This window comes from Panthera pardus, unplaced genomic scaffold, assembly GCF_024362965.1.
Source record: "Panthera pardus isolate Hobbes unplaced genomic scaffold, ASM2436296v1 HiC_scaffold_7, whole genome shotgun sequence".
Classification (NCBI taxonomy): Eukaryota; Metazoa; Chordata; class Mammalia; order Carnivora; family Felidae; genus Panthera; species Panthera pardus.
The window spans coordinates 69498487-69741988 of record NW_026527002.1 but is presented as its reverse complement, the minus strand read 5'-3'; the positions used below and the strand labels follow the sequence as shown (position 1 = coordinate 69741988).

The 243502-nt window shown below is 52.4% G+C and overlaps 2 long non-coding RNA genes across 5 annotated transcripts; one reads left to right on the top strand and one right to left on the bottom strand.

The window, feature by feature from the left end:
* Window positions 1-15414: 15414 nt before the first annotated feature.
* LOC128775342 (uncharacterized) lies at window positions 15415-234810 on the bottom strand. 4 transcript variants are annotated; one of them, XR_008420068.1, is made up of 5 exons: window positions 234406-234810; window positions 166698-167059; window positions 86027-86158; window positions 24961-26643; window positions 24367-24797 (listed from the first exon to the last, which is right to left on the bottom strand). It is a non-coding gene; the product is annotated as an uncharacterized LOC128775342 (long non-coding RNA). The 4 variants fall into 4 exon arrangements; XR_008420070.1 differs by lacking the exons at window positions 24367-24797; window positions 24961-26643 and adding an exon at window positions 15415-16271 and having other exon boundaries at window positions 234406-234732; XR_008420067.1 differs by lacking the exon at window positions 24961-26643 and having other exon boundaries at window positions 234406-234708.
* On the top strand, window positions 21432-24288 carry LOC109273135 (uncharacterized). The gene is made up of 2 exons (XR_002082836.2): window positions 21432-21788; window positions 23851-24288. It is a non-coding gene; the product is annotated as an uncharacterized LOC109273135 (long non-coding RNA).
* Window positions 234811-243502: the final 8692 nt, after the last annotated feature.

Sequence of the window (243502 nt, the reverse complement as noted above, 5' to 3'; positions counted from 1 at the left end):
AACAGGGCCAGACCACCCTGGGGTCCACAGCCATGTCACCACAGATGTCCCCCTATCATCAAATGTGTCCAGAAGAGGCCCTGAGTGCAGAGAGGACAACGTCAGCAGCTAACAGTAAGTGGCAAATGAGAACGGCGGCCGAGAAACTCAGAAGAAATGGGTTGGACGACAGACCATCTTGTCTTCCCTGATTCCGGCCTAAATCAAGGTGCTTTTGTGCTGTAAGACACAACCACCTCATACAGTAGGAAAAGAAATGTTAGACACACACAGGGGCTTTGCTGTCTATGCACAGACCATCTCTAGCATCGCAGACGAGACCCTTTTGATATTGACTCCCTCCCAGAAGGGAAACCTGGAGGCCGGGGAGCTGGAGATTGAGGGAGGAAGAGGAGGAAGAAGAAAAGGAAGGAGGGAAAAAGAGGGAGGGACATTGAAATTAAAAAAGTAAAAATAAAGTTCAAAGATAGTTGAGTCTCTTGTTATGCAGAGTGACGTTTAAAAGTCCTCCTAGAGGATATTCTGGCCATGAAACCATGTTTTTTACCTAAAACCACACTGCTGAGCTTATGATCCTTTGTTCAGACCTCACACCCACCACACCTATGTCTGAAAATGCTCACATGGAGAAATCCGGCAAGGATGTGTCCCGGGGCGGCAGAGAGCGACCTTGTTTATTTGCTCCCAAACCAACAGACACTAGAACTAACCCAGCCTCTCAAAATCCCAGTGGCTCCTGACTCCAGTCCATTTGGCTTAGTTAGGCAAGGAAGAATCTCTTCCAGAAGATTCTAAAGCCTGGGTTTCCAGAGACTTCCCATGACTAGATGGAATTGGGGGACACAACGCTTATACTTTGGGTGAGTGTGCGTATGTGGGAACTGAGGGAAGAGACGAAACAGGCATGCATTCTGGAATGCGCAGCACTGACTATGCTCAGTTTATAAAGCACTTCCTAAATCCTTGAGGGGAAGAAATATAATAGAAACCTGATTTAACGGGGGCAGACCGAGGCCCAGTAAGGTTTCATGGTAGAACCAGGAGCTAAATGTCCTAGTCTCCCCAGCCACCTTCCAGCAATGACCCCCACATCTACCACCTGCTGGAGGCCTTACACTCTATCTTTATGGTTGGTTTCTTTTCTTTTCCTTCCTTCCTTCCTTCCTTCCTTCCTTCCTTCCTTTCCTCCCTTCCTTCCTTCCTCCCTCCCTCCCTTCCTCCCTCCCTCCCTCCTTCCTCTTTTTTTTTTTTTTTTTTGAGTCTGTTTCTTTACAAAAAATATCACTGGGTCCTCAGCTGAAAATTTATTCTACTGATAAGGAGAGTAATGGCAGTGTTCCCTCAGGCTATGGAGCCACTACTGATGATGTATAGTTGGATGGATAGAAGGCCAGCGTTGGAGTCAGAATCTCTTAGGTCAAATTGTATCTTTGCTACTCATAGCCATCTGACATTTGGGAAGCTGATCTCTCTGAGCCTCTGGTCTCTTCATTTTTAGAAACGGCAACAGCCACAGCTAATAATATTTATCAAATGGGAACTGTGTGTGTACTCTTAAGCCAGTGTTATTCTAAGTAAGCGCTTTGTATTTCTTAACTCCTTAGCATACTGTTATTATGCCCTGTGTACACATGAGAAAGCTGAGGCACAGAAAGGTGAAGTAACTTGCTCAAGGCCACACAGCTAAGTGATGGCAGCACTGGGATTCTCCAGGTGGTCTCCAGGCTGGAGCCTGGGCTTTAACCATAACAGAAATGCTCCCACAGGGCCGGCAGGCAGGCTATGTGAGATCAAAGGAATAAAATGCTTACCGGGCCATCCGACACAGAGCAAGCACTCAATAAATTATAACTATTAGGTACCATTTAGAAATTAATTTCTTTGGTTAGTCAGACACACCAGGGTTACTATAGTATGAACGTGTCTAATGAGAAGCTGCTGCCTATGGTGGCACTAGTCCCTGACAGGTGTTCTTTCGCACCTGCCTTCAGCTGGCACTCTGGGCAGGCGATTTTGGTGCTCTGCCCTGGAATCTCCATATTGGCCTCTCACAGGGGGAGCCCACAACAGGAACCCAACTTGGGGCAGCTAGGATGGGCACAGGTCTGACGTCCGCCCGGCAAGAAGGATGCTAGACTCTGGAATGAGTTGGACGGACTGAATCCCCAAGGCGATGGCCTCGTGCTGGCTGACTCACTGCTTCAGAAATTCTCTGTAGTTGGCTAATTGCACAGAGTCAGGGGGAAGAACTCCTTGCCTAGAAGAGGCAGCACGAGTCAAAAAGTGGGCAAAATTAAAGATCTGGTGTGGACGAAGAGCCAACCGGTGGCTGAATAAGCAGCCAGCCACCGCTCTCTTCCTCCTTATTCAGCTCTTCCCCGTTTTGTTCTGTTCGGGTATTTGGAAGAGGCACGCGGTGGCCACGGCAACCCTATTGTCTCTGTCAGGGACTGGTGTAGGGAGGACCCCTGGCCCCATCTGGCCAACCAGGGGAAGTCTCCTGGGGACTTCCGGGGAAATTCTGCTCCCTAATAGAAGATAAGAGAGTTGCGGAAAGGACTTCCTTTTCCGATTGGGCATTCTTCCTGCTGGAAATTCTGGTGTGCTAAGGTGAAGTCTGCGGCAGAAAAGAGCATCTCAAGAGATGCTAATCCAATGTCCTGACACGCTGGGGCGGTCAGACGCATGCTTATGGATGCATCTGACAACACCAGGTGCTGGGGAGGCCGTGGGGAGACAGAACCCCCTGAGCATTGCACCGGTGGATGTGTAAACTGGTACAGTCATTCTGGAAAACAATCTGGCAGTACTTGTGAAATTAAATATGAGTATGCCCAATGACTCATCCATCCCAGCCCTGGGTCTGTACCAAAGAAACTCTCCCACACTCCCCATGGGCACAGGTGCGAGGTGCCATTGCAGATTTGGCTGGGCTGCCCTAGTGTCCATCTGCAGGGACAAGAGAAGTGAACAGGGCAGGATCTGCAGCGACGGAAGGGCAGACGCAGCCCTCTTATGAGCTAAGTGTAAACCGTGCACCAAAACTGGATCTCAAAAAGAGAGTATTGAGTGAAAAAAGACAAGAAGGAGATCCGTAAGAGAACCCCATGCGTCTAAGTTAAAAGACACCCAATCACAGCCCTACAGTAAGTCCACATGCGCGGCACACGGCAAATACTGGAGTGGGTGCCTATGAGGAGTGAAGGGAACAGAGAGGGAAAGAACGCAACAAGGAGGAGAGGGGTCTTTCAGAGGCCGGAGGTAATGTGCCTTGAATGGAGGAAGCTTTCATAACAATTCAAAAGAAAAAAGTGCCACTGGATTTGGAGTCATTCCCATGACTGATTCCTACTGGCTGTGGGCCCCTCGGCAGGTAACTTACAGCCTCAGTTTCCCCACTGCGAAAGCAGATGTGAAGAACTGCCCTACGGAGAAGTGGGTGCAGAGCCTGAATCTGGAATGTAGCGACAGGATGGCAACTAAGGACTCAGCTTTCTTGTCTGTAAAACGGGGATTACTACATTACCCATCCAGTACTGTTATGATGGGGTTTAAATGAGATGTGACACGGGCAGGACAAAAAGCACAACGACGATACTGTTTGGCACATTTGGGAGGCAGGGAGCATGTCCTTCCGGGGGCTCGGGCTCGTACCAGGCGCTGTGCCCGGGGCTCGGCAGCACACCCCACCCTCACTGGGTGCAGCACCCAGGGGCATGAGACCTAAAAGCAGCCCCCGCCCCTCGTCACAAGGTGCCCATGATGTCCTGGGCACCATCCTGAGAGACAGGGCACTTCAGGCTGCCTTTACGTGCCCCCGTCTTGGGCACCTGGGGCCCTACAAATCCACTTGTAGATTTCTTTTTTCTTTTCTTTTGTGCCACAGATCAATTTTTAACTGGCTAAGGCAGGTTACCAGAAAGAGAAGAGACGAGAAGAAGAAACTGTCATAACTCCCCTACTCTGCCACCAGGTAGGCAAATCTTCATTTTTTCCGACAAAGTGCTACTTTCTTTCTATAACTTTCCGTCATCCAGGAAGGACGCAGTGCTGTATGTGACTGTCACACCACAGATTGCCACTGCTCTCCAACACCTCTTCTCCATCCCTCAGATGCCTAGGGAAGATTCAGTGGCGCTGAAGTACCACGTACTGGGTGGCAATGGGTGCCATCTTGTTCCCAATTTTGCTCCTACAAGTGCCCTGGCTTTGAAACACGCCTTCCTGCAAACCAGCACCCTCCCTCCTGGAGCCTGTCTTTGAAACACATTCCCCAAATAGGGACGCAGGTCAAAGCGATGCTTTGGTAGCTCCTGACAAATCGTTTTTCCAAAAGACCAATCTATGCGGCCACACGCAATGGACACATGTGCCGGGCCGCCCACAAATTCTCAGAACAAACGCCCAAACCCGTCACTCTCACGTCTGGCAACCTGCAGGGAGCGGGAGGCCACAGTCACACTCTGAGTCTCGGGGAAGGTGGACTTTTCCCCGAGGCCACTGATGCTCTAACCTTCCATCTCTGTCCACGAGCGCTCACAACTTTAGAAAGAGGTTTTCTGCACATAACGCGGTCTCCTTCACACAGGCCAGCCTGAGGAGTGGGCAAAGGGACAGTGGGAGAGTTGCGGGCGGGAGGTCGGCCTAAGGCCTCCAGGAAAGAAGGGAAAACAGAGGAATAACAAATGGGAATGTTTGCACGAAAACGTGCCATTAAAAACTCCTAGTCTGCGGTGCTGTTGGTCGCCCCTGGAAAAGTCTCCAGCGCCCCGGGCTTCATGCGGGCTGGGGCCTCCACAGAGCACCCCTCTGCTCTGGCTAATTCCTGGTGCGGTTCTTCCAGATTAGCCGAAACCCGATTTCACCCGGGAAGCACACCTCCTAAAGCGGATGGGCTCATCCTGCCCAGACCTCCTGGATTCTCTCATTCCAGAGTTGAGCCCAGCAATGGCCTGAGCAACGGACCGCTTCAGTAGCTACGTTTGGACTCAAAGTATCACGCGGACATACGCCCAGACTGCGCTAGCCATGAACGGAAAGTCCAGCCTGGGAGGGGGAGAGGCAGGCTGCAGGCCCGTAAAAGCGAGACAGAGGTCCTAAGTGACTTCGCTTGGGTTTTCCCCTTCCACTCCCTAGCCCCACACCGCCGATCCAACCGATTCTTTGATAACTTATTTCTCAAATGCCTGTTATCACCTAGTCACTAAGGTGAGGAATTGCAACACCAAGGCCATTCCTTGACGGGAGGACTGACTTAGGGAGGTGAGACTCTAACATGAGGAATGTTAGATACCATGAGGAATGAAGTCAAAGATAAGAAAACAAGACAGTCAAAGATTGATCGCGTGAGAGCACTGAGTGGTCTGCGATCGGGGGGCAGGTCGCTGTGGGCTGGGAAGGAAGTCCTCTGAGAGCCTGATGACCAGAGCCTGGTGGGGGGAGGGTGTGGGCAGGAGAGGAGGCCTGTGATCCAGGCCGGCAGCCAGGAAGGTGGGCAGCACGCTCAGGCGCCAACGAGGAGCTCCTTGAGGTTAGAACAGAAAGAAAACATCTGGAAATCCGGGGAGGCTGCGTCGGGGCCTGAACAGTGAGACGCTGGAAGTCAGGGAGAAGAGCCCGCGCTGGGAAAGAGAAAGTGAAGATGGCGTGAAGCGGGACAGCTGCTGGGAGAAGCTGATGAGGAGATGAGTCGGGGGACAGCCCTCAGGATGGCCTGGGGAAAGAGCCCGGTTAGCAGAGAGGCACGCGGTGCCAGAGCATCCAGGTCCCGCCTGCCAGCACGGCAGACATCACCCATCCATCAGAGCACACTTCCCTCAAGAGCCCAGATGGGACCTCAGAGTGTGTGGCCGCTTGGGGCTCCAGGAAGACCCCACCCATCGATGCAGGGTGGGATTCAATCTCTGCCTTGCAGGTTGTATCAATCAGGAGCAGCAATATTACGCTGCACTAACATGTACCTCACGGTTCAGTGGCTGAAAACAGCAGAAGTTGGGGCGCCTGGGGAGCTCGGTCGGCTAAGCGTCCGACTTCGGCTCAGGTCACGATCTCGCAGTTCGTGGGTTCGAGCCCCGCGTCGGGCTCTGTGCTGACGGCTCAGAGCCTGGAGCCTGCCTCGGATTCTGTGTCTCCTTTTCTCTCTGCCCCTCACACTCTGCCTGTCTCTGTCTCTTAAAAATGAATAAGCATTTTTAAAAAATGGAAAATACTTAAGAACATTTATTGAGTGCTATACATCCTAAAATATTACCATTTCTTTTGGCCCTTTGATCAGCCCTGTGGGGTAGTAGGTATCCTTATTCCCATTTTACCAATGAGCAATTTAGGGCTCAAAGGGGGTTGAGGGCTCCAGACAGGAAGGAGTGGGCCTGACTCCACTGCACATGCTGTCCTCCAACATCACGACGACATCTTTGCGACAGGAGAGGAAGGTAGCTGTTCCAGAGGCCCGAAGGCACAAAGGCTAAGCGCTAGGGTTCTAGAGGCGAGCTGCCTGGGTGTGTATTCTGGCTCCACGTTCCTGTGCCTCAGTTTCCTCATCCTTGAACCATCATGATACTAACAGTGCCCCCAACCTCACGTCAGTGCCGTGACAACTAAGGGACAAAATGCACGCATAGTCCTTGCGGTGGTTCTAGCACCGAATCCGTGGCCGATAAATGCAGTTATGATAGTAATATGGCCATCTTACCCCAAGGATGCTGGAGCCCAGACGGGCCACAGGCCCCTCAGCCCAAACACCATCTACCTCTCAATAGGACACTCGGTCTCCTGGGTTAGGTGGCCTGCTGAGTCTGTGTGTGTGCCGGGACAAAAGGCCACACAGCACCGGAGTTAAGGGCCACCCTGCCACAGTCAGACGCCCCAACCGACTGAGCCACCCAGGCGCCCCTTGAAACTAATATATAGTGCCTTTCTGGTCAAACGGGCCTATCTGAGAAGCTTGGTGAAAATGCCATTTCCCAGGCCCCACCCCAGAACCACTGGGTTAGAAAACCTGGTGGGGGAAGACCAGAGATCTGCATTTTAGCAAGTTTCCCAGGTGGTCATTTGCAAACTGAAGTTCGAAAACCACTGCCATAAAAAGAAGCCGAGAAAAGGGGCTGGGGCAGGCATCCTGGAGCCAGAAGGAGGGTTGTAAAGGTGACCAAAGAAGTGGTGGGGTGGGGGGAACAGAGGACCGCACGTGGCTCCTGTTTTGCATGAGAGCAAATCACTTCTGCCCACGTGTGCCCTGCGTGCTCCACCAGCGTAGACATAATTTGCAAAACCCTAACTCACCCTCTGCCAAACCCTTCCCCCAGTCCTGGAAAAACGATACTCGCACTCAACCTGGGACTGCCTTCTCCATCCTGATCTGCAGGAAGAGAACATTTCCAACATACTGGATACACTGCTTGAAGACTCCTATCACCACTGCCAGGAATCGCATTGCAGGAAGGAACATAAGTAGTGCGGTCACCCGGAGGTTTGCTGCAATTAGCTCTCCCTTTGGTTTGTGACAGATCCTAGCTCCTGCAGCGAGCTGTCCTCACTCATCCGCAGGGAAGGAGGTTTCGTTTAATGTCACGCCACACACACAAAAGTGTTGCTGATGTGCATGTGCACACACACAAACGCACCACGCGTTGTGTGCAGGTGTATTTAAGCTTCTGCAGTGATTCGAGAAATACAGCCCAACCATCAGGAGTCACCTGGACCATAATGCTGAGTGCTAGTTTCCAAGGTACCAGGAAGGTACCAAGCTAAAAGGGGGCTGGAAAAGGAGCGGACTGATACTTAAGGCCAAGTCCTGTGCTGGGGGTTTCTCATGTATGTTTCCCATCAATCGATCAGGGAGCATATTATCAGCTCCATTCTTCTGATGAGAAAACGAAGACACAGAAAGAACCTGCCCAAGATCCTCTACGATCGAACCCTCACGTGGCTAACCTGAAGATCACGTTCAATACTTACTCAGTGCTGCCTTTAAGTTCATAAGCTGTAAGCTTGGTGGGGAGGGAGGGGAGAGTTTCATCCAGAGAGGGGAGCCTATGGAAACTGACCTCTCCAACCAGTGAGAGAGAAGAAATAACTTCTTAACAAACAACTGAACTCACAAGCAATCAACAGTCATTGAGAAGAATGAATCACAGATAAGCAACAGAAAAAAGCAAATCACATTATAATCACATCCTTCCAAAAATAATGGCTGTTACATTTCTAGGCTTTTTCTAGCCAAATACGTATTTTTTCTAACCTACAAATAAAATGATACAATTTTTGCAATTTTATAAAAAATTTTACACTGATTTTATGTGAGTAATTAATGATGTTTGTCCGATCCTGATCTTCTGTGAATTTATGTCAATCCATAAATTTCTCTGCAGAGTCTAAGGGGAAAGATGAAACCATTTGCTTCTTTTTGTTTGTTTGTTTGTTTCCTGTTATGGTCTGTTCAACAGCCACTAGTACATTTAAGGAAGGGTTATAGAGGGTTCTATGTATACCGGCAGTGTGTTTTCGTGAATGATGCGGACTTGAAAAACATCCACCCCCACCAAAATTTCAGGTGGGTTTCCTCCTCTCCATAGATGCAAATGGAGGCTAGGTTTTGCAGCAACTGATAAAATGACCCTCCCCCCGCCCCTCCCCCACTGCAGGGACCAGCCCTCCAAGTGCCCCCCAGGACTCCCTTCCAGCCTTCCCCTAGTTAGGAGAGTGAAAAGTAACCTCCTTTCCTCCCTTTTGGTGTTAACGAGGCTCCCTATTGAGACATAGTTAATCACATCAATTAAAAGCCTTTCACATTTGGCCTTGCCTGCCAGGCACAGGCCCTCTGTCCAGGGGAAGGTGGGTAAGATAAGTCATGTCCAGAGATAACTTATATTCTTTCCTTTCTCCCTCTCCACCTAGGCTTTTTTCATTTGTATGTTTGTTTGCTTTTTAATTCAAGCTTAATTAGCACACAGTGAAATGTGTTTAATGAACACTCTGATGAATTCTGACAAATGCATACACCAAAAACACTAAACCTCCAAGACATAAAACATTTCCCTCACCCAAAAGTTTTCCTGAGCCTTTTCTTTTTTTTTTTTTTAATGTTTATTTATTTATTTGAGAGAGAGAGAGAGAGAGAGAGAGAGAGAATCCCAAGCAGACTCCACACTGCCAGTGCACAGCCCAATGCAGGGCTCGATCTCATGAACCTTAAGATCATGACCTGAGCCGAGATCAAGAGTTGGGATGCTTTACCGACTGAGCCACCCTGGCGCCCCTCTCTGTGCCTTTTCTAATTGTCTCTGCCCTCCTCCCAGAGGAAACCACTGTACTAATTTCTAGCACTATTCATTAATTTCGTGTGCTCTGAAAGTTACAGAAAGTGGAATCCTGTGATTTTTAAAGACAGGCATCTATGATGAGCAAGAATGCCCAGTTCCTAGCAGGAATGAAAACCGGCGTAGGCCCTTTGGAGAACAGTCTGGAAGTTCCTCGAAAGGTTACATACAGAGTTACCACATGACCCAGCAATTCCACTCCTGGGAATATAGACACAAGGAAACGCAAACACACATCCACTCAAAACCCTGCACATGAACCTTCAGAGAAGCAGTCATCATTCATAATGGCCCCAAACTGGAAACAACCCAATATCTATCCACTGATGACAGAACAAATGAAATGCTGTTCATGCACACAATGGAATGTCACTAAGGCACAGAAGAGAATGAAGTACAGACACATGCTGAAAGTGGATGAACCTTGAAAACATCACACTAAGTGAGAGAAGCCAGTCACAGAAGACCACATATTGTATGATTCCATTTGTGTGACACGTCCGGAATAGGCAAATCCATAGCAACAGAAATACTAGGCTGCTCAGGACTTGGGGGTGCAGGGGAAGGCAGGTAGGGAGGTGAGAGCGAAATGGGGACACGTCTTCTCTCTGAGGCGGTGAAAATGTTCCAAGATTGTATGATATCTAAATTGTATGCTATGTGAATGATATCTCAGCAAAACCGTTGCAAGAAACCAAACATTCAGAATCAACCAAAGTGGAGCCATGGGAAAGACAGCAGTTTTCCCGCGGGGGGATTTTAACAGAAGAAACGTTTGACACTGTAGCCCAAGAACCTGGTGCCACCTGGGGAGCGTAACAACGGCCCAGGAAGGTCTCCTTCCCGTGAGAATGTCCATGGCTTTCCTGATTTTCCCAGGGGTCCCTGCCCTACCTCCAGAGTCTAAACTCTGAAGAATCCAAGACCTATTGACCAGATCCATTCATTCATTCCAACATTTATGAAGTCTGTGTTTAGTAGAAAGCACTGTGAAAGTAGAAAGTGACTGCATTTTTAGGGGCATATTGAATACCTCTGTATGTTTGGTCCTGTGTTTAGCAGGTGACAGTAGGAGACTGGGAAAGGCGGGGTGGGGGGTGGTGGGTGGTGAAGAGCCCGTTATGAGAAAAAGGTCAAAACAAAACTCTGAGGTCCAACGGAAGTGGTTCCCACTCCTGACCTCCTGCCTTCACCTCTCCCTCCCCCATGTCCCTCACCTTCAAAGACCAATAACCTGCCCTATGGTGGAAACATTAAAAGCCCCAGCTCTGGGAACCAAACCCCCACTCTACCACCTACAAGCTGGGTGTGACTGCAAGCAATTTTTTTCTTAAATGTTTATTTATTTATTTTGAGAGAGAGAGAGAGAGAGAGACACGGGGAGAGGCAGAGAGAAAGAGGGAGAGAGAGAATCCTAAGCAGGCTCCGTGCAAACAGCGCAGAGCCTGACGCGGGGCTTGATCCCACGAACCGTGAGATCATGGCATGAGCCGAGATCAAAAGTCGAATGCTTAACTGACAGAGCCACTCGGGCACCCGGCTTCAGGCAGTTTCTTAACCTCACTTCCCCACGTGTGCAGTGAAGATGTTGGCAGTTAACAGCCTGCCCTATGCGGGATTAGATCGGCTCATATGAGACTCAGCAAACTAAAGGGCCACCGGATAGTGAGTACTTTGGGGGCACTGTGGGCCATGCCGTATCTCTGTGCTGGCTACTCATCTTCACCATCAGACGTCAAAGCCACCGGAGACAATACGTAAAAGGGAGAACATGCTGTGCTCCGATACGTTACTTAAGGACAATGAAATCCGATCTCATGTAATTTTCACGTGTCAGAAAATAGGATACTTCCTTTGATTATTTTTCTCAACCGTTTAGAACTGGAAGAGCCAACCTCAGCTCGTGGGCTATAGAAAAATGGATGGTGGGCCAGATGGGGCCCGTGGGCTGCAGTCTGCCACCTCCAGAGGTAAAGCACTTAGAACAGTGCCTGGCTCAGGGACACCTGGTGGCTCAGTCGGTTAAAACAGTGCCTGGCACACAGGAAGCACTCACCACCCACGAACCACACCCCAAGCAACAAGAAGCTGGGCGTTGGCCGCCTGTCACACCTGTGCTGTGCCCTCTAGGTACCGTATCTCACGGAAGTCTCACCTTGACCGTGTGAGGCAGGTAACACGAGAAGTCAGGTAAGAAAGCAAAGCCTTAAGTGAGCAAAGGGGCAAATCCAGGTGTTTCGGTCATGAGCTCTTGCTTCTGACTGTTAGAAAACACCGCGCTGGCCGCCAGGGCATGCCAGGGAGCCAGACCCACTCAGGTTCGGCTCCAAACACCACAAATCATGATTGAATTAACTGGGGACGTTTGTTACAGAAAGCGAGGGCCGGAAGGGGGACAACAACATCAGCCCGCGGTGAGGAAGGTCCTCTGATGCAGGGACACGCAGGCTGGGAACAGTAACCGCGCGTCTGGTGTTACGCCAAGTGTCAGAGAGAAGAGGCCGGAAAAGGCACATCCACCCTGCTTCCCTGCGGCGGTGGGCTCAGAGACGTGGCGGTGTCCCGGAGGGAGAAGCCGGGCCAAGCCTCCCGAAGGGCACGCAGGGGCCTAAATGGCCTCTTGCACTTTACGGGAATACATCCTCATAAAATAGGAAAATCTAGTCGCGAAGATTTAACTACGAGGGTATTCACGGAAGCACCGCTTGTCACGGGACAAGAGCGGAATTCGTAAGTGCCCCAGACACCCAAGAAGAATTGGAGGGCCCCTGCCACCGCTGTCTGAACAACGGCGAGGCTGCGTGTCCCAGCAGTCGGATGGAGCGAAGGAGCAGGAGTGTGCGTGCAGACGGGGAAGGATATTCATCACGTACTTAGTAACACCGCTACGGGCAAACACACGCGTGCGCTACGGTGCTGTTACAAGTGTGTGCATATGCATATACACCCGCCCTGCTAATTAGTCACCTCTGAATGATAACAGCAGCCTTTTTAGCTTCTTCCTTTTGCGTGTGAGGATTTGGAGATGTTTCTGGAATAGACATGCGGTGCTTTGTAAGAAGAAACAAAGTCCAGCCGGGGCCCCGGCAGGAGTTCGGTGCTCCCCGAGCGGCTCGTCGGTAACGGGGACGTGCGATGCATCCCTTCATCCAGCGCCTCCTTAGGGAGTGTCTGCCACGGGCCAGGGACTGGGATACGCGCTGAAGACTGGGGGCAGATGAGGCAGACGGTGTCGTGGGGAGGCCGGTCAGGTAAACACATCGGTGCACTCAGGGCTCAGATGTCCCGCAGTATTTGCAGAGGGACCGCCAGATCATGGGAGGGAGGAGAGGTCTTTTCCCATAACCTGAATGCGGCCTCAATTTGCTTCGCGGCCTCTCAGCTAACGAGCTACTGGACAGAGGAAGGTCCTGGTAGCCGTGAGCATGCTGGTGTTCAGGCCGATCGCACTCGAAGACTCTGGCCTTTATCTTTCTCGTCGGGGAGGCCGACATCCTGTCCAGGCAGCTGTGTGGATCAGCGGAGGTTCGGGAAGCCTTCTGTGGTGGCAAAGCCCTGCACACACAGTGGGCACCGTTTAATGCCAAGATCTGAACTCCTTTCTACAAGGGCTGGACAACCTGGAATTTAAGTCATGATGGATGCCAAAGTGCGGGGAAGAAAACATGTTTACAAACTGAAAGTCTCAACAGAGGAGGGCAGTGAGTAGCAGCGGGATTCCCCGTCACCGCACCCTGGCCGGGCTCACGTCATATGTGCCTTCCAACTCGGCCAGCTCCTGACTTTCTGGGACATGTTTGTAACCCCAAGGACAGTCGGCACATTTTAAATTGGGGGAAAAAAATTTTCTCTGCAAGATTTTGTGCACATACAAAGAGAAGTATTTAGGACCTACGGCCTTGAAAAGAAATCCTTCATATCTCACCTCCAGTATGGTGAAGAGTAAAAAAAGGCTTTCCAGTTAGGTGGACAGGGTTTAAATGCTGGTGCCTTTGGTAAATTGCTGATTATCTCTTAGCTTCAGGATAATAATATCTTCCCTGCAGGGTAATAATTAGAGCGATATATGTGCATAGCATAGATGATCAATAAATGATAGCTGGGTTTCTTCCCCCCTAGTGGGAAGGCTCAGGGAACAAAGTGGTGGGGTCACCCTGCCCAGAAGCTGTACCCTAGGGGAAATCAGCTCATTATGAAAGGAAGGGAGAGAGGCCCAGGTGGTCGGGCCACCCAGAGCTAAGCCTGACCTCAGCTCAGCCTGCAAAAGGTGAGCCAAGGATACTAAGTCTTTCTCAGTAATGTAGGCAAGTGAAATAAAACCGAAGGTCCAAATACGAAACGAGGCCTGTGCGTGGACCCCTCTGAGATCCTGACTGGGGGAGGAGAAGATGTGGGTGTTTTGGGGGGGACGAAAAAGGAAAGGGACTTCATCAGAGACTGAAGGTGGCACCAGCGAAGGCAGCTAGGAAAGCAGCCATGGACAGAAGCAGCACAGTGTGGTCCCTGTGCAGATCCCCCCACAGCAACTAGTTGAGCAGGCCTGGGACGGGGCCGAGGACTGTCCGCATTCTACCAGGACCCACTGACACTGCCACTTCTCAAGGCCCGGCCCAGGGAACTGCTCCTGCAGTGAAGGTGCCAGCTGTTGGCCTGGGGAGGGCTCACTCAGTCCCAATTCCAGCTGGGGACCAACTCCCAGGTCCAATTTTAGTATTTTCAAAAAAAAAAAAAAAAAAAAAAAAGCACGACCTGTGTCCAGAGCCAAGGCAAGCTGCAAACATACAAACAGGGAAACAGCTTTAGAAGCAGTGTCCTCAATTTCAACCACACACGTGCATGTGCATACGTTCGTATGTATACGCACATGTGTGCACACAAATACAGACATACTTGGCTGTGCACACATATACATGCACATTCACATACACACACATGCATATCTGTATACGTACACCTGCCTATACACATGTGGGCGTATCCTCACGCAAGCTCTGCCTCAGTACTAATATTATCCCCATTTTCCTGATGGGGAAACAATAAGAAACTAGCCTAAGGCCACACAGCTAGTCTGTGGCAGAGGCTGGATCTGAAACAAGACAGTCTGGCTCCAGAGTCCCTGCTGGTACTCACTAGATTAGGACAGATAACCCAAGAGGTTAAACGGTAGAGGCTGAGAGTCATAAACTCTAAAAGCAACTTAGGCCCTGGGGTTGGCTGCGTCTGGTGAGGCTTGCCAAGAATTCCTCCCGTTTCTGTACACGCATGTTGTTTTTCCCCTCCAAAGTGAGAGTCCGTTTCTCCTGCCCCTGAATCTGGGCTGACCTGTGACCGCTTGACCAGCAGAATGTGATGGAAGTTCTGAGCCTTGCCCTAGGGAGGCCGGGCAGGTTTTACACCAGGCACTTGGGGGGGGGGGTCCAGCCGCCACACTGGAAAAGAAGGTCCGGCTGGACTATGATGGACTATGATGACAAGGTCTCAGAGTAAGCGAGAGGCCTCAGCCGCTGCCCCAGTCATCCCGGCTGAGGCCCCACGTAAAGCCTTCTGGCCACGCGGCCTCGCAGGGCTCCCCCCGTGAACGCAGCCACACTGACTCCAAGTGGAACAGAAGAACCACCCTGCAGGGCTCAAGCACCCCACAAGACCGCGAAAAATAAACAGTCCTGGTGTTAAACCCCTAAGTTCTGGGGTCATTTGTCAGACAGCCAGTAGACTGATTTGTGCACCTACGTGGCTTTTGCAGACAGTATACATCTCACGATAAACAGCATTATTTGCTGAGCACTGTTTGCCGGGCCGCATGTGAAGTGATTTACAGTTACTGTCCTGTTTAGTCTTTATTGCCACCCACGTGGCAGATATTAATATTATTTCCATTTTACCCACAAAGACAGTGAGGCCCAATGAAGTCAATTAATAATTTTCTCTACGCAGTGGCAGTTCCTGGATGTGGCCCTAAATCTGGCTTGTTTTAACTGCACAGACTACTCCGATTTCTCCAGAGAAAAGAACCAGGGGCCTGTGTGTGTATGCATATTTATACGTAGACACCATGGCCTACCCAAGTCGTCACATGAAAGTTAGCCCTGCAAACCTGGACCCACATTCCTGGCCCCCAGTCATGATTTACCATCATGGGTCACGCAATTAGCAATATGAACGAGACCTGTAGCCAGAGCCTGTCACGTGAAACCGTGGGATGCCTAAAGTACGTGGTGAGAGGCTACTGGCCATGTTGAAGCCACCGAGGGATTAGCTTAGGGCAGAAGGTCAACTGGCAGGGCTGAAACAGATCAGGGCGCTTCAGGCAACAGGTGTCGGGAACAAAGATGGCGACACGGGATGCCGAAGGAAAAGGAGGGCGGAAACTGAGGTTGGTTCCAGGACCTGGTTTTACTCCCCAGCAGCTGTGTGACCTTGGATCATACGTCACCTCTCTGGGCCTCATGTCCCCAAGCAAGTTTGGTGATGTCCAAAGAACCGTCAAGTTCTTCCCATGATTCTCTGTAGCTTCATCTCCAGCAAAGATCATCACACAGCATCTCCTTTCAACTGTGGGGAAAGCCCTGTGAACTCCACTTGGCCACCATGAAGAAACTGTAGGACGGAACGCGTCACTTGCTTTCTGGTGGCGACACAGTCAGTCACTGATGGAACCTCCAAATCCCAGGAACCCTCGAACCTGGGCTCCTCTCCTACTGGTTAGTACCACACTGTTCCCACTCTGTTCTCACACACTGAATTCTAGCTCCCCTTCTGTGGGAACTCACACCCAACCAACACCTCTGAACGCATCCTGCAGCCAGCTGCAGCCCCTCCATTAACACAGAAGTCTGGCGAGAGGTTATCACTGTCAATGGGTTTTGTTTCCTCTACCTCCTTAGAGTTGGTATCAGGCAGGCCAGGAAGTTTCTTTTTCCCTGCAGTCCATTTATGTGGGAAGAGGAGAAGGACCTGTCAAGTGCAAGGGAAGAATCAGCTGGGCACGTGGAGATATGGGCTGGCCCCCGCCTGGCCTCCCCCAGCCCTCCTGGTCACTCCACCAGTCCCGTGCTGGGGGGCTATGCTGACTGACAGGGAGGACCACGGGGGACTTGCCATGATCATTAATCAGGAGCATTATCAGCATCCTGAAGAACCTCTGGTCTGCTCCAAAGCCAGTTAGGAAACTGACCTTGTCCCCTTCCTGTCTCATAAGCTTCCAGTCCATCCAGGACCAAGAGATGGAATATTTCCCCATGTCCAGCACAACAAAGCCCATCTGAGAAGCCCACGCAGACGTCAGATGGGACAACCTCTCATCTCATCTCGTGAATGGGAATGCTAAGGCTGGAAGTCATGCCAGTGGGTACAAAGTACCCGGTGCACGTGAAGCCCCACTCTAAGTGCCCAGTGTGCTGTGGTCTGCAGAGTAATGGCCACCTGCGGATGCCCACATCCCAATCCCCGAATCCTGTGACTAGTTAGGTTGCGTGGCAAAGGCAGATTTAAGTGGCAGAGGAGAAGAAAGTTAACGTGCTGACGTTAAAAGCGAAAGATTATCCTTTGTGATTTCTGTGGGTCCGATATAATCAGAAGCATCCAAAATGGGAAGAGTCAGTCAGAGGAAAAGGTAACCATGGAAGGAAGGCATGGAGAGGCATTATGTCGCTGGCTTTGCAGACAGAGGAAGGGGCTGCTAGCCGAGGAATGCAAGGGGCTTCTAGAAACTGGGGATGACAAGAAAACACTTCTCCCCTAGAGCCACCAGAAGGAACCAGCCCTGTGTTCCTTGATTTTAGCGTAGTGAGACCCACGTTGGACCTCTAACCTATGGAATTGTAAGATAATACAGCTTTCGGACACTGAGTGGGTGGCAATTTGTCACAGCAGCAATAGAAATCTAATACATGAATGGACCCACTCAGTTAAAGTTCCTACAATAAACTCTACGAGGCGATGTAGCAGTCCACTATGGCTCCAAGGACGCTGTGTAACAAAACATCCCAGCCCAAGGCAAACAACAACAAGCGTCTGTTTCTCACTCGCATGCCTGCCAGTCAGCTCGGGCTCCGGCTGGTACCGGGGGGGCTTGTCTGAGCTCAGCTCCACTCGAGGCGTGAGTTTAGGATCCGCTCCACGTCTCTCATCCTCTGTGGATTGGAGGCCATCAGAGGCCTGCTGCCACGATGAAACGTACGTGAGAAAGGAAGCCCAACCTTGTCCAATTTCCATCTTCCGCTCCAGTCATGCTGCTAACACCCCACGGGCCAAAACAAGTCGCGAGGCCAAGACGGAAGCCGTGGCGGGGAGGAGTGCGTTTGCCCACCTGGAGGCTGTGGCAAAGGTGTACTCGTGTTAATTTGATTATGGGGGAGTCAAGGACTGGAGCCCATAGTTCAGTCCACCACAGGCGGACGCTATGTCAGCGTTCCATTTTGCAGATGAGGAAACCAAGGCACAGAGTTCTTATGAAACTCATCCAGGATCACCCTCCTAGTAAATAATGGAGCGAGGATCAGAATCCAGCCTGGCTTCAGGAGGCTGGTCAAGGTACATCTACTAAGTGGAGAAGCTAGGGCCCCACGGCTCTGCATGTCACAGTTTCTGGGGCAGAAGGAGCGGCATCCAGGGGCTGCAGTGATCTCCAGAAGTAAGAGGAAGGCACTGGGAGGGGTCACCAGTGAAAACTGCAGCCAGGCCCTGCTGTCAGGTCCAGGCCTGGGGCCAGAGCACCTTCCAGAGATGAGAAGCATCCAGGCTGAGTCAGATGCCTATGGCGGGTGGTTGCAGGACCAAATGTCCTTCTCCCCCTGCTGGGGGGGGGGGGGGTTGGGGGAGGGACTCGGGGTGCAGGGCTGGATCTGATGCCAGGCGGGCAAGTCTCCAAGAAGTCAGCACGTGGGTTCCTTTGAAAGCTGTTTATCTGAAGACCAGAGTGAGGTAACGGGGCAGTGAGAGAAGCAGAGAGAAAGCGACACCCACATAATGTGGAAGGACGGGAAGCAGAGTGTAAGGCAGGGCCCTGGAGAGAGGATCAGGAAGGAGGGAGGATTAGGAGAGAGGAAAAGAACAAAACAACGCTCAGAACTAAGTATTAGGGAGAAGTTTTTTTGAAGGCACTGAGCAGGGATTTCCTGGAAAGAGTCAGAAAGTCAAACCGATGATTCTGGGCATCTGTTTAGAAAGGCCACAGGGTCGTGGTGGTGGCCCCTCACCGTCCTGTCCGGAGACTCAGGATGCTCTTGGGGGCCCTTCCGTCTTGTGGCACGGGCAGGGGGTCACCTGAAGCCCCCCCACACTTGACCCTGCAACTGGAAGTCAGCAAAATCGCCACTTTATGGCAAGGGCATGCCAAGGATGAGAGAACACGTGGGGGCCACCCTCCATATCCTACAAGAACTGTGTCTGTCCCTCGTCCTTGTCACCCAGCCCAGGCCATCCCCTGCTGGGGGGGGGGGGGGTCTTCTCCCTCCCAGCTTGAAAGCTACTTTCACCTGAAAGACAGTGCATGTGAGGCCCTGTCCCCAGAGACGAGAAGCCCGTTAAGAGGGCAAGGGCAGAGGATACTTTGTGGGTACACACTATGAGCCCTCAGCCCACCTCCCAGACTCTCCTGTGCCCCGTGCAAGCACCACTCCCCTCTGAGCTCAGAACATCATGGCTCAGTAGAGACTTTCTACAATCACCGCTTAGTGAATACAGAGGGACCCTGATTGCATTCCAGGTCCCTTCCTCTTTAACATGCTGCCAGTCCTGGATCCAGCACAGACACCACAGTGAGGACCTCCCCAAGACATGGGACAAGTGGCCCTTTGATTCATGTACCAACCATTCCCTGAACATCCCTTCTGGGGAAGCACTAGTAAGGCCCTGCCCGGAGGGGTTAAGAATATGGACCCCTGGAGCACAGTGTGGTTTTGAATTCTGGTTTGACCATCTACTAGATGGGACACTGGGTCACAGGACTTAACCTCTCCGTGCCTCAGTTTCCTCATTTGTAAAATGAAGGCAAGAAGAGCATCTACACCCAAGAGGGTCTTAGGAGGCTTATATGGTTGGGTCAGCTTCAAACTTAGAACAGTGCCTGGCACATGGTCAGTGGGGTCAAAGCACTGGCTTTTATTATTCTTACTGCAGTAGGCGAAATTGACCTCATCTTTGCCCCTTCAGGATCTCAGTCTCATGAAAGCAGACAGATGTGAAACAAACACAGATAAATGTATCAGGACAGATCATGCCAGGAAGGAAAAGCAGAGAGCAGTGGGAGGAAACAACGGGAGAAGCGGAGGACAAGAAGACACTCACTGTGCAAAAAATAGAGGGAATGAGCATTCCAAGCAGGGAAATGGCATGTGCAAAGGACCTGAGGTGGGTGAGAATGGGGTGTATCACTCAGCAGAGGTCAGTGTGGCTAAAGAATAGTGAGTGAGGAGAGACATCTGGGCCAATTCATGCAGAGCCCAGTGGGGGATTTTGGGTTTTATCCCAAGAACAGAAATGGGAAGGCCCTGATATGTTTGGCCGAACAGACACAATTTGATTCACATTTTGGAAAGATTGTGCTGGCTGTTGAGCGGAGACAGGACTGCAGGGGGACAAGGATGGATCCAGGGAGCCCAATTTGGAAGCTCTTGCCGTGAGCTACAGGGAAGATGAGGATGATTTTGGTTAAGAGTGTTGGCGGTGGAGGAAAAATAAACTCAGCTCCAGGCCCAGATGTTAGAGGCTCACAGGGAAAGAAACCACAAGGCAGCCAGGATGGTCGGCTGGCTGGCTCTCACCCGCTGCCCTGGCTGGGGACGAGCTGGCCTGGCATGAGTACTCAGGGTACCTTCATGATCAGCCAAGCTGGGACATTCTAGAACACCTCTCTTAGAGGATTTACCTAACAAGGGCTATGCAGGTCCATGATGAGAGGTGCTAATGACCTGGGAGCTGACCCTCTCGGTGGGAAGGGATGCCATGGCGGGAAGCACGTGCAGATTGGATACTCCACATTTTGACAAGTGGCATCTTGAGGGGGTTCCACAAGCTCTGATCTGAGGGGGTGTAAAGGGAGGCATCCTCTCCTCGGGCACAGAACTCCCCCCACGCCCCCAACCCCTCACGTTCTGAGCTACCTATGGGGAGGGACCATGTCCCTCCGGATCTGCAGTCCACGCCTGGAACAGACTCTGGGTAGGGCAGCGTCCTCACTGGAGGATGGCCTCCAGAAGGGCGGTCTCCGTTTTGTGCCTCCTTCTGACTCCGTGCCAAGCACAGACCTGCTACATGATGTGCACTCAATCAAACGGGGTCCAATGAAGGAATAAGTGACTGTCCTCCATTCCCCTGGAGCAAACTGCTCAATCACCAAGTCAATGGCCAAGCCGAGGACCAGGCATGGTAGCCGGTGCCCTAAAGGAATCTGCATCATGCTGGGAAGACAGACACAGGCAGGAAGAGACAAGGTCTAGCCCAGCTGTCCAGACATGAGGCGCTCAGATGGAGTCTTTCCAACGGAGGAAGATGACCGCCAGGCAGAACAGCCCAGCGGGAAAGCAAACGGTGGAAGAGAATTCGAGCATGGGCAGGGTTTGGATAATCCGAGGGTCGGTTAGAGAGAGGGGACCCCCTCACTCACTGAAGGCCTGTCATTGGCCAAGCCCCAGTAAGAGCCTTCTTCTCAGAAGAACCTCCGTGCTGGAGCTCCCAGTCCCAGTCCCAGCTGAGGACACTGGGATTCGGACCAGCAAAGTGACCTGCCCGCTGTCAAAGAGCCAGCAGCTGGCAGAGCTGGGGAAGAACCAAGCCTTGTCTGTGGTCCCCTCAAGACAAACGACAGGATCAGGTACACAAGTCAAAGAAAGACAATGGTCAGTTCCAAAGACAAGAGATGAACCCTGCACGCGAGGTGTCATCACAGAGGTGACCGGGATGGGATCACAGGGTGGGGTGACGTGGAGGTGGGCTTTAGCAGAGGCTGGGAGAGGGACAGGGTCAGAGCTGGGCTTTCAGAACTTGGCCCTGGCTGTCGGGAGGTGAGGTTGAAGGCTCAGCCCACCCCACAAGAGGGCGGGACCGAGAGACGGAAGGAAGCAGGACATGGAGGGAACGGGAAGGAAGCAGAGGCAGGACTGCTGGCTGGGAAGGGTCCAGGGGGAGGGAGAAACCACTTCTCCTTCCCTTTCTGATGCTAGCAAGATTATGACTGCAGAGCGGGGCTGCATAGGGCAGAACTTCCCCAAAAATCAGGAGGAGCACGTATCCCCAACAGAGGTTGCGGTCCCCAAATCACGCGGTCACCTCCCACCTCCTCTGCCCACACTGGAGCTTCGTCTGCAGTGAGCTCTGGCCTCGGGCCCTTGGGGACCCAGCAGTGCCCCTTCCTCCAGATATCAGGGCAAAAGAGAGGCAGAGAAACCGGAGAGATCCAAAGACAAGTGGCAAGCGACAGCAAGAGATGCGGTGTCACCCTGTGCTACGGATGAAGAAACCAAGGCGCAAGAGGTAAACAACCTAATATCACACAATGGGTACCTGCCAGGTTCAGGAATGAGACGCAGGGCAGGGCCTTCTGTGTAGACCTGTCTGTATCAACCAGGGACCCAGAAGGAGGAAGCCAACGAGTACCCTGACCTCACCCCCTTCCTGCCCGCCCACCTCACCTCCCAAACAGAAGCCAGAGGGCCCAGGAGCCCCGTGGGGCATCCGTCCTGTTGCACCTACACAGGACAGCCTCCCTGTCACAGAACAGGGCGGAGGACAGGGAGCATCTGGGGGGGGGGGCAAGGAGGTGACCCGGCACCTCGCCACTCCCCCAGCCAAGACCGTGGAGGGTACTAGAGCCTCAACAGCCTCCACTCTGCAGAACCAGGGGGCAGAGGCCCCCCGCCCGGGCTCTGCAGCGAGAGGCCACCTGGCTCTCCCCCCACACGCGCCAGCCACCCCCAAGGGATCTAGCATCTTCACATCCCCTCTTTCCTTCCTCATTCACACCCCCTGCCCGGCCCTGCCTCTATCGTCTGCAAACATCTCAAAGGCAGGCAGGCTGTTGGGAGTGGCCAGTTGTCACGTGGAAGGGATGGGGGGGGGCAACCGACGCCCAGTACAGTGCGAGATGCCCACTCGCGCCCGCCCCGGCCCGCCCCCCACCCTGCCGGCCCAGCCCTGAACATCGAGGCCTGGCTGCCGGTAAAAAGAAAGGGCTCCTATCTCTGATTCCTCAGGGCCTCTGATAAGAAATGTCATCCCTCGCTGGGTAATATTACCCGCCCGATAAGAATCTCTATCAAGCTCAAACATATGGCTGGCTACAGAACACAGAGCCCAGCAGAGCAGGATAATTTATTTGCTTGAGCTGAAAGCCCTGGGCGGCCGAGAGAAGTGCACTGAATAAAAGAGGAAGAGGCAAACTCGAACCTCTCTGACTTGCCGTGGGGATTTTCCCCGGGGAAGGCGGCGGCACCTGAGGACATCAGGGGGCCCTCCTCACTTTCCTCCCTACACGATAAGCACTCGGCCCGAGTCCTCCCTCAGAAGACACTTTCACTTAGGGCTACCACGGTCAATCCTCATGACGACCTCCAGAGAGGCCTTTTTCGCTTCCTTTTACAGCTCAGGAGACGGAGATTCGGCAAGGTTAAGTAACACGGCCAAGGTCACACAGGCGGCCACACCGGAGCTCGGACTCGGACGCCATCAGGTCTGCGTCTGGGTCGCCCGGCTCCTACCCCTACATTCATCAGTCGGGTCAGGCGTGCCCAACTTCACTGCGCACACGATCGTCTCCAAGGTCCCCCTGAAGCCTCTCCTCAACTCTTGCGTCTCGGCAGCCTGGGGGAAAACGAGGCTTGCCGAGCATAGAGACTCAAGGGAGAGAGGAAGGGAGGCCAGGCCAGTGCGCAGGAGAGGGAGAGGGGATGTCGGGGGCTTGCACCTCATGTGTCAGAAGCACGGTGGGTAGAAGGAAGTTGTGGAAAGAAAACGCACCCCCTCTGTACACCCCTTCGTGTACTCACCGATGGAAAGCTACTATGCCCGGCCCTGGGACTGGCCCAGGCAACAGAGCTGGCCCTGCCCTCATGGAGCAGACTGTCCCCTGAGACTTACAGGTCAGTATAGAAGCAGGAACAACAGGATGTGTTGAGTGTGGACGCCTGAAGTATAGGTGGCCGACAGGGAAAGGTGGCAGTTAGAACAGCTCTTTGCACGCTCTACACCGTTCTCTGCCCTCCTTTCTTACTCAACGTTAAGGCTGACATTGCTTTTTTTCTTTTTTTTTTTTTGGATGTTTATTTATTTTTGAGAGAGACAGAGACAGAATGCGAGAGGGTGGGGCAGAGAGAGAGGGAGGCACAGAATCCAAAGCAGGCTCCAGGCTCCGAGCTGCAGCGCAGAGCCCGACGCGGGGCTCTAACTCGCGAGCTGCAAGATCATGACCTGAGCTGAAGTCGGACGCTCAACCGACTGAGCCACCCAGGCGCCCCAGGCTGACATTGCTTTACGAAGGTTAATATGGCTTCAGGATTGTTCTGCATTACATAAAGCCACTATTTCTTTTTTTTAACAGCCGTGTGGTATGCCACTTCATGGATGCATTGTGATTTCAGCAGCCAATCTGGAACTGGGGAGCTCTCAGATCATGTCTCATTAAAGACACACGAATAGGTGGAACACAGAGGATTTGCTGTGTCGGGCAGTGAAATGACTGCATATGTGATCACGATGGTGGATACATGTCACACATTTGTCGGAGAAGATAGAACGTCAAGAGTGAATCCTAACATACACTATGCACTCTGGGTGATAATGACGTGTCCGTACAGATTTGTCAGCTGTAACAAGTGTCTCACTCTGGTGCGGGATGCTGACAGTGTAGACACGGGGACAGGGAGTGTATGAGAACTGTCTGTATTTCCCACTCAAGTTTTCCGTGACCCTAAAACTCTCTGAAAAATGGAAGTTTTTTGTTAATAAAAATCAATCGATCACACAAGTGTAAATTTAACCCTGGCTCCGTTCTATTCCATTTTCTGTTGACTACATTTTCTCCTGAGTTTGGGTCATACTCTCCTGTTTCTTTACAATATGCAGTAATCTGATTAAAAATTAGGCACTGCATGTCAATAAATAAACAGTGTCTCATCATTTGACAATCTCGTGGCTCCGTGTGTGCCTGCCTCCCTCAGACCTTGGTGGGGCTCTGGTAAAAGAACCTTACTATTCTTTGGTGAGCAACTCCTGCCATTTCCACAAAAGCACGTGAAGAAACAAACATATTTCACTTCTGGTCACCAAAAATCCACTCCTCCTGCCCCTTCCTCCTCTGGCCCATGGTAGCTTAGTTCTGGAAGCAAGCTGAACACTAAGCAAGACAACCACCTCTTCATTCAGGCCATTCCCAGAGCTGGTCAAATTCTTCTGGGCCCTGAGATGTTTAAGAATGCAGATAGCCCAAGGCTGGCGAGAGACAAATCTCCACAGGAGCTCGGGACTCTGCCAAAATCATAGCCTGACCTAGGAAAACACAGTAAATATCAATTATGCAATTTGGAGCCCGAGGCACCTTGAAGAAAAGCATCCATTACAAACAGAAAATCCTCTGATAGTCAGAAGATAAAGAACACATATCTCCCCGGCTGAAATGAGGTAGAACCCAAGGTAAAGGAGGTTATCCTACCTGGGAGAGGTTGGCATCCACTGGAGGGTCCTGAGAGAAAGGCTGTGACCCATGTGGTCACAGTTGGAGGGACCAAGAGCTTTGGGAACCAAGGGGAAGGCAGCACTGACTCTTGCTGCATGAGTTAGAAAAGAGGATATTTGAGCTAGGTATTAAAGAGTCAGGGGGTTACCAGGCAGAGAAAGGAGAGAGGACTTTCAGATGTCTTAACATCATGTGTGACATGGAGTGAGAAAGAGTGGCCCGCCAGTGGTCAGGCTGTAAAGACAGCCCTCCTATGCTGGGCCTATGGTGTGGCTTTCCTCTACAGAAGCCATGGGGAGTCACAGAGGCTCTTGAGCAGCAGAGTGACAGATTACCTCTAGCCCCGTCATCACCATGAAGAGACTCTTGGCCACATGGGACTGATATACCACAGTTCCCAGATCATTCTGCAAAGCAACTGACATGGTGGTTAAACAGTAGCCTCCAGAGCCAGCAATCTGCCTTGAAATCCCAGCCCTGCCCCTACCAGTTTGAGCAGGTTGCTTATCTATTTGAGTCTTCTCATCTGTGGAATGGGGGTAATATCAGCAGAGGCGTCTCAGTGCTAGTGTGTGAACTGTGGCCCGGGTAAGTTAATGTACGGAAGGTGCTCAGGCCAGCGTCTGGCACATGATAGGGGCACAGCACATGACAGCTTTGGGGGCTGTTCCCATCTCACTCGTTTCTCCATTTTCCTCTTTCGGCGCTGTCTGTTCTTCTGAGACCCCGGCTGTCCTGAATCTGAGCAAAGGTGAGCAACTTGAAGGCAAGGTTGGCTTCAGGCTTAGGAGGGCTGGAGCTATTGTCTGAAACTGCCAGCCTCTCATGAGCTTCCCAACATCCCTGAGGCAGGTGTGATCTAAGACGGTGCTTCTCGGGGTGCCTGGGTGGCTCAGTCGGTTGAGCGTCCGACTTCGGCTCAGGTCATGATCTCGCAGTCTGTGAGTTCGAGCCCCACGTCGGGCTCTGTGCTGACAGCTCGGAGCCTGGAGCCTGCTTCGGATTCTGTGTCTCCCTCTCTCTTTGCCCCTCCCCTGCTCATCCTCTCCCTCTCTCTGTGTGTCAAAAATAAACACACATTAAGACGGTGCTTCTCAACACCGTCGCACCACAGAACCACACCTGGGGAGAGGTTACAACCTCAATGCCCGGGTCCTGTGTGGTGGGGGCACTGGGGATCCCGGCAGCAAGGTTGTTAAACTCCTCGGGGTGAGTCCAACATTACACCCGGTTTGAGAACAACTGATCTAAAAGTCGAAGGGAAACACGGCAGAGGGAAAGTGCGCCACCCTCAGTTGGGTAATCTCCAAAAGGCACTTGGCTCCCTCGGTTTCTGTTTCCTCACCCACAGGGCAACGCCTGGGCGCCTTACATCTGCCCAGGGATGTCACACTGAGCTGGCAGCATTGAGATGGCCCTGGATCATTAAGACTGTGGCAGAGCCGTCAAATCTCTTCTGGAAATAGGCAAGGACATCGAACACCAACAGATGCAATCACGCAGCGACATGCGGTGGGAAGAGCTGCAGTCAGGTGCGCAGAGCTGGTAATGGGTTAGGCTCTCTCGCTCACCAGCTACCGGCAATCCCATCCCTTCTGTGCTCTGCTTGCTCAGTGGAAGACCGGGGGTAAGAACTGATTTGCTGATCAGACAAGCCGTCTGTGAAGTGCAAGCAGGAAGACACAGGTCACACTAGAAGAGTCAGGCTACTGGAAAACATTTTTATTTAACATTTTCTAGGTCCTCCTGCAACATGGAAAGTTCCGGAGAGAGAAATGCCCCCTTCTGCAACTGGTGTGACATGGTGGGGAGGGGACAAGGAGCAGTGCCGGCCACATGAAAGCTTTCTTCACGGCAGGCCGGAGTGGAACCTACCAGGGTCCAAGTGGGGATCAGCGATAGGACAGGAGGGCAGGGCGTGGCCGAGGGCGGCCCCAGGGAGACGTTAAGATAGGAAATGTTATCTGGGAACAATGGAACCACCACACCGTTGTCCTGGCCTGGATCTGACAAGCGGGGATAAGACTCCAGGAAACACGTCCCTCGACAACTGGCCAGACTGGGCCCGACACGCCAGTGGCCCATTTGTTTGGTTTTGCCTCCATTCATTCATGTCCCCTGCAACAGGCATAAATTCACCATGTACCACGAACTGTGTTAGAAGGTGGGGATGCCAAGATGAATAAGGCCTGGTCTTCACCCTCGGGAGGGACAAAGACAAGGCAAACGAAGAAGTGACATTTAGGTACAGCAGCAACAAAATCGCCACCACTCACTGATGGCCAACTGTGCATCAGGCGGCATGCTTTTTTATTTTATTTTACTTTATTTTAGTTTAAAAATTTTTATTTATTTATTTTTGAGAGACAGAGAGAGAGAGGGAGGGAGGCAGAGAGAGGGGGACACAGAGAGTCCCAAACACTCAGTGCAGAGCCTGATGTGAGGCTTGAACTCACAGACTGTGAGATCATGACCTGAGCCAAGATCCAGAGTCAGATCTTAACTGACTGAGCCACCCAGGTGCCCCGTATTTCATATTTAACCTCTCAAATCTTCCGTGTCCCCTCCAAGTATGGGCACTAGCTCCATTTTACACAGAGGGAACCTGAGGCTCAGAGAGGCTGATTACTGGGCATAGATCACACAGCAGTTGAGAGGCTGGGCTCAGACCTGGACCCAGAACAGTGCTACTCCAACACTTGGGCTCTTTCCTCACAGCTCAATGCTGCAACCAGAGAATTGAAAGGCAAGGAGACAAATATCCTCTCTCGTGTACCTCTTACAGGCACAGTCTCCGCATTTAGAGGAAGTGTTCAAAAACGTAAGGAGCAAACAAGAAACAAAATGAGGCACAGCACCCAGACTATATTTATCATTCAATAAATGCTTATGAGTCAGGATCCAAATGCTATAGCATCTGAGGAGCAGAGCAGAGATGTGAGGAGGTTGGGACCTGGCAGACCCAGGCCTGAATCTCAGCCTCAGGGCTTACACCTCCCTGAACTTCATTTTCCTCGTCTTAAAAATGGGAATAGTAAAACCTACCGAAGGCCGACTGGGCTGAGGTCCGGATAATGGGGACAATTTCCTGCCCTCAAGACCCCTGCAGCCCCGCCTGGGGCTTGTAAAAGGGCAACCAGAAGAGCAGCTGGCATGTTCCAGAAGCTTCCGCTGAGTGTGGAAATGGGCTCCACACGAGGAAGGGGCACACTCGTGTTTAATCTGGGCACTGCGACTGCACACAGGCCTAGCCACCACCCCTCCCAGGCCGGCTTTTTGTCTTGGCAAGTTAAGACTCCAAATGCTGGGCTACAACCAAACGGGGGTCCTGGGACAGGCTCGGGGAACCGCTGCCACCACAGGCAGCTTTTACTTAACCTTTACTGCGTCCGCGCTGTGCTGAAGGCACCAGTTAGTTTTGTTGTCTGTTTGTTTTACCAGCAGGGAGGCATTAATGGTTTGTTTGTTGTTGTTTTTAAATTTATTTACTTATTTTGAGAGAGAGAGAGCACGCGTGCACACCCAAGTGGGGGAGGAGTAGAGAGAGACTGAGACAGAGAGACACGGAGAGAGACAGAACCCCAGGCAGGCTGTGCACATTCGGCATGGAGCCCGATGTGGGGCTTGAACCCACAAACTGTGAGATCACGACCTGAGCCCAAATCGAGAGTCGGACGTTTCACCAACCGAGCCACCTAGGAAATGGGACTCTGGATCCAGATTCGCCCACTGCTCGTAGCTGGGTGGTCTTAAGCGAGTTACTTTACCTCTTTGTGCCTGACTCTGGGCTTGGAGGCCGTCTCTAAAATAGGCACTTATCCACGCAAGAGATACTTACTAGGTACTCACCCATGTTCCAGGGAATAAGCCATTAAACAAAAGCAACAGAAAGCTTTGCATTTGTGGGTCTCGGGGGGGGGGGGGGGGGGTCAGGTGGTGGCAGAGAGTCACCAAACAGATACACAAGTGGGTCACATGGTGCGAAGTGCTCCAGAGATCACTAAAGAGAGAACGGGACGGTAGATGGGTCATGAGGCGGGTACTATTTACACAGCACGGCCAGGAAAGGCCTCTCTGATAAGGAGACGTTTGAGCCACGTGTGCGTATGGGTGATGTTTACTGAGCACTTACTATGTGCCAGGCATGGCTCTGGGTTGGGTGAGGTGTTGTGCGTGGAGTGACAAACTCCAGCCTCTCGGGCAGCCCTAGAAGCATGGCAGTGACCCCCTCCCCCCATGTCGCCCAGGACGAAACTGCTACACGTTCTGCTCAAGGTGACTGAGGGGGATTCCTGAACCGGACTCGGGAGCCCAAGCTTCAGACCGCTGTGTGCTAATTCTTCCATTCCTAGGGCTCCATGTGCCGGCCAGTGATGCTCTGGGGGTGACCGCTGTGATGGCTGTGGAGATGCCACCAAGAAAGAAGCAGAAAGAGCAGAGGAGGAAAGGAAGAGAAAAGACACTGCTCCTGGCACGAAAGCCACCTACCACACCCATCTGGAAAATAAAGGAACGTGGACTGTGGGCGCTGCTCCCTCTCTGTATCTGTCTCTGACAGACATCCTGCCTTCTCTCTTTTTGTACTCGTCTTTACCTAATTTCCTCCAGGAGGAAGGCCTGAGGCCCTGTATCCATTTTAGACTGACTTCTGAACTGCCAACTCTGTCCCAGGTTCTGCGCTCTCCCACAGCAAAGGAAAGAGCCATCCCATCCAGGCCACGACGGCACCTCGACCCTGCCCACGGCCATCGTTCCAGAGCCAACCTTGGTGTTTTTCTGCTCAAGCCACAGCCTTGGGCAACGGTAAAACCTGGAGGGCGGACAGCTAACGACGGTCCTAGAACGTCCCAGAGAAGCAGACATGGTAACACTGATCAGCTGCTGTCAGGCTGCCTCAGCCTGCCTCAGGCTCTGGCCCAAAAGGCCAGAAAGAGCTTCTTGAAAAAGACTGCTGAAGAACGTGCTTCCGGGGACCCGCCATAATGTGCTTCCTCACTGCCTTGCCATTGAACTGGAGCTCCCGAAGGCACGGCCTCAGGAATCTGCCCCTACGCTTAGCATCTGTAGGGCCACCATGTTTGATGAAGGGATCCACAGGTGGAGGGATGCAAGAGAAGGAGAAGAGGAAGAAGGGAGCGAGGGAGGTGTGAAGTCGGGTGACTAAAAAACACGTATGTGACACGAAATCATGAGAAGTACAGATAAAAGAGGAAGACGAATAAAAGCAAAATGCCACGGAAGGGCTTTAGAAAAGAACCACGGAGTGCTACGCGGTAGTTAAGAAAGAATGAGGTGTGTGTGTGCACGCGTGTGCGCGGACACACGTGCACGGAAGAGGGGAAACACGGATGCGTTGAAAGAGTCGATTCTTTCCAGCTCCAAATGCTATCGAGTCCGTGGAGCCAGACCCAGGGCTGCTGGCTGAACCTGGCGATAAATCCCAAGGAGATCAGCTGACCCAGTCCACCGCCTCAGGCTGACGTTTCCACCCATGATGAAAGGAAGGCCGTGCCCTCTCTCCAGGGCTCTAGGCCACAGCAGTCTTGTGACCCGGCTTCCCAGTCTCTCTCTGCCCCTCCGGTTCCTTGAAGATACTTGCACTGATTTCGAGACAAAATAACTCGGACGACCTCCCCTCGCCTCGCAGCCCCCAGCCTGTGATGACCCATGAAGGGACACTCGCATTGAGCTGTAAGCTGAAGACCCGTGGGCTCCTTCTGGCTCTAGGTTTCACCCACGGGATGTTGTGAATATTTCTGAATTCACTGTCTTCATCTAACATCCAGGAGGTTTCATGACGGCACACGGTCCCAAGATTAATTCGGCAGCACTGGTCACACCCAACACAATGGCCGGCTGGGTGCTGAGGGAAGGGAGGGGGGAGACCTTTCATTGAGGGTATGAACTCCCCGCCCACTGGCTACCGTCTCGTCCCTCGGAGACCACCTAGCCCCAGCTCGTCACAGGCCAAGACACTGCCGCTCAGAGAGGTGAGGACACCCGCCCACCGTCACACGGCACGCCAGGGGCGGCCTGGAAACCGGAACTCAGGATTCCTCACACAAAGACCTGTGTCTCTTCTACCTGCCAGGCTGCACCTCTTCTCAGTCTGCACCAATCGCGGCCTCACAAAGTGAGATGGTCCATTTGAGCCTGGCCGGAACAAGGCTTTTAAGGTCACCCTGAGTCCACGTCAAAACCCAACTCAGGCAGAAGAGATGCCTTGTACGACACGGTGGCCCAAACACGTGGGACCACAATCAGCCTAGGCCCGGTCATCGGGACGACTCTTGCTCAATGTTACTCTTTGCTTCCTGCTTTCCACATCCAGAGGAACGATACTTCCCTAAAACTCTACTGTCCCCGGCAACCCACCTACACAGTTCTTGGAAAATATGGGTTAAACGTTTTGCCTCACAAAGAAAAACAAGGAACAAAGAGGGTGAGGAAAATTCATCACCGTGGTCCTGCACTTTTCATTATTCACACCAAACGTCTCTCAAGTCACCAAGTTCAAATGACCCTGACCCTTGGGGCTGCAGAACTATTTTTACCCACACTTGCCAGTAAGGACGCTCCACATGTTTTAATAAACGGAATTACTCAGTATCAGGAGACATGAAATGGCTTCAAGAGGCTGGAGGTCAGGGGAACTGAAAATGTCCTGGAGGGAAGATGCAGAAATGATCCATTTCCGACCCAGGAGAGGGAACGGCCGGAAGCCATGCTGCCTGCTGCCCAGAACACTGGAGAGGCTGAGACATGGGAATTGTAACCCATGAGTCAAACAAATAGGTGGCCCCATCAGGATCATTTCCCAAACTTATAGAAGAAACGAGGAGATAGATGGCAGCATCCAGTCCTGGGGGAGCCGACGCATCGTAAGTGCTCAGTAAATATTACTTACGCGCGCACACACACACGCACACACACACACACACACACACACACACACACACACACACACACACGGTTTCTCAATCTCCTGACCTGTGGCAGAGAGCCCAGTGGACGGCTCCTCTCTGTTCACACTTGCCTTCTTGGGGATCATACCATTCTCGAGGCTTTAATAAGATGCCTCCAGAATACGTATCCAAATACTGATCCTTTTACTCCAAGCCTTAGTCAGCGTCGTCCAGAGAAACAGAAATATATATAAGGAATTGGCTCCCACAGTTATAGAGGCTGGTAAGCCCCAAATCTGCAGGGTAGGGAAAAGAGCAAGCAAATTGGAGACCCGGGAAAGAGCACATGTTGCGGAATGAGTCTGAAGGCCGTCTGGAGGCAGAACTCCTGCTTCCTCGGAGCTTCAGTCGTTTTTCTTCAGGCCTTCAACTGATTGGGTGAGGCCCACCCACGTTAAGGAGAGCAAGGTGTTCTATTCAAAATCTAGTGACGTAAATGTTAATGTCATCCAAAAAACAATACCTTCGCAACCACATCTAAACTGCCGTTTGACCAAATGTCTGGATCCCGTGGCCTAGCCGACCTGACACACACCATTATTCTTCCCATTTCCGATTCATACACCCAGCTACTTCCTGAATCTCTCTCTTTGGATGTCTGGTGAACATCTCAAACGTGAGTGGAAGGCTACCCGCAACATAAGCAACATAAAACAAACACCTCCACTCCCCTCACTGATCCCCGTGTGTGAATAAATGGAAGCTTCACTCTCTACTTGCTCAAGGTAAAACCTCAGGATCACCCTTTACCTGAAACCCACACGAGCCATCAGCAAAAGCTACCTTCACGGTACATTCATATGTGATGGCTTCTTGTGATCTCCTCTGCTACCACCAGACACACCACTGTCATCCCTTTCCTGGATTTCTGCCAAAACCCCGGATTTCTGTCAGAGCCTCCTAACCCATCTACCTTTGCCACCTTCGGTCAATGTTCAGCAGAGCAGTGGAGAATGAACCAGTTAAAATGCACGTCACGTCTGCTCAGAAGCCAACAGTAGCCCCAACTCAACAGAGAAGGGCCAACATCCCTGCCACAACCCCCTCTGAACCATCTCTGAGGCTTTTCCGCTCTTCATGCCCAGACTGCCTGTCCCCCGGGGCGATGCCTGCCCATCACGCGATGCCCAGAAGGGGCATTTCCCGAAGCCTAGCCAGCACCACCGGACCTTATAAGCCAAGTGGTGACCAGGAAGGCATTAGGGCATTAATCTGAGGACAATGTGGGGTGGGTGGATGCCTCGTGTTCACTAGAGGGGAGGGTGGGTATCTTTGGGGATTTGTGACTTTGAAGGACGTCCAAAGGCAGCTGGTGTGGATTGTTGTCCGAACTGTACTTTAAAAGAAGAATCAGGTGGCGGCCAGGTAAGGAGAGGTGGGTGGAGGGAGCAAGGGGGGCGGGGAGGAGGAAGCGAAATGACAGCCTGTGCAGGTGCATGACAACCCCTGAGGGCTCGCTGGCATGCAACCGCCGTTTCACGGGCCCTCGGCCGGAGGGGTGCAGGCAAGCAAGACAGAGAGAAGACACTGTTTGTGGCCAGGAGGAAGAAAACCTCCCAGTGGCCAAGACAACAGGCAAACGTGTGGTGCCAAGTGGGATGGCTTGGCAAGAGAGCGGACGGTCCCTCCCCATCCTTCCGGGTCCCTTCTCCTCCCTCTGACACGATCTGAGCACAGGGTTCAAATGTTACAAGGCCCCTTCTGTGTTCTGAGGCACTGGCTGAAAACTTTCGGGGAGGGAGAGAGGAACTGACATCTTTCATCCTGCAGAGCATCGTGTCGCCTTCAGAGCACCTGCCCGGCTATTCAGCAGGACACTTTGTCCACCAGGAGAGGTTCAAGGTCTCCGCAGCCAAGTCGGACCGACCCTCACCATTTCTCGGAAACGTCTCTCTGTTAGCAGGGCACTGTCTGCTCCAGAGCATGTTCTTCTAAGCCATAAAGGCACCTGTCCCTAGAGAGGCCGCTGATGGGAACTGGGCTCTGTACGGAATGATCCTGAGGGGGATCAAGACAGGGTTAGTGAGAGCATGGCCTGATTATTTAAAGGGTCCCGCAGTTCCGGGGACGACAGCTCTCGAGCCTGGCCACGGGCTGCATCTGTGTCTAAGCCCTTAGCACTGCTGGAAGTTCACCTGTTTCTTTCTCAGCCTCCGGATCGTCATCATGTGTCCTGTTAGTGCCGTGGTCCCATGTGTTCCTCACCGCAGGACCCTCACACCTGATGGACCAGACACGTGGCCATTGCTGAATAAATATGCACAAGCTAATAATGCCGCTCAGGGGAATGGGCGGGTGGGGGTGGGGCGACAGGATGGAGACTCGTGGAGAAATGTGGAGTTCCAAGGGACCTCCCACACACATTAGATCCAAGACGTGATTTCAGACAGCGAATGGAAGTTTATACCAGTGAGTCCTCAACGGGGGTATGTGGACTACTTCTCAACTGGTCAAAAAATTCTAGAAACTGCACCTTCCTCCTCAATAAAGCCACAGATGGCCCCTAAAAACATCAAGCTTCTTTGCTTGATACTGGCCAGAATGCTACCAACTCTGTCTGGTGACAAGGATCAGAAACCCCCACAGGTGGATATTTTTAGGTAAGAAGATGGGTTGTCGGTAAGTAAGTGGGGAACCAACTACCTAACAAATGAAGTTTGTTTACTTGAAACGATGCCCTTGCAAGAAGGCAGAACTGATAAAAGGGATTTCTGGAGCTGCAAATGTTGGGCTAAAACAGTGCTTCTTCATGGGGCGCCTGGGGGGCTCAGTCGGTTAAGTGTCTAACTTCCACTCAGGTCACGATCTCGCGGTTTGTGGGTTCGAGCCCCGCGTCGGGCTCTGTGCTGACAGCTCAGAGCCTGGAACCTGCTTCAGATTCTGTGTCTCCCTCTCTCTCTGCCCCTCCCCCACTCACACTCTATCTCTCTCTCAAACATTTTAAAAAATATATTAAACATTAAAAATAACAAAATAAATCTGTGATTCTTCAGGGAGGATGTTAATACCGCCCCCCCTCCCCCCTGGAGAATATCTGAAGGAATTTTTGATGGTCATGACTGGGGACTGCTGCTCAAAATGTACAGACTGAAAAAGAAAGGTATAGTTTCTGGCAGGCTTTTTTTTTTTTTTTTTTTAATGTTTATTTACTTATTTTGAGAGAGAGAGAGAGAGAGAGAATGAACAGGGGAGGGGCAGAGAGAAAGAGGGAGACAGAGAATCCCAAGCAGGCTCCACACCGTCAGCACAGAGCCTGGTGTGGGGCTCAAACTCACAAACTGTGACTTCATGACCTGAGCCAAAACCAAGAGTCGGATGCTTAACTGACGAAGCCAGACGGGTGCCCTCTGGCAGAATTTTTGACCAACTGAAAATCCCTGGCCTTTTTCTACCCTTGTATTCCAGAACCAGACACAGGCTTGGGCTCACAGGAGGCGGCCAAAAATTATATTTTGCATGCCTAAATGAATGCATGACAAGGCTGCTGTAGAATCAGAAGGGATACTGAAGAGGAAGGGCCTCGTCCAGGTCCCATATGAAAAATACGTCATCCATGTACATACATGCCAAGCAGTGGTCCCTGGGGGAAAGTACTGGTGGTCCGGAGCAAAAGGAATCGCTTTTGCTTTGGGGTCTGTTATGGATTGAACTGTATCCCCTGAAAAGATATGTTGAAATCCCAACTCAAGCACCTATGAACGTGATCTTTTTTGAAATAAGGTCTTTGCAGATGCAATTAACTTACGATGAGGTCGTACTGGATTAGAGGGGCCCCAAACCCAATGACTGGCGCTCTTTTATGAAGAGAGAGGTGCAGAGATGGACAGACACATACACAGAAGTCCAGGACGGAGGCCACAAGCCAAGGGCCCTAAGCTATACAGGATCCTTAGCTACACCAGCAATGGGGAAAAGGCAAGGAAGGATCCTCCCTTCGAGCCTTCAGAGGGATCACGGGGTGTCACTAACACCTTGATTTTGGGCTTCTGGCCTCCAGAACTGTGAGGGAGTAAAATTTCTGTTGTATAAGCCATCTAGTTTGTGGTACTTTGTTATGGCAACCTTGGGAAACTCATACAGGCTTTGACACCTTGACGGGATCCTGGGAAGAAAGGAGAGGGGACGGTCAGCCAGGATTCCTCCACTAAAAATGGTTTTTGTAAGGTCACGATCCTGGCCATTCTCTGGCTGAAACGCCTTCATCCTCCCTCATGGCCCTAAGGACCAGATGTTCACACACTCCAGGGCCACTCAAAAACCCAGAGTCTGGGCAGGGTGGCCAGTTACCAAGGGCTAATGCACACACAGCCCAAATGTAGTGAGCGCCGTGGGATGACTGACGGACCATCAATTAGTGAAATGGACGAGCACGGAGGAAGTTCTCGGAGTTAATCAGTCGTCACCTTCCCGTTTACCGTCCGTGGGGATTTGCAGGTGGACACCTAAGAAAACCCTGACTGCGCTGTGGGCTCAGTGGACCTGCTCGCTGGCTCCCTATCGGGGCTGGGGGGACACTGGGGCAAGCCGCAGGGCTCCTCCGAGTACCAGGGGGTCGAGCGTCATGGTGGAGGGCCAGCTCAGGAACATTTTGCAGTGCGCTCTCACATCTGCGATCCACTCATCACTGCGTTTAATTACAGAAATGCAGAGGGCAGGAACCACGACCACATTTTCAAGCTGAAGGAAGTACACTCTGAGAGGTTCAGAGATGGCTCGGCGTCCCCCAGGGACTCAGGAGGGTGAGGACTTCAAAACCAAGTCTTCCCACTGAGGCTGTGTTCCTTTCCTCCTGCTCTGCCCAGAGCGAGCAGGACACGTGGTGCCGTTACAACCTCATGACCAGGACACGAGGGAAGTAACAGCAGGGAGACAAATCTCACCCCTATTTCCCACCACGCTAGCATAAAAACGCGACATTCCCGAGGCTGCCTTCTGGAAGGTGTCTGTGTGCACACGTATTTTCACGTTATGCTCACAGGAGATTATGTGCTTTCCTTGCATCCCTCAACGTGTTATTTCAAGGATCGCAAAATGCTCGTCTGGCATTTATTCAACCCATTTTATTTTACACCTATCTGCCAGCCACCTTCCTGGGAAGCCAACAGAATGGTGAGCAAGAAGGACACTGCCCCCACCAAATAAGGAGGGGAAACAGACATTAATCAAATAGTCAAAGAATTAAGTTATTAGAGACTATGCTAAGTCATATAAAAAGGCAAAGCATGGAGCTCTAAGAACGCTCCTAATAGGAACTTCAACATGATCATTTTAAGGGTCTCATAATATTGGACCAGGTGGATAATCATAGTTGATTTAACCATTCTCCATTGTATCCAGTGTTTTATGATCATAACTAAAGCTACTCTGAAATGTCTGGAAATAAAATGTCTGTAACCTGCCTGAACATATTTTAGAAACATTTGAAAGATGAAAGTAAATAAAGCAAATGTTTACAACTGTTAAAACTAGACAAGGGGTGTACATAGGTGTTCATCATACCCTTCTCTCTACTTTCCTAGCTGTTTGAAATTCTCCATAATCAAAAGTAAAAAAAAAAAAAAAAAAAAATCATGATTTAACAGACATTTGTAGAAAATAGGTTTTTTTTTTCTTTCTTTGAATTATCCCCTTAGGATACAACAGAGAAATGAGGTAACGGAGTGAAAATACAGTGAAAATACGCAGACACCATCAAGCTATTTTTGCATACTATGCTAACAAAACCCATTCCAAACATCCTACCAATTGCCACAGGCAGCACATACGTGCACCTGCTGTCCTCTGGCCTCATTACAGCAATGGATGGCAATGTTTAAATTGTTTCCTCATTTAATTAGTGTAAATAGGCAAGGTCCATTGTATTTTACATTTCTTCCATTTTCCGGTAAGCATCTGAACTGCCTTTTATAACATCAGTGAGCTGCTTACACAAGGTGGAAGAGTGCAAAAAGGAGGGGTCCGAAGAATCAGGAACACCAGCTCCTCTGCCCTTTAGTTGGGTAAATGTCCCAGCAAATATGTAAGGTTCCAGGCTTGGGGTCGCTTCACCTGAGAAACGGGTGAAAAGTCTGCCCAAGATGGGGAGGGGGCGTAGTGGGACAGCCTATGGGGAAGCCCCCGGATAGGCTCTGGACAGAGTGGATGTGACCTGAACCACCTGGTGCGTTCTCCGCCCTTGAGCAGACTCGCCCTCTTCCACCGGCCAAGAGAACTTCACTGCAACCCCAGATCTCACGCTCCGAGGTGAACACAGATACAGCCCGTCGTCACCTCTCGGGAGCATCGTGTGAGTCACGTGATGAAGGATCTGGGTTTCTCCGACAGGACCGAGAATGTGGGATGGCCAGGGGCTCCCTCTCTTCATGCGCCCTTTAACCCAGCTGATACTACGCCGAGAACATCAAGGTCTACCCTCTGGATGAACTCATCTTATGCCCTTGATGCGTCCAGGCTGCCCGCTCATTTTCCAACCCTTCCGCTGACAAGGCTTCAAGAAATGCAAACAGACTGTGACACCAACACAGTAACAAAGGCAAACGTATTTCCAGTGTTGGGGAGGGGGGATACCCTACCAGCAAATCAGAGCGAACCCTTCCTGTCTCCCCAGAACCTACTATGAAACAAGAGTGTAAATTCCAGAATCCCATCTGGGATCACGTCTTACACAGAAGAGTGCCCACAGGCAGCTCGGCCTCTCTGCTCCTCAGTGTTCCCACGTGCAAGCAGCGAGAACGACCTCTCGCCCCTGAACGTCTATGCGGGACTAAAGGAGAGAGTAGTGTCACCCAGTCACAGCCCTACAGACAGATGGGAGTATAATCTGTAACCTGGGCACAAGGGCTCCAACTTCTCAGGACTGTGGCCGCCACAGGGCCCCCGGAAGTGCTTGGTTCTGAGCAGCCTTAGCCCCTCCCCCGGAAGTGCTTGGTTCTGAGCAGCCTCAGCCCCTCCAGCTGCTGACCCCTGGTAACGGCAGGGCTGACTCAGATGTGAGAAAAGGGGTCCAGGCAGCCTGTTGTCGAGTGAGAATCCCAGTAGAGGGTCTGCCACCAACAAAGCGGAGCAGCATCCAAGCCAGATGTCCCAGGGAAGGAGCGCGAACCCAGGACGCCGGGATGGCCTACGGCGGCTCCACACACTGTGCTCTCGCCCTGTGATGACTGGCGTGTGGTCTCTGGAGGATCAGGGGCCAGTGACCAGTCGTAGAAAATACGCAACTACTACCGGTCCTAACGTCCCCTATCAAAAGGCGCAGCCCGAAGCCTCTCCGGCCGTGGCCCCGCACTTGGGCGGCCCGAGCGCCTCTCCGGCATCCGGTGTCCTGCTGACGAAGGAGGAGGCGCGGGGCAGGGACAAGAAGCTTGGAAACGCGATGTGCCGAAAGGTCCCTCAACCAATAAAAGGTGGAAACTGCCTTGAAGCAGGACATTGGGACTCTAGGGATTTTGCCCTGAACCACAGAGGCACGTGGGCTCCTTCATCACCAGAGAAGAGCAGCGTTAACCCTCATCACACAAGTCAGCAATGACCTGTTGTGTTAGTTTCCTGTTGCTGCTGTAACAAATTACGACCACTCCGTGGCTTAAAACAACACAAATTCATTCTGTTATAGTTCTGAAGGCCAGGAGATCAAAATAAGTTATAAGGTGCCAAAATCCGGATGTCAGCAAAGCTGGTTCCTTCTGGAGGCTCCGAGGGAAAGAATGTTCCTTTCTTCTTCCATTTCTAGAGGCTGCGGGCATTCCTCGGCTCCTGGATGCATCACTTCATCCTGTTTCCATGGTCACGGGGTCAAATCTCCCTCTACCTCCCTCTCCTATAAGGACACTTAAGATTACATTAGGTCCTCCTGATACAGCAGGATAATCTCATCCCAAGACGCTTAACTTAATCACATCTGCAAAGTCCCTTCTGCCATGCAAGGTGACAGCCACAGGTTCAGGTGATTAGAACGTGGAGATCTTTGGTTTTGGGGGGGGGGGCTGCCATTGATCCAACCGCGAGGGGTGACTTGTCTTTCCCTGGACCACGTCACTCTTCCTCATATCCCCAGCACACAGCATGGTGCCCACCAGACAGTGAGTGCCCAGCAAATACAAGAGAAGGGAACGCCGGGAAGAAAAGGGGAGGGGTCCAGGGTGGGATCACAATCCTAAAAGTCATACACCATCCCTGAGCCCCCCACAAGTGCGAGAGTGAGAGAAGGCTTCACTGGCAGGTATGTGTCTACTGGGAACACATAAACTGCAAGGTGTCAGCACCTTACTGGCTCGAGGATGGAATCCCCGGTGCGCGATGTGTTTGTTTTCCTGTCCCCGTGTGTTCCCACAGCTACTGCTGCCTGCACAGCCGGCCAGCAGGCAGCAGGCAGCTCCTTTCCTGCGGATTTCCTGGGAATCCAGGCAGGGCTAGAGGAGCCAGCTGGCGCACTGCTGTGTTGTGACGAAGGCACTTTTACTGCGAGGGAGTAAACAGCACCGGCGAAGCCTCCAGGTGACTGCACCCTCGCCACAAAAGCTCCGGCGGCCCCCTCGCCAAGAGACTGCAAGAATGGTTCCTTCTCAGAGAAAAGACCATCACAGTAACAGCTACTGCTCTCGCCGGGGCTTTGCAAACATCGTCTCCGATCGTCTTAGGAAATTAGGCACAAGAAACTGTTTGTGTCTGTGTGCATTTTACAGGTGGGGAAATAGAGGCATGAGGCAAAAGTCATCAGCTCGGAAAAGGCAGAGAGAGGACTGAAACCTGAGTCTGTCAAATTCTAAGGTTGGGCTCTTTCCACTTGGGCACACATTTGTCAGGCATGCAGGTCAGACTGTGTACATGGAGCCACAGGCTTTGTCTACATGATGCGACATAGGGCTTTCCAGCTTCCAGCCCACAGCTGAGGGATGCAGAGCCCCAGCCCTCTGCTGAACGGAGGGTATCCCGGTTACGGTCACGTTCGCGTAGCCACTCTGAGTGCCAAGTTTACTTCCGCACGTGCTGGGCACTGCGGCAGGCACTGGGGACGCAGAGATGAACACGGGAGCCACAGTCACTGCCTTCAGAGGGCTTGGTGGACACGCACGCACGGATAAACCCGAACAGTGCCGTAAGTGCCATCTGGACTGGAAAGAGCCCCTGGTGATGCCGTGGTCCTGACTGGAGGTCGGCCACTCCAGCTGCAGGGGTGAAGACAGTCTCATGGAAGAGCGGGCTCTGCTGCGAGGTGCAGAAGGATGAAGGGGAGTTTTCCAGGAGGAAGAACACACTAGTTCTTGCACAGAGAAGGCATCCTCTTTATAAGCCTTTAGCTCACTGGCAAAAAGAAATACCTGAGTTGAGGTTTGGCACAGACTATGTACGGAGTGGAGAGAAGGAGGGGGAGAAGGAGAAGGAGGAAGAGGAGGAGGAGCGTCTCCTGTTTCTGTCTTCCCCGCTCAAGGCTGTGCACTCGGCCTTCATGAGGCCCAAGGTCAGGGCAAAAAGAGGTGCAGATGGTAAGACTTCCCGGTGCCGGGGAGACGAGCCGGCAAAGCGGGTGGCTGCCAGCCTCGCAATCCTGCTTCCAGCAACCACCCTCAGTTGTGCCCTGTTGGTCTGCGAAAGCAGGCAAAGCATGGCGAGGGGTACAAGGCGGGGAGTGGAGAACAGTGCCCTTTAGGGAAGAGCCTCGGAGACAGAGGTCAAAGACCACATCCGGCATCTTTACCCCTCGGGGCTCTGCCGCAGGCGAAGGGGGTGCAGAGAAGGAGGAAGAGGAGCTCTGACCTTACAACAAAGGATTCGTGACCTCGAGGCCATTTTCAAAATCGGAGCTCTGACTTGGTTTCAATCCCCAAGGTTGGAAATGTAACCGGCAAGGCCTCAGCCTGGTGCTGCGGCTAATTCACAGCTGAAGGGCCTCGCTTCTCCTTGACGCTGACATTGGAGAAGGCCCAGTGAAGTCTGAAGACGCTGGGGTCACAAGAGGAATCATCCACCACAGCAGAGCCTCGGGAGTGGCCGCCCACAGGGAGGCTGGTGGGAAGCAGGAGGCTCTCTCCACCCCCCGAAGGAAGGGGTCACTGGTTTTCCATCCTATCGCTTCTTTTTCTCCCAGCTCCCAGCCTCCCAGAAACACTGTGTCTGAGAACTGGCTGTGTTTCTCCTAAATCAGACCAGGGCATGACTTTGGGCTCTTTCATACACACATACATGCACGCACACACGTGGGGAACGGGCTGAGGACATTCCAACCGTGGCTGAGCCACTTCTTGGCGGTACAACCTTGAGAAGGTGCCCCAGCTCCGAGAAGCCTCGGGAATCACAGCACTGACCCCCTTAAGTGAAGTGTTCGAGTTCAGAAGGACCTTCCCGGGCTAGTCTGCTAGGCCCGGGACATGAGAGACACACACAGAGTAGAGCTGAGACACGCGGACACCCCAGAAAAACTAGACCGGCCAAGCGCAGCTCAGCCCCGACGCAGGGAGGAGCCCAGCAGAGATCAGCAGAGCCGCCTGGCCAACCAGCCCAGACGCGCAAACAGCAAGCGCTTACCGTCGGAAGGCACGGAGATGCTGCTGTTGTTTGTTACTCGGCATCCCCGGGCCACACATCTTAAGTGCGATCTGTACAGAGACAGTGATACTACGACCTCCTAGGACCACGGTGGAGGTTACCTGAGACACACAAAGGTTTGCTCTCAACGCATGGGAGCCGTGGTCCCGGCACCTTCATGAGACTGTCTCCGATCACCACTGGATTGACCGCAGAGTCTCAGTCTACCCTCCTGAGGGAGCAGGCCAACGTCCAGGGAGGTGGCGTGGGTGGAGGTGACCTCTCCACCCTCCCCACGCTGTAGCCCCGGATCTCTGTCCCAGCCAGGCCCCGGCAGGGTGAGGCGGAGGCTCCCGTGGCTCTGTGCCCAAGCCCTGAAGTCCAGTTCGGGAGCCACCGTCCTGCCCCCATCCCTGCTCCCCAGCTCCAGGCCTTGGACAGGCCACCTGTGCTCGTCGTGGCCACTTCGTAAGGCTCGGTCTCCTCAGATCTCAGAACTCCTCCCCTTCCCGGGATGCTCTGAGGATTGCATATGCAAATGAGCTTGAAGTTCCGGCAAGAAGCGGGGTCACTACACAAAACGGCCCTCTGTCGTCATCACTGACCCCTCCACCGCCACCACAGCCACCACCATCCTGGTTGTCATCAGCATCCTAAGCCACAGGGAAACGGAATCCTCAAGAGTAGAAGGAAAAAATGTGCAGGGAGGTGGTGATACGCACGTGCTCCACAGCCAGAGGGCCTGGTTGGAATTTCAGACGGGCCTCTCAGTAGCTGTGTGACCTTAGGAAAGTTACTTAGCGTCTCGGAGCTTCAGTTTTCTCATCTTCTAAAATGGAGACGGTAGTCCTCCCTAGCTCACGGGGTCACTATGATGATTACATGAGTTAATACCCACAGAGCAATCAGAACAGCGTCCGGCACGTGGGAGAGGCTCGGTACGTGTTAGCTGCCCCTCTTGGGGCTCCCGCCGTTACTCTAATTAGACCACCACACGCAGGCCCTTTAAGTGCCCAAATTCATCTCATCCTCACGAGGGCTCTGAGTTTGGCCCCCGTGAAAGCGATTTTACGTATGAGAAAGCTGGAACTTGGATAAAAGGACCTGCCTCACACTGAGGGCAGTGCCGTGTCCACTCCCCCGGGGGACGCGTGCAACGTGCAGGCCATCACAAGGCCAGAATGCTCCCTCCGCCTTCCCAACCCAGGACCGACAAGCAGGAAGCAGGCCGATAAGCTCTCTCTGCCAGTTCCCTGGTCGTTTCCATGTTATTTGTGCTTCTGTGTGCAGCGTTGGTCTTCCACAATGTGCCCGGCTGGGCAGGCTCCCCTGACGCATCCAAGCCCTTCCTGAAGGCTGACACAGCGAGTGTCAGTGCCAGGGCCCCCCCATGCGACCCACCAGCCGCCCGCCACCCACCACCCGCCAAGCAGCCCGGGAGATTCACAGACAGGGGGTGTCTGGCCTCATAACCACTCCAGGTGTCACTTTAGCCTCAGCCAGGAGGTCTGTTCTGGAACAGCCCGGGTGTGCCAACCCCAGGTATGCCGGGCAGGGGCTGATTTCCAACTTGCTCCCAGACCAACAGCGGCAGGCAGATCGCTGGCCACCGGATGGGGCCGGGGAACTTAACCTCTGTAGGTGATGAGAGAGTTCAGAAAGGCTTTGTGGCGAGGGCGCTGCCTCGAATCCAGAGCACAGAGATGCCAGCATCTGCAATTCTGCATTCATTCACCGAGCACCTGCTCCGGGCCGGGTCTCGCGCGTGGGCCGAGGGACACACAGCTAATCCGACGCGGTCCTGGCCTGAGGGCACACAAGCTATGAGGGGCCCCCACGGGGAGACACGCCGAACTCTAGGATGGGGAATGGGATCAGAACGGAAGTGGACTTACCGTGGGTCGTTCACTCAATGACTACTGACGGGGCACCCACACGGCAGGTACCGGGGCGACCCTGGTGAGGCAGGCGGACACGCCCCCGTCCTCATGGAAGGCACCTTCTTGCTGAGTTGGCCTCGGGAACCACAAAGCCCTTCACGGGCAAGTGTCGGGGTGTCCGCTGTCCCCCAAGCACCTGGGTAATCCTGGGGGCGGGGGGCGGCAGCAGGCTCCCAATGGTGCAGGGGACCAGGCCAGGCCTCTGGAGACCGCGCTGGACTCCTGCATCGCCTCCCGCTCTCCCTGGTGCTCACAGGCTCTCAGCAAGTGCAGGAAAGACAACCCGCTCGGGCAGCGGTTTACCGAATGCGTGTCACGTGCTAACACAGAGTACCCCGTTCCCCTCACCGGCCATGTGCGACCCACGTGTTCTGTTCTCCCGTTTACAGATGGGGAAAGTGAGGCACAAAGCAGGTAAGTCCCACAGCTAGAGACGGCAGAGTGAGGCGCTCAACACGTGCCTGCAGCCAAGGCCTGTGCTTCTCCTCCTACCCTGTCCTGCCTCTCCTTGGAGAGGCTCAGGACCCCACCAGGCTGTTACTGCTGAATGCTCTCCTCTGTGGCCAAACTGAGGGCATCACTACGGGACAGGCCTGAGAAAGGACTCTGGGCCGTGAGAACAGTCCAGCCAGCAGCTCCGGATCAAGGTCCATGCCACTCAAGGCAAACATCCGGGCACTGCCGTCCCTGCGCGCGGGCCCGTGGAGCCAGCAAGGTGGGAAGTGGCTGCCAGGGCTCTGGCACCAGCCCCGGACCGTGTGTGCCCGGGCCAGCTCCCCTGGCTGACTGCCAAGCCTTCAAAGGGGTGTGCAAAGCACGCTGGGGGCGGGGGGGTGGGGGCTGGCCTGGCTCGCCTGAATCAGAGATGGGAGAACAAAAGGAGGCTGCGTGGGCTGGGCTGGCGGGAGCCCGTGGCGGGACAGAGGGCGGGAAAGGGGAGACGGCCGAGGGAGGGCCGCGGTGAGCCATGCCAGGTGAAGTCGGTGCTGCAAGGCCAGCGGGAGGTCCCAGGTGTGGCCCCTGTACCACAAGGAAGCCGGGCCTCGGCAGGGGGCGGCCGGCTTAGAGCAAGCCCCTGGTGCCTATTAGGGACCCACAGGACTCCGGCGTCTGTGCATTTCAGAGAACTGGCTTACTCATTGCTCTGCTTACCTACCGTGGACCAACACCCACGATGGGCCAGACGCTCAGGAGCGCCGGGGACCAGCCATGACCCAGAGCAACCGGGGTCCCGCCTCGGTGAGCCTGCACGCCTGCAGCTCCCACAGGCCTGAGTGGGCGGGATCCCAGGGTCTCTCGGGGATGAAGACAGGACAGCGCCTCGTTGCACGGCACAGCAGTTGGGTGCCCACGGGGGACCTACGGACAGAATGCCTGGGATCTCTTCCTAACTCCATCACTGGCTGTGACCTTGGGCATGTGATTCACCCCCTGAACCTCAGTGCCTGGCACACAGTATGCGTTCACCCAAGTGTCACTGGCACCCAAGCACAGCCGCACGCTGGCAGGTGGGGGCCAACCCGTGATGTAGTGTAGGACTCCCGTCCCCGGCGAGATGCTCCTCTAACTGCACCTTGCCGGCTCCAGGGGCGTCACCACCACGTGCAGTGAGACAGGCTGGCATATTCTAAGCGCCCAAACACCTTGGAGCCATTGTATCTGTCGCAAGGGAACACAGCGGGGCAAGGAAGTGGTGGCTTGACTGGGGGAGACAGTACACAGCTTGCCCTCAGCCGCACAGGCAGGGAGCTGGGACCCCACCCATCGGGAGCCCCGACTTCCAGCTGGTTCCAAAGACGCAGTCACAGCTGGCCACTGTTCTTCCCGGTGTTCTTCCCAGAGAGGACAGCCACACGTAAATGGAACCAAGGGTACTATGCACACATCGCAGCCTGTGACCAAGGATCACAGCAGGTGACCCGCAGGAGACCTCAGGGTGACGAGGGGAAACAGGGAGGGACCAGGAGTGGCAGGACCGGACAAGAGCCTCAGAGCACAGGCCTGGGAGGCAGGGATGCCGCCCCTGGGAAGTGGGAGGGGCTGTCGCATCCCCCTGGACTGTCTCCTCGGTTGGTAGGTGAAGGTCCTGGAGCAGGGGACCGCGAGGTCTCTCCTTCCAAACCACAGACCCCCGGTTCTGGACTGGGGGCGGCTGAGAGGCTGGAGGGAGAAGGCTGATGTTTGAGCTTCTCCCTCAAAAGGACGAGCAGAGCGTGAGCAGCTCCGGGGGCCGCTCAGCCCTCCCAGGAGGACATGCACCTGCTTCCTCATGTCCCCCCGTCCCCCCCCCAGCCAGCCCTGGCCTTCCAAGGAAGCACACTGAGAAGAAGGGCCAGCCTCTGGGGGCAGAGAAGCCTGCCTCCGCCTTCTGCCTCTACTTACTGTGCGGCTTGGGGAAAGACAATTCACCTCTGGGAGCCCCAGCTGCCTTGGGTGTGACATGGGAGCAAATAAAACCTGCCTCAGAAGATTCAAGGAGACGTCACACAGCAGAGCCTAGAGCAGAGAAGCAGCTCAGGGAAATACTGATTCCTTCCTTCCTACTCTGACCTTATTTGAGTGCAACCCCTCAGCCTCAGGTAGGAAACCCATGCCTTTTGACATTTTTTTAAAGTGTATTTATTTGAGGAAGACAGAGCACAAGTGGGGGAGGGGCAGAGAGAGAGTGGAAGAGAGGGAGAATCCCACGCAGGCTCCACACTGTCAGCACAGAACCCGATGTGGGGCTCAAACTCATGACCGGGAGATCGTGACCTGAGCAGAAACAAAGAGTCGGATGCTTGACCGATGGAGCCACCCGGGCCCCAACCCAAGTCTTTTTTAAAGTACCCAAACGCCAAAGAGTGACTCAGAAGGAAGTGTGGGTCTCTAGGGGGCAGACCTGGCTTCCAGCCACCTTCTACCTGTAAGGACTCCACGAGGCGCCCGTGCTCTCCTGGCCTCAGGCACTTCACCTGTAAAACGGGGCTGGGAGTGCTTCGTTCCCAGGGTCTGGGAGACTGGACGTGCGCGGACATACACGAGGCTCTGCAGACCATAAAGCTCCCAATGTGCTGGTAACTGCAACGTTCTGTGTAACAAATGGCCTCAGAACCAGTTTCTCACACGGTTCTGACGGGAAGGGAGCCGTCCTGAAACTCGGGGTGCATTTCAATCACTGCTCATGTCTAATCGAAGGCAGTGTGTCACCGGAGGCCCCTGCCCTGCCAGAACTCCAGCAGATACTTTCTGACGTGGCAGAAGGGCTGGGATGGCGCGAAGCAGGACTGTGGAGGCGCTGGGATGCTGCCAGAGGGGGCCTCGCTCCCTCCGGGGGCCGAAGGTGCTCGATGCAGAGCTCCTGGGCGCCTTGCCAGTGTTTGTTCCGTGCACACCAGCCAGGCCTCCTGCCTTCTCCCGGGCTCACGTTAGGTCGTGCCGGGATTATTACCTGCCTGGCAGGTAGTTGAGAGAGGGAGGTACAGAGAGGGCAAGAGACAGGTCCTCAGAGAAGCTGCCAGCTCCAGCAGCTGGCCCCCAAGGCCCGGAACGCCCAGGGCCCAACGGAAAGCATCCTGCTTCCTCTCTCCACTCACTGAGCAAACACGGGAGGATAGCAGGTGCCCGGGGCGGCTGGCCAAGCAGTGTTTCTGCCCACCGCTCCCTCCTCCTGCTGCCCAGCCAGCGCAAACCCGAGCCCGGGGCCTCTCACTCCCCAGGACGCCGGCAGGATGGTGGGCAAGTGGGGCCCGGAGCAGGGGCTCCCCTCTGCAGCCTCTCAGTGGGGCGAAAGCAGCACATGCCCAGTGGCTCTGGCCGTCTGTGCATCTTACTGTGTATTTCAAGGAGCTGATGTGGACACCTGGAAATGCTAATGCCTTCACTGGAAACCTGTTAAGGCATTTCAGTGACGCCACTGACCCGTGAGGCCCCATCCAGGCATGCCACGGGCCCTAGAAGGTGTGTCAGATAACCTGTTCACAGTGTGAAAGCTTGGGCAAACAGGTTCCTGCTCTGGCGGGATTTCCTCATGGATAGGGCAAGGGGCTCAGCCCGCGTGCCTGCTAAGATCTCTGCAGACATGTGGTTTAAAAAAGGTGGTCCCTGGGGCACCTGGGTGGCTCAGTAGTTTAAGTGTCTCACTCTGGTTCACGTGTTAATCTCCCGGCTCGTGGGTTCCAGCCACACAGAGCCTGGAGCCTGCTTCGGATCCTGTGTCTCCTTCTCTCTGCCCCTCTTCAACTTGTGCGCGCTCTCTCTCTCCCTCTCGCTGTCAAAAACAAATAAACATTAAAAAAAAAAAGGTTATCCTTGCTGTCAGGCAGCGCTGGACATTCAAGTCTGTGTCACTACCTTCTTTGCGGTGTGGCCTTGGGAATTCATTCGATGTCTCTGAGCTGTTTCTTCATCTTTCAGATGGGCAGGGCAATTCCTCCCTGAGAGTCCTACAGTGAGAATGCAGCGAGCATGGCCGAAAAGTGCCGACTGTGGGCACAGGTGCCCAAAACAGGGGGGCTGCTATCCCCCTTCTCGACCACGGAAAGTTCTTAAACTGATACCTGTGTTAAATGGATTTCCTTCTGAGGAACGGAACAGGCTCCCTTTGGGTTTGGGACCCCAAGTACTCAGCGGATCAACAGAGACTTACTTACCCCTCATCCTCTTACGTAAAACTAGGGCTTGAGCTACTCCACTCCCTAACACGCACACGCACGCTCTCTCTCTGATTCACTGTCTCCCTCTATGCAGGTCTGGCGCCTCTGCTCCATACCAACGAGGGAATGGTAGCGATCGCAGCCAATCAGAGGTTCTAAGCGGAGGGAGCCGGCAGAATGCTGATTCACGGCGGGGTTTCCGAATGGCTTCTCCCTATCAGGTCATTCAACCACTCGACACGAATGAGATGTGCCAGGGAACGCAAGCAATACCACAGGCAGCCCCTGCCCTGGCAGGATTCAAGTCACCTAATAGCTAGTATTGATATTCCCATCGTATCTACCACCAAAACAATGCCGTGTGACAACCAAAGCTCAGCGGCATAGACACCAAGTGTCTGAGTGTCCGGGTGGCCAGGTAGGTGGCTCTGATGATCTTGGCGGGGCGCACTCGGGGGTCTGGGAGTTGGCTGGCTGTCCCCTGGACCAGGCTGGTGTCAACTAGGAAGACGAGAGCATCTTGGGTATGCTCTGGGTGTCTCTCATTCTTCGGCTGGAGCCAGAAGGCCAGCCCGGAAGTGTCCTTCTCTTGGTGGCAATGGAGGTCCAACGGCATAGCAGAAACGCTGCTTCGGCGCTCTCTTTGCAGCGTTATCCGTATCTGCTCGCGCTGGGCAAAGCCAGTCACGTAATCAAGCCCAGCCTCAGAGATCCAGGGGACGGATGAAGGCCTGGGGGGCTATTTGTGTCAAAGCACCGGAGACAGGCACGCACAACTGGTGACACCCAGAGACTGGATCTGATGCCAGAGCTGGGACCTACCAGAGGACACTTCAGCGCATCTTGGGTATGGGTGGCCCCAGTGAGTGTACAGAAATACCTGCTTCGCCCAAGAATGGGCTCGCAGGCTGAGAACTAACACAGGGCTCGGGACCAAACCCTCTTCTTCACCCGACACACAACGAGGGCCCGTAGGAAGGAGTTAAACAGCTGGAATCAAACGGCAGCCCCGTTTGGGGGAAAGAGTGTGTGAATGAACACAGTTCCTCCAGAAAGAATGGGAGCTTCCCAGCTCCAGAAATCCAGGACAAAGGTCAAGCAGTCTCCCCGTGAATCGTCCTCCCCTGCTCTCCACCCCAAAATGTCCTCATTTTGCTGGGGATTAGGGACCGCCCTGCCCGGGGTCCACGGCTCTGCTGTCTCTGCGGGGTTGAGACCAGAAAGAAAAGGCCAAACAGGAATCCCAGCCGATACCCAACATCAGAGTCGGCGGTTCTGGGCTGGGGCTTGGGGGCCGATGTTGTTCAATCAACGCCCCCAGGCGACTGTGATACAGGCGCTCCCCGGACTGTACTTTGAGGGTTTTTGATTTTGCTTGGTTTTAAGATTTCTGCATCTCGGCCTCTCAATCATTTGAGCCAGGGGATGTTCTTATCGCTTATATTTCTCAGGTGAGAAAACCAAGGCAGAGGGAAGTTCAAGTGTCCAAAGTCCCAGAGCAGGTAAGCTGTGGAGTCCAGGTGTGTCGGCAGACGATGTGACCCCGGGGCCCACGTTCTCGCCCTCTGGCTGCGGAGACGCAGAAGCATCCGTCCCGCTGCCGGCCACCAGACGCTCAGCCGCCCCTGTTAAGTGTCCTTTAAAGATGGGAGGAAAGTTCTTCAACTTGCCTTGTGGCCCCAGGACCAGAGCCAAACTGTCAACATCATGAAGTCCTTTCTCCGATGCCTTTTCAACAGGAAATGGCTTACGCACGTTACCTCTCGTTTTTCCTGCCCACCTCCTCACGCCAGCTGCCACGACCCTTTCTGCCAAGTCGCCATCTAAGAGGGGGTGCCGTGAGGAAGGCGGCTACCCTGGGGGCCCGCTCTGTGCACCTCCTTTCCTTCAGTCTCCACAGCTTTGCTAGGGCTATGCGTCCTCCCCCCGACCCCAGCCTGCTTTCACAGACCAGGAACTGACGGTGCCTCAGAGAGGTTAAGCAACTCGCTCACGGCCACACAGCCAGTCCAAGGACCAGCCTCGTATTTGAACTGCAGTCTTGTCTAATCTAGAGCTTGATCTCTCGCCTTCTCTAAAGTGTGATTCATGCGCCTGTGTCAAAGCCCTTGGGGACTCAAAAGAAAACGTCAACACCCAGTCTGAAAAATGCAATGGCTGTCTTTACTGGAGGGAAAGGAACTTCCTGTGTAGTTATTAACAGTAATGGGGGGTGGGGGTGTTGGGGGGGAGCGGTATGTGTCAAACTGGGAATAGGAAATATCCTGCTTCCCAGCAGAGGGGCGTTCTGGAGCCAAAGGGATGCTATGTTCTCGAAGGCACATTCCGGGGAGGGGTCAGCTGCCTGCAGTCAATGCCCAGGGCTGCTAGGGAGGCCCCTGGGCTGCGCCCTGCCGGCTCTGGCTCCTCAGAACGTTCTCTGCGGACGTGGCTTTTGAGGATGGGGACGGGCGTCCAGCCAGGAGCGGACAGGACACACGCTTTGGCAAGCTTCCTTAGGATGGGATAAGGAAAGGGTTTTGTTTTGTTTCTTTTTTTTTTTTCCCTTCCTACTCCATGTTTCCCCAGCTTGGGGAAAAAAGAGAAGAAAGAAAAAAACGGGCCTCCCTATCCTGACAGAGGATAACAACTCACAAATGGAAAATCGACAGACCGAAAATGAGATTCTACAGAAAATATCGGCACTCACAACTGGGGCCTGCTCAGGTACCGCAAGTGGCCTAGGACTACTGTCCGCTGGTGTGGTGACAGCATGTGGAGGGAGTCCTCCTTGCGCGAGAAGGGAAACCGGACTGAGGACGGGGAGTCCTGGGGAGTCTGGGACTCTGGGGTTCCGGGAGGTTACGACCACACACACGGCCATTTCACTTGGGACTTCTCTACAAATGGGGATCATTCTTGCCACAGCCACCAGCCCCACATCCCTGTGGTTATTCAACGTGATAATGGGGAGGAAACCCTTTAAAACGGTAAAGGCTTAGGGAGGCCGGGTGGCTCAGCTGGTTGGGTGTCCGACTCTTGATTTTGGCTCAGGTCGTGATCTCTCGGTTCGTGAGTTCGAGCCCCGCATCTGGCTCCGGACTGTCAGCATGGAGCCTGCTTGGGGGTTCTCTCTCTCTGCCCCTCCCCCACTCATGCTTGGTTTTTTTCCTCTCTCTCTCTCTCTCTCAAAAATGAACACACTTGAAAAAACGGCTAAGCCCTGCTGCACATGTGAGGTGATAAAATGGTACGGTGAACTCCAGCGACAATGCCAATGACATTCACCCAGGGACAAAGGGTCGTTCTCTGATAAATGGAACAAAATGGTAGCTATAGAGACAGGTGGCACAGCCTAGGGGGGGTCACTGCTGTGGGCTCTAGAGCCAAACTGGTTGGGTGGGAAATTGGTCTCTGCTACTAACCAGCTGCGTGCCCTGGAGTAAACTGCTTTACCTCTCTGTGCCCATTTGTTCATCCACAGAACGTGACTACTACTAGTCCAACTCAGAGCAGTGTCGTAGGTAGTAAATAATCTAATTTACGGCAATCAATACACAACACGTGTTAGCTGTTACGAAACTGGTGACAGCGACACTATGTTGGAAATAGTAAAGTATGATTTACCAATGTTTGGGCCATCTTCAAACTCACTGTTAAGTAGCTCCTATAAACACAGATGCTGCCGTGGAAAGAGTGTGGTAAAAATACTTCGGAGATGTTTTAGGGTCTTAGAGGCACTGACTGTAAAATAGCGCAAAATGAGTCCACTCATGTGGGAGGTATTTTAACGAGCAGCGGCGGGCACTATGCCTAATACGGCGGGCAGGCCCTCAGGTCCTACCGGCCCCCGCCTTCATTCTGGAAACCCACGGCTGGGTGGCGAGCTCGAGTGATGGGTGTCACGTCCACAGGGGAAAGGCCCGACTACAGCATTCACCGTCCGGCAGGGACCGGCCTCGTGCATCACACGGCTCAGAGGCGGTGCCTCTGGGGATGCCATCAAGGCTGCAGGGATGTGCTGGCACACAAGCCAGGCCCTACAGGCCTGGGACAGCGGGAGCACGCACGCGGCGAGGGTCGGAGGTAGGTGCGCAGAAGGGGTCCTGAGGCAGGCTGAGAGGTGTGTGGATTCCTGGCTGGAAGGTTTGCATTTGGTTTAGTGCAAACAAGACGCCCAGCGAGGCCTGCGTCCAGGGAGCGAAGGATCCGAACAAAGCCGTGCCCCAGAAGGCGCATCGGGCAGCAGTGTGGAGGACGGGTGGGCGGAGGCAGGCCTGGAGTCGGGGAGACCCCCTAGGAGGCTCAGGAAGCAGCATCAGGGAGTCTGACATGGGGAGCTGAACTCCACGGTGTGGCGGGTGGGAAATCCACCAAGGGGCCACTCTTGGTGGTGGGAGAGACGAACGGCGTGTCAAGTGGTGGAAACGCTTCACTCAGGAGAGCCTGGCTGGGGCCTGGACAAAGACACACATCAGGGACTTGAGGGTCTCCCGGGGAGAAGCCCACATTCCGGACGTCGGAACAGAAGGCCCTGGAACCCGGGCTCCCAAGCGCTGTGACTCCGCGTGAGTTTTCTGCAGCTGCTGTAACAAACAGCCACAGACATGGTGGTTTCCAACGGCACATACGCGGTCTTGGCCTGTAGGTCAGATGTGCGGGTTGGCTCAGCGGGGTCCTCCGGCCCGCGTTTGCGGTGTCAGCTCTAACTAGGCTGGGATCTAACTGGGGCATCCATGCCCTTGGCCAAATTTGATCCCCTATGGGTTAGGAGGGAGGACCCGTCCCCTTGCTGGCAGTCAGCAGGGGTTGCCCCTCTGCCTCCGGTCAGGAGCGGCACACAAAACCGTCCTCACTCTGGGAGTCTCCCTGACTCCTCCTCGGGGGCATCTCTCTGATCCCAATCAAAGTTCTCTGCATCATCCAGAATAACCTCCACATGGGCCCACTCATCAGCCACCTGAATTCCATCTGCAAAGTCCCTTCCGCCAGGTAAAGTAACATATTCCCAGGCATCGCCCCAGAGATCAGGGCGTGGACATTTCTGGAGGGCTCTTCTGCCTAGCAGAGCGTCTCTGCTTCCCTACAGGAAATCCGTGGACATCACCCAGGAAATAATAAGGTGTGGCGACCGCCATCATAGATGGGAGCCGTCCTGGGTTCTGAGGAACCATGAAGAGGCACTTTGGCCAACCTCAGAGACCAGGTGTGGGGAAGAGAGGAGTATCAGGAAAGGCCCCCTAGAAGAAAAACAAATTACCCAATGGAACCTGAAGACGAGCGAGAGTGAAGTGTGAGCAGCAGAGGTGGTTAGTCTACAGATTATTAGAATAACATGTTTAGAAGAGGCCAGAGGCTAGAATAAACTCCAAGGAAGTGATCCGAGACTTGGAAGTATTGCAGGAGCCAAGCTCCCCGAACGCTAAGAACCACTGCCACCTTCTCCTGTCCTGGTGAGATGATTCTGCTCTTCCAAGAACCTTCAGAAGCAACAGAGTGTGCCTTCACAGAAACCCCACCATGCAAGGGAAATGAGCTAAGTGAATCTGCATGTGCTGGTCTAGGAAGAGGTAATGTGACACAGGAAATGAAAATGACACGCAGACCACGATGCGTAATGGGTTTCCAATTTCCTCCCCTCGCCCCCCAAAAAAGAAAGTGATCACTTGTGAGCATATTTGGGTTTACAAAAGCCAACTGTTAAATATTCAAGAATTGTGCTCACTGGATTCTAAACCTTTAGTAGCCTGAAATTGGCCAGGATGGGATTTCACCATAGAAATCAGCAAACCCACAATTCAGGGCGTTTTTGTTCCTTGCTGAGAGATTGAACACACCCCTGGGTTTGCATAAATGACCACAGTGATCATAGGAATTATCTCAGGAAGAGATGGGATGCGATTCACAGTGATGTCGGTCACTTTTCCTTCCTTATATTATGATTTTTTTAATTGGTGCAATCACAGCGATGTTTCATTTTTTTCATTATTCTCCAGATCTGTGAAATGAACATAAAACACACCCCAGCTTGCTGTGATCCCCGTTTTCAGGACTTTGCTGCCACAGAGGCGCCCACAGCATCCTCCCAGGCACAGCGGACTCGGACGTCCACGGGAGGATGGGAACCACCCCCCCACGAGCTGCTGGGAACCGGGAGGCCCCAGCCAGCCAGACGGCTGAGGCCCTCTGGGAGGCTGGGCGCACTTCCTTGGGAACAGGCTTCCATCAGCTGCCGTCGGAGCCACAGACCTCATGCCTCATCTGCTACAATCATTATGAATCACACTCGGATGGTCAGGGAACTAGGAGAGCTTCTCCAGGGCCCTCCAGCCCCACTTCCCCTGGCCAGCCCTTCCCCCTGCACCGTCACGGCCAGAGAATGCGCAGCGGGTGGAGGGCCGGAGGCGGGGGCCAGAGCTGCAGACTGCAACACCAGCAACTCGCCCAGCTGGTGCGAAGCATTCTCATTTGTGGTGCCCTGGGGAGCACAGGGCGCAGACGTGAGAAGGGGGGCTTCTGCCCAGGAGGGTGGATGGAGGCCTGCTCCTACACTAGCCGAGGCTCCCTGAGGCAGACGCTCCCTGGGTTAGCCTTGATTCCACGGCTGTCGCCACCTGGAGCAGAGATTTTTCTTCCCCCTGGAGCTTTCTGGCCTTTTCCCCGGGGGGTATCGCTCCAGAACTCTCTTTCTCTCTGTGTTCTCTCAGCACAGCGAACATGCAGAATATCACTCCACGCAGAGGTGAAGACGCCATCACATGCGGCAGTGAAACTGCCATCCCGTGTGGTGGACATGCCATCACGCAGGGCAGTGATATCCCAAAGAGCCAGACTGGGGCGGGAGGGAGGGGGCTTCCAGGGGCTTCCAGGAGTCTAATGGTGGAGACAGAGGCACAGGTGGTCGACTGCTCCTTTCCGTGGGAACCTCTGCCCACCCCCAGCCCAGGTACCTGTCACAGAGCAGTGCATCGTGGGCCATTTTATCTGAATCTTTTAAAACATTTTTTATTAAGTGTTTATTTTTGAGAGAGGGAGAGTATGCACGCAGGGGAGGGGCAAAGAGAGAAGGAGACAGAGGATCCAAAACAGGCAGCAGAGAGCCCGACGCAGGGCTTGAACTCCCAAGGCCGCGAGATCATGACTTGAGCCAAAGTCAGACACTTAACTCACTGAGCCACACAGGTGTCCCCTATCTGAATTTTTACAGAATTTTTGTCTCTCCTTATATCATCACACCATGTAAAAGATTTGCATCCTGCCCTTCTGTCCCATAAGGTGGCCCGTCTTAATCATCACTGTGGTGTTTAAGTGACGGGATAAGGAATTCTCTGCAGGTGCTACAGCTCCTTCAGCTGCTCCCATATTCTGTGACATTAAAGCCATTTCTGATTTTCGCTGTTATAAATACCACTACAGCCAACATCTTTGTGCCTAAGCACAACAGGGTTTGGAATAGCGACTGAAAAAAACTACCTATTTTTGATTGTTAGAAACGCCGAGAGTACCTGCAGCTTGGGTCAGATGCGGTATGGTCCCTCACTAGGGGAAATGAGAACACCAGTGACCCAGCTCCTGTCTGGCAGGTGACGGGCTGAGGATAGCCACCAGCATAAATGAGGGGGTTGGTGTCCCGAGTTATCAGCTCAAGCTAAAAAGGAGGAGGCAGCTAACACATTCTTCCTCTATCATGAACTAGACAACTGCAATTTTGAGGTCTCATGAACCCACCGACCACCTCCCCTACCATCACCAGAACCTGGAACTAAGAAGGTCCCTTTGACATAGGGGTGCCTGGGTGGCTCAGTCGGGTGAGCATCCGACTCTTGGTTTCGGCTCAGGTCGTCATCTCATGGTTCACGAGTTTGAGCCCAGCGTTGGGCTCTGCACTGACAGTGCGGAACCTGCTTGGGACTCTCTCTCTGTCTCCCCCTCTTTCTTTGCCTCTCTCTCTCTCTCTCTCTCTCTCTCTCTCTCTCTCTCCCCACCTCGTTCTTTGCCTCTCTCTCTAAATAAATAAACAAACTTAAAGAACAAAAACAAAAACAAGAGGGTCTCTTTGACATGGCCCAGGAGACATCCACGCATCAAGTTTGGAAAAACAGCACTCTGAGAGCTTGAAATAGGGTCAAGAGGCCTTAACTCAGGACAGGGACTCCTGGATTTGAGGTCAGCTACGTGTGTTTCTGACTCTCCATAATTCCTTCGACGTGAGTCTCTGTTTTTCCACCTGTAGGCAGTGAGGTGACCCCTAGAAGATCTCTGAGGTCCCCTTTCTAATGCAGTCTCAGGCTCTGGAGCCCAAGCAGAAGGGAGCTGCCAACCTAGGAAAGGCTGGAGTCTGGTCTCCTCACCTGGACCGGGAAGTCCTACCCTTTGCACTTCAAGCCCCCACAACACTGGAACTGATTCTGGAAACCAGCACAGTCCGGCCAGGATAATGCTTTGTGTCATGTCTGTGGCGTGCTGGATTATGGGCGTCCCGAGGGCAGGGTATGGGTAGGGCTCATCTTTGTCTCCCTTGCAACACCAGCTGTGTGGTGAATAGGTAGCAGAATTCATTCTGTATCCTTTGTAACAGCAAACAAACAAACAAGAAATAACATGATCTAAAAGACACCAGCAAAGGACAAGTTACTGTAAATCACGATCCAGCTATGGAAACTGATGCTGAGCCATGACGCTTCTGCTGGAGATGTGTCCTGACTGACAGAGAGAGCTGTCCAACCGCAGGGTCTCCTGGGGTAAATGAATTACAGGACCACACAAATGGAGGTTTGTAGTCATGTGTGCCTAGGAGGGATATTTCTGTGCTGTTTGTGGAAATCCCTGGGTCTTGGGATTTTAGGTAAACTTTTACAATTTCTCCTCTGTCCTTTTCTGACTTATTTATCATTTTTCATAATTAATAAGCATTCCTACCCAGGGTATCTAAGGCAGGAAACGGCAAGCTATGGCCTCTGGGCCAAATCCGATGGCCACCTGTATGTGTTTGGCCCACAAGCTACAAATGGTTTGGAGATTGTTTTTAATGGTTGGGGGGGAAAAATCAGAAGAAGAATGGCATTTTGTGACACGATAACTATCTGAAATTCAAATTTCGGTGCGCAAAAACAAAGCTTTATCGGGGCACAGCCACGACCGGTCACAATGCGTTGTCCAGCACTGCTGTTGTGCTACAATGGCACAAAGCAGCCGCCACAGAGACCACACAGCCCGAAGCATCTGCTCTCTGGCCCTTTGCACAGAAAGTCTGCAGACCCTGGTCTGACGCATCACCCACTCGGGAAGCCTCTGCAAGAACCCTGCCCAGATCGGCCCCTCACCGGGGTTCTGGTTCTAGGGCTCACACCCGATCACAACACACAGTCGATCCTCACCACTCTCTGGATCCTGGATTGTGAACTGGCCGACTCGCTAAAATTCATCTGTAATCCCCAGTACGTGGCACTTTCACAGCCTTTTTCAGATACTCCCAGGGTGGCCAAAAAAAAAATTTTTAAGTTGTCCGGCTTGTATGTTCCCCGCTGAGGTTGGACAAGGTGACATTCTGCTCTGTTCTCAGCGCTCAAGCTGCAAAGAAGTGTCTTTTCTGAGGTCTATGTGGTGCCACATTTTCCTTATTTTTGTGCTTTTTTTTTTTTCCTCTTGGTGGTGTCGCCGTTTAAGAGGGCCTATAGGCACAGTGCCTTAGTGCTGTCTAGTGTTCCTAAGCTCAGAAGCTACGGTGTGCCTTCTGGAGAAAAGACGTGTGTGAGATGAGCTTCACTCAGACCATGAGTTCCAGTGCTGTTGGCCATGGTTTAACGCTAATGAATCGACAATATATATTAAAGAAGGTGCCTTTCAACAGAAACACACATAAAACAAGGTTATGGATGGATGGATCGATGAAAATGTTGTGGCCAGAGGCCCCCAGACCCTCGCCCTGTCTTTCTCCCCGGGGCCATGATGCAGTATTCACTCATTCAGTGTCTCCCTCCACTTTATACAACGTAACCATGGCAACTAACGAGACTCAACTATATTTGCTTTCACGATCCGCACTCTCACCTTAGTTCTCCACCAAAGCGTAAGTTGCTTGGGGCCAGGGGCTGTGGCTTGCCCATATCTCTGTCTGGGACACCACAACAGAATCTGCCATGTCCCCCTTCACCTACCTCCTGGTGAGGAGTGCAGAGTAGGAAGCGCCCTTATAAACCTTCATCTCCGTGCTCCCTTCCACCAGGTGACAGCACAGGGTGGCCGCTGAACCTCACCATCCTCTTACAGAGATTGGTCATCATCCCGCACCTGCCTTGGGCTGTGGAGGGGTTTCAGCGAGCCGACGCAAGTAAGCACTCGGCTCCTGGCCACCAGCGAGCGCCGAGTGAGCTCTTATTATCTGGGAAACTTCCAAGGAAGATGCCCCTTTTCTTTCTCAGGAAACTGTCACTACGCTTGACCACACTCTACCAAAAACCCCCTTTCCATACATTGAAACCCAAACCCTCCTGTAGATTCTGCTGAGTTCTCGGTGGAAACATCTAGAAAGGACAGGCAAGTAGAGCCACACGGCCCCATAGGAGCCATCAGGAACTTGTCGATCCATCAACGGTTTTTGGCAAAATACTGTGACACACACAGAAAGAGACTGACCTCTCCCTAATCTCATCCCCACATGTCAAACGTGCCACCAACTTAGTTTACAAATTAGCCTGTGAAGAAAAATACACAGAAAAAATCCATTACCCTGTAAGGTCAAGCTACAACAGAAAAGAGGAGGGGGAAATATTGCACATGATAAAGGGCAGAGTTTGTAATACACATAACACGAGGGTGCATTCATAAACCCAAGCTTAGCCGTATGCAACACTAAAGGGAGGTATTTAAGTTTATTGATTTATTTTGAGAGAGAGAAAGTGAATGGGAGAGGGGCAGAGAGAAGGGGAGAGAGAATCCCAAGCAGGCTCCACGTTCTCATCACAGAGCCTGCGGTGGGGCTTGATCTCACAAACCAAGAGATCGTGACCTGAGCCGAAATGAAGAGTTGGAAGCTTAAACAACTGAGCCACCCAGGCGCCCCTAAAGGAAGGGATTTATAGCAGAAGTGCTCGCCAGAAGTTTAGGGTCCCCGTTCTAGAGCTCAGTTACCTCTAGGCAGTCATCACCGAGGCAGGGATTACATTTCTCAGCCCCTCGCTTCAGGGTAAGGACGATGTGCCCAGTTCTCACCGACAGAATGCAAGGGAAGGATTGTATGCCACTTTCGGGACATGTGTGTAAGAAGTGGGTGTCCTTCTCTATTGTCCCTTCCCTCTGTTAGCTGGCTAGATTTCAAGTTGTTGAAGGGATGGACAGACTTGAATCTTCCAATCATTGCAGTAGGAACACTGCACTCTGACCAGGAACATCCCCCGGGGGCTGTTCTGTAAGAAACAGGCATCTTCTGTGCTGAGCTACTAAAACATGGAGGTTTATCTGTTACAGCATCCAGAGTTACCCGCATGAACAGTCCCACTTTTTTTGGTCTTTGTCAGATGAGAAAACTGGGGCTCAAAGTGGTAGATTAAACACATTGAGACAAGGTCGCACTGCTAGTAAGGTGTTGATTTCCATCAGTTGCTTAGAAAGTTTCTGAAGTCTACGACCTTTCTGTAAGACTTGACGGCTCACATGCTAAGAGTTCTCTGAATGCCCTGAGAGTCCAGATAAAGAAGGGTGCAGGGAAAATACTTGGGAGGCACGAAGCACCTTAGAAATAACCAAGGTGCATCGTCATCAGTTTCCTTGTCCGTCCACATTCCCGTCGGTTAGCCAGGTTCAGTCCATCCAGAATTTCATTTCTGCTGGAAGCAGAGGAAGCACGTGTGGTCGCAGACGTACCTAACTATAGCCAAAGCCTTCTTATTACTTTGAAATGGGCTAAAAAAAAAAAAAAAAGCCTATCCTTTCCACCCATCGGGTCCCCCCCTCTCAGAACCCCAGTCTGTGCTCTGGGTTCTGAGCACTGCACACGGCCAGGATGCTTCACAGGGGCCAAAGAAGTTATCAGAAATGAGTACTGGATGTGACAGGGAAGCAAGTTGTGCAGACAGGGGCATTTCGAGGCCCTCACGCCCCTGCTCACAATTAGTCAACTTCTCGCAGTGATGAGAATCTGAGGATGTCACAAAATAGTGACCTTGTCTGGCAGCTCCCATGAGGAAGGGCTGTTTCAGCAGCATCATGAGACTCTACAAGTGTGCATGGATTCAAAACATTAACTAACCTCTGTTCGCAGATAAGGATTCCCGGAGAAAAGATACTGAATCTGTCCATGCATTCGAAGTGTACCTAGTGTGTGTCAGGCAGTGACCTAAACCAAAGTGGGACACAACCCCTCACCTTGAAAATCCAGGCTTGCCGAGAGAGACACATACTTCCAGCCCACACATTTTGAGGGCTGCCTACCCCGTGGGTTCCCATTTTTCAGAGCATCCGTGATGGTCCAAACCTATATGCACTTGCCCATCCGTCCTTCCCGGGAGACTGTGAGGCCTTCCATAAAGGTCTTTTCACCTGTGTGACCCTAACATTTAGCCCAGGTTCTCTGGATGTGCTGCTCGAACTGAACCAAGTGAAGGAAGGAAGGAAGGAGGGAAGGAAGGAAGGAAGGAAGGAAGGAAGGAAGGAAGGAAGGAAGGATGGACGGACGGACACTGGGAATACAAAAATCAACAAAATGTATCTCCTAAGCCCAAGGCATGATTGTAGATTAATACTGAGGGTGGACAGATAAGCAATTACAGTGAGTCCAAGGACATCACACGTGTAAAGTAAAAAAATAAAGGCGAATCAATTAGCTCTGGCAGGCGCAGTCTCCCCACAACAAGTAGGCATGAATTAGAACCATTTGTTACACATCCCATATCCTGACTTGTCTCACCACAGCATCCCCTGCACATTATTATAATCTTTGTTCATCATCTGTCCCCTTCAAAGACAAAATTCTCCAAGGAGTAGAGACTGCTTCTCTCTTGTCCATTTCCCAGCACCCGGAAGTGCTCGATAAACATTTGTGGAGCGGATATATTGGTTAGGGGAAAAAAACATATCATAACTCCATAATATATACATAATTATATAGCTATGTGGTGATATGCTTACACACAGGAAAAAGAATCTGTGTCATGAAAGAAACGGGAACATTATACACACACACATACACACACACACACACACACACAACTCGTGGCTACTACAATGATCTCACAGAGCCCAAGCTATTCACCAGTCGTCGTCCCCAGGGTGAGTCCTCACAAAAGCCTCAGGAGGAAGTTAGCATCATTATTTGACAGAGGAGGAGGAGGAGACAGGTAGAGGCACAGAGGATGTGAAGGTGGCTGGCCCAAGGTCACAAAGCTGGTACAGACAAACGCTGTGTGACTTCACGCGGGATCCCACCTCAAGTCAGGAGAGTCGGAGGGAAGGAGAAAGGAAATCACTTCCGTAAAGCAGACAGCCACCATCACGGGGCCAGGCAGACCCCGGGAACAGGGCAGACCCCAGACTCAGCAGACTAACCCGTGAAGCTGCAAACACGAATATGCAGTTTGGTGATTCTCAATCATCTGAAGAAACTTAAAAACACTGAAGCCCAGGGGCACCTGGGTGGCTCAGTTGGTTGAGTGTCCAACTCTCGGTTTCAGCTCAGGTCACGATCTCACGTTTCAGGAGTTTGAGCCCCACATCAGGCCCTAAGCTGACAGCACGGAGCCTGCTTGGGTTTCTTTCTCTCTCTCTCTCTCTCTCTCTCTCTCTCTCTCTGCCCCTCCCCCACCTGTGCTGTCTCTGTCTCTCTCAAAATAAGTAAATAAATTTAAAAAAAAATTTATAAACAAAAAACAAAAAAACCCCACCGGAGCCCAGATCCCTGCCAAGACCAATTAAATCCTAGTTTAGAAGGTATGGGGTGGGGAGCACAGGAATTGGATACTGATATTTTTTGCAAGCTCCTGGGTGACACTGGTGTGCAGACAGGGCTGAGGACTCCTGGGTGAGAGGTCTGCACACCTTCCCAGAGCTCTGGCAGGAGGAACTGGGAATCAGGCCTGAGTACAAGAAAGAATGCCTTGACTGCTTGACCGGTTTCCCTAGCTGAGCCTTCCACGCACCTGCAACTGTATCCCGAAACAGGGTCTCTGTCAACTGTGCCCGTGGCCGCGAGCTGCGTGCCCGGCAGTGCCAACGGGGCAGGCTCACAGGCACTTGGAGGGAATGACCACCACCTGCAAACCTAATCTCTCCCCAGTAAGGGCTGGAGACCTTGCAAAAGTCACTCGACACTCTGAGCGTGTTTTCTCACCTGCAAAATGAGAATCATCATGAAGCAAGGACGAAAGGGGATGTGGATGCTGAGAATTCACTAAGATGGAAAACAACAAAACCAGAAGAAGACACCACTTACAGACAGTGTTATCACTGCCAACCTGGAGCAGCTGGGTAGAGTGGTGGGTACAGCAGGGATGTGGGTTCAAGCCTGGCTTGACCTTCACTATGGAGTCAAGAAACCACTCGGCACACATGTCCTTGTTCTGCTGTCCACAGCACAGCAATGGCTCGTGTGCTCATTCCCTCATTCATCAAGCTTGTACTGGTCAACACCCACAAGGCTGTTAGATAAATCCAATGACATAATACATATGAACATGCTCTGGAATATTGCAACCTGCTCTACAAATGAGAGGCTATGCTCCTGTGTGCAATGATTAATCATGGACTCAGAGGCTCTCAGGGTCTACAGGGACCTCCCATCCCATCCCCTCTCAGTCCAGTGTGGTCTCCACATGGATCTCTCCAACGATGAGCCCCTGACTGCTGTTTGAGACCACCCAGTTCATCCATTAAGGCTCCGTTTCCTTTGCTCCGTTGATATGTCTGCCTGTTCTCCCCACTGCTCTCAATCTTCGTTCTGACCTTTGAGGCCACGTAAGACATAACTGACTTACTGTCATCCTTCCTGCATTCCTGATTGGAGATGACCATCATGAAAGTCCACCTCAACCTCCCAACTCCTGTCCAGTCTTCTCAGCATGAAGCTAAGGCAAATATTGAGTCCCCTGTCTCTGTCAGCTTGAGCTGCCACAACAAAATACTACAGACTGGGTGGCTTAACCAACAAATTCATTTTCTCATAGTTCTGGAAGCTGAACTCCAAGATCAAAGTGTTGACGGGCTTAGGTTCTTCTGAGGCCTCTCTTTTTGGGTTGCACATCACTACCATCCTGCCATGTCCTCCTATTAGGGGAGGAAATAGACATCAAGCTCTCTAACATCTCTCCTCACGCAGGGCACTAATCCTATCATGGGGCCCCAGTGCCATGACCCATCTAAACCTAATCACCACCCAGGGAGCTCATCTCCATAAACCATCACCTCGAAGGTTAGGGCTTCACCATATGAATTTGGGCGGGGGCCGCGGGGACACAATTCAGTCCATGATACTTCCCCCCATAAGGTTTTCTTGCGAAGCATTAGCAAATCTTATTCAGACACTGCGTACCCACAATGCCTACAAAGCATTTGGTATACGTGTGGAGAAAACAAATATGAATTACCTGCCCCCAAGACACTCTGGTCTAAAGAGGGTCACTACCTACATGTAAGAGATTCCCGCACCCTAAGAAAGGATGGGCCATAAGCCAGGGATAGGAAGTTCACAGGAGAGTCAAAGAGGTCACAGCAAGAGGAAAACACAGCCCTGCCCTTTGATCAGCTTTTATTACAGAGGTGGGGGGCGCCTGGGTGGCTCAGTCGGTTAAGCGGCCGACTTCGGCTCAGGTCACGATCTCACGGTCCGCGAGTTCGAGCCCCGCGTCGGGCTCTGTGCTGACCACTCAGAGCCCGGAGCCTGTTTCCGATTCTGTGTCTCCCTCTCTCTGACCCTCCCCTGTTCATGCTCTGTCTCTCCCTGTCTCAAAAATAAATTAAAAAACGTTATTACAGAGGTGGTGACTCTGGAGCTGAAATCAGGAGATTCTTGTTCATTCACTACAGTGCCTTCTCTTGCTTACAAGGCTCCGAGCTCCGAGTGGTGGATGCAGCCATGAGCACGGCAAAAAGCCAGTAGCCTCTACAGAACTGGATTTTGTTTTCTGCTACAGGAGTGCGATCCTTAGAAGTGGGAGGGGTCACGCCAGACTTCTCCGTACCCTTCATCCCCAGCATAGTACCTCACCCTGAGTAGATGCTCAACGACAGGATCTCCTAAAACAACAAGTGAACACTGAGACCTCTCCAAAGACAGCCTTTATCACCAGAGGTAGTTTGCTAAAGGGTGGCCACGTGTCTTCCTAAATGCCAGAGGCCCACCCACTGATTATTAAGGAGAGCCAAGGGCTGCAGGAGATTGCTGAGCCGTCAAAGGCACTATAACACTGTTCTTGTGCAGACAGAGGGCAACCAGGACTGGCCTGGCCTTTTTTTTTTTTTTAATTTTTTTTTACTGTTTATTTATCTTTGAGACAGAGAAAGAACACAAGCAGGGGAGGGGCAGAGAGAGACAGAGACACAGAATCTGAAACAGGCTCCAGGCTCCGAGCTGTCAGCACAGAGCCTGACGCGGGGCTCGAACCCACAGACTGCAAGATCATGACCTGAGCCAAAGTCGGATGCTCAACCAACTGAGCCACCCAAGGCGCCCCTGGACTGGCCTTTTGAAGACGACTCACCACCCAAAGTCCAGGTCTTGATGACAGGTTAAATCCTATAAAAATTGAAATTTGGTGGAAAAGCTGGGCACTCTGTTGCTGCCCACTGAGCTACAGGTCTTGGGAGAGGGCTGGCGACCGGGCCCTGGGATTTCCTGGAAGTGCCTGGAGCATTTCCCAGCTTGCTAGATGAAGGCAATGGTGTGGAGGTCACTGAAACACCTGTTGCATCCTGTGAAACTGGGCTGCCCTGAGACCTTTCAAGTGGAAAGTGAGACAGAATACAGCTTAAGGCACGGATCGGCACCGTGGATCCTTGAGGAGCAGGATGTCCAAGGAAGCGTGCACTGCAGTCCTGAAAAGCAGATGTACAGGCACCAGGCTTGAACAAAGTGTAACTTATATTTGGGTTCCTGTCAATCTCCTCCAACACTGAGTGAGAGATTCTCACTGTTCAGCCTTGGAAACACTTTTACCTTTCTTTATCAGGTGACTTTCCTGAAATCAAGCCTTACTGAGCTACGATTCTTACTCAAATGTATTTCCTATGCCAGGATCTTATTGACAAGAAACTTAAAAGGACTGCGTGCCAAAATCACCAGCACAACAGTTTATTTTCAGCATCCTTTTATACTAATATTTATGCGAACGGTAATTTAATGTTAAAATATTTTGTACTAAAATACCGCATATTTTTACTTCACATAGAACTGGGATGCTACAGCGTGGCTTCCCCTTGGTCATTTCAAACACTAAAGGGGCACCCGGATGGCTCAGTTGGTTAAGCGTCCGACTCTTGATTTTGGCTCAGGTCACAATCTCATGGTTCGTGGGTTCAAGCCCCACATCTGGCTGTGTAATGGCAGCACAGAGCTTGCTTGGGATTCTCTGTCTCCCTCACTCTCTGCCACTCTGCTGCTCTCTCGCACTCTCTCCTCTCTCTTAACAATAACTAAATACTAAAAAAAAACAAAAACAAAAACAAAAAAAAAAAACACTGAAGACAAGGCGTCTATAGCCATTTGCCTGTATATCTATCTATATGTTTATACTGCTCAGATCCACATACAATACATAAGGATTGGCATAACCACGACCAATGTCAGATTTGCCAAGCATTAGACTTTTTTAAATGTGTTTCTCAAAATCTCATACACACACACACACACACATCTATTTGCAAAACATCACAGAGTTTTGTCTTAACGTCTTTAGACAAAAAAGTCTCACAGTTCTATTCATGCTTGCCCTTTGGGTACAATGTGACAGGGAGGACCTGGAAAAAAAAACAGTGAAAGGGGACTAGTAAGAATTTCTAGGGAATTATTAAGAATTTCAGTATAATGGTACCTGTGTCTTACCCGGGACATAGAATGGGCCCTTCAATGTAGTACATGTTTTAAAAGACTGAGATACTTTGTTATGTGATGGTCTTTTTAGTTATTTTCAATGTTCATTTTTGAGAGAGAGAGCACAAGCGGGGGAGAGCAGAGAGAGAGAGGGAGACACAGTATCCAAAGCAGGCTCCAGGCTCTGAGCTGTCAGGACAGAGCCCAACATGGGCCTCGAACTCATGGACCGTGAAATCATGACCTGAGTCGAAGTCAGACACTCAACCAACTGAGAGCCACCCAGGGGCCCCTGTTACGTGATGGTTTTATTGTAGCGAAAACAATTTCTGATCACAGACTTTCTGAAAATCTTGTCATTTCTTTTACCATATTTACTGGAAGATAATCTTTTTGTTGAAATACTGAACTTTTTCGCTTCTTTTCCATAGCCTTTGATTGAAAAAAAAAATTGTTTCTACTAATGAAGTAAGCAGACATCTAATATTTTATATGCTTTTCAGCTGTGTAATTTAATTTTGGGATACTTCATTATTAGCTTATGTCATTGAAAGAGTGGTGATGTGTATGAATATTGGTTCAACCATATATTTATAATGTCTGGGAATATGTGGCTATAATGCTGTGGGAGAAAGAATTTGGCCGAGTTTACTTGCTTGCAAAAAAAAACAAAAAAAAACAAAAAAAAAACCTAGCGCAAGAGCTTAACTAAGTGAATACTGAAATGAAGAGAACATCCTAGAATGGACATAGCTTCTGGTTCCTAGACGAACCTGGCTGTGGCTTTCAGGCTGCCATCCCACACCGAGCCCCTAAACCTCACTGGGTAGCTGGAAGGATCAACAGCATAAAGCTTGGGAGAGCTCAGCATTTTGCCCAGCATAGCGACGGTTGGATAAAGACATGTATATATTCTATTTTTACTGTTATCACCATCATTATAATGAGTACCGAGAGAAGCATCCACGGAAACACCACGCCAGAACAAGGCAAAGAATCCAGAATGCAGAAGTGGGACCAGCCTGTAGGAGCTACCAGAGCTCATGGGGCAGCCCAGTGAGCAGAAGGAAGCAAACAGAAACTGTTCTGGAGAATGAATCCAAAAGGAGGCAAGAGGCAGGGACCAGTTCTTGCAGGAGCTCATCCACTGAACACACCAGAGGCTACAGGGCACTTCTTTGTATCCGTTTCCTTCACTGATAAGTTGCAACAGTGTTACCTAGTAGTGGGGACATCACAGTAGTCAACTTGGAACGGCTCTCAGCACACAATGGACCTTCAAGAGGTGTTAACTTTTGTTCGTGTTTCTCCCTTCTTAAATCAAGGAGCATTGGCTCTAAAACAAGAAAACGAACCTATCTGCAAACATAAATCCACGTAAATGAAATTTTACATAAACTACTAAAGCCTAGTGATCATTGAAAAAAAAATCCCTGGGAGGAGCCGATCACGGTTCACTCAGGAACTGGGTTTCGAGACATCAAGTACCACTTAACTAATCACTGGTCCTTAGAGGAGCAAATAGGATGACTGTCGGGTGTAATTTACACTCCCCTGGGGAGCCTAGAAGAATGTGCGCTCAGGAATAAAGTTCTCCCTAAAGTTTTCAAGGATGAACGATGGCCGGCTTCCTCGGATAAAGGGAAGATGAGTCAGCTGGTTTCACCGTTAACCTGCGTGGACTGCAGGTCCTCCTGTGCCCCTCCAACCGACAGATTTGTTAAGGATCAGACGAGGAAAGCAGACGGTGGATGCAACACCGGGCGAGTGTTCGCTGGGTAAGACTTTTTGTGCGGCACTGCCTGGGTGCAGGAGTATGCAACAGGGATGGGGCTGGATGGAGGTCATCAAGACTAAACACACAAGTGCACAAGCCACTTTTCCATGCTAATATCCAAACAGGCTCTTTGTTTAAAAAACAAGAGTCAAAGTAGCAGCTCCTACTTTCTCACACCTTCCAACTGCATTTCCCAGAAATATCTGCTCACAAGAAGTACTAACCCTTCTCAGAATTTCTCCATGTGTCGATAAAAACGCATTTGCACATTTTGCTCCATCTCGTTTTACAAAAGTGGGCTGGTTCTATACAAAAAGTACGACTCGTCTTCAATTAATTGATTATGGACACCTCTCTAAAATCGTATATATCGATTTATGTTATTTGTATTTAAATTCTTATTTTTTGTAAATTTTTCACTTCCGAGTGCCAAAAAGTGTTGGCACACTGCCAAAGAGCGTTTACAGATTCAATGAATTCCCATAGTCTTGCAATTTCTCAGTACTGACGTCCTGTGGAACCACAGCACAATTACCAAGTTGTACCAGGAAATTAAGATTAATATAATACGACTGCTTAGTCCAAAGATTTACTGAGATTTTACCAAAGGTGTCTTTTCCAATTCAGAATCCAATCCGGGGTCCCCTAATGCACTCACCTGCCCCATCCCTTAGTCTCCTTTAATCTGGAACCGTTCCTCAGTCTTGATTTGTCTTCCATTTTTGAAAAGTACTGGCCAGTTATTTTGTCGAATGTCCCTCAATTTGGTTTTCTCTCACTATTCCTCATTGTTAATTTCAGCGCTTGTGGTTCTGGCAAGAATTCCATGGAACCAGTGGCTGACTCAACGGCTGGGGTAGGGATGGCACAAGAGGGGACTAGCATATCCCGTAGTGCCAGAAAGCAAGGCAGTCCTCAAAACATGTGGAGGAAATGTCGACAGGACACAGCGCTCAACCTGAAAGGCCCCCCGTGGCCAGATCTAGAAAAATTTCAGCAAAAAGTAACTGCAGTTATCAATAATACCCATATAGTAAAAATGCATGGGCTCATACCAGTACAAATCATTACATTTCTTTGAGTGGAAAAGTAAGCTCTTCCTTACGTTAGAATCCCAACTGGGGCGCCTGGGTGGCTTGGTCGGTTAAGTGTCCGACTTCGGCTCAGGTCATGATCTCACCGTCCGTGAGTTCAAGCCCTGCGTCGGCTCTGTGCTGACTACTCAGAGCCTGGAGCCTGTTTCGGATTCTGTGTCTCCCTCTCTCTCTGCCCCTCCCCTGTTCATGTTCTGTCTCTCTCTGTCTCAAAAATAAATAAAAATGTTAAAAAAAAAAAAATTAAAAAAAAAAAAAAAAAAAGAATCCCAACTGGTAAGTACAGAAATAATGACGAAATGGACAACCACTGTTTGGCAAGTACCAACAGTTGAATAGTTAGTTTCAAGCAGATAATCAATGATGGGTGCTAAAATTAGGTAGGTACAAGCAAGATAAGAAACCCAATATTTACATAGTTTCAAAGTATCTCCTGACAAGATACTTAAAAATAGTAACTTTATAGTGGAGAAAACTGGCCAACACCGCCTTCATCCAGGGATCAAGGTCAATATAATCAGTAAAGGGACAAGCCAACAGACAAGTGCTTCCTGATCTGATGCACTGAGGAGGGCACATCTCACTCTTCTTAGTGACTGTTGAGTAGGAAATTGTCAATCATTGTCAATCAGTCTTCCAGGTTCTGCTATTTTATCAATGCTGGAAAATGAGTATCTTTTGCAACTTGTCTTACTATTTCTAGAAGACAGACTGACTCATCAGAAGCGCACACACTCTAAACCTTAAGAGGCCCCTTAAGGGCCTGCCAAAGCTTCCTTCAACAAACTCGGTCTGATTCATCACCGCCTTGGCCCCCCAGCGGTGCATGAGAGTGCCCACTTTCCCTGGCCAACATCCATCGCTACAGTCCGCTGGAATGTCCAAAGCAGGAGCAAAGGAAACCAGCTATGGCTGCGCCAGCACCAGGGCAGATGCTGTGAGCAGGAGCCACAGGAACAAGGAACGTGGGTCCATCTGTTCGTTGGAGACCTTTTCAGAAGGTCAGGGCTCCAGCCAAACAGCAGTCAACAGCATGCACGTGTGCTACAAAAGACTCCCACAAATGTGCAGGGTGCCATATTCACTTGCTATTTGGGAAGGACTCAACAATTTGCATGTGTACCAGTCATCACTGGGCCTCAGCTCCAGATGTCAAGGTAACGAATCTCAGACGATACCAATGCAGGAATGAAGTTTCCCAATCACACTTGCTAATAATGACTACTAACCTTTGTGTTGTGTTTTACAACCCGCTTCATGTCACTTTATGTAACATTTCATAACAACTTCGAGAAAACCATTACTACCTGTACAAAGAGCAGAAACTCAGTGAGGGGAAGTAACTCACTCTGGAAGCCTCGTGTAGAGTTCATCTGGAGAGCAGTGGCTCTGCTGGCCTGGGTCTCTCCCTCAGGCCTGGACCTTCCTGGTCCGAAGGGCACACACACGTTATCTCATTTCCTCTCCACTGCCACCTGACGAGGCAGGCACCATTATTAATAAGCTTCATTTTGCAAAAAGGAAAAACTGGGCTTTTGCCCAAGTCCTTGCTAGCAGTAAGGGACAGGCTAAGGGCTCCCACTGTGTTATGTGACCTCCAAGCCCATGGTCTTGTGATGACACTGCTGGGGCTCTTGTCTAGGATCATGAGACCTTGCTTCCTGTCGACTGTGTCTGAGGCAGTGGGCAGTGAGGGCAGAAGGAGAGCTTCTCATCCTGCCCCCCCTCCCCCCAGCCTCCTTTGAGATGGAGAGAGGGAGAGGAAGGGGAAGAAGCTCTGGCAGCTGGGCCAAAGCCCTCCCTTCTCCACTACCCGATAAACCCAATAAATTCTCAGTCACTGATCACCTGCTATATACAAGCTGGCTGGATGCCACGGGCCTGCTTCACGAGCTGGCCTAGAGCAAGACACTCGACGCATAAAGAAACAAAACGGCGGTTCAATACCGACAATGACATCATGAGGGGGAGACGAGACCCACGACTGGATGATACATGAAGGGGCTGAGAAAGGCAGGGTCCAGCAAGGCCTCAGAGCGGGTGGTGCCTACAGTGACCGCCAGAAGCCAGAACGAAGTATCTGCCCCTCACGACTCTCCCACCCTGCTGGGGCAGGCCCAAAGGAGCCACGGCTGCAGGGCAGCAGGGAGGGAGCGGTGGTCAGAAGGGGAAACTGTCGGCAGCTGCTAACAAGTCCCCGGGCAGGCATCATCCCCATGTCCCAGATGCGGAAAGTGAGGGTCAGAGAGGGTAATGAACTTGCCTAAGGCACCCGGCTACTGATGATAAAACGAAATGAAATAAAAAGTGATGAAAAACACCAAGATAAAAGCCAGGGGGAGCTGCAACTGAAGTCAGGGTCTATCTGCCCTACTGGGATTCGGGTTTCTTCTGTAATTCACAAGAGCCAAGGGCAGCGGATTGTGTAATAAAATCCAGAAGGTGGGCCCTGCTACGGACTGAATTGTGTCTCCCCAAAAATGCTTATGTTGAAGTGCCATTCACCAATGGGACTGTATCTGGAGAAAAGGCCTTCGCGGAGGTAATGAGGAATAAATGATGTCATAAAGGTGGAGCCTGGCTCCAAAAGGATGAATGTACTTATAAGAGACACCATACAGCCTGAGTTCTCTCTCTCCCTCTCTCTCTCTCTCTCGCTCGCTCTCTCTACGAGGACACAGCAGGAAGGTACCCATCTACCTGCCAGGAACAGATACTTCACCAGAAATTGAATCAGTCACACCTTGATGTTGGGATCCCTAGTCTCAGAACTGTGTGAAAATTAGTTCCCTGCTATTTAAGCCACCCAGTCTACATACGGTATTTTGTTACAGCAGCCCAAGTTGACTGTGACTGGGCCAGTCTATAAGTCAGACCAGTGGCCTGATGAGTGTGTGTGTGTGTGTATGTGTGTGTGTCTTTTGAGTATGTTCTCAACACTCGTGTTTGAGCACAGCCCCCAAATTCTGCATAAGTATTTTTTTTTCATTTATATACATAAATGCCTGGATACTATGGAGCTTACAAAAATGAAGACGTTTTCGGGGCACCTGGGTGGCTCAGTCGGTTAAGCATCCGACTTCAGCTCAGGTCATGATCTCACGGTTCGTGGGTTCGAGCCCCGCGTCGGGCTCCGTGCTGACAGCTCAGAGCCTGGAGTCTGCTTTGGATTCACACTCAGAGACTCATGCTCTGTCTCTGTCTCTCGGAAATGAACAAACGTTAAAAAGAAATTAAGATATTTTCTAAAAAAGGAATAAAACAAACAAAAATAGAAGCTATAACGTTTTCTTCGTATACCCTGTTTGGGGTTGAACTGTGTCCCCAGAAAGATATATTGGAGTCCTACCTCCCGGTACGTGTGAATGTGACCTCATTTGGAAATAGGGTCTTTGCAGAAGTAATCAAGTTAAGGTGAGGTCATCTGCGATTAGGATGGACCTGATCCTTTTAAGAAAAGGGAAATTTGAACACGGACACACCAGAGAGAAGCCCAAATGAGGATGGAGACAGAGACAAGGGGAGGTGCAGCTACAAACCAACGATGGCCAATGACTGGCAGACATCACCACATGCTAGGGGGAGAGGAAGGATTCTTCCCTAGAACCTTCAGAGGGAACACGGTCCTGCCACCATCTTGCCTCCTGGCTTCTGATCTGCACAACTGTCTGAGAACACATTTCTCCTGTTTTGAGCCACCTTGTCGGTGGTACTTTGTTACAGCCACCCTGGCAAACTAATACGCACCCCCGATAAATCCACACAGCCCGTTCTGGAAGGTCCTGAATGAGGAAGGTAACGTGTAAAGCAACGCCAGGAAAATGGAATGCATGTACGAAGAAGGCCGGTTTTGGACACAGGTGACCGTCATAATGATCACTATCAATCAGAAAGACCGAGGAATATCACGATTTATCATCCACCACACTGCACCCCAAGGAACATACGGGTTCGGCGGTGGAGTGACGAAAGGGTTATCGCCAAGCCCTGTAAGGAGGGCGAGTTCAGTCGATGGTGCTGGGGCAGGGGGCAAGGGGAAAATCCTGGGAGGAGGGCTGTTCTGGCACAAAGGCGACACTCTTCAGTGAGTGGCTGTGGGGGCGGGGGGTGCAGGGTCGCAGGAAGCGTGCCAGAAGCAGCCTCCTGCGGGGTATCGGCAGGGAGGAAACCCCCTGGCAAGCACCGGCCCATGTGCCCTCCCCACACTGGCCTCACTTTCCCGTCAGCACTGCCCTGGTTCATTTTGACAAGGCTGTTTCCACCCCGCAGGGGAGACACGCCTCTGCGGACACAGAGGAGCCTGGCCCACCCCGGGGACCAGGGCTCATTGCGGAAAACCCAGAGCATCGCCGCCCGCCCTGCTCAGCGGGCTGTGAACCAGGGGCTGCCGGCGGACCCTCCCCCCCACCCCGGGGAGTGCCCGTGGCTGTGGGAGGCAGCAGGAGGTGAGGACGGCCAGCAGTGAGTGGAAGCTGCAGGCCAGCAGGCCTTCCAGGAAGGGCTTGCAGGTGGGTGGTGGGGCCCCCGGGTCACAAGTTTGGTCACCCGCTTCGAGCTCAGCTGAGCGAAGGAGACAGGGGTGGGAAATACGGACAGGCGCCCTGCGTGTTAATCAGGGTCCCATCTGGGACGAGGAAGCACACCAGTCGCCTCAACAGGCACAATTTCAGACAAAGAGCCGTTTACTGAACAGGCAGGAGGAGGACCCCAAGGCAGCCCGCCCCCTCAGGGATGGGGCGCGAGAGTGGGGTTCTAAGAAGTCTGGCGGGGCCTGTGGGGGTCCTGGCTGGGGTGTCATCTCCTAGAACAGCCAGTGAGGCTGGTTCCCAGAGTGTGGGACCAAAAAAACACGCCTGCAAACTGGAAGCCACTGTTGGCACAGGACCACATGCTGCTGCCAAGGGGAGGAAGAGTTGCCGCGGTGACCATGTCAGGAACAGGGGGCAAATGGCAGGGGCGGGGCCCTCCTCCCTCCAAGGCCTGCAGTCCCCTCGGAGCCATCAGATCTGGCCACACTGGGCCAGCGGTCCTCCCGGGCTGGAACCAGAAACCGCGGGCTGGCCACCACTCCCTTTATGCTGGGCATGCACAGGGGCAAGAGCCAAAAAGTTTACAAACAACTAGTCAGGCACAGACCCAAGCTGGGCAGCCCGGCCCGTACGTCACACCAGGTATCCCAGTTCCTCATCGGCCCTGTGTGTCTCCCAGTTCCCCACCAATCCCTGCTGTGTGCCCACCAGGCCCACATCACTCCCTCACACTGCCTGCCTGGCCCTGGAGATAAATGAGTTAGAGACACCTGGCAGAAAAGGAAACCAGGTGGGGCATCCCACAGTGTATGTGAATGCCTTCATGCTCATTTGGCGAGCATCAGGTTCCAAGAAGTCAGGGGCATGTGTTTGTCCACGGCTTTATTTTCCCAACAAACTCAGGAGCTGAATGGATGAAGCCTCTCCTTCACTTCGGGGGCTGTGTGAGTCACAACTGAGATGACACAGGGCTTCCCTCAAAGGTTTGGTCTACTTGGAAGATGTGGAAAAGAAAGGAAGAAAGGAAGGAGGGAAGGAAGGAGGAAAGGAAAGAAAAAAGGGAAGGGAAGGGGAAGGGAGGGGAGGGGAGGGAAAGGGGAGGGGAGGGGAGATGAAGGGAAGGGAAGGGAAGGGAAGGGAAGGGAAGGGAAAGGAAAGGAAAGGAAAGGAAAGGAAAGGAAAGGAAAGGAAAGGAAAGGAAAGGAAAGGAAAGGAGGAGGGAAAAGGAGGGAGGGAGGGAGGGAGGGAGGAAGGAAAAAAGAAGAAAGGGAGGGAGGGAGGGAGGGAGGGAGGGAGGGAGAAAGAGAGAGGAAGGCAGGGAGAGACAGGAAGGAAGGAAGGAAGGAAGGAAGGAAGGAAGGAAGGGAGGGAGGGAGAGAGGGAGGGGGCACATTCTAATTCGGTAAGCCAGGGGGCTTAGGAGTGTGGAAAGAGAGGCCAAGCAGTAGGGGTGACATGGAAAAAAGCTTCCTGCAGGACAAGAAGGCCAAGAGACTAGGAAAGGCACACAGGCCCAGAAAGAGCTATGCAAAGGCCAGTGTGCCTGTGATAGCTTCCTGGTCTACAAGCATTCTGGGCAGTACACATTTCTGAGCCTCTGTCCCACTGTGTCTGGCTCACCTTCACTTCTGCTCATGAGACCACACTGCTCACAGGGAAAAATCCAGTGTTCTCAGCCACGGCTTTCTGCCCACGTGGACTTTTGGACCTCGCCATTCATCGCCACCCCTGCCAACCAATGTGGCTGAAAAAAAATAAGTCTGTTCAACAGTGCATGAGTTAGAGCTGGGACATCAGTATGAATTCAGTTAGCTTCATATAGATCCATAAGGATACCCATGCAAATATTTATGCACATGTGGGTATATGTGAGTTAGTACACACACACACACACACACACACACACACACACACATTTTTTTTCTAGTTTTATTTCTTTATTTTGAGAGAGAGAGCATGAGCAGAGGAGGGGCAGAGAGAGAGAGGGAAGGAGGGAAGGAGGGAGGGAGGGAGAGAGGGAGAGAGAGGGAGAGAGAGGGAGAGGGAGGGAGAGGGAGAGAGAGGGAGAGAGAGGGAGAGAGAAAATCCAAACCCGGTTCAATGCCATCAGCACAGAGCTCGACGTGGGGTTTCAACTCACGAACCATGAGATCAGGACCTGAGCCGAAATCAAGAGTGGGACACTTAATGGACTGAACCACCCAGGTGCCCCTACACACATGTATTTCATCGCTATCCCTGAGAAGGCCTAGGAGCAGTGACACCCCGGTAGCAAGGAGCACATCTAGTACCCGCGCCTTGGTTTCTAATCTCATTCTCTGACAAAAGAAACCAGGGGAAATTTCCTCGGGGAAATGGCTGATGCTACGTCTGGGGCAGGAAATACAGAAGTAGGGCCAGAAAGTAAGGAAATGCTCAAAAACAAGCAAACAAACAAAAACTGCCACGATAAGGGGAGGTGTGTGAAACTAATGGTGGAGGGGGTATGTCAAAAGGTCATGGCAGCCAACCGGAAGGGCTCCCAGGGGCCAAGGCTGGAAAAACACGAGCAACGCAATGAATGAAGTCCTACTGCAGTATAATCCAAAGTATACAATAAATATAATACACATCTGTGACGCCACACTGATGTATGTAGACACATACACACACACAGACACAGACATAGACGTGGGGGCTGGGAGACAGATCTCCTACGGAGAAGGATTCCAAGCAGTTGCTGTAGATCACCACCAAGAGGTAGCACAGTCTCCCACTCCCTAAGTGTGGGCTATATATAGTGACATCTGTCCGCGTGGGGGTGGGGGGGACGGTGGGAGAGGGAGAATATTTTACAATGGAGAAATCTGACAAATGGTGGTCAAGGTTAACATCGACAGTGATTACTCAGGTGGTAGCATACAGCCTTGAAATGATGTGATGAAAACAGCACTCTGCCCCCGGGGTCTTCCTTCCCAAAGCCATTATCCCAGTCTACTGCTGAGAAAAACATCAGGCGAATGAATCCTAGCTGAGGGACAATCTACAAAGTACCTGGCCAGTACGCTTCAAAACTGTCAAGGTCATCAAAAATAAGGGAAGTCTGAGAAACTGTCACAGCCAAGAGGAACCTAAAGAAACATAGCAACTAGATGTAGTATAGTATACTGGATGGAATCCTTAGAAGTAAAAGGGCATCAGGTAAAAACGGAGGCAATCTAAAAAGTATAAATGATAGTTAACTATAATGCATCGATATTGGTCATTAATCGTAACAAATGTGCCACAGTAACGTAAAAGGTTCCTACCAGGGAAAACTGACTGTGGGGTATATGAGACCATTCAGAAAGGCTGTCACAATTTTCTGGTAAAACGTACAACTGTTCTAAAAATAAAGTCTGTTAAAAAAATGTGTGTGAAGGATAGGCACGGGGGAGTGGACGCACAGGGGGTATAGGTAACAAATTATGACATGTGGAATATTTCCCTGCATTTCTGCTCCTGTGATGACCGTCTTACAGTGTTCCCATTCAACTCTGGAAAACGTTATCGGCCTGGAAGGGAACTGGTGTGAACGTGGCCTGTGTAACCTGGGAGGAACTCTGGCAGCCAGCCAGTGGCTGCTTTCACTTATCGCTGGAGACCATCGGGTTCCGAAGGCCCGTAGCGAATGGCCAACGAACCCTTCAGCTCAGTGGCCGGGGGCGGAGCATCTCAGGTGTCTTTGAGGAGCCAGGCAACAATGTCATTTGGTCCTCAGAACAGCTCACTCTGCAGAGGAGGAAACTGAGGCTCAGAAGCATCCAAGAGCCTTCTTCCCAGTGGTGAAGCAGAGACCAGGGCTCGCGTCTCCTTCCCGGGACCCTTCCCATACCCCTCCCCCACATGGCCAGTTATGGTCTCAATTGCCCCCCAGTCCACCAGGGAAGAAGCAAGATCAGAGAGGATGGTGCTTAAATTATCTTTTTTCCTCTTATTATTACTCTTTTTACTTTTTTTTTTTTAACATTTATTCATTTTTGAGAGAGCGGGTTGGGGAGGGACAGAGAGAGGGGCGGAACACAGAATCCAAAGCAGGCTCCAGGCTCCGAGCTGTCAGCACAGAGCCTGACATGGGGCTCGAACTCAAGGACCGTGAGATCATGACCTGAGCCGAAGTTGGCCGTTCAACTGACTGAGCCACCCAGGGACCCCTTCGTATTTTTATTTGTATGAAACTTCTCCTTAATGCATCTCATTTCCCACAGGCTTGAAGCCAGGGTGCCTCAGCTCCGCAACAGCAGAAAAATGGCCATATGAGTCCTTGAGGCTGAACGCTGTCTGAAGCTAGAGCAGATCAATTCTCTACTTTAATAAAGGTTTCATCTTTGCAGGAGGATAAAAGGAACCCCGCAGGCCAGCTTGCATCTATCCCATGGATGGGTGTTTTCTTCCCAAAGCCACCTGCTACAACCGATTCTGCAAGAGTGACACAACTGGAGGAAAAACGGCTGGACCAGAAGAATGAGAATTCCCAGTAGGCTGGTCATTACTCAGTGACAACAGGGGCCCAGAATGCAGCAGCACAGGGCTTCTGGAACCACCCGCATCTCAGAGGAGCCAGGCCACAAGACAGCTGTGTGCCATGTGGGGCTCTGTCACTTATTTCATTACAAACCGAGGAGAAAACCCACCGGAGCCAGTCCCCCGGACAAACCCGGATCCCAGAGGAACAGGGCAGGAAGGGTTTCTCACTGGAGAGAATCTGGTGCCCAAGCTGGGAAGCATCCGGGAGGGAACAGGGGCCGTCCGGGGTAAGAGGCACCGAGAGACCCACTGGGATGGACCGACCCAGGAGGTGGAGCTCTTACTTCGATTCAGCTAACGGTTCTCTCGTTAGTAAAAGCTCCTGGATATCAGCCTCAAGTTAGAAAATAAAAAGGGCTTGAAATGATGCAAAAGCACATAGTACTAATCTGTGCGTCGCACACATTCCATGGGAAGATGCCTTCATTTGCCGTCCAGGGTGTGTTACTGAACCTCCACCCCCTCACATGTTCTGAAAAATGAGATAATACATGGAAAGTGTTGGGAACGCTATGAATAATACATGTGCGTTACTACTGTATTATTGGTGTTCGTGCCCCACCCAACACCACTACTACTCCCCTGAAGGCAGCACCCTGTTAGCGGTGCCTAATCGCAACTAGTAGGACCCCCAGTGCTCAGCCACGTCGGGAGGAAGCAGACGGGCGGGCTGCGAGAAGGCACACGCGACTGACGTGAGTAGCTCCTGCGACACGGGGAGCGGATCTGAGACGCGAGGCAGCCCCGTGGGTCACAAAGAGCAAGACCGGGACTCCAGGGCTGCCTCGACTCCCAGGCGCCTGATGCCATGACCACGGGAGTGTTCGGTAAAGAGCGGATCTTGTGCGAGCAAGAAAGACACAAAGTGAGAACTGTCAGCGGGGCGGGGCTTAGGGAAACCTGTGCCAGGACAGACAGAACAGAGAATAGCTCTTATGGTCACTCCACTGGGCACCTCATTTAAATATTTTTTTATGTTTACTTATTTTTGAGAGAGAGAGAGACAGAGACAGAGCACGAGCAGGGGAGGGGCGGAGGGAGAGGGAGACACGGAATCCCAAGCGGGCTCCAGGCTCCAAGCTGTCAGCACAGAGCCCGACGCGGGGCTCGAACTCATGAACCATGAGATCATGACCTGAGCCGAAGTCGCACGCTTAACGGACTGAGCCACCCAGGCACACCAACCGGACACCTTACTTTAAAGATGGGACTGTGAAGGTTCAAAATTGTCGGCCAGGACCCGACACGTAAAGAGGAGCTTTGGGGCCAAGGCAATCAAACCTCCGTACAGCCTGTGGCCTGTGGCCCAAGACGTGCGTCCACCATGCATCTTAGACTGCTCGGGCTGCGTAACTAAACTCCAGAGGCCACGTGGCTTGCACAGCAGACATTTATTTTCTCGCAGCTCTGGAGGCAAGAAGTCTGAGGCCAAGGTTCTGGCCCCTTCGGTCTCTGGTGAGAGCTCTCTTCTCCGCGGACAGACAGCCACCTTCTTGCTACGTCCTCACGAGACACGAGGTGCGGCTCTCCCACGAGCTCTGCCACCTCTCTTCTTAGAAAGACACTAAGCCTATCAGACCAGGGCCTCACCCTCGAGTAAGCTTCCGTACTCCCTGTGCTCAAAAACAGCCACACTGGGGGTAGGGTAGAGAGCGTACAGACATTTAGTCCATAACACTACACAAATACAGTTGTTTGAATGCTATCTCCCCCAGTGTGTTTATCCACTGTTGTCTCCGCAGAGCTGGGGCACCACCCGGCTCACGGTGGGGATGCGGACCAGGGTAGGAGGATGGGGAGGAGTGGCTGTATCCTGCCAGGGCCACCACAGCAGGTGCTGGGGAGGGGGACTCGGAGAGGGAGACCTCCACCCGGGCAGCAGCCACAGAGCAGCCCCGTGATCCCCTCATCCCTTTCCCCCAAGAGGCACTGGGGAGAGAAAGACCCTCATCTTCAGAAGAAAAATCTGGGAGACGGGGAAAGGAAGACGGCAGAGAAAAATCACGGGAGAGGGGCACACGGACACACAGATGCGGAGGTGAGGGGCCGCAAAGAGACAGTCCAGACAGGCTGCAGGTCAGATTCGGATTCGGAAGATGCACGTTCGAACTTGAGATGCAGCAGGCAGCAGGGAGGCCTCACCAACACCACCTCTCTGAGTCTGCAGTCCACTCATCTGTGAAATACGGCGTCCCGGTCTCTGCTCAGCCTGCTCTCACAGGATGCCACTCAGAGCAGGTGGCTTAGATGACAGACATTCATCTCTCCCGGTCCTGGCGGCTGGACATCCAAGACGTGCTGGCAGATTTCAGGTCCTGGTGTGCAAAAGACAGTCTTCCGGTTTGTGGCCTTACACTGCAGAGAGTGGAGAGAAGCCTGTCCCTCTCTCTCTCTCTCTCTCTCTCTGGTCCTTTTATAAGAACACTAATCGCATTGTGAGGGCTCCACCCTCATGACCTCATCACCTCTCAGAGGCCCCACCTCCTGAGGCCATTGCATTCGGGATTAGGGTTTCAACATACGGATTTGGGGTGGCACCGGTAAGCGGTCCACGACCAGGGGATCCAGACGGCCAGTCTCCGTTTCCAGATTTCTTTCAGGGCAAGAAATAAAGGTGGCTCTTCCCTCCTTTACACTTGAGCACCCTGCGCACTGGGATGCTGCAGGTTCTGAGTAAATAGTCGTGGACGAAAAGACAGGAGAAAAGACGAGGGAGAACTTTACAAACTGAAAGTCCGTAAGCGCATGGCAGTGCTTATCATGTTTCCCAAAGCAGACCGGGGGGCCCTCGAAAGAGGAGTACTTTCCAGCCATCGAAAGAATGAAATCCTGCCGTTTGCAACAATGTGGGTGGAACTGGAGGGTATTATGCTAAGTGAAAAAAGTCGGAGAAAGACAAGTATCATATGACTTCACTCGTATGTGGAATTTAAGATACAAGACAGATGAACATAAGGGAAGGGAAGCAAAGATAACATAAAAGCAGGGAGGGGGACAAACCGTAAGAGACTCTTAAATACAGAGAACAAACTGAGGGTTGCTGGCAGGGTGTTGGGTGGAGGGAAGGGCTAAATGGGCAAGGGGCCCGAAGGAGGGCACTTGTTGGGATGAGCACTGGGTGTTATACGTAACTGATGAATCACGAAATTCTATTCCTGCAAACATTATTATATTATATTACATGTTAACTAACTTGGATTTAAATTTTTAAAAATAATTAAAAAAATATTTTTAAAAAGATGCTCAAATCTAAAAAAAAAAAAGCAAAAACAAAAGAAAGAAAGAGGAGTACTTTTTACGTTGTTTCCGACTCTCTGGCCCAAACTCCAAGCACCTCAAATTCAGTCAGCCTGAGAAAACACTGCCCATGCACGTCCTGCACTCCTGTCCCGATGCCAAAAGCTGGGACTAGACACAGAGGGCAAGACCCATAGCCTCCTCAGAAAATATTTCCAGTGCAGGGGAAAGAGATGATATTCAAGAAAGTTGTATGCTGCTTCTGGAGACAATGAAGCCCACGGGGGAGATAATAAGAGCCGAAGTTACAAAGCCTGGCCTTTAATAATAATCACAATAATTATCACGCATAACGATAACTGTAGTGGTTGTCCATCTGTGTGGCCAGCTGCTGGACTGGTGGGACCGAGAGAGTCCCAGAAGCACTTTCGTGTTCAGGGGATAGCCCGGACACCAGGCACTGCCTCGGCCTAAGCCCACGGTAGCATCACTGGGGAAGCTCAGCGTCTGCTGGTGTGGCAGATATTATCATAAAAAAACAAAATTAGGTGCATTTTCCCCTAGACTTACGAATCCCTCTTCTGCATTTGCCCTCACATTTTGACATTAACTGAACTCTGTCTTCACTACTAAAAATAAACTCCAGGTCAAATGCAATGAGCCAAAAACCTCAATATGAAACCACAAGAAACAGAGTAATAGTAAAATGGGCTAATAGCAGAGGTGTTCTGAAAAAACGTTTCTGTTTCAAGCCCAGAGTCCCAAGTGGGCCAAGAGTTCCTGTGGCGCTGCAGGCAGTGAACACAGGAAGCAGCCTGTGGCTAGAGAAGACCAGGGTGGGCTCGTGCCCACGGTGAGGCAGGCAGGCAGGCAGGCACGCAGGCACGAGCTCTCAGATGCCCTCTCCCCAAAAGTCAGGGTCAGGGGGCAGCTTGAGAATACCAATCAGGAAGGAGCCGGGAGGTGCTCCCAGGGGGCGCTGGTGCCAGGGGAGGAGTCCAGAAGAGCAAGGTGAGGGTCAGAGGGAAGAAGTCAAGCCTGTGTGCATGTCCAAGGAAGGGCCGGGATGAGAGGATAACCTGTCAGAAGCAGACAGGTGAGGAAGGAAGTGGAGGAGAAGCCAGTAATAAGGGCTCCCTTTTTTGCTGAGCATTTTCTCAGGCCAGCTTTGGGATCCTCAAGACCAACCCGAGGTGGGGCTGGTCCATTCTGCGGCTGAGAAACGAGAACTTGGAGAACGGAAAGGACCTGTCCATGGTCACAGGGGGCGTGGCGGGGGGGAGCAGCGAGAATGCAGGTATACTGTGGGATCTCTGTTCCACGGCAGGCTCACGGAAGGCAGGGGTGCAGGTGGGCGGGCCCCCAGTGGAACAGCAGTGCCTTCAGGATGGGCAGAACCACATGCACAAGCACGGTGCTGACGCCTTTCTCAGAGCCCCTGGCACAGAGCAGCCCTGCCCGGACCCGTTCAGGACGGTGCACCTCCGAGCCCCAGCACGGCCTCCTGCTCCCTCCACGTGCTCCCAACAGCTGAGTTCTGGGGAAATTCCTTTCCCATCATCCCAGACAGATCGGTCCAGCCTCTCCTCTGTCCACAGAATGCAGGCGACGCTGCTCACTTCTGCCGTGGCTACGGCCATAAGAGACGGCTCAATGCGTCTCCCAGCTCCCCCTACCCAGCGACTGGAGACCCGTCATCCCCTGTCCCTCGAATGGAACAGCTGGAACAGCTGGAACACCAGCCCTAATTCCAGGTGCCACGGGAAAAACAGTGACCGCAGAAGAGGCACCTGCACTAGTCCTGCTTCCAAAGTCGGCCGCCCGGATCAGGAGCGGGGGCTCCGGAAGCAAAACGCAAGGACTGGCTGAATGCACAAGGACCAAGGAGCACACGACAGCTTCCACAGGAGGCCTGTCAGCTGCACTCGGTGCAGACGAGTTCCGTCCCCAAAGTGGGAAATCGGATCCTGACGTGGAAATGCGGGATAGGAGGGCACTGGGGTGCTGAGCACAGGATGCGGGCGCTTCCCAACCGCAAAGCAGCTCGGCTCCTACTGACATGCGCCTTCCAAGAGCCTCAGGCTGCAGCACCCTCTCTGCAAAGCCTCCCCAGTGGACAAGAGCCCCTCTGTGCCCTCCATGCCCGTGGGGAGTCTGGAGAACCCAGATGTGTGTCGGTCCCCCCACACTGGGTGAAGAGCAGGGTCTCCCGCTCACCGTCATGTATGTCACGGGACTGCCGGGGACACAGGAGATCAGAGATACAAATGCACCCGGGACACAGTTAAGACACAAGAGAAAAGACACCAGGAGCATATGAACACCATCCCCTGCTATCCTGTCAGCCTGACTTCCTACCTGTCTTCTCACAAGCCCCCACTTGGATCAGGTTTCCTTTTTTCTATGTGACTTATTCTTTTCAACATCTTGCGGGTTTTTTTGTTTTGTTTTTATTTCAACTGACCTCTTTCTTTGTTGTCAGTCTTTAGAAACTTTCTTCTTTTGGTTCTCTCTCTCTTTCTCTTACTCTCTGCTTCCTCCTTTTCAATTATTCATTCCTTTTGTCCTTTCAACATCCACAAGAGTGTCAGGGGTGGTGTCGGGATGGGTAAGATGGTCTTTTTCTCTCACCAGTGACTGGGGGCACAGGCTCGGGTGGGGGAGAGAATGACGTGGTATGAGGGAAGCACGCCCTAGAGCGCCGGCGACAGTCTGGAAGAGGAAGTAATCAACTCTGCACGGGTAAGGGGTTGTCTGTGTAGCATGCACAAGCCATTGCCCAGACAGACCTGGCGGTAGGTGAAAGGCAGAGACAAGAGCAGACCACGGACTTCAAAATAGCCTGCTGCCTGGAAGGAACCGTACACAGTATAGTTAATGAATTAAAAAAACAAAACCCTAGCGCTCCTGGGGGGCTCAGTCCATTAAGCATGTGACTCTTGGTTTCTGCTCAGTTCATGATCTCACAGTTTGTGAGTTCAAGCCCCACACTGGGCTCTGCGCTGTGTGGAGCCTGCTTGGGATTCTCTCTCTCTGCGCCTCCCCTGCGTATGTGCTTGCTCTCTTTCTCTCTCTCTCTCTCTCTCAAAATAAATAAATAAACTTAAAAGAAAAAAAAAAAACACCCTCCTGTTTTGGAGCATTTCCTCCTCCATGCCAGGCAGCCGGCTGAACTATCTCCACTATCTCATTCAATACCCACGACATCCTCTTGAGGCAAGAGCTAATACGATCCCTATCTTACAAATGAGGAAACCGAGGCTGGGAGCAGCTGAGAGATTCACCCGAGACGAGGCAAGTGGCAAAATCAGGAAAACTGGGGTCTGCCCGAATCCCAGGCTTTCAGCTCTTCCTTCCCCCGAGGCAGCCTCTGGCTTGGTGTGACCGAGCATTCAATGTACGGAGGCGGGAAGCAGGCAGCCCCAAAAGGAGCTTTGCTCCCCACGCACTTCCTCACGCTCCTCCGGTGCCGTCCCCGCACGTCTCAGCAGGACAGCCAGAGCACCCGTCACCTTCTGCCAGGAGGAAAGGCTTGGGGTAGCCCCCCTAGGAGGTGGTGGGCTCCGTCCTCGGCCAGGGCCAGAGGGAGAGCTCCAAAAGCACAGCACTGAGGCCCCTGAACACCGAGAACCAGGTCCCGTGTGTCAAGGTGAGATTACGGGAAGCCAGCTTCTCAAACCAGCACAGGAAGCGAGGCCAAGAAGTCAAGAACCACACCCCAACTTGTGTTGCAGGAGATCACCGATTCCCGAGGCCTTTTTTTTTTTTTTTTGCTCCATAAAGCTCAAGAGAAGAAACCTCTTACCTTTAGTCTCCAAATCCCACAATGGTGTGGCTTTAGTTCAGGGAAGGACTGTTCTCAAGTTCCTCTAGAGTACCAGAGGGATGCGTATTTTTTTCAGATTGAAGGCACCAAAATCTCAGGTAGGACAGGATTCTGTAAACATGCAAGAAAAGGACCGAGAATTATTAGTATTAATGCTTATACAAAATGGATGAGATGTTTCAATCCTGTGAAAAACTACCAAGTGCATATTAATACATGCTAAATGAGAAACTTCAGAAGAGCAGACATTTACTGAGCAACCACTATGTGCCAAGCACCGTGTTAGACATTCCACTGCATTAAGCCATTTAATCCTATAAGACCAGTTTCGATGGCTCCATATTTCAGAAGTCACCTAAGAGGCCAGGCCAGAACTGAAAGTCAGGTCTTCCTGACTCCAAAGCCCTGGCTGATCGATCACGTTTTCCTCCCCCGCTAAAGCTTTTCCATTCACCTGAGTCCAGGAAGTCTGGGTAGAGGGAAATGAGAAACACACCCAGTAACTCCATTCTGAGAATGTCCTGTCCCCGGATGCCCAGCCCATTGCACAGATGATGGGGGTAATATGAACCCTGGAAGCTGTGTCAGATTAACTTCGATGTAAGCTTTATCTGAGCTCAACACTGTCATCTGGTAACATGTGATCGGTAGACATCATGCATTACTCAGGGAACAAAAAATGTAGCTTCACCAGGGATTCTTATCCTAACTGATAATCGGCCCAAAGGGCTGGGGGAAAGGGGCGAGGGGGCCGCTGCTGGTCTTACCAGCTCTGGAGGGCCCTCCTAAGGCACCTGAAGCAGAGCCAAATCACATTTACAACGGAGTGATTCTCCCCGTTCCAGACCTCCCTCTTGTACCCCAAAGACCCCCGGCACCCTGGCCGCCAAATCACCAAGAAGATGGAGCTAGTGAACACAGGCTCAGAATAAGACTGACAAATTGTGCATTTACCCTCAAGTGGGGGAACAGCTGGAGAAACACGCTCACCCCACAGCCACAGCAGAGGCCAGGTGGCTTGGATTCCCCACTGTCCACTCCTTCTCTCTCCTCCAGGAAAAATTTGGTCACAGGTTGCTTCTCTGAGGCCCCCTGGTTGTCACACTCCTCCCCTGGACGTGTTAGTATCGCAGACGGACCCACAGCAGTTCTGCAAGCCCAGGAGTGCCTGTCTCCTTCCACCAGGTGCTGGGCTTGCCCGTCCGTCCAGCCCCAGCACCCAGCACCCACCAAAAGGGGCTCAACCCCCAGCACTCAGGGAAGTCCCTTGACTGGCAACCCGCTCATAAGGAAGCCCTCCTGGGCACATCTACGCTCCAGCTACTGGCGCCTCCCTATTTTTAAGGCACTTTTGTGCCTTACTGTCAAAATGCATTCACCTTATTCCCTGGAGAGGGCAAGAGCCCAGCTCCCTGGTTGTTAGACCACCTGGATTGGCATCCCAGGTCTACCAGAGCCTTCTTAGGGGCTGGAGCAAGTTACTCTCTGAGCCTCAGTTTCTCATCTTAACGTTTATTCATTTTTGAGAGACAGAGAGACACCGAATGCAAGCAGGGGAGGAACAGAGAGGGAGAGGAAGCAGGCTGCAGGCTCTGAGCTGTCAGCACAGAGCCCGACGCGGGGCTCGAACTCACGGAGTGTGAAATCACGACCTGAGCTGAAGTTGGACGCTTCACCGACTGGGCCACCCAGGTGCCCCTTAAAGGTTTGTTAGTGTCAAGTGAGAGCCTCTGCAGAGCTTAGCATGGGGCCGGACCTGTTGTGAATACTCAGAAATGTCCACTATTATGAACGCCATTTAAGCAAATGCTCGGGTCTTAACTTCGTAGTCTCCTCCCAGTAACGAGGAAAAGGCCTCCCCTCCTCCTGTCTCAGCACGATGACTTGGTGTAGGGGCTCGGTCCTTGGGGCCAAGGGAACAAGCGAAGCCCTGGGAATCCGTGCAGTGGGTTAACACTCAGCCATCCTCCGGCTGTGCCTCCAGCAGTAAACGGCGGTACGCACGAGAGGTGCTCTACGGACAGGAAGGCAGGAGAGAACCGTACTGGATCAAGCTAACGGCGTCATTTACAAGCACCATCGGTACAGGGCACCTTGCCGAGGCATATCCCCACAGGACCACCCCGAGCACTCACCATGACCCCAGGACGGCAGGGCACAGCATGAGCCCCATCTCCATCTTACAGACCTGGAAACTAACGGTCGGAGGGGCTACGGAGGCTGCCCGACACCCAGTCGTGACTCCGCAGCCGAATCACCGCTTTGCAAGCTCACTGCTTCCTCCTGGAGAGAACAGCGGCGGTAATACGCATCAGCTCCTGCGGAACAAGAACCTCTTTCCAAGGCAACCAAATTGATGAATGTTTTTAATTACCGTTTTAAACCACACGCACAGAGCAATGTTCCGTGGAAAATGAGGAACCAGAACTTCCAAGTTTCTCCCAGGGGCCAGTCCAGCCAGGTGCTGGCTGCCAGAGCCGGGGGTGGGGAGTCGTGCGCCGGCCAGGGCGGTCAAGGTGGGGACGGTCACAGTCCTGCCTCAAGGCACTGAGCCTGACAGCCGGTGTGGTCACTTCCCACCCACAGAGACAAGCCAGGGATAAAGGGGACCGGTCCAGCACAGGGTGACAGAAGTCTCTTGGCTACTCCTCAGGAATCCATCAATGGCAGCAGAAGAGAGAGCTGGGTGCTTAGGGAAGTCTGACACGTCGCTTGTGCTGGGGCCTGGATGAGGCGGCTGCTACTCCCAGAACGAACGTCCTGCCTGACACTCTGTCTCAAGGACGGGACATTAACCTGCTCTGCAGGTGACAGAGATACCCTGCATCTGAACCAGGGGGCCTTGGGCTTTCTTAGGATGCTGATAACGCTTCCCTGATGTGGCCTGGGATCACTGCTGGGGCCCAATGCTGTGTCCAAATGAATAAGGAATCAGAGTGCCCACGACCCCAAGGTCCCGAGGAAGTGAGAGGCAGACTGGGGCACAGAGACGGGCCCTCTCCTATTGTGCTCAGGGCCCTCCCTGGCTCTGCCAGTGGAATTGCAAGTGTGTCCTGTGCCCAGGGGTCCTCTGCTCTACAACCCAGAGGCAGGGCCATATCATCTTCCTGTCTCCGACAGGAAGGTGAGGGCACAGGGTATAACCTACAGCACTGAATAACTAACGATCGGGAGCATATCATCGGGTCATTTGGCCTCGAATGCCACTTATATGCTGCCTGGGCAATGGAGCCAACTGGGTACGCTGACGGCAGCCAGGACCAGCCACTTGGAGGTGGGGGCCCTGGGCTGCTTGGCAGGAGAGAGAGCTGGCCGTGAAATGAAAGACTACACAGGGATCCCTGACTTGGAAATCATCAAAATGCCACCGAGGTGGACTACGGCACCTGCAGAAGTAGAGGACGGGACAGCTGTCCCCAGGAAGCCCCTGAGAGCAGGCGCCAGCCTTGGGATGTGTTTACTCCCTCTGGAAAAGGCCTGGGGAAAGGACTCTCCTGGAAAGTCAGCAAAGCCAGACAAGCCGGTGAAAGCCTCCAGCCTGGCTCCGCACGGGGCCCCAGCAGTGATCCAGAAGGACATCAGAGGTATTATCAGTGTTGCCCCCAATTCTATGAGGTCCAGCAGGGCTGAACGCAGAGGTGACATGTGCACTCAGGACACAGGCTGCTGGGGTCCGAGCTAGTCCTACCAGCTAATAGCTGTGCACCCTGGGCAGTTTACTTGACCCCTCTGATCACCACGTGTTAATCAGGACTCATAAGAGCAGTTACCTTTGCGGGCTGGGGCAAGGATGCATTCAGGAGATGAGCTAAGTAAGGCGCCTGGTTCAGAGCAAGTGCTTGACTAACACCTGGTTATTCTCAGGGTCTATGTGCCATCATTATCCGTGTTGCTGGGCACACAGACCAGACAGTCTTGGATTTGAATCCCAGCTCTGCCACTTCCCAGGAAGGTGTCCGTGGACCATTCACTTGACCTTCCTACGCCGTAGTTTGATTACAAACCAGCCCTGCAGGACCGCCAAGGATTACAGAGCATGGAGAAAAGCAAGCGGTACAGTATGGACTTTCAGGAATGAAGGCCCCAACCCACACCGAAGGACGTTCTACAGAGCGACTGGCCTGGACTCGTCCAAAACATCAAGGTCAAGAACAGCCAGGGGACTGTTCCAAGATAAAGGGAGGCTGAGGAGACATGGCCACTGAGAGAGCAGTGGTGATCCGCCATCAGGAAAGCGTGGTCCCAAAGCCCATTACCGGGACAAGTGATGAAACTGTGTGTGGCCTGTGGATTGAATGATACAAGTGTAGCCCCGCTCAATGTCCTGCATTCGATTGTTTGATTGTCACCTGGTGGTTCGTGAGAGGATGTCCTGGATCTTAGCAAACACACACTGAATATTTAGGGATAAAAGGCATGTCTACAACTTACTCTCAGGTGGTTGAGACAAAAACTGTGTGTGTGTACGTGTGTGTGTGTGTGTGTGTGTGTGTGTGTGTGTGTGTGAGAGAGAGAGAGAGAGAGAGAGAGAGAGAGAAGGGGTCCCGGTGGAGTGTGGATTAACAATTGCTGAATCGGACTGTATGGTAGGTTCTCTGTATCATCCCTGCAATTCTTTCCGCCAGTTTAAAGCCACATCAGGATGAAAGGTGACAGACAGCCCAGGAGCAGGACAGGAGACACGGACCCGCTGGGCTGGCCTCAACCATGCACGCATGGCCAAACACAAGCCTTTCCCACAAAAACCATGGCACCTCAGGTACAAATGTTACAACGGATTGTGCAGAAAACTACAAAGGCTGAAGCTGGAATTCAATTTGCACCTCCACCCCCTCCTGCCAAGGAAAAGAAAGACAAATGGATGCCTCCTCTGTTACTATGCCCCAGGGCCTGGCTTGGCGGCCTGCATGGGAGGCATCAGGCACTGAGCCTGGCAGGGGAGGGTGGGGGAGGAGACAAGAGCAGCAGTGCCCTTGGAGGGGGCAGGGCAGCCAAGGCTGGTGTTCACTATGTGCCAGGTGGTGTTAAAAGAACTTTCTGCACCTGATCCTCCCAAGACACCTTGTGGCAAATGCTATCATTATTCTCAGCTCATGCTGTAGGAAACCAAGGCTGGAGGGAAGCTCCCTCGGGGTTTCATCTGCAGCGGCTGGGGGGGCGGCTGGGATTGGAGCCCAGACCGCCTCCACCGGATTTCCACAGGCAAAAGGGAGGTGGGCCCCATGGGAAACAGAGCAGCCAGCACTAAGTCCAGCCCCTCCCCTGCAGCCGAGGCCACCTGCCTGGCCATGCAGAGGTCTCAATGCAGCAGGGAGCTACAGGGAGCCGAGACCCCAGGCTCCCCTCAGCGCTGGCCCAGCACTGCACACAGTAGGTGCTCAGCACTTGTTTGTAGAGGCACGCACATTCGTCTTCTTTTGCAAGGAGTCCAGCAATGCACGGACAAGAAGACCCAACAACCCAGGACATGGGTGCCATCAGGGAAGAGAAACAGTTTCGGGGACGTGGACAGGTAGGGGTCTTCGTGAGGAAACTTTTTATCCCTTCTGAGTTTCACCTTGTGAATAACTTGTGTAATCAAGAAGGTTTTGTTGTTGTTGTTGTTTTTAATGTTTATTTATTTTTGAGAGAGAGGGAGAAAGCAGGGGAGGGGCAGAGAGAAAGGGAGACACAGAATTTGAAGCAGGGTCAAGGCTCTGAGCTGACAGCACAGAGCCCGATGCGGGGCTTGAACTCATGAACCACGAGATCACCACCACCTGAGCTGAAGTCGGACGCTTAACCGACGGAGCTACCCAGGAGGCCCCCCGTGTTTTGTGTTTTTAATACAAAGGAGGCAAAAGAAATCGACCGGGATGCTGTGTAAGCAGGGAGCCATGGCGTGCGGCACGACAAGCTGGGGCACAGCTGTCACTCCCCGCACACCCTCCGGCTTTCAGAGGCTGAGGCACGGCAATGGCAATGACTGAAAGCCCGGGAGAAGCAGCACCACCCCTTGCACTAGGCAGGGGTAGATTCGCTCGCCAAAGAGGCCGGCCCAGGGGTCCTGAATCCCCAGAGGTGCTGTTTACGGCAACACGGGAAAGCCACCCAACATAACCCTATCACGCTTGTCCAACTGTCACACGCGCCGGGAACCGCGAGCAGTGCCGCCATCCCTACGGTGACCCGGGAGGTGGGCGGGACTCACACCGTCTCTCAAAAGACAGAGGCACGGAATGATGAGGAAAGGTGCTCCCCACCAAGGACACAGAAGTCTAGCTCCAGAAACTGGGCTCTGAGACCCTACGTGTCCGCCCCTGGAGGATGAGTGAGGACCCACCACTGTCCCGCGGAGAAAGCATTTGGGGTCAGAGATGGCCAGCTTCCAGACCAGCTATCCAAGGCGGCCCCACACCATTCGGCTGATAAGCGACACAGAAACTGTGTGCAAATCCTCCCATGGAAACCGAGGGTGCGGTGGCGGAGGACGGCGTGGAGGAGGGAGGTTTTTGCAGGGTCAGCCTTCCCAGGCGCTTTCCCCTGAAACCTGGAAGCATCTTACCTCCTGGCCTTCCACCTCAGACTCTCCTCTGTGTACCCACAGTTATATTCAACTTTCCCTTACAAACACCCTCCCACCTCCCCCCGACCCCAGAGGTGTTATTAAATCAACCCCAAAGGTAAATAGTTTTCATTTCTCCAACCCCAAAAACCTCCCTTCCTGCCAGCGCACTCAGGTCTCGTCACCCAGAACATCAAAGCCATTGCTTTCGGTAAAAGCCTCTCGGATCATCAGGTGATGTGTGCAGATAAAAACAACCTGCCACATGCCAGGCTGTGCCCCCTGTGGGGTGGCGAGCGGGCTGGGAAAAAACAGCGAACTACGGGCAGCCAACAGCTGGCCCCTTTGTCCAGGTCCAAATCTGCCCGGTGACCGTAAGGGTCCCTTCCCTCCCACTCCAGGCCTCTCACAGAGGAAGGGGGTTGGGCCGAGCGACCTTAGGGTCTCTTTCAGATCTAACATTCACTGATTCCGTCGCCTCCTCCCTGCTCAGAGTCTGTACTTCCTGAACTGTGATGACAGCTCATTTACATACAGGAAAAAAAAAAGACTACGTGGTCGCTTACACCCTGGGCTGTAGTTTTTGGTGACTCAGAGGAGAAATACATATTTCCATTCAGCTCAAAAAAGGCATCCCTCCATTCTCCAACTGCCCAAATGATGCAAGTCGCTGGGCCAATGGGACCCCTGGGGAAGTTCCAGGCTACTGGGAGCCCAAACGTCAGTGAATGTAAGTTAAACGAGGGAATTTCCCAGGGCGGACAGGTGCGCTGACAGGTGGGCTGGGTGGAGATTCCCCTCCCCGAGTAAAACACCCCTTACCCATTCATTCTCCATCGTAATATGTCTACATTCCTTAGGGGGGCCCAGAAAACACTGGGCTTAACCCTGGCCCAGGGCCCACCATCCGGGAAGTCACACCCCCAGCATGAAGATTACCTCTTCCAGGAAGGCAGTGTTGAACCACCAATGTTGAAAGTGCCTTAAACCCCCTGACTATAAGCTGCATAAGAGCAGCAATGGTGCCTGATGCGCAATAGCTCCAAACACCTTTGCCAACACGGTAAATACTCGCTGAATGAATTAATCCCACGGCTTCCATAAAGCTGAGGCAATTCTATCCCCCAAAAGAGTGGGTGCCTGTTGTGTGCTAGGTACTGGGGAAGAAATGGTGAACGCAGCAGACAATTATGCTCACAGCCATTGACCAAAGCAGCTGCTGACAGTGCTGGCAGAAGATTACCTCCAGCTGTCAGCCCTCTTTGGAGACTGCCCTGGCTGAGGACAATGACCTTGCTCAAGGTTGTGCATCCTTCCAACCGAGCACATGTGCAATGACTGGTCAACCCGTTATCTCAATTCTGGCCCATTCCAAAGGGCCATTCCAGCTCTAGAGCGCCCATGGGTTGGCTGAGGTCTTTGCTGGGAGACTGGTACAGGCTGACCTCGTCCTCTGCCCACTCTTGAATTCTTCCCCCTCGGCTGCGCAGCTGTGGATGCCAAAAGCATGCCGTAATAAACATCTGGCTGACTGATCTACAGCTCAGCATCTGCTTTCCAGGGAACCCAACCTGCATCAAGAAGATTCTTCGGATGGATGCTCAGGCCCGGCGACACCAGGATGAAGCCTCCGGGAGCAGGACAAGCAAAGAGTTCATTCCTAGATGGCAGCTGCTTCCTTGGAGCGCCCCGTTGGCCAGGATGCTGGAGGCTGGGCTCGTGGCTATAAGCAATGAGTGAGAGCTCTAAGGCAGCAAACACCTGTTCATAATGGTGGCTGGAATGTGTGCATGAATCCCAGATCCTTCACGTAGAGACTCGTTTTCTTGCTCCTTTTCCCCCCAGGCACCCAGTGCAGGAAAGGAGCTTGGTGAAATGTCTGATGAACGGTTAGATGATGACCAGATGGATAAACGGATGGATGGACAGGCTTGCCTTACTGAACAAGGAAGTCACACCCAGGGAAGCTACACAACAAATGGAAGGTAACAACGATTTGGGGTCAGTTAAAGTAGGTAATTAGCGTAAAGCGTTTGTCACGGTTCTCAAGAAGCATTAATGATGAAGATGCTGAGGAAGCCACCCATGGGGACCTTCCTGGAGAAGGTGAGCAGCTTGGAAGTGACAGAATGGAGGAAGGCACATGAAATAAGAGAAATGAGACATCAGCATTAGCGAACTGAGTCCTGACGCTGCTCATCAGACATGGAGTAAAATAAACACCCTCTTCACGGGGCCTCCGTGACAGCCCAGAGACGGAAAGTAGAGAGCATCTCCAGCTATAACATCCGTCACTATGAAAGTGGGCCAGGACGTTCCCATCACTAGCAGAGGCAGCAGCCAATGGAGGGTCCTGAAAATAGTACTGTGGTTTGGAGACTTAATCCTATAGAGACAGGAAGCCATCGAGGTTGAGGAACAGAGGCACTACGTGACAGAACGGATGCGAGATTTCTTAAATAATCCATCCCTTAGGTTGTTGGCGGTTGATTCGAACCCCTAGTCTGCTCTGCTCCTCAGGCAGATGGGCACCTGGGGGGTGCCCAGAGCCTCCATTCTGAGCAGGCAGCCTCAGGGGCAGAATCAACACCCGAGAACCCCAGACCCCGGCCTCAGTCCCCCTAAGAAATGTACAGGCCCTGGGACCATCCTCGTTCAGACACCCACCCCACCCACTGAGAGTGTCCTCATTTCTGAAGATGAAGCCAGGGAAACAGACAGGAGTGCTGAGGGAAAGGGGGGTTAGCAGGAGCCTCGTGTTTGTGCGAGCAAAAGTACGCAAGCGACGAGGACAATGGGAAGAGAGAACATTTATTTGGGAAAATTATGAAACAAGCGATGTAACAGACGGTTTGTTAAGCAGCACAGTGTATTCCAGAAAGCACAGGTGCTTTTGGCCCATTGCTACTCGTCCCTGAGCTGGGAACATCTAAGAGGCCAAATGCTGAGGCCATCTGAGGGGGCGGGCAGGGGTGACAACCCAGAGCACCAGCCAGGTGTCAGGTGAAGGGGAAAGTCACGGGGAGGCAGTAAAGCTCACAGCTGAAGCACACGGGCTTTCGCCGCCCAGCGACCTGGGCTGGAGGTGAGGCCCCGCCACTTCCTTCCTGCTCAACCTGGCCTCGGCAGAACCCACCTTCCTGAGCCTCAGGCCTTATCTGTGATCAAAAGAGCAAGGTGCCTGCAGACAGGAACCAAGCCTATGCAAAGCACTGACACACAGGGTGCTCGAAAGTGGACAGGGGATGCAGCGTTAACAGATCGCGGGTCACGGGCCTACTGAGGAGCCGTCCAGAGCTACCCCCCCCCCCCCCACACACACACACGGCTCGCCACCCATCCTGAGGGCTTCAAGAATCTCGTGTGAGTCCCCCCCAGGGGGCTTGATGGAGCTGGGGTGAGGACACCGGGGGACCATATCCCGATTTAACCCAAGCACCTAGATGTCAGTTGCCAAACGAGTTTGAGAGCTTTGAGAAAGCATCCTCTTGCTTTCCTATGGAAAGAAATGAAGCTTCGGGAAACCCAGGGGCTCGTCTAAACTCACACAGCAAGTCAGTGGCCGGGAAACAGTGCAGCTGGAGACCCTGAATCTCAAGCAGTTGGTTCAAAGACTGGAGTTGCTGCATGTGGGCTCCAAGGTCAACCGCTCAAGGGGCTCCAACGTCTTGGCACCGAAAGGTCCACAGCCCCCACTCTCAAAGCCGAGTGAAAAGAGCAAAAGGAAAAACAAGTGGAGAATGGAATTCTAGGCAGACAGAGGTGCCCCTCCACTTCCCATAACAGGGACAGCCTCCCCCAGATCCCTCCCTGGAGCTGGCCCAGCACGGGCTGAGGAACATAGGCCCTCAAGGCCGTCAAGGGGACCCAATCCATGCACATTAGGAATGACTGAGGGAAGGGGCTACAGAAGAAAAACCAGTTACTTCCATGTCGAGAAATCACAGGCTCTCTTGACGCGTCCTCTCCAGACTCTGGCACGGTCTCCGTGTGCCCACAACTCAGGCCCGTCCAAGTGGTTATGTAACTTCTCCCCGGGCAGGGAGGACAGAAGAACAAGACTTCTCATAAGTGACAACGATTTCAAGTGACTACAGGTAAAGTCTCAACCCAAGCATCAGCCCAGACAGAAGAGAACCCTGGCATCGAAGTACGGACCCATCCTGCAGAAATCGTGCACAACGGCCATTCAACTCCAGCCTCCTCAGTGCCCGGCCCTGCTGGGCTTTCCATGCGTGATCACTAACTCTGAAGGCCAGCCACACTGTCCCCAAGTCACAGGCGGGTAAAATGAGTCCCAGAGAGCTTCCCCAAGACACCGTCAGATTGGAATACGCAGCGTGTGGAGCGTCCTGTGCTAGTAGCAAAACCTATGTAGTAAAGCCCTTCCTCAAGTCCTGCTGCTTTTCCCCACACCCTTCCCCATTGGACGTCCTCGTTTTAAGGGCATTAAGTCTACACGAGATGGCTTTTATTCAACAAGAAAGATGCGGATTGCCCAGCACGGGAGGGGTGCCAGCAACGGGGAGGCTGACTTCATTTATGCCATAGAGGGGAGGCCTGCTCCAGATAGGGGGTGGAAGAGGTGACCTCTGAGGTTGCTTTCACCCTACGATTCTGCGAGGTGAAACTGAAATTTCCCTTCCCGTGCAAGTATTCCCCATCGGCTGAGCGGAAGTTTTACTCTTGCGGGGGCAGCCAGCCTCCTCGAAACCCATCCGGCTTCTCCCAACTAGCCCCGGCCTTCGTTGGGGGGGAGGGGGAAGGGTCCAGCTGGAGAGCCAAGGGATATAGCAGGGTCAGAGATAAACAGGACCGGAGGAGCCTCCTGACCTCACAGGATGTGGGGAGGTGAAGCAGTGAGAGAAAATGAGAGAAAGCTATCCAGAAACACAGACGGCACCACAAACAGAGATTCAACAGGCACACACGGGAACTTTTCTTCTTCTTTTTCTTCTTCTTGTTTTTTTTTTTTTTGTTTGTTTTAGCTAGGAAGCCCAAAAATAGTTGAAAGAGTTGTATCTCAAAGCTTTCTGAAGAAACACCACGCCTTGTCCACGACACAAATCTAGGGGGAAAGAGTGTGAAGTGTGAAGTCATGGGGACCACAGGGCCCAGTTCAGATCTCACACAGAAGAGCTTCAACCCCAGCCGCCGTTCCACGCGGGAGCCAGGGTGCTAATCAGCATTTCACACAAAGGCTCAGCTCTGAAGCTCACTCGTTTCAAGTAAAGGCTGCCTCACCACCGGCTCGGCTTGAAGGCTTCCGCGTGGAGAGTAACGCAATTGGCAGGAACAACAGCCAAAAGCAGCACTTCCAAAGAGAGTGGGTAAACAAGCAGACGAAAAAAATTTGGCCTCGTTAAGGATTAAAAAAAAAAAAGAAAAAAAAAAAGCATAAATTTAACAAGAGACCGTTTTGCGTCTACTGAGTTATAATTCTTTAAGCTAATAACAGCCGGTGTTGACGAGGTCGTGGGGCGACTGGCACACCCACCTGTTGATGGTGGCAACGTGGACAGCCTTATTTGAAGGTAATTTGGCAATACGGGTCGAGAGCCAGAAAACTGCGCCTTTTGACTCAATCATCCTTCTGCGGAGAGTGTGTCCAAAGGATTTTCCGAGAAGGGAAGAGAGATACGCACAGAGATGTTCAAAGCACTCATAAGTTCTACAGCAAACCACTAGGAACCTTAATTTGTCAACAACAGAGAACTGGCGAAGAATATAATTTATCGACTTGATGAGTGCTTTCAAAAGGATCATTCAAGGGGTGCCTGGGTGGCTCAGTCGGTGGAGTGCATGACTTCGGCTCAGGTCACGATCTCACACTTCACGAGTTCGAGCCCTACATCGGGCTCTGTGCTGACAGCTCGGAGCCAGGAGCCTGCTTTGGATTCTGTGTCTCCCTCCCTCTCTCTGCACTGCCAACCCCCGCCCCCCCCCCCCACCACACCTGCCTCACTTGTGTCCCCTCTCTCTCTCTCAAAAATAAACATTAAAAAAATTTTTTTAAACGATCATGTGTAAGGCACTTCAAAAAAATGGAAAAATGCCTATGATACAACATCAGGTAAAAAACAGACTACGAAATATTTCCCAGACCTATGCCTACGTGAAATTGTAAGTTAATGTATGGACAGACATATCACACATCTGAAAGCAATCTGATTGGGAAGGGGGGGGCAGGTTACTGATTTTGTCTTCTTGTCCATTTCCATTCTTCATGCAATAAATGACAGCAGTATTGATGCTGATGACTATTTCGTACTGGCCAAACTTCAATAATATATAGGAAAGAAATGGGTGGAACTCTGGCGCACTAGAAACAGAATTCAGGAGGTGAGAAACGATCAAACCCCAGAGGCATCTGAGGAGCAAGTGAAAGAACCATGACCTCTAATCAGAGAACGGAAAATGCAGGCGCCCATGGGGTCACATATTAGCGATGTCAGTCTCGCAGGCCCCGTGGTGCTTCTGGCAGTATCTGGTCATCTCAGCTTTATGAGATCAGTTTTCCTCCTCTCTGCCACGCCCACAGTGCTCAAACAGGAATAGAAAAGCCCGGATCTGCATACATTTAAATGCTCATCCTCCTAAAACAAAATTCTGCTGAGAGGCCTAAAAATAATTTAAATACCGAATTTCCCAAACCGAGTCTTTTTCAGAAAGGCAACTCAGACCAGTTTCTACACGTGGAGCCCAATCAAGGTCGTACGGGACTTTCATTTTCTATAGGGGAGGACCCAGGTGGGAATTCCGGTGTGAACAGCAATCTCAACAGACAGCTGTCCCCTTGGCCTGGGCAGGGGCGCTCAACTTGGGGGTCAGCACTTGGGAATCACAGGTGACCTGAGTCCAGTCCCGACACCAGCCTTACTAGCCCTGTACGGCCGCACCTGTCCTTGCACCCTGCGACCTCAGATCTGCCTCCATCCAGTGGGGATACTGCAGAACCTTCTTCGTAGGGGCTCGGGGTGGGGGGAGTAGGGAGGCCCCAAGCACTCCATACAGAACCAGGCAACACTGGGCGCTAAGTGCGGGCTCGTTCTGTCACTCTCCTTCCCTTGTCTAATTTGTCTCCGAGGACTTCATGTGCCACGTGTGGGGAGGGACGGCACACAGGCAAATGACCAAGCGCTGCTCAAGCCTGGCTGCCAGGAGGGTCCCCTGGTGGGTCCCTCCCAGCACAATTACATCAGATTCTCTGGCGGGGAGGGGCCCAGGCACAGCAGTTTCATAAAGCTGACCCTGTGGTGCCACAGGGCTGTGGCACATCTAGCTCGGGTAAGAGCAGCCAGTAATTTCTCCTCCAAAGCCCCAAGCCCACGACTGCAAGAGGAGGGAATCTTTCTCAATGTATTTAGGCCACAGTTCAACAGCTCCTCTTGGAACAGGCGCTCTCTGAGTGACTGGCAAATGGCAAGGGCTTCCCCCACTCCCTGCCTCCTGCTCAGCCCAGGATCTCCTGCAAAGCAGAAGAGCAGGCCAGCTGGAGCCATCTGGCTCACAGAGGCCACTGGAAAGCACCTGACCAACAATGGAAGCGACACTGATGAGCCCAGGGCCATCCCTGCCCGACCCTGGTCTTCCGCCCGTCCTGTGCGGACTCGTGTGTCCCTGGCACAGAGGCAGCAGATGGCAGGGGCCGGGCCTCCGCCTGGGGTGCACGGTTTCCAGAGGTTGGCAGCCCCGCACTTCTGGAGGGAACAGGTGGAGAGTGCAGGATGACCCCTCCTCTGCGGAGTGGGCAAAACCTTCTCCACGCTGCTGGGGGAGAGGCCGTACGCCCCACGCCAGGCCCAGAAAAGGCTCTCAACTGCTGTGGCAGGAGCTGTGGTTGGTGTCGCCACTGCAGCAAGACACAGGGGCAGCCGTTCTGGGGGAACATTAACCCTCAACCCCGGGGTGCAGCAAGAGCGGCTGAGAACCTGCGGGCTCGGGGGGGGCAGGTTGCCCGGCATCTCCCCAGTGAAGGGACCGGCCCGGCTACTCTTGGCCTGGGTAGAAGATGCTTATGGGGCCCTCTTCCACACTCTGCCTGGAAGACTCATTCCGCAAGACTGTTCAAAGGCCAGGCCTCTGCTCTTCCCTTCCCCATTCCCAAATGACCTGCAATAAATGCTCCCTGGACCTCAATTACCAGAGGCCACGTTTCCGGCACACTGGCGAGCGGCCAAGAACCTCCATGCACAATCACCCACGGGAACTCCGGAAACCCTCACAGTAAGCTTTTGGAGTCTCTGCTGTCCTTATCCCCATTTTACAGATGAGGAAAGTGGGGGCACAGATCTCGCACGGCAGAGTTTGGTCTTAAGAGCCTGGCAGGTTCCGGAGGCCGGGCTCTCCCATTCTGCCCTGGCTCAAGGGCTGCTGCTTCTCTGATTCCTCCCTTTGGTCAAAACACATTATTGGGCTCCTGCTGTATGCCAGCCCAGGGCGAGGGGCTGGAGACACAGCCGGCCCTCTCAAGAACTCCCTTAACGCTAATATTCCTGAGGCCCTCACAAGCAATTCTGAACAGATCAAGTACTTGTGAAAATCTCTCTAAGTAGTTGGACCTCGGCCACCTCCTGCAGAGGCTGGGCACAGAGTGGGAGCAGTGGAGCACCAGGCTATGGGGTTGGGCAGACCTAGGTGTGAAGGCCAGCTGCCCACGGACAAGCTTTGTGACGCAGGGATGCCCCTTTCTGACGCTTCTCCGTAGAGCAGGGGTAATGGGAGCCCTCCCGGAGCTTCTCTGTGGGGCAAATAAGAAACTGTCTGCAGAGCGCTCATAGTAAGCAACAGGGAACTTCTGTGGGACCAAATGCCAGTCTGAGGACAACATGAGCCACGGGGTGGTCAGTGACCGATTCAAGAGACTGATGGAATTTGGGGCAGGGGTGAGGAGCCCAGGAGGGGCCCCCAAGGGTATCCCGGAAGGAGAGGGTCTGAGATGGATTGGGTAGGTTTTAGGTAGGTCAGAGATGCTCCCCACCCAAGAAGAAAGGAGATGGGATAGCCAGAGGGTGGGGTTACTCCCTGGTTGGGGCACACTATGGGCTGCAGTCTTGGATGACTGGGACAGGGACGAACAGATTTCAGCAGAGTTAAAGACAGATCCTGAGACATTGTAAATGCCAAGAATAATGAACAAATGAGGGAGAGAATGTCAAATCCTATCAACAGAGATGAATACCAAAATGCATTTATGGACTCACAATCCCAGGCTCTACATGGAGTCAGGAAAGCCCTCACCTCGGGAAAGGATGGGATTCTCTTCTGTGTTAGTCTCCTAGAGCTGTCATACGCACAAATGACCACAAACCAGGTGGCTTAGACAGCAGAAAGCTATTGTCACACAGTTCTGGAGGCTGGAAGTCCAAAACGGAGGTGTCAACAGACCCCTGCTCTCTTGGAAGGCTCTAGAAAGAATCCTTGCTTGCCTCTCTCCAGGCTTCTGGCTGTTGGGAGATCTGGCAGATGCAGGGGTCTATCTCTGTCCCCATCTCCGCATGGCCTCTGTCCCTTTCCATACCCATATGCTCTCACAAAAACACCAGCCACTGGATTCAGAGCTCATGCTACTCCAAAATGACTTCATCTTAACTCATTGACATCTGCACAGACCCTATTCCCAAAGAAGGTGACATTCACAGGTACTGAGGATTAGTACACCTTTCTGGGGTACACAATTCAACCCACTACCCCTTAATCACAACCTCTCAGATATGCTCCACTGGCCAGCTTCCACCTAAGCCAGTGTCCAGGTCAGCTGTGACCTCCCAGGATCTTCAGCTGACAGGGACTCACAGAGCCCCTAACACAGAGCCTGGGCACCGCATGTCTGTAAAACCAGACAACCTGGTGCACGTGCCAGCCTGGCCCTCATCCCAGGAACTCTTAGCCGCCGCATTCACATCAGTATTACCTTGGCTTCTTCCTAATGGTACTTCTGAAAAGGGTCCGGGTCCACCTCCACCCCCACCCCCACCCCACCCCACTGCTGACCCAGAGCTCGTGCTCAAGAGGCACCCAGGTGCAGGGCGTCTGGACAACAGAGGTTCCCAGACCCGTACCTGTTAGAAGGGACAGTTGAGCACAGATCCTGTTCCCTAAGAGGCCAGGCAGGTGGGTGTCACTGCAAAGGGGTCACGTGCACTGCTGGGTGCGGTAGGTGTGTCCACACAGCTCTGACAGATCCAAAACTTCTCCCTCGCAGCTGCCTGGAAAACCCTGTACAGTGCATTTGTCCCATCAGCCCGGCAGTCCTTCCACAAACATTGCCTAGGCTCCACTCTGCTGCCCGTGATCGTCAGCCGGGCACAAGCGCGAACGAAAAAGGCCATCAAGGAGCAGGAGCTGGCACTCTAAGTTCACAGGATCCCGTAGTATCCCTTCAAACCCCAAAGTGCCCTCCCAAGGAAGCACCCAAGCATACCACAGGCATCAGTAAATGTTAGTTGTGGTAAGCTGACCAGACAGACTTTTCCAGTCCATAAGCGAGGCCTGTGTATGCCCAAATATTTTTCAGTGTCCTGCTGTGTGACCTTGGGCAAGTTACAGAACCCCGTGAGGGAGCTCATCTCCTTATCTAGATGGATGACCCTGAGATTAAAAGGAGTCTTGAAGTACTTGGCATACTTTTCCTTTCCATCTTTGTGGCAGAAAGACTGACCAGGTAAGCTGTCCTTCCTTTAAGAGAGGTCTCAAAGTAGGCTGCAAAAACACAGCGTGAGCCTTCCCTGAAGCGGCCTCATTCTCTGCAGCGCCATGGAGCACGCTCTAGACCCAGCGGGGCTGAGCCTTGCGTTAGGGCTTAGGCAGGGGCACGTGCAGACCTGTGGTTCTGTCCAGAACACAGCCCTTCTCAGGGTGGCCACAGTGTTAGCACCTGTCACTCACCTTCCCTCCCACTAACACTGTGTTGCGAGCCTACGTTGTGCCCCACAGTGGGGCCTGGGGGACAGGGTGACAAAGAGACAAAGCCCCAGCCTTCACAGGACTGATCCTAGAGTCCTCTTCTCCCTCTACCCCTTCTCCAAGCCCCCAGGAGTTAATCCCCCTTCCTCTGGATCCACTGCCCAGTTCGTTCCTGATCTCCCACAAGAGGCCCCCAGTCCAGTTGCCATCCAAAGAGAAACCCTGCCCTCCTCCTGACCTCTCCCTTCGCCACAGTGGGTGGAGAGTCATTCCTGTACAGAGCACACAACCTACCATCATCCTGGGGCGACATCCCAGGAGGCTCCAGAAACAAACACTCATTACCGGAGGAGCTATCAGGTGACCAGCCTCCAATCAGTCTCCCCGAGCTGGTGTCAGCAGTCTATGGGGGTCCCCTGCTGGGTGTGAGGGGCCTGCAGGAAAGGGAGGGAGACTCTCTGACGTCCCCACCGACAGACACTCCTTGCTATGAAGCTACAAGACGCAAGGTCGAACCCGATAGACGTGTGGCTTGCACAAAGCCCTTCCCACGCCCCTCTATGGCCTGAACCTGGTTCTCACATCTTAGCTGAACCACAGTCCAAGCAGGGACTACCCTGAGCTCCATCTGGAAAGGCTCAGAATTGCCAGCCAGCCCTTATTAATGAGGAGAGTCAAGCTGAGAACCTGGAAACTCTTTAGAGAGCCAAAGAAGTCAGCTGCCCCCAGAACCTCAGACCTGAAGTTCTGCCCAATGGGGTGGACGCGAGCCATCAGCTTAAATTTAAACAAATGAAAATGAGTCCACATTAAAACTGTTGTTTCTCTGGGGCACCTGGGTGGCTCAGTCAGTTGAGCGACCGACTCTTGATTTCAGCTCGGGACATGATCTCACGGCTGTGAGATGTGCTGACAGCCTGGAACCTGCTTGGGATTCTCTCCCTTTCTCTCGCTGCCCCTCCCCTGCTCTTCCATATACGTCCTTTCTCTCTCTTTCTCTCTCTCTCTCTCTCTCTCAAAATGAATAAATAACTTTCTTTTTTTTAATTGCTGTTTCTCAGATGCTACAGCTGTATTTAGAGCACTCAGCAGCCACCTGTGGCTAGGGGCTCCCGTATCAGCCAGTGCAGGTTACAGGACATCCGCACCCCCACAGAAAGCTTTTCACTGCTCCAGAGGCTCTCCCTGGCTGCCCGGATGCGGAACAAGACCCAGCCCCGCCACCTCTCTGCCCCCATCTACACCCGGTTTTGCAAAGGCGTAGCGGAAAAGACCTCCGCGGGAGGACAGATCCGTCCTTGCTCAGAAAGGAAGGAGAGGAGGTTACAGTCCCAGAACCTGAGGCCCACCTACAGCTCTACCACGTACCAGATGTGTGACCCCAAGCAACTGGTGTGGCCTGCGGGTGCCTCAGTTGCCTCAGCCGTGTAATGGGAGTGAAGATACGCGCCCTGCCTCTTCCTGCAGCTTTTTGGACTCATGAGTGCCTCCAAAGGCTAAGGAAGTCCTGTGTCACGGGGCGGTAACACCGGAAGTAAAACCCCTGCTAAAGTTTGCCTGCTGTGATGTTATTAGTATCCTTCGTCCCTCGGTTAGGAAAACACCAGTTATATTGATCCACCAGAATTTAACAGGCCTCTTAGTAATGAAATTTAATGGAACACAAACCAAGTAAGTGACCCTCTCAGCACACCCCCTGCAAAACCTCCTACAGCTGGAACTGCAATTAGTCTCTTTATTACTTAATTCTCTTTGGCTGGTTTTCCAGCCCTGACTCTGCATTAACATCGGGCAGCCTCCCGAGGACCTCCACCATCAGCTGCCGGCCTCATCAGAGCCTTGGGCTGCCCACTGCTGTCTCCCAGGAGCTGAGAACAGGGCCAGTGCATGAAAGGCACAACCAGTAAATATTTCTGCATGGATTAACTGCTGGCCTCCTGTTTCTGATGGGAGGAGCAGGCCCATCGCGGGGCAGAAAGCACCCGGGTCTGGGAGGAAGAGGCTGCTCACAGAAGCTGCTGCCGTCGGGCCTGCCCTAGCACGGCCTCCATGGAGCACCTTTCCGTCCCCCCCTGCCCCCGTCTGCCAGTCCTGCCCGCCCCCACGCTGCTCCTCACACAGTCTGCCTGTGAGCACTCTGGCTGGGTTCCCTCCTCCCTCCTCTGGCGGCAGCCTTGGTGGGTGGGGACACGGCCATCCCCCACTGGCCACCCAGTTGTTCACAAGAGTCACGGGAAGAAGAAATAATCCCAGAACCGGAAGGAGACTCCAGCTGCCCAGTCGACATAGATGCAAAGTAAGAGTCAGAGAAGTGGGGCGAACCACCAGGATGGACCCCCGGGCGCCCAGACCAAAGACCCCGCTGGCCTCTGCGTCCAGCCTAACGCGGACTTCTTGCCTCATCAGCTTCCTCCCCAAACAGAGCAGTCCCTGATGTCTCCCAAGTGCCAAAGCCGGTGCCTGGCACAGAGCAGATACGTATATGTCTGTTGAGTGAATATCTGCTAAATGAACCAGGAACTCAAGGGAGAAGTATATAAAGTTAGTCTTAATATTGCAAACGCTGCTCGAAAACAGGGCTGCCTTCTGAGTGGCAAAATGAAAATTATCTAAGGAAACGTATCTGTCCCTCTGGGCTCGTACTGCTGGGAAATGCTCTGCCATGGTTTTCGTCAGAGAGCGCAGGAAAGGGTGAAAGGAACAGTCCTTGGAGGCCTTCCAGTAGCAGCTGTGACACAGGTAGTACCCACCAGACATCTACCAAGGCTTACTGGGTCTGGACCTGGAGAGAAGCTCTCACTACGGGGAAAGCAGGCAGTTAGCAAAGCCTGGTAGCGACAGAGGGGAGGTCAGGACCCAGACAGCAGAGGAGGGCACTGGAGTCAGCCCGGGGCAGGGGCAGGAAGCCTCCCTGGAGGAGGAGGCAGACCCTAGAACTTGAAACACACACAGTAGATACCTCCAGGAGGAAGCGACTCCTGGGCCAGATGAGACCCCCCATTTCGTAGGGGAAAGAGAGGAACCGCGGGCCAGGTCAGACCTCCCAGGTACACCCTCTCCCAAACACCCCCCTTTCCCAAACCACCTCAGTGGGGATCTGACATCAATCACACAACTGTAGATCTCAGTCTGCTACTCCATTAAAGAGTGACATTAAAGTGGAGAAGACCCCCCATTAGAAAAAAAGTCCAAGCCTGGAATTTAGGAGACCCAGGTCCTAGCCCCTCTGAGTCCCTCAGCCCTCTTGCCTACAAAATATGGTCACAGCAAAACTAGATGGTCCTTTTTTTTTTTTTTTTAAAGTTTATCCATTTATTCTGAGAGAGAGCGAGAGACAGCACTTATGCTAGTGGGAGTGGAGCAGAGAGAGGAGGAGAGAGAGAATCCCAAGCAGGCTCTGTGCCATCAACGCGGATCCCGATGTGGGGCTCGAACCCACAAACCACGGGATCGTGACCTGAGCAGAAATCAAGAATCGGATGCTTAACCAACTGAGCCACCCAGGCGCCCCATAACTAGATGATCTTTAACGCTGAGCTGAACTAAAAAAATCGGGGGTGTGGATTACACCCATCCCAAGGTGCTGGTTTCCAGGTGATGAAGCAATACGTGTCAAAAGCCCATCGAACCGTAAAGCAGAGCACATGAGGACAACGTGTGGGGCAACTACCTCCTGAGTGTGGGAGACACTGCCCAGGGCTCCACTCCCCTCGTCTCCTGGTCTCACAGCAAACCTGTAACATATGGACGTGCTCCGATTGTACCCATTTCACAGACCAAAAGAAGAGGCTATATAATGTTAGCCACTGTTGAAGCCAGGACTCAGACCCAAGCGAGGGTCCTGAGAGCCCCCACAGATCACCACCACTCGTCCGACAAGGACTGGAAGCTGAATCCTAAGGGGGTGAAGCACGCAGGAACATCCTTCGCTTTTTAGTTTTGCAGAACAATCCATGCTGTTAAGTGGTTCTGACACGAGAACTGTGTGATGGGAGTCAGGGGCACACGGCTCCACCACGGTGGCGTAGATGGGGCTGTGGTCTTCCATCTTGGGAGACTTCGGGACAGCTGCCCAGAAGGAGGACCTCGACTTGCTGGTGAGGCTGCCCTGGGTGCAGGTCTCACCCACCCTTAGCTGTTTACCCACCCCTGCAATGGTGGCTCCAGTCCAGACTCATCCTGACCCTAGCCCCAGGGCCGCCAGATCATTTCTGCTTCACCTGAGCATGTGCACACACACACACACACACACACACACACACGCACGCACCCCATTTCCTGGCACCAAATTTCCTGGTGCGAGGCACCAAATCCACACAGGGGCCTTCAGACACTGGCAGCATGGTGGATTCTTTCCCTCCCATAAACCCCCAAGCTCGCTCAGGAGCTTCTCTTTCGACTGGGACCCCTCTCCCAGGTCAGGCCCCTGTCACCTCTCTGCCATTTTCCGTATCTTGTGCCTGTAATGCAGCAAGGGCAAGCTTTCTGAAATGCTAGCCTCACTCTCGCGTCTCCACAACTCTCCACTGTCCTCGGCACAAAGCCACATGGTCTTTCCAAGGGCCTGGTCTCCACTTCCCTCTCCCCTTCCTCCTCCAATGCAGAGCACTCCTGCCGGTCGTCTCTTCCCCAGGCTAACTCACTCCTTCCTTCCTTCCTTCCTTCCTTCCTTCCTTCCTCCCTCCCTCCCTTCCTTCCTTCCTTCCTCCTTCCCCTAACTCCTTCCTTCCTGTCCAAGCCCACAGCATGGAAAGCTGTGTGTGCTTATGGCAACCTGTGCCCCCAGCAGAAACTCAGACTTGCTACTGTGATTACCTGACCTTTCCTCCAGATGTCCCCTGCCTGGAGACCAAAAGCTCCCCAAGGGAAGAGAGCATCCTGCTTATTTCTGTGCTTCCCGGATACAGCACCGTGCCTGGCCTGTAGTATATGCTCAATTAAACAGTCGCATAGTGAGCCGTGTACTGCATTTTGAAGTGTCCTAGGAAGCTGAAACAAGGTATCCCTATCAGGATTTAAACAAAAAACAAAAAAACAGAAAAGGATTAGCTATGCCTCAGTTATTGCATCTGCAAAGTGGAGACAGACTCCAGAAGGGGTGGGCAGGAAGGAAGTACTCAAAGCAAGCCCCGCAGAGGCCTCCAGCGATAAGTGTTCTCTTTTCCTATCTTCAGCTTGCTCATTTCCCTATCAGGGTGCATCCATCCAGAAGGCTCGTGGGTGACAGGCTCGGCCACGAAGATCCTATCTGCCACCAACTGAACTTCAAAAGCATCTTTATCTGCAGGCCCACCTCAAGGAAGGTTGATTCCCAGCCCCTCCTGGTAATCCTTTTATTCTAGGCCTGCCAGGCACACCCATCTAGCCTTATCAGCAACACCCCAAAGCTGTTGTCTTTCCAGGAAGGGTGTCTCCTATCTACAGACCTCCAGGAGGTGAGAGGAAGTGAGAGCCACCAAGGCCTGATCCTGGCTCCTGCCGTAGGCTGGGTGACCTGGGACCAAACAGCCCCTCTCTCGGGGGTTCACTTTCCCCCGTTTTCCCCTCTGCATAAGGACTCAATTCTCCTCCATCTTGGAAAATGCTATAATGATAACAACAACAACAACAACAACAACAACAACACTTAATAATTTCAGGGGCTGAGCCAGATACGCAGAATTGATACCTTGACTGTCTGAGTTAATCCCTTCTGGCAAACAAGGGGAACTGGTAAGCGGAAAGAAACCAGGGATATTTCCAGGAATTCTGTTATCCGGGTTTTGCTGCAGATGACAAAATAGCGGTAGGCAGGAGAGATCTTCTAAGAACAGCTTGCTAAACTGTGGCAGACCAGAGCCAGTATGCATACAGCAAGAGAGCAAGCGCTAGGGAGTGTTCCCTAAGGCCAACTCCCTGCTCCCAGGAACTGAGTGGACCCGAACAAGAATTCTGTAGGGGCCTCTCCTGTATGTTGGTTTGGGGGCAGCGGGAAAGGGGTGAGAGTCTGGCGGAGAAGGCTCCCGAGGGGCTGGCCACCTCAGCCCTAATCTGCTCCTGGCATTGCCCACCGGGCTTGTTCTAGGCCTCCGAGAATTTCAGACACCGAAAGCTTAACAGGACGCCTGCAACGGTCTAAAGCAGGGCTCGGCATAGAGCAGATGTCGGCTCCTTGCCTCCTTTCCTTAAGGAGTTTGTCATGAGCAGAGCAACTCTGGGTGCAGACAATGGAGCTTTTACCTTCTATGTCTCCAGGATCTAGCAACACTTGGAAGACACTAGTTAGTTGCTCAATAAACGCTCAGGAAGTTCAGGATTAAGATGAAAACATGGATAGGAAGCCATGAGGATAGATGGATGCAAAACGCGCTCAGCACTCGGGATACGTCCCCCAGCTCCCCTGCACTTCTTCCCTTAGAGCCACAGAGGCACCCGCCCTCCCCACGACTGGACACTTAGCCTTGAGGGGCAGTGTCAGGCAATGGCAAGATGTGAGGACCCAGGTCAACCGGCAGGTTTCAGCCTTAGTGCTACCAGTTACAAGCTCTGTGAACACAGACGACCTCCTGAGCCCTCAATGTCCCTGATGCAACAGCATCCGCCTCGTAGCGAGTTCTGAGGGCTCCATGAGTTAACACGCCTAACGTGCCCAGAAATGGGCCTGGCACAACGGTCCCCATGCCCGTGGCCGCATGATCATGGTTCCCATTCTGCTCCTCGACACGGCAGCACACAGGCACAGCCCTGGAGTCACTGAGCCATGGAAGGCACACAGCCCCGATTCCAGATCACAGGGGTCAAGATACACTTGAACTTTGGACCTGGAATCCGAAATCCCGGGGTCAAATCCTGGCTCTCCCCCATGTGGCCTCTGGCACATTCCTCATCTGGAAAACAGATCTGTAAACCTGCTCTGTCTTCCCCCAGGGGAAGATCAAATAAAACAGAAAGCATAAAGCTTGTTACAGTGGGTACCACAGGCGCTAAATAATTCTATTTATTTAAACGGATGAATTACAGGGACGTCTGGGCAGCTCAGTTGGCTGAGCGTCCGACTTCGGCTCAGGTCATGATTTCACGGTTCGTGGGGTCAAGCCCCACTTCGGGCGCTGTGCTGACAGCTCAGAGCCTGGAGCCTGCTTCGGATTCTGGGTCTCCCTCTCTCTGCCCCTCCCCTGCTCGCACTCTGTCTCTTAAAAATAAACATTAAAAATTTTTTAAAGAAAAAAAAAAGCAACAGCGAGAAGTACAGCCCACACCTCATTTTCCCCTTCCTGCCCACGACATCGCCTGCCTTGCCGCTCTGGGGATCATGGTGGCATTAGCTGCACAACGTATGCTGCTACCCTTGGAAGAAGGTAACCACTGGCGTAACTGCATACCAGAGCAGGGGCAAAATGAAGCCAGACTGCCTGCGTTTGAATCCCAGCACTGCCATGTAAAAGCCGCGTGCCCTCGGACAAATGTACTGACCTCTCTATGTCTCCACTTCCTTAGCTATAAAATGGGGATACTGGGGCGCCAGGGTGGCTCAGTCTGTTAAGCGTGTGACTCCTGATTTTGGTTCAGCGCATGATCTCATCATGGTTTGTGAGTTCAAGCCCCGCATCGGGCTCTGTGCTGATGGTGCACAGCCTGCTTGAGATTCTCTGTCTCTCTCCCTCTCTCTCTGCCCCTCCCCCCACTTGTGTGTGCATGCTCTCTCTCTCCCTCTCTCTCCCTCTCTCTCCAAATAAATAAATAAAACTAAAAAGAAAAAATTTGTTTTAAATGGAGATACTAAACAGCACCTGCCTCTGACCGGTTGTTGTGAAAGTCAGCTCATTTCCGAGCACAGCCGGCATTCAGCAGGAGGCAGCTTTCTTGTCCGAATCGGTGAGCTATACGCACACTCAAAAGAAGAGGACCATCTGTGGACAAGGTGGTGAAAGGGGAAGAAAAAGAGAGTGTGGCTTGCTGTGTCCGGGAGCTGTCATCCCCTAGCCTTGGGCGGTGGGGTATCCCTGGGGAGAAGCAGTGGAGACATCAGGCAGAGTGGAGGGAGGGCAGGGGAGGGAGAGGCAGACACACCAGGCTTCCGTCATGGGCGCCCCTCCCAACATTCCCCCATCGTCAAAATATGACAGCATATTTGTCGATGAGGCTCCCCGTGGCTGAACGACGTGTCCAAAGAACTCTCCCTTGGGACGGGGCAGGGGTGCTGGGAAGGAATGAGCTGTGTGGCCCCTGAGAGTCATCGCTCCTGAGTTTGGGTCCCTTCACCTAAAAAAAAGGAGCCTATGCCCCCCTGTCCTGCAGAAGGTACATTCAAAACCTGACTCTGAAGAGGAGTCCGTGTGATAAATTGCCATTGTGTGCTATTCTCAGTGCCTGGGAACAAGCAGAGTGTGGATTTCGCTACTCCATAAGCTGTGCAACCTCGGGCAAGTTACTTGCCATCTCTGAACCTGAGCTTGCATATTTGCAAAACAGAGATAGTAATAGCGAAGATCAAAGTAACAAGTGGTTGAAAAAGCTCTTTGAAACGCGCTAAAACACCACGCGAGCCAGGCCAGTAATACTAGTTAACTTTTATAGAGAGGAATAAAAAATAATAATGTTCGTGATGATGGTACCAACACTTCTATCATGAGAATGTGGCCTATGAAACGGCTGTTCTTTTAAAAAGCCAACTGAATAACAAGAAGGAGCTTCTGCAAAAAGTCAAGTTCTAGCTCAGGTTCAAAGCGTACCCTGTTTTCGGCTTGAGCAGAAATCTGTCAGACTTAACGAAAAAAACCAAAGTGAGGGCCGTGTCTTTCCTCTGCCAGGGAAGAGGTGCAGTCCTCTGCCCTGCCACAGCTCCCTGCCTGTCCCTGCACCGTCTGGAAAGACAGACCGGGCTCTGTCCAGAGCAAACCCGGTGGCCTGCTGCTCCCACCCTGCCAGCCAAGAGACAGCCTTTGATGGTGCTGGACGGGGAGGGGCGGCCCGCTCGAGGCCACGGCTACCGCCCCGGCCCCGCCAGCCTGGCTCAGCACCGTCCTTCCTGGGGGACAAGCACTCGGGCTCGCCCCCAGAGCAGCTGAGTGCTGGCGCCACAGCCAGGGCTCCCCGCCCCTTGAGCACGGGGCCCAGACATGCTTCTCATATTCCATTTTAACGCACTGTAATTGTTGGCTGGTGTGTCCACAACCCCGGAGGTCTCCGAGGACACCGTCCCAGGCGATCTCCGTGAAGACACGGTGCAACGCAGTGTGTAAATTCATCACTCGGGAGCCCAGGATGGAGTCCTGAGGTCGGATCCAGCCCTTGCCCAAACTAACAAGTTTGGTGCCGTGGGCAAGTTACCAAGTTTCTTTGAAGTTAGATTGCCATCTGGAAGACAGAATGATAATGGACTGTGGTGCACAATTCCAAACGCTAGGAAGCTCTCAAGATCAACATGTTTTCGGCAATTTTGAAGTTTGACTGGAACTAACACGAGGCTTTATTTGGTTTTATTTGTCCCGCTTGGCATGAAGCTTACTAGTTGCCCTATAAAGCCCTCAGGGCTTCGTTGATGGCCCCGCCCCAGGCACTCCCTGTATCAGTCTGCTAGGGATGCCGTAACAAAAGCCACAGAGTCCGTGGCTTTAATAACAGAAAGGTAATCCTTCATAGTTCTGGGGGCTGGAAGTCCAAGGTCAAGGTGCTGGCAGATTTGGTCCCTCCTGAAGAGTGCTTCTCTGTGGTTGCACACAGCCCCCTCCACGCTGTGTCCTCACACGGTCTTGTGTGTGTGTCCCCTCCCCAATGTTTCCCTGTGTGTCCAGATTTCCCAGTCAGGTTGGATTGGGGCCCACCCCTAACAGCCCCACTTAACCTAATCTCCCCTTTAAAGGCCCTACCTGCAGGGGCGTGTCTGACTCTTGGTTTCAGCTCAGCTCCTGGCTGGTGAGTCTGAGCCCCGCACAGGGCTCCGCGCTCAGGATTCCATCTCTCCCCCTCTCTCTCCGCCCCTCCCCTGCTTGCTCTCTCTGTCTCTCTCTCAAAATAAATAAACTTAAAAAAAAAAAAAAGAAGAAAGAAACCATCAGAGGTCCTACCTCCAAATACAGCCCCCTTCTGAGGTGCTGGTGAACAGTCTCGGGGGCGGGGGGAGGGGGTGCAGAAGAATGAACGCACTCACACACACAAAACGTGCCCCACACACGGCGCTTCCCACTGGGAGAGCCTCCGGGGGGACACGAGGATGCCACACAATGACAAGCGGTGTTTGCTCAGTCCAGGTCACAGAGGAGAAGCACACGCTAGATACTGGTCCATGCTGGATTTGCCAGGCCTCTCTCACCTCTAAGAATGATTCTCAAAGAACATTCTGAGACCCACAAGGCAGGCAGAGCACGACAGAGGGCCCAGCGTGACCTTCAAAGGCCAAGTCTTTTTTTGGGTCCTCCCCAAGGAATGAAAAAAGCTTATTTTTTGTTTTTATGTTTGCAGACGTTTGTAGTCTATTATCTAGTAACGAACTAAGGGTTATTTGACATTATTATATTTGATGCTCGGCGGGGGTTTTCTCCAAAGTCCTGCAGCCATGCCCCTTGGCCAAGCTTTGCTCTTCTGCAGCTGGAATTCATTGGGAGGAAGAAAGGGTGTGCCAGGAAGCTTCTGACCCATCTATCTGGGCTGGAGTCAAAAAAAAAAAAAAAAAAAAAAAAAAAAAAGCCAGTCATCTAGGAAATCCACATGGAAATGGGCTTTTTTAAGTGTTGGAAGGGGGATGTTTCATTCTCTGAGTCAGGAGATCTGGGTTTCAGCCCCAATTCTGTAACTTTGAGCTTCAGCCTCAGCTTCCTTGTCTGTAAAATGGGAACGAATTACCTGCTCAACTTACCTCGCGGTAAGCCTGGAAGGAGCGTGGGAGGCGCTGTCGCTGCCAGACCCAGCACTAGACATTTCCGGAAAAATGGCTGGTGCGTACTAAATACTCCATAAATGTGAGGTGTTATCAACGGTGTTTCTCTCTCTCTCTACAACCCCCCTGATAGAGGCATTCAAAAGAGCCTGATTTTAAGAGCGGAGGTGGCTGAGTTGGCATCAGGTCGGGTCCTCAGGGCAATGTCAAAGCCCACCCGCCCATCCAGCACGGGCAAAGAGCCAAGGAGAGGCACAGGGAGGCCGCGGTGGGGTGACCCCTCGCAGTTCGCGGCAAAGACTGTCCGGAACAGAGACGGCCCAGCCCTGGCTCTGCAGCAGAAATGAGTAACAAACCACCCCACCATCTCAGGGCCAAATTCTCCCCACCCCCCCGTTAAGGAAGGGCAGAGCAGCGCCTGCTATCTGGAGAAGAACGATCCGGAAAAGGCAGACGCGAGTGCAGCAAGGCATGGCCTGGTAAACACACCCCAGGAGCGGCCCCCCTGCTGCTCTAAGCTGTGACCTTGCTGACCTCCCCAGCCTGGGCTTCGGCTACCCACCTGAAAATGGGATATACACACATCTTGCATCACAGGATGGCTGGAAGGTTTAAAGGAGTCAATGGATAAACGAGGCTTAGCACAAAATAAAGCACCCAACATATGCCCCTTCCTTCTAGGAGAGCAGGTTAGCAAAATATTGGCAGACATTCAAGATGCAAAGGAAGCATCAAATAAGACGCAGAAGGAAACAAGGGGGCTGGAAGGAGGGGATGGGCTTTGCAGCCCTGGGGACATTTCTGCTGAGTAAGCAATAACCAGGGCGCGTGTTCATACAGCCTCAGCGCTCAGAGAGCTCAAAGAGCTTTAACAGACATGATCTCACTGGGATTCCTTTATTAGCTTCCAAGGCAGGTTAACAGGTTCCCCCATCACTGCTGAGACAGTGAAACTGTGGGCTCCCCCCCCGCCTCCCCTGACAGGCAAGCAGCCTTTGCGAGCCTACCTGGGCAGCAGAAACCCAAGATCTGGCTCTCGATCCATGGATCTGCCAAGAGCCGGGCATCGCGGAAGGAGACTCATCTTTCTAAAAATAAACTTCCTTGAGCAACATTAAAGAAATTCTGTTTTTGTTTTTCTAAGTAGAGCAAGGGAGGGAGGGAAGAAGGGAGGTCTGGGGTCAGCCTGGGCTGGATCCTGGATGTGTTTCCCAGTCTGCAAAATGAGGAGAGTAACTTTGTACTCCGAGGGCGACGCGGAGGACGGGCACCGGGAGGATCGTGAGGTCGGGGCACCGTCCAGGCATATCATGAGGATTCCCCAGGATGGATTTTATCGCTACTCCTGTGCTCCCCTCTGGGACACGCCTGGTCATTTCTCCTTCTAGGAGCTTCCTTCTGCTCTAATCTCCGCTATAATCTCCAGACAGTTCTGAGATCTCCTGATGTTACTTGGATGCCCGCCCCACACAGTGAGGCTGTCATCCTTATGATTATCCTAAGCCCTGCATCGACCCCACCCCGTGGCCCTGCCTGGGCTTCCTACTCACAGCCCTGCCCTCAAGCCCGTGGCCGGGGCCGGACTGGAAGGATGAACGCGAGCCTGGACGCCTCTGTGCAGGGAGCCCTTCACTTCAGGACTCCTGAGCAGGGGCAGCACGGTGGGGCAGCGGGAAGGGGGACCGGCTCCCAGGCAGCTACTTCCCTTCTGCGGAAGCCTCAGTTCCCCCTTCACGAAAACGGGGGCTTCAATTCCCATGCGATTGCTCAATGGAATGAGATCACGTCTGTGAAATGTTTCCTAAAGTGAAAGTGCTGAGCAGACGGGCACGGTATCCCACTGTTGCCCCCGTGTCCTTGAGGGGGGCTCTTCTTGGCGCCCATGGAAGACAGGTGGGGAGGAGGGACTATGGACCCAGGGAGCCCACCGAGGGGCCTGGGGCCTGGCCGTGTGCAAAGAGGCCAGGAACGAGGGGCCCAGACCCTCCGAGTGCAGGTCAGTCCTGCCAGCTCCGACTCTCCCGTGTGCCCCTCAGCTGTGCCCTCACCCTCTGCCGGCTCTTGTCCCAAGAGTCCCTTAAGCAAATTCACCACCTGTGCTTGGTAACCACACAGCCCCCTCCCCGATGCCCACTTGAGAAAGTGGGAAGCCCGGCCGCCCGGGCCCACAAGGGCCCCGCGGAGCCGCGGGGGAAAGTTCACGCTCTGGAGTCTGGGGGGCCAGCCAGGCCCACCTGGAAACCGCTGCTGACATTTCCTCACCCTACAGCCCAGCTCCGTGGCTGAGGCCACACAGGCAGACCACACGCGCGAGCCAGGGGACCCAGAAACGCCGGGGTCTCTTCTCTGCACCTGTGAAACAGGCATCACAGCAGTGGCGCCTGCCTGGCCGGAATAACGGGAGTCCGGCCAGGTGCCTGGCCCCCGCGGCACCCGAGCCAGGCCAGCTGAGCTCCGCTGTGAGCGCTCGCATGGCCGAGCGGACGTCCTCCTCCGTGGAAGGGAGGTCAGAAGGGCCCCCAGTCCAGGCGTTTACTGAAGAGAAGAGAACGAGCAGACGGTGTGGGAAGTGGTCGGCACGGCACGTGCCAGTAAGGGCTCCACAACCAGCGCCCCAGTGGATGCGAGGAGGAGGAGGACGAGGAGGAGGAGGAGGAGGAGGAGGAGGAGGAGGAGGAGGAGGAGGAGGAATCGGGTCCTACAGCACAGAGCTCTTCCAGGAACTGGGGCTGGCCTAGGAGGGGCCGGCCTCAGCCTGAGCGAGAAGAGCCTCTCCGGCCAGTGACTCAGGCACGGCTGCAGGATCCAGCCGCGTGGGCAGGGTGGGGTTGGGTCCAGGCCTCGGCCGGCCTGCATTCGCAGTGATGCGTTTTTACCGTACGGCCTGAGTAACTCCGGAGCCAGCGCTGGCCTCCCCGTCCCCGGGGCCTGACACTCAGCAATCCGGGATGAGAGATGCTTCGAAAAAGAGGCAGCGACTCCAGAGCCCTCAAAACGACGCACAGCGACAAAGACGGGGACGAGGCCAGGGAGGAAAGGACAGATTCGCGGGCCCGTGTCGTTTACTAAAAGCCACCCTCTGCTTAACCATCTGAGGTGTTACGGGAGCACGGCAGGTCCTGGTGCCAGGCTGAGTCCTGGGACAGAAGCCAGAGTCAGTCAAGATCAGGGACGAGGAGGGAGGGTGAACGGTGAGAGGAGACTCATGGGGTTACAGGGAAGGCGGTGCTGGGACCCAAACAAGGGAGAGGAGCCGAGAGACAGACAGACGCACGTACACATAAGATGTGCACACGGCTGCAGGATCCATACGTCATAAACTCAGTGCAGACGACAGAGGCTCCAGTCACGGGGAGTCTAGCTTCAACATGGCACCTGGGCCACGCGCTCCCGTGCTGGGTCCTTCCCAGCAACGAGACCCAGGACAGCACAGTGACCGGCTCTGTGGGCTCCAGACACGGAACCCAAGAGTCCCCATGCTGGCTCCCCTCTGCTGTCCCAGCAACATCAGGGAAGTGAAGTAACAGCTTCGTACCCCACTTCCCCCATCTGTGCACTGGGAACATTAATACCCACCACCCACCAAGAGGGAGCACGTGAGGACTAAGTGCATTCAGACACAGAAAGGGCTTAGAACGGGACTTGACCAAGAGTGAACTCTCGAGGCCCATCGGCCACTCCGTCTCCCCCTGACCTCGCCTACGAGGCAGAAACCCTCATGGCGCTCCTTACGGCCAAGGCAAAGGGGGCTCAGAGAGGGTGAGCCGCTCACGGTGGCTATGTCGCTCGGTTCAGGCTGCCGTGACAAGGAACACCGGGTGGGCAGCTCAGACAACAGAAACTTCCTTTCTCACAATTCTAGAGGCTGGAAGATCGAGGAGTCCGGGGAGGTGGGTTTCTTCTGAGGCTGTTCTCCATGGCTTGTCTGTCGATGGCAATCTTCCCTGTGCCTTCAGACGGTCTTCCCTTTGTGTATGTCTGTGTCCTACCCTCCTCCTCCGGTGAGGACGCCAGTCACATTGGGTCAGGATGCACCCTGATGATCTCACATCCCTCAATTACTTCTTTCAAGACGATACATCTAAACCGTTCCTGTTCTGAGCTCCTGGGGTCAGGACTTCAACGCGATGGCATTGAGAGGGGACAGAATTCAGCTCATAGTAGTGGGCATGCTCTCCAGGTCTGGGATGAAGAAACCAGAGGGAACAAAGAAGGGAATCTGAAGGAAACCTGTGTTTTGCCCTTCTCCCAGGAATTGGGGCACAGCTAGATCTGTCTGTGAGTTGTCTCCCTTGAGAGAAAGTGCTTCATCACTCAAGTGCCTTCCAAGAGAATAAAAATACTATCGCAGGCAATGTCCACCACCATTTAAAGTACAGGCTCTGGGGCGCTTGGGTGGCTCAGTCTGTTGAAAGTCCCAACTCTTGACCTCGGCTCAGGTCATGATCCCAGGGTTGTGGAATCAAGCGCCACATGGGGCTCCATGCTGGATGTGGATGCTGCTTAAGCTTCTCTCCCTCCTCTGCCTCCTCCTGCACTCACGTGCGTGCTCTCTCTCTCTCTGTCTCTCAAATAAAATAATAATAAATAAATAAATAAAGCACAGGTTGTTTGTTCAGGGTGATAAACCATAGGGGAAACATCACCTTGGCACCTGGAAAACATCATGGACTGTGAGAGTTTCTTTTTTCTTGTTTTCTGTCACCAGACTCAGCATCTGGTAAGCACTCAATACACACACGATGAGGTCCAGACGGGTCCAGAAACCTGCTCCAGGTATCAAAGCTACCAAGAGGCAGGGCTGGGCAAGACTCTACCGGACTTCACCGTTATCACAAATGCGAAGTAGACAGCAACCGACTCACTGCCATGCCCACTTTAGAGGAAGGGGAACTGAGACCCACAAATCTGTAGGCTCCCTGTGCCTGCCTGGCCCTGGGCTGAGCAGGGGAGAGGGAGGAGAAAAGGTAGCAAAAACAGCAGTCAGAAAGCAGTATAGGGTTCCAGGACAAAAGAACTTTGAAAGGGCTTGTTCACAGCTGTATTTTAGCCCAGCGTATCTTGATCAGCTTTTGGGGAACAGTGACTATCTCTTTACATTGACCGACTTCATTTTCCATCCCTGACCCAATTATTTTCCAGGAAGGGAAGAAGAATGCAGACACTGAAAGCCAGACCTCTGTGGTCTTGAATCCACTCAACCCAGCTGTGTGACTTCGGGTGAGCTAGCAAACCTCTCTGAGCCTCTGTTTCCTCGTTGCAAATGAGGAAAATACTCATCTAATTGTTATAAGGTAGAGATCACCTACTTGTTATAAGAAGAAAAGATCACCATGTGACAGCCCTTCAACGACAGATCACCCCTTGTCATAAACAAGAGGCACATCGTGAAAAAGTGACGATGCTTTTGCAAAGGCACTGTGGAAACAAAGTCTTCATTCTAATAAATGCTTTATATAAATGAATATAATAATCATTCCTAGAGCTTGCTGCTTGAAGAAATCGAGGGAAAAGGACACTCAAGAATAAGGTGACAATGTCAGAGGGATTTGTAGGGATTCGAGCAACATGGGACCAGCCACAGACACTTTCAGGTAAAAGGCGGCACCATTCCCAAACTGGGACGCCTGTGCATTGGCTCTGTAGTCTGACTGCTACTGTATACTCAGTTTGCTTATCTGTAAAAGTGGGATAATAATATTCCCTGCCTTATTTGCACAAAGCATTTATAAGAAGGTCTAACACCCAGTAAGTGCTCAATAAATGTGAACCATTCTTTTTATTTTTAATGTTTTTTTTAATTTATTTGAGAGAGAGAGACAGAGAGAGAGAGAGTGACAGAGACAGAGACAGAGAGAGAGAATATGAAGCAGGCTTCAAGCTCTGAGCTGTCAGCACAGAGCCCGACGCGGGGTTCAAACTCACAAACTATGAAATCATGACCTGAGCTGAAGTCAGATGCTTAACCGACTGAGCCACCCGGGTGCCCCGTGAGCCATTCTTTCTATTCCCATTTAATATCATTGCCAAGGCCTCTTTTCTTTCCTCTCCTTGGGGCTCAGCACTTTCCACAATTACCAAGGCAATAAAGATTACCACTGCTTCCTTTCCTTTGTGAGTTACAAGGTCACCTGGAAACATTTGGGGGACCTGAAGATGCTTTCCCAGCATTGAATTCTCCTTCCTGCAAATCCTTAATGCTTTGCTCTTTCCCCCCGCCCCAGACCACAGGCCACCCTAGGGCAGAATGCGTCTCTTTCTGCTTGTCACTGTACCCCTAGCAGTTAGGACACTATCTAACCATATAAGGGACTCCACAGAACTACTACATAAAAATCGCTTGGCAGCTTTGGGTGGAATCATGAGCAGAAAGGCCAAACGCCATAAGCTCTGCCCGTGTACAGCTGGCCTCCAAATTCAATCAAGGGTGGACTGCACCCAGACAGACCAACAGCCACTTGGCCTGGAGGGGTCTGCACGGGCATCCCAGCCAGTGCTGCCTCCATGCAGTGCTTGGCTGGTCTCAAAACCCCGTGTGCACATTTGTGTGTATGACTCTCCTTCTCCATCCCAAACAACTTGTGAGGATGGCAGCTTCAGTGACTTAGGAAAGAGAAACAAATGAAGACCCAGAAAGCTCATGGGTCTCTCCCTGGGCCACAGGGCCGATAGGGGCAGGGCGGCCCGAGTCCTCACGGCTGGCCTGGAACACAGGGCTTCCGCTTCTACAGCCCGAGCCGAATAAAATGCTCTATAAATGTTGGTTAGTTGAAGCGAGGGAGAAATGATCAAATGGGAAAGTTTCTCCAAGGATTCAGAACTCTCTGCAGCTACATGGTAGAGAAAACTGCTTAGTGGTGGTTCCAAAACTGACAACCCCAACACAAGTGAACTTCAGATAAAGATGGATGAGTTTATCAGTCTTCCTGGGAGTCCGGGGATGGGCAGAGGGCCATGATGATTCAGGCTGCCTCTGGGGTTCTTCCTCCCAGGGCAGGTACATGCACACAGACAGGGGGCTCAGCCTTCTCCTAGCCATCAGGGAATCTACTAGAAACTGCGTTTCTCTCAGCACATTAGCAAAACAGTGACCATCTGATGTGTCAAATGGGGACGACAAAATAGGCAAAAGGGGGCCTCGGGGCACAGAGGATGGGAGTGTAAATCAGCACCACAGTCGTGGAAGGAAATTTGACAGCATCCTTAAAACAGAGAATGTTCATCGAGAGGCAGAATGGTCACCGTGGGGTACAAACCCTAGAGGAGCGCTCACACATGTGCCTAAGGGTGCAGGGAGATGTTCCTCGAATCACTTTTTGTGATATGGGGGGCTGGGAGGGGACGGAAGGAAGACAGGAAAAGGCATCAAGCACAGTATCCATCAAGGATAAGGAGCCCTTGAAAAATACTCCACAACCGTTCATTGTTAGCTCTCTTCTGACCCACTTCCCCCCTTCTGCACTCACCCAGTCACTTTGTTTTTTTATGTCTTATCAGTCTCCTGCCCTGCCCTCCAGGGAAAGCAGAATTCCCACGTGGAAACAGAGTGCCAGACTCCCCGGAAAGCTTTTCAATGTCCTCAGCCCGAGAGAGGTTCTCATTACAATGGGGCCTGGACCTCAGCGACGAGCCCGGGGAGGGGAGAAGTGATTTCATTCCACTTAACCCAATTTGCCAGGCCCAGAAGGTGGCCACTGAGCAGCCCGCACCCCCGGAGTCATCGATACCACTTTCCAAATCAAGTTACCAAATTGGTCTTAAAACTGCTTCAAAGGGGCCAGGCTGACTGTTCGCGACACAGCATCCTGCTGGCCAGATGGCTGCGGGTCCTGCTCGGCATCGGTGGCAGAGGGAGCTAGCTGGAGCCTCTGTCTCGGCCTTGGGACCCTCCTTCCCTCAAGCGCCTGACCCCCTGGGATGGAACCCGGGTCACCATAAAAGCCACGAGATGGTTGTGACAGAGAGATCCAAACGCGGGAGGACCCAAAGTCAAAGGAGAAAGAAGAAATTCCCACCCTCGACTGCACCCAGCTCCCTGGGAAGTTTCCCAAATAAGTCACCCTGGAGCTGGTGAAGGGCGGAGTCCAGCATCCAACAGGGAACGGGCAGCAGAACCTCGAAGGTCACCTCCAGGCAATAATAAGGGTGAACAGATTCTATCCGCGGTTTTGCCGAAGGCTCCCAGCGCCCTGTGAGGGCAGGAGTCTTTCTTATCGCCCCCATTGCACAGACGAAGAAACTGAGATTGTGAAACCCGAGCCTGGTCACATGACCAGCACGTGGCTGAAGCAGAAACCAAACCCACCGCGGCCTCTTCAAACACAGTCCCTGCTCGGCCCCTAAGTCACACGGGCTTTAGAGTTGAGATCTTGATAACTTGCATTCCCTTCTCTACAATTAAACGTAAAACTAGTCCAATGAATCTTGCACAAGCCCCAAATATGCCTTCCTTAAGGTGCTTTTCGCTACTAGTCCTAAATGCCGCGCCTACTTTTTCTTGAGTGCCCGTGGAATGTGAAGCCTTCGACCACCTTATCTTCAATCGTCCTTAAGGGCACAGGATTCTTCTTCTCTTTCACAGAAGAGGAGCAAGCGGTTCTGAGAAGTTGAGTGATGTACTCAGCGTCACAGCTGGGAAACCGAAAAACACTCACCCTATACATTCGGCAGGAAATTCATTTTAAGCACTTAACTCGGGATTCTTTTCCCTAGACCAAGCTACTGGTCAACCTTTCTTCTTCAGGCTCTGTGAAAGAGTCTATGTCAACTACCAGCCAGGGAGACACAACAGATCTAGACCAACGGGTCTCGACAAAGCATGATTTTTACCCCATGCCCCAACAGTTAGCAATGTCTGAAAACGCTTTGGGATTGTCACAACTGGGGGCTGGGATTTGGGGGGACGGGGCTCCTGGCATCTAGTGGAGAGAGGACAGGCATGCTTGGGACCCTCCTTCCCTCAAGCGCCTGATCAGTAGGGGATCAGTGCACAGGACGGCCTCACGGTGAATTATCTGGCCCAAAATGCTGACGTTGCTCTAGACCCGTTCCACGTCTTCCGTGTCTCCATGGTCTGGATGTCATACAAGGAGAGCTTCCGTATTTCTCAATACAATAAAACAGTACTTAGTAACTTGCAGTGAAACCTAATACAAATCATTCTTGGGGCTGACATACCCACCAAAGCCTCACGAAGGTTCAGCCAGAAATGAGAAACCTGGGCTGATTCAATGCAGGAAATAATGACGCCAGGATCTCTCGAGAAATCCACTCTCTCCCTGAGCACTGCTGAGAGTCTGTTGTGTGTCAGACCCTACTCTGGATCTGGGGGTGGTGCCAAGGGGCAGGGCCACAGAGGACTTGAGTGCCTTCTCCCCAGGGAGACAGGAGTCATCTGCGGAGCCACCAGATGGGATGGGAAGACCATTACGTTGCCTTTTATTCTAGGGACATTTCCGCGCCCTCAGGCCTAAAGCCCCTGCAAGAGTACTTTCTCTTCTTTCACAACCTCAGGAGAAAGGCTCCAGACAGAATAAAAAGAGAACTGGAAAGACAGGTCATTAAGCTTTCCCAGGAGGCAGCGAGTCAGGTGCTTTATCCCCCTGAAGTCCCAGGAATCATAACCACAGGTAGAAGGTCGGCCTGTCCAACCTCACTGCTGGGTTCTTCAAGGGACACCGCAGAACAGCAGCTGACTGAGGGGCAGCCATTGGGGGAGAACCGAGGCCCAGCTTCCAAGCAGGATTTAGTCCAAAGGGCCCTTCTCCATCGAAAGACGACAAGGCTCCAGCACTTGAAGTGATCTGTCACTACACCCGGTAAGACAAGTCAGGATCCGAACTCAGCTCTGCCCCACCTCACCAGCTTACTATCACTGATTCTAGTCACTAGCACGCGGCTCGGCCGCAAGAAAGCCCCACACACGCCCAGGCCTTGGTTTCACTACCTGTAGAATGGGGGAGGGCTCTTGTCGGCTCAAAGGGGAGAAGGTGGGTGACATCAGGGTCAGGGCACCAAGACGTAAATCGGGCACTGTCCCTCAGCTGGCTAAGTGGTCACGTACCAACAAGAGGCGTTCTTGAGAACTGCTGTGGGTAAGGAGCACAGAACTGGGTCTGAGTCCTCTCCCGTGGTCACAGGCACACAAACCAGGGCTGAGATGACTGCTCACCGGTAGAGGGAAGTCGGTGGAGACAAGCGGAGCAAATTCTCAGAGGCCCCACCCACATCCACGAACAGAGACTGGGAGAGTTTCCAGAACCACACCCAGGGAGCTACAGAGTGGGGGCCACAGAACTACACTCCAGGGGCAGCCACAGCCTTCGGGTCTGGGGGCCTGGAGCTCAGGCTGCCCTTGGGAAGGCAGTGCTGGTCTCACTGATCCCCAAACACGGGTCCAGCGCCTTCCACGCCTGCTTCAAAGAGCAAAAGGCCCAAGAAAGCCAAGAGGGACAGTCCCCAGAAGAGGGACCACCACTTCCCGAAGGGGCAGAGTCTCGCTCCACATCCACATTCCAGAAGAGGGGCTGGTGATGGAAGGGGGCACCTCTAGGACCGCCAGAGGCTGGGGGCGGGAGCTGTGCACTGAGCCTGGGCGGGGGACGAAACAGCAGAGAGTAAAGAGAAAAAACACAGTCCCCCAAATCGGCAGTCCACAGTTCGTTAAAGACACGATGATTAAGAAGTGTATTGGGATGCTCACATCAGCACTAAAACACCAATAATACTAGCAACTTTAAAAGCTAAAGAAAGCATCCCGGGTCCACCACTAGAGTAACAGAAGCGAAATTTCATGCAGGGTTCGCTATAGACTAGATAGAATTAGGTGACCTTTTGTAGGTTAGCAGCTAAGCATTGGCAATTTCAGAGGCTTCAAGCTATCATTTTAAGCACTTTATCAATTAACTTCCCTTATGGTACAATGGGCCAGAATAATCCCCCACCCAAAAGAAAGAGATATCTGCATCCTAATTCCCAGAACCCGAGACTGTGTTACCTCCCTGACAAAGGGAACTTTGCAGATGTGGTTCAGGTTAAGGGTCTTGAGCTGGGGATTATTCTGGAGTGTCAGGGTGTGCTAATCTAATCATGTGCGCCCTCAAAATCAGAGAACCTTTCTGCCCTGGGATCCGAGAGATGAGAGGGAGGAAGAAGGAGGCATGAAAGGCACTGGGCCCACTGCTGCTGGGTTTGACCATGGAGGGAGGAGGCCACAAGCCAAGGATGTGGGTCGCCTCTGGAAGCTGTATACAGCTCCCAACTGCCAGCCAGCAAGAAAACAGGGACCTCAGTCCCACAAGCGGCAGGGCCTGAACTAGGCCAACAAGCGGCACCAGCAGAAAAATGGACCCTCTCCACTGGAGTCTGCAGAAGTGTGTGGCCCGCAGACACCCTGACCCTCACCCAGTGAGACCCATGGGAGACCTGTTACCCACAGCCCTGCCTAGTAAGTGTGGCTGCGTGAGCACTGACTCCACCCTATTACAGCAGCCAGAGAAAACACAATACACTGGATAAATCACGGTGCCCCAGGCCACAGAGCCAGCAAGGGCCTGGCCAGGATGAGGTAGAGGCCGGAGGACTCTAGGCACGCCCCCCCCCCCCAGCACCCCCACCCCAGCCCTGCCACTTTGCTCTACAGTCTTATGGAAGAACCATCTCCAATCAAGTTCCCAGAGGACAACGCAGAGGCTGCCTTCGGACCTACTCTCCCCAGAGTTTCTCTTTACATGCAATTATTTCAAAAAGATTTTTAATGTCTACTTATTTTTTAGAGAGAGAGAGACAGAGCACAAGCAGGGGAGGGACAGAGAGACAGAGGGAGACACAGAATCTGAAGCAGGCTCCAGGCTCCAAGCTGTCAGCACAGAGCCCCATGTGGGGCTCGAACTCATGAACCGCGAGATCATGACCTGAACCAAGGTTGGATGCTTGACCGACTGAGACACCCAGGCATCCCTACATATAATTATTTTAAATAGAAATGAGAAAAAGAATAAAAACATAAGATAGTACAATCGTAACTCGTCTTAGAAATACTAAGGGGAAAGTTCCATCCGGCCCTGGCCTGGATGACAGTAATAAAAACGAGCGCAGACAGACCAGGCCCGGTGCTCGGCAGGCACACGCCCATCTGCACTGGTGTTAAAACACTGACATGCTTCCAGGGGCGCCTGGGTGGCTCAGTCGGTTCAGTGTCTGACTTCAGTTCAGGTCATGATCTCATGGTTCGCGGGTTCGTGCCCTGCGTCAGGCTCTGTGCTGAGAGCTCAGAGCCTGCAGCCTGCTTCAGATTCTGTCTCCTGCTCTCTCTGCCCCTCCCCCACTTGTGCTCTGTCTGTCTCTAAAATAAATAAGCATTAAAAAAAATTTTTTTCTTTTTAAATACTGACATGCTTCCAGAACAGTTCATAACGAGCTGCTTCCCCAAGAAGACAACTCTTACCCATCCCATTATCTGGGCCCGTCCGCTGCCCCCCACCCCGATACCCCACCAAATGCAGGGTTAAGGCCTGGCACATCAGGAGGACCCCAGACCTTGGCACCATATACGCTAAGTGGTCAAACCTCAATATTTGAATATCATCCCTGGGGGAGACCTAGGGAAAGAGGAAGAGCAGCGATTCCGGCAGGTAAGTGACCGTGGACTTAACCTAAAAGAAAGGAAAGCCTTCCTTCCTCCATGGCCTCTGAGGAGGATCTGGGCACTCCATGGAAAACCCACAGACCCTTCCTGGCCTTGAGCCCGCCTCTGTCATCCCTTATGGACCTGTGGTCTTCAGCAAGCCATTTCACTTCCCCAACTCTCAGTGTCCCTTGTGGCAAAATGCAAACACCAAGAGGGCTGCTCGCCCGCCCCTCACAGGTGACAACCTATGGATGGGTCCAGCCGCACTTAACAAGGACCGCCATGATGTCTGGGGTGTGCCAAGGACACACAGGCAGGCGTCTCGGGACGGCTTGGTGAGGCGTGGTCGGCGAGGACGAGAAGTGCTCTGGGAACCACAGGCAGGCCCTGCAGGGGGCTTCGAGAAACCCCCACTTGACTCCCCTTGACGCCTCCCAATGTGGTCTTTCTCCAGTTGACTCACCCTGCCAGGCCACCCCAGCCAGTCTCCTTTGCCCGTGATGCGTGGCTGCCTTTCACTGGCGCATGGTCCCTTCTCACATCAGGGCATGGGGGGCCATGCACCAGCCCAACCCCCACATTTTCATTAAATGAGAAGAAAGGGAGGGGCAGAGAAAAACCACTGAGTAGCTGAAACAGACCCAGCTCTCTCCTCCTCGATAACCACAAAGCCACGGCAGAGACAAGGAGCGAGAAGACCCCTACTACAAGCCCCACAGCCAACCCAACCTCACCGACAGAAAAGAGAAGGGGCTTCTACGAGATCTCACAGCCCCGCGTCGTGCCCAGACTCAGTTTCCTCATCTGTCCCATGGGCACAAGGTCTGCTCTGTCCACCTCACCACAGGGAGGCACTGCCCAAGGGAACGTTCCCCGTGAACGTGCCACAAGCTGACGGCACCTCTAACGGAGCCCACACGGCTGCCACACAGAGACTCCAGCATGAAATAACAACGGGCAAAACCCCAGAGATCACAGCCTGGAGCTTTCATTCCGTTCCAGAGAAAGAAAAGAAAAAAGAGAAACATCAGAACCCCAAAAGAATATTATAGGTAACCTGTCTATGCAATCTGTATTGCTGGGAGCTTTCAAATATATATACATTTGGAGCCACAGGATTTAAGCGCAGGGGTAAGCAAGGCCTTAGGATCTTATCACAAGCCCTCAGAACTCGGGCATCTCTGGCCTTGAACAGAATGTCACGGATACGGTGTCTGACACAAAGAAGTCTCATCTCTGGCCAAGAAGAAACTCGATGCAGGCTGGGCTTCTCCATCCCAGACTGGGAGCCCCTCAGAGGCCTGAAGTCGTGCAGTCACGTGCTTTTTCTGGAGAAGTGTTGAGATTTTTAACTTCGCGCACATTTGCTCACTGTCGATTCCTCTTAGCCTCAGCTGACAAATCAAGGGTGGCCCCACTTCCAGAAGGGGAGGGAAGTCGGAGGCAATTAGGACACTAGACCCCCCACACTTACCCCACCTCTGTGCAAAGACACATCCCTCGCTGAATGGCTCTGCTCCTTGTAAACACCCCCCAAGAGGTTGCCTGGGGAGCCTGCAAAGCCAGGGACTTCCAGGGGCTGCAGCCTGGTGCGACAGGGACGCGTTTTAGAAGACCCGGGACATGTGCCACGAGGGGAGGAACAGAGAGAGGCGGGCATCACAGCATCCATCTCCAAACGGGCTTTGACCAGGACAGAGCACGTGAAAGGTCATGATTTGGGGTGACGGAAACACCAGGGGGCAAATCCCAGCTGTCACTTCCTCAGTGAGTGATAACGAAAAAATGTCTTACCTTTCTGAGCTTCGGGTGTTTGAATCGTCAGTAGTAACGAGCTTATGCGATGCTCAGAAAGATTACACTAGATAATGCGGCTAAGCATCTCAAGACACGCACTCAAGCCCTGTCTGCTCCTTGTCTTTGCCGTCACCGTGCTTATAGTTTACTCCTAGAGGCCAACTGGGTGCCCATAACAAAGCGACTGAACCAGATAAGATACCCACCAAGCGAATGATGCAGACTACGAGCCCACGTGCATGAGCGACTCGGTCTGGACTGAAAACGGGGACAGAAGTGAAACCACAGTGGTCATCTTCCGGATCTAGAAATATCTTCCTGTGCCAAACTCTCCCAAGGCACACGTGTGAATGCACACAGGGAATGCAGGCAAAGGAAAGCAGGGTGTCTGGGAGGAAGAGGCTCTTTCGTGGGGCAGGTGGCCTGCAGGGAGGGAGCTGTGCTAGGTCACAAAGAGTATGCCCCCAGGCAAGGCCGTGGGGCAGAGACCTGTTCGGGGCGACTTTCATGGTGAGGCTCCCCTCGAGGGTGCCCACAAGCCACCCCCTCCCACGGAAGCAGGAGAGGAAGCGGTCTCGCCTCCGTGCATGCTCACTGGCCCCCGCAGTCTTTGAGGATGGACACTCACGGGGGTGAGGAGGAAGAACGTCCCCAAGGCCAGAGCCTGGAGGCCTGGTCCGCACCAAAAGACAGAAAGAGGTGCAGATCTGACAGCATGCAAGGCTCACAGCACGGCCAGCGACGGGCAGCGAAAGGAAGTCAGCGGCCACACCCAACACAGCCTTCCTCCTTTCTGAGAAAGACCATCAAAGCAAAACGAAGGTGGCTGACAGGGTGGGGAGCTGCTCATCACAAACAGAGTTCCAGGCTGGGCGCTTCGGGGCTTCCGTACTGCTGAGAGAAAGCGCCGTCCGCCCAAGGCTCACCCCAAGATCCCCGCTCGCCCGGACCCCCTCCACCACGGCCCAGCCATCTGGCCACCACCGCTGAAATTCTCTTTCTGGGCCCACAGCGCCGACCAACCCCTTTCAGAATCTTTCGGCTTCCAGGGAACCACCGGATCTTATCAAAGCCACGTGTCCCGGGATGACCACAGTAACTAAGGTTGCTGGAGTGCGGACCGCATGCTGGACGTTGTTCTATATCCCCTACGGAAGCTCTCCCCTTGATAAACGTTCACAATGACCCTTAGGGGTAAATACTATCACTAGCTCGTTTTACAGGTAAGAAAAGCAAGGTTCGGGAATGTTAAGTAACCTCCCCCTTGCGGTGCGCCCAGAGTTTGTCTTCTGTACCACCAAGGCCACACACACCTCACTTTCCCCTGGTCTGTGTGTCCGGAACCCTGGGTTTAAATATGACTCTGACATGACTGAAATCTACCTTGGGCAAGGCCCTTCATCTCTCTCTCTCTGAAGCTTCACCTCGTCCTCTGCAGGGGAGACGATAACAACACCTACTCCTCCAGGGGCTATCTCTGTGTCGGTGAATGAAATCACCCACCCCAGAGCCCAACACACAGTAGGTACTAGACATGGTTCCTGCTCAATGGGCACACAGAGGAGACACACGCGCGCGCGCACACACACGCACAGACACACACGCACAGACACACAGACCGACCTAACTTCTCCAAAAAGGCAGCAAATTGGGGCACCTGGGTGGCTCAGTCGGTTAAGCACCTGAGTTCGATTCAGGTCATGATCTCCAGGTTTGTGAGTTCAAGCCCCGCATCGGGCTGGCTGCTGTCAGCACAGAGTCCGATTCAGATCCTGTGTCCCCCTCTCTCTCTGCCCCTTGCCTGCTCGTTCTCTCCCTCTCTCTCAAAAATAAATAAACGGTTTTTAAGCACCAAAGTAACCTTCAGAAACAAATAGCAAACGAGAAACACTTTAAGACAGCAGCCAGCATACAGATTATGCTGCTTACCTCCTTCCTGAGGGAAGGGGTGGGGGGGCGTAGGAAAGGAGAGAAAAACTTAGGAGGGCCTGGCTGGACACTGGAGCACCCAGGGGCAGCATGATAACAAAACAAAATGGCCCAATGCCATTTTTTTCACCCAAGCCACTGGGCTCCAGGGCCACCAAAGCAGAGACTGAATAAGCAATTACCCGAATTACCGATTCTGTCTGGGCTCCAGATTCTCCAGTAAATCACTGACAAGTAAACATCAAGAATGTAGCTCCATCACCTTCCGCACACGGCCGTGTGGATCTGTACCCCAAGATCAAAGTCTTAGTCCCATTTGAAAGCTATTGAGCGAACTTATAAACACACATTGCAGACATAAGGGAAGCTACACGGAATGAAGGAAGTAGTCTGGAATCTTCCAGGGCCAGACCGTTCTGGGGAGGAGGAGGCCCAGAGTGAAGGGTTCAAGTAGCCCCAAGTCCCCGTGGGCAACCCCCCGCCACCACCCTGGTGGCTTTACGGAGATGGTGATGGAGCTGTCTGGTTTACTGCCCTTCGCCAAGACAGGTACCTGGGACAGAGGAGGTGGTCAATCCATTTTTGTTGACTGACCGAATGAGCCGGATCATGCCCCAAGAAAGAACTTCGTGCAGTCACCGCCACCCAGTGAAACGCCCAAGGAGACACTGAAGCGCCTCTGCCCCTTTGCAAATATGGAAGACGCCTTCTCAGTTACGTTCAGCAGACAGCCAACAATGGGGACAAAGGAGACCCACCAAACTGCAGCCAAAGGGGCGGGGGGCTGCACTCTGCAGCCGAGCCTCTGGCTCGCGACTACAAATGTTGGCTTGTGGGCAGCACCCAAGTCCGTTAGCACCCACGGCTCGCTGACAGTTTGCTCTGGGCATCACGCGCCCACCTCAGGAGACACAGATGACAATCGTTCACATTTCGTAGATGAAGACCCCAGGACGTGAGACACTAAGTAAATGTGGCTACGCTCAGTCACCTAGAAAGCCGTGGTGGCAGGATTCGGACGCAGCTCTATCAATCTCCCAAATCCAGGCTCTAAAGCACTGCCAGGGCCAGAGGAGGCAGGAAGCAAATCAAAACAGCACCCCCTGCACCCCACCCCCGGTCTCGGGGTGGCCATACACACGGAGCAAATGTCTGTAGGGTCTGTGCCCACCAAACCCAGAAGACCTCTCTCTCCCCCACCAGCTCTCGTCTGCCTCTGTCTCCAACCCAACCACACACACACTCTGCCTCCCATCCACCAGAGTGCTGCTCCGAGGTAAAGCGCACCCACGGGGTCAGTGCCTCCTTTTAGAGAAAGTGGGGCACAGGGCTGAGTATTCTCTCTAAACCCAGCACACAAAGGCACTTACTGGGTATCGGTGACATTGTCTTGCACCATGGATCAACCCCATCTATACAACAGGAATAAAAGCATCAGCCTCCAGAGTTGTTGGGGGAATAAGACAACCCATGAAAAGAGCTACTAACTGGGATTCATGTTCTTACAGATATATCCCTGATTCTCAAGCTTTTACGGTTAGTAAGCGGAAAAAGAAAAATCAAACAGGCCGATAGCTTGGCATGATACCACACACGCACCGGGGGCATCAAGACACGTGTGTGCACCCGCGAGTGTGTGCGTGGTGTGCGTGTATTCACCTACTTGTCAAGACAGAAACGTGCGTCTGCCGTTGTTTTTCAACTGACAACGGAGAAGGGGCCGTGAGGGCGGCTGGCGAGACTGTAGCTGGACTTCATCAGGTCAACGGCTCCCGAACGGCTAACCCGTACGGTGACCTGAAGCGCGGAGATATGCCCACAGAAGGCTGGGATGCAGCCGTGTTCGTAGGGCATGTGGTCGAGCCACTGCCACGTGGGGAGCAAACAGGGCTGGCCTCCCGGAGTTCACCGAACGTGTCACGCAGACAGGACGGAAAGAGAACTCCTGCATCCCAGCTCTTTGCATGCTCTCGAGGGTCCGTGCCCACTTAGGGAAATCCGTCTCCGACTTACCTTTTACCATCCCTTCGCCCCTTTGTTCATCCCTCTGCCAGGAGAGGGGCACAAAGGAAGGAGCTAAAACCTAAACAGGACAGGCCACTGGGTGGACACCTGTCAGGTGGACACCCGGGGACAAGCAGAAGCACGGCCTGAGCTGCCCACCTGAACCCCGCCCGCACCCTGGGGTCTCCCCACACCGGTGGCTGACCCCTGCTCACTGTCAGCGCCGCAGCCACATCCCATCCCCAGCTGCGAGGCAGGCCCTGCTCCAGACGCCCCTTCCCATCAACAGCCAAAGGCCAGGGCCCGGGGGGCGGGGGGGGGGGGGGGGGGGGGTAGTGGTGTTCCTGGGAACCTGGAGAACATTCAACAGAGGAAGCCCAGGGATGTGGCAGGAGGGGAAACGGGGCAGAGCGACCTGCCAAGTTTTCCAGAGGAAATGAGTAACCCGTTGTTAGGCAGTTACACACCGCCGAGCGAGGAAGTGGCATTGTGTGGGGACCAGCCACGGGCCTTACATAACAGGCACCCCCCTCACATTCTGGCCATGGCCGTATTTGGGGATTGGCAAAAACATCTGATGAGCACCTCTACCCTGTGTAAACACTGGCTTTATTAGGGTGGTACAGAGAGGTCTGGCTCACAGGCCTGCCTGGCTCCGGGCTGACAGTGAAACTGACTCAGCGTCTCAGAGGCCCTCCTCCGGCAGCGTGCGCCCGCTGGGTGGCCAGGCGGCTCGGTGGCCAAGCCGGGCTTGGGGGCCAGGCTGCCGGCCTTCCCCACCCCACCCCCTTCCCCGACACCGTGATGTGAAAATGGACAGAGACCGCCCTGGAAGCAGCCAGCAGAGGAGAGAGGCGCGGAAGTGAGAAACGCTACGTTCTTGCTGGAGTCATAGGAAGAGGCTAGCAGAGTTGAACAAAACCTTAAAGTTCACTTCAGTTCAAGGGACACAGTCATGGGCCACAACGCCATCATCGAGGCAGAGAGATCAGGTCACCGAGGAGGCAGTTCTCCGTAGTTCATAAATCCCCCCGCTGTTCCGCACGGAGGTACGAGGGAATGAAGAAACCCTCGAGGCCCCACACGGATACCTTTTCAGGTGGCCCGCTAGGGCCTCTACATTCACTGTGTCACTTCCTGCTCAGAACGACCCGTTGTGGGAGAAATTATCACACTCGTGTATGCACGTGCACTCACGCACCCAGAGGCACATCTTTGTTTTGAAAGCTACGAAAACAGGCACAGAGAGGTTAAGTTCTCTGGCTAACGTCAGAATTTAGACCTACATCTGTTTTACTCTACACGAAAGCAATTCCTCCCCTTCGCTGGTTGACTTTTTTTAAGTAAGCTCGACACCCAATGTAAGTCTTTTTTTTTTTATTTTTTAATGTTTATGTTTGAGAGAAACATAGAGAATGAGTGGGGAGGGGCAGAGAGAGAGAGAATGGGAGAGAGAGAGAGAGAGAGTCACAGAATCTGAAGTAAGTTCGAGGCTCCAGGCTGTCAGCATAGAGCTGGACGAGGGGCTCTCCAACCCCGAGATCATGACCTGAGCCGAAGCTGGATGCTTAATGGACTGAGCCACCCAAGCGCCCCCAATGGAGGTCTCAAACTTAAGATGCTGAGATCAAGAGTTGCTTGTTTTACCAACTGACCCAGGCAGGCACCCCTATTATTTTTCAAGCAATCTCAGACAAAAGCTGGGAGCACAGTGCAAATTCTTTTTCCTTACACCCCGTGGGAGCAAGTGGCCGGCTGAGGCCCCATCGCCCCAGAATACTCTGGTGTGTACTTCCTAAACCTTCCCTCTAGAACCACAGCCTGCCAGGATGGTCAGGAACGTGACACTGGGCGTGCACGACAGTCAAGACACCCTGCCTGTGCAAATCTGTGAAGGATCCACAATCAGTCCCGCACCGAGTTGTCACAGCTCTTTACTCCCCTCCAATCTGGAACCGTTCCTCTGTCTCTCCTTAACTCTCATGACCTTGATGCTTCTCAAGGTTACAAGGCAACTATTTTGAAGCATGTCCCGCAGGTCGGGTGTGTGTGATACTTTCTCATGATTATATCCACATTATGCATCTTCATTAACTTTTTTTTTTTTTTTTTTTTGCATAATTGCAAAGCCAGAGCTGGAGGAAAGATTTCCTGGACAAAAGTAAATCATCTAAGTCAACTGTGATGACAACCTTCACCCAGGCATGTCTCATCAGGCGAGGGAAGGCAGTGCAGGGTAGCTAATAACTCAAAAGAGGAGGGAGCAGTGTGCAGTCTGGGGAGGGACTCGAGTTTCTACGCAGCCCGGGAGATGTTGGCATCACTCACTCTCGCCAGCTTTGCTTACAAATAGAAAGAAAGAAAGAGAAAGAAAAACCTCAGAGTTCAGTTTAAAAAGACCTTTCATGCGGGGCCGGGCCACTCCCTTTCCCACCCCCTGCCTCTATTGCAAAGTACAATACATATGTTTATCTTGCTTCTCAGAAGGGGCACATTAAAATACTTGAGGATTTTCCCTTCCTAACCCTGGCGTGCTGGCTCCCACTGGCTGCACGGCCACATATAATGAAGCGCAAAAGCAGGAGTCAATTATGGCTTCTGCAAACACAGGGATCTTTCCTGAGGTTGGAAGTCACATCACTTGAAAGGCCGACTTTCTTCAAACTTCCAGGAACCGAGTGGCCCACAGCCCGTCTATTTAAAGGTCAACCCAGCCCTGCTGTATTTGGAGAGCTGCCGCGGGCACAAGCTTATTCTCGGCCCCTGTCCGCAGCCACCGCAGCGGGCCAGGCTGTGAGTAGCACTGTGTCCCTTCAAAGGACGGGATGGAATGCCAGAGTCAGAGGCAGGGCCAGAGAGAGAAGGAAGACGCAGTGATGGGCGGCCTCCCCCCTGCCTACTGCCCCCGCCGGAGGGACCGCAGTGGGTGCTGGGCTTCACGGAGTGAGCTCCCTCACAGCTAATCCTTGGGAGCATCCACCACCACTCGGAATCGAGCCTAGGTCCCAGTTTTCTGGGATGTGACGCTCCTTACGTCCCCCTTTTAACTCAGCTCTGTGAGCCCGAGCTCTGGCAGGGGCAGATGGCCCCTGTACCCCACTTAGAAGTTGACCAGAGGGGCAACAGCCTAGTTCGCCCACCAACCACCTGTAAAACCTCTTAAAAGTGTTCAGCCCGTAGCGTGATGTCAACCCACTCGGCTCTGCCTTTATCCAGTTCTTTGTGGACGTCGGGCACTTGCTTACTCTTGCCACCGCTGGCCAAGGCAGAGCTTCCAAGTTCTCAGGAGACCACCGCTGATGGTGCACCTGTAATGTGCACCGAGTCCCATGGGTGAGCGGTCGGTACAGCCTCCCGGCCCGAGTCACCCAGCTGGCAAGGGACGGGGCCGGGCCCCCAGCGCTCACCTGCCTGATTCCAGAACACACACGCCTGCCGGGCTCACGAGGAGAAACCCTACAGATCCTACACGATCTGGCAGGTAGCGCCACGCTGGGAAGTACTGATCCCACTGCCAGGTACCCAAGAGGGCTTCAGAGAGGAGGTGGCATTTAAATGTTGCCTTCAGGGGGCTCAGAGAGAAAGGGAGAGCGGAGCGCCTGGGTGGCTGGGTCGCTTGAGCATCTGACTCTTGATTTCAGCTCAGGTCATGATCTCACAGTTTGTGGGATTGAGCCCTGTATCATCATGCTCTGTGCTGACAGTGAGAAGCCTGCTTGGGATTCTCTCTCCCTCTCTCTCTGACCCTCCCCTGCTCATGTCCTCTCTAGAAAGAAAGAAAGAAAGAAAGAAAGAAAGAAAGAAAGAAAGAAAGAAAGAAAGAAAGAAAGAAAGATGAAAGAAAGGAGGGAGGTGGGGAGGAAAGGGAAGAAGGAAGGAAGGAAGGGAGAGAGGGAGGGAGGGAGGGAGGAGGGGAAGGAAGAAGGAAGGGAGGGAGGGAGGAGGGGAAGGAAGGAAGAAAGGAAGGAAGGAAGGAAGGAAGGAAGGAAGGAAGGAAGGGAGGGAGGGAGGGAGGGAGGAAGGAAGGGAGGGAGGGAGGGAGGAAGGGAGGGAGGGAGGAAGGAAGGGAGGGAGGGCAACCCAGGAGGAAGGTACAATGTGAGCAAAACAGTAAGAACTAAAAAGGCCCTGGATGGATGACAGCTGGCTGGCAAGGCTGAAGACCCACGTGGGTGAAGGAGTCCAACAGAGTCCTTTGGGATGTCTTTGCAGCCTCTGTGTACCAAGTGCCAACCAGATACCTGTCACTGTCCAGGGTCCCCCAACAGGTGATCCGAATCCTAACAGTGGCGAGAAAGAGAGATTACCAGTCCAGCTTCCAGATGAGAAGCACAAGGGCCTGGAGAAGGAGCCACTACTGATCACCTGGCTGCTGGGTGGCAGGACTTGCCCTTGACCCAGGGCTGTGTGGCACCAAGGCTAGTGTGCCTCCTGTGTGTCTTCCCAAGGCCTCTTTCTGCTGAGATCACTGTTGACACAGGAAAGGATGCTGATGGGGGGGGGGGGGGGGAGGAAAGGAAATAGGGAGGGAGGGAGGGAAGGCGAGAGGGACAATGCCAGGACTGTGATTCAGTACAGACCTTTCCAAGGGTTTGATTAGCTTGAAAAGACTTTGAAACCAAATCCAACCAAACAAACACTCTGCGGGCCAAGCCAGGAAGCTCGGGCAGAGAATCTCCAAGACTCAACATCATCAGAGGGGACCCAGGGAGGGATGCTGTCACCAGACAATGTGTTATGGGGGGCTGGCCTGCTGTGCCCGAGTCAGCAGGGGCTGGGGAGGAGGTCCAGGGGTGAGCAACTTCCTGGACGAGGCGACAAATCTCCGGAGAGAGGGGCAGCTGGGAGGTGAGTGTGCGGTCCCACAAAGGGGACCTGGAACAAAGCCCCGACAGCATCCACTACAATTGGTCATCACCGGATGACGAGGAGGTGACCAGCAGCGATAACAGTGCCCAGTTTTTAACGTTTCCTGCCTAAGCCAGATACCGGGACTGCAATGAGCCGATCAGATGAGGCTGTAGCCACTGGGACAAGGAGGGACGAGGGACACCGAGATGCACAGCCCAGCACAGGTGTCGGGGGCGGAGGGAGCCCAGGGAGGGCCTGTGGTCCGAGCGTGCTCCTCTCCTCTGCTTCTCTCTCCAAAGACGCTCATCCTGGGAAATCCCAGGAAATGGGCCGAAGACACAAACTCGGTCTCCTGTTCTCCCATCTGGAAAACAGATGTAAAGTGTGTGGATCTAAAGAGATTATACAATCAGATATCGTTGGTCAGAATTACCAGGCAAGCCTCCTACACCGTCTGGCATACACTCACTGCTAAACAAAAGCTGAGTGGCTTACCAGCTGAGCACAACTTAACCTCCCAGACCTTTCCCAGAATGGTACAGACTCACTTCCGACTAAGTGTGTGCTGTCGCCACACAGCCGTCAACAAACGAATGGATGCACAAAATGGGGTGGGTTCACACAGTGACGTGTTATTCGGCCGTAAAAAGGGATCAAGCCTTGGGGCGCCTGGGTGGCTCAGCTGGGTAAGTGTCCAACTCTTGATTTTGGCTCAGGTCATGATCTCAGGGTCGTGCGATCGAGCCCTGCATCAGGCTCTACACTGACAGTGTGGAGCCCGCTTGGGATTGTCTCTCCTCTTCTCACTGTCCCTACCCCGCTTGTGCCCTCTCTCTCTCTCTCTCTCTCTCTCTGTCTCTCAAAATAAATAAACTTTAATCTTTTTTTGACGTTTATTATTTTTGAGAGAGAGAGAAAGAGAGAGTTGAGAAGAGGCAGAGAGAGAGAGGGAGACCACAGAATCCGAAACAGGCTCCAGCCTCTGAGCTGTCAGCCCAGAGCCCGACGCGGGGCTCGAACTCACGGACCGCGACATCATGACTTGGGCCGAAGTCGGACGCTCAAGTGACTAAGCCACCCAGGCGCCCCTAAATAACTAAACTTAAAAGGGAAAAAAGGAATTAAGCACTGATACATGCGAAAAGTGTCACGGATGAAACTGCAAAGCATTACGCCAAGTGAAGTAAGCTGGTCACAAAAGACCGCGTACGTGAGCGCACGGCCGTGAAACAGACACACAAACGCCTGGAGCTGTGTGGCTTCCAGAACAGAGTGTTGCCAGGTCCGCACAACTCGGCGGACACACGGACAGGTGTCCCCGGACGTGTCCCCCGCCAACAGAGGCTGAAAGCCAAACGGCTTCGAGAATAGCCCAGAACGCTGACCCCCGCGGCCAGTCCCACGCCGCCACAGAAGGGCCACGGCGCAGCCAGCCTGTAACTCTTACTCTGTCTCCCGCCCCGAGCAGTTCCTAAACAGTGGGAGTTAAATATTTATAAAAAAGTCACTGTTTAATGTTCCATCTGTACTCGCGAAGCCTGACGCAGGGAAACGCTGGACTGACAGCTGATTACACAACCCAGGGGAAGCCCGCGCTCCCGGGCGCCTGACAGTCCCCAGGACTCCGGCCTCACCTTCCCTGCCTGCCTTTCCCAGCGGAGCCGCTTCCTCCTCCGCAGCGAACCCTCCAGCGCTGCCCTCTTCTTCCTCCCTGGCGCCCGCCCAGCCAGAGGGAAAACAGTCCCTTGTGCCCAGAGCTGCGGATCTCGTGGCTCCTGGTGAGCAGCTCCTCCGAGCAGTCCCCGAGCGAGTGGGGTGCTGTGGGGGACAGGGTCTTCCTGCCGAGAACCAGTGCACGGGGAAGGGGGCCCGCGAACCGGGGCAGCACGAGGCACACGTGAGGCCCAGGATCGTCTTCGGAGGCCAGCCCCTCAAACTGTCCTCTGAGCAGGTCAGTGCCAGGCCCCTGGGTGAACATGATGTCAAGGGCGAGCACCGAGACCCCACCCCCCAGACCTCATATCCCAGCTTCGACCTTCTCTGCCTCGGTTCCCCCTGCTGCAAAAGCCGACTTGGAAGCTGCTTTACAGAGTGGCTTCTGAGCATGAAACAAGATGGTACTTAAAGGTATCGAGCGCGTGTAACCATTGTCATTGTGATAGGGTGACCTATGCCACCTGCTTCCGGTTCCTGGCTCCATCCTTGTTCGGCTAGGACCTTGGGCCATTCTGTCACTCCCTGTCACTCCGGTGACTCTTTTTGGGGCCTGGACACCTCTGAGAGAGGCTAATGCTCCGGGATTGTGCTCTCCACTGCACCGGGGAACAGCTCTGCGAGAATCTGCGTGCGGCCTTCCCCACTCATCCTCAGAACTGCCACCCACCGTGCCTCCCCAGGTCCCAAAATCAGGATGCGGGGAGGCCCTGCCCCGGCCTGCGAGCCCCCTCCCTTCTTCCCACGGTGCAGGTAGCTCCGAGCCAGGGGGACCCAGATCGACAGGCAAGGTCCCTTTCTGCGGGGACTCCCCAGTGCTCAGGGAGCCAGGCACAAGAGGGAATGAGCAGGCTCGGGGAGTACACGTGTAGGCCAGGCGGGGAAGAGGGAGGGACAGGGGGAGGACCTGAGTACAAAGAATCGCGTGGAGAAGAGAACCCAGAGAAAAGCTACTTGAAGCGAAGCCACTTAAAATAAGGTCCAGATATTTACAGAAGCGGGGCAGGTATGCATCGTGGGGAGGGAGGGACCTTCTCTTGAAAAGACAAACAGCCAGCACCTGCTTTTCATCCTCAGCTCTTCCCCATCACTTGGCTGTGATCTTGGGCCACTCGTGTCACTTGTCCTAGGCCCCTTTGGGGGGGACTTTACAAGAAACAAAGAAGTATCAAACATTTTACATTCAGAAATCAATGCCTTAGCATTTATATGTTACAAATGTGTATTGCATTAATGACAAATAATTGTAAATACAAATAAGGTGTGTGTCTTACGCTTACATTCAAAGTTATCATTTTAAACTCTGCTTGAAGTGTTAGTCAAGCAAAGAACGAGTCCAACGCCAAGGCTTTTCTTAATACACATTTTGTCACAAAATATAAACTCCCTCCACTCCTCATCACTAAAAGGATCGGTTTGGGGCGCCTGGGTGGTGCAGTCGGTTAAGCGTCCGACTTCAGCCAGGTCACGATCTCGCGGTCCGTGAGTTCGAGCCCCGCGTCGGGCTCTGGGCTGATGGCTCGGAGCCTGGAGCCTGTTTCCGATTCTGTGTCTCCCTCTCTCTCTGCCCCTCCCCCATTCATGCTGTGTCTCTCTCTGTCCCAAAAATAAATAAAAAACGTTGAAAAAAAAAATTTTTAAAAATAAATAAATAAATAAATAAATAAATAAAAGGATCGGTTTACAAAAGACCTTTTGAGGGGCGCCTGGGTGGCTCAGTCGGTTGAGCGTCCGACTTCAGCCCAGGTCATGATCTCGCAGTCCGTGAGTTCGAGCCCCGCGGCGGGCTCTGTGCTGACAGCTCGGAGCCTGGAGCCTGTTTCCGATTCTGTGTCTCCCTCTCTCTGACCCTCCCCTGTTCATACTGTGTCTCTCTCTGTCTCAAAAATAAATAAACATTAAAAAAATTTAAAAAAAAAAACACAAAAGACCTTCTGGGACTTCCTTAATCTTCCCAGGCCTCTCTTAATGTTTCTTTTTATCCTTTTATTTCTAAATTATTTTCTTTTGATTTGCATGGAATCATCTTTTCTTTCTCTCCTCCACGTTACCTGGTCTGATTCCGCCCCCTGCCCCTTCCCCCCAAAGCAGCTCAGGACCCCTGCCTGCTTCTCTCTCCCTAGGCTGTGGTAAGTGCCCCGTATTTACCCCCTGCTTCCCCTGCCAGTGAGGCCCCGTGAGGGCGGGGATTTGCGTCCGTTCTGCTGGCTGCTGTCTGCTGTCTGCATGGCCCCTAGTGTATCAGGCACCACACCAGAGCCTGGCACGCGGGAGGCGGTAGGTACGTGTGTGACTCAAGGAGCCTGCCCACGGCACCTGTGCCCGCATCAGGACACCTTGCAGTCTGGGCAACATGTGCAACTCGATCCGCCTTAGAGAGCAAAAGCCCTGTTACCCAACCCCCGCCCACTGTCACATCACTGGAAAGAGGGCAACCGTGAACAGGACAGATACATACTCATCAGAGCTGCCCGTGTATTCGCCCATCGAAAGGCAGGGTCTTCTTTCAGCCACTGACTGGAGATGTAAACAGTCTTTCTTGCAAAATACACACTCGCCATGCAACATCTACAACTGCTGATTTCCACTGCTTTAAAGTGGTGCGAAAGTGGTCATTGGCAAAGCACGTGGAACACAGACTCCTTAGAGTTTTACTACGGTTCTTCCCTATCTTTTCACAGCTGTTTTGCCCCTCAGTGATTCAGTGACAACTTTTTAGCAAATCAATGGGATACATTCTTCCCGTGCAACCCCTTTTATACTCAGTCTTCGTCAGGTTACGTGATACTTAATTACCAACACGACTAACTTTCGGCCAGCGCAGAAATCAGAGTGGCAGAAGCCTTCTGGTACCCCAGTATCAACAGCTAACGTTTAACGGGTGTGTGTCACATGCCAGGAAAACACTGCTCTAAGCCTTTACTTGTATTAACTCATTAGCTGATAAACACCCTAGAAGGTAGGTACTCATATTAGGTCTGGTTTTACAGATGAAGCAGACAGGCACAGAGAGGCTACTCAACTTACCCAAGGTCACACAGCTAGTCAGGAGCAGAACAAATTTTTTAATCTGGAAAGCTGGACTTCTAAGTAGCCCACAGCCCTGAGCCTTCAGGGAACTTGGGGCCTCATGTAGTTTGCTGCACACAGAGAATGGGCCGCATCCCTCCCCAGGGAGGGAGCCAAACAGAGGTCAGGGAAGAGTTTCTTTCTATTCCTGCCCTAGACTGACAGATGTTTACAACGTCTGGCCATCAGCAAATGACTGATTATCGTCAGATGTGGGTGGGCTGGACACTAGCAATGAGTTTATTGCTGCATATTTTCATGTTATGATGACTTTTGCTTCCCTGGGCAATCTGTCTGTAGGAACACAGATACGAGGACCCCTCAACTTCTGTGTGGCTGAGGCACGAACTGTTAGTCGGGGAAGGAAAAAAAATGAGGCAGGTTCAGAGTTAAGGTTAAAGGCAAATGTATCAGGCCAAGGGGTTTGGATGTAACCCTGTCTATAGATGCTTCTTGTCGTCCCGGGTCAGGCCAGAAGTGCTAAGCAGCCTGGGGCTCCTGCGAGCAGATGGCATGAGATGCAGAGAGCAATGCTTTCCTCACTGCGGGAGGAAAGCGGGGAGGCCTGAAAACGGACGGTGGCCTTGCAGGTGAAGCCTCCTTCTACTTGCTGACTTTCCTAGAGGCTCCCACAATGCCCACACTGCTGGGCTGGGACAGATCAACCCACACCTTACACAGGGGAGGCCCAGAGAGTACGAAAGCCCTGAGTGGAAGCCCAGCAGGTGTGCCAGGGAGAGAGATGACGTGTCTGACCTGGCCTCTTAGTATCACGTCTCTCTCACTGCCCTGTGCCACAGTCTCCCAACAGAGCGGGGGCGGGACTGCTCAGGGTGGTGACCCCCACCCCCGACAGTTTCACAAACGGAGGGAGAAGTGCTCAGTCCCAAAGGCCCCCTCCTGAAACCCAGACATGCTGCCACAGCGTTGCTAATTAAGTAACTTTCCCGACTAGAGGGTCAAGAAAAGGAAAATGGCTTTGGTATCGGAATCCCTTCCATGGGGTAGAAGAGGTCACCTCGCTATTACTTGAAATAAAAGGCGTCAAAGAGGATCTCGGGGAACGTTCAGCTCCTCCGTGCTGAGAAGGTGCCATGCTGGAGAGTGCCCACTCTACGGCAGCCCAAGGAATACCCGAAGTGTGGTGGCAGGTGGCTTCAAAAAATAAGCACACAAACAAATGCTACTTGACCGCTCTCCTGCTTATATGGGGGGCTGGTCACATGCCTGCCCTCCGCATGCTGTCACGTCGTGAGGCGAGGGGTTGCCTACGTGCACTCAGCACGTCCTGTCGGTTATTCCCTTAACTTCATCCCCAAAAAGTGCTCAAGATCTGGGGAGACGGGCTGGGGGAGACTAAGTGGCATAACCAGTGCCCCCCAGCTAGGGAAGCGGTTACCCCAAGGAGGTGACAACCTAGAAGAGACGTGGCATCTGCCTTCCTCAACTTCGAAGCTGGCACCTGGAAGGAGGGTTTGTTGGTTTGTTTCATCGGGAGGATCCCAAGGATCAGAACCCAGAGAGCTGGAGAAAGAGCCCGGGGCTCGGCAGAAGGAAGTGTGTTAGAAATGTCGATGCCACCTTTCAGCAGTGGTGAGAGCCCCATCAGCGGAGGTATTTAAGGGCAGAATGGACAGACAAGTGGCTACATTGCCACTACTGGGGATTCAACTTCTCTCAGGGGGGTTCGCCTGAACTGTGCGGCAGGGAATCTACGAATGAATCGAGTCTTACGCATTTGCTTACTGAGTCACGCAGGCACACGGCAAAGTTTGCACAACTAGTGTGTTTCAGATCCAAGTTATCTAACCTCTGTATTCTCTCTCTCTCTGAAAAGCTAGATGACCCATACGGGTGGCAGAAGCAACATCTCCTTTCTCCATCGAGCCATCTCCCAGCCACTTACAAGGACCTTTTGTGTGCCCGGCACCGTATGGGGAAAGTGGATGAATAATGCAAATCCCCAGTTCCTGTCTTCCAGCGCTTAGAGCACGATGGGTCAACTTCATCAATTATAGCGGACACTGATGAACATTCCCGAGCGCCTAGGAGGCTCCAGATAGTGCATCAGGACGGTTGTGGAGGCCACAAGAGCCGGTGGTCCTACTGTGCCCACTGACAAAGGAAGACACAGGCCAGAGAGGATAAACGGCTCCCTGTGTTCACTCAGTGAGCAGAGAGCCAGCTTTCGAATTCAGCCGGCCCCGTCCAGCTGCAAAGGGCACCCTCTTTCCATGGCACTGCCACGTGCAATGATACACGTTCTGGTACCAACGGGAAGCCCCCTCCGCCAGGAAAGTCAGATCTCGTCCCTGCTGTCTCCACTCGCCTGCCCATGGCCTTCAAGGCCACACCACCCATTTCCTTTCTGTTTTACCACCGGCCCAATTCGATTCCGGTGGCGCTGCCCACCCCGGATGCAGGCCAAAGACGGGCCACGCTTTGATAGCACAGATGAAGGGCAGTGATGCAGTGCACATGAGGTCTGGGCAAATGTCGGCCGCTTTCATCAGGAAAACCCCAAATTACCCGCTCTTACACATGGTCTTCCACCTCCTACAGGGCAAGCAGAGGCCGCTTATTAGAAAAGCTGCCTTGTCCGCAATCTCCCTTGCGGGGGGGGGGGGGGGGGGGGTCAAGGGGCAAACGCCAGCCTCACCCTTGGCATCACTGTGCTGGCTCACCCCGAGGGGCGGCTGGGCTGTCGGAAACACAGGCCCCGCTCTGCCCGTTGCCACAGGCCGCTGACTAACCGGACAGAGAGGAGCTGTGTCCAGGCCGGCCGCCGCCACTGCACAGGGAGGGCGCCGCTAACAGACGGCCATCCCCAGAGCCGGCTGCGAGAGCGCTGTGCCGGCCAAGCCGCTGCTCTGTGCCTCCCACACACCCAGCCTGCAGCCCCAGGAAACGGAGGTTTCGGACCGCAAACAAAAATGCACAGGAGGCCTGACCGGACCCTCTATTTCTTCCTTCTTTCTTTTTCTCTCTCTTCTCCAGCAAAGCCGGCAATTGAGAACTCCACATCACAGATTCCTGTGGCTAAGAGGGGCCTCTTGAGGTCATCAACACTGTTCTCCCACATCAAGACAAGCCTGTCCTGAAGCTGTCGCGGAAGGCAGGCCGCGGTCCTTATTGAAGGGATCTGAAGGAGAGGTCGCTGGCCTTCCTTGGGGCTACCAGAGCAGTCTACATCCTCCTGAAGCACGGCACTCATCACATTTGGTTTTCCTATGTTATTCCAAAATCCGTGTCCCACACGTGACCGTGAGCTCTTGAGACCTCTCTGTATCTTCAGGACTTGGCATACTGCATGGTCCAGAGGGACCACTTAGTAAATGTGGGTTATTTGTGGTCAGGTGAGTGGGTGGCTGAGTGGGTTTATGGATAGGTGGCTGGGTGGATAAGTGGATAGGTAGGTGGGTGGGAGGGGGTGAGGGGTCACGGGTAGGTGGGTGGGTGGGGGCGAGGTGGGTGGGTGAAGGCGAGGGGCCACGGGTAGGTGGGTAGGAGGGGGCGAGGGGCCACGGGTAGGTGGGTAGGAGGGGGCGAGGGGCCACGGGTAGGTGGGTGGGTGGGGGCGAGGGGTCACAGATGGGTGGGTGGGTGGGGGCGAGGGGTCACAGATGGGTGGGTGGGTGGGGGCGAGGGGTCACGGATACGTGGGTGGATGGGGGCGAGGGGTCACGGATACGTGGGTGGGTGGGGGCGAGGGGTCACGGATACGTGGGTGGGTGGGGGCGAGGGGTCATGGATAGGTGGGTGGGGGGGAGGGTTTATGGATAGGTGGCTGGCTGGGCAGGTGGGTGGATGGTGGGGGTTAGATCAGTAGACAGTTGGATGTGAGTTCAGGCAGAAAAGGGAAAGACCTGATGACTGCAATTAGGACTATCAGGCACACCCACCGTAGACTGCCAGAATCATAAACTTTGGGGCCACGAAGAACTGAGGCCCCTCCAAGTGTCACTCGCCCTTCACTCTGCAGACGTACTCTCTCCATCTTGGCCAAAAGGCCAAGAAGAGATTCATTCTGCAGATGCAAAACGCGAAACTGCCAACATGGGTTGCCCTGCCCAAGGTCACATGACTGAGGGTAAGCCAATCCACAGTAACACCTACACCTTGGCCACCTCAACCAGAAAGAATAACTGGCAATCCAACCAGCTATCAGAACCAGAACGATGCCCAGATCCCTGACTTGTACACAGAGGGGCACTGCCTCTTACCCCCAACCCATAAAGCTTCAGCCAGTGCTCCTAAAACGTGGTAGAATCGGGATGAAGAGCCTTCCACCTGGATAAGGCAGGTGGAAGGCAGCAGCCCAGCAACTTGCCATCAGGATGCTTCTGTCCTACATCACACACTTCTGCAGGGTGAGGGGGAAACAAAGACGAGTGTTTGCATCCTCCTCCACTGCGTCTTCCTGCAGTAATTCCCACTATGAAAGAAAAAGCAGCCAAAGTCCAAAGGCCAGAGTGAAATCACCCATCTCAAGCTCAGTTATGGGAAACAGAGGCAAGTCAATCCACAACTGTTTCCTGACCACCTACTGTGCGTCTGGCCCTGGGCTGAGAGCACACAAAGGACAATTAGAAGTCTAAATCCTGGACCAAGCTGACAATTCAGGTCACTGACTGCCTCCTCAGTCACAGGCCCCTGGGCTAGATTTTTGGAGTGTGGGTCTGTCTGCTGCTGAGTATGCAAGAAACTTGACCTTGATGCAAGGAGTGATCCCGCCTATCCCTCAAGTCCACAGGGTGTTTTTCCATTCTTAAAGCACAGACACCGATACAGTCAGTCCTCATAACAACCCCAGGGAAGACACCTGAGTGTTCTCACACTCTCCTACTACATATTTAGGGAAACTGAGGTACTGAGGGTTTAAGAGACTCATCCACCTGTGATCACACAGCAGAACCGTGAGTCGAACCCTCGTTTTCAGTTTTCTTTTTTTTTTTTTTTTTTAATTTTTTTTTTTTTCAACGTTTTTTATTTATTTTTGGGACAGAGAGAGACAGAGCATGAACGGGGGAGGGGCAGAGAGAGAGGGAGACACAGAATCGGAAACAGGCTCCAGGCTCCGAGCCATCAGCCCAGAGCCTGACGCGGGGCTCGAACTCACGGACCGCGAGATCGTGACCTGGCTGAAGTCGGACGCCCAACCGACTGCGCCACCCAGGCGCCCCAAGTTTTCTTTGGCTACAAATCTTGGCCTCCTTAGGAACAAGGTGAGCAGTGTGTGTTGGAAAAAGATCCCTGCAGGCGGGTGGCACTGTTCCTGACGTGAGCTCAGACCCTAAAGCAAAGCAAAGCAAAACCAAAGCCATTTGTGCTGCCCAGGAGGGAGAGTACAGACGAGGGGTCAGGTCACACTCAGACAAACCGTGTTCCACGTCTGACTGGGCCACCATAAACTGTGTGCCCTAACTGAACCTCTACTTTCTCACCTGTAAAATGAAAATCACAGGACTCATTCCATCTCTATAGAATTCACTAGGGTCAAGGGTCAGACACAGAGGCTGGCATAAAGCATGTGCCTTCCCATTTCCTCCTCTTATCTAAGGAGGACTGACTGTGATCCCGTGTGTGCTTGCTACAGTTGAGGTGAAATCCACCAAAAGGAAAAGTAGCCATATTAACATGCACAATTCAGTGGCACTTGGTACCTTTGCGATGCCCTAAAACCATGACCTCTGTCTACCTCTGAAACATTTCATCACCCCGAAATAAAACCTCACACCCACTCAGCAGTTACACCCCACTGCCTCCCATCCTCAGCAACCACCGATCTGCACTCTGTCTTTACTCTGGATATTTCCTAGAAATGGAATCATACAATAGGTGACCTTTCGTGCCTGGCTTTTTCCAGTCTTTCTAAGGTTCACCCACATGTAAAGCATGCATCAATAACTTCCCTCCTTTTTTACAGCTGAATAATATATATCTAGGAGTGTGGATCTCAGAGCTCAATTGCTAGGTCATATGGCAATTCTGTGCTTAATTTTTGAGGAACCACCAACCTGTTTCCCACAGGGGCTGGACCCTTTTACATTCCCATCAGCAATACACAAGGTTCAATTTCTTCTCATCTTGGCCAACACTCGTTATTCTCTTTTTTAAAGTATCATTATGGCCATCCTAACAGGTATAAGGGGATATATCATGGTTTTGATATACATTTCCCTAGCGACTAATGAAATTAAGCATCTTTTCATTTGTTTGCCAACCATTTGCACATTTCCTCTAAAGAAAGGAATATTGAAGTCTTTTGCTCATTTTTACACTGGGTTGTTTGTCTCCTGGTTGGTGGCTCCTCCTCCGTCTTTCAGCAAAGTTGTGGCAAACCCCTACGCTGCCTCAGGATGGATGATCTGGTGGTGCGAGCACCTCACACAGATGAGCCCCGGAGCAGGACAGCCCTGTGCGCAAGGCCAAGCCCTTCTCTCCGAGAGGCCGCCGTAGGCTCTAGAGACAGGACCCGGAGGCAAAGACACAATTAAAACGGGCTGGGAAGTGGGACCTGTAAGGAAGTCTAAGGGGCAGGGGGCTGCAAGGGAGGGAAAGGCTCGGGGACACCCAGCACCTTACACTGGGCTGCAGTGGCTGAGCAGGGGGTCTCAGGAATCAGTGGCCAGCTGGCCTCCACTTGCCCCGCAGAGAGAGGGGAGGAGACATGCCCAGCAGGCAAGAGGGCTCGGCTGAGCAGAAGGAAGTGCCTCCAGCCTGGAGAGCTTTATGAGGCCCTGAACCTGGCAGGATCTGCCAAAACCCCGGGCAGCCCACACCCACCCAAGAGGGTGAGCAGTGCCCCGATGGGGCCCCAGCCTAGACGGTGGCCATCCCTCATTAAAACACCGTCTTCACCAAACAGGTGGGACTGGCCACAGTCACACACGGCATTAACCTTGATGTCCCATGGCTTCTTCCCAGCACCGAAGCACATGTGCCCGCTCAAGCTCAGTGGATGAACTTTCTCATCACCGAGCTACAGAGGGAATCCTGGTGAGGACGCCATGCCTGGGCTTGGGGGGTAAAGCACGCTCTCCAAACCAGAGGGAAGCACAGGCACTGTGGGGACACCTGCACAGGGACATCTGCTGGACAGGGGGATGAGATGAGCCCAGAAGTTAGCAAGAAAGGGAGGAGAAGACGGAATAGTGACCCTCTATTTGGAGTCACTTGACTTGGATTCGATCCTAATGCCGCCATTTACAGCCTGTACAATTCTGGCAAATTCCTCAACCACTCACAAAGGGAATAACCAAGCTCATCCACTAGGATGGTTATGGGATAACATGGGGAAGAGTCAGCTCCAGCTTCGCAGGGCCATCAGCCAGCAGAGCACGACCTCTGCGTCACCAAGCGGCCACTTACTCGCTGAGGGACCTCTGGCAGATGACCGAACCCCTTGAGTCTTTGTCCACCTTCAAAATCGGAGTGGGGATAATAGTACCTATCACGTAGGACAGCTGTATGGGTTACAGGAGTTGACACCTGTAAGCCACTCGGAAGATGCCCAGGAAGTGCCCCCAAGTTGAGCTGGCTGTTACGATTCTACAACCTTCAGCAAAACAAATGATCCTTCCCCCTCAGCCGTCCGTGCGTTTGCTACAGGTATCTGCACGGAGCTGAACGCCAGCTCCAAACGTTCAAACCGCAGGGTCACAGAATTCTCAAGCAGGGGGATCTGGTCACTCCTCTTGAGGAAGTGCAAAGACAGCCCAAAGGCTCACCTCCCTGGGGACGCTCAGAGCCAGGTCTCCTCCGAAGCCTGTTCCGATCCTGCCCCCGGCCCCACCCGCCAACTAACTGCCCACACTGAGCTCCGCCCACTCTTTATCCACCACGAGACCAGCACCACCCGTAAACCTGCGGCGAAGTTCAGTTAAAACAGTTCATGGAAAGGAACACTGCTCCTGTCATCGCCTAAGATAAGAGTAGTCAGACACCCGAAGGGAACCAGGATGTCACCTGCAGCACTGACCCCTGGTCACAACTGAGACACTCTCAACGTCCCTGAGTGTGGCAGCGCAAGACAAGCCTGCTCTCAGACACAGCTGGTGCTAAGGTCGAGTTCTGTGTCAACGCCTTCTAGCAAATTCCTTAACACCCTCGGGCCTCAGTTTCCCCATTTGTAAATCAGGAAATACACAGGGGTTGTAGGAATGGTAAGAAATAAGGAGCCCCGGGGCACCTGGGTGGCTCAGTCGGTTAAGTGTCTGACTCTTGATTCCGGCTCAGGTCATATTCTCATGGTGGTTGAGTTCAAGTCCCATGTCGGCTCCCAGCTGACACTGTAATCAATGCCTGCTTGGGATTCTCTCTCCCTCTCTCTCAAAATAAATAAGCTTAAAGACATAAGGAGCCCTAGCAGGCACCTGGCACACAGTCTCTTTCTGGATTCCAGCCCCACACTTCACAGCCGCTGGAGTGATCACACTCTGTGACTCCCGGCTCTGGGGGCTTGGCCCTACGGAGCCTCTACAGGGCCAGCAGGTGAACTGCTGGGAGTGGGGACCAATGACCCCTGGGCTCTGTCGTGTGGGTCAGAGAAACCACGCGCAGGAGCACTGCGGGCCGCAGCGTTCCCGGGGAGAACTCCCAACACAGACATGCCTGGATCCACTCAACTGACACAGGCCAAGAAAGCAATGTCCAGAGCAAAGGAATGCGGCTGTCAGCAAGAGGGAGAAGTTACCAAGAGAAGTGGGGCAGAGGCTGCAAACAAAAGGGGGAGGTCACCCCCGGTGCTGGCGTCCTGCCTGTTCAACCTCCCTGCGCCGCTGATGGTTCAGAGCAGGTGGAAGAGGAGATGGGTGTCCAGAGTCCAGCCTCCCCCAGACTCTGAGCGCACACTCTTGGGGGCGACAATCTGCGAGAGGCTGAAGGAAAGCCTGAACCCCTATCCCTTCCTGCAATCCTCAGCAGTTAACAGCTCGTGCTTAACAGAACAGGCTCTGGAGACAGACTGTTGGGGCTGGAATACCAGAGCAGCAACTTTTAGCTGTGTGATCTCAGACATTATACTCAATCTCTCTGATCCTCTGTTTTTCTCATTTGTAAAATGGGACGAATGACAGCACTGCATCTCCTAGGATGGCAGAATTAAGTCACATAACAGATGGCCAGGACTTCATAACCACTAGACAAATGTCAGCTTTGATTATTAGCTGCTAATCTAATTAATATCATCAGGAAGTCATTTAATTTCACTGATCCAACTAGTGTGGTCAGTCTCGCAGAGATTTCCCAGCAAAAGAAGTCGGTGAAGACAAGGGGGAGGCATGAGCCGTCTCTGCCACATTCCTACCAGCTTGACCATTTCAGCTCAGGATTTCACACCTGCCCCCATAGAACAGAGGTTCTTATCCCCAGTTGGCTGACGAGAACACCAAAGCTCAGAAGCCCAGGAAACAGAAAGCTAGAAAATTCTTTAAGGAATAAAAATAAGTTTCAAAAACATCCCTTCCTGGTGCATATTTTCATCACCCCGCCCCCCCACCCTAGTTCATGCACACCTGCTCCCAACCCCCACCACCCCTAATCCTCCGCTCCTGAGTCCAGGGTAGACGCCACCTAATTAAGCATCCTACCAACCAATGTGGCAGAGCTGGCCTTGAGGCAAGGGCAAGGACGAGGGCGGAGCACCGGGGCCCTCCCCGGCACCCCACTCCCGGTACCTGGGGTCTGCGTCGTGGGCACAGCCTTCCCCCCTGGCCCCACTGGAAAAACCGCCCCCCACTCTGGTGCTGCAGGCACACGCCAGATCTCAGCCCCGGTGGCCACGGTGGCGCCTACGGGCCTGATGTGCAAACAATCCTAAAAGAACAACAACCTGAGCGCCCTGCTTCTGTCTGGTTCCAAAAGCCTTTGGTCCAGCGCTGTCCTCACAGCCCTCCACTCCTGGGGGCTGGTCCCTGCCTCCCAGAGGGAGTCCTGCTTCCCTCTCCCATCCCAGGGTCTCTGCAGGGGCTGTCTACACCCGCATACACTCCCCGATTACCTGAATGATAAACAGCAGCTGACCTTTTAGGGGGAAGAGGGGAAGTGGCCCGTGTGGCCCCCCTCCCTTTAATTCGGAAAAGTCTCAACCGGTCCCTTGCAAGTTCTTCGTCCACCGGCAAACCTGGGCTGGCCCCCTGGCTCTGAGACGCAAAGTGGGCCCAAACTTGATCCTCTCAGCAGACACGTTCCCAGGCTCCTGGGAGAGAAGGGCTCACCACGTGCAGGAGCACACTGGAGCAAAGAGCAGGTAAGCGCCTAGCAGCAAAGGGGACACGGCAAGCAACCTGGCCAGGGAAGCCAGAGGAGGCTGGGTCTGAAGCCAAGGTCGACGGGGACTGGGAGAGGCAGAAAGCATCTCTTCAGAACGTGCCGTCCCCTCTCCCAACTGGAGACGGTTGCGTGCTTCTCCTCCTCCAGACAGCGGCCCCCTGCCCCAGCGCTCCCCCTGCCACAGTGGTCCAGACACCTCCGGCGCCTCTCCCATCTACGGAAGCACGCCAGGAAACCAGCAGTCCCGAGAGAGCCAATCTCAAGGTCCAGATGACGGGAGTGTTTACCCAGGGGTCCCACCAGGGGTTGGGAACTGGCTGTGGAGCCCCGAGGAACAGAGGAGCACAGAAGCGTGCACGAGTCACAAGGGCCGAGTCACAAACACCAACCATCCCGAGGACACGAGGCCCAGGATGCCTGGAGACGACCGTGCCTGAAGACCAAAGCTGGGCTGTGTTCCGCGGAGTCGTAACACGGGTGGCCTGCACATACCACCCAGAAGAAGGAAGAGAAAAGGCAAATTCCAGAAAGGTGAGGCAGGCACAAAGTTCTGATAGAGAAGAACGGCATGAATGATGCAGGGCTGCAGTATGTGTGCTGGAATTTCCTCCTTAGTCACTGGAAGGCTCGGGAACCCGACGCTGGGTGAGGGAGGCCACTCGCGCCACGTGAATCAGCCCCTTGTTCTCTGCTGGGGAGAAAGTTAACCAAGAAGAAGCCGGGGGCGGAATGCATGCACCCATCCTGCTCTCCCTTTTCCTCAGTCCGCACCCCTTCCCCCCCCCCCACACACACACACACACCCCTGCCTCACAACCTCCACAAATCTCTGGCTGGGAAGAGCCAACACCCACAATCCCTAGAGGGGGTTACTTAGAAAACAGGGTCCTTTAAAATTGTGAGGACTTTGGGGGAAAAATGTAACAATTTCATATTTCTCTTTCTGCGGCCCAGGCTTACTGACCAAATTTGGTCATTCGAGTCTCCATGTAATAATCCAGGAGTCCATCCACAATGCAGTCGGGACTGTTGGCAGTAGGTTTTTCCCTTCCCACCAGCCCTGCCCACCCCACCCCTGCTCCCCGATGGCCACCAGGCTTATGTCCACCCTGCAAACTGATGGGGCCGGGGTGTAACTTCCTGTCACCACCCCCCTGAGTGGGTTATGGCCTCAGGAGTCACTTCAGGAGAATGGGACTGTAGATACAGCAGGCTGGTGTTACTTCCATCAGGCACAAAGATCCAGCCTCCCACGGGGCACCCTCGGTCCATCTGGGAACAGAGTCCTGGCATCTCACATGTGGGTTGTGACATTTCTGGGGTAGGGAGCAGGCAGCCTGGGGAATGTGGTCAGGAGTCCCAGGGAAGCTTAGAATCCCAGCCTCAGACTCACTAGCGGGGTGCCTGAACCTGTCTGAGCCTGTTTTCACACCTGTGAGATGAGAGTCCCATAGCATTTACCTCTTGAGGTTGCCAGAGGGTTTAGTCAAATCTCAGCACATAAAAGGCATTCAATAGAGGGAAACAAATACACAAGCACTGTGCCATCGAGGCTACACATCAACACCCTCTACAACACTATGCCCAAGACCTTAACATCTGATGGATGGATGGGAGTAAAACTCAAACATTACACCACGGAAGCAGCAGGAGAGCACTGGCTTCTCCAGGCAGCAAAACGGCTTTCTCTTCGTCCTTTGTGTCTCTCTCATCCCCACGCCTGGGAGCACAGGACATCAGAAGTGTCCCTCAGTGTCCCTAAGCCATTTCGCACCCACTCCTCACACCAAAGGGGTACAGTGTGCTCAGCCCAAGCCTGAATTTCCCCTTTTACCATTATCTTTGTTGCTATCCAAACATTTTACATCCTCAGGAAAATGCAAACTGCCAGTGCTGTCGGAATCCAAAATGCAACGTCCACTGGGAATCTCCATGCCACCCGGAGGTATGCATTTTGTTGCTAACGGAAGAGCTAATGAAACCGCAGGAATGGCCTCCTTCACCCTGCCGGCCGCGGCCAAGAGTCTCCCTCCCCCCTCCCCCCCCTCCCCCCCCCCCCCCCCCCCCCCGATGCTCTGGCTCTCAAGGCTTTTGCAAGAATGCAGTAACGTAAGTGTTCATTAGGTCCATCCATGCGGGCAGGGTGGGAAAGGCGCGCCAGAGAGGAGGAAGAAGGGCCCAGCTCCTCCCAAGAGCTGCCACAAACTATGTGACCGTCAGCAAGTTCCCGACCCTCTCTGAACCACTGTGGGGTCACTTATAAATAAAGTGGTGGCCAGAACACTGACCAGGATTCACCTAACACTTGGAATGTGTTGGGCGCTGTGCTAAACGCTTCCTGTAGTATCTCATCGAAACCTCGAACCCTTCTAGAGGCTGTCTTAAGTCGGCTGAGGCTGCTACGAGGAAATACCACAGTGGCTGCAACGACACTTATTTCCAACAGCTCTGGAGGCTGGAGAGCCAGCAGATTCTGTCCTTGGTGACAGCCCTTCCCCCAACTCAAGTGCCCTTCCCCCACTCAAGCTCTTGGCTCGTGGACAGCTGCCTTCTCACTGCTCACAGGGCCTTCCTTTGGTGTATAAGCATACAAAGAGAGACAGAGATCTGTCTGTCTTCCTCTTTACAAGGACATTAGTCCCATGGGGCGGCGGGCACACCCTCATGACCTCATCTGAGCCTTATCACCTCCCAAAGCAACCCCCCAAATGCCACCACTGGGACTTAGGGCTTCAACATAAAAATGTGGGAAAGACACAAACATTCAACCTCAATAGAAGAACTATGATGACCCTACTTTACAGATGGGGAAACTGAGGTAGGAGAAGTTAAATAACTTGCCCAAGGCCACACATCTAGTGAATGGCAGAGCCGAGATTAGCGCCAGCCACGCCCCACCCCCTGCAGCCACCACACTACACTGGACATAAAGTGACACAAAAGGGGCGCCTGGGTGGCTCAGTCGGTCGGGCGTCCAACTTCAGCTCAGGTCATGATCTCGCAGTCTGTGGGTTCGAGCCCCGCGTCGGGCTCTGTGCTGACAGCTCAGAGCCTGGAGCCTGCTTCGGATTCTGTGTCTCCCTCTCTCTCTGCCCTTCCCCCACTCAAGCTCTGTCTCTGTCTCTCTCAAAAATAAACAAACATTAAAAAAAAAAAAACATAAAAAAAATAAAGTGACACAAAAAACTTAAGACTGTGATATCAGGCAAACCCCGGGTGGGAGCTTAACCTGCCCTTGAGTTCCTCACTTGCAAAATCGGGATGACAGCGACAGCCTCGCAGCATTGCTTCTGTGATTAAATAAGGTGAAGCCATAAAAATACCAAACGGAAGCAAATACATACTCAAGGAACCCACAGAGCCTGGATTTCTCAGCACAGTTGAATGGACAGACAAGCAATGAACGTGAAGACCTTACAGGGTTTTCAGAACTGCCGGCCCTCCAGAAACTTCAGTAATGCACATCCTGGAGGGATTCTCTTCTCTAGATGAGGCTTCCTTGGACGTCACCCCTGGGCATCACGCGTGCACCCCGAAACCATCCATCCCCAGCAGAGACAGCGATGCTCACTCAGCACACCAACAAGGTCTGCAGGTGGGAGGGATGGGCCCCCAACCACAAAGCTGGAGAGGGAGGGCGTGGTAACCTCTCAGTGCCGCATGCGCCCCTGAAATGGCACGATGTACCCCAGCCCCAGGAGGTGGGACTTCCGGTGCTGACACCAGGAATGTTCTGGAACAACCAGGACGAGCTGGTCACCCTACTCAAAGCAGGGGTGGTTCCTCATGGAGCATTACGGAGCCTTTTCTCAACCATGTATGCTTTTCTTTATATTCTAGATTTTCTCCAAACACCTCGTATTAGTTTTACCATCAGGGAAAAGGTTTAAGGAGAAAAAGGGCTAGGGGCACCTGGGTGGCTCAGTCAGTTAAGCATCCAGCTCTTGGGTTCGGCTCAGGTCATGATCTCATGGTTTGTGGGTTCGAGCCCCGCCCTGGGCTCTATACTGACAGTCTGGAGTCTGCTTGGGATTCTCTCTCTCCCTCTCTCTGCCCCTCCTGCACGCTCTCTCTCAAAATAAATAGACTTAAAAAAAAAAAAGAAAAGAAAAGAAAAGAAAAGAAGACGGCACCTGGGAGGCTAAGTCGGTTGAGCATCCAACTTCGGCTGAGGTCACGATCACACAGGTTTTTGAGTTTGAGCCCCACGTCGGGTTCACTGCTGTCGGCACAGAGCCTGCTTCAGATCCTCTGTCTCCCTCTCTCTCTGCCCCTCTCCCACTTGCACTCTCTCAAAAATAAATAAACATTTTTTAAAAAGAAGAAAAAAGACTATTTCCCAGTACACACATTATTTTCCCATTGCCAAACTCAAATTTTCCATTTGTAATCAAAAAAGAAAAAAAACTCTCAAACTTTGTGTTTAATCCTCTCTCATTCTCTGGTTTCTCTCAGCTCTTCCAGAGCATGGACCTTCCTTCCGGCACTTTCTTCTCTGCTGACAAATCTGACAAGCTGCCCTGCTGTGGCCCGGCCTCCTCCTCCCCATTACCTCTCTGGAGCTGTGGGCTCTGCTCCTCTCCGGCTGAGAATGGCTCCCACAGCCATCAGGGTGACTCCCGTCCCCCACGATGGGGACCCCAACACCTCCTCGGCTGTCCACAACTGCACAGACCCAGCCTTGTCAGCCTCCCAGAAGCCAGCCAGTAGGGGTTCCCAGCCGAGTGACATCCATCTGGGCTCAGACACCCCTGTCAGCCCTCACGTGGGGAGCCTTCAGCACCCATTTCTCCACCACCCCCATGTCTTATTTTTCTCTCTGCTGACCAGGCTTCGGGAGAGGGCAGCCGTGGCTCTGGTCCTATCCTCTGTGCCGGCCTCATCTCCTTCCAGAATTTACCCCATTCAACACATAAAGAGCTGGGGCTGGGGCTAGGCACTGCCGACCTCACCTAAGAAGGCAGGGGCTCGCATCACACTAGGAGGTCATGGGCTCGCAGGGAGACCCCCAGCCAACAGATGGTTCCAACTGGACAGCAGCTTGGCTCCCTCTGACAAGACAGACAGTGTGCATCCCCAGGCATTGAGCCCCTGGGGACACCCACATGTGCACCTGGAGATGTGGGCACAAAGGCTCCCCCCCAGCACTGTTCACAGTGGCTAAAACCTAGAAACGCCCCCAAATCCACCACGAGAAGCATGAAGGAACAAACACAGCAGCAAAGAAGCATCTAAACGTAACACAGACTGAAAAGAGCAAATTGTAGTCACCGGATACCTACGTGATGCCACCTCCATAAAATTGTTTTTGAACACATGAAATAGTGCTATAAAAGGTCTCCAAACAGATTTGTAAGAAAAGGGTAAGACGGGACCTACTACAGGGGCATGGGGTGTCTCAGTGAAGCGTCCGACTCTTGATCTCGCTCAGGTCATGGTCTCATGATTCGTGGGATCAAGCTTCTTGTCGGGCTCTGCACTGACAACATGAAACCTGCCTGGGATTCTGTCTGTCTCTCTCTCTTTCTGCCCCTCCCCAGCTTCCTCCCTCCGTCTCCCTCTCCCTCCCCCTCTCCCTCCCCCTCTCCCTCTCCCTCTCTCTCAAAATAAATAAATAAACATTTTAAAAATTAAAAAAACAAAAACAAAAACGTGACCTACCACCCAAGTTCAGGAGAGTGGTACTTCTTTTTTTTTTTAATTTTTTTTTTAATTTTTTTTTTAAACGTTTATTTATTTTTGAGACAGAGAGAGACAGAGCATGAACAGGGGAGGGGCAGAGAGAGAGGGAGACACAGAATCGGAAGCAGGCTCCAGGCTCTGAGCCATCAGCCCAGAGCCTGATGCGGGGCTCAAACCCACGGACCGCGAGATCATGACCTGAGCCGAAGTCGGACGCTTAACCAACTGAGCCACCCAGGCGCCCCAAGAGAGTGGTACTTCTGCAAAGGGAAGGAAATGGAATGGGAGCAGAGAGCCCACAGACTTGCACTCTACCGCTAAATTCTTCTTATTTCCTTAGAAGCAGTAATCCAAAGCACACCTGCCACATCATTTAACACCTGTTGGTCCTGGGGTAGGAACTGGGGAGTTTGTTAAATGACTCTCGGTGGCTTCTTGTTTTGTGTCTCAGATCTGGACGATTCACGTCACGCCAAGAAACCACGGCGAAACTCAGCAGACTCTAGAGTCCAGCAAGTCGGTCTAAAGGATGCGGGAAACAGAGAGCTGGAGGCCCTCACAGTGTGCCCAGCATTCCCTGGCCTCGGAGGGAGGCAGGCTGCCTGTGTCTTGCACACACCTCAGCAGTCTAGTGCTGCCCGGCCTCAACCTTGAGGAATGTGCTGGAACCCACCACCTCTGCCACCTCCAGACTCCACTGCCAAGAGAGCAGGCTCGCCTATCACACAGTCCAGCACGGCCACGCCGTCTGGCTCTCAGACGCTTTCCCAGAGGTGACTGATGTGGTCCTTTCAACAAGCACGTGAGGGACACAAGGCATGGGCCACCATCTCACTGAAATCCCAAGGAGCCCGAGCCTCAGAGAAGCCCCAGGCACTGCCTGAGCAGACTCAACAACCAGAAAGCAGGACAGTCACAAAACCAACCTAAGCCACAAATCTGACTTACGGTCAGATTCAGAGGTGGGCTAATAACTGGCCAGGCTTCACATCTCAGGTCACGTAATTTTCATAATAACCAGCTCCATGTAGAAGGAACCGAAGATCCAGAGAGGTCAAGTGTCCCCCTGCAAGGGCACAAAGCCAGGAAGCCCCAGGACGTACATGGCCCCTGATTTTCTAACATTCCCTGACAACCTCCCCCCAGAGCATTTCTCCAACAGGAAAACTCTTTTTACGATGAGCACTGTTGTCACATTCTCTGAAAATGCAACTAAGAGTTTCCAGGGCCCCTGGGTGAGCAGAAAGCTGGGAGCTTGTCCTGGCTAATGTTTATTTGTTTAGGTCACTACCTCCTGCTAAATAAACCCAGTCTCTACTTCTGAGAGACTCGGGAGAGCACCAGAGCAGCTGCTCTGCTTGGAGCCAGATAAGCCTCCACGGGGGAGGGAAGGGTCGGGGCAGTTCCTGGTAATCAGGTAGAGCGGAGCCCCTCTCCCCAGAACCCCCACCCCATGTGGAGTCATAGAGCAGGGAAGAGAGATAGATGGGAGGGAAAGACCCCCCCGCCCCCCCAGCCACTGTTGTCCCGAACCAGCTATCAGCATGGCCAGCAATTTGACAAGACAAAAGAAAGGGGACGAAGCCTCCCCAGCCGCCCCCCGCGCCCCCCCCCCCCAACTACCACCGGAAATAATCCACTTCCCAGAGAGCGACCAGAGCAGAAGGGAGCACCAGCTCACAGCCAAGGCCGCGCAGCTCCTGGCAGGTCCAATGCAGCCGCCCTGGGTCCCGGGACTGCAGACAGACTATGCTCGGCCCATCTGCCCGGAATGAGCCCCAGTCAATGTGGCCCACCCACGGTAGCGATTTCGCTGCCCAGCTCTGGCCTCCAGCAGCGCAATGGCACTTCACTGCCTAGCTCTGGGCCCCAAAGCCTTTTCCCCGAAGTTTCCATTAGCCGGAAACAGAGAATGCATCTGGAAACTGTTATCAGTCAACAAAAGCCTGTCGCCTTTATCCTACCCCACTAGTCCTTACTGAATACACCTCTTGGGTCCTAAAGTCAGAATAATGGAAAAAGTTTCCTTTTTTTTTTTTTTTTTTTTTTTTTTTTAAAGGCACCTGGGTCTTCTTTCAAATTTCTCACACACAGCCCCGTAGTCCCTCCCACGTTTGGATGGCTGAAAATTATCCTCCAGCTTTTTCAAATATGCCCCCTTCTCCCATGATGGCCTGCCTTGCCCACCCTGGTTGTTCCCAATGCCCTGCCTGGGTTAACCAGGCACCTCAGGGAAGAGACTCAAAGTCACCCACTCTGGCCCAGACTTCCAGTGGCCAAGGCCACAGTCCTGCCCCACTGCGTGAGAGTTGTTTTATGCAGCTGCTCTAATGCTTTGATTGCCTCCAAACTCGCTCAGGGAGAACAGGGGGTTGGAAAGAGGGTGGGAGGTCAGGCAGAGACCCTTCTGGAATCTGTTCCCTTCATTAACTTCGGAATTCCTCAGGCCAGTGTTTTCTCAAGCCTTCTTACCCTGAACATTCACCTGGGACAAGCAGGCTATAATCCTCACATCCACCCGGCTTCCTGGGATAAGGGAGAGGTGAGGCCCTCAGGCCCCCACGGGGAGGAACTAACATTTAGACAGTAAATACTAGCTGACTACACGGAGGTAAGAACCAAAGATTCAGCAGTGTCAAGGTCCCAACTTTGCAGGTAAGGAAAGAGAGGCTCAGAGAGGTTTAGGAACTAGAGCAAGGTCACACGGCTGTGAAACAGCAAAGCTTCAAAACCTGGTTGTGTTCTGCTCCAAAGATCACATCCTTCGCATAACTGCAGCTATCACTCAAGGGGGGCAAGGATTTCAGAGGACACTCCTACCCACCCTGTGTGGCAGGATGTTGACACCTGCCACTCGACTTAACACCAAGGCCTGTGTGTCATTCAGGGATTGGACAGCGCGTCCAACATTGAAAACACTCTAAGCTGACTTCCCTACATCATCACTGAGATGATCCCTTGCTAATGCAGCACCCCTTGCCAAAATGCACGTGCCTTTTGGTTCCATTATGGGCTGAGACATAGTAAGACCTCAATAAATGTTTGTTAGACACGTGGTAAAAGAACTAGCAATGTAAAGGTCTTCTATGTTTTCCATAAAACCCTAAAGAAAGCACTGTCTATATACCGTTTAACAAGCCTCAGACAAAGACCACATCTTGGGGTGCCTGGCTGGCTCAGTCAGCGAAGCGTGTAACGCTTGATCCCAGGGTGTAAGTTCAAGCTGCACATGGGGTGTAGAGATTACTTAAAAATAAAACCTTAGGGGCGCCCGGGTGGCTCAGTTGGTTGAGCTTCCGACTTCAGCTCAGGTCATGATCTCGCGGTTTGTGGGTTCGAGCCCCGCAGCGGGCTGACAGCTCGGAGCCTGGAGCCTGCTTTGGATTCTGTGTCTCCCTCTCTCTCTGACCCTCCCCCGTTCACGTTCTGTCTCTCTCTGTCTCAAAAATAAATCAGTAAACAAATAAATAAATAAATAAATAAATAAAATCTTTTTTAAAAAAGGACCACACTTGTAACAAATTTTTTTTAAAGTTTATGATCCAGAAGTTTCTTTCACTCAGTGATAAGCAGGTTTCCCTCACTTAATTTTTTTTTTTTAATGTATGTTTATTTTTGAAGGAGAGACAAGATAGAGTGTGAGCAGGGGAGGGGCAGAGAGAGAGAAGGAGACACAGAATTTGAAGCAGGCTCCAGGCTCTGAGCAGTCAGCAAAGTGCCTGACTCAGGGCTTGAACCCACGAGTTGCAAGATCATGAGCTGAGCCGGAGTCAGATGCTTACCTGACTGAGCCATCCAGGCACCCCAAGGTTTCCCTCATTCACACCCAGGGGCAACGTACAGCCTATGGACTAACCGCCAATTCTGATAAATAAAGTTCTACTGGAATATGTCCATGCCTACTCATTTACATACTGGCTATGCTTGCCTTCCGGATACAGAGGCAGAACTGACTAGTGGTGACAGAACTGTGTGTCCTGTAAAGCCAGAAATATTTACTACCTCGTCCTTGACAGAAAAGTCTGCCAATCCTTGACCGAGACAAACATAACCTCTCCACTGTGTCGTGCTGACTAGGAAGTCAGAGAGGAATTTAATGTTACTTTTTAGTAACTCATCCTCAGTATTCTTTATTTCTATATGCCTACGGGTTTTGATCTTCTAATTCCATTTCAACATTTTATTTAAAAATAGCTGGTATTCCCAGAGTACTTATTCTATGTCAGGCACTGAATTAAGCCCTTCAATATGTTCTCTTATGTAATTCTCACAATGAACCCATGGGGTAGGTAATATTATCCCCTGTTTATTGAGGGGAAATGAATGAAAAAATGAGTGAATGAGTCATCAATTGATTTCATAGGGGGAACATTTACTATTTCCTAATTCAACCCCAGACAGTAACACAGGAGTTGACTGGAAGACTTTGGGTGCTCGATAAATACGAGGCGTCTGCAGTGCCGAGAGCAATGGCCACGGTCAATTCGAGCAGAATTATGGGATTTTATACAGCGCTCTGGTGCTGAGATTCTTCTTGGTTTCCATCTAGCTTCAGACTGAGCTGTGCAGTCCCTTTCATCACGAACCTTCTGGATCTCGGGAGGATCCCCCTGAACTCACCGGCACAGCTGATGCAAAGCGGAGCACAGAACTACTCAGGTCACAGGCAGAGAGATGCTGTCCCCAGTGATGTGGCCAGAGCCATGCAGCGAGAGCAGCACAGACGGAAATGAGGACCGCATTCCAAATGCTGCCCTCTTCCAGAAGGCTACGTTTACTTGTGTTACTGCAATATTTTTTGCAAAAATGGCTTTTAAACTCAAATACCGTGTCCTAAGTAACAACGCTGCGAAATAACAGGCCTCATGAGTCAAGTGTGATCTTTTTCTAAGTCAAGATAAGGTTAAGTGTAACACCGTGTTTTTTAAGTCAGCCTGCCCCTCGGTAACCTGCAGCCCTCATGCACACCTGACCGCAGCCTGAGAGCCACTGGCCCCGCAGGAGAAGGGAGGCTGAAGGCAGGCAGATTGGAGTACATGTACCAGCTTCTCTGCTTCTCTCCAGAGAGAAGTTCAGAAGCTTTCTGGATTTCTCTGCAGCCCAGTTTCTTCATATATAAGAAGGGGCACCGCACCCACCTCGCCAGATTGGAAGATTAACCAGGCACATTCCAGGAGCTAAAAAACACCCGCCATTAAGCAATCTCGCAGCTGTCCATCGAGAAGCCTGGTCTCCGGGCTCAGCCTGGAGAATGAGTCACAGCCTCTCCCTCAGCTGAGCCTGTGTACACTCCAGGGGACCCAGGCACCCCTGCTGGGGAACAAGTCCAGGGCAAAAAGCCATCTCTAGGAATGCCGGCTTGGAGCATCCGTGTAAGCGGGAGGGCAGCACCACATCCCTGAGCCCCAAGATGAGTGTGTGTGTTGTGAGTCAGCACAGCGGCCCAGGAAAAATAAATAAATAAGGAGAGGGTCAGGCCTGCTCTCGCAGCGGTCCGGGGTACCAGGGTTCAAAGAGACACGGGCTCTTCCAAGAAGCTGAAGATGGACTTGTGAGATAAGGAGATGAGGCCAAGCCCACGTGCTAGAAGCAGAAATGCAAACTGCACACGGGGCGGCGAAGGGGGGACTGGAGGGGCCGCCTTGGACACAGGAAATACCAAGAGCAGCGCCAGCTGCAACAGGACCAGGGCCAGCACCAGCACCGGGACCAGGCCCAGCACGACCAGCAACACCAGCACAGGTGCCTGCACGAGGACCAAGCGCAAGCCAGTAGCACAGTTCACCATCTAACCGGTAAGTCCAGGGGCCACTGGGCCAGGCGTGCCCAGGACCAGCCTGGTTTACACCTGTCATCCCACAGTAAGTGGTGTTTAGCCCACAGGTCCCTCAGGGGTTGGAACGGAAGAGTTATCTGCCACGTGCCCTGCACACGGCGTGGCTCAATACATGGCGATCACTTGCATGTCAGCATCCACAGAGTACGACCCTGCAGGTGGGGGGCCGGGACTCGGCCGCCAGAAAGGAGGAGCCAGGCTGAGTCTTACTTCCCCCCGTGACCATGCCGTGTCTCCTGGTGCAGAACCCGTTCCGGTCCTCCTGGGAGGAGCAGGCATAAGCCAGACCCCCACGATGGGTTTGTTCTTGGGAGCAACGGATAAAAAGAGAAGCGGGGCTGTGGGTCATGTGATAAGTGGGGGCACAGGTGCCACAGAGGGAAGGCAGGGGAAATGGCAAGAAGAGGCGCAAGAGGCCAAGGGGCAGTGCTGTGCCTCAGTCTTCCCAACTCACTCTTCTAGCTGAGGCCCTCATGCCCCAGGACAGTTGTGCAAGCCCGGCCGAACGCCCCTGCCCTCACTGTTCTCCAGACCCACCAGCCCCCTCCCTGCATGATTCCTCTCCCTGCCCTGCTTGGCCACAGTACTGCCAGCACGACACCCATCACACGGGGCTGCAAAGCCCCACTCACCCAAGGGCACAGGCTCCCTGAGGGCCGTGAGCCTCCAGGGGCCAGACTGCAACCCAAACACACTTTATCCTGGGACCCAGCGTGGCCCCTGTTCCTCCACACAGGAGGGAGGGTCTCAGTGAAAGTCTGTCTCTCCCAGAGGACAAAGAGGGCACCCAGTTGTGAGGAGCCCAAGAGCATTCTGCAACGGGCAATGCTACATATACACATGTACACACACACACACACACACACACACACACACGCCCTTCTAAAGGTCCCCCAAGGAAAAGTCTTTACCCTTCAGCTGAATTGGCATGATTCAGTATAAAACACCAGGAAGCTCTTGGCTTCCTGCTCAGTGTTCTCTTAGCTAAAGATCCTCGGGTGAGCTACATGGCCCCCGTGAAACTCACCGTTCTCAGCTGTACTATGGGAACACCAATGCCCACCTAGCGGGACTGTTGGCTGCTGGAGTTATACAGATGCTCAAAAAGACAGCACTTCCCTTTTTCTGTCTGTCCCTTCCAGGAAAACTGAAATAAAACCACGAAGAGTCACTCTCTGATATGATCAAGTGAGATACAGAAATGAGATGCCTACTGTGTAAGGCAAACGTGCTTCCTGACCTCAGAGAGACTGCTTTCCAGCGGGGGAGAAAGACAAGAGATCAAAAAACCTGCATAAGTGAATACCAAATTGTAACACATCTAGGGGCGCCGACTGAGAGCAGGGTGGATAACCAGAGGGACACTATTTCCATCCATTAGGAGGTCAGGGAAAGCCTCGCTGAGAAGTGCCATGGGGCACGAGCGGCCCTGGGAACCCCGTCCAAATCAAAGCCCAGGTCCCACCTCAGTGCGGTCTTGGCAACCAAGTGCCAGGTGGCCCCGGGTGACCTGCACTCGGGGCACTGGCTGTTTGAGTCGCTGTTCTCCCGCGGGCGGCCTGACGCTAAGGCCACATCCCTCAGGGTCACCAATGTCACAGGGGGCCAGCCTGTTTCCTGCAGAACCCCCACAGACCTTCAATGCCATGTCCAGCCCGGCACTCCCTCCCTCACACGGACGCGAGGCTCCCTTCCCTGGCCCACCAGACCTCCCCACGGGCTCTGGCAACAGCGACCTTAGACCAACTGCCTGTGCCAAACCGCGGTACCCGGAGTGAAGCCCAGCACGGGCCACCTGGCTCTGGTTCGCGGCCCAAACAACGGCCGACCCTCCGCAGGAGCCCTCCCCCAGCCAACGGTGACCCTACCATGTGCTGAGCCTTTGCCGCGTGCCGGGCCCCGTGCTGGGTGTCAGCGCGAGCGTCTATTTTGTGATCCTCAACACGACCCCGGCAAGAGCAAGGGCACACATCACCGCCACTGAACAGAGAAGGGAGAGGCAGGCAGCGGCCACTCGGCCCGAGGCACACAGCAGGGGTGGGTCAGAGACTCAAACCCAGGCTTCCTGGCTCCACAGGCACCCCACAAGCATCCAACAATGCGTCTCTCACGCTGAGCACAGAGGCGTGCCTTCCGTCCCTACTCACTCTCAACGCCCTAATGCCCTTTCTGCAGCCAGAGACGCTACATGCCAGGCACCGTGGTAGGTGTTCAAAACACACTTCAGAAGGAAGAAGCCTCCGCCTTCGAGGCCCTTGTGGTCTGGTGAATGGAGACGGGCACACGAACCAGGACATCAACCGAGGCTGGCACAGGTGCGATGACGTCTGCACGGGGAACGGTGGAGGCTCCTGGGAAGCTCCTTCCCATTTCCGTCCGTCTCCCCCAGGCACCCAGCACCCAGGCAGACGCACAGAGTGAGCTCATTCAACGCCAGCTCCCTTGAGGGCCGGCTCCATCACGGTGACCCCTCTCCCACCAGCCAGGCCAGTGTCACCTAAAGCCCAGGTGGACACCTGATAGAACATGCAGAGGACGTGTGCACAAGGAGGAGACAGGCCTTACGTGTCACAGGGAGCCCCCAGCGGGGCTGGCAGAGACCCAACCAGGCATCCGTGAGGAGGGAAGGACAGAGTCGTCAGCCCTCACAGGAAGCCGCGGTCCTCCGTCTCCCACGGGCATCCAGGCTGCAGGGATCCGCCAGGCACTCAGCCAGGGCCTTCCTTAAAACCGCCAGTAGCATCCAGACAGGCGTCGGGTGTACGTAACTCCAGAGAAAGCTTCCACCAACTTTATTCCCCAGGCAGCTGAATATCACTGTAAATCCAAAAGGCTCCGAAAATCCTTGAATGGAGCTCCATGTAACCGACAGGCACGGCCATCGTGAGGGGCATCTTTTTAATTCCTTTCTGGTCCAAAGATCAGGGCTGGGGATGAGAAGAAGAAAAATCAATCTTGTTCGAATCATGGACCCAGAGCAGTAGTCGTGTTACTCTTCCTTGTATTCGACCCTAATACACTTAGAGGGGAACTCACCAAGAATAACGCCCCGGAGCTCTGACACCCAAACAGAGGGGAGGCAGGAGACCCGGGGCCTGCCTCAGGGGAGGGTCACCACACACAGGCACCAAAGACCTCTCAGATCCAGAACCTTCTACTGCTTGGGGCTCCCCAGAACTACCCTGAGAGGGCAGAGGGCACATCTATTATAAAGATGAGGAGAAAACATCCGAGAAGGGGTAGGCGGCTAGCTTAGAGAGTTACTAGTTGGGCCAGACCTGGCATACAGTCCTGAGCTCCCCCCCTGCAGGGCTGAGAGGTCCCGGCAGTGAGCAGAGGGGGTTTGGGGTCAGCTGGTAGGAAGTAGTTCTTTGTTTGGTTTCTTTTTAAAGACAACCACAAAGCTCTGGCATCTCTCCAGGCCTCGTCCTGCACAGTGAGCTTCTTCAGGGCAGGGCCCGGGGCCATTCCCTTTCGTTATTCATGTATGCAGTAATTACTGAACACCTGCTAGGTACCCAGTACTGTTCTAGCTCTGTGGGGATACTCCTGCCTCCCCCGCACAGGGACTGAAATTATTCCAATGGACCCATGGACGCACAGGGCTGCAGGCTGGGCGGTCACCACCCAGCCAAAGAGAAGAGCAAACGCCCTTTACAGGAGTGCCTATCCCTCACCGCGCTAGGTTCCGGCCCACCATCTGATACGACACCCTCCCCAACCCCGGGCCGCTCTGGGACTCCTGCCTCTATTTTCCAGATAAGGAAACGGAGCCACACACAACTACCCAGCTCCAAACCAGTAAGAGTGGAGCCTGAATCAGGCGAGTCTGTCTCCCAATTGTGTGCCTGGATCCGCCGCTCTGTGTTACGAGTGAGGACGCCTACCTGCAGTGACTGTACCTCAAACTTACTACCAGGCGTTTCACGCGCGTAGGACCCTCATTTAACCCCGGTGGCAACTTTATCTGTAAGAGGCTATTCTTATCCAGTTCGAGAGATGAGAAACCTGAGGCCCAGACAGGTTAAACAACTTGCCCGAGGTCACACAGCTAGAAAATCATACCACAGAGATTTGAGATCAGGCATCTGGCACCAAAGCCCAAGAGCGTGACCATCACAGCAACGGTCATTAACAGCAACTGTTTTGTTCCTGCGGCCACAAATGTTCAAACACTTGGTGGCATAAAACAACACAAATTTGTTATCTCACGGTTTTGGAGGTCAAAAGTCTGACCCGGGTGTCACCAAGCTAAAACCAAGGTGCTGGCAGGGCTCTTTCTTGTGGAGGCTCTAAGAAAAACCTTTCTCCTTGGCTTTCTCCAGCTTCCAGAGGTGGCTCTCCGATGCCTCAGCTCAGGGCTCCCTTCTTCCATCTCCAAATACAGCAACATAGCATCTCTCTGACGCTGCTCCCACCAGTATACCCCCTTCACTGACCCTCTGGCCTCCCTCTTCCACTTTCAAGGAGCCCTGTGGTTACACGGGGCCCATCCAGATGACCCGAGCTAATCATCCAGCCCATGGCCCTGCACTTGAATCGTGTCTACAAAGTCTGTCTTGACATGTAAGGTCCTAGGGACGACGGCATGAACATCTTTGGGGGGACTCTGTATGATTCACAGCAACCAGGCCAACAGGGATCCGTCCTCTCTTTTAAGCATTCTTCAGTGACCAGGGGTCACAGGGTGAGCTCCCCTTGTCCCATTTAAACCCACCTGACATAGCTTTTAGACCCAAGAGAAAGATGGGCTCAAAAGGAAGTATGAGTATCTAAATATTAGACTCTAAGAGAGAAATACAGGATAGTGGTTAAAACATTAACGTCTGAAGTCAAACTAATAAACTTACTAGCTATGTCACTTGGGGAAAATGGTTTTAACCCTTAGTTTCCTCATCTGTAAAACGGGGGTGAATTACACATCTCTGCTGTCAGCACAGAGTCCCCTTCGGATCTTCTGTCCCCTGCTCTCTCTCTGCCCCTCTGCACTTCTTCTCTCCCTCCCTCTCTCTCTCCCTCTCTCTCTCTCTCAAAATAAATAAATAGACTTAAAAAAAGAAAGAAAGAATCACCATAAAGTACTTAGCACGTTGCTGGGCACATATTAAGTGTTCAATTAGCCATTTTTTAATTCTGCAAATGGATGAGGCCTCCTGTGAGTCAAACGCAGCCTGTCCTGGGTCTCCCCAGGCTCAGCTCCGGCCCCAGGAACCAGCCAGGACAGGCGGGGCACTGCAATGTCAGGGCCGGGGTCCTGTGGGTCCAGCAGGAGGGGGCAATGACTTGTGGTACCAGCCCCTGTCAATGACAGGGGACAGAGGGAGGGACACGGTCTGTTAAATATTTACAGAGGCCCACGGGCAAGGCTGAAGCCACGTGTGTTTGGTTGGGGACAGGTACATTAAAGCTCTGTCACCTGGGGAAGAATTATTACACGGTCTGCTGGGTGCCACTGCAGCCAAGCAGTGGACCCTCCCGGAGGAAGCGGCCCAGCCCCGCCACGGGCTTCACCGGCAAGAACATGGAGCACTGCACAGCGCGACCTGTCATGTCACCCAACAGTAACGTCTCCCTCTTGGGGAGCATTTCCGCTTGCTCCGCTATGTGATTTTTTGCAAGGAATTTGCTTCTGCTGTAACTGATTGGCCAAAATAAAGAAGATGGTCAATACCCAGGACTGGTTTCTCCTGGGCCGCTGGAATTCTCATGCAAGCTGGTGGACAGACGATCTGGGAAACTCGTTTGGCATTATCCACTAAACCTGAGCGTGTATGTGCCCTGTGACCCAGCAGTTCCACACCCATGTACAGACTCACAGAAATGAGTACCCGTCACTGAAAGATGTCTTGGGGCGCCTGGGTGGCTCAGTCCATCAAATGTCCATCTCTTGGATTCAGCTCAGGTCATGATCTCATGGTTCGTAAGACTGAGACCCGCATCGGGCTCTGCGCTGACAGCTCAGAGCCTGGAGGCTGCTTCAGATTCTGTGTCTCCCTCTCTCTCTGCCCCTCCCCTGCTCACACTCTGTCTCTCTTGCTCACTCGCTCTCAAAAATAAATAAACATTAAAAAAAAATTAAACACACACACACGCGCGCGCGCGCGCGCACACACGCGCACAGAGGAATGCTACACTGTTACATTGTTACAGAGCGATGAGAAGGAGCCACAAACATAAGTCTGAGTGAAAGAAGCCAGACACCAGGGGAGAGCCTTACGGTGTTACTTATGTTAAACACATAAGCAGGTTAAAGTAATCTATGCTGTGAGAAGCCAGGACAAGGTGATCCTGGGTGAGGGGGAAGGGACAGTTAGTGACCGGAAGGCGTCAGGACTGGCTCCAGAAACGCGGGTGGCCTTGCATTCACCCAGGTGCCGGCTGCACACCCACGCGCGGTGTGCGAACACCGGCCAGGCCGCCCGGGGAATCACGATAGATGGACTTTCTAATGCCTGTCAAGGCCCAACAAAATGTTGGTTAACTTTTCTTTAATGTCTCCTGAGAAAGTACGCTGTTGGCAGGCCTCCGGCTTGGGAACGGCCCTCCAGGCCTGGGACCCGGCACCTGCCGGCCTTCCCTGCCCCTCCACACGTTCACGGCCCGCTGCTTCCAGCTGCCCCTGCCCCTGAGGGCACCGAGGGGAGCACTTGGCAAATAACCGTCTTCCGGCCTGGTGACACAGAATTCAGAATCCGGCCTGGAATTGCCCCACAAGAAAATACAGCTCCCAGCCCCATTCTCTTGGCAGAGTCTCCCCCTGTGCCTCCCGGCCCACACGTGTCATTTCCTTCTTGACCCTCCCTAGTTCCACCAGCTGGCCCCCTGCAGTGGGCATTCTGAAGAAAAAGTAGAAACAGGCTGCCTCTATTTCCTACACAACAGAGGGGCCGGGGGGGCGGGGGGGAACCTTCATAAGCAGCAGCCCTTAAATACGGAATCCACGGGAGGATGCTCTGGTAGCTGCAAGAGTCCAGGTGCCCTGGGTTGGCTCAGAATGGTGAGCGGGGGTACAGGGCACAGATCAAGTGCGCAGGTCGAGTGGTCCCTGGCACCCGCATGCGAGAGAAGCGTGGTGGGAGCCAGGGGACGTGTCCATGGTGTGCCTGGCCACGTGGCGTCCCCTTTCTGTGGCTGGGCCCCCGGACTCTGAGGGTGTGCTTTCTCTCTCTGTCCTCTCTCTTCTCTCTGCAACAGCGAGTAGTCCTGTCACGCAAGAGTCAGCAGATGTTGACTCTGGCGCCTCTGGAAGCCAGCCTCGGGCACGGCTCTGGCCAGAGCAGTAACAGAGGGGTTCTCGGCTGGGAGGGTCCGGTCGGGAAGGCTCCCCCACTCTGAGCGCGCCCCAGCATCTGTCCCAGGCGCGGGAGGCAGGATTTCCTCAACGCGGATGCCACAGAAGAGGTGTCTCCTTTCTCTTTTACTGACCAAGGGAGAGGCGGCAATTTCTCTGGCCGTGTTCACATTATGTCTCTGTGATCCCCGAGAGCTGGGGCCTGTCCAACCTGGAGAGATAAATCAAGGAGATTTGTTCCCTGGGAAAGCAGCCGCCGTCCTCTCGCTGACAGTCTCTGTTTTTGCTTCATTTCAGTTTCTCCTCCCCGTGTGCCGGGAAGACGCAGATGGGCTGCTTTGGAATCCCCATGCCTTCCGGCACACGCTCCCCCCCTGCACACACCGGATTCATCACTCAGAGGATGGGGGCGATGAGGCGGGCTTTGGGGGTATGAATCGCAATGCTGCGCTCAGTCACTAGCCGTGGGCACACCCCTTAAGTTCTTTAGAAGTTTCCTTGTCGGGGCACCTGGGTGGCTCAGTCGGTTACACATCCGACTTCGGCTCAGGTCATGATCTCACGGTTGGTGGGTTCAAGCCCCGTTTTGGGCTCTGTGCTGACAGCTCAGAGCCTGCAGCCTGCTTCAGATTCTTTCTCCCTCTCTCTCTGCCCCTCCCTGGCTTGCATTCTGTATCTCCCTCTCTCTCTCTCTCAAAAATAAATAAACATTAAAAAAACTTTTAAGTGTTTCCTTGTCTAATAAAAATAAAGAATCGAAATGCGTGTCCTCTGGGGTTCATACGTGGATGAGAGACTGTATATAAGGTACTCAGCACACACAGCTGCCCACCGCGGGTTCACAAGTCACACGGAGCATCAGCTTCACCCTCAACAGCCCGATGCACCAGTATGTGGCTGCTCTTCTCACCAGTTAGGCTTGAGAGATGCAAAGCGAACCCGGCCCCATTCACTAATGTTCGTAACAGTCTGATGATCCTGTGCCAGACACCCTGGGCTTACACAGGAGGGGCAAGGGAGCCCACACAGAACGAGCCTTTCCACGGCCACGTACCGTCACGCATTTGTAACAGAGCCCCGCTCACAGCTCTAACAGACACTGATTAGAGCCAGTCTTAAAAATACTGGCATTCGGGTTCGGCCAGGCTCCAGAAGTCCCGCACAGCACTTGGGAACTCAACATGTGCTTAATAAGTGTTGGCTGCAAGGAGACCTGGGTGGCTCAGTCGGTTAAGCGTCGGACTTCGGCTCACGTCATAATCTTGTGTTTCGTGAGTTTGAGCCCCACATGGGCTCTGTGCTGACAGCTCGGAGCCTGGATCCTGCTTCGGATTCTGGGTCTCCCTGTCTCTCTGCCCCTCCCTCACTTATGTTCAGTCTCTTGCTCTCTCTCTCTCTCAAAAAATAAATAAAAACATGAAAAAAAAAATAAGGGGGCGCCTGGGTGGCTCAGTTGGTTGAGCCTCCGACTTCAGCTCAGGTCATGATCTCACAGCTTGTGAGTTCGAGCCTCACGTCGGGCTCTGTGCTGACAGCTCGGAGCCTGGAGCCTGCTTCGGATTCTGTGTCCACCTCTCTCTCTGCCCCTAACCCACTCGCATTCTATCTCTGTCTCTCTCAAAAATAAATAAACATTTAAAACAAAATAAGTGTTGGCTGCAATAATGCTGGAAATCATGTCAGTCAAGGAAGATAGGATCCCTGCCTTCAGGGAGCTTCCAGGCTATCCCAAGAGATCCAGAGACATGGAGACAGTACATGTCCGTAATTGAACACAACGGGTGGTGTCCAGGTTGTGATGGTGGGGTGGCAGGAGCCAGGGCAGAGAAAGAGAGGCTGGGGCATACTGAATGTGAGAGCCCCTTGCATATCAGAGCATAAGAAACCTTGGAATAATCGGGTCCAATTCCCTCACTGAACAGCTGAGAAATGAGGCCCAGAGAGATACAGTGACTGGCCCAGGGTTGCTCAGCAAGGACCCTGCGGGGTGCTGGATAAGAAGCAATCTCAAGTATGAAGGTGGGCTGGACACACAGCGCCTGGGAGAGGAGTAGCTTCTAAACTCGGCGGGCACGGGGCACATCAGCAGAAGGCAGCATGACCAGAGGCCTGGCAGAGCAGGTGAGAACCACATCTCCTGAATGCTTGTTCGAGGGCACTGGCTGCAGTAAGTCTTGTCACGTCAACAATGCTGTGCCTTGTGAACCCGTTTTCCAATGAGGACAGGTAGGCAGAAAGGGGGCTCAGATATGAGCCCACGCAGTCTGTCTCCAGAGCCTTTCTGTTTGACCACTAGGCTGTCCTGCCACAGAAGGGTTATGTGGTAGGAAAGCTTGGGGGCAAGGTGACAGGATAAGAAGGTTCCAGAAGACAGAGATGGGGAAGCAGGAGCTAGTTGTTGGAAAGGTCAACGCACAGAGATTCCCCAGGCATTGACAACATCCACAGCCAGACTCTGAACAGAAAGACCCGCGCCAGTGACCGGTTGGTCAGGGAATGCCAGTCCTCGCTATTTTTCCAGCGGGAAGTGACCCACATTGCCCAGGACACGCCTCTCCAGAGTGGTGGAGCGTCCGACTGTGGCCTGGAGGTGTCACATCATCCCCGCCTGGCTCAGGGCCGCCATGACGGGAACGGGGAGGTAGTGTCCCCAAAACCAGATGAGTCCCGACTGCCTCTCCCCACCCACAGGTGAGAGGAGGAGTGCTCCCGGAGAAACCCGTGGGCAGAGCCAGGAGCACGCAGGTCCTACAGACCCTACAGGGGAGGGGAGGCCACACCAAGTGGTGACCAGAGCTCTATAGACAAACAGACCCAACACCTACTATGCGGCCGTGAAACCAAGAGCTTCACCTCCTGAACCCACAGCCACGTCCACGAAATGCGCCCTGCCTCGCAGAGCCAGGGGTGAATCCGTTGGCCTGTTGAAGCCCTTTCACCCAGCAGGTCCTCAATAAAAGAAAGCCTTCTGCCTGCTCAGCTCCCAGCCACCTCCTCTACAGCTTGAAGGTGATTCAGATACTGAGATGAGCTGAGAAAAGTCATGAACGTGCTCCTGCCACAAATAACAAAACTTCGGGCCTGGGAGTGAGTGAGTGAGTGAGTGAGTTTGTGTGTGTGTGTGTGTGTGTGTGTGTGTGTGTGTGTGTGTGTGTGTGTTTCCCTCACTTCCTTTTTTTGCCCTTGCCCACAAAATCCCTCAGGGAAAGGTCAACAAAGACCCAAATGTCATCGGATCCTCATGAACAAAGGGGGCACGGTGCCCTGGACCCGAGCCACTGAGCCATGAGTGGAGCAGGCAGTTCACAGAACAGCAGGACCTGCCCTTGAAGGCTCACCATATTAGAAAAGTTCCAGAGCGTGCATATTCTCCCAGAAAGTAACTTTGAAGGAGACCACGATCCCACACAGGGCCTGCCTGCAAAGAGCTTCACATCTCACTAAAGAAAATGGGCCAGTGAGAAACCACCCATTCGAGGACTAGCCCAACGAACTGTTGTCCACGCGCCCTGGACCACCGGGGAGCCCCACGCGGGACTGTGGCTGTCTGTGTGGAGGGCTCACAGGGTCCCTGAGAGGTATGTAAATTGAGAAGGAAAAAGATGCTCAGGGTAGGGGCAAGGGGCGATGCTCAAAATAAGGCAGAAATGAGAAACAGCATTTACTAATTGCCAAGCACAGAAGAGATCCCTTCTAATTCCCATTTAATCCCCATTAATGATCACAACCAGAGGGTCAGGGCTCCTATCCCAAAATTACAGAAGTGGGGAGAAGTGGGGAGAGCAGGCCCCTTGCCCAATGTCACGCAGCTCACAAGGGGTGGAGTGCAGCCCAGGACCATCAGCCGCACGGTCCCGCGGGTCCACACCTGCGACAAGTCCCCCCTCCCTCCCCCCGCCTCCTTTTAGCATCTGGGTCACATTCTGGGGCCATAAGCTCGATTCCTCAACACAGAGCTTCCCACCAGGCGACCCTGCCGTACCTGCCCTTTCCCACACCTCACAGCCCCCACATCCCATAATCACCACCTTTGTTCCAACTGCTCTTTAAAACCTGGATTAGCTGGGCTTCCGGGGAGGTCACGCTGTGACTCTGGAATGCACTTCTGACTTTCACAGAAACCGGTCTTACTTCAAGCCACACAGGCACATGTCACTAAGTAAACTCGGGCCATCTACCTTGTCCCTGGGGCCGTGGGCAAAACCCAACGTGGAGGGGGTGGGGCGGGAGGAAGAGACCACAGAACAGAAATCCAACAGGCTGGGTGCAGGGCACGCAAAGTCCCCGCTGCTGTGCCATCCCCCGAATGCACCAGGCGGTGTCAGTCTGCCCGGGCTCGCACTCTTGCCACCCTCCTCCCCCATCAAAAGGCGAACTCCACCGTGTCCCCTGTCACCAGCATTACGGGGTCAGGAGCCGCAGGGAGTATATGGGCAACACGGAGGCTATCTAGGGAAAGACAGGAGCAGGGAGGGAGGGGAGGAAAGCAAACAGGTGCAATGAAGAAGCAGCAGAAATTAAAATTCACCAAAAACATGTCAGAGCAGTAGTCCAGGAAAGAAGCCTGACAGGGACCTCAAGTGTCCAGAGCTCCGTGGGAACTGGGTGGCGTTCCAGCATTCATGTTCATGGTGATGTCTCACACACACACACACACACACACACACACAACACACACACACACACACACACACACACACACACACACTGCTGTTTGGTGGGGGCGGGGGGTGTGTGTGAATTATCCCTATCTACCCAGGAACACAAAAGGCCTCTCTGGCCCAGGGGGCCTCGCACCTGAGTGTCTCTAACTATCGCCTGAGGGCCTGTTCAGTACAGATCCCCAAGGTCCACGCACACACGGACGCACGGCAATGCCGGTCAGCAGGCCTGGGCTGGGGTCTGCTCCACAGGTCCGGCAGGGGGTGCTGACGCAGGGGTGCTGCAGGAGTCTCGGGAGAAGCCCCGTTCCGGGAGTGAGCGTGCAGCCTGAGGTGAGTAGTGCGAGCTAGAGACCGTGACCTGCCCTCCCCGACCCCCTCTGGGCCCGCCCCTCCAGGGCTCCTGACACCCAGGGGCTGGGGCTGTCCTCACCCACCCCTGGGAAGTTGTTCTGAGGTGTATCCTGCAGGCGGCAGTTAGGGTCCACCAGGGCGGCTTGCCCGGAGCCCCCGAACTAGAACAAGCAGAACCTGGAACTTAGAAAAGGAATATATGCACTCTGAATTCTGAAACTGGAGGGTGCTTTAGAGGACAGGAAGGAAACGGAAAAGGAGAAAAGAAAAGGCACAGGGTACTGAGCTCTCATTACTGGCCCCCCTTGGCCACACCTCTTGCAAATCTGCAGCCGGGCCCCAAGGAGCACCAGCCTCAATGGACCCCCTGGCTGCCACCAGTGCTAACAGTGGAGGAGAACTGGCTTCGGATGGTGGAGGAGGGGACCACGTGGGGCTTTGCACGGTCTCTTGGCGAGCTGACGGAAAGATGTGACCATGACTGGAACCCAGTGCTCTGTTCACCAGCACCCGGGGCACTCGGCAGGCTCAACACAGCTCAGCGTTCCTGCTCCCTCTCCTGTAAGCCCACAGGCACCCAGAGGGTCACGTCGGAAGAGACACAGCGAGAGCACCGCAGCGCCCGGGCATATGCCAGCAGAAGACCTTCCTTTCGGGAGGGACAGGGTCACCCGACACGTCTCATCACATCACCTCCCTGTCTCAAACCTGCGGGATTAGTCAACGGCCTCAAAACCAGGCCAGAGGTGATTCCGACAGCTAACAGTACAGGGCTCGGGTCAGGGGCAGCGTGCACTCAATGTCCCTAACAGGCAGGTACCGGCCCCGTCCCGTCATACAGGTGACGAAACCACAACACCCATAACACAGGGGTAATAAGGTGAACCATGACTAAAGCCCCACGGTCCAAGCTCTTACACTTGCAGCCTCAGCTATAACCACCTCTGCACTCTGGCCACGCTGGCCACGTCACTGCCGACCCTCTTCTGGGTGTCTGCTCCTGCTGTGCCTCTAACTGTTCAGCCCTCTCGGTGAACTTCTACTCATCCTGCAAAGCCCTTTCCCTCCTCTGTGCAGCCTTCCCCGTTTTCCCATCATCTCTTTGTGACTCACAGCTGAATCCACTGTTGCCACTCCCCCAGTGTTCCCACAGTATGGTGACAGACACCGTATGGATTTCAAGTTCCAAGCCTGTCATCTCCTCTGGCCCATCCGCTCTGCCCAGCCACCCAACATGCAGAACTGGGACGCTCTGAAAGTATGCAGGCCTTATCCTCTCTGTCTCCCTGGCCCCACGCTGAACTGCTGTCATCTCCCTGTAGCCCTGAGCTTCCTCCATTACAATGTGCAAGTGACATTGGAAAGCAACTATCTCATCCTTAAATTCTCAATCTCCCAGAACCCAACGCTGCAGATGCTCGGCAGCAAGCAAATGCTCAATTAACGTTCACACTGGATATTCACTCCCTGCACTAGTTACAGAGCCTGGCCAGAATGATGGAGACTGTTTTAGGGAAGAGACAGCAGGGGGGCACCTGGGTGGCTCAGTCAGTTGGGCATCCGACTTGGGCTCAGTTCATGATCTCACGGTGCATGGGTTCGAGTCCCGCGTCAGGCTCTGTGCTGACAGCTCAGAGCGCAGAGCCTGCTTTGGATTCTGTGTTTCCCTCTCTCTCTGCCCCTCCCTACTCACACTCTGTCTCTCTGTGTCTCTCAAAAATACATAAACATTGAAAAAAAATTGTTTTTAAAAAGGAAAAACACGGCACAAGGATTCCAAAAGAGAAGTGGACGATGATGAATCACCGATTCCTAGAGTGGAGCAGAGAGATGCACGAAGATTCTGGAAGGGAAATGTGGTTTTTGGAGACCCAGGCTTTGTTTGCATTCTGCTTCCATTATTCACTGTGCCCCCCAGGAGGCTTATTTAGCATTTTGAAGGTCTGCCTTCCTCCTCAGAAATTAACAACTGTCCTTACTTCACAGGGCCACTGGGAGGATAAAATGAGATAATCCATGCAAAATGCATGGCGGGTCCCTCACACACAGAAAGCACTCAATAAATATTAGCTAATATTACCACACACACACATACACACCACCCTCCGGCAGCTCAATACATGAACATTAACCACCGTCATTTCTCTGCAGCCAAGAATGCTCTGGAATGACAAACATATTCCCTATGCTTCCAGAAATTAAAAGCAGTCTCCTTTCTAACCATTTCCCAAATTAGTTAAGGATGAGAAAGTGCTTCCTTCGGTTAATTCACGGTGCCGCATAGACACAGGTAGTGCAGGTCAATGAATGAAAGGGAGACGATGTGTGTCACCGGCATTTCGAGAGTCTGCAAGGAGGAGCATGTATTCCGTCTGAACTTGCCTGACTTTCTCTAGAACCCTTGGGAGGACACACCCGAGGCCAGAGGCAGGCCCAGGTCTTGGGACACCACAGACACTCCCAGCTGGATGCCTGCTGCTCCGTGTCCTTGACTAACCTGGGCAGGAAAGCCGAGCTGGCCAACACCAGCAAGCAGAGAGAGCAGAGCTGGGGCCGGGACAGCAGCTCGGCTGTGCAGCCAGCAACAGATCAGAGAACACAGGAGTTTTCTGGACACCCTGCTCTCCTGGGTCTGGGCTCCTAGAAGATCAGAAGCACAGGGGTGGCAATGAGGACAAAGAATATAACTGAACCCACCCAGCACCAGTGACGGCCTCAGACATAACTTCATCAAGTATCTCCCCAGATTCTCATGATGGCACACAGGGGTGGCAGGACTTTTCCCTCACGTGGGACCTTTGGAAACTGAAATGGTCAAGCTACGATTCCAAACCCATGTTTTCTGACTCCTTCCATTAATGTCCTCTGCCAAAGGACGGTGATGACATTATAGGAAAAGGTCACTTCCTCCTTTTAAAATTCTGTAGTGGTTGAGATTATTTTTCAATGAGCATACACTTTTAATACAATCAATAAAAAATACCGATGTTTTGCTTGTTTTCTTTTTTTTTTTTGCTTTTGAATCAGCATCTCACACTACAACTTGTGGATATTCTTCTCCAGGTACCGGAATACCAGAACAGGTCCTGGTTACAGGTCCAAAAGCACCAATGAGCTGCATCCCAATCGTTTTCTCTGCACGACAGACATCCTGCCTGCACTGAGGGGCAGTCAGACACCGCACCTGATTCTCACGGACTCCTGCCAAGGGACAGATGAAGGTGGAGACCCCGGGCACCCGGAGTCCCGCACAGCCATCTCCTGCAAAAAGACTGGCAAATGCAAACCTTCAGTGGGACGCAGCAGGCAGCCCGAGCGCTGCTCACCCAAATCTACCTGGCCCTGCCCCCAAGCCCGTGAACTCATGAGCCAGGGCACAGGGACAAGGGAGAATGCACATTCTTCCCCCGCTACGGGAAAGGGCCATGGAACCACAATGACCTCTCTGAGGTCCAATTTCATGAACTGCAAAACAAGCATTGTTGTGCAGATGGCAGAAGCTAAAATCCAATGCTTCCCCAAAACTCTTCCACCCCAATGATCTGCATGACCAAACACAGAGGTGGTGTGGCACTACAGGGGCGGGGATGGGAGGGTTCCTGTTCCTCTCTAACGTCAATCTCATTATACAAGTTTTCATATCACGGCCCCCGTCCCCATGAGTAAACCCCTCACTCATCCTGAGGTCTGCCGTCCCTGGGAATGTTCCCGGGGGCATCCAATCAACAGAAGGCTATGGGCGCTAACACTAGGCTAAAATGTAGATGGGGGTCATCTGCTGCGGCCTGCTGATTTCATCACGCACCTACTGGTGCGCTCTGGCTGAGCCCCCATCCAGCAATAACCATTCCTTTTTAAATTTTTTTTTTCAACGTTTTTTATTTATTTTTGGGACAGAGAGAGACAGAGCATGAACGGGGGAGGGGCAGAGAGAGAGGGAGACACAGAATCGGAAACAGGCTCCAGGCTCCGAGCCATCAGCCCAGAGCCCGACGCGGGGCTCGAACTCACGGACCGCGAGATCGTGACCTGGCTGAAGTCGGACGCTTAACCGACTGCGCCACCCAGGCGCCCCCAGCAATAACCATTCCTATGCCTGTCGTAGTTCTGCTTCCTCTTACTGTCTTTTCTTCCTTGTGTGGGGCGGGGGGGAGGAGGGATTGACAGGGCACAGTTACTCGCCCCGCCTACAAGGGGATGCGAAGACAGTCTGAGAGGACAGGAATGGATTCAGCCTCACCCTGCAGGCTTCCAGCCCTTCCTGGATGGAGGTGGGGGGAGCGGGGGATATGACGTGGCAGTTACAGGGTTAACAGGAAATGGGGCACATGCAGCAACCCTGCTTATATCTTTGGCAAACGAAAAGTGCTAACGTTCCAGGGCACCAACCACGCACCAGGGCTCTGCGTGTATCACATTTAATCCTTGCCACAACCCAAGCAGGTTCACGTTACATGTCAGGACGCCGCCAAGGTCCAGGGACTTTAGGTTGCTCTCTCAAGGCCCCACAGCTGGTGAGGGGGAGAAGGAGGTGCCTCTGCCAGAAGAGGAGGCTTGCTTCGGCCGGAGCAGGCACGATGAGGGTACCAGCTTCACAGAGTACTTCACCTCCCTACACTCAGCACTGTCTACTAAGGAAGCATCTACACTTCCAGAGAGGGCGTGGGCTCCTCCTCCTGTCCACCCTCTCTCCTCCCAAGGAGGCTGACCCTGTGTGGGTGTCTGTCTCAGGAATCCTTCTTTGCCTTGCCCTTACCCCTGGAGGGTCCCCACCATGTTGGGCCTTCCCTGGCTTGCAGCCCCCCCCCCCACGCCGGTCTCTGCCTCTCCCCGGGTCTCTCCAGAGGATCTCCCTCGGTGCTCTCTCCTCTCCTCCAAGCACAGCACTCATGGGACTGAGGGTGCCCCCTAATCCACTATGACCTCAATGGGACTAAACAACATCTGCAAAGACCCTGTGTCCAAACACAGCCACATTCTGAGGTCCCCGCAGACATAAAGGTGGGGGAGGAGGGGATGGTATTCAAGCCAGTATGGCTGTCTCCTGTGGCCTTCTATTATAAAGTAAAATTTGGCAGGAGCGCCTGGGTGGCCCAGCGGGTTAAGCGTCAGACTCTTGGTTTCCGCTCAGGTCATAGTCCCATGGTTTGAGAGTTCGAGCCCTGCTTCATGCTCTGTGCTGAGCGCAGAGCCTGCGAGGGATTCTCTCTCTCTCTCTCTCTCTCTCTCTCTCTCTATGTCTCACTCTCTCTCCCTCCCTCCCCCACTTGTGCTCGCTCTCTCAAAATAAATAAATAAACTTTAAAAAACAAAAATTAAGGAAAATTTGGCAAACATTGTCAAACTTCAGATTATGGAGCTGCAGGAACGGATGGTACAAACATATCCTCAAGCTCCCAGGAAAACAGGAGGAAGAAAATCCCGATGGAAAACGGTTGGCGTTGTGTAACATCTTCGTTCCTCTGACATCTGATGTTAGTCAGTTAATACTGAGTAAGGCGACTTAAGTAATTCATACATGATAGCATTAGCATCATTCTGTTATTTAATGATAAAGAATAATGTCAGCTTCGTGGTTTACTAAAGACGGCTTAAATAATTAGTTGTAATATGTAGCATGCAAACTGTGGGCTCATTCACCAGACCCCATCCTGAACCTGGCCCCCACACCCCCGGTCACTGCATCTCTGCCACCACACACTGCCCTAAGCTGTTATTACTGACCTCCATCCGCCAAAAGCAACCCCCTAACCCCGAAGTGTGCACAGAGGACACGGCAGTGCCTGCGGGTGTGCCTAGGGGAATTCTGAGTCCTTCTCAAAGCCCAGTAAATTTGTCAAAAGGAAAAACATGGCACTAAAAATGAGAACTGTGTGAAGGAGGAGGAGGACCAGGGTGCAGAAGTATACATGCAGGGCCATTAAAATGTTACTAATTCAAATGGCGGGAAATTGGTTAAACACGCTCTAAAGCTTCTATACTTTCTGTATAGAACTTTCTACACGTTCTATATAGAACCACATAACTACGCCCCACAATCAGGAAACACTCAGAGGGGCGTATTTCCTCTGGGAAATATTTCCCGCTGGGGAAGGTAGAAGAGGTGGGGGACCAGTCGTTCTATGTGCGAACCCGACTGTCAGCTCCTCGGCCCGGAAGACACCCCACATTTCTGGGGTGGCGCAACCAACATTTCTGATCGTCTCCTTTTCAGAGTGGAGGGCCCCAAGCCCTCAGGCCACGTCGCTGGGTCTTTGCTCCATGACCTGTGCCCGGAGCCCTGGGTGCCTAACCTGTTTCAGCAGCGCCTCACAGGACTGCATTGGGATTAAATTAAATGGGTCACTATTTGCAAAAGACTTAGAACAGCTGCCTAGTTCGTCAGAAGTGCCTTATAATTTTTTTGTTAAGGAAAATATGTATTTTATAATAAGAACAAACGAATTGCGAAAATCCAGGAGAAACTAGCGGACGAGAACAGAAGGAATCACCGAAGCCCAGATACAGCAATAATGCCCTCTCCTGACGTGCTCCTCTCATAATGGCTTCTGGGTGACTTCCCACCCTCCGTGAAGGCGCCGCTCAGACTCACCAAGCAGCAGCACGCGGTAATTTCATTAGGGGGTGGGCGACCTAGAGCCTCTGGCACGTTTATATTAAGGCAGATGCCCCGTGAGGGGCGACAACTTAGAAGATCTCGGGTTCTTCCAGATCCCATGTCAGCACTCCACCCCCACCGGGTCCCAACCCCCCCCCCCCACCGAATCTGCATTAAAAAAATGACACTGCACAGCCTCAAGGGCAGGCCTCGAAATTCATTTTTCACCTGGAGCCAAGGCCAGCCGGAAGGGCATTACCATCCCAATGGCCTGCCTTTGTCAGAGGAGGGCAGGAGAGCAGGATGGGAATGCAGGAAAACACTGCTGGTTCAGCAGAGCCCTTCCAGACAGAGCATCCCCAGGGAGCACCGGGAGGAGGCAGGCATCTGGGGCACACCCTCATTGTCATTCCAGCCTGGACCCCAGGACAGTCCCCAGGAATGTGCACCTCAAGATCAGAGATAACACTCCCCGCGAAATTTCTCACCTCTCAGCGGAGGAGGGAGTGCGTGGGGGTCTTTCAGGCCGAGGAGCTGACAGTGGGGTTTGCACATAAAAGGACCGGCAGGCTGCAGAGTCCTGGTCCTCCCCACCCCCCCCACCCCCCCACCCCGCTTCCATCTTCCCCAGCAAATGAGGCCCTCCCCCAGCATCCTCCTCCCGGAAAACTTGGCCCTGGCTGAGGCCAGACACAAGCTCAGGCAGCATCCCCAGCCACTCGTCACATTCTGGGTGCCTGAGCTCCGGAACAGGACTGCGCAGGGCATCTGAGGCCAGCTGGGCCAGGCCCTGTGCAAAAGTTACCTGATAGAGCCTTAAATAAGGCTAAACAGATGCAGAGCCCACGCTTGGCCCAGGTATTTGTCAGGCCCAGCTGATGACAACAGGGGAGCTGTTCTAGCTTGGGTTTAAGGAGGCATATCATCCTACACAGTGGACCCAAACCTTATACACATACACACACACACACACACACACACACACACACACCCTCACAGACACAGTGTACCTCCTGCTAAACTGGCCCAGACTTCTAAAGGAGGAACCTCAAGGCTCCACCATGTACCTCAAACAGTGTGAAACACGTGCTGAGGTCCGGCGAACATGAGGCAAGCCGCTTACCTCTTTGGGCCTGTGTTTCTTCACTAGCGACAGCACAGGTGTCTGTCTATACAGAATGTAACAACGCCAGTGCCCTCCACGAACGCCTGTGTTCACTAGCAGATAATCGAGCCTCCAACCCAGCTAAGACCTCTGAGATGGCTTCTGACACTGCCCCCCCATCCCTCCCCCCGCCCACCCCACCACAAGCAACAGCAGCTCCTGTCTCCATGCCCTCATCACCCCGTGTTCGCTCAGGCCCTGTAGAATTCTCCCAGGCCACCTCCTCTATTAGACCAGGCTCCTCTCCCAGGCAGGTGCCTACTTCATGCCCCTGCTCATCTCCAGGCTCCTAGCCTGGCTCCCATCAGGTAGGGGTGGGCAGTGCCTGCTTTCCAAGTGTGGGTCAGCCAGGCCAGGCCCCGGGCAGGTAAGCAGTGGGACTCAGGTTGCGGCCAGGGTCACCTCCATGCAGTCCCCTAGCTGATATCTTATCCCTGGGGCAGAGGCACAAAAGGACTGGGAGTTGTTCCCTGCACAGGCAGCTTCAGAGGGCCTTATCAGCAGGAGCTTGGACCTGTGTCCAGGCAGATGGAGAAGGTGCTGGGCCCTGAACTGGGGCACAGCCATTGCTTCCAAGCAGCTTAAAGAAATAACAAACTCCAACAGACCAGCAATTTTAAAACAGCAGGGTAGGAGGGATAGGGGTCCCAACCCTAACGCACCTGCAGGTTAACGCACCTTTAGGCCACCCTTCCCAGGGTTCCCCGAGCCACCTGGTGGATGAGGAAGCGGTGGCAAGACACCTGCCAGGGCCCCCACGGCTCCAGGTAGCGCACCTGGGATTAGACCATGGGTCTTCCAGCTGGCTTGCTCTCTACCACCCCACATGGACCCCAGGGACTCAGAACGGTTCCAGGCTTGTGTGCTGAGCCCCCTACCAGGTCCCCGCCAGCACAAGGGCAGCCTCCGCCACCCTCCTCTGCCGCTCCTGTGGGCACGTGAACTCCAACTTGACTTCTCACTGAATGGACTCAGAACTTCCCAGTATTAGAAGCTCTCTGCCAAATTCAGTATGTGTCAATTACGAAAACGGGGCGAGGGAGGACAAAAGTAAATCAACCTCCCCCGGGCACTTGATAAGTGCCAGGAACAGGCATCCAGTCACTGAATCGCCCAGGAACACTGACAGTAGCAAGTCTTATCACTTCTACTTTTCCCATAGGAGGCCGGGTCCCCGGAGAGCGCTGGCATGCCCAAACTCACGCAAGGGGACCACCAGCAGCCGATTCCAGCTGGCAGGCTCTCTCCCCTCGGCCACAAAGCCTCCCGCATCCCTGCTCACCCGCACGGAAGCGACCTGACCACCAGGTACACACTTTCTCTCCCTCCCCACCCCCAGGGCAAACCCACACCCCACCAGCGGCTTCTGCTGCCAGCAGGATGGGCCTTGGAGTGATGCAACCAGAGTTCCCGGATGGTTTCATGCCCTGGCTTGTGACAAAGGAAGATTCTTCCTCCTTCCACGGCAGGCCTGGAGGATACCGTGTCGGGTGCAGGGCACGGGTGCAGCCAAGCAGAGGGCGCAGCTGGCTGTCACTTGGCACTCACCTGGAAACCAGTCCCAATCTTTCCCCTAGATCTCACTGTGTCCACGCTGAGCCAAAATAACCCAGAGTGACTAAGGCCAGTGAGGCATGGGGACAAGTCTTGTCACGTCAGCCAGCCTTTGCCCTGCTCACCCAGACACCAAAGCAAAGCCCCGACTGTGGGTGCAAGCCTCAGATCAGCCGCGTGGAAGCGTCGTCCAAGCTGGGTGGCCTTATGCAAGTCATTGCACCGGTGTGGGCATTCATTTCTGAGCACTGTCTTAGGGGCTAAGGGAATGCCTACGATGCAATACGAAACTTGGTCCTTGTCCTCAAGAAGATTCGCATCCACTGGAGAAGTAGACGTTAAACAAATGTTGGCATAAGTATCTACTAAGCTAAAAACTGCAGCCAATGCTGTGATGAAGAGGTCTGCCCAACCCCCACCAGTAGTTAATCAGGAGGTTCCAGGTGGAGGTCTCCAAAGAGCTCACATTTACACTGATCCCTGGAAGTTAGCAGGATTTATTATTTGCTTATGAAGAAAGAGAGAAGAGAGAAGCTTCTTTGGCAAATACCACTTATGCAGGAACATTTAAAATGGGCAACTGCCCAGATTAATGAGAGGGGTCCTGCATTCACTTGCAAAACATGATTTTGCTACCACAATCAGATGCAGATTTGGAAAGAAATGTCCCCCATGGAAATGGAGGCGCCCCTTCCTGGAACAGCATGCCTAACAAAGAGTCCAGTGGGGCTCCCCACTCCCCCATCTGCAAAATTCACAAGTTATTCAAAACGGATCTTACAAATCAATGAGGAAAAAAAACTGCTAACACCCCAAAGGAAATGACCAGTTGACAAAACACAAACAGGCAATACACAGGAAAAGCTGGTCCATCAAGAACATCTTTTGTTTTGGGGCCTTCACTCCAGGTTGTAGAGTTTGCTGCATTCCTCAGGATGTTCACGCTTCAGGACGCGGTCTCAGCAGCCCCTAAGAGCCGGTCTGTGGAGGGGCGACTGGTAAAATATTCCTCAGAAGAAATCGGAGAGAATACACCAAGACTCGTATCTTCTGGGGAGCCTCTGCCTAGCAAACAGCCAGAGGTGCAGGACCACATATGTGTGTTTCAACAGGCAAAAGCAGGAGGAGTGCCTGCCAGTCATGCAGCAGCATACACACGCGCCCTGTGCCGTCACCCTTACCGGCAGCCCTCGCCTCTCCTTCACAGAGAAAGCTCCACGCCCCCTAGAAAGGCCACAGGGCTTAGAGTATCCTTCTTGTACAGGTGCATGATCCCATATGGAAAAGCTGCTCAAAACAAGTTTTTAAAGGGGTCCCTGGGTGGCTCAGTCGGTTGAGCATCTGACTTCAGCTCAGGTCATGATCTCGCGGGTCATGAGTTCGTGCCCTGCGTCGGGCTCTGTGGGGACGGCCCGGAGCCTGCAGCCTGCTTCCCATTCCGTGTCTCCCTCTCTCTCTGCCCCTCCCCCGCTCACACTGCCTCTCTTACCCAAAAGTAAATAAACATTAAAAAAACAAGTTTTTTCAAGCTTTGAATGGCACGGGGAAATGGTCTTGATCTAATATGAGATGAACAAAGACAAGACACAACCCTTATGGAAGCAGGAAGCAAGACAGCAATGGCTACTACACAGCCATCAGGATTAGAGGTGATCTGTATTTTGTGCTTTATTTTTTTTTTCCTGCTTTTATTTCATTTTCTGCCTGTATTTACCCATAAGCAAGCTCAGGGGAGAAAAAAAAAGTTTCTTAGCCTCTTAAGTTCCCCCTCAATTCTGTGGCAGGGGTCTAAGCGATGGTGGATCTGAAGGCTCCCTTGACCTCGAGGAACAATTCATCCCTCAAGACTCAATTCAAACAATTCTCTAGTGAAACCAGCCCTAGGCCACCCATGATGAACACTCTCTCCCCTCCAGGGTCCAGTGTGCCCCAGTTAATAGTTCCATGATAGCACCTACTATACTGTGTGTGCTAAAATGACTTAATTATACACTTAGCTGCCCACTAGAACATGAACTCCTTCAAGAGCAGGGACCTTGTTGGCTCTTATCCATCAATGTATCTCCAGAGCCAGGCCCAGTGCCCAGTAGGTAGGCAATGTCTGTTAGATGGGTGGCTGAGTAAAAGGCTGGTTGGGTGGAGGGAAACATAGAGGCTGGAAGAAAAAAAAGCACGGAAGGGTGGAAGGAAGGACAGAAGTACAGATGGAAGCACAGACAGAGGAGGAAGGAGACCGCTAGGAAAAACCGCTGGCAAGAGGTGCCCCACCAACAAGACAGCGGCAGGTCCACAGTGGCATCCCAAAGTTCACATCTTGACGTTTCCACGTGAAGGGCACTCTGCAAGGAGCTTCCCTGCCCTGCAGAAGGTCACACAGCGGGAGGGAGAGAAGCAGCCATATGGCGCGGTGATAAAGGCCACAGGAGAGTGAGAGCTCCGGAGCGAGGACCTGGCTATCAATTCCTCTGCCCTACCAGACTCCCCACCCGGGGAGTCTCCCCAGGGTGCTCCTCCGGCTCCTAAAGCTCCCAGGAATCCCTTCCCTAAGGGTCCCAGCCCTCTTCCTGCCTTCTGAAGGGACCTCTGGCAGCAGCCCGTTGCTGGTCCCATACCGCACCCCTGCGCCCACAACCGAGAACCAGCGTGGCCAGGACGAGCCCTGCTTCCTGCAGCCTCTTCTCTTCCTCCTCTTCTCTCCAGCCCACAGCCAGCTCCCTCCACAGAGCCGCCCAGTGGCTCCCGAGAGTCACCTGCCCCGATTGGCTGCTGGCAGCCGCAAGCCGGTCACGGGGCGCTGCGTGAAAGGAGGTGTTCAAGGAGTTCTGTCACCCAGCAGCTCGTACGGAGGCATTATTCCTGGGGCTCACCACACCCAGGGAATGCAAGCTGAAGGAGGGGGGAGATGACACATCGAGGGAGAAAAGAGAGAGGGATCTCCCCTCAGGACTCGTGACTCAGCTCCTCTACTTGCAGGGACAAAGAAACAAATAATTGCTGAGGGCCTCGCATGTACTAGGCACTTCATCCAGGAGACTCTCATTGAACAGCCTTTGACCTAGTTGGCATCACACCACACCCACTTTACAGGTAAGGAAACTGAGGCGAGGGCAGATCAGCTAAATACCCTGCCCGAGATCAACCCCAGATGACGACGCCACAGCCCAGATCTGACTTCGCATGGATCCCGGGATCTCAGTTCAGCACGGCCCCGTGTCTGCTCAGCCTAGTCTACCGAATGGGATAACACAAGGAGGTTTGAACGAAATTAAACAGGGCGCAAATGCCCATAAGCACTTCTTAGCAAGAGCTTGATGGGCTATGGAATTTTCCCCAAGGCCACAGTTAGGAGCCTAGGGCTCTATGCTCCAGGCCTAACTGCTGCCTGGCCTTGCCTCTTACTGGCTGCGCGGCCCTGGACAAATAACTGGGCATCTGAAGCCTTCGTTTCTTCATCTGGCCGACAGGGATAATGACAGCACACCTCCCCATAGGCTTCTGCTGCGGATTACACAGGTTAACAGAGAAAGGCACAGGCCTGGCTCATAGAAAAGCCCCTACTCATGGCATCTGCAGGACACCTGCCATGTTTCCCAGCCATTCTGACAAGCCAGCCAGAGCTACCCACTCCCGTTCCCCTCCAAAGCCTTCCCAGTCCTCTGGTCTGTGTCCAGAGTCAGGAGCAGATATAAGAAATGCTTCCAAGAAGAGAAGTGCATACTCCCATCTTTCTAGAAAGTCTTTGTTCTCCTCTGCTACTTTTGATAGCGAGGTGGGCGTAATAAATATTTCACATCTCTTTTCTAGAGGAAAAATAACAGAGTGAGCAAGATCTTAAGTGGAGGCCACGTGGTCTCCATGGCGGGGGTGGAGGGAGAAGTGAGGCATCTTGGGGACCGGAAAGAGGCCTTCGCAAGAAGCAGCTGGTTCAGCCCCAGCCAGTGTGGCCATGTGCCGGCAGGACCCCCGCCCATCCCAAGTGAGGCCAGAAATCCCACTCTCTATAAGAAGTAGATGGAGTGTATCCTTAGGGACTTCAAGCTCAGGCCCACCAAGACCCTATCTGTCTCACCCCTTTGCCCACAGCCACATTTGGGGCTGAGGCCCCGCAAACCACTGCTGAAAGGCTCCCAGCTCAGCACCTGGACCGCGGGAGAGCTCCGAGGCTTTACCTGCAAAGTCAGGGCCACCCGGAAATGGGGTTCTCCAACCTCACCTAGGAAACTCACTACAAATGCAGGCTGCAATCCCCTCAGCCCCAAGCAGACGTCCCCGTCCCCAGGAGAGGTGGGGGCTGTGCTTTAGAAACACTACTCCCTTTATGGAGCAGACAACTGAGACCAGTAGAAATGAAGCCTCTCCCCCACCCCCCACCGCCACCCACCAAAGTCACTGACTAAAGGAGGGTACATCTAATTTTTTTTTAATGTTTTTATTTATTTTTTGAGAGAGAGAGACAGAGACAGAGCACAAGCAGGGGAGGGGCAGAGAGAGAGGAAGCAGGTTCCAGGCTCTGAGCTGTCAGCACGGAGCCCAACTCAGGCTGGAACTCACAGACTGGGGCTGGAACTCAGGGACCGCGAGATCATGACCTGAGTCAGGTGCTCAAACGACTGAGCCACCCAGGTGCCCCTAAAAGGGGTACATCTAGAACCTGAACCCTAGAGAGCTTCTCTTAGGCCAAAGACCCTTCTCCAGCATCCAGCAGCTTCGACACTGATTTCCTTTCCGGGTCAGAGAGCTACCCAATTTCTTCACAACGTGCCCCATCCCCACCCCCAGCTCCCAGAGGGAACTTTCAGAGGCCCTCTCGGTCAAGGCCTCCAGCTGCTTTCTCAGCCCTGCGAATGTGGTCCAGCCCTCAGGGCTCAGCGTGCAGGCTCAATCCACAGCGACAGCAGGGCTCCTAATGACACTTTTGTTTCCTTTTAATAGTGGGCTTCCTGCAAGGCTGACAGCTGCCTTCCTTAGGGAAGACCTTGGCAGCCAAGAGGCAGAGAGAAAAAAAAGCAGGGGGGAAAGGGAGAGAGAGGGGCAGAGGGAGGGAGGGAAGGAAACAAACTGGAATGAGGGAGTCTCAGAGAGAGAACTGAGGTCTGAGGTCAAATCCCTAACAGGCCACTTTGTAGGTCTGCGACTCTGAGGAAGGGTCTTCTACTAAACCCTCAGTTTCTTCAACCACGGAAGAGGCATAAGGACGGCGCCCGATGGCCATGAATCTAAGAGCAGAATTAACAGCAGGCAGCACAGTGTCAACACGTAGATGTTACCATTGCACCTACTGCCACAGAGTAGCAAGGTGGGTTTTCAAGGTCATCGCAAGATGCCTACAAAATACACAAGACACAGGAGACTTGCACATGCCTCCTCTGGCCCGTCAGGACCTGAGACCTGCCCCCTGCCCCCACCTCCTCAACACTGCTGGTTCACTTCCGCCCCAGCTTGCTTTCTCTGCCCACACTTCTTTCCCTTTCCCGTAACTCAGCTGCTGCCTGTTGAGTCAAGCTCTAGGATTCTGGATCTCAAAGGGGCACAGCTGATTTGGGCGGGGCCTATAAAGTGATTTGGGCAGGGCCTCCATAAAGCGATCAAGGGGCAAGACCTTGAGGGTGGCCAATGGCAGAGAGTGGTCGAACACCAATTAGGGCCCAGAAGGGTCCCACAAAGGGCCTGCTGTTGAGGACAGGACTGCTCCTGTGACTCAGAAGCCACACTGCGGGGCAATGACTCAGCACCCCAGTGCAGAGCTGGGCTGGCCCAGAGCCCCAGAGCTGCTTCCAAAACAGGGGTACCATGCCAGCCCAGCTGGGTGTGAGTCAGCCCAGAGGAATGCCCCCTCCCGCCCGCCTGTACCCACTGCCTTCGACTCACGAGGCTGGCATCCCGGGGCAGCATGTGATCGACCTGTCCAAACGCCAGAGTAAACGGGCGGAACAGGAGCCCAGCTTCCCGGCCACAGGGTGAGGTCATGCCTGCACAGGGTGACCGGGATGGGGCAGGAAATGGTTGGGATGCCGGCACCCTGGCTTCCGGGGCTGGGGGGAGAAGATCCAGGAAGAGAAATGATGGGCTTGTAGGAGGATAAAAGGTAGAGCAGGAGGGAGGTCGGGGACAGTGAGAATCGGTGGGGTAGATTATTCTAAATAGCCTTCGGAGGCTTAAACAGCATGGGGCCGCCCGCCTCCCACCACCACGGGTCTCTCTCCTTCCTCCTCCTCCTCCTCCTCTGCAATCTCTCCTTCCCTTCTTCCCTCCTGCTCCCCATTCATTTTTAGAAAGTTCAGTCACAACTACTACTCCAGTATTCCAGGTCACACAGCACAGCTACAGAAAGCCTCTGCCTCACAGCCCTGGGACAGACAGTGGGGTCCTCCCCAGCAGCCAGGCCCCTTAGGTAAACCCCAGCAGCTACCAGCAGAACCCCACCCCCACATCGCTCCACTTGCCCTCTCAAAAAATCCTGTCACACATGGGCCACCTCTTCCAGGCAGCCCTCCCAGGAGCCTGGAGGCCAACCTTTCACTTTCCCCTGCGTGGTATTCTCCCGGGCACCAACTCACCTATTCACTCTCTCACTGACTCACCTACTCACTCTTTCACTATCTTTCTTAGTTTATTTGTTTATCTATCTATCTATCGATTGATTTATTTTGAGAGAGAGCACACCCACATGCAAGTAGGGGAGGGGCACAGAAAGAGAGGAAGAGAGGGAATCCCAACAGGCTCCACGCTGTCAGCACAGAGCCCGACCCAGGGCTCCATCCCACGAACCATGAGATCATGACCTGAGTTGGTAAGCACGAGTTGGACGTATAACCGTCGGAACCACCCAGGCGCCCCCTCGCTCCTGCGCTGGCTTTTGATGCTACTGGTCCTGCGAGAGGTTCTATCTTGCCTCCTCACCTGGAGCCCAGGTCCCGGAGGCCCTGCTGTCCAACTCTCACGTCCACTTCTGGGCTCCGGCCGACAGAAGGTCTTGCAAACGGGACGTGCTCAATGGCCTCATGCTACCGGCTCTTTCTAATCTGCAGTCCAGACAGCTCGAGGGAACCTGTTCTCCCAACAACCCTAACCAGCCAGTCGCACTCGGTCACAGTTTACTGGGAGCCTCCTCCACGCAGCTGGACACTGCACGAGACACTATGGAAGCAGAAAGGACCCAGACGCTGGGGCCCTGCCCTCAGGAGGCCCCAGTGCCACAGGGAAGAAGCCAGGTTCCACGTGGCAAGAACTGTGAGCTGGGCCGGTACCAGGCTGCGATGGGGATGGGGGAGGGAGAAGGGTGCAGGGCAGGCTTCAGTAACCAGAACAAAGGTCTGACAGCAGCTGCTCACATTTACTGAGCCCTTAATTTGTGCCAAAGGCTTTACCTTTCCTAATCCTCAGGGCAGCCTCGCTGAGGGGCAGACACTATACTGTCTGCCTTTCGTGTTAACTCGTTTCAAATCCTTTTGAGAGAGTGTTATGTCACAGATGAGAAAGCTGAGGCACAGAGAGGTTCATGTTATACTAAAGATCACATAGCCAGATTGAAACTGAGGCAGGCTAGCACCAGGGTCCACGCACTAAGTACTGCACCTCACTGCCTCTGGCGGCAAAGCTTCCGAGCAGAGGATGATGTGCTGAGCAGAATGCAGATGACGCATCCAAGTGCCCAGGTGTCTCTCCAACGTTCCGCTGGGCTCACAGCCCCTCGCACCGGACCACAGAGTTAGGGCAATGTGGCTCTACGACCTGTCCCGGTAGTCCGGTAACTGCAGACCTGCTCTATTCCAGCGGCAGCCGCTTCCACATCACTCAAGGTTGTACGCAAAGGAAACACACAATTCATCACAGCAATTACTGCCTCTGCGACTCAGCTCCAAGAAGTCTAAAACCAGAAATCGAGGCAGCCTCCCCAGCGCCTCCGAGCCTGCATAGGATTACCCAAAATCACAGGTAGTCGGCCAACAGGCAGCCAGGCTCTGGGTCATCCCTGTGAAGGGCAGTGCGGTTGAGCGATAAGCAACAGGAAATCTCGATGAGCCTTCACTACCCTCCACTACCCTCCACGCAGGAGAGACTGGGGTCACAGCCTGAGAGATCCGGGCCACAGAAAGGACAGGCTCCTCCAATGAAGCCAGTCCACTGAGGAACGGGGGCAGAGCACAAAGAGCTCATGCGACCCCTCGTCCCAACTTCACCCCTGCATGGGACCTAGACCTCAGGGACCTAGAGAGCCTCATAACCTGCCTCGTAGCGGATCAAGTCTTGCCTGTGACTCCTGAGCTCTGGTCCGCATTCTCCCTCCCAAAAGGCTGAGGCTAAGTAACGACTCCTGTCACTTACCGCTGAGACCCTCACCACACTCTCTGGCCTGTGTCCCTTCCCTCAAGGCAGAAGGGCCATGTCCAGAATGCATCTGCTCCCAACTGGAGCCCCATGGACTGAATGCCAATCACGTGCCTGGGCCAGGCATCTGCAGTCTGACCAGAAGCCCGTAAGGTGCCTATGGCATATAGTCATCTCCAGTGGGCAGATGAGGACCATGAGGGCCTCCTCTCGGGTTAAGTGACCAGGTTAACAGTCACAGTGTGGGACGGAGTCTGGATTAGGAACACAGGATTATCCAAAAACATGGCCCTCTCTCTTCCCACGCGACCAAAGTGCGCCCCAAAGAAAGGGAAAAACCACCAGGAAAGGGTACTCCCCCCCAAATGTGGCAACTAGACCAACGCTTAACAGAAGAGGCTACTGTTAAAAATAAGTCAGTAAATTATTCACAACGCCCGCCCAATAAAAGTTTTATATTTAAAATTTAGGAGTTTCTCTACCTGCCCATGTCAGTTTGGGGGGGGGTTTATTTCTTCTGCAGTCTTGTTTTAATACAAAATGTTTAGAAACCTTTCTATAACAGCATTTTTTAATTTAAGACAAAGAGACTCTGACCCACCACTGAGTCTACCCAAGAGACTGAAAGACAAAATTCACGTATCAGTCTTACACTGCTCAGTCCCACTTAGACACTCATTATGTGTTCTCAAAACTGCCATGCATTCCACGGAGATCAGGCTAAGTGACCATTCTTAACATCTGCAAAGCCAGCCCTACACCGATCCACACCACTGCTGTTGTGTTATGAGACAAGTCACTGTGCTTGGTAATCTACATAAACATCAACTGTTTTTACTACCAGATATCTTTTCCTTTTTTTTTTTTTAGAGATTTTACTTTTAAGCAATCTCTACTCTCAATGTGGAGCTCAAACTCACAACCCCGAGATCAAGAGTGGCATGCTCTACCGACCGAGCCAGCCAAGTGCCCCCAGTTTTAGAGTCCCTGAACCAGGAACAGGACATCATCAACAAAAGCACAAAGGTGTGTGCCAACAGGTATATGCGGCCTGAGCTCCAAGTCAAGTCTCAAACACTGTATCTGGGAAACCAGAGATTAAAAACCTTTTGGGGCGCCTAGGTGGCTCAGTCAGTTAAGCGTCCGACTTCGGCTCTGGTCATGATCTCACAGCTTGTGAGTTCGAGTCCCCAGTCAGGCTCTGTGCTGACAGCTCAGAGCCTGGTGCCTCCTTCAGATTCTGTGTCTCCCTTTCCCTCTGCCCCTACCCCTACCCCCCCAAAAATAAACATTAAAATAAATAAAATAAAATAAAATAAAATAAAATAAAATAAAATAAAATAAAATATCTTTTACAAAGTAAAGTTTCCTTTTCAATGCCAAAGAGCTACTCCCCGGTTACCTATTTTGTAAATTGGATGTCTGGCCATCAGGAGGCCTTCAAGAGAGGCTCAACTTTGCCTAACTGCCCTTTAAAGAAGTTTTCAGTGCCCCACACACTACAGCCATGCAAGCCCCTAGCCCCTGCCCATATGCACACACATGTGCACCCTCGTGAAGGCACACACAAGCACACGTCATCTTACTCTTCTTAGGTTTCAGTGTCCCCATTTCTTCTTCCACCCCTTTACCTTGCCAGCCAGCCAGGAGTGTGACGACAGATACCTCTCGGGGAAGAAGACACCCGTGCCCTGGGACGGGGCCCTGGGAATTTCCGCAGGATCCTACCTTGATCTGATTGAAAATCAGTCTTTCCACCTCTGGGAACACCTTGTTCAGAAAGGCAGCCGCCTCTGCCTCATCCTCAGAGACTCAAAGGATTCAAGCCTAGGAGGAGCCCAGGAGATTTTCCACCCATGGCTTTACCTCCGCTCCGTCCACAAACCACCCAGACCCCCGCTACAGAGACCCCGAGAAGGTCTAAGGAAGGGAACAGAAAACAGCCTGGCTGCCTTACTGGCCTGGCTCTGCCAGTCTGAACCCCTCCAGGGTCCCCGGGTCTCAGCCGTTTATCTGCCGCCTGCTCTCCGACGGCCCCCCTTCCCTCGTCCCTGACAACCTCATAAATGATCACATATGCTTCCTGCTGAGCCAGGACATGCTCTCAGCAGCCACCCAACCAATCAGGGTTGGCCCAGGGAGTGAGACCGTTCGCCATCCCTTTCCCGGCAACTCAGACTCTCCATGGGGCGGGGGGGAGGGGGCTGGCATCTGACCTCCAGCTGTGTCTCCAACCCCACCTCCACACACTGGGCTAGGACTTCACTTCATGTGTCCAGCGACATCCCAGAAGTCCTTTCCAGGCCCGCGTGGCACCACTTGCACCTACAGGCTGTGCCACGTCTGGGATTCCACCAGGTACCAGTCGTGGGCACCTGGGCACATCTGTAACCTCTCTGATCCTCAGGCCTTTTGTCTGAAAGACAGGAACAACTCGTAGGCTATCGAGAGAATCAAATGAGGCCATGAAGGTTTTCCACTTACTTTAATTTTTTTTTTTTTTTTTATTAAGGAATCTCTGTGCCCAATGTAGGGGCTGAATCGAGAGAATCAAATGAGGCCATGAAGGTTTTCCACTTACTTTTATTTATTTATTTTTATTTTTATTAAGGAATCTCTGTGCCCAATGCGGGGGCTGAACTCATGACTCTGAGATCAGGAGTAGCATGCTCTACCAACTGAGCCAGCCAGGTGCCCCACCACTTACTTTTAAACAAACTTTTAGAAGTTTTCGATTTTACAGAAAGACTGCCAGTATAGTGAAGAGAGCTCCCATATACTCTGCACCTCACTTCCCCTGCTATTATCATTTAATATGATGATTTCTTACAAATAATGAATCAATATTGATACATTACTACGAGCCGAGGTCTACACGTGATTCAGATTTTCTTAGTCTTTTCCTGATGTCTCCTTCTGTCCAGGAGCCCACCCGGGACCTCAAGGTACGTTTGGTCATTATGTCTCCTAAGGATCTTCTTGGCTGTGGCAGCTTCACAGATTTTTTCCTTGTTTTTGGAGACCTTGCCAGTTTTGAGGAGTACTGAGCAAAGTATTTTGCAAATTTCCCTCTATTGGGATTTGTATAAGCCATGTTGATGCTAATGATGTGGTTAAAAAAAAAAAAAAATGGCACCCTGCCACTACAGGTTGCCTCCCCAAAACCGATAATCCCAACCTAACCATGAGAAGGTCATGGATTTTTTTTTTTATTTTTTTTTAACATTTATTCATTTTTGAGAACAGAGAGACAGAGCATGAGCGGGGGAGGAGAGAGAAAGAGGGAGACACAGAATCTGAAACAGGCTCCAGGCTCTGAGCTGTCAGCACAGAGCCCGACGCGGGGCTCGAACTCAGGGACCGTGAGATCATGACCTGAGCCGAAGGTGGATGCTTAACCGACTGAGCCACCCAGGTGCCCTGGTCATGAATTTTTTAAACGTATGATAGATAATACATTCGATATGGTACAACATTCAAATAACATCCAAAGATACACAGCCAAACGTCTCCTTCCTGCCACTTTCTCTCTCTGCCCAGTCTGTTCCCTACACACCCAGGCTGCCTTGTGTGGGTGCATCCTCATAGAATTTGGCCACATATAAATTCTTACCTCCCTTCCACGCACAGATGCTTTTTCCACAAAAGGTGTCAAGCAGTACTCGCTATTCTGCAATTTTCTTTTTTGCAACAATATATCCCAAGATCTATACATATGGTGCACACAGTTCTTTACCCTTTTCCACACCCAGCGTGCTGTACCATCGACCATCACTTACTGCAAACAGCCTTCCTCTCACAGATAATTTGAGTTGCTCCCTATGTTTTGCTGCTGTGAAAATGTTAAAGAAAAATGAAGAATCTTAAACATGGTTCATATCACACAAGTATCTATAGTGTATTCCTAGAGGAAATACAGTAGGCCTCCCTTTCCATGGCTTCCTCTCTGAGGTTTCAGTTACCCGAGGTCAACCAGGATCCAGAAGCAGATGATCCTGGTTCCGACTGCTCGTCACAAGGTGAACAGTAGCCTAACACTACATCAAAATGCCTGCATCGTCCCCTCTCCATCTCAACGCAGAGGTACCTGATCACCTCACAGTGTCACAAGGATGACTACCCTGCAGTAAGATATTTTGAGAGAGAGAGAGGCCACATGCACATAGCTTTTGTTACAGTATATTACTCTAACCGTTCTATCTGGTTACTAGTTATTGTTGTTAATCTCTTACTGTGCCTGATTTCTAAATTAAACGTCATCATGGCTAAGGATATATAAGAAAAAACACAGTCTATATATAGGGTTCAGCACTAGGGTTTCAGGCATCCACTGGGGGTCCTGGCGTGTGTCCCCCAGCAGATAAGGGGGGGACCAATGTTCTCAATGTGAGATCACTGGGTCAAAGGGCATGTGCATCCGAAGCCTGGATAGAGATGGCCAGCAGACCCTCCCAAAGGGTTACAAAAACTTGCATTCTCTTCAGCAGTGGACATTTCTTAGCAGTTCTGTCAATGATAGAGTACATCATCACCCCGTGCGGTATATGATCTTCAGAGGGAAAAATGGCATTTTTGATATACGTTTCTCTTTTTACCACTGGGTAGATCATCTGTTTAAGTGCCATTCGAGATTCCTTTTCCAGGAGCCGTCCTCATCCTGAAGACCTATTTGCCTCATACATACCGGCTGTCCCCTTAGCCGTGGGCCAGCACCTGTGGGCGCCACCTGGACCCACGTGGCCTGAGGAAGGAAGCAGGACACATGAGGGGGGTAAGAAGGAAGACTGGGTTGTGGCTAGAGCCTGGAGGGAAGGTGAGACTCAGCCGAGACCTCCAATATTGTGCATTACGTGCAGAGACATGCAGAGAGAAAAGGACCTCGCCAGGAAGAAGCCTCATGCAGGGGGAGACTCCAGGAGACCTGAAGAATGAAGACTGTGGGGTCTATTGAGAGGGAGGGCAGGACCAAAGACAGCGTGAGGCCAACCAAGGCCTTGAACACCGACAGCCGTGGAACTGGCTCTTACAGTGCGAGGGGAGGGGAATGTCTCTACCTCATTTTCTTTCTTTCCTTCCCTTTTGCTGGCATTTCAAGACCAGTCACTCTGTTTTTTGACCATTTAGCTCAGCAGCGTCAAGCCGCGACTCCCCGAAGAACTTTAATGAAGCACACTTTCCAGTCCTGAGTGGGGTCTGGGGTATGCACTTGGAAAAGGCTCCCAGGCGGGTGATTCTCATGGGCATCTCTGATAAAGGCGCCCCCCCCCCCCCAACCCGCACCCTCGGCCCCAAGGTCGACGGGAGGCCCGGGCAGCCCTGCCTGGGCTCCTGGGGAGAGCAGAGCCTTTCAGAAACTCAAGATGGAGAGGAAGGAGGAGTCTCAATAAACAGGAGTGACCTCTCCTTGAATTCTGCTCAAGAGAGAAAACCAAAGGTGCCAGGGAAACATCCACGTTGGAAATCTCTTGCACACGCATAAATCTGCACCAGGCCTTGAGGCTGTGGATGGGGAAACGAACATTCTATTCTGCAAGTATCTCGAGTCTGCTAAGAATTCTCCCCGAGACCACAGATACCCTGGGCAGTTCATCTGCATATCTGATGAATTATTTATGTTCCTGCCGGCTTCTAGAGTGCACTGGGTCATATCACTTGCACAACCTCATCCGGTGGGTAGAGAATGGCAATGTTGAGTCAGCTACATATATGCTTAGGGTCAAGGGCTGGTGCTCTTAAATTTCTAGACTCCAATAAGATCTTTGTCCATCCATTCCTCTCCTCCCAGCATGCACCTGGCTTCAGCTCTCAAGGGCTTCTAAATGTCCTCCTGCCCCTCCCCGCCCTCACCCTCTCCCCTCCAGCCCAGCCAGCCCAGCAAAGGCACAGTCTTTGTATCCTGGGGTATGCCAGTTCAAAAGTCCTAAGGGTCCTCCTTTTCTCTGGTGACTCATGACCACTCCTCAACTCAGGCTATGAGTGCATCAGCCTACCACACCGTCTCCACCAAGCCCTCGCTCTGACCATCAGCTCTAAGGATAGGAACCATCTCAGGATCCACAATAAAGCCTCTGCTTCAGACCGCAGTTCCTCCCTCATAACACACACTCTCTTCCCCGCACCCACTCCTTATCATCCCTACAAAGGTCTCAATTCCAATTCCATCTCCTTTAAGAAACCTTTTCCCACACAAACAGAGCACCTGCTAGGTTCCAGGCACTGTCCCAGGCACTGTGGTTCGTCCCTAAGCAGTTCAGTCTAGTGGATGAGACAGATACGCTGATGCTAGTGGATGAGAAGGACAGCTGTGGCAGCCTGTCCTAAATCTGGAAGTCAGGGAGGACTTCCTGGGGGAAGCGGCACCTGAGATGCATCTTTAAGAACCAAAGAGGACTGCAGGTTGCGGGAGGGTTGTGTGGCTTGTAGAAGCACGGGAGAAGGAGAGCTGTGTTCAGAAGGCCTCGTGGGCAAAGGAGAGGAGAGAAAGGAGCCACATGCATGAGCCCCAAAAAGTACTCTCAAATAACAGCGGCCTCAGCTCTCCCCACGGCTTCACACTTGTTATTTCAGACCCTTCATGAGGCCGCATCAGGAATGCCTTCCCCACGCAGCCTTCCCATTCATGAGGACACCAGATTCTGCTAACTAACGCAAACAGAGCTTTTTAATAATGTAGACATGCGTCGATAATTCAAAAGCCAGCAGGCTCCCCAAAGGAACCATGAGGCACAAGAAGAACTCCCTGCCCGGGACTGAGCGGCTTCAGGAGGCTCGGCCCTTGAGGCCACACTTTGGAAAGAAAGGGTCTCGTCTCAAGTACCACGTGAGCATATCCAGTACGCCCAAGACGAGGAGGGATTCCAACCTCTTATAAAAAAGGAAGCGCCACTCACAAAGTGTCTGATGTATAAACACCTGGCCCGTGACAAACCCCTCCCAATCTCACCTCCTGTGTGTCCTCACAGCCTGAGCGGTGGACAGGGCCCCACCTGTCGCTTCTGCAGGACAGGATGCTGGGGCTCTCACCTTCAGGGGACAGGGGACTTGCTGGGGCCTATCACAGAAGGTTTCGGAGAGAGTCCTCTGGCCTGGTCCCTCTAGCCCTGGGACACCTGCTCTCTGCCATGTGAATTCTAGGAAGTCTGGAACTGAGCAGACCTCTGGATGCCACCTGGCCCAATTTCCCCTGGTGCCCGGTGAAGGACTGAGGGGTTCCATGACTTTCTAATGACCAAACCGCATCAACATGTCAGCGTTGTAAGATTAATTCATCAGCCTGGGGACAGACCAAGTCTTTTTTAGCTTGGGGACAAACCACGTCTTTTCTGAAGCACCCCAGTGACTGCAAGCCCAGCCTGGCCCTCTCTGGAAGGAGAGGACAGAGCACCTTCAGGAGGGCCGGGGTTGGGCCTGGGAGAAGTACTCTGTGTCCCAGAGGCACAGCCTTTTCATAAAGAGTCCAGAATTGCTGCCCCGAAGCGGGGCATTAACAAATCCAAATTGTTAACAAATTAACAACTGTGCAAAACAATTTTTTAGTCTTTGTCTTAAAAACCCAAAATGGATAAAAGGTAATAGGAAAGGCAGAAAATTCCAAGGATCTAAACGTGAACCACTCCCATAAAAGTTTAAAGGGCCATACAACTTAAAAAAATTAATAAATATAAAATAATAAATAATAAAACAAAAATGAAGAGAATATAATAATAAATAATAAGCCACTTAAAAACAATGTAAAAATGCACCACCATGCCTTTGCAAATAGAAATGTAGTTGTACATCTCTCTGGTCAGATGACAGGGTATGAAGTCGTTATCTACTGACACAGGGCGTGGGGTCAAAACCTGGATTCTATGTCAGACACCTGAACTCGTATCAAATGGGGCTAACAGTATCTGCCTCCCTTTCCTCCTGGACAATGAGAGATGAATAAAGATCTGATTCTGGCTCTTAGGGAATTAACTGAGCATGTACTATGTGTCAGGAACCTTGCCTCGTTCCCAACAGCCCTTTGATATTTACTGTCCCGATTTTACAGGGATGGAGACCAAGGCTCAAAACACTTTGCCCCGAACCATCCATTTCCAGAGCAAGCTCTGGGGAAGGAGTTCAGGCAGCTAAGTCTCCCTGGTCTAGTTGGTTCCAGGGGTGGGATGGGACAGAACCGGAAGCTGTTTCGGCCCTAGGCCTCTCTCCTCACTCACTGTCCCACCAGAGATGGACCCAGGACCCACGAGTGTGCCCTCCGTCCCCCGGGCATCCTGTGAGAACCAGCTCAGCGCATGGGACTCAGCGTGGCGTAGCCTGAGAAGATGCCAGGCAATGCCTCACGCCTTGGCTGGGCTGCCCCCCAGCTCTTGGGGGACCTCAAGCACACGAGAAAGCCTTTGTGTGCCCTGCTCTGCAGAGCCCCGCTACGAGAAGGTCCCCGCGCCACCAGGGCTGTCCCACCAAGGTGTGGCCAGCGCAGTGAGCACACGACCTTTGCCCCTTCGGAGCCCGTCTCCCAGCATTCCACACTATTTTAAGGCCTTCTGAGAGCCAAACAGGATTCAGGACTCGCCGGGATGGGCAATCTGTAAAAGTTTTCCACTGGAACAAAGATTACAATGCTGTAACTCAAAGCGTGACTTTACAATGGGATCTGATTATCAACAGTTCCAGAATATCCTCTTTTGAGACTCCCTGCTCCTTTCTCTTTCCTGTGGTTTATGGGCCGGCTGGCACACAGCACGTAGACCAGGCAAATGCCTCCGTCAGGGGAGGTGGGGGAGGACCTTTTCCTCCCCGGGGGGTTGGTTCTGGGGTCTCAGCACTCACCCTAACGGGCCCCTGTCCACACCCACTGCAGAGAGAAACGTTACCCTGATGCCAGTATCCATGACACCAAATACGTCTGCTCCCACCCTCCACTGGTTTCCCACTTCCCTCCAAATACAGCCCAAAGGCCCCATGTCGTGTGGACTCCTGGTCTCCCTGAACTCACTTCCTATCCTTCCTTCATCCGCTCACTCCTCTCCAGCCACAGAACCCCCTCGCTCCCTGGGTTCCTCTCCCATTGCCCTCTCTCCCCACTCCAATCTACCCCTCTCCACCACAGCTCTGTGCCCAGCAAGTGGATGCTAGGGGCTCCATCACGACCACGTGCACTTGGCTATTAGTTGAGTTCAGTCAACGGGAGGCACCAGCAGGAGGTCAGAGGTCAGAAGAAGGAAAAGTCCAGACTAGGAACTATGGGACTCTCTCCACGTGGCAGGGGCTGGAACCCTCCACACTGCAGCCCTGCAAAGTGGTCTCTCCTCCCGAGCTCTGGCAATACTCCCCGCCTTCCCAGGGCTGGACCTGCCTGACGCCTCCCGCACCTCGGTCCCTTCATTAACCCTCCTCGGCTGAGCCACCACGACCCTGACTCGTCCAACCACCTCATGACCCACCTGGGCGCTTCCAGGGCCGTCTGCCTGCCCTCTTCCCCCAGCCACCCACCCCCTGCTTCATCCACCGACCGCTTTCATGTCTCTGAGCACCGGCCCTCCGGCCCTCCGTAAGCCCTCCGGCTCAGCTTTATTTTTCTCCTAGCACAAATTAATCCTAACATACTCTAAGTCCTTCCCCCTCCAGATTTAAGCTCCATTCAGAGCATGAACTTTGTCTCGCTTGCTCTTACGTTCCCAGTGCCTACAGCAGGGCCATCAGAGTGTTCGATGCTTGCCGAATGAATTTGCTAACAGACAGGTAAGGCAGAGCTCATGATCTATGACCGTCAGAGGATCAGCAAGGACTTAGAGTGCCTCCTGCACGCCAGGCTCTGCTCTAGGTGCGGGGGATCTACCCAACACGGCAACGTGCCAGTCCCCGCTCCAAAGAGTACCTTCTGGTTTCTGGCCTACGCAGGCAGACCCTGCCTCGGAGGACCCATGTCCAGACCCAGAGCCTGAATGGCCTTGTGGATTAGCGAGCTGTCTGCAAATACTGCAGCCTGCCTGACTGCAAACCACCAGCCTCAGCAGGGGGGTGCGGGTAGCCTGCACGGCCATCCGATTTGAAGCAGGTGCTTTGATTCCTCTGTGTCTTGTGCGGCTCCCAAGGGCTACGGGAGCCAAGAGGACGACCGGAATCAGGCTCGGTGGCTTCAAATCCCTGCTAAGCCTCTCACCAGCCACATGACCTTTGGGCGAGGTACTTTCCATCTCAGAGGCCTCAGTTTCCTCATCTACAACACGGGGAGAACCATCTTTAATTTTTCCAGGACTACCACGAAAACCCGATACCCTGCCTGTGGAAGGCTTGGCACAAAGCAAAAACAGACTGAGGAGAGAATGGAAGCTGTCATTATGTCTCTGAAGGGTAAATGCTGGGGTGAGTTTCCAATGCATTATTTTTAATGGCATGCATATGTGGGGTGGAGTGGGGACTCAAGTTCCAAGCTAGAAAAACATTGAATATATTTAGTCACTCCCAAGGACCTATTTCTGTAATCTTTTGGGCAGATAAGTTCACGAGTTTGAGAAATCTGCCTTTTAAGGGAAAGATGACTTTTCCCTACTGGGAAGTGTCACCCAACTATGTTCAGAGGGGGCATTACAATGGAGGGAATCTGGGTAGGACACAGAGGTGACAGAGTGGTACGTACACGTGCATGTGGTTTTAAATAAATGCCATCACTTCGGGAAGTCAAACATTTGTCCCAATTGTGGTCCCACTATAAAAACACGCATGGAGCGCCTCACTTGACCGTGATTTCTGAGCATGGAAACAGGCTGTGTCAAGCCAAGGTCACAGTGGCCTCAATGTTCCAGGGTCAGTTCTGACTCGTGCCTCAGGCCCATCCATCAAGGGGCCATGGGGGCTCCGCTCAGTACTGTCCTCCTCATCCTGGGGGCCATCTCATCTGTACTGCCAGGGTTCTTAAAGCTGTCACCTAGAAGTGACAGACTTCTTTACACACACATACACACACACACACACACACACACACACACACACACACACACATTTAACGTTCCATTTATTTTTGAGAGAGAGAGCACGCACACACACAAGTGGGGGAGGGGCAGAGAAAAGAGGGAGACAGAGGATCCGAGGCGGGCTCCACACTGAGAGCAACAAGCTGATGCAGGGCTCGAACTCATGAACGTGAGATCGTGACCTGAGCCCAAGTCGAACGCTCAACCAACAGAGCCACCCAGGCGCCCCTAGAAGTGACGCCCCTCTACTCGCACTTCATTGGCCAGAGCATGTCCCATGGTCTGGCCTCGCCTCAAGGAGGAAGCCATCCGCTCCCACAGGAGTGGACGAGGCAGACATTGAACAGAGATGCAGCCTATGACAGGGATCCCTCGATATTTTCTTTCTAACCCCCTCACCCAGCACAGTGTCTGACAAACCATCAAGAGACTCAGGAATGTTCCTTAAATAAATGAACAAACCCTTCTTTGCACTTGACCTTCAGAGCCTATTTATAAGACCTGCAAGAAAAGCAGACCCATCCTTGGTATATTAACCAGTTAAGTTCCTGGCTTGTGCAGCCTCACTGCCAGGGGTTCAAATCCCAGCTCCGCCTTTCATTACCTGGGTGACCTTGGGCCAAGTTAGTCAACCTCTCTGTGCCTCAACTTTCCTCATCTGTAAAATGGGGACTCATTTTACAATGTTCCACTCGGAACACAAGGCTGTTACGAAGGTGAAATCAGTTAACTGGCAGAAAGTGCCCACAGAAGTACCTGGCAGGTAATGAGCACTCAATAACAAACAGAAGCTGTTATTCCTACTGTCTTGCGAGTCAGATCCTGTTTTCACCCCCACATGGTCTGAGCTGGGTCACTTGCTTTAATTCCTCAACATTCTTCCAAATGACACACCTTCAAACTATATGTTCCCAGCACTTTCTGAGCGCAGGCCACATTACTGGCATCTGTCTACAGCCTCCCAAGACAACTGCTTTGCAGAGGACCACCCTTACTCTCCATGCAAATTGGGACAATATATAGGACAACCTATGTGACGTACGTACCCACATATTTTTTAAATTCATGAATAGTCACACCCCTTTCAAATTACATCTGATATCCACAAGTCCACCCAAAACAGCAAATTAAATCAAGGAAGCTGTGCATGGACCCGTCACATCTGGCAGCTCCAAGATTATGAATGCTGGGACAGTCTGAATCCAGGCTGGAGGCAAGGAGGCCCCCCCACCACCACAAGCACCACCCCCCCCCGCCCCCACCCCACCACAGGATCATTCAGCAACAGCCAGACAAAAGTGAGAGTAACAACAGTTCTGCCCACACACGGGAGGGTTCCATCAATATTAGCCCTTTTCCTCCTTTATAGAACACAACGATTGACACAGAAAACCCAAAGAAATTATACAGAATAACATGCATCAAAGTTATCCACAGCCTCCTAAAAACAACACACCAAAAGAATTTTTCAAAAGTCTAGTTTCCAAGAGCAATGGCTCCCAAAGCCATCTGAAAGTTTTTAAATGTCCCCTTAATTTCTAGCATTCAAAATAATATATGCTTAAATGACAAAATGTCCATGGCAGCAGCTGAGGTCCACCCGGAACCTTTCTTTATTCTTCCAAGGTTGAGAGGCGTTGCTTGAACACTTGAAGGCCACAGCCCTTCGCCGGCAAGGCTTGGGCCCCCAGCCTCTTCTGTCCCAACTGTGGCTGCACCAGAAACCAAGTGCCATCTCCACAGCCTGCTCATCCATGGACCTCCTGTGGGCACCAGATGGCCACCCTGGGGAGGGAAGCATTTGTCAGCTGTGAAAAGGAACATACCCCGAAGAGGGCTGGCTAAATAACTCACCTCAGGAGGCCTGGCTTCTGGCCTATGGACTTGAGTCCACATTCTCTGGTGTGAGATAGGCCAGTGAAGACTAACCAGGACCACCCATGATCACGGCCTGTCCACCTAGAGGACTTTGTGAAAGCGAGAAAATGCGAGGACATTACCAACACCGCTTCCCTCAACTTAGGGCAGGACTTAAGCCAGCAGACATGGGGCCCAGGTTCGAATCCAGCCTCCCCTGCACGTTGTTTGTGGGTTTCTTAACCTCTCTGGGTTACGAAGTCACCTCCTCTGTGAAACGGAAGTTTAATCATGTAAAGCAGTGCCTGGCATATCCTAAGAGCCCCATGAGCTATTATTTCATTTTCAGCAGTCAGCATTCCTGCATCACATCCAGCCTCTGGAACTATGGAGCTCTGGTCAGCTCCAACAGGGATATTCTACTTCCTTCCACAATGAACAGGCTTCACCTGCAGTCACTCAGAAGTTCCAACTACGTGGTTTCAGCCTTGCTCTGACCCTCTACAGTCTGCATTCAAGCCCTCATTCACTTTTCATTGATCCAGGAACGCTAATTAGCCACCCACAAAGTGTCAGACAACACAGAGAACAGGAAGAAGAAAGTAACAGTGCCCCCCCCCCCCCAACCCCATCGCTAGTGGAGGAGCCATACCAAAACCAAGAAGTGAAATGCATCATTTTTTTTTCCACACCGTGATGGACGCCACAGCATCCGGTGACTGAGAATAAGGGAGGTTGGGAACAGGCCTATTAGAAGGGGTGGCTTGAGGAGGTGACCCAAGTTGGGAGGAACAGGAACCAGCCTTTCAAAGAGCTGAGGGAGGAATGTTCCAGGAGGAGGGGCCAGCAAGCACACAAGGGTCCTGGAGCATGCAGAGTAGGGTGAAAGGGAACTAAGGGAAGGCCAGGGTGCTGGGCAGGAGGGCACCTAGACGAGCCTCATAGGCATAGGGGGTTGGGCTAGGGAGCCTGGGGAGGGCGTAAGCAGACCACGTGATAGGACCCTGCCAGTTCCCGGATGGGGGCCACAGTGGAAGCAGGGGACCAGTGAGGCAGATACCGTGTACGGGCAGTGAAAGGTGATGGTGGCACAAACGGAGGGCGGTGGCATTAAAGGCAGAGAGGAGGGGACTTTGGAGGGAGACTGGACTAGACCATGGCACTCAGAATGAGATGTAAGTTCCTTCAACCTGGGTGTCACCTGTGAGCTCATCAGAGACCCAGTTGTCAGACTTCACCCTCACCCCCCCCAGGGGTCAGGGGGGCTTGGCCATGTGGAACCCACCACGCAGTTCTGAAGGACACTAAAGTCGAAGAAGCATTGGACTAGACAACTGGCAGTATTAGCCAACACTCGGGTGTGTCCCCCCAGGGACCGTCCTCATGTCCTTCCAGGGCCATGTGGACCCAAACCCCTGCCGCCCTGTGTGAGCCTGCGATCCGCAGGTGGTTTCTAGAAAATAATCTGTCGTGGCATGGACGTCCAGTTGCCCCAGCCAGGGCCAGCCCAGGCCAAGCTAGTGACAGTGGGAGGGGGATGGGAGCCAGCAAGCAGAAGGGCACTGGCAGTTCCCCGGAGCTAGGTGGGGAGCTAGAACCCGGAGCAGGATGGGGAGAGGCTCCCACTCCCCTGGGGCCACCGCCACTGCACTGCATTCCAGTTTCAAGACAAGAATGCAAGCAATCCTTCTGAGTCCTGGGGCAGGATTGTCCTAAAGTAAAGAGGATTATGGAATGTCTGCCTATTGACCAAAACTGCCCTATGGAATCTGACCCGAATCCCTCAACAGCCCTTGTAGTACCGGCCCATGGATTCCCTCGGGCGCAGTAGGGCCCAGGGGACTGCGTGCAACTAGCCAGTGACAGAGCCAGGACTCGAGCGCAGAGGCCATAAAAACAGTTCACTTCACGGGCCTTGGGGTCTGCCTTGCTGTCACAGACTCTAGAGCATCCCACCTTGTCCTCATTCCTCTCAACCCAAGTGACACTCATCAACCAAGGTGACACGGCAAGGCAGAGACCAAAGCCCAAAGCGGCAAGAAACAAAGAAGGAATCCTAGGATCTAGAACCACCCTCTTCTGTCCACTCACTTGGCCACCACTGCACCAGGCAATCAGGGCTCTCACATGTGAAAAAGCGACATGGCTCCCCCAGCTCCACCCCTCCACATGGCCAGCTGCTTGATCCCGTCCTGCCTCCTCTCCACCTGCCAGTCCAGCCACCCCCCTCACTCAGCTTCTGCCATCTGGCCCTCCTTCTGTTCCTCAGATAACCAGGCTTGCTCCCATCTTCTTTGAAAAATATCTATCCGTACCTCTGATAAGTGACAATCATAAAAATACCAAATGCTGTCTTCCACCAGGATGTTATCTGCAATAATATGCTAGGCACGTCTACGGGGTTGAATAATGTCTCCCCAAGATTCACGTGTCCCCAAAACCTCAGAACACGATCTGATTTGGAAATAGAGTCTTTGCAGAGTAATTTGTTAAGATGAAGTCACCCTGGGTTGGGGTCACCTCCCTCAACTGGTGTCCTTATAAAAAGAGGTGTGTACACAGAAAAACAGGCCACAGGACAGTGAAGGCGGGAATAAGAACGATGGCCTAAGATAGGGATGGCCAACAATTTCCAGCACCCACCAGATGCGATGCTAGAAAGGGCAAGGAAAGGTTCTTCCCCAGAGCCTTTTCAGACAGCATGGCCCGCTGGCACCTTGACTTGGGGCTCCTGGCTTCCAAAACCATCAGAGAATAAACATCCGCTGTTGGAAGCCACCTTGTTTGTGGTCATTTGTCACAGCAGCCCCAGGAGACCAATGCGGCACCTGACACATCTCCCCTCCGGTCCCGTCTGTGCCCCTGCCCTGCCAAGGCCGCATTCCGGCTCCCGCTCCACAGGTGGGAAAGTGATGACCCCCGCGCAGGTTCACACAGCTAGTAAGTGGCAGAGCCAACCCTAGTCAGGCTCCAGAAAGCAGGCTCTTCGCCCCGAGCAGTCACCCTCTTTCCGCAACGCAGCCAAAAACGGAGCCTTGGAAGCCACACCTCAAGTCCTCCCCGTCTGAAGCCCTCTGGCAGCTGTTCTATCAGAAAGGGTTTCTGGGAAGCTGTGGTTGCCAGGGAGAGAGGAGCTGGCTTCTAAGAACAGACTTAGAGGGGGATGGAGGCTTAACTCCACGGCTGTAACGTAAGTCTTTGCTGCGGGGACCACCCTATCTCCGATATATACATTTAAAAGGTTTCATTATATGCAATAATTATTTTTCTGCTCATCACAGAGTCCTTTGTAGTCCCTGACCTGAATCATTATTATTATACTTGGCTTGGATGCTAACAAGCTTACCTTCTGAACAGGCATTCTGGGCAAAAGATCCAAAAATCTTTAACTGGTTGAGGAGCAGAACTTGGAACGGCATCTGGCGTGTAATTATTTTTAACAGGAAAAAATAGCCCATCTTGTCAGCTTTCCATTTCGAGCAAAGACAAATTGGCCACAAGCACATACATAAAAGGGTGAGTTTGGTAGAACATACATCATCCTTTCGTTAATTCACCGAGCTTAATCAAGATGAATGCAGTCATTCACTCTCTACCGACGGACTGTCCTTAATGTCCCTCTCTGCCCACGGCAAAAGGGAAACTGGGCCTATCTTGGCTCCCAAAACCACTGCGCAGAGGTTTCTGCAAGTTTTCTGAAGCTTCTATGAAAACAGGGCTCGTTTGCTTTATCATTTAAATTTCAAAATCCGTCCCCGGCCAACGAGAAATACAAACACCACAGGCCTCATGAGGCCTTGCTGGAGAGAGAAGCCACTAGGCTTCACCATCCTGGCTGAAAAAACCAAAGCCTCACACTCTGGGGCTGCCGTTGCCACTTATTATTATTATTACTATTGTTACAGTTGTTGTTGTTGTTTTTGTTGTTGTGACCAATAATAATGTCTCACCTGAGCTGAACCTTACAGTCTCTCCCTCGGGAAATGTCACATCTGCTCTGGGCCTCAGTTTCCTTCATCTGTACAATGAGGAACTAGAAACAGCAAGATTCCTTGAGAATAAAAAGGGGAGAGAAGTTGTCTCCGCTCTGCTGAAATGTGCCCAGGTGCTAATGGCCAGAAAGCCTTGGCCATTCTTAACAGCCTTCTGTCTAATGAAGCATAGAATCAAAGTGGTGACAAGATTCGCCACCCCCTGCCCACCCCAGGCCGTGGGATCAATATGGCTATTTTCATTTTGAATGGGTAAACAAAAAGTGGGCCTATAAACACTTTTGGGTGTCCTCAATTGGTCACTGGGTAGAAAAAAATTGCTCAACCACTGAATCAGACCTCCAAAGAGGGTTAACTAGGCATCAACAACCTGGATTACGGGCAGTGACAATGGACCTGGGGGGAATAAGAGGGGGCCATCGGGCCAGGATGAAGGTAAAAGGTGTCAGGGAGGGAGGAAGATCAGGGTCTTAGGCTTTCTACTCTCACCAGCCCCCCTCCTCCGGCTCCCCTCCCACTCCCCTACTCCTCTCCCCTCCCCTCCACTCCCCACCGAGGCAGGCTTCACAGTAAGATGCTCCTTCAGGGCTCAACTCAAATGGCCCCTGAGATGCTTGGTCTGGGGTGGGGTGAGAAATCCACGTGCCAGAAAAAAACGGGGAAAAGAAATGTTTCCAGGGAGCTGCAACTCCGTGCATGGGGCCTGGGGGAACAGCTCAACCCGGCCATACAAGCAAAGCGGCTCTGAAATTCTTGGAACAAGGCTTGGTTCAAAAGAGGATAAGGGGCAGGTTGCACAGATTTTTCCTTCTGCGCTGGGAGGGGCCCGGGCCGAAGCCAAGGCCCCCAGCCCCAGGCCTGCTCCGTCAGGCCTGGGGCTCCCCTACACAGGCCATCCACACAGGGATGGTCAGCTGTCTGGGGACCATAGGGTGGGTGTCTAAGACTCAGGGCTTAGTTTGGCAGACTCTGGAAGGAGGAAAGGAAGGCCACCAAGGCAGTGGCAGGCAGTCTGTGGGACCAGAAGAAAGCCGTCCAGTCCGGGATTCAGGTATGCGGGTTCAGGTGGACAGCTATGAAACAAACAGATGTCTGAATACTCCTCTCACTTCTTATTAATGCATTATGAAGCGAGCAGGATGGCTTTCAAAGATCCTTTACTACCTGGTGGATTTTTAAGAACTTGCTTTTTATTGATTGAAGAACTAAGACATGCACATGGTAAAAATTTCCATTAGAATGAAGAGTCACAGAATCAATGCTCTGCTGCCCTCCTGCCCCCAGAAGGCCCATCAGCCTCCTCAGCAAGCCGCGATTACCATTTTCTCTGTGCCTCATTCTAGATCTAGTCTGTGCACATGCGTGTGTGTGTGTGTGTGTGTGTGTGTGTGTGTGTGTGTGTTCTTCCTTTTACACACAAATGGGAACAGTGAGAAAATTCCAAAAGAACTACTCACCATCTGGAGCCTGATTTTGTCATCTGTCAAATGACAAGCTCGGATAGGTCCCTTCTGACTTCTGAAGAGTCTGAAGTATGTACCTACCTGCCAAGGCCACCGGCAATCAGCTTGAGAAGCTAGCCTGCATGTTGGTTCGAGTCCACACTGGGGACCTGTCAGGTCTGCTGGAATGCGCTAGTGCTAACGGCTGGCCTTTGCTGAACATTCCCCAGGACCAGGCACCGGGCCAAGCAACTTACAGGCACCGTCTCATCCAACCTTCACAAACACCTTAGCAGTGAAGGCCTGTGTTATTATTCCCATCTCATAGGAAAGGAAGCCAAGGTCCCAGAAGCAAAGCAACCTGCCCGAGGTCACACAGCTGGTGAGTGGTAGGTCACCCGGATGCAAATGGGCTTCTCTCGTGTTCATGGTTTTGGGGGACACAACACGACAAAGAAGAGCTGCAAGCCACGTACCCCCAGTGAGGCTGAGCGACCACAGGAACACACGGCTAACCAAATGCATCAGAGGGAAAGCCTAAACCCTTTAGCTGTGTATCCAAGACCCATGCTGTGGATTTCCACTGAAGCATCCCCAAAGTGGGATATGGTGGTCCCCTCCTCAGCAGCCAGATTTCTACTAACTTGTTTCACACTCCAGTAACTCCAAAGTGGGGATCATAACCTACCCTTACCCAATGAGAAAAGAAGGCTGACAGAAGCCGAGTGGCTCTCCAAAGTTCTCTTAGGTGACACTCACATTGACTGGTCCTAAGGCTTAAGCCAGGGCTTTCCACTCAGCCCCAGCAAACCTCAGGCCATAAACTTCACTGCAGGACTATAGAACTGTTCCTATTTTCCAAACAGTAAAGAATGGGCTATTTCAGTGAAACCCCAAATCATAATGAGCCCCTTCCCCTCGACAAGACCCACGTCAACCTGACCTCAGAAACCCAACTTAATGAAGAAGCAACTCTACACAGGGCAAATGTCTGACATCATCTTGTGGCTGCAATCTGGCAAAACCAACTGGTTCCCTGGGGGGCTCAGTCAGTTAAGTGTCTGACTTCAGCTCAGGTCATGATCTCACAGTTCATGAGCGCAGAGCCTCCTTCAGATCCTCTGTCCCCCTCTCTCTCTGCCCCTCCCCTCTCTCAAAAATAAATAAACGTTAAAAAAAAAACAACAATACGTATCAAGAACCTTAAAAGTGTCTAGAACCTTTGACTCAGTCATTCTACATCCAGAAATCTATCTTAAGGAAATCTGAAAGATGAAAATAGGTTTATTTGCACACGTGTGCATGCACACACGTACACACACTCACCTCAGCGCTAGTTATGAGACAAAAACAAAAAAATATTCTTCATACTCAAAATTACAGATACAATTGGGAGAAAGACAAACCCTCATCGCGATGGGCTACTACGTTATATTGTACTAAAAATCATACTTAAAAGCTTGCTTTTAACTCCATGCGGAAGTAATTCTATTACATTAAGAGAAAAATCCAATAGAATTGTGGACATTGGGTGATCTCAAATTTAAAAGAAATAAGCAAAGAAAGGAGAAAGAAAACGCAGAGAAATACACTGACACAATTTTCTTCCTTACACTCTTAAGGGAGTTTTCCCTCTCCCAAGTTCTCCACAGGGAAAATAAAAATCAGTATTATTTGAAAGATATGGTGACCCATGTTCCTGGATCAAAACAGCAACAGGTGTGACATGAGATCAAGAAGAATTTAGTTTTCAGATTATGCTAACAAGCTACATGATCCTGCAAAATAAGGGAATGTGTTTAGAAAGAGATTGACGGAGGAATCCAGTAAAAGGTGACAGGCCCAGGAGAACACAGAAGGAAAGCCCCAGGAACCATCTACACCAAGGCAGGTCCGCAGTAACCAAACAGGGAGCAGGGGGTAGGAGGGTCCCCAGGAGAGCAATCTGAGAAGCAGGGTGGGAGGGGCTTGGCGGAGGTGAGAGTTCAAAAAGCAGCTACTCTCAGAATAAAAAGCCACACAGTTCAAAGAGGAAGAGGTGACTGGAAATCCCAGGACAGACTGTCCAGAAAGGACACGTGACCAGCATCCACAGCTTGGATGTGCAGGGAAGACCATTTAGAGGCATAATCTTATAAACGTTGTTTCCCAATGTTTCAACTTTTAGACTTAATCCAGAGGATAAAGCACAGAAGTCTTAATTATGGATGTGGGAGAGAATATGACTGTTACATGCCTTGCCAACATGAAAATATAGATGCCAGAAAAAGGGAGGTGGAAGAGGGAAGGGCAGTCATGCTGATATCTCAGGCTCAGCAACTGTGAGTCATTAGATACCAGGGAGGCCTAGGAAAAAAGGTCTGGGGTGGGGTGGGGGGCCGTGGAGATAGGCAACTGGGCCTATTATTTAGAGATACTGACCCACCCCCCACCCCAGTTCCCTTGACAACAGGACTGAGAACCGGCAAGAGGGGACAGAGGATTCTGGTTCTTCCATATCAGACTTTCCCGTTTGATTTTAAATATGTGTACGTATTATTTTAATTAAAAACCCAATTCTTCTAAAAAGGTGCTAGACTCTGAATTCAAACATACTATGAGAAGGAGCTTCCTAACTGAATCCTCCCATCTCTCTTTCTTGTTTGCATACGTTTAAAGAGCTCTGTGTCCATAGGAAGCAGTTGTCTGCGGGACAGGCCAGTAGCCTGTTACGAACACACTTCCCCAACAACCTGGGACGATAACCCAAATCCGCCCCCCCCCCCCCAGCTGAAGCAACCATCAGGTGCACACCATTCCAAACATCTTACTCTTGCGGATTAACGGGGAAGGGAGGACATATGCGGGATCATTATTATAAACGCCACTTTGAAGGTAAATACTTCTAACTTGAACCAAAAAAAGCTGACTACGTGAGCCTCTGAAAGAGTGTGCTTCCGGGACACCTGGGTGGCTCAGTCGATTGAGCCTCTGACTTCGGCTCAGGTCATGATCTCCTTGTTCGTGGGCTCGAGCCCCCCCCCGCACATCGGACTCTGTGCTGACAGCCCGGAGCCTGGACCCTGCTTTGCATTCTGTGTCTCCTTCTGTCTCTGCTCCTCCCCTGCTCACGCTCTGTCTCTCTCTGTCTCCCAAAAAATAAAATAAAACATTGGAAGGAAGGAAGAGAGAGAGAGAAAGAGAGAAAGAAGTGAGCTTCCTTCTCCTGGTCTGCATGCCACAGACGCCATGCGCTCTCTCCAAAACCACCTCCTTCGAGCAGCGGAGGGGTCTCATGTCCTGATCCAGTCATGTCACTCTTTGGCCCTGAATTCTTCCTTTGCTCTAGGTGGCGAATCTCCAGAAGCTGGCCCCTCTTCTCTGAGGTTCCTTTACTAGGTGCCCCCCTGCAGTTCACCCAGGCACACAGCTCCTCCTATGGTCCCCCACTCTGAGCCGGCTCCCAGCCATCTGACCAGGTGCCACTTCATCTGCCCACCACGTCCCGCCATCCCGTCTGCCCAGCAAGCCTGACAGTTCCACATCTGTGGGAATGTTTCCTCATTTGCCCGGATGCACTTAGGCCCTCTACTAATCACTACATTTATATGTATTCTGCTTCTGGTTCCCCCGTGAGACTGGTCATTCCATCTCTGTGTCTCCAGGTCCTAAAAAACAACAGCCAATACAATAACAATTCCACCAACCAAGACTCACTGAGTTCCTGGAAGGGGTTAGACAGTATTCTAAGCACTTTATATGCATTATTTCATTTAATCCTTCCAACAACCCTAGGAAAGTAGGTGCTACTGCAATTTTCACATTACAGATAGAACAACCGTACTTCAGAGGGGTCAAACAGCTTAACCGATGTCACACAACGAATTGTTGCTGGAGCCAGGATTCACATCCAAGAAGTCTGTCAAGACCTGATAGGCCTGCCACATATGGTTGTGCAGGTTGTACACAGCACAACTCTGAAGCCCACTGTTCTTGTTAACAGTCTAGCTCGGCACTGTCCGGCAAAAATATAATGACAGACACGTAAATGATTAAAAATTTTCTAGCAGCCACATTAAAAATAGTAAGAGGAGCACCTGGGTGGCTCAGTCAGTTGAGTCAGTTGACTCTTGATCTCAGCTCGGGTCATGATCTCAGAGTCATAGTTCAGGCCCATGTTCAGCTCCACACTGGGCATGAAGCCTACTTTAAAAAAATAGTAATAGGGGCGCCTGGGTGGCTCAGTCGGTTAAGAGTCCGACTTGGGCTCAGGTCAGGATCTCGTGGTTCATGAGTTCCAGCCCCACGTCCAGCTCTGTGCCTACAGCTCAGAGTTTAGAGCCTGCTTCCGATTCTGTGTGTGTGTGTGTGTGTGTGTATGTGTGTGTGTGTGTCTCTCTCTCTCTGTCCCTTCCCTGCTCATGCCCGCTCTCAAAAATAAACATTAAAAAAATTAAAAATAATAATAATATAATAAAAATTAATAATAATAATTAAAATAATAATTAAAAATAAATTTTCATAATGTGTTTTATTTAAATTAATATATCTAATTCTTATCATTTCAACATGTCATCAATATGAATAACCACTGAAGGTACTTTATATTCTCTTTTTTGTTCTGAGACTTAGGCATCAAGTGGACATTTTATACTTACGGCACATTTCAATCTGGACTTGTTCCACGTGTCAAGCGCTCAGCAGCCCCACACTGGAGGCCACACTGGAGAGCACAGGCCCAGCTACAGCCTAAACAAACCCAACCCCTCTGCGCCTCCACGGCCCCCGGAGAAAGGTCAGTACAGACTTTCATCTCTGTCTCCTTCCGTCGGCAGATACAGGACAGCCACCTTTGACGGTAAGAGCTAACGTCTGCACAGACCCTTTTGGCTTGTACCTGACGATGCTTCCTGTAGTTCTTTAAAAGTGCCCCCCGTTGAAAGCTTTAGAAACTGAGGGTCAGAGGGGTCATCTACTCAGGCCAGGGGCACACAGCCTCCTGCCTCCAAATCCAGGTCGCCTGTCTTCATTTACTACCTGCTAAATGCTTCACCCAGGCCAAGCCAGCAAATGGGTGCTTCTGTGCCTAGAAGGAAATACTACATGTCCCCTGGGGGTCACAGGCAAGTCACTGATTTTTTTGCATCAACTTTTAAAGAGATCCAGTCATCCAGCCCTCTCTGCTTCCTGGGCAAAGGAACATCTGGAAGTTTAAACCACTCAACAGCTGGGAGATATCCTTAAAAGGCATAATTGATTACTCCCACAAGGAAAACCACACTGTCAGTTTGGGAGGGGGAGGGGCACAGCTTGGAAGCTATCCGTTCTTGCCTGGGAGGGAGGTAGGGAGGGTGTGTGCCCTGAGCTCCCAGACCTACTGGAACAAATGGAAGGAGCCTGCCGCTAATCCACTCTCACTGATTACGTCCCAGCCACACAGAGGGAGCCTTTGTCCAGCATGAGTCAGGTCTGCAGGAGGGGTCGGTGACTGGATAGAAGTTGCCTTTATCCTCTACACTGGGATTCATCCCCAAACAGGCTGAACTGGGAGCACAGAGCAAAATCCAAAGGAGCAACCGCACCACTAAAAAAGGCAAAGAATTCCAAACCCCACGTGCTCGGCCCTACCCTTAGAACCATATTCCATCCACTGAAAGTCCAGAAGGACGAAAAGGATGTGGAGGATCCTTGGAGCTGCCGGACGGGACAGGCGATCAGTGGTACAAGGACAAAGGGACATTAGTGTTCCACTCGCAAGCCCCACCAGTTCAGCTTGGGGGGAGGGGGCTTCCCCTAGACTGCTCTGTGCTCCTGGAGGGCGGCTGCCGGTGGGGGCCACTAATAGGCTTCTCAAGTGCCCCCAAGTTCTTCCACCTCGCAAATCTCAACCAACTACCCGGAGCCCCTGAGGTGGAGACAACCTCCAGGCAGGAAAGCATAACAGTTAAGACGCAAAGATCCTAAAATCAGGCTGCCTGGCTTCAAATCTTAGCTCAGTCCCTACCAATTACCTTGCTGTTACCTTGAAAAGTCACTTACCTCTCTGCCTCAGTTTCCCCGTCGCTAAAGCAGGGAAATTCATACTGATCACACAGACTGTAGTAAGGGCTAAACTATAGATTAAATACAAAGGCAGAGCGCTCAGAATGGAGGCTTGCATACAGTCGGAGCTATTTACACGTGCACTAACGTGAGTCCAAAAGGAGGGAAGCAATTAATGTTATTTTTGCAGAGACAGGGGTTAAGCATGGATCCCAAGACTCCAAAACTAGGAATTTTAAAAAAAAGATGCAACACTTATAAATGGGCTTTTCATAATGGGAAGCGCTAATAAACACCTTTGTTTTTATTTATATTTATTTATAATAAATAAATATATTTATTTATTTACGGACCACCTATTGTGCCCGACACCCTGTACTGGTGTATTTGGGGCTCGCAGGCTGGCTGGATAATTACCAGCACTTATATACTTATTAAATGTTTATTTTGAGAGAGAGAGAGAGAGAGAGAGAGAGAATGTAAGCTGGGAGGGGCAGAGAGAGAGGAAGAGAAAGAATGTCAAGCAGGCTCCATGCTGTCAGCGCTGAGCCCTCGGTGGGGCTCGAACCCACAAACCGTGAGATCATGACCTCAGCCGAAATCAAGAGCGGGATGCCCAACCGACTGAGCCACCTGGATGCAACAATAATAACCAGCGCTTACTGAGCACCTACTTCATGCTGGCTCTGGGGGAAGCTCTGAAAGCACAAAGTCTCTCATTTAGTCCTCATAACACAGTCTCTAGTAGGTGCTATCTACTTTCTAAATTCACAGATGAGGAAATAGGCTCAAGAGAGTAACCCTCCCCAGGAGACAGGAGACTTCTGAAGTCAGAGGGAGGACCAAAACCTACAACGTATGAACTGGAGGCCCTCACTCTTACTCATCAAGCTGTGTAATGCTTTCCCTGCTCCTCAAGCGTGTGAACAATTATCTATGGCTTTCCGTGGTCTCTGCCATCAAGTAACAGAACTATTTAAAATGCCAGGCAGAGGCCCTAGTAGTAAAAAGCCCAGGCTCTGGGCCTGACACAATAAACGAATGAATAAATCTTGCTGAAGAACCGGGTCCTTCTCCTGGAAGAGTGATCTGCCTGCTCTCCTCCCATAATTTGGGCCCGAAGGCTGGAATGTGAAGCAAGGAGTAGCACAGGAATTACATGGCTATTTATTCTTCAGGGAGGCATCCAGGGTGGGGTGGGGCCTCTCAGGAGCCCATTCTATTAGGCTCCAATCAGTTTATCTGGTTCTGAAAGGCTTATCCTGGCTGGGAGTCTGGAAGCCATGGGCAATCATAAACACACACACACACACACACACACACACACACACACACCCCGCAGGAGGGGCCCTGCGTTCCTACATTCCATGCAGAAAGACACTGGGAAATCTGGACAGGAAGAGGGGAAATCCCACCTGGACAGGTCAAGATCATCTGGCAGAGCACAGTGGTCCGGCAGGACTGTGAACCTGCCTGGGATCCTGAGCCCATCATAAAGGAGAAGTAACCATGAGTTTAATCATGAGTTAATCATACACTATCTCATTTCAACCTCAAAAGCATCTGGGCTTCTGCCCTCAGTTCACAGCTAAGGAAACTGAGACAGGGAAAAGTTAAGGCCATTGCACAGTGAACTAAGTAACAAAATGAGGCAAAGGCAGGAGGGCAACTGTGGCCATCTGCTTCCAGCACTGAGCTCTTAAGCACCACCCAAGAACCTTTCCTTTTAGCTTACCAATGAAGGTGAACTACTTGGCCAAAGAAATCCCTTCCAGTTTTGAGAGGCTATGATTCTGGGACAATCCGAAAGCAGCACTGGGTCCTAACACCCTAGACACATGCTCGGGCGCGTGTGACGAGGCATACAAGACCAGCAGCACTGTTTGTGTGGGGGAAACGACAAAACAACAAAACAAAACAAACAACTCACGTGCCCCCAGAGAACAAATAAAGAAACAGTCGTCTGTTCATATCATGGAAGAGATGACTACCACGGTGAGAAACAGACCACAACAGCGTGCATCGACGCGGCCCTACCACGGTGGTGTTCAGTGGCAAACTGAGCTACGCACGGCACGCAATTTCTGTAAAGCCCAGAAGGAAGGAAAGAACACAGTACAGTACTGAGGCATGTTCATGCATACAGTGAAAACAATTTTAAGCAAAGGTGTAATAAGCCCCCAAATCCAGGATGATGGTTCCCTCCAGCAGAAGCACTGAAGGCCAGGCGCAGGGGAGACTCGAAAGAAGATGCACTTGCCCTCAGTTCACAGTGATCATTGGCCACATTCCGGTTCCTGAGCAAGCTGGAGGGGTCACAGGCGTCCGCGCACCATCGTGCCTCCCGACTGGCCTACCGATGCCACCCGCTTCTTTTCTGGACATCAATAGAGTATAACAGACTCACTGTTGAAGCCCCATGAAATGTGCTCGCCAGTTCTGTCACCACAAATGTTTGCCACCAAAAGCATTTGCTAGTCATTTATTCTGGCAACAGTAACGACTCCTGAACAGGCCTTTGATAGGTCGGAACGTCCGGTGTGGGTGCGCCGTGACCCCTGCTATGCCGTTGACTGCCCCATCAGCGAGTACCTTCCCTCACCCAATCTTTACCAGGTACCAGGGCGCTGGGCGCTGGGCACTGACTCACTCACTGGGACCCCACACAGAAAACACCCCCCACCCCACTGACTGGGGGATTCCAGGCAGGTGCAGAGGTGGCCCATCAAACACCCTGAAACTCTTTTCTTGGGAACAGTGGGCAAGTGGGTATGTATCAGGTACGGAGGCCTTATCAGCAAGAGGGTTTCCTCTCAACTCCCAGGTCCACTCTCTACCAGGAAAACTGGCAATCCAGGACAAAAGACAGTACAAAACTCATTTCCCGTCTGCAGGGCTCACAGTCCTGCTGTCTGTTCCCCGCTCCTGTTTACATCGGGTTTAAGGAGCCAGAGTTGAGGTATGGGGCAGGCCTGATTCACTTCCTCCCCGCCTGCCCCTCCACCTGCCCCCTCAAGATGTGCCTGCTGGACGGGCAGGTCCCCAACCACCTCTGAGAGAAACTGTGAGTTCCCAGGGCCTCAGATGTGGTGCCTGGAAGGGAAGAGGCACGCCCTAAATCTGTTCATCTGAACTCAGTTTCCTCCTGTGTCACCTTTACAGAGGAAGAAACTCAGCACAGAGACGTGAGGGTCACGCAGCTATGTCGCGGCAGAGTCTGGGGAGACAGAGGCAGACACGAGGCCAGGGACATGAAGGAAGGGCCCGCCGGACGCTGTCACTTACTTTCGCCCACGCTAGGTGCACGGAGGCACTGACAGGTGTGACCTGGAGGGCAGATGGAGGTCGCACCCCTGGTTTCTTGTTCAGAAATCAGAGGGAGAAAGCGAGGAAGGACAAGGCTGAGCTGGACACCTGAGTGTTTCCTCTCTGCTGAGCTTCGTCGAAGTGCCCATCACGCCCCTCCCCCACCAAGTCCTAACTAGAACTGTTCTAATTTATAATTAGAACAGGTTTATGACACAGAAGAAGCAATTCCTGTAAGTCCTTAACCCGCAATTCACATCACCTAGGCCACTTCCACTCGTCCCTCTTCTCTCACAATCTCCATCCAGAGATTGCCTCACTTAGAACCAGAGACCTGGGGTCCTGATATCTACACGATGCAGCCGAAGTCACAACTGTCCTGCCCTTTCGGAAAGTGCAGAAGAGGGGGATGGGAAAACAGGGGTGGGAATAAAGAGAAACTTCATCTAAGCAAGAGGATTCAGGTTTCTATTTCTTGGGTGTCTGAGTTCATGGGCCAGTGTCTGCGCTCTGCCCCGGGTTCCAATCTTTGAAGAGCTGTATGAACTTGGGAGAGTCAGCCAGGTCCTCCGAGCCTCAGTTTGTCCCATCTGGAAAATGGAGCTGACAGTGGTCCCTATCGCATAAGGAAGCACTGAGCAGCCCAGGGCTGATGCAGGTCAAGTGCCTGCAACTGCATCCCTCACACAGAGGGCTCAGCTACGGTCATTACTATGACCACTACAGACCCTCGCCATCACCCAGAAGGACGATTAGTGTTCCCGTTCTGAGATCAGCCCTGTGAAGGCTAACCCATCTCTACCTACTCTGCTCCGCCCCACCAACCCTGTCCATTACCCCTCTGACCTTAACCTAGCAGCCCTTCCCAACCGACCACCCGATCCCCGGAGACCCATCGAGTCACCTGTTCCCCGAAGCCTTGCCTTGTGGTCAGCTGCTTGGCTCCCCGGGCTCCAGCACCATCCAGTCCACATCCGAGAACCTCCAACTCACTCTGGTGCTGTCGGCACGTACAAAATCCCACGTACGTATCCCCGCACCGGACTCGGTGGGGAGGGTCTCAGAGGGATCCCCCAGCTCTTCTCACCCGCAGCGACGCAAGCCCAGGGCAGTGCCTGCACGTGAGACACACACTGAACGCCGGGTGGTTGCATTTAGCTGTTCAAGTGCAATCTTCACGTGTACTAAGTTCGTATTTATCATTTACGTGAAATGACGTGGGGAAAGTTCTTAACACTGGTGCAACAGTCGGGGCTTGGTACCTACGCTATAGGATTTTCATACAGCAATTAGTAATACTAAGTTCCATGACGCTGCATCAGAACGACATTAATGCTACATTATCATGGCAGCGCTTCTGCTCTCGCTCTGTCTCCCTCAGAGGCAGGGGCTAGACCTCCCATGCTGTAAACTCCATAGTTCCCCTAGGTTACTCCCCAGGGCCTCCGTGTGCAGGTCCGGGCCCACAGGAAGCTCCTGCGGCCGCCCACCACGTCCCTGTTGAGATTCTCCTGCGCGGTGCTCACAAAGACGAGATGGGAAACGCTGTCCCAAACGGGAGGAGGCTCTTCTCCCCATGGTAGCTGGTTGGTTGGCTTCTTGAACAACTTTGCTACGACAGCTCACTGTAAATGAAGAGAAATCTGAAAATCACGTGTGTTCCCCCTGGCAGAAATCAGCCGTCGCTAACCAACCGGGAGGGCAAAAGCCGGAGAGCTGCCTGGACACCACCCCCGTCACTGCTTAGTAACAGCCCACCGACACCGCGTGTTCCGATCCAGCGGGAGGCAAAAGGACTGGCTGCCTCAGGGGAAAAAAAAAAAAGAAAAAGCCAACATGTGTTGAGGGGGCAGAGAGGGAACAGGGACAGGAAAGGAGCAGTCTAGAATAGAAGAAGCAGCCCATCACAAAAGTATGTAAGGGTCTGAAGAAGCATTTCAGAATAACACGGGCAAACTGTTCTACAGGGAAAAGCGTTAACACCTTATCTTCAGGGAGGTGCTCGCCCCCGGTGCAGCATTAAGGATTTAAGCGGGGAGCACCCCCGTGGCATGCCAGGTCCCGGCCAGGCTCCAGGGGCACAGAAAAGCATGTCCTGTCTGCTCCTGCAATGACAGAGCCACAGCAATGGATGCAAACTGCTGGCTCAGGGGCCACATCTGCCCCCACGTGTGTGTTTATTCTGGAGACAGAAAGGACTTCTGCCTGGAGAGCAGAGTTGGAAGGGTTCCAGGTGGGACTGAAGAGGTAGCCGGCGGCCTTCCAAATAAGCTGGGGCACTTGGACTTTATCCCACAGTGATAAGGACCTATGGAAGGTTTTGAACAGAGACAGGGATGAGATCAGAGTGCCATTTCAGACAGATCGGTCCACATGTGGTGTCCTGGGCGAGGAGTCTCCAAAGAACACTCTAGCTAATATAGCTGAGAGTGCCCTCTTGTCGGATTGGCTTTTCCCATTTTTTTCAAAAGGTAAGAGAAAAAAACAAAAGGTCCTCTGTGTGGAAAGTCCCCTGTTATTTATGGGAGAGCAGCTGGAGCAGACAGAGGCCCTTTCCCGCATTCATACTGACAGGGTTTATTCCATAGCCCCACTTAAGTAATGATTCATCCAACCGGGGCTGGACGCAGCCTTGGGATCACTTCAGCCAATCTTCCCACTTAGAGACAAAGAGAGCTCCTAGCCTTGTGGTGCATTGCTTCGTATAAAACAGATTCGTGCATCTGGTCCATAAGAAAAATCCAGGCAAAGGCAAAGGCCAGACTGTCCCGGCCAGGTCTGTCCTCAGAGGACACGGCCAGTAGGGACCTGGGGCCCCACCTGCAGACTGTCTCCCCTGCCCCTTTACAGAGGCGCCTCCCCCCCCCCCCCCCCCCCGCCGTGGGAGCACCTGGGGGGAGGAGTGTGGAGGCTGCCCCCCTGGCCGGAGCCTCCTGGGTCCTCCCCGCAACAAAGGCACTATCCCTTCCCTATCATCTCTCTGGACATTCCATACGTGCTTTCTCAATCAGAAAGGCATTCCCTGCATAGTTAGTCGTTAAAAAGGAAAAGCAAAGGGTTTTTAAACAAGCAAGAGGTGACCCAGGAAAGGGGAGATCACTGTTTCAGTAACTGTTGCACACGGACACGGTTTTGGAAGACGCCGTTCAGACGGTACGATAAGGTTTTTACATTTTATACCTGGAGGTTTCCCAACACTCTTGACCCTGGTTATGCAATATTCTCGCCTTGGGTCCCCCCGTTAAGACCAGACATCATCGACATCACGGCTCCAGAACTGCCTCCTGGGAACCCCCACCTCCCACAGCCTGTCCTCCTGCCCTCCTTCTGGCCAGAGCGAACTTTGCAGAGGGCAGACTAGATCCTGAAACTCAAAGACTGGAAAGTCTTTAATGCCTCCCCAGTTTTAGTCTGAGTACCTGCTGCGTCACAGGCCTGCAGTGAGCAGGGACTGAGCAGCCCAGCGAATGGGAGCCGTGGAGCTGGGCAAGAACCCAGCCCTCACCCACCCCAAACTCCAGGCTGAGTGTTGTCCGCCCTGTGCACACCTTGGGCACAGGGCACAGCACGGTTTCTCCAGTCAGAGGCAGCTGGTAGATATGGGGCTTGAACGATACTGAAGGTTAGGAATCACTGGATTCTTCCAGAAGATTGGCATCTGCAGATTCATTCCTAACAGTCACGTCTCATTCAGAGAAGCAGCCAGCTGGGAAAATGGAACGGGTTTCAGTCCCTTTCCCCACTACCCCTCCTAACTAACTCCTATTTGTGCTTTATGACTCAGCTTAGGGGTCACCTCCTCCAGGAAGCATTTTGCCTGTCTATAATCTTCTTTTAAAAAGCATTCAAAGTCAAGTTAAAGTACCTTTGACCCTCAGGGCCAGCCCATCCCCTCTCTCCTCCCAAGATGACAACAACAGTGAGTTCAATCTAAATCTTGCCGGCCCATTTTTCAGACACTCACATCCATCTCTAAGTATCCTCAAGTAACAGACAGCATGAGCTGTGAATTCCCAGCCTGGCAGGGCAGCGAGGCTGCGCCCGTTTCTGACTTGACTTCATGCTGTCAACCATCTCTCAGGGCGACCTCACGTGCTCGCGAGCAGAATCGGGGGACCCTGTGCCACACAGCCTCGCCAAGACTTGAGTCAGACTTCCTATTCTGGGCGCATTTTAAACCATGAAAAATGTGGCCCCTCGAAACAACTCAAACACCCTCCAGCTGGAGGATGAACACTGAAACAGCGGCACATCCGTGGACAGACCGCTCCCGGGCCGTCTAAACCCGGGAGCCACTGGTTCCTGCAGCAACTCGGCCGAACCTCCCACGCCTCAGGCTACGAGAGAAGAACCAGACTCGGAGGGCAACACACTGTCTGATTCCGTTTATGCGAAAAGGGCAAAAGTGTCAGGTCAGAGAGGGAAGTATCAGTTGTCAGCGGCTGGGGGCGGGGGAGCAAACTGAAAGGGGCCGGAGGGGAGTCTGGGGGCCATGGAAATGGTCCGCTCCTCGACAGTGATGATTAAGCGACGGTGTTACCCAGCTGTGTGCGTGTTTACGAAAACGCCTCGTGCTGTGCCCCAAAGCAGAGGACATCTGCCGGACAGACACCAGACCTCAATCAGCTCGATCCCGCCTTGGCCAGTGAGATTCAGACTCTTTCCACGTGCCCTGCTGACTTTGCTTTCTTCTTTTGAGAAGCACCGCTTCCTGTCTTTTTCCTACTTTGCTATGAGGTCGGTTGGCTTTCTGTTGCTGACTTTGGGGAACCCTTTATCCTCATTATTATAGCTTTTTGTGCTTAGATGTGCTTTCTCCTTTAATATCTGGTCACAGGTATCAATCTTTCCCTTTCCGTGTGTGCTTTGCTCCTTCTCTGGTGATCTCCCAGCCGACTCTCTGTGTCTCACTGCAATGCAGGATTTCAACACTGACCCTTTCATCCCAAATAAACTATCTTCTCGCATTATTCTATTCATATTCTTCTCACATTCCTTATAATAATGGGGTTTTTTGTGGACGCATTGTGTCTCCCCCATTACATAGTAGGCTCCCTGAGAACAGGTACCATATCTGTTGATCACTACTGAATGCCCAAAGCCTAGAACAATGCTCAGCACCCAATGGGCATTCCACAAATAGTGGCTGAATAAATAAAAGTAAAGAAAAAAAAAACGAATGCAAGTGTATGTGCTGCATGCAAACATGCGGGCAGGTAATACAAACGATACATGAATATTAATGACATTCCAAGGCATCATTGACATCAACAAACATCACACCTCTCGCCAGGAAGCAGCAACTTGGCTTCAGGGCCAATCTCATGAGCGCCAATAGTTACCTAACATTTTCAAAATATTGAGACGCTATGATGTATAAGCCTAAGACTGAGGATTTACAAAAAAAAAAAAAAAAAAAAGATTTAACTGAAGAATAGAAACCTTGATACTATATATAAAAAGTCTATTATGGAGCTGAACCTCCAAATAAGAAGAATGATTATTTGAGCGATGAAACAGCCACTGAGCAGAAATGTAATCTGTGCAATAAAAATAACACAGACAGGGCATACAAGGCCGTCAGGAATGCTTATTACCTGATGATAACCGGGACAAGTCGGGATGCAAACATGTACACCAGAAAGACAGCAGCAGCAATAAAGGCAAAACAGTGACTGTATTTCACTCAAGAAATTATGTTTAACTTTTCTCGACCTTTTCCCAAGGTTTCCCGGGATAAGCTCCCATCTCTTTCCCATAAGGAAAGCTACACTTCCCGTCACAGTTCTGTCTGCCAAGGGACTGGAATCCTCCACTCAGGGACCTCCTTCCTGAAACCCACCCCTCCATGTGCACTCGTCGTCTCTCTCTCTCTGTAAGTGTAAAATTTGGAAAAGTACTCCTTGGTTATAATCCTCGGAAAGTGCCCAGAGTTTGCAGGACCCACTTAAACCCACTTCTGCCTGGTCATTGAGGCTCTGGAGAGTCCCTCACCCGGCTGCCTCTTAGCAATCTGCCTCCCTCTCCCGCCCTGGGAGCTTCTTCAAGTCAGGGCTGGGTTCTCATTCACTGCAGCATCCCTGTGCCCGCACTCTCTCACTCACTCGTTTCCCTGCGTGACTACTGCATCCCAGGCACTGTTCTAGAACCTCCCTATCCGACAGAAACAGAACGTGAGTCGCCTGCCCTTTCGCATTTTCTACCGGCCACATTTTTAAGAAGTTAAAAGACAGGGGTGAAATTGATCTTCATAATGTACTTAAGCCAATATATCCAAAGTATCATTTCAATATACGATCAACATTAAAGAATTCATTAGTGGGATATTTTACGGTCTTGATACGAAGTCTTTGAAAGTTTACACGTACATGACATCTCCATTCAGACCAGCTTCTTTCAAGTGCTCAGTGGCCACGTGAGGCTGCTGGCTACCCCACGGGACAGACGGTGCAGTTTCAGATGCTTGGGACTCAGCAGCGACCAGTGCAGAAGCCCGTTACTTGTAAAGCCGTGTCCACCGCTACCTGCCTGGACCAAGCGCCTGAGATACCTGCGTGTTCACCCCTGGAGCCCTGGCTTCTGGCTCTGATTTCAGCCCTTCTGTGCACCGCAGCCAGACCAACCGCTCCAAAAGCTAAGTCACGTCCAATCCGTTTGCATCTAAAACCCTTCAATGGCCCATTTTACCAAGGCAAGCACAAGGCGACAGATGTTAACCAGACTGGTTGTGGTGCATGTCACGATACACACAAGGCACGGAATGAACAGGATGACACCAGAGCCGAAGGTAACGGGATAGGTCAATTACACCTCGATTAAAAAGAAGAAAAAGACCACGCCTTCTGAGAGGCCTGCGGACCGCTCCCCGCCCGGCTCCCCCTTCCGCCTCTGTCCCCCTGGCTCACCCTACTCCAGTTCATCCTTCTTGGTGCTCCTTCATCTCACAGGCTCCCCGATGCCCTCGCCCTCTACGCGGGCTCTCCCCGGGACCCGTAACACCCTCCTCTAGACGAGCCTCCTTCACCTCCTCCAAGGCTGCTCCAGTGTCTGCTTCTTGATGGAGCACGCGTGCCCTGACCAGGCAGGTCAACACCGCAGCCCGCTCAGCCCTCCAGACCCTCACCTGCTCTACTTTGCTCCCGGAGGACACGTTACCATCCACGACGCTATTAATGTCCTTATTTATTACGTCTACTGCTTCTTATCTGCCTCTCCTAGCTATAACGCAAGCACCACATGGACAGAAATCCCTTTCTATTGTTCCTTTACGCGTCTCCACCATCTGGAACAGTGCATGGCACAGAGCAGGCACACGCTACATATTTGCGGAATTAAAGACAAGGAATGAAGGCGTTGTAAGCCCTCAGCCTTACAGAATTTACAATTTAGTGAGAGAAGACAGATATACAGTATATCAGGTAATAAGTATTGTCCTAGTTTGTGCGGGCTGAATACTATAGACTGAGCAGTTCAAACGATAGAAATTTCCTTTCTCATAGTTCTGGAAGCCAGATCATGATTCTGGCAAAACTGGCTTCTGGGGAGAGCTCTTTTCCTGGCTTATAAATTCACTTTCTTTCTATGTCCTCACGCAGAGAGAGGAAGAAAGCTGGCTGGGATATCTTCTTACAAAGGTTCTAACCCCATCGTGAGGACCCTGCCCTAAAGTCCTCATCTATCCCTAATTGCCTCTCAAAGGCCCCACCTCCAAATACCATCACGTCGGGGGTTGGAATTTCAACTCAGGAATTTTGGAAGGACACAAACATTCAGTCCATAACAAGCACCATGGAGGAAAATCTCAGGAGGGGAAATGGGAGAGTATAAATATAGCAACTACCACTTACATAGTAACTACCGCATGCCAGGCCTCGTGCAAAGCACCTTCCGCCTGACAGGACAGTGGGGCCAGGGCCACTTTGCACTGCAGCGGGCGCAATTTTTGCCTCCCCTGTCTCCCCGTGTTCCACATCTCCCCCTGGGGACCACCCTGCCCCCACTGTGTGGTCTGGACTAGAAAGGAAGCTATAGGAGGGCAGGGATATTTGTCTCCGGCAGCTGGAACAGAACCACAGCAATTCCTCAGGAGATGAATGAACGGATCAATCGATCTTGAGCAGAGTAACAAAGTTACCAGGAAAAGGGACACCTAAAGAATAATAAATAACAACAACTGCTCTTATGTCTTCTTCAAGAGCTTACTTCCTCTGTGCTAAGTGCTCTGCACCATCCCTGGGAGGGAAAACCCATTCTCCCTGCAGAGCAGCAGAGACAAGTAACCTGCAAAGACAGGCTCACTGGTGCGGGGCACCCCCCCATCCCTGTCCTTTCTGAGACCTGCTTCTGCAGATTCCCTGATCTCTTATCTCTTTCTTGCTCCTAACAGCCAGCGTTTCTCTCAGATGCTTGCAAAGACCTCTAATGAAGTCACTGCCATCTCATCATCTGTGTAACCAGAATGTTCCCTTTACACATTAAAATGTATTCAGAAACCACTACTCCAGGCAGCCACAGGAAGTAATGAAACACATTAATTGTAGCAGTAATATTAGCGAACTTTTACTGAAGGTTTACTATGAGCCCAGACATTCTGCTGGATACCTGCTGTCCATCCCCTACTCCTTCCTCCGCACAGCAGCCCGTGAAGCTGGTATTTTAACGTCCCAATTTTACAGATGAGGAAACTGAGGCTTACAGAGGTGAAGCAACTTGCCCCAAAGTAACCCTGGTCTGCACAAGCCCTTGTATGTCCCCAGATGCCTTCTGCTGCTGCTTGGTTTCCTTCTCTGCCCTCAGTGTCCATTCCCTTGGGGCAAACCCTTCACTTCCCACCATGTGGGGCTGTTTCATAGCTAAGACAGCGACTGCAGACTGGGGGCTGCTTGTTTCCTTGAAAACAAAGCAGTTCTTTTTTTTTTTTTTTTTCCTTAAGTTTATTTATTAATTTTGAGAGAGAGAGAGAATGAGAGAATATCAAGCAGGCTCTGCACTGTCAGCCAGGAGCCTGATGCGGGGCTCAAACTCAAGAACTGTGACATCATGACCTGAGCCGAAATCTAGAGACGCTCAACCGACTGAGCCATCCAGGCGCCCCTGAAAACAGAGCAGTTCTTGACAGTCACCCGACTCAACTAAGTACCAGGGCTGTGGCAGCCACCAGACAGGTGAAGAACACCACCGGCCCCACTCACTCCACCCTCCACTCTCAAGCTGCTCAGGGTCAACAAGGGAAAAAGAGGCAGGTAAACAAGGAATCCTGGGGCTCAGACTACCCACCAGACACCAGCAAAACACCACCCTATACCTTCACCATGCCCCCACTTCCCCCCCCCCAAAAGAGGAAGAGAAAATAAAGGAAAGGCAATTCAGAATCCTGCCGTTAAAAAATTGGCCGAGACAATTTCGGCCTCGTGAATGGAAGTCCTGCGTTTTGTGACCCACGCTGTTATTGTTTCTACCCACCACAGTCTCTATATGGGGAGGTTCAGGGACTACAAGAGCTACACACGCTCAGGGTAACGGCAGGGACCCTGAACAGTTGCGGGGAGTGTGAGGGAGGGGAAGATGGGATCACTGGCCAGAAGAACCCTATCTCCCATCTGCTGTGGATGTTGATCGTAATTGAACGCTGGTCACAAAGCCAGGCAGGGTGCCTGGATGTGGCACTTTGCAAATGCTCATGGATTCTGCACCATGTCTCAGGCTCCTGCCTGGACCCCAGAGGCTTTGTTCCCCAGACCCTGGGGCCAGAGCCTTCCAGACACTAAAGGCCGTACTGGCTCCTTGGCTGCACTCTAAGCAGCCTGCTCCCCCAGAGCGAAAGAGGCAGGCAGCCAGAGGAAGGGGTGTCTTTGGGTAAGATGTTGGGGTTTCTATCCTGCCTATGTCCTTCTGCTCCAGGCCAACAAGCATCTTTTGCTTGTTTTTTATTTCACTGCCCCCTAACTTCCGGGAGCTGGCCCTGGGCCAAATCCTGATGGCTCCATTGTGCCCCAGCTGTGTGACCAGAGGAGCTCTTTTCAAACTTCTCTGAGCTGTGGGTTCTTCATCTGCAAAATAACGGCAATAATAATAATAATCCTATTTTATATGATTACTGGGAGATTAAAGGAGATAATATATTTATAGCATTTAGAACTGAGGCTGGCCCACAATAAGAACCCCATCACGGCTAGACATTTTATTATAATTGCCTGGTGAGGTTGTAAGGGGCATAGAATGCAAAGAACATGCTTGACATGATATACAGTTTCCTGTTATTACAGGAACTACTATCATTGTTATTATTACTCCTGCTATTAATTCCTTAGATTACTTGGAAAAACATGAGAGACAGAAGAGGCAGTTATCAGAGGACCATCTGAGCAATATTCTCCAGGAAGGCCCAGAATTTTTGAGGTTTACTAGGCAGGGAGAGTGTAGAAGTGCCTGTCAATGGGACTCATCAATGGTCAAAATGACTCCAGATTGTTGCACTGTTCCCACCTTGGAGCAGGGTCCCCCTACAGACACGGGATATATAAACAAGGGAGTCCTGGTCTCTTAAAGAAATCACAAACCAGCGTCAGGAGAGAAAGAAAAATAACGAAAACAAGAACGAAAGCAAAAACAAGGAGAGTGATGTGTCTACAGCCAACTATGAAAGGGAATACAAAATAAAAAGGCCAAGTACCCAGGAGAGCATCTGACCTCGAGCAAGCACACTTAGGTACAGCCTTTGGCAAGACCCAGGGCCACCTCGACAAACAATATGGACCAGCAACTATCCAAGGTGCTCGGCTTCCTCAGGAAAGGGATGGCTTACCGTTGGTCTGACTAAATTCAGGGACACAAATGCAAAGATGAAGTAGGGGACGACTTACTTATCACCCGGGAGACTCTTTAGCTGAGCTGTGAGAGAAATGTCCATCTCAGGCAGTCAGAAGGCTCCAAACCCAGCCAGCCTGCCTGCCAGCCATTCCAGAAAAAAACACCCAAAACACAAGGGATTGACTGGATGTGGACAGTGAGAATTCACCCGAGTTTTTGACCAGCGATCAGAGACCAGTGGGGGGGGGGGGGGTCAGATATTTTAGAACTGAGAAAAAGAACTCCCTCTTTCCAACCCCAAAAAAGCTCCAGCCACGGACAGAAAGCACACACCAGACAGCATGGGGGAGAGGGGGAGGGGAGAGGGAGGAAGAGAGAGGAAAATCGGAAAAAAGAGGCTGATTTCGTCTACTTTTCAAGAGAAGCCTGGTTTATGCAACATTCTGCACTCAAAACTAGTTAAAGCAACGACAACAGTAAAAAGCACCCTTAACCAGGCACGACAACAATGCGACCACATACTAAATCCCCTCTAGGAGTTCGGTGGGTACAGCATTACGGTCAGCACCAGGCCCACCCAACCTTCCCATCACCGGACCCACACACAGAACTCCAGGCGGGCTGTCTGCCACCGGCCGAGACCATGAGGCAGTCCTCACCTCTAAGACGCGACTCCCTTCCAACAGCAGAGACCAGGCCACGAGGCTCTGCCCAGCCAGGGATTCTGTTTGTCCGTCTGCTGCTTCCAGGAAGGTTTCTCTCCTAATAAATCTTTCAGGAAGTTCCCACTCAGGGTTCAGAAGATCCATACAACCACCTTCTCCACTGGTTAGGGTTTTAGAAAGATTGGCTGTGACCACAGGACTGTGTCAAGTGAACAAGCCTCAACTTGTCAACGCCAGTATGCAAAATAGGTCTGCAACATCCTATGACTAACAGCAGAGCAGATACAGTCCCCACATCCTCAAGGCTCCCGCCCCCCCCAGCACACACACAAACCCACGTTTCTCCAGGGCTTGCTTGCTCCAGCAGCAAAACAGCTCCGGGAGCCAGGACTCAGGGTGGTGGAGTGGGCCGCTGGGGGTTGCCAGGCTCTCTTTGGAAAACCTGAGGCCAGAAAGGAAAACCAAAACTTCACCCTCTTCTCCCTAAACGCCCTCACAAGAGATTTCCTCTCTTCTCTCATCTTCTAGAAGGGCCAGGGGTCAGGGGCTCCAGCGAACAGAAGAATATTCCACGCTTACAGAGCATCAGGAAAATTCACAGTGTATCCGGGCACCGGACTCTTGCAGCCTCATGGCTGCCCTTCCTGAAAGTCAATACCCACCCCCAACACTGGCAAAAATAAGAGCGCGTGAGTCTGGGGAGGGTAAACACAATTAAACCAACAAGCCATCTGAAAAGAATGACCATGATAAGGCTGTGGGGCCACCCAACAAATCTGTAAAGGCGAGGCAAACGCAGAGAAAGTTTCAAAAAGCAGTTTCGAAAATCATCTGGGGGGGGGTGGGGGGGAGGAGGATGGTCAAGGATGGAGGGAGCATCCTATGGTTCACAGATCTCTCGTTTCTCAAAAGGGGCCTGCAAACCACATCTGCGACCCCAAATCCGTACTGATTGGAGGAGGTCTATTCTTAGGTGTTAGGTAACAATACACCTCCCATCAAGTGCACAAAACCGGAATTCTCTCTATGCATGCCTGGGCCATCTGATGTCTCCCCCTGCACCCACCCCTCCCACCCCCCCCTCCCACCAACGCCCAAAACTCACCGCCACTCTGAGTCTGGTGATGAGGAAAGTACACGGTTAACAAGCACACACGGGAATCCGAAAGCCCCTTCCCTCCGTCCAACTAACTACTCATTGCGCATCCCAACCCGCCAGGCCAAGGCTTTCGAGTTCCCAGAAACGCAGAGGGCAAAATTCTAACTTACTGGAAGGTGGATCCCGCCGCGTCTCGGCAGGTCGCCGGCGCTGCCAACATCCTCTCGGCGTGGAAATCCGCTCGGGGGACCCGGGGGGTGCCGGGGCCCGTCCCCGCGCGCGGCCCCTCGCCGCCCGTCCGGGTCCAGGCCGCCCCGAGCCCGCCCGGCCCGCGGGCCCATGTGCTCGGCGGCCGCACGCGCTCTGCCCGCTGGAGCGCGGGGCTGGCGGGCGGCCCGTGACGTCACGGCGGCTCGCGCTCGGGCCGCGGGGGAGGGGGAAGCGCGCGCCGCCCGGCCGGCCGCGTGCGTCCTCGGGCCCCGCGCGCCCCGCGCGCCCCGGCCCCGGCTCCCCGCCGCCCCGCGCGCCCCCACCCCCTGCCCGCCGCCGGGGCAGCGCGGGACGCGGAGCCGCGGAGGGCTGAGCGAGGAGGCGGGGCGGGCCGTGGCCGCCGATGGCCCAGATGGCGCAGGGGGGGGAGGGGGGAGGGGGGAGGAGGAGGAGGGACGGGAGGGGGGGGTGGGGAGGTAGGGAGAGAACCCTTCGCACCGGGCGGGGGTCCCGGCTGCGCTGGCGCGGGGGCCGGAGCGAGCCGGCGCGAACCCCACGGGGATGCTTGCACACGGGAGCGCCGCGATTTCTGCACTCGCGTTCCCAGCCCTGCTCCCTACCCTGGCGTCCTGGGAGCTGGGAGTCTTCCCACTTGCCGGAGGGGGAAGGCGAGGTCAGTGAATTACAAGATGCTCTGAGATGGGGGGAAGACCCCTGCCTTAGCTCCATCCCTAGTGATCCGAGCGCCTCCATGGGTACCACCCAGCATCCGAGGGCCTGGTGCGAAGGGCGCACGCACCTTCCCACCTCCTTCGACGTCTCCGTCTGTCCCCAAGGGCTGAGGTTGGCAAACCCGTGTAGAGGGCCGGTTGTCTGTACCGCTCCCTCCACTATTAAGTAGGACACTCCCCCGGACCCCCCCCCCCCCCCCCCGCCTTGAATGCCCAATGGTCCCTCCGAAGGAACTCGTAGAGCGCCGGCCTCCTTGCTTTCTCCTCCTAAGCCCTGCACTGTAAAGACGCAAGAGCGGCCTCCGTTCATTTGAGCATTTATTGAGCACTTACGGGGAGCCGGCGCCCTGCGCGAGGCGATGGGAAGGGTCTGCAGTTGGTCAAAGACCATGGAAGGAGGTCACAGTCCGGTGAAAAGATGGCCACGCAAGTGGATGATTTCAGTATCATGGAAGCGAAGGCTGCCTCTCCCTTCCCCCCCCTCAATGCCTACACTACACCCCCTACCATTTCAATCCACTCCCCCCTCCCTCCTTCTGTGTCATATTCAGTTTCTCCTATTCCGATAGCTTCTTCCCGACGTGAATCTTTCTCCTCTCTTGAAAAAGAAAAAAAATATTCAACTGATGCTCGCGTACCGACTGCTACCATATTCGTTTATAATCGCGAGACTGTTTTGTGCCTGGCACCTGCGAGCGGCCAGAAGGGTCGCTGGGCTGGGGGAGTCAAACCTCTGCAGCCTTGGGGGGCGGGGGTGGCCGCAGGAGCTGGACGAACTTAGCCCTTTGATTGCTTCAACGTTCTCCCAGGAGCCAAGCCTGTCACCGACAAGCCCAAGCCCCGTGTCTGCCTGCTGGATGTCCCCGGGCGACAGGAGGCCCAGCTTCTAATGACAACTTCAACTCCCTTCCCAGGGTTGTGACCCTGGCTACCAGATCCTTCCTGTTAGCTTCCTGCATTCGCCTCCCAGCTGAAAAGACACTCTACCCTAGAACTCTTTCAACCTTGACCTTGACTCGGCCTGCCCTCTCTGGATCCCCAATGCACTAAGCTTAGGTTCACAATTTTCCTTTTTAAAAATTCTTTAAAATTAAAGAAAAAAACATTTTTTTTCAGAAACATACAAAGAGCATATCTTAATAGCCCTACGTTGCAAAATGAACTATCATTTATTTACATTTTGGTATATTTGCTCCCAGTTGTTAAAAAAAAATCATTTGTGTTTGCAAAAGTGACAAAACACGTGCATTGTAAAAAATTAAAACTAATGCAGGAAAATACAGAAAATAAAAGCTAACCAAACCTTCATCAGCCAGAAATAGCTTTCATGAATATCCGATAAATCAGAGACATCTATCTTTTATCTTTTGTATGGATATATATATATATATATATATATATATATCCATACCCATGTGGATGGACACATGCAGGGTTGACACACAGATGAATAGATAGATAAAAAATAAATTTATTTTAAGGGCACCTGGTGGTTCAGTTGGTTGAGCTTCTGACTTCCGCTCAGGTCATGATCTCACAGTTTGTGAGTTCGGGCCAGGGTTGGGCTCTGTGCTGTTAGTTCAGATTCTGTGTCTCCCTCTCTCTCTGCCCCTCCCCCACTCAGGCTCTGTCTCTCTCTGTCTCTCAAAAAATGAATAAACGTTAAAAAAATTTTAATAAAAATAAAAAATTTATTTTAAAATATTAACACCTCAGGGGGCCTAGATGATTCAATCAGTTAAGCGTCAGACTTTTGATCTCAGCTCAGGTCATGATCTCAGCGTTCTTGAGATCTTTGCTGACAGTGCTGAGCCTGCTTCTCTCTCTCTCCCTCTCTGTCTCTCTCTGTCTCTCTCTCTCTCTCCCCCCCTCACCCTCTCACAGTCGCACTCCCTCTCTCTCTCTCTCTCCCCCCCTCACCCTCTCACAGTCACACTCCCTCTCTCTCTCTCTCAAAATAAATAAATAAACCTAAAAAAATTAAATATCAACACCTTAATGCTGCTGTCTTCAGACAACAACTTTACTTTTTTAATTTTACTTTCTCTTAATGGAAGAAAGGGAAGCTAACGTGAAGTTTAAAAAAGGAATTACTGTTAAATTTTAAGTATTTCTTTCCCCCAGGAGAGATGTTGTTTCCTAAGTAATTCTACAAAGATTCAGAAAAGGGATGGTGAAGAACAAGAAGAGGGTGAATGATGTTTTACTCACAGGTCTGTCCATTAGGTCAGTACATTTCAGGAAACGCCTTCCCACCACCCCTTACACCGCCTCCTGTATCTGTTAGCTGTGGAACTCTTTTTGGATTGCCACCCTCCATTCTGTAACTGTGATGCCCGTGGTTGTGCAGTACTGGGTCTATAATTAAATAATTTCATGCTCAGGTCTAGTCCTTCTCTTTTCTACGTCCACTTCCTTGTCTGCAGAATCCATCCGGTCATTGAGCACACAATTATGGAGCCCCTGGTGTATGCCTTGAACGTTCTAGTCCCCAGGCTTCTGTGGGCAAGAAGACCGAGGCAAGGTCCCTGCTCTCGAAAGTAAAAAGAGGTGGACAAGGAAGTGAAGAAGCAAGATAGTTGCGACGGTGATAAACGCTATTAGGACAGAAAATCTAGGTGAAGGGTAGAGAGTGAGGGGTAGGAGGGGCTCTGGGTCTAGATACTAATCTGACCAAGAAGAAGCCTGCTGTGCAGGCTGGAGAGAGTGTTCCAGGCAGAGGGACTAGTGAGAGCAAAGACCTGGAGCCACATGAAAACAAGATCATCAATCATTTCACAAAGGCTGTTGAGGCAGACAGGCCCACATTTCCCATCGGGTCAGGAATCTCGTGTCTCCGGCCTGCCGTTCTAGCCCCAGGACCCACGCAGTGAATACATGGAGGGCCAATGAGTGAATGAATGAACGGACATCCTGGACCTTGTGGTGGGATGAGAGGGGAAAGGGCCAGGTTCAGCAGAAGCACAGAGGGGGCATCTATTCGGCACAGGTTGAGAAGGCTCCCCAGGGGAAGTGGAGACTGGGCGGAAACTTGGAAAATAGAGTTTGCCAGTCTGATGCGGAGGAGAATGGGGGGTATTTGAGCAAAGGAATCGGCGCATATACTTGGGAATTTGACAAACTGTAAGTGGTTGGTTATGGCTGGAGTATAAAAACTCTATTGGGGAGCGCCTGGTGGGGCTCAGTCAGTTAAGCGGCCAACTTCGGTTCAGGTCATGATCTCACCGTTGGTGGGTTCAAGTCCCGCGTCAGGTTCTGTGCTGACAGCTCAGAGCCAGGAGCCTGCTTCGGATTCTGTGTCTCCCTCTCTCTCTCTGCCACTCCCCTGCTTGCTCTCTCTCTCTCTCTTTCTCTCTCAAAAATAAATAAACATTAAGAAAAAAAAAATTTAGGGTGGTGCCTAGGTGGCTCAGTCAGTTAAGCCTCTGACTTCTGCACGGGCCATGATTTAGCAATTGGTGAGTTCAAGTCTCACATTGGGCTCTGTGCTGACAGCTCAGAGCCTGGAACCTGCTTCAGATTCTGTGTCTCCCTCTCTCTGCCCCTCCCCTGCTCATGCTCTCTCTCTCTCTCTCTCTCTCTCTCTTTCTGTCTCTCTCTCTCTCAAAGAATAAACATAAATTTTTTTTTTTTTAATTTTTAAATCAGTATTGGAAAAGTGTGAAAATGTAGTGAGGACCAAAAAGGGTAGACCAGATTCTCAGAGGCCTTGAGTTCCGAGTAATTTGGCCTTTGTCCTGAAGAAAAGAAGGAAGCCACTGAGGACCTATGACCAGGGCTGAGACACAAGCTGTGTTGCTCGGTGGGAAGGCCACACTGGCTGTCATCCAGAGAATGGATTTCAGGGCAACGAGACCCATTAGGAGGGGGCAGCAGAAATCCTGGCGATAAAAAGATAAAATCCTAGATCTGAGCAGTTAGTTAACACCTTGGGAACGGAGAGAAAGGTTTAAATGCAAAGCACATTTGGGTAGACAAACCCACCTGATGAAGAAGTCTAGGGCGGGGGGGGGGGGGGGGGAAGGTGGGGAGGGAGGGGAGGGAGGAATCAGGGGTGAGGGTGTGGTTTCTTGTGTCAGCACTAGGGGGTTGGTGGACCTGTTAATCAGGGCCGGACATACACAGAGAGAATGCAGATGTGGGTGGGCAATGGGATGCCATTGATCGTGGACTGGTTGAGTTGAACAAACCTTTGGGCCTTCCAGGTGTAGGCAAGCAGGGGCTCCAGGTGTCCCACGTCCATGGGAGGGGTCTCAGCTGGAGATACAAACGTAGCAGTCGCCAACATATAGAATAGAGGCCGATGCGTTGGGCAGGAATGAGCTCACCCAGGCAGGAAGTGTATTTTAAGCAGGAGGGCCAGGGACCAGACTCTGAGGAATGAACATGTAGGGGGTAGAAAGAGGCAGAGGCTGCTTCTGTTCGGAAGGGACTCTGTAAATCTATGATTTGAGGTTTAGTCCTCTGATTTCTGCCTGACCTCACAGGCCCTAATAGCGGTTAGGACAGACTCACCCTTTGCTGAGGCGCCAGACCTCTGAGTTCTTTTCTCGGCGTGTGTCCAGGGATCAGGGTCTATAGGTTCACTCACCCATGCTCCATGCTCAAAGCCGTCTCTCTGGAATAGGCTTCTCTCCCCCGCTTTTGGATTCCGCAACAACCTACGTGGTCCCTCTGACTTCACATCCCTGTGCTCTGATAGGCTCTAAGTAGTCTCTCCAGAATTACCTTATAAAGACCGGGTTTCTCTTTCCCAGCCACCTACTATCTTCCTATCTCCTTAGCTTTCTCTTTTCTCTTAGAATATCCATCTTCGGAGCTCAGCTGTGCTCTGTCTTTTGGGGCCCGGCTGCTGTCTCTCCTCCCTGAGCAGTTCACAGAATACTCCAGGCCGCAACTCCTTCTTGTAGGACCCATGCTTACGTTGGCAGGAGCCTTGACTGGCAACCTCCAGTAATTTCTGAGGAGGCCTCACCTCCCTCCTCAGAGTCTGAACAGCCCTCAGGCAGAGAGACCTTGTTATAACCCTATATATCAAGTCAGACCAGCGAGCTGAGACCCAGAAAGCTCATGGTCTTGACTAAGCTCAGACAACCAGCAAATGGCAAGATTGGACGCCAGGTCGACTTACCTGGGTCTCCTCCAGCTCACCTGCCCCCAGGTGAAATGAAGCCAGGACGGGTTGTATTTTAGGCAGCAGAGACAAAGCAAGTGGTTTCTCAATGAATGAACAACTTCTAGAACAACAGTGATCATCCCTAAGGGTGGTACGGAAAGAATGTGTGATTTGAGGTCAGACAGACCTTGGTTTGAATCCAGTAGCTTCCATGTGATGCTGGATGAGTAATTCAATCAGTCTCAGGTTTTTTTAATTTATTTTTATTTTTTACTGTGGTAAAATAGACATGACATAAAATTTACCCTTTTAACCTTTTTCTAAGCGTGCAGTTGAGTGGCAGTAAGTACATTTGCATCGGGGTGAAAACTTCAGCATCTCCAGAATTCTTTTCCTCTTGAAAAACTGGAACTCTGTTGTTCCACTGACTCCGCATTCCCTGCTCCCTCCAACCAGCTCTACTTTTTGTCTCTGAATTTGATGGCCTTACGTATCATATCTATATAAGTGGAGTCATGCAATGTTTATCCTTTTTGTGACTGGTTTATTTCAAGTTAGCATAATGTAGCCAAGTTTCATCCATGCTGTAGCATGTATTCAGAATTTCCTTCCTTTTTAAGGTTGACTAGTATTCCATAGTACATATATACCACATTTTGTTTATCCATTCTTCCATCAATGCGGATACTTGGCTTACTTTGGCTATTATGAACAACGCTGCTATGAACATGGGAGTGTAAATATCTTTTGAATACTCTGCTTCCAATTTATTGGGTATATACCCAAAAGTTCTGGATCATATGGCAGTTCTGGTTTTAATTTTTTTTTTTTTTTAACAACCACGATACCATCCAGATGTTTTAAACAAACTTTTATTTTGGAATTATTCTAGATTTTCTTTTTTTTTTAATGTTTATTTATTTTTGAGAAAGAGAGAGAGAGAGAGAAAGAGAGAGAGAGAGAGCGAGCATGAGTGGGGGAGGGGCAGAGACAGAGGGAGACACAGAATCTGAAGCAGGCTCTCAGCACAGAGCCCGAGGCGGGGCTCGAACCCACAAACCATGGGATCATGACTTGAACTGAAGTCGGACACTTAACCGACTGGGCCACCCAGGCCCCCCTGGAATAATTGTAGATTTTCAAAAAAAAGTTGTAAAGATAGTACAGAGAGTTCTTGTTTATCCCTGACGCGGGCCCTATTATTATTAACATTTTACATTATTATGATATATCTGTGAAAACTAAGAAAACAACACTGGTAGCTTCCTATTAACTAAACTCCAGTTTTATGTGAATTTCAGCAGTTTTTCCTTTAATATGCTTTTCCAGTTCTCGTATCCCATCTACAATACCACATTACATTGACTCTTTAGTGTCTTATAGTCTGTGGCAGTTTCTTAGATGTTTCTTGTCATTCATGACCTTGGCCGTGTTGATGATTATTGGTCCATAATTTCATTTTGGTTTATCTGACGTTTTTCTAATGATTAACAAACAGTCAGTTTTTTCCATCATTAAGAATGGGGACTAACATACAATTCCATAGATAATGTGTAATTAAAAACGCGATCGTAGTTTCAGACCATGTGACACCAACGTTGACCTCTGGGTCACCTGGTACACTAAATCCAGCCATTTTTTTTTAGAATCTTAGGAGCTTTGATCAAAATGGCCCATTAAACTGCATTTAAATTCAGTAGTTTAAAACCCTTCTTAGCAGAAAAAATGCAAATCAAAACCACAAGGAGATCTCACCTCACACCTGTTAGAATGGCTATCATCAAAAAGACAAAAGATCACAAATGCTGGCCAGGATGTGGAGAAAAGGGAACCCTTTGCTTTGTTGGCAGGAATGTAAATTGGTTCTGCTACTATGAAAAACAGTATGAAGATTTCTCAAAAAATTAAAAATAGAGCCACTGTATGATTCAGTCACTCCGCTTTTGGTGTCTATCCAAAGGAAATGAAAACATGTTCATTACAGCATTAGTCAGAATAGCCAGGATATGGAAACAACCTAAATGTCTCTCAATGGATGAATGGATAAAGAAGATGGGATACACACACACACACACACACACACACACACACACACCACATGAATACTATCCAGCCATGAGAAATAAAAAATCCTGCCATTCCAAACAATAATGGTTGAACTATGAGGGTATTATTCTAAGTGAGATAAGTCAGACAAAGACAAATTTGTATAATATTACTTACATGTGGCATCTAAAAAAAAGCTGATCTCATAAAAACTGAGAGTAGAAAGGGGGTTACCAGCAGCTGTGGGTGGGAAAATTAGGGAGATGTTGGTTAAAGGGTACGAATCTACAATTAGAGGATGAATGAGTTACCAGGACCTGAGGTACAGCATTGTTATTATAGTTAACAATACTGTAGTGTATAGGGGTGCCCGGATGGCTCAGTTGGTTAAGCATCAAGCTCTGGGTTTTAGCTCAGATCAGGCTCTCATGGTTCGTTTCATGGGTTCGAGCCCTGAGTCGGGCTCTGCACTGGCAGTGTGGAGCCCTCTTGGGATTCCCTCTCTCTCTGTCTCTCTCTCTCTCTGCCCTTCCCCTGCTCTCTCACTCTCTCTCTCTCTCTCTCAAAATAAATAAATAAACTTTTTTTAAAGTTTTTTTTTAGGGGCACCTGGGTGGCTCAGTCGGTTAAGCGGCCGACTTCGGCTCAGGTCATGATCTCACGGTTTGTGAGTTCGAGCCCCGCGTCAGGCTCTGTGCTGACGGCTCAGAGCCTGAAGCCTGTTTCCGATTCTGTGTCTCCCTCTCTCCCTGCCCCTCCCCCGTTCATGCTCTGTCTCTCTCTGCCTCAAAAATAAATAAATGTTTTAAAACAAAGTTTTTTTAAAAAAAATACTGTATTATATACTTGAAAGTTGCTAGGAGACTAGATCTTAAACTTTCTCACCACAAAAAGAACAAATGATAACTATTTCACCTGATGGAGATGTTAGTTAACACTAGGGTGGTAACCATATTGCAAAATACAAGTGTGTCAAATCAACACATTGTACACCTTACACTTACACAATGTTTTATGTAAATTATGTCTCAGTTGAAAATATGCTGAGACAACTGGGTGGCTCAGTAGGTGGAGCATCCAACCCTTGATTTCAGCTCGGGTCATGATCTTGAGGTTCATGAGTTCAAGCCCCTCATTGGGCACCGATAGCACGGAGTCTGCTTG